Genomic DNA, 288,358 nt, shown 5'->3' on the forward strand with positions numbered 1-288,358 from the left:
ATCTCTCTAATAAGTAGCTTTGCTTGCTCTGCAGAGATGAGAGGCTGTGTGCAGGCTGGGTGATTGGGGTTTCACTGATGAAAGTGCTTGTCATTATTTCCAGCCTCCTGCATGTTGCAAGTCTTCTCTTTAATCTTGTCTGTCAGCATGGCTTGCTTGTGGTAGCCTGTGCACTCATGCATATTCATGCGCATGTACATATGAGCACATCCATAAAACTTCCATCAGGTGCTTTCCTGTGTGCGTGTGCATGGGCACGCCCAGATAGAAAACACATGTGAGGAGAAGGATGGGTAGCGTGTGCACACATGGCCATTTGCATGGTTGGGTTCTTCATCCACGTAAGGGCCTTCACGCTGGACATCGAGACTCCTAATGATGGCAGGGTGCAAACCTGACCTTGAGATCCACCTGATGACAAAAGTCATCCTCTTGCTTGACACCATATTTTCTGTTTTACTGGGGAGAAATGCCTTGAAACAACCTGTGCAGGGAGAGAATGGGTCCTGTTGTTGCCCAGAGAACCCCAGGACAGAGCAGTATTGCTGAGTCCCACCTTGCTGCAGCACTGAGAAAGAGTTTATTTTAGTGGGGTGAGCTCAGCAATAGCTGTTGGTGGTGGTTTTGAGTTCTTCAGCAATATGCGCTCATCCAAGGGGCTGTTCAAATCAGGTGCTGGGTTTGAAGTAGCTGAACTCAGGCAAAACCATCCCAGCCTTTTGCAACCTTCAGTTGCATTTCCAGAAGCAGTCCAGCGCCTCACTGCGATTCGGGGAGGAGCAGGCTCCGGAGCATGTCAGGGGCTCCCCAAAACCTGGGGCTCTGTGACAGTGAGCAGGACCGTACCAAGGCATCTGATGAAATGTGGCCCTTGGCTGGCGGGAGCCGCAGTTGCTCTTCTTTTGAAAGAAGCTGGGAAAGGTGCCCCAAAGCAACCACTGGAGAAAGTGTCCAGATGAAAGGTCTGGTAAGCATCAGGGTCCCCTTTGCTGTGTTTTCAGGCTCTTCTGTAATCAGCTGTCATTTCAGGATCTGGGCATATTGGACCTCAGCGAGTATGGACTGAAACTTAAACAAACAGTGACTCTTCTATAAATATTTAGGTCACACTGTTTAGGAGCTGCTGGGAGCAGGAGACAAAATAAATTTAAAGCTCATGATGGTCTGAAAGGTATCGGAGGATGGCACTCAGTCACCAGATTAGCTGGCACATAGGTTTTGAATAGCTATCCATCTTTCTTTTTTCCTGAAGAAAAGGATGTATTTAAGCATCCTTTGCAGAGACACAAGGTTGTACAGTGTTTACATGGCTGCATTGGGGGTTCAAATCAATGCAAAAGTCTTCTTCAGCTTGGCTGGTTGAGCTAGGTGCCCGAGAGGAGCCATGTTATGGAGTAAATGGATGATGTTCCCTGGCCCTATGCATCTTTCTTTGCAAGTTTGGACTGGTCATCTGAAGCATGAACATCTGCGTTGAAGAAGGGGATGTGTCTCTGAGTGTGTGCTTTTATCTGGCCACCTTGATACCAGGACAGCGGCTTGCGCCTGGGCTGGCTGCTGACGAAGGAGCTGGGGTCCACAGTGGGGCTTGTGTAGACAACTCTAAATCTTGGGTTGCCACATGGTTCCTGCTCTTGCAAAAGCCTTGATAGTGAGGTAGACCTATCCCTGGCAGCCTTTTTTGCCTCTTAAATATGAAGATAATATCCTTTTTTTACCTTGCAGAGCTCTTGCAAGAATGGGAAAGAATGAAACGTGCTGATAAGAAATGGTATCAGTGGCTGAGATGGGCAGAGGCACACGTGCTTTGAATAAGCAGGGAACTTCACCACACACAAGAGTCTGGGATTATTGATTAAAAGGAAAAAAAAGAAAAGATCAATCATTGATTATTTTCTTTCTCTCTCCGCTTGCTCTTCTAATACAAAGTACTTGCAGTTGGACTATATGACGGTTGTAGGTCCCTTCCAACTGAACTATCCTATCTATCCTATCCTATCCTATCCTATCCTATCCTATCCTATCCTACTAATATAACAATAAACCCAAAATATTTGGTGTGCACCGTGAGACACATTGCAACTGCTTGCACCACTCCTGCCCCTGGTTTCAGCATCCTGGGGCTTTCTGTGCCAGGATGCTTGATGTGCCCTGTCCCCATGGTCGACTGCTTTGCCTGAAAGATTAATGGCAGAGGAGAAAATGTCAAGAAAAGATGGGTAAGAAAAAGGTAAAATCCTCATTTGCCAGCTCATTGAAACCACTTCTGGGGTTTGAGAGAAAATGTCGGTGTTTGAGTTGGATGCGGTGGCAGGCTTGATGGTTTTTCTCTTTCAATAGTTTCTTTTAGTGCCCTTCCTAATTTAAAAGGAGGGGTTTAAATTATTAATGTTTTACCTCTGAAGCGGAGGGATTCCAAAGCCTTTGGCAAATCTCTGCTAAAGCATCTAACGTAGAAAAGAGCCTCATGGTTTTTCCCAACTCCGTCTTTGACAGAAGCCCCTCCTTGTGTCCATGAGAAGCACTAAATCTGCGGAGGTGGACAAAGACCTTGTTTTATGTGGAAGGTAATTTTCTCCAATGGTGTTTGGCCAGAAAACATAAAGATGATAATGATTTTTATTTTTTGGCATAGCCTTTGCAGATCTCTGTGTTTCTGACTGTTGCTGAAGCAACACTCCGCTGCGGGTGAGTGCCAGCGCTCGGTCTAGGATGCTCGGGTGCTGCCTGCGAGGGATGGGTGCCCTTACCTGGTCATTTTGGCCCCAATCCCTGCAGCATCCTGGAGGTGAGAGACAGCTGAGGCTTCGGACGTCGATCCTCACCAAAGCTGTAGTTAGAGCTCAAGCCTCCAGTTAGATTTACGACACACTTGCCCGCTAAACTTCCCCATTCACTTTGGGTATTTGTCCTGATTTTGTACCAAATCTCCTTCTTGCTACTTGAACTGAAGAATAAAGTATTATAACTTTTGCTCAGGGCAGCTGTCCAAGGGATATATTGGGATACACTTGGCCTTTGAAAAGAAGGACTTTAGTCTCCAGCCCTGTCAGTCCCTCTGGCTCCTGGAAGTTTTCCTTCCAAATGGTTACTTCAAACCTCAGAGAAGAAGTTTGTGTTTTTTCAGGGCTATGATTAATACCGTTTTTACGCTTCGTTGCAAAATGCCGCACAATGAATGAGACCAGCAGGGTGGTGGTTTATGGGGTGGGGGTGGGGAATCATCAAACAAACGCTTTCAGATGCTGTTTTGGAAGAGTGATGTGTGTGTGTGTGTTATATAATCTCCTGCAAACTGTGGGGTTGCGTTCCTATTAAAAGGAAGGGAAAAAAAAGGCTTAAACCTCATCTATGGAAAGAATGTCAGAAATAGTTGAGAAGTTGAATAATTACAGTCTTTTTTGCACCAGGTCAGTGAAAGATATTTTAACGTGCAGGGTTGCAATGCGGTATGTCTTTGCAATTAGAGAATCACAGTATGGTTGAAGCTGGAAGGGACCTCTGGAGGTCATCTGGTCCAGCCTCCCAGCCCAAGCAGGGCTACCTACAGCCAGTTGCCCAGGACCACATCCAGATGGCTTTGGAATATATCCAAGGATGGAGACTCCAGAGCCTCCCTGGGCAAGCTGTGCCAGTGCTTGGTCACCCTCACAGTAAAATGAGGCATAGTGCGTTGTATTTCAGTGAGTTGGTCATAGGTTCCTGCTCGTTCCTGATGCAGCTTGGAAAGTTTGGGGGAGGTGCGTGGTTTTGGGTCAGAGTTGGCTTGAGCGCGCGTGGGACGTAGGTCTGCAGCTGAAGCCTGTGGCTCAGGCTCAGCAATGCTTGCTTGGGGCTTGGGAGCCGACTGGGCTTGGCTCAAGGTGCCAAAAATGGTCCCCGTGCCGGTGTGCAAGGCAGTTTGCTGCTCGATGGCAGGGTGTCCGGGATCTTGTGGTTCCCCTGATTTGGTGCCGAGGCTGTGCCTGTAGCTGAGCCTCCAGCTAGCTCTGCTGACTTTTGCTTCCCTTTCCTTGAGACTGTGTGCCTATTCCCAGTCATCGAGTCACTTTGCCACAGGAATCTGGGACTCACTTATCAGCATAACATGAGGCTAATTACACCTTTGAAGTGCTCAGCACCAGATGCTTACCCAGAAAGCCCTGCCTTGGTGGCAGACCCCGGCGAAAAGAGGCTGAGGGGTTTACTGTGGCTGCGTGCCCAACGTGTCCCCATCTTGGGGACACAGAGCGTGCTAGTGCACATGGGAGGTCACCTAAAACCCTGTGGGGACATTGGGGTCAGCGCAGATTTGCTTCCTGATGGCTTTGTGTGCATCCCTCACATGTGGAAAACAAAAGCAAAGCCTAAGGCTATGCTTGGGATCTGGTTCCTCTGCTTGGTCTCTAGTGTTTCCTCCTGTCCTCCTTCCATGGGAAACAGTAGCCCTTGTTTGTTGTCCTGGGTGCATTTTTTTTCCTCTAAGCCACTTTCTTTTCATGCTGTTTTGGTTGCTGATAAGCGACAGGAGCGGGAGAAGTGAGATGATGGCTCCCAGTGAACGCTCCCGCTGTCCACAGACGCGTCCCGTCAGCACGGTCAGCCCTCGTGCCAGTGACAGGGGTGTTTTCTCATTAAAAATAGACCACAGACAATGCCACTTCCCGAGGACTGTGATTTATAATTTAATAACAAGTGGTTACTCATTTCCTTCGGAAAACTTTCTGGAAGTGTTATTTTGCTTTCTCCCCTTGCTTCCTTTTTTTAAATTTCCTTCAAAGCCCTGCATTACCCTTCAGAGCCACTGTGTCTGTTAAATGAAGTGTTCCCTTTTCAAGTGGAAATCATATTTATGATTTGAAGATCATGAAAAAACAAGTCTTAACCCTTTGGGTGTGAGCTTTTCTTTGTAAGCTCCTGCAGTCCTGAAGTCCTAGCTCAGCCAAGGGAAATAGCAATGGAGAGACAGCTGGGTAGGTGAGACGTGAAGAAAAACAGTAATGCTGATCCTGAATGTGGAATGGATGATCTGCTTGATCTGACTTTAAAGAAAATTTCAAATAACTGCAGAATTCATATCGTCTGAGTCGCCGGCTCTTAACTGTGATACCTCCTGGTGTAGCAAGTTCTCCTGATAGAGGGCTTGCAGAACCACTAGGCAAACTCATACCAAGTCTGGTATTTTAGTGACTTTACCAAAAAAAGTGCTGAAAGCTGTCAAGTAGTTCTTGAGGAAATCCCAACAGCTCAATAAACAAACTCGGGAAATGTGCTGAAGATGAAATCATCGTAAGTGGGTACTTAAGAGGCTAAAAGAAACGGTTTGCTGTTGGATCAGGAAGGCACTTTGAGGGTCAGTAGCAGATTAGATGGTAGACTGCAGAGGATACAGAAGATGAAATGCAACCAGAGACATTACAGGTACTTTAGGTGATAGCATCTTCACTTACACTTGTCTTAATGAGCTGCAGGAGTGGTTTGAAGACAAGAAAAAATAAGTTCGGTAAAGACAAGTGCAAAACAGTGCTCTTGGAAATCGGATGCAGGTACCCAAAATGAGCAGTAACAGGTTAACTGCAGAAAGGAATTCGGGAGCTGCAGTGAATCACAAGCTGGTTGGGAGTTGACGGTCGGATGCTGTTACAAGAAAGGCAGATCTTGAATAGCCCACAGAAAAATGGCAAAGGTAATAATTCAGTCTCGGTTGTCATATAAAACCTTGCTTGAAATACAGCATCCAGTCTCAGCCCCTCTATTTTTAATATGAAAGCAGGCGGCTTGGGAAGATGAAGCTTCTGTTTGCGAAACTTCACTTACAAAGAATAGCTGGAAGATTTGCATATGTTAAACCTAGGTAAAAAAACCCCAACCCACAGGTGTCAGGCCATGGTTTGATGGGATGCTGTCTTCAGCAGTGATTTTGGAGCCAGGTACCTCTGCTCTCCTCGTGTTGGCTGTACTGCAGCTCATCATGTGGGCAGTTGTGTAGCCACAACCTGTATGTCCACACTGCGAGCTGGGACAAGGAACTTTTGTTAGTATAGAAAAAGCTGAAAAGTGTCCCCAAAATTATTTCAAAGTATGGCTATGCAGTTTTGCCCAGACAACAGATGGCATGCAGGAGGAAGGAAGGAGGGCAGGGAGAAGAGAGGTGGTTGAGCACCTGGTAGAGTTGAGACTTGAAGGCAGCGCAGCAGATTTGAGACATTCAGGAAGGCGGTGTGATGAGAGCAGCACCTGATGTCTCTCCGTATCTGAGGACAGGACTAGAAGAAAATTGCATATAGATAAGTGCTTCTCCGGATGCTGCCTTCCAGTGCATCATCTCCGTCATGCCTGGTGGCAGCAGGGTAGGCTGGCATTTCTCAAAGCATAAGTTCCAGCTCCTGGTGGTGGTGGTGAAGGAGAATGAGTGATGCTGGAGCTGGCCCAAAAAGCATTAGAAACCGCTTTGTTAGCAGCCCAGCAGCCCTTCCCGGCTTGTGGGGTGAGCGGTGCTCGTCGCTGGAAACTGCAGCCGAGTCCTGCTTCCTTCTTGGCAGAGCTGTGCCGGTGTTGCCTTGGAGAGCGGCATGAAGATAAACAAGCCAAGAGAGGGTTTGGGGCTAGGTGGCTGTTTGAGGTCCCTTCTGGCCCAGTATTTCTGCAGTCCTTGCATCCAGATTTTGGCATGGCTTCTGCCCCCATCAGTCCTGCTGAGGCCGAGTGTCCCAACACCTCATGCTGTTCTGAATCCAAATTTCCGACATTACTACATTGCACTTGGTTTTTCGGCTCTTGGGAGTAGTTTGGTTGACCACAAATTGGTCACTCTGTGCTGTGATGCAAGCTGATCATTTCCTCTCCTGCGGATGCTAAACCAAATACCCCTGCAACTGCCATCTGATGGTGGTGTTACTCGGCTGGTGTTTGCAGCTGGTGAGAAAGCTCTGGAGCCATGCAAGCCTAGATGATTCAAGCTGATACTTATGATTAAATGCTAAATGCCTGGTCTGTTCTGCCCTACCAGCTGTAACCCCCAGGGAAAAGAGGGATTTTACTGCAGAAGAAAGCATATTCTGATATTGGTTGGTTGATAATAAGAACGCATAGCATCAAAGCTGAAACAGCGTGTGCTCGGTTTTAAAATCACAGGAGGATATAAAAGTGCCTTGAAGAGGAAGATCATAGATAGGCGGACCTCCTGGATACGCCTGGTCTTTTGTTGTAGGCTGGTTTGCAGGGTTCCCTTGCCTTGCTGCATCCCTGCGCAGTGCAGAGCACAGCGTCTGTGCCTGCTGTCTTGGAGGATGTAGGTGTGAGCCTTGCTAGGAAGCTCTAGGCTTCAGTTCTAGCTTAGTTGATACTAAAATTCCCCTGAGAAAAAAATGCTTGCTATGCTTGCTTGTGACACTTGTGACTTGCTGGCACTGAATCTGACTTGTGTTGATCTAGGTTGCTTAAAAAATAAAAGCAGCATGGTAATTTGGCTTAAAAAGGGGACAGAGAAAGTGGAGAACAAGCAGTTTGCTATTCATTGTCTTTTCAAGGCTAACAGGCGGCTAGGGCTTACACTGGGAAGAAGTCAAATCCCCAGGCAGTTCCTACGCACCGCATAATATCAAAAGGGGTGACCACCAAATGAAGTTTGCTGGATGGCAAGCTTGTGGCGGGACTGGTGTGGCAGGACTGCTGATAGCAGAGCTTCAGAGCTCTTCAGTATGGTCAGTCAAGTTGTTGTGGCATCTTGGGGATGTGTCTTTGGGCATACAGAAAACCCACCTTCTGCAAAACGCAGTGGGTGCTTTGGGCAATGCTGAAGGTCTTTATTTTCTTGAATGCTCAGAAGGGGCAGAGTGACCCTCGAGCATTGGGGGTGAGCTTGTTTTTTTCCCCAATGGATCCTTCCAGGTTTGCACTTCTGAAGCATGAAGAATAATGTCTCTGGGCTTGCTGTGTCTTTTTCTCAGTTTGCTTCTGCTTGCTTTCCTTTGGCCGCTCACTTCCACAGCTGCCTGATGGATTTTGGACTAGGATTGTCTTCTCCTCCTTTTCCCACCTGTTACCTTCCTCAGCGCTCTGTTACTTCCCAAAAATGAGAGTGAAGAAGAATAAGCACCTGGAGTGTGCTGAGCCCGGCTCTGAGGTGATGATGGGGAGCTGGAGGGGAGCGCGCTGATCTTGAGATGCAGGGCAGGCTCACTGCTTGCAGAGCTGCTGCGGGGAGCCTGTATCCCACTGGTCACTCTTTTCATGCACGGGTGTGCTATTTGCTAGCATCACCCTTGCCCTGCATTTTCTGGGTGTTTTTCTGTGCAATAACACGCGTATCGTATTAGGAAAAAAAAAAAATAAAATGGGACTAGCAGGAGCTGTGAGGCTTCTGGGTTGGTTTGGGTCACTGCCTCTGCCTGGCCGGCATGGGAAGGAGAAACTCTTCCTGCAGAGCTGCAGCGACTGAGTCCTCCAGCAAACAGCGCTGCCTGCGTGCAGCTGGCCAGGGCGCCTCGGGGCAGCGCCAGCTCCGGGTCTGCGCTGAACCTTGCTCTGCCTCATGCACCGTGGTGGCTGCGAGTCCTGCTCCCGGTGCTCACGTGAGGACCTCACTTGGGGATGTCCCTGGAGGACGGGGTTGTGACGCCCTGGCACGCTGCTGTGCTTGTATTAATGAGTTCATGCGGTAGTCCTGATGGCTGCGTCTACTGAAATCTCTGGCCACACACAGGCCCTTTTGCCCAGCTCTTGCAAGTGTCAGAGTTGTTGCTGGTTCCTCTCCGCCTGTAGAGGAGCATAGCACCCTGTGTTTTGGCTCCCCCCTTCTGCAGATTTGCACCCCATAATCATTATTCTCAGCATGTTTTAGCAGGGCTCCCACTGGCATGTGTGCTCTTCTTTGCTTTGGCTTGAAAAGCCATGTGGAAGAGTCTGCTCATGCTTGGTCCAGGGGAGATCTCGCACTTGCATCTGTCATTCCACCCACCCACGTCAAATGGGCAAAGGGATGTGTCGGAGGAGAGGAGCTGGGTGTGAGTGGGTCCCCAGGTTTCCTTCTCACATTGCCCTCCACCCTGCGCTGCAGATGGAGAAGAGCCATTATGGTCTCACCGCTGGCAGCCGTGGTGGCGGGGCACGCGAGCCTGAGGAAGCGCCCGTGCTTGGAGCTATCATGGCTGAGGAGCCCTCGAGCTCTTCAGGGGAAACTGGTGGTTAAAGCAGCATTTTGTGCTTCGATACAGGTGAAGGAGGGGTCTTGTGTTAACTGATAAAAGGTTCACTTTGGGTGCGTGGAGGTGGAAGGGGCTGCCGGTGGTCCAAGCTATGTCTTTCACAGCCCTCGTCAGTGGGTACCAGGTAGATTTCCCCGGATCCAGGCAGGAAAGCTGCTCATCTCAGAGCAGCATCCATCCTGCTTAACCACCATCCATCTTGCCTCTGCCTGCCTGCTCCAGAAGTCGTTCCTGGAGGCTGACCTGGAAGCATAATGATGGCAGGAGGAGTCGGATGCAGGACCCCAGAATGGGACTCGTCTGGTACCCGCAGGGAGGTGTTTAATGTTGTTGTTCTTCCCTCGATGTGTTTGTCCCAGGGCTGCCGGTGCTGCACAGCATGCTGAGCAGGTGGATACCAAACAGCATTTGTACCCAAGTGGATCATCCATCCTCTGGTCGGTTCTCCCATGAAAGCATCTCTTCAGGCGGGTTGAGTGCCTCGCCTGGGCGGTACCCGTGTGGGGCATCCCACTGCAGAGAGCTCTGTGTCATCCTCCCGGGGGGGATGCTTGTGCGTGCAGGTCTGCCGTGGCTTTGCTTTTACCTGCTCGTCTCCTGACACGCTCGCTTGGGGCAAGGCATCGGTGTGCCGAAAGCGGGGAGCCTCTGCCGGCGACCACCAAATGGTGATGGACCAGGCACTGCTCTCCACCCCGGCTCCCTCTCCCCCTTGCTGATCCCAATTTTCTGCTCGCCTCCCTCCAGCTGCGCGGCTGGGGGCTGCTGGTGGCCGTCCCCACGGTGAAGCCTTGCCCCGGCACCTTCCTCCGCTCTTCCACCCTGCTCTTCCCTCCCTTTCCAGCTGCCGGGTTGCTCTAACCGACTTTGGCTCCTGTCCCAGGAACAGCCTCTCAACACACACAAACCAGGAAGGCTGAAATAACACTTTAAACTTGTTAAATAAATAGCGATCGGTCTCTGCTTAAATGGGAAATGCAGCTTAATTTGTTAAAGGTTTTTTTGTCCTCCCTCAGACAGGGGATTCGGCTGGGCGTGTGTGTGAAGTGTTTCTTGTAGCTTGTAATCTGCATATCTTGGCCCCAAGCGGGCAGAGAAGGGTTATGCGACTCCGAGTTACTAAACACTTACAGTAAAAGTGTAGTCATCCTGAACTCCGTCCAAAGAGCTTTAGGTTTTTTTTTTTTTTGTTGTTGTTGGGTTTTTCCCCCCGCCCCCCTCTCTCCCGGCAGGATGCTGCTGCGTCACTTGCATTCTTCACCCGGGTCGCCTTGTTGGGAAGGCAGAAATCCTCCGAGCCCGGCGATAACTCTTTCCAGGCTGCCAGCAGTGGTCCAGGCGCCTACGTCCTGCTCCATTCCCTCTCCAACAGCTTTGTGCGCAGAGCAAGTGCATCCCCTTTCCCCCAGCAAAGGAGCAGCTTCCCATGCAGGCAGAGGTGCCTGTCTTCCTGAAACCCAAACCCCACTCATTTCTCTCTTGCACCTTTTCAGATCTTGAGCGAAAATAGAATAGCAGGTATTGTCACGTGAGAGAGCGAGGACGGGAGGCTCTGGATAAGCATTGGGAAAATAACAAGGGAAAACAGCTGCTGGCAAAGGCTCTGCCAAGTGGGAGCAGGGATTGACTTGAGTATCAAAATGTGTGTGTCAGGGTGAGAAATGCATTTCTTGGGAAGGATACAGGGAACTGGTTGCTTCCCAGCACGCACCTCTCTCCTGGGGCTCATCCTGTGGGAGCCCAGAGAGGTGGCGCTGGGGCTGGTTGTCTTCTGTGCCTCGGCGCTGAACAGGCTGTCCTTGCCAGTTCCTGCTTTTTATTCTTTCTGTCATCTCTCAGAAGATGCTTCCCTGCCCGCCTGCCTATCCAGCCAGGTTTGGTGCATGTCGCCCTGCTGCCCACGTGCTGAATACATTAGCCTGTCTTTCCCAGGCAGCTCCGAAGGTATCCCGAGGCTTGGTCACTTGGAAAGCAGGGTGCTCTCCAAGATTGTGCTGGCAATCACCTCTCTTAAGCGTCAAAAGGCGCCCTGCTACATTATTTTAGCAAGGGAGGGATACAGAAATTGCTGCTGTGGCTGGGGCAGTGGTGGTTGCTGCCGGCAGCGGGGCTGTGCACCAGGGAAGGCTGGGCAGGCGTGGGAGCGGTGAAGCATCCGCACCCTGCAGAGCCGTGCACCGAGGGTCAGGTTCTGCTGCTCTTTGCGAGTAAAAAAAAGAGTAGCAGCAGGTGGGTTTCTTTATAGGTCGTTAATTGTACAGTCGGCTCTCCCCTGGCTTTCGGAGGGACTGTCCCTGATGCGGAGTGGTTTCGGTGCCGGCTCTGCGGAGGTGCCGGGGCTCCGTAGCCCAGGAGCGAGCTGCGGTCCCGCTGGGTACCACGGCATCCGCACCGTCCGTGCTGAGCCGCAGGGCTCCAGCTTTTTGGTCTCTCTGGGTTTATACCTTCCGCCTTGCCCTCCCTCACCCGCAGTGGGGGTGCATGGGCAGCACGTGGGCTCACCCTTCTCCATCGCCCCTCGCTGCAGCACCGCACATGTGGGTGAGTGGTGCAGGAGATGCACCGCTACACCAGGACCTGCTGCTCTTTCAGGCTCCTCTCCATTGTTTTTTTTAACATGGGCTTTCCCAACCCACTGTCCGGAATAGTAGAAACTTGTCTGGGTTTTGGGAGACAGTTGTTTCTTATTAACTAGCTGAATGGGGAAAAAATAACCCTTACCCCCTATAGTGGGAATTGTACAAGCCAAAATTTTACATTTCCTTCTTCATCTCCCCAAAGCCGTTTGTGCAAGGATGAGTTGTGGGGCAGAGAGCGCCTTTGCCCTCCTCCCATGTGAGCTGCTAGGGCTGTCTGTCTGTCTGTCTGAATGCGTGGTGAGAGCAGCGTAACACTGCAGTCGTGGCCTGAGTGGGGATACCCAAAATTAACTTCAAAAGGAAAGGGAGGAGTTGTCTGAATACAACCTGCAAGCCTTTAATTCTTTGTGACAGTGATACCCTGAGCCTGCTTATCTTGAGCATCAGTGTTGCTGCAGTGATGGAAGCAGCTGATTCTGTATGGGAAGAGGAAGTTTTGATAGAACGTATAATAATCTCTCTTAGATGTTTTAATTTTCCCCTTTTCATCCCAAACTGTAAGTGCAGAGCTTCCTCCACTTTGTACGGGTCTTTTTATGTTGGCCTGCCTTTCAGATTGGGTAGAATCATGTCTCTTCAATATATAAAATGAATCTGGCAGCCTGGTGTTGTACTTCAGCCTCCCAAAGAGACATGCAAGCATAAAGCAAGAAGATTCATTGAGTACTAAAATGCTCCACTTATTAAAAAAAATATAATAAAATCCTCTGTGAACATCCTGTTTCAATTCTGCAGTAAAACTCACCGGTCAGTAAATGGTGGATCTCCTGTTCCCATGGAGAAAGGCAGTTGCAGACTTAAGAGCTTGCTGTGGGAAAGGGGGAAAAAAAAATAAATCAAAAAGATCCACTTTTGGTCTTGCAAACAAAGGTTGCCTTGGATTGCGGTCACATGTTGCAGTTCAGCTGATCTCGCTCACGCCAAAAGGGGAGAGATTTCTAGTGCTTGCCTGAACCCCACTGAACTGGTTTAGGGAATTAATTAGAAGAAAATTATTCACCTTTTTTTTTTCCTAGCTAGTTTTCTCTTAGCCCCAATTGCCCTGCATTGACTTACCAGGTCAGGGGAGCCAGGGGGAGCTGGGACAGGACCACCTTCTTGATAATTTATGGCCATTATGTGAATTTAACTGCGATTTAAAATTGCACCATCAGCAAATGTCTTTTGGCTTTTCCCTGTTGAGGATGAAGGAGTCTTTCAGGTACCCAAATTTTGGATGCCACCAAGCTTTGTAAATCATACCCAGTGGCCCAGTTGCATCAAGAATATCGGGGCAGAAGCACCTGAAAGAACATTTGGGTGTTAATTGCAACCCCCAGGCACATCAAATGAACGGATAAACTGATGTTGCTGGAAACCTCACCAGGCATGTGTCTGTGTTCAGTGAATAGTGTTGGCCTCCTTCCCTTGGGTACACCCCTCCATCCTTGCTGTGGGGAGTTGTTCAGGAGACCCTCGTATGGCTGGAGATCATGTGAAATTACACATAATCCACTGCTTTGGCTTCACAGAATTGGTATTTAGATAGGTATGTACGCTGCATGCATTATACATGGATTTTTGGGGTAAAGCCAGCGTAACAGGTTTATCTCTCAGTCCTGGGCAGTTTTCTCAGGGCTTAGGGTTTACTTCTAATCTTCATGAAGCCTGTCAGGTCCCTGGGTTTCAGAGGGTACTTTCTCCAAGGGCTACAGTCTCAGCAGAGCCAGGTATTGAAATGCTTTCCAGGATTTTGTCACCTTGCCCGTGTGTGTGCTGGGTCTGGCTGGGTCCAGAGAGCTGCTGGGCTCACAGTCCTGGGGAGCACCACTGCCCAGCTCAAGCGGGGCTCTTGCCTCTGCAGTACCCCACGTATCTTTAATTACTGGGGGAAAAAGTCAAGACCTGTTTGTAAGACCCCCCAGACTGTTTGTTTTGAATGGGTTGGTGGTTATTTTCCTTTTTTGTTTTTTGTTTTTGTTTTTTTTTTTAACTCAACATTATGATTATATGATTATATGATTATATGATTAAATTATATGATTATATGATTATGAATTGAAAAAAAAAAAGGTGTGAGAAGCATTTTTTTTTTAATTTTGCAGTGAAAAAGCATATCTCTGTTTCTTGGATTAGGCAGAATGAAATGCTTGCCACTTCCCAAGTTTCCTGTGCTCCCTTGTGGCATCGCGTGCTTTGTTCTCAGCACCCCGTGCCGGAGATGAAAAGGTTTGGTGCGTGCTCCCTTCGGGGCAATGTGGATTTCTCTTCAAAAACCTCAGTTCTAGCAACCGGTTTTATAAATGCCTAAAAAATGAGGGTTGTACCTTATCTCTTGGGAGATCGTTGATGGATCCATTTCTCAGAAAGATATTTTATTCAGTCCTTTAATGCCATGCCACTCCCTTCATTCAGATGCCTGGAGTCTTTTATCACGTCTCCTCTTACTCATTGCTTAGCCAAGTTGGGCATATTTAGTTCTTTTAATCTTTCCTTGCAACTCAACCGTCTTTAATCATCCTTCTTGATGTCAGAGTGTTTGATGCCCACTTTTACAGCAAACAAGCCTAGGTTTTTTTTGGTGTGCGTGTGAATCGCTTCGGAAAGGTCCCAGGAGAGCAGCCGTAGCTCCGCAGCCGGTTGCCTGGGCTTATGCCTGGATTCCTCAAAAGCTCCCTTGAACATCTCATTGTGGGTGCCGGGGAAGATTTCTGGCTCACCTTGTACACCATCGGAGTTGGCACTCTCTAGGATTAATTAACGTGTGTGTTTGTTGGATGTGGGCAGCAACAACCTCCCCCCAAGACGTTTCATGGGTTGGGTTTCCAGGGGCAGATTTCTCTGGGCATGCTCAGGAGGGTGCAGGTCCTGATGGTGTTTATGGAAAATGGGCCCAGAAAGGTTACCGTGACCTGCGTTTCCTTCCCGTACCCGCCAGCAACAAGAGCGAAATAGAGGTTTAATTTCCTCCTACGATCTCAAAAGCAAAGCTTGGTGATCAGTTGGTTTTAGGTGCCCGTGCTTGTGCTGCAGGTCAGGGCAATGTTTCTACATGCTGCCAGGGTGGTGGTCCCCTCTTGCTGCTGGTATTGATGCTGTCTTTCCAGAGCAGTTAATCTATTTTGCACCTGAAAATAGTAATTCACAACTTCTTAAATCGGTGTGAATGTAAGGATTGCTGCTAGTTAACAAGCTGAGCACTGCATCCCTTTAGGGCAGGGTCTTCAAACTTGGCTATCTGAAGTTGAGGGCCTCCTTACCTGCATGGAGGTGTCCTGAATACCCGCCACATACCTCCTGGAAACCTGTTATTTCAGTGGGAGCTGTTTCAGAAAGCCTGACTCAGTAATTTTCTTAAAATAGCCAAGCTCAGGTGCCGACTCCAAGGGGTTAAGGCAATGGACCTCCAGGTTTGCTGGGTCTGGGCCATTGCTGTGCAGCTTGGGGTGGCATCCCTGACATGGACTTTGAATTACAGAGCACTTGGCAGGGAGTTAAAGGAGGCCAAAAGCCTGCCTGTCCCTCCCCCACCTCCTGTTCATCCGGAATGCTTCTCATACTCTCCCAAATTTAGCAGTGCAAAATTGGTTGGGTTAAGTGGGCTGAGTGGTGAGGCTATTCTGATGGTAATAAAGGTCCCCTTACCCTGCTCTGCCTCAAGCTCACACTGCCAGAGCAGCTGTGTGATATATGACTGCCCCAACAAGGGGTCCCGTGGCCTGAGAGGAAAGAGGGTGGGGATGTAGATGGTGGGAGAAAACAGACCGCTGGGACCACTACCCGGCATGGCGTTGGGGACCTCAACAACAGCCCTGTGTCCCTCTGGCCGTCCTGTGCAACCCTCGGGCTGTAACCTGGGGTGTCAGCAAGGCCTGGAGATGGCTGCTGGGAAAAGCCCACATCCTCTCAGTGCTGCTGCTGGGGTGCTCTGAGTCACGGAGCAGGGGTTCGCTGCTTCCACCCCTTTTCCTTGCAGCTCTTGGCCAGCCCTGGGCGAGCACCGTAAGAAGGGCATCTCTTCAGCATCCCAAGCTCCCTGCTGCTCCTGGCTCTGTCTCCTCCCAGTACTCTTTAGGAGCATTTGAGGGATTGCTTTAGAGCTAACGGTGGACATCACGGGAGAACCTTGTCATGCTTGCTTTGGTGCACCATTGCGGGGTCATCTTGGGTGTTCATGGGCCATGCTGCAGGGCTCCATCCCTGATGCTGGTCTGTTCGCTGCCAGAGGAGCATGCTGCTGCCTCGGCCGCTCACAGGGGGCTCCTGTCCCTTCCTCAAATTGATATATCTATTTACATAGAAAATATATAAAAAATATATATAAATATTTAAATAGATATATAAGTTGCAATTTATATATAATTGCTTTCCAGTGCAGCCTTATTTTGAAGAACTGAGGAAATTAAGCTTTTTCGGTTGGAGGGAGGGGACAAGGTTGGGCTTGCTGACATTTCTTCTGTTGTAATATCGTATAGGTCTCGGTTGACTGCGAAAAGGGGAGATGAGGAGCGTGTGGAAGGGAGGTCAGATCCTGCCAGGTTTTCCTGGGAGATGAGGTGAGTGGTGACAGCTTTCAGCGCTCATAAGCCTGGAGATAAAAGCTCTCCCGGGCTTCCCTGCACCCCTTGGGTGAGACCTTCTGTTGAACTTCCAGGCTTCGTTTTTGTTATGGGTGTCCCTGTATTTTGTCTATAGGACCGATGGGGTGATTTTAGACTGCTGATGTGCTCAGGGGTCTCAGAAGGCTGGAGACTATCTCGACTATGCTGGCGTCTGTGCATCACACAGACTGTGTTTCTGGCTGTATTTGGGGTTCACAGCAGGGGACTTTTGCTTCTCTAGATTTAGAAACCTATGCTGCAATTACCTGCAACTGAACCAGTCCCCAGGCCTCTTTTTTACAGTTGCTGGGGAGAAATGGGTATTTTTAGGAAGCTCCTGACCCTGACCTACTGTAGGCATCTGCATGGGGTGAATCATTCCCTACAATACCTGCTCCTCTGCACTGTCAGCGCAGCCGGGATGACTTGTTTGGATGTAGGGTCTGCAATGCATGTGTAATGCCTGCACCCTGCGTAGGAGGACTGCAGTTCAGGGTGCTTACTGGTGGCTTGGGAGGTCCAAACCCGCTGGATGAAAGCTTGGGCCTCTCCTAAGCTGCCCTTAAATTTTCTTCAAGGTTTGGACACAGCCTAAATCTGTGAGCTACTTGTCTGAGCCTGCTCTGACTGGCAGTGTAAGTACGTTCCTGAAGGATAGGGTATCGTCACCGAGGCAGTTTCAGTCCAACTGGGTCATCTCACGCTGGCTGTAGCAGTCCCAGAGGGGACCAACAAGATTACTCCAGCCCCAGGAGCCGCTGCATGGAGAGCCCAGGGAGGCTGCTGGGGCTTCTGGCTTTTTGGCGCGGAAGGTTTGGAGCGATGCTTACCCCGTCCCTATGGGAGACTGACACCTGTAGCGGGAGCATCCGCATCCCAGTAACTCAGCTACGGTGCAGCAGCCCACAGGTGTGGTAACGTGAAGAGCTGAGACCTTCGTGTCAGGGTTCTGTTGATTAGCTCCCTCGAGAACTTTTGTGCACTTTGCTGCATCTCCCATGCAGGGAAAATTCCCTCCAGACACCTGTCTGCCTTTGCTGGACCACCTCTTCCACTCCACCTTCTCACTGTAAGCTTCTTTTTGGGACAGGAACATTGTTTTCTGCATTTCTGTTTGCAGAGTGCTCAGCCTGTGCTGGCTAGTCTGTACTGTGGTGTGGATAAATATTGAATAGAAAAGGTTATAATTTAAATGTACAAGATGTTGTACCTAAGCAGATGTAAGTGGAAGATTTTTGGTATGCTTTTGGTTCTGCTGATGCCCTCAATATCCTCTCAGAGATGCAGCTCATTGAGAAAGGGGGATTGATGTTGATGGTGCATCCTCAAGATTGTCACCTTAAATCAAGGAACATGTAATATAATTTGCTGTAGTACATCACTCTTGTTTAGTTTTAAGTGGGCAGAGTTTTTCTTTCTTCTGCAACGTACTTTACTGTTAGCTTTCCTGTGTTACTAGTCATTGGAGTATTTTCACTGCAGCCCTGGAGAAAGGGAACACTCCCTTTTATAGTGAGGGAAATACCGTCAAAGTGAAATTGTGTGGTCACTGCCCTTTGCCTGAGCCCTGGCCATGTCCAAGTGTGGGACATGTACATCTTCTGCCTTCCATCTCTCTGCCTTGGGGACCAGAAGATGTTGCAGGGACTCACGGTGCCCTTGGGTTCGATGCTTGCTTCTGCCACTGGTCTCTTTGCTCTCAGGTTGTGCCTCGATTCCCCATCCAGAGAATAGGGATAATCTGAGTCTTTGGAGTTGTGGTGAGAATTACGTTAAGGATGAACGATGTGACCGGAGATCCTAGTGCTGTATCTAAGCAGGGGCGATGCTTTCTGCAGTATCAGTGGTTCCCAGCAAAGAGACTCATTTTTACTTGGCTGCTGGCCGTCTGGCTGGCTTTTCCATGATAAAATTCACTCCAGCTGGCTTCCCTTCTCTATCCCTCCTTCTTTGGAAGCATCTTTGTGCCGGGCTGACACCTCAGACATGAGCAAGAGCATTCAGGGCTCAGAGATGTGGAGCCACTGAGCCTGTGAATGGTGGGAGGCTCTCCACTTTCCTTGGGTTTGGTTTGCTGGGATGCTTTGGGATTCTGGGACGCATTAAGTAAGAGAATGGGCTCATCTCCATCTTGACAAAGATAAAATGAGCAGCCTGCCTGAAGTGGGGAGGGTTTTGCAAGTCTCAGTGACACTGGCTAAATATTCGGAAGGGGTGTGAATTGGGGCTGGGTGGAGAAGGAGGTTTTTTTATCTGCTTCCCGGCAGCTAAAAGCAGTTGTTCAGTCAACCGGGAGTTGCCCTAAAGGCAGAGAATAAGGATGCAAATGACCTGTGAAACATAAAAGGAACCATCTGAATGCCCTTTTCTGTCAATAACGAAGTTTACCTCCACCCTGGGTAATTTGCATGATGCAAGTTGATCAGCCCTGAGAAAAGGCAGTTGGGTCCAACACGACAAGATGACTCTGTCAAGCCTAAGGGTCTTGCAAAGAGGCAAAGCCAGGAGATATGTAAACACAAAAGGGTGGGCTGGGTCTTAGGGTGAGCAGGGTGCTCAGGCACTGGCAGCACTTCTGGCAGCGAGTGATTGCTAATAGTTGGCTAGCTGGCACTTGCGAGGTCCCTGCAATGAAGTTTTCTCCAGGTTTCGCAGTAGTTCAGCTAAATCAATGCTGAGCCCTGGTATAGGATTGTCTGTAGCAGCTTAAAATCTTCTTTGATCAGCACAATCTGAGGAGCATTGGGTTAGCAGAGCTTGCTGAGCTGCTGCCCATTATGCTGGTGCAAGTGCGACATTAGACTGGTTAGTTTAAACCCACCTAGAAAGGCTTGCAGGCTGTGCTTTGCCCCATGTTTGATGCAGTAGCAGTACACAAATCTAACCAGTTGCAGCTCAAGGGGTAAATGGTTAAGTGGTGGCATCCCTTAGCTTGAAACCATTGTGGGTTTAGGACCCCTCTCGGCCAGTGTGGCGATGCTGAGCGTGGTGGGGAGCAGCGCTGAGCTGTCGCTCTTCCCGTGCTGCCCCGATTCTGCTACAGCCACATTTTACACCCAGCTGGGGCTTTCAATGAAGTTAATATTTTTGCTGTGGTTTGGACCTGCAGACGTGTCCCACTGGGCGCTGTCAGCTCAGCCGTGGCTGCAGATGGCTGGTCCCCCCACATCTCTGACCTGTGCTCGCCTGCGGCACGACGTGTCCGCCTTCAGTTCAATGACAGTTTCACTAATTTTCCTGGTGTTAATGGGCACTTCCTCAGCACCCCCCCCCCCCCCCCCCCCGACGCCAAGACGCTGACTCTTCTACCACAAGGGTTAAATGCTTATTTATTTTGTGGGCTGCTCCTCCCCCTTTCTGATTTCACTTGATATGTCCAGGATGTGATGATAAAATCTGTTTGAGCTGCCTCTTATTTCAAGCATTTTTACTTTCAAGTAGCCAGGTGGGGTGATGAGCGTGTGCGTGGATGCCTGGATGGGGAGGTGGGGAGGGAGCAGCAGGCTGGGCATCCCCACACGCTCTGCAGGCTCCATCCTCGCCCCTGTGGGCACCCAGACCTTTGATCAAAGGTTTCAAGGTGTTACATCCTCTCAGAGCCATTGCTGTAAATCTGGAAAGAATAAATGGTGACGTTGTTCAGGCTGGTCTTCCCTCAGCTCCTTGCATTTTCTTCTTCAGGATTCAGCTGCTCCTCATCAGCGGCTCCCAGAGCCATCTGGGCCAGCCAGCGACATGCCACGTTCAGTGGTTATGTGTGTCCGTGCCTAGAGAGAGCATGGCATCGGTACAGATTTGTACAATCTCCTTTGCAAATCACATGGGTGTATATGGTTGTATGGGTCTCGTGTGTTTGTGGGGGGTCTCCAGTAGCAAACTGCCTATATTTACTTGAACCAGGTGTTTTCTGGTCTTTTTTTTTTAGGTTTTGCATCAATGGGTTGTTCGGTTCTGCTGCTTCCTATTAAAGCTAACGGTGTCTGTGGATGGTTAGATCACACGCATATAAACAGCTGCTTTCAGAGGTGGTTGGTATCATCTGTATGTTTTTCTTGAGTGTCTTCTCAACGCCCCCATGCCTTTGCCTTCCTCAGCATGCACAGAGCTGCCCTTACTTTGGTGTCTCTCCAGGGCATGCTCTGTGTTTCCTGGGAAGCTTTGAGACATAACAAGGGGAGTTGAGGGAGGTCATCCAGACATGGTCCGTGGTGGGGACCTGTGGGGAGCGAAGCTGGGGGGGAGGCAGGGAAGTCCTGGGAGAGCAGCCGGGCCATCAGCATCTCCAGCACAGCAGGACCCAAGGGAGAGCCTCCAAAATGCTGGCCAGGAAGGACTGCCGGAGGTCTCTAGTGCCACCAGCACTGGAGGAGGGCAGCCCGCACCTCCACGGATGGAGATGTCCCCACCTCTCCAGGTGACCCCTTTCAACACTGTACCACTGAAGGCTCGTAAGAAAGCTTTCCCCAGTGTCCTACATGATCCTCCAGGCCACAACTTGTGGATGATGCCTTTTGTTGTATAGTCTGCTGTCTTGGCTGTGATGGCATAGATGTTGAAGGGTTTGGGAGGAGGCAGGGAGAGGTCTTCTCTGGGCCACTTGTGGGCAACAAGTGATGGTATGGGTGGGCAGCAGATGCATCTGCAGTGTGTTCTGCAGAGATGTCTCCTTTGGGAGATGTCCTTGTGGGGATGTTTTTTCTTAATAAATTTGACCCCTTTGCAGAAAACCACGTTCTTTTTCTGAATTATGAAGCTGCATATTGAAAACTAATATGGAGTAGAGGGGGCCAAGAAGAATTAATTATTAAACCTGGAGTGCATTCTGTTAACCTCCAGGTGCTCTGGGGGTAATGTTTTGTAATGATAACCCTGAGTCCTAACTGCCTGCTCTATTGCTCTACAGCCAGATCACTATTGGCTTAGAGAAGGTGGCACGCTGGCTGGAGCCAAGAGGCTTGAGGGGTCCACGTTGACGGGGCTGGCGGGTGCATGGTGCCAATGCACGTTCATGGAAGTGAGGATTAAAAACTGGATGGCGAAACACATGAACCAAACTGCCAAGCGGCTGCGTATGTTGGGCTTGGATTTTTTTTCTTTTGTTCAAGTATGTTTGCCTGAATTTGTCAGCTGGATTCCCAAAACAAGAGGACCTGAGAGGTCTTTAACAGCAATAGGTGGAGGAAATGGTCACCTTTGTTAGACGGGGGTTTGCTGCTCCAAGCAGGCATGCTGGGAGCTGCTGACTTGGAATGAGATGGGTGATGGTTTTCCATCTTGTCGTTCCTTGTGGTCACGACAGGGAGAGCTGATGTTCCTGCAAATTGGCCATGTGTAGCGACATGCCAGGAATACCTCCTTACTGGGTTGTATCCTTCCATGGGAAGGCATCAGGTATACATTGTGATGGGGATTAACTCATTAGGCCTTACCGTATAGATAACGCTTTACAAATTATCTTTTCCTGGGAAGATTTCCTATCCGGGCATAGTCCCAAAGAACATGAAGTGGATTGTTCTGGCTATTTTATGTTAATTCCAAATGTGTTGGTATTTTGGATAAACAGCAGAAGCTGCAACCCTTTCCATGTGGTCTTGCCTGTGGGGATGCCGCTGGTGCGGGCAAGGCTGCCGGACAGTTGAGCAGAACCAGGTGGGAATGGGGCAGAACGGGCACTCCTCACGTCCGACTGCTGGGAAGTCGCGTACCACATAGGTTATCTGGGAAGAGATGTCTTGGTGGTGGGGGAAAATGGATTGTCTTGCTGAATTGAATTTTCATACTTCTGTAACAGTTGTGCTAAAAAAAAATAAATCTTGACGCTTCTTTGGATTATGTTTTTTGTGTTTTCTGAGAGCACAAATGAAGGCTTTTAAAGCGGTTTCGTTTTCCAAAATGGGGAGGAGCCCAAGTTTGAGCATGGGGCACCCTGGTCCTGCTGTTGCCACATACTTCCCGTGTGACCTCAGACAGGTCACACAGTCGGACCAAAAGTGTCCAAAAGTATGACTTGGCAGCCAATGTGCTGGCCCACTTGGAGATGTTGTACCGGCATGAGCGTGCCAGTTGGAGCTGGTATTTGGTGGACTTCACTGCTCCTGAATGGCTGTGGGTAGGAGTCAGGTGAGGTTAGGCGAGAAGTCTAAAAAAACCTGATTTCTAATGTAAGCTCCACTTACATTCAGTGGGAAGAGGGGGGAAAAAATGATGCTTTGGAGCAGCCTGTTCCTCCATGGACCATGGAAATTTTCCAGACAGTTGTCTTACATTAGATGTCTAACTTCTAGACAGGTAAGGTTAGAGCAAGAGCGGTCCCACCTTTTAATTTCTTGATATCTCAGTTGCTTGTATGTAAAATGAGTTTAAAATTAAGTCCTTGTTTCCTTGAAATGGAGGAAAAATATAAAATTTGGAGCTGCTGCCTGGCTACGGCAGCAGATGGGTGACTCTGGGATAACAGGCTGATCTTGGCCATGAGCAGCATCTTTAAAACTGCCAGCATGCCAGGGGTTAATGAACATGCTTGGGTTTCTCCTGATGGAGCACTGCATTAAGGCTTTGAAAGCAATTCTATTGCTGCACACCACCACAAACCTTTTTATTTAAGATGTTCCTTTCATGAAGCTTCAAATAGCATCCACATCGGACTGAAATCGAAATCTCCAGGAGAGATTAGGACAATTTCACTTGAGGTTTCTGTTGTGGTCGCTTGCAGGAGGAAAAAAAGAGGCTAAGATAACCAAGGTCAGCACCTCACTTTAAGCTGCCAGTAGAGCTCCTCCAGGTGAGAGAAGGATTGAGTTACCCCATGCTTGTAATTCGTCCCTCGTGCCCACAACCAAATAATCCAACGAAACGGCAGCAAAAACGATGGGAAAGTTAGGAAAACTTTCTGGTGTAAGCTGAGCTGGGCAAACGATGCTCAGAGCCGCGTTGGTGTCTCAGGCGCAGATTTCTCTTCGGAAAGCGCTGGGGAGGGATTTTACCCAAGGTTTTGCAATAAAAGTCCTGATGTCCATAAAGTGTGGAGCAGAGTCTGCCTCTTCAGATGCGTCATGCGTGCCCCTGGTGTTAACAATTTTTGGGGGCAGTGATTCTGATTATGTTTTGCATTTGTTATTGCTTGATACAAGTATTGTCTTTATTTGAATTTGATTAATTATTATTTAATGTTGTAGTATGCTTTATTACAGATAAGTACTACCTTGTATTTATTAGTCTCACCTTTCTAGAGGAGTTGTTAAATGCTTCCCAGCCCTGGGATGCTCATGTGCCCCTTTCAATGCCCTTGGGCACATTATTCAATTGTGATAAAAATCCTCCAACCCATTTTCATTCATTTTCAGCCTCATTTTGCACCATAACTTGATTTTTATGAAGTCATTGAGCTAACTACAGTATTGCTCTAGTGTAATTTGTGTGCATTTGACATTATTGACATTTTTGCCTTATCTGGGTTAAGTCTCAAGGATGGCATCCTGGCATTCCCTGCCAATGTTACTTTTTGTCTAGTTAATGTTGGACTAGGCTTCAGGGAATGGGTTTTGAAAAGTTATTTCTGAGGTTCTGCTGATTTTTGCTGTGTCAGGGCTGCATGATTTTAAGAAAATTGCATTTCAGCAGCAGGCTGGCTTAGACAGCATGCTGGTGCACTCCGTCATCCCAAGGAAATAATTTGCTGCAGTGTCCTAACGCATGCAATCGTTGTTTTTCTTGGGATTATCTCCCATGGACCTTCTGGCTGATTTTTCTCTCATGAGATCTGACTTGATCATCGTCTGTTGTGGTATGTAGGGCTCCAAGTCAAGAATATCTACTATTTTTGAAATGTGATCATTGTTGTTCAAAATAGTCTTTTTTCCCATGATCTTGTAAGATTTTGCCACTTCCCTAATAAGCTAATTTTATCCCTGCTTTGGCATCCTTACTCCTTGGTGTTATTTTGATATGTACTTTATATATACCTCAAATATAGTGATGTGTGTGTACGCATTACTGCATGTGATTTCTGTACAGCATGTCTCGCCTGTGCTGTCACAAGGAAATCATTCTCACTTTTGTGGTGGGCTCTTGGGTTGGATGTGTTGGGTCCAACCAGTCCATTGCCAGACCTCTCTGCAACCTATTCTGGTTCGCTTCCCTTCATCCCCAAATAAGACCATTGCTCCACCTGGGCAAGAGAAGACATGAACCATCCAGCACCATTTCAGTTGCCTGTAGGTGAGGGGTGCGTGGGCTTTGTAGCTGCTAGGTGGAAGCTCCCAAATCTCCAAGTTACAGATGCTCGTTGGCTGTGTGTGTGCAAACGGGAATGGATCCACAAATGTGGTCAAAGAGTATATGGGGAAAATGGCTTCAAAAATGGGGATAAAACTGCCCTGAAGGAGGAGGGGAAACATGCTGGACTGTGACCAGGGTGCCTGCAGCCTCACGGGCATGGATGAAGGCCAGAGGCAGCAGCTGGGGCAGAGGTGGAGTGTGTGGTGGTGGGTGGAGGAGAAGATCACGGGAGGAACTCTGCACTGGATGGGAAACTCAAAAAGAGAATCTTGATTTGGATGCGGAGATCATTAATAGGGGCAAGCTGGCTCCCCCGTTGTTTCTTGCACACCTTACTTTGCTACTTTGCTTTCCTAGTGTGCCTGCTAGGGTCATGGTCATGAACTTAATAACAGGGTAGAAGGACTCTGACAGTGCCAACGTGCTTTTGGGGAAGAAGAGGAGCTGGCGTTAACCACAGGCCGAATCACGGAGGAAAAGTGGAGCCTAGTGCTCAACTTCAACCTGAAGGAGCTTGTGGACAAAGATGCCCACTTAATGCACCCGTCTTTTGGTCCTGCTTGGAAGAGGACGTTCTTCTTGAATGGATACTCGTGGCCTTTATTATGGAGGCATCTCTTTAAGGCCTCTGCATGGTCATGATGGCATCTACCAAGGAGATGAAGACCTGTTCTGTTGTGACTGTGTCAGTTTTCCATTTTTGCCTAATGTGAATCACAGTCCAGCTGAATTGTGATGGGCTTTGTTGTGGCCAAGTAAAGCTTTCCAAGAAGCTCTGGAGTTTCTAAATTGATGACCTGAAAATGCGCTTAAAAATGTGTGTGGTGTGGAGTGGAGGGGACGGTTTGTTGCTTTGAGGGAGGTGGGTTTTTGCTAGGAGGAGGATACGAGGCTGAAGTTATTAGAGGTAAATGTGCCATGTACCTTGACTGCCAGTTCTGAGGTCGTCAGCTGAGGCAGGTGTTACACCAGAGCAGGGTATGACCATCTCCAGCAAGGGTCTTGGTGGGTCTGGTATGACAGCACAGGCTGTAAACTGGATTTCAGCTTGATTTTACATCACATTGCTGGGCTGAAGGAAGAGGCAGCTCTTGGTTTAAGGGAGCACCACAGCTTGCCACCGGCAGGGCCATCACTCTGAGCAGCACTGGTGGTCCTCCATCCTCTCTGCTGGGGTTGTTATTGGTGGTTGGATCAAAAATACCATTTTTCTGCAAAAGTGGAGACCTTGCAGTTTGATAGAGGCCACAAAGGTGTTAAAAAAAGGTGTTGAGCCTGAGTTTTGTCACTAAATGTCATCTTCAGTTGGCAAGACCTCTGAAGATGGAACAGTTTCGGCAGTGTGAAATTACTGAAGGAGGGATAACACTCAACATGATTAGCTTAATATTCGTTCAAGCCATAGGGAGTTTAGGACAGGTCAGTGAGCGTATTGGCATGAGCAAGTGTCCTGAAATCAGTGTGGGTTGTATCAGCTGAAGGGTGATTTTCCCAGGTTGGACCTTAGGTCCTTCAAGGAAAGCAGGTTGAATGTGTTGTATCTGCCTCTGCAAGAAGGCTCAGGCTGACACTGTGGCAACGACGCTCAAAAATATGTATTATTCCCTTCACAGACGAAGCTAGAACAAGAAAAATGTCTTGTGTCAACCTGGCCTTTGAAATACAAATGAGTAAGACCAACCTCACTTGTAAATGTCATGGTGTGCTTTGTGCATTCACTTCATAATGTGGTTGCTTTTCTTTCCTGGTTAATGTGTTTTCAGGCTTTTGCTTCAAGTGATGCTTCAACAAAAGGGAAAGAAGAGAAGAGAGTCACCGTGCTGCATGCGGAGTCCCACAGGGCTGTTTCCCCAGTGCAGGGAGCTGCACTGACCCTGGGTCAACTTGAAACCCTCGGCATGGGCATTGCGCTCCTGTGAAAGTCCAGCTGATGGTGGAAGTACCTGCAGCCTCATTTTCTTACATGGTCAAATGTGGGGGAATGGAGCACAAAGGGGCACTGCGCGACTCTTCGGCTTGACAGCCTTGGCTTTTTCTTTATGCTGTAAGTCCTGCTTAGGGTCTTTTTGTGTCTGTCTGTCAGGTAGCGTGTGCTTCCTTGCTGAAACCCATTCCTCCTGCTGTAAGGATGAGTTACCCTGTACTGCACCACCAGCGAATGGCCATGCCCAGCCAGCCGAGCAAGCTTGCTGCAAGCCAAAGCGCCGTGCTTGCCAAATCACCTTTGGGGTCAGCTCTTTACTGCCTTTTGCATGATGCCGTTTTGGGGTTTGCACTAACCTATGCAGCATCTTTGTGGACTTCTTCCCCTCAAAACTGAATCATGAGGCATGTACAGGGCCAAGACTGGAACAGGATACGTTGCTTCTGTAGTGAATCTGGTTACGGAAACTAATTGTGTTATTTTGGGTTATACCACGTTGGGCTGACTGGTTTTGATGATGTTTCTGTTCTGTCTGTGATTAACCTGATGGTGACAGTAAAACAAAAAATAACATTAAAAGTGAATAAAAACCTCAGAATGGTATTTTGGATGCCAGAGGATGCTCATCCTTAAAATGTAATTGTTTTAAACTAATTTGATGATTAGTTCAAGCCAGCTTTACAGACTCCTGTGTGAGCAATGGACATTTCTGTGGAGTTAATCAGAAAGAACTGCAGTTTCTTTTACCATGAGCAAAAATAGCTCTCAGACTGAGGACAATGTGTAACAGCTATGACTGGATCTGTTGACTTAGCCAGAAATACGCAGCCAGGAAAAAAAAAAAAAAAAGAATAATCATCTGGAAATACTTCACAGGCCTCTGAATCTGTGCTAAAAATCACCCTGGAGCTTTACTTGCAGTTGGTGAATAAAATTATTGAGAGGAGTAGCGGTAGTGCAGCAGTGCAGGAGATGCTCTCTGGGTTCAGGTGGACCAGAGGAATGCTTATCCTCCTCATGTCTCGCTGTGCCCATCTGCAAGGGCTGGGCTGCTGAGCATCCCGGATGGACTTAACCCCATGCCTTTTTGCTCCAGTCTGAGAGAGGAGGAAAGAAACCTGTGACCAAAAAGTAGAGTCCTGACCAATTTTTTGGATGAGTTTTGCCAGACCAGAGCTGTTTTCTGAGCGTGGCAGAGCCTATAGCAGGCTTATCCGTCCCAGCTTGGATGGCCAGCGCTGCACAGTGGGTAGATGAAGCGACTCGGCTGGCACAGGGGTGCTTGGGTGCTCTGGTGAAGGGCTTCCCAAGATATCCCATCAAACCTGCATTATCCAGCATTTGAGGACTGTGCTTTCTCCAAATCCATGCCCATCTGATGGCAGGCGAGGGCTGGGAGCACCGTGCCCTGCCTGCATCCCAAACCAGGGCTGTTTCTCTGGAGGATGCATTGCTAATCCAAACCATGTGGGTTTGGCAGGACGTTGGGGTTCTGTATGGTGTGGAGGGGGCAGCCATCATATCCATCCTTTCTGGCTGGCTAATATGCTAGCTTGCAGTGAATTTTTCCCCCTCCCTCTGTTTTCAGCATTTTAGTTAAAAGTAAACAGCCTGGTGTTGTGTAACAGGCTGCCGGGGCTGTTGCTTATCCCCGTGATGCTGAACCACAGAGGATACACGCAGGAGCCGATGCTCCAGCCCTGTGCCCGGGTGCCTCCCCGTGCATGACTGTGATTTAAAAAAATGTGGGGGAGCCTTCCCAGACCAAAATGGGCTTTGCCTTCCCCAGATGAGCTTAGCTTTTTTTACAACACTCCACTTACAAGGGTTGATGTCGTTCCAGGAGCCTGGAGTCAGGATAGAGACCCGCGGCTGGAGCATCTACTGGAGCTCCCTGGACAAAGTGCCGAGCCTGCAGCTCCCTGGGCAGGAGCCTGCCAGGCAGTTTGCCAATAAACTGCCGGTATTTAGGATAGTAAACCAGGGGTTTATAAAAAGGTTTAGCGATGGCAGGGCCGTGCCAGTTTGCTCGGACACGTTCCTAAAATAAATACTGTTGTTGTTTGAAGGAAGGTGCTGAAATATTCCCTGTAGCCCCTTGCAAACAGCCGGTGCGATTGGTGAAGATTTACTGTCCCCTCTCTCCATTTCTCTTTCTGTTTCCTGTCCATCTCTGTTGATAATTTCAAGTCTTTCTGCTTCGTCTTTAACTTTTCTGTTCACTTAAACGCTTCCAAGGTGTGCTGTTAACTTTATTGAGTTTAAATGCTTTTGCCTTTGCTGTGTTGAGCGGTGCATGCCGGTTGGATCATTGCTGTTATCTCGGGTTTCCCCCTGTCTTCCCGCAGGCTGCTTTTGATTTCAAAGATATATTTGTTGAAAAAGAAGATTTCCACAAAATCGCCCATCGCACCTCCAATGCTTTCAAGCGTGACTCCTGTTGAGCATCTGTCGTGTTTTACCTTAGCAGTCAAAAGCTGACTCAAGGAGCAGGAATCGCGATTTCAGCTATTTTTATTGCACGTGTGACTTTGCGTAGACACCACTTTTGCAGTTGGATGTCCAGCAGACTGGTCGGTGATGGTTGCAGACACTTTCGGGCATGCACACGAGCCCGTGGCGTCACTCTCCCAGATTGCTTTCCAGTTCCCAGCCCTGCAGCTGACACTGTCTGGGTAGGAGCTTCACTGGCTTCTGTGCAACGTCAGCCTCGGGAAAGGTGGGTGTAAAGCCACTTGGTGGAAGAGCAAGAGGAGGGAGTGGTTTAGGTGGGTGTGTTGGTTCACAAAACGGTTTATTTCTTAGATTGCAGACGCTTCACGCTATTAGCATCCAAATAGCTCCAGCTGGTCTTTGGAGTCAGCGTCTCATTAGAAAGCAAAGAGCAGAAGAGGTGTGGGGAATACAGCATTTCTTTTATTTTTTGGTTGCTGAATATATTTCTCTGCAAAGTTGAGTTGGCAGCAAGACTGTACGTGGGTTATTTTGGGAGCCCTGTTTCTATGAAACACAAGGCATTTATCATTTTTGCTGCATTTTTCTTTTTTTCTCCTATCTTAATACTCAAACTTGGCTTATGCAGAAGACAATAAGAAGTGACAAAACTGTAACCTAGTTCCTTTTACACCCACCGTTCCCCACTGCTCTGCATTGTAAACCAACAGCAGCAGCTACCGTCTTGTTTCGTTCCTCCTCCGTGTGAACCTGCTCTCAGGCAGCAAAACCGGGCGCTGTGCTCTTTTCCGCTTCCGTGCCCTTCTCAGGCGCTGGTTTCGCGACGGTTACAACGCGTTGCTGGCACCGCGGGGTGAGCCAGCAGCGTGGCTTTGATCCAGATCAGCCCTGGGCATTCAGTTGCCGCTCTGTGGGATCGGGCTGAATGCACCACGTGAAGGTTTCGTTGGCTTGCCGCGTTTGGGCTGGCTTCACGCCGGCCGCACGAGGACAGATGATACCGGATCGGGTGCAAAATTAGTGGGGCACATGGATGATGCCTGACGTGGCTTTACCCAGCACCATTTTTGAGCAGACCTGGACGGGCTGAGCCTCACCACATTGTGCCACCTCGCAGAGGTCCTGCAGTGGCAGCAGGGGCTGCAGAGCCTGTGCCAGCATCCTGCTGAACTGTGGCCTCAGGTCTCGTGTCAGCAACAGATGGCATTATTATGCACAAATTACACATTTATTTTATTTTTTTTTTAAGTGACTGGGTGGGTTTTACTGTGTCATTTACCAAGGTATTTTCCTCCCAGCTCGGATCGTTAATCCAGTGAATTGTGGCTGCACGCTGTGTTTTGCCCCTATGGAACTCACTTTATTAGTCTTCCCCCATCTCTGTAACATCCCCACACTGCAATAAGGCTCCTTCATACCTTTCCCATTTATCCCCGTGATTTAATTCTTGGTGCTTTTACACGTTTAGTAGGATTCTGCTATCCTCACTCTATTTGCTGATGGTGTGGAAACTTATTTGCTTTTTTTTTACTGCTTGGTTTTTTGCAAATCTCTTGTTCTGCAATGCTTCCTTCTGTGTTTGAAGCATCCTCTGCATACACATACCTTGGAGTGAAGCCAAAATACAGAGGACCACCAAAACTTGCCTAAAAGAATGAGAGATCTGGCAATCTTTTCCACCAGAAATCTTCCAGAGTCTGCAATGTCTGAATTCATGTGGTCCATGGGACAAAGATCTTCAGGGAGCAGGAGCTGCACCTGGGGCACGGTGGGGGCATGCTGGGCCACGTGGTCCTGTGTGCTGCGTGTTGGTGTATCCAGCTTTGCTTCCCACGCAGTGCTGGTGCTTTCCCACCAGTAACTCATCCTCCCTCCGCCACCCAGGGCCACCAGCACCCTGTGGGCAGGAGGAGCCGGCGCAGCCCCTGCCACCTCTCCTCCTGTTGGGCACCTGCCACTTGCCTCCAGCCCCTCTGTCCTTCCCTTAATTTTGGCTCCTTGCCTGCATTGCCGGGGCACAGAGCTGTGTGCCAGCCCCTGCCCTGACTCAACCCTACTCTCTCACCTGGGGCTGCGAATTTCTGGGTGCTCGTTTGGGGCCATTTCTGATGCCCAGAGAAGTCTTTCCACCAAACTCATCGCTTCTGACTTGGTCCTTGCATCCCTACACCCCACAGCCCAACATGGAACACAGTCTGCGCGCGCCGTCACTGGTACTGTCTGCGCCCTACAGCTGGAGCTGCTGCGCTGTCCCTTTGCACCTGGCCATGCAAGGGACACGTGGTCCAGCTTGGCTGGGGTGTGACGCATGGCACCATCGTGCCAGCTTTACAGGTGACGTCTGGACGGCTGACCTGGAGTAAAGCCTGGTCGTACAGAGTGGGTTTTTTGTGCAAAATGCCTGTTACTGCTGATGGACAAGTTGTGATGAATTTAGTTCAAGTAAAAGTGACCTTAATGAAATCATATATATATTAAAAAAAAAAAAAATAATCTGTTGGAGAAGATGGCTCATGGAGCTCAGTCATGGCTGTGCTGCTCACAGGCAGCAGCACTGGTGCCAGGAGGCAAAGCATGGCCCAGAGGGCAGCATCTCTAATTCGGATCAACGGAGCGGTGGCGGAGCCACACCTCAAATCTGTCGGAACCCTTTCTGGCAAACCACTTCAAAAAGGGCATTAGAGTGTGGTTTAATGAACAGAAGGGAAAGCCCAGCGTGGGGCACGCACAGGTTGCAAGGCAGGAGTTACCAGCTGGAGGCAGCTGTAGGAGTGATCAGAGCTTCATGCTCCCATGCCCAGTACTATGACATGAAGGGCACCAGGGGCGAGAGCAACTTTCCTGTCTGCTCACTTGCTTTTCTTTCCCACTTGAGTGTTTTTTGCAATTTTGAAAGCATCGTGTGCATATTCTGTTTCTCTTCTCCTGGACTAAGCAGTCATCTTTTTCTTAACTGGTTTCTTCACACAGAGGTAGGGAGTGGCAAAATATTTTCTCAGAGATAAAATAAATGTGTTTGTCTGGTCAGGGAATCTGTGGATGGGTGAAACCTGAGAATAGGCTTTGCTGTTTGTTTGAAGCAGCTTGGAATTCTTAAGGAAAATCAGAGGTATTTCCCTTAGGATGAGCTACTTGCAAGTGTCCTGCCAAGCAGGCTGAGAAACCCCAAACAAAACCAAAACAGAACCCAGCGCTGTTCTCTTCAGCTGCCAGATTTACATCTGATTTGGGGTTCTAATTATAGGCAGTTTCCCCAAAACAAAATGAGCCTTTTATATAGTATCATCTTCGCTTCCTCCTCCTCCTCGTCCACCTCTCCTTTCTGCCGCTCGTTGGCTGTGTGGTGGGCTGTTCTGGGAGGTGCTGGGCTGCCACCATTCCTGCCACCAGTGGGGATGGTACTGCTCACTTCTCCAGTCCTCCTCAGCCCTTGTGCTGGCTCCAGCACTGATCCATCCACAGCTCACTGTGCTGTTAGAAAGTGAGCTTGTGTGCATGCTGGGCGAGCTTTCTGCTGGTCGGTGAGCTGCATCAGCTTCTGGAGAGGTTTGGTGAGCACCAGGGCCAGCCGTGGCTCTGGGGAAGTGGGGAAAGGGTACCTGGTTTTTGGCAGTGATGAGGTGTTAGACTTGCGCCATGTCATGGAGCTGAATGGTGAGTTTCAGCCCTGTCCACCTCACCCTTTGAGGTTGCATCCATGTGATTTATAAGATGAAAAAGTTTTGTGGGTTTTTTTTTTTCTCTCCAAAAAGGTCAACTGCTTCAAGAGTCCTGAAAGCGCTGAGGTGTAGAAGGTCATTGATTTTTTCCCTCTAAACTATCTTGAAACTAATCCAAGCCCTCCATAGATAAACACAGCATAGGGTATAATTTTATTTCAACAGAAGGGAAAAGTCTAGTACACCATCAACTCCTTTTATTTCAGTATATGGTTGTCTTGTCACCCACGTACACCTAGAAATACACTTTCTTCTCCTGTGTTTACTGAGGCGTTCAGGCTAAATGTAATTGAGCTTGGTGGCTGCTTGGATGGTTCATCGGGCACTTCCAGGTGCCGTCTGTACACAAGGGCATTGGCGATGCAGCAAACGGCTATTTTCCCATCTGTAAGGGACACATGTTATTGGAGGTGCCTTTTGATGATCACTCAGGATCTTAAAGCCTTTCTTTGTACATTCACATTTATCTTTGTATTGGCTAAATTTCAACTCACTTTCTTCCCTGTGAACAATTTCCTTTTTGTTGAATAAACTGTTTCTCACAAACCATAGCAATGAGGTCACTGCTGTTGTGGGGGTTTTGTTTGATTCAGTCGGGTTTTTAGCAGCTGCTTCCACCCAAGGGTGGATTTCTCTTCATTATGCACCTTCTAACTTGTTCTCCAAAACTTTCCCACTTTGTGGGTTCCTAAATAATTTTTCTGGATAGAGGTATGGGGTCCTTTCAAGGAAATTTAAGTCTTCTGACAATAGAGTTGTGTTTCTTGTATTATTTTCCACAGACCCATACAATATGGTATGTGGTTCCCCAAGGACCAAATGGCTTGAAAGCTACTATTCAAACAGGGCAGAGTAGTACACTTGATCACTTAAATCTGGTCTCTCTAATAGTTACTACTTATGGTTATTAGGAATTTTCTGGGTTGTTGGTGATTTATAACCCTTCCATTCTCATGTAACTGTTGTGGAGGACAAAATCAAAGGTCTGGTTGGTGTTTCCCCAGGGCACCCACTTTGGGCATATGAGCTTGGGCAGAGTGCTATACTAATGTGGCTCTGTGGCTTTTGTCTTAAGCTGGATTGAGTCCCAGCTGGTTTTGGGCACAAGCGGAGCAAGCCCAGGTCTGTCTGCACATGTCTAGGTAGACACATCCCACTTGGATCATGTGAAATCCCTGCTCATCGGAGCCTTAGAAGGACCTTCTCACCTTTGGCTGTGCCTGTGAACTGTGTAGCACTGGATGTACAAAATCATCAAAGTGAGCCTGAAAATACCTGTAATATGAAATTATTATGTTAATAAAAACAAAGGGAGTTGTTTGTGTTCAACGAAGCAGAATCTTGCTGTTTCTCAGAGAACAGTGTTTTCAGCCTTGCACTCCTTGGAGAAATCCTGATCAAAAATGCTGGTAGCTGACCTACAGGACAGGTGGTTGCAAGGTGATAGGTGCAAACTCTTGCCCAAGAAACATTTTCATGTGCATATGTGCGAAATGTCTGGTGTGAGACATGGGAAATGCTTCCCACTGGGGAAGGCAGAGTGTGTCTCCTGCAGTGCACATGCCGTGGGGTCACTCTGCATGAGGCAAGTCGATCCCGAATCTGGAGAGATGTGGCTCAGCCCCAGCGAGAAGCACTAAAAGAGATAGGAGAGCTTTCACTTTATGTCTAAGGTCTCTAGGGCCTGTGGTTTATGCCTGGCTTCTCTCATTACAACATCAGTTCAGGCCAAGTTCAAATAAAGGATGAGTGAAAAAGGAGGGGAAAAACCCAACCCTGCTGTGTGTGCATCTCCTTTTTGTGCTGCAACGCACAAGTCTCATGTGACTATTGGATTTTCATCAGTCAGCGAGCCGGCAGCGCCGTGCTGTGTGGCCAGCCCTCGAACCTGGTGGAAGAACTTGCCTTGCAAGCTTCTTCTGGACAGTGGAGGGAAAGTCACCTCCACATGCGCTTGCTTTTTTTTTTTTTCCCCAATGTCTTTCAATCTGCTAGTAGCATCCACAGAGCTGTCTAAAGCTGTGACTCTGTGTCAGAGCTGCCTGGAGTGTGAGCTGTGATACTTGCAGGTTCTGGTCCCAGCCGATTTGGTATGTACTTGATTTGAGAGCAGAGATGCCAGTGCACACAGAGGGGGTGGAGCTGCGGGCAGTTTGGACTGGAGCACTCTGAGGTCTTGCTCAGGGCTGCCCCAGTGCCTGGGGCTGAATGACAGCAGGGGCTGCTTGGTGGTCGTCACCTTTGGATGCCAAAAGTGGAGGGATGGCTAAGATTCAGGACCAGCTCATTTGGTCCCTGGGAGCACAGTGACACTGTTGAGGAAAGGCTGAGAGAATTGGGATTGTTCAGCCTGGAGAAGAGAAGGCTGTGGGGAGACCTTATTGCAGCCTTTCAATACTTAGAGGGCTTATAAGAAGGCCCTCTGGGGCCATTCTTAGTAGGGCCTGTTGTGATAGGACAGGGGGTAATGGTTTTAAACTAAAAGAGGATAGATTTAGACTGGATACAAGGAAGAAATTTTTTACAGTGAGGGTGGTGAAACACTGGCACAGGTTGCCCAGAGAGGTGGTAGATGCCCCGTCCCTGGAAACGTTCAAGGTCATGTTGGACGGGGCTCTGAGCAACCTGATCTGGTTGAAGATGTCCCTGCTCATTGCAGGGGGGTTGGGCAAGATGACCTTTAATGGTCCCTTCCAACCCAAAGCATTTTATGATTCTGTGATTTCCAGTCTAGTAAAGAGAATGTCACTGAAGTGCAGTCACAGTCAAGCAGTCAGCGTGGAGCTTGTGCTTGCAAGCAAGGGCAATACTGTGTTCTTCTACATGTACAAAAAAACATCGCGGGATGCCTTCCATGCTACCAACAGTGGTGTGTCAAGAGATATGAGTAGTAACCGGTGGGAATGCTTTGTGCTGTGATTTGTTTGGGAACAAATAGGATGTTGTAACTAGATGCAACAACAAGGTACCTGGATCTTGGTGCACTGTGAAATGCCCTTGGGTAACTTCATGGCAACATCATGTGAATGGATTTCTTGGCTGTGTTCTGTGCTTTAAATCTGAGGATCATACCTAGTACAAACGGATATCTCAACCTTGATGGGTGTTTACACATGTTATTTACAGCACTGTGACACTAGGAGCACTAACCGTGCCCCCAGAGCCTATCGTTCTTTGTGCAAATGTTGAATCAAAGGCTGTCCATCCCCCGAGGAGCTTATGGTCTGGATTAATGACAGAAGGTTGTAGTTGGATACATGCAGATGGGGGAGTAAAATGAAAATGCTAGGGCACTATTGATCATCTTGACAGATGCGTCTCAGGACACCAGCAGCCTCACCGTTATTGAGTTTTCTTGTAAATGTCAAAGCAAAGGAGAGTTTTGATGAAGTCGATGAGGTGGTTTGGCAGACATTAGAGAGGAATTCCTACCAGGCAAGAAAGGGGCAGGAAGGGAGAAAATGTCATTCAGTATCAAAGATGTTTTCCACTGACTGGCCCAGGAGACCAGCTTCCTAAGTAGAAGTCAACATTGTAAGAGTCAACAGCAGATAGTGGGTACTGTAGGGCATGGGTTATATCTTGAAAGTTAGGGAGCTCTTGTGTGATAAGACAGGGAAAGAGGGGAGCCTTGGGAAGGTGAAGTGGGATAGAAAACATGACCTATGTGGTGGCATACCCTTTGGTCAGGAGAAGTTACGTCTCTCATGGAAGAGTGGTTGTGTTGGCTGTGATGTGGGAAAATAAGAGGGGAGTTGTTGCTGTTGCTTTGATGGCAACAGCAGATTTGGATGCTGGATGAAAGAGCATCCAAAAGATGTGCCAAGACTTAAATTTGAATGTAAGGAGACCACTCTGGCATACAGAGGAGAGTCTGTGAGGGGGAGGGCTCTATGTGTGTTCCTGGTGGAGGTGAAGGGGGGGTAGAGAAGGACTATGGCCAGAGCTGCAGTGCCTATGGGGAGGGAAGCCTGAAGTTTGACTGGACGATGATGAAGAGGTAGGAAGGTAGAGTTTTTGGAGTTCCTGAAGAGACGAAAGGTGGTGCTGTCAGAGGCAGGTTTGAGGAGCCAAGGCCAAGCAGAGGGACCTTTGGATTCTGACCTTTGGCTAAGGAGCCACTAATTTTTTCAGTAAAAGCATGAATAAGTAATGTTATTGCTTCCAGATCCTCTGCAGATAAATTGGTCAGATAGTGCCAAGCTTTGGATGTAACATCAGCAGAAGTGCCTTTGAGTGCATGCTTTTGTCAGGGACCAGTGCTGCACCCCTGCCTGGTGAAGTGTCTGTCTGGCTCCACGCACTTTCTATCCCATCTCCACACACTCATGGTGGGGATGCTATTCCCATAAAACAGGCATGTGCTGACGTCTCCGCCTGGTTACACAAGCCGGCTCTGGAAAACCTCAGCTCCTAGATTACAAACATAGCAGGGTTCTGTCTGCAAAGGTGTAAGGTTACAAAACACACACCCGCACGCTCTCAGGGCTTAACCAAAACCGCCTCATTTTTAGCAGTTTGTGAGGGTTTATTCAGTACAAGGCGGCAGAGGAATGCAGGAATGCGAGAGGCGCTAAACCTATTCATTTGGCAGGCAGGCATCTCCTCTCCCCTGCTCCAGCCTGCTTGGCTTTAATGATAGTTGCACCTCTTGAGTTGCTGAGTTGGCACTCCGCCTTGCCGGCCCTCCCCGCACAGATGTGTGTGGCACAGCGCTGGGAAGGAGGGCTGGAGCTGGGAAAGAGCTTAGGTTGATGCTTTGGAGCAAGACTGTCCTTCCCCTTGGGATGCACCCTGCATCCCACCCTGCATCCAACCCCTTACCAGGCTCCTCTGCCGTGGGCAGCTGCCTGCTTCCAAAAAGGCTTTTGTGCTCCTCCTGGTATTAGCTCTGCCAAGGAGGGAAAACCTGCCAGCACCTCCTCCCCAGCAAGCCCTCAGCCCTGCAAATGGCCTCAGCTGAGGTTTAAATGGCTCCTGCCTCCTTCCCAAAGAGCCTGTCCTGCAAGCCCTGGGCCCTCCTGCCTGTACAGCACTGCCCCAGGGCCAGCATGGGCAGCGAGACTCAGGGATGCTCTTTTGCTCTTGAGTTCGGGCAGGGAGGTGGAGGACAGTCACTCCCTAACTCTTGTGTATCCTCCTGGGGAATCTATTTTGCCTTTTTTTTTATTATTATTATTATTATTATTATTATTATTATTATTATTATTATTATTATTTCTTTAGTGCCTCTGATAAACCATCCCCAGATGCATGTAACAATATCCTGGCATTTAAAAATTAACTATTGATTTTAAAAGCCTTGTCACTTTAAAAGTGGGAAATAAAAGAAAAAAGAAGACAGCAGTAATTTTTGTTGGCTTGTTAAGAATTTGAAAGATGCAATAAAATCGGCTTTTAGGTTTATTCGCGCTGTCCGTTCCCAGGGAGGAATGCGGTGCTGTGTGCAACCCGGCTGCTTGCGGCAGCTGCTGCTGTCGCCGCTCTCGGCTCCGCTGCTGGAGTTTCACATAAAGGGCCTGGGAAGTTGGGGAAACTGGTAGCGCTGGATCCGTAATGAGAAGATGAGTATTATGTGTTAGCTATGGATGCACAGGCTGGGTGGCTGGAGAGTTTGCCGGCAGAAGTGAGCGGCATGGGTATGATAGCACTGTCAACCTGATAGAAGCTGGTACACTTGAATTTGAGCCACAGAGACGCGCAGAAGATTTTATTGAAAGTAGTGTTAAAGTCTGTGTTTAAAGGACACTGTTTTGAAGGGTCTGTAATGAGAATGGGAGCAGCCTAATCCAGTCAATTAGCTGGGGACCAGGCATTAGCTGCGGACCCCAAGGTTTCTCATGCTGCACAGCACCAAAGAGGAGACAGCCTGTGCCTAAACGATGAGATAAAATTAGTTGTGCTTCAACAGCTGGGATACATTTGGACGGAGTGTATCAATTGCACTTGTTGTACTGTGAAATTTTAGTTAAACCCTCTTTCCTGGCAGGACTGGGTGATGGAGAGTTGAGCGGTAAAGAGGTTTGCATAGCAGCCCCATGTTCGGGATGGTCAGGTGCAGTGCTTTGGTACCCAGCTTCTGGATTTTAGGCGAAGCCACTAAGCTGCTTTGTGCCCATGGTCCATAGCTGTACAGCAAGAGCTAGGGCAGAGGTGGTCTTTCATGCTCTATATCAGGCTCATTTTTGGTCATGGGTATTGCCAGTAGATAGTTCCTGTCCAGTTTCTTCTTGGTCAAATTGGTGGACTTCCCTGGAGGTGTGACCTTTGGACACATTATCCTTAGTCGCTATGATGATAATCTTTTAATTGTTCATTTATATAGTAATTTAAGAGGTTATGAGAAGGCCAAATGAATTAATATGAGCAAGGTGAGGGGATGGGATTGACAAGATGGGATCACTTGGAGGAATTAAAGAAGAGTAAATAAGTTCGTGGCAAGGTGAGAGACTTTTCTGGCTGCCCTCTCCACGTGGCACACTCACTGCCCTGGACTGAGAAGAAGCAGTTGCTTGACAGCACGCTGGAGAATATATATGGCAAATAGAAATACTTTGCTTCATCTTATATCTTGGTGGTCCTCCAGTCAGGATGGACCTGCTGATCATGGGGTGTTCCCCATGGTCACCTGTACCTGTGGCTCAAACCATCAGGCACCATCACAGCTGCAGCCTCTGGCTTTGTGTCTCCTGCTGCTGGAAGGATCCAGCTTTGCACCCTTGGGGCAACTCTGAGGTCCTGTTTGCTTTGACAGGGACTTTGCACAGTGAGGTCCACTCCACACTGTGTGTCTCCTGTTTCTCTGAAATGCCCTCTCCCAGTCATGCTGGCGCATAGTTGTTTGACCCGGACCTTGGACACAGAGGGTTTGGGACTGGACAGTGGTAACAGAATTGCTTGCAAACACCTGCAGGCATTGATCTTATTTCATGGATGGGGAAACTGAGGCACGCCTGCCACCTCCTCTGACAGCCCTTGCTCTCTCTAGAAAGTCAGCATTCCTAAGCTTTAAAACCAGTTCATTCCTGATGGGGGAAAAAAAAGAAGAAAATAAGCAAGTCATGTATTTCAGACTATGCTCTTAGCAAGGAGAGTGGCCACCGCTTTCCACCCCGTGTGATGGTGGGGCATGCCCCACCCTGGGAAACACGGAGGTGCTGCGTAACCGCCCCGGCTCGCCTGCCGGTAACTCGTACCCTGCGGCAAGGCAGCGTGGTGGGATGGATAGACTTGTGCTAAACCAGTCCTGCCTTCTCCTCTCCCAGCAGGTTGTTGGGCAATGTTGGATGCGTTACTCAGCCTTTCCGAATTGCAGTTTCTCCATCGGGATGACAATGCTAACAGCGTTTAAGTAGTCTTTTAAGTGCTTTGAGATCTATGGAAGCGAATTAAAAGAGATACGGGAGGGGGTGGGGGATGGGGTGCAAGTATCAGGAATTTAATTGGGAAACCTTTTTCATCATATCCCCTTTGTATTTATTGTGATCCCATTGCTACTGTCAGCTTTTAGAGCTAGATCAAGACTGTGGTTAATGCAAGGCCCTGAACCTTGCTGTTGCTGCTGGGTGATGCTTGACATCATTATTGTGCTAACAGCAGCAGCAAGGCTATAAAACATATTCCTATCTCCTGGAACTGTAACCTCTTTGGGGTAAGAAGAGGTCCTGGCATTGTGTTCTGCCCAGATGCAGATAATGGAGTTTTTCCTACCGACATCTTAGGGTGATGCATGGTCGTACAACTTGATCCTTTCATAGCATCCTTGCCACGCCAGCCCTCCTCTGTGGGCTTTCTTGTCCAGCGGCAGGTGTTCGGCTGCCTTTTGGGGTTTTGGCTGTGCTAGCCCTCTGTTGCCCGGTCAGGCAGGGCACAGCTGATGACTCCACGCTTGCTCAGCGGTTGTTGCATCCCTCTCCCAGGATCTCCGGCTGAGCTCAGCCCCGCCTGTATGCACATGCAGGCGAGTGGGGCGAGCGCCGGCAATCCTTCCTCCTCCTCCCCGGTGCCAGGGCTGGCTAGTGAGCTGGCATCAAAGCAAAATTTCCAACTCACGTCTCTTTTCTCGGAGGCTGCCTGGCTCCGGTGTTGGCTCTCGGTGGCGTTGAAGCCTGCCTGGGAATGGGCGCGACTCCCTCATAGCTCCTGGGTCGACTCTCATTAGGAAGGGCGTATGCTTTGGAGAGGGTGAACTGCGCCTCTCATTTTGTTTCACCGTGTAGTAGCCGGGCTGCAAAGCCAGGACGCAGAGCTGGGTTTCTTCCCCAGGGCTTGTTCTCACCAGCGCTCCCCTGGCTGGCAGCCCTGGGTGGCACGGAGTAGTGATCTAATGCCGGCATGGCAGCAATGCCCTGCATGGCCAAGGCCTTCCTGCGCACGCTGGGCTGTTCTGCCGGACCCCTGGGTGGGCGCCCCATTGGAGCCGCCCTATGGTTTGGGGTGGGGGCCTGACGCCTTGCCCCGAGTTTCCGCATGCACTCTGTGGTGGTGAAAGACATCTCCAGGGCAGAAGTCACAGCCCCCAGTTCTGGTGCTGCTGTCCTCAAGGGTTCTTCCGGAGCTTGTGGCCCCAGCATAGCTCAAAAACCGAAAATGAGTTACTTTGCTAGAAAAAGAGAGGTGGCAATGAGTGCCAGAGCCAAGAAGCGAGTTGTTCTGCCCTCTTGAAACCAAGTGGAGAGTGCCAGGCTTCAGCAGCTCCCCGGGGATGGTTCCCAGCTTGGCAGCGCCCAGCGTTACTGGGGTTACTGGGTGAAACGCCACAGTCCTGTCCCCACATCTTCCCACTGACCTGCGTCATTGTCACTCTTGCTTTGGGTCCGTCAGAGTGCAGCAACCAGAGCAGCTCAGCTGCTTCTAGGAGGTAGGGTGTGTGCGTTGCTCACTTGTCTCCTTCAAAGAGGAGGAGGAACAGGTTGCCCAGAGAGGTGGTAGATGCCCCATCCCTGGCAACATTCAAGGTCAGGTTGGATGGGGCTCTGAGCAACCTGATCTGCTTAAAGCTGTCCCTGCTCACTGCAGGGGGGTTGGCTAGATGACCTTTAACGGTCCCTTCCAGCCCAAACTGTTCTAGGATTCTGTGAGGGCAACCCCCAGCCTGGCTAACCCAGAGGGGCACGTGGGGTGCAGGGCATCCCCCCTGCCTCGGCACAGAGCGGCAGGAGCTGTGGGAGTGGAGGGCAGAGGCTGACCCAGCATGTAGTTCTGTGGGCAGCAAAGGGATGGTTGTGTGTGTGGAGGGGAGGTCTGAGCGCTCACATCACTCAGTTACAAATTCCTGCCAAAATGGGTGGCTCAGGGCCTTTTTAAAGGCCATAGCTAATTAATGCAGACCCTGCCTGTGCCTGCTCTTCAATAGTGGGATGCATCAGTCTCAAAGCTGGCTGCAGAGGCAAAGCACGGGTCTTTTTTTAAATCTTCCCACAGGACGTGCCTTTCTGGGCACCAGAGGACGTCTTTGCATTTTTTGGGACATAGCGTGAATACTTTCAGCAAATAATAAAATAAATATGCATATCTGTCCCACATGAGTATGTACAAGGCCGTACAAGATAACTGCACTTGAAGGGATCATCGTCTTGTTACTCCTGCACTGCTTGTTGGTCAGGGGAACTGGTGAAGTCATTGTGTCCTTTGATGGTGTCTTAGTTCGTGCCTGTGCTGTCACCAGTATATACCAAGCTTCAGCTGTGGGTTTCACTCTTCAGCACCTAGTCAGAAATAGCTTGCCTTGGGTTTGCAGCCGATATTTCTAGCTGGTTCCTCTGGTGCTGCGGGATCATACGGTAAGCCAGTCAGCTGAGAAGCAGGATCACTTAGCTGAATTCAGTCCAGTTTTTGGATAGCACACATAAATACAGCTAGTCGCTAAAAATAAAAGCTCGTGGCCACGTTTGGTGGCTCTTCCCTTCAGCAGCTGAGCAGCATTACCGTGAAATCCAGGCATCCTTCTGCACTGCTGCACCTGAAACCGTTTCAGGCTGCTGACAGCGAAGGATGTCGCTGAACCCACTCGCAACAGGGAACCCATCCAGCTGACATGACTCTCTCTTTTTTCTCTCCCCTAGGTTGTTATTCCGTAGATTCGGTTCCCCAATCCAGTTCACCGTCTTGCATGGTAAACTGGCATGTGCTGGCATGGCTGAGAGGGAGGAACGAATGGAAACAATATCATGGGTTGGTCCCGGTGCCAAAAAGCTTGTGGGGGAGAGTCACAGGCGTAATCACATCGAAACCTCGGGAGTTGCAGCTGAACCGGGAACCTTCTCAGGCTTTCTGCTTCTCCACTCTGCCCCACTCCCCAGGGCAGTTTGGTTGATGATGATAAATGGGAAAGTCTCCACACCCAAGTACTTGCGCACGCAGTTTGTTCCTTTGCACTCTTGCTTTTAGAGTTAACAGCACAAAGTGGCGGAGGTTGGGAGAGTTTTCGGTATTTCTTTTCACATCCTCATCTTTTTATGTATTTGCGTGCCATCCCGATACTCTCTATCAGCATCGGTCCAGAGCAAGACCGCCCATGGGAGATGTGAGGCTGGGAGGAACTGCGCCGAGTGCCAGGCTTGAGGCTGGATGTCCACGCTGGCCTTTTTGGTCCTTCCTGCCCCAGATGAGCCAAGATCCCCCTCCCAGCAGCTGTGGTTCTGTATGGCTTGTGTGGAGCTGGGTTTTGAACCTTTTGCCGGCTGTTTTGGCAGCAGTGGGTTGCTTGCCAGCATCCTCGCTGCAGCACAGAGATGGAACCACTGATATCCCTGCTCATTGCTGGGGTGTTGGACTAGATGACCTTGAAAGGACCCTTCCAACCCAAACCATTCTATGATTCTATGATCCCCAATACTGTGGTCCAGCAGGTGATTGTTTCTAACTGGCCCGAGGTAGGCATTTTTGGAAAAAGGGGAAGAGGGCACATCCTTCCCCTCCACAGCCTTCTTCCAGCACGTGACATTTCTGAGATGCAGCGTTTTGCCCAGCGCAGCATGCAGTAACACCAAACCTTGTCTTTTCTTTGATCCAGGGCTTTTAACAGAGCAGTGTGATGCTCCTGCACTAGCCAAACGGCTTTGATTCTGCCATGCAATGTGGTGTGCATGTGTCCAGGTTGACAGGGGTTATAAACAGCCATTTCCTTGCAAAGTTTCGCTTACAGAAGTTGAGAGTAAATGAAACCAAAGCTCACTATTGCAGATTTGGGTTTTTTAAATTTTTTAAAATTTTTTTCCTAATGGCCTGTGTGTTTTTAGCACATACTACTGGATGCAAGGGGATGCTGCATCAGTGTGTACCCGCTGTGTCCCTTGCTGGCTCACAGCTCTCATCTGAGGTGCAAGAGAGGGTGCTAAAAACAGCTAGGTCCCCAAAAGGTGGTTTCCAGTAAATCTTGGAGACGAATTGCTCTAATGGGAGGTGACTCGCTGTAAACCTGTGGCCAGAGGAAGACGGATGGTTTTGAGCAGGGGTGTTGTGACCCAAAACTTAAGCCTGTGACTGGGTCACTGCCCTTCTTTCAAGTTGTTTTCACTGGGCTGGAAGCTTTCTTGTTACGCATGGAGTTGCATCCAGGAAGGATCTGAAAGGTCGCTTAATCCTTTGCTGCACAGTGAAAGCAGAAAGGAATGATAATACAATAAATCCAGAGCAAGCCAACCATCCCCCAAAAAAGACCCTGAAAGGCTGAAAAAAGCTACAAAGGAGGATGCTGGGTTTGTATTGCCTGTTCAGCAAACAGCCTGCATCTGGTTTGGGGTTTCACCAAAGGTTTATACAGAAATTCAGTGCCATGTGGGATGTCACACAGGTAACAGTGCTTCTTTCCTCTCCTCTCTCCTCCCTTCATCTTTGCTCTAATGTGTTTGACCGAATTACAGTGCAAGTCCGTGGCTGTATAAGTACCAAGCGGGGAGGAAAAAAAAAAAAAAAACCCAGCAGAAACCACAGGCATTGTTTAGGCAGTTCTTTGATGTAGTTCACCCACGAATATAAACTCTGTGAGCCTTGTGGGATGGTTTTGGGCTAAAAGGGGCTTGAGACTGGTTTGTTGGGTGCCTTATAAAAACACTTCACAGATGCTTCCCTTCCCATCCTTTCTCTCTTGATGTGTGTGCCTTGCAGAAAACGCACTTGTACTCTTGGCTCCCAATATCGAGCCCTTTTTACTGCACAAATACTGCTTGGGATCCACAATTTGTACATATGTTGAACACCTCGAAGGAGATAAATCCAGGTTCAGGTGCTGCCGGACCCATCTCCTACATTAGAATCTTGGCTTTTGCTAGGCTCGTCGGGAGCGACGTGTTGCGCAGGGCAGATCCTGCAGCCAGCGTTGGAGTCAGGAGTGGGACCGTGCTGGCAGCGCTGGGTCTGTGGCGAGGAAGGAAAGGATGGGGCGATTTGGCAGCTGGGCTGTTTATTTGTTTGGGAGTGCGTGGGGAGGACTAGTCCGTGATGCTCGGGAATAAATTTGGCCTGATACTTAAGTACCAGCTCCCAGGAAATTGCCATCAGAGTAATTAGCGTGCGCTGACTTATTTGTACAGTGATAACAGCAGGAAAGTATTGAAGCAGGAAAAACAAACACATTATTCATCTGAACCTTCAATCCACAGCCTTTACCTGACAGTTCACTATTTGCGATACGCAGGTCTATTTTTAGGCTTTCAACTCAGGAGGGCTCTTTTTTCTCTGTTTGTTTTGCATTTTAGTTTTTATTTTGCTGACATAAATTGGAAATGAATCTGTGCTTAGAGATAAGCAAACGCATTTTTAAAATAAACCTTTTTGAATACCAAAGAATGTTTTCTGTGGAAGTGCTGAAGCGTCGGTACAAGGCTCTCAAAACTTGTGCCCTTGCAAGTGGGATGAAGATGCTGTAGATGGCAGCTGGGCTTGGCAGGAGGAGCTTGCTGTGCGGATGCGGCTCTGGATACTGGAATGAGAGCCCTGTTTCTGTCAGAAGTATTTGGTGTGACCGTGAGCATCTTCTTTAGCCCAGGTTTCCCTGCTCGGTGGCGAGCACTGCTTAGCCAGCCAGGTTAGAATTGCCCTTTGAGATGTGAGCACCAAGGAGAAGGTTTAGTAACTTGGGTAATAATTATTATTAATGAGAGGCTGTGGGAGAATGGCACGGGGTCACAGGAGTTTGTGGTCTTGAGGCATCCGAGGAGGATGTTTGGGGAAGGGCATCCTTATATGTGTGAGTATATGGAAGAGGTGGTAGAGAGCAGGAGGCGTTTGGAAACCAGGGAACAAACTGGGTGTGGAGAAACGCGTGAATTCACCTTGGAATGGAAACAATGGGGATGAAAGTGTTTGCTCTGCCCTTCCTTTCCACTCCTCCCCTCTCCTTATGGTGGTGTCACCCCCAGCTGCCCCCAGCAGCGATTTTCTGCCAGGCACTTGTGCTAAATCCTTTGAAAGATCCTATTCTCCTTTGGTGATTAGAAATAAATGAAAAGGGTGGGGGCAGAAGACAGGCTGTCTGCAGGGGAAGAGAGCTGAGGGGCCCCAGGGTTTCTCCTGGAGATGGATTTTGTGAACAGCTGAGGAAATCACCAGGCAAAGTACCTCCCACAGCCAGCAGCTATATCACAGGCACCCCTAGCCGCAAATGCAGTGCAGATAAATCAGAGTTAAAGTGCCTTTTTTAAATACCAAAGGCTTTTAAGTATTCAAGCCAGCCATCAAAAAGCTGAGTTACCATCTCCATATCTTGAGATCTTTGCATGGAGCCTGCATGCCTCCCTGGAAGGTGGGGCTTAGGCAAACACCAGCAATACAGCTCAAATCAAAGGTAAATGAGTGAAACTTGCAACCTCCCTTGCGCAAGATTCAGCCTGGGTGACCCAATGGTCCTTAAAGTCTTAGGAAGTGATGATTCCCATGCTTTGCAGCCCCAAAAGTTCATCCCCATCACTAGCTCCCTCCATATTTTCCAGCTACCACATGCAGGTCCAGCGCTGGAGGAGGCTGGATTTTCATAGAATCACAGAATCATAGAATGCTTTGGGTTGGAAGGGACCTTTAGAGGTCACCTAGCCCAACCCCCCTGCAGTGAGCAGGGACAGCTTTAACCAGATCACGTTGCTCAGAGCCCCGTCCAGCCTGACCTTGAATGTTTCCAGGGATGGGGCCTCTACTGCCTCTCTGGGCAACCTGTGCCAGTGCTTCACCACCCTCACTGTAAAAAATTTCTTTCTTATATCTAGTCTAAATCTATTCTTCTTTAGTTTAAATCCATTATTCCTTGTCCTGTCACAACAGGCCTTGCTAAAAAGATTGCCACCATCCTTCCTACAGGCCCCCTTTAAGTACTGAAAGGCCGCAATGAGGTCTCCTCACAGCCTTCTCCAGGCTGAACAACCCCAACTCTCTCAGCCTGTCCTCATAGGAGAGGTGCTCCAGCCCTCGGATCATTTTGGTGGCCCTCCTCTGGACCCGCTCCAACAGGTCCATGTCCTTGTTGTTGTGCTGAAGGCCCCAGAGCTGGACACAGTGCTCCAGGTGGGATCTCACCGGAGCAGAGTAGAGAGGCAGAATCATCGCCCTCGACCTGCTGGCCACGCTGCTTGTGATGCAGCTGCCAGGTTTCTTAGGGAGCGATAGCACCTCCTCCATTTTTGTGCCACACGTTAGTTCACTCTCAATCCTATCACTGTCCCGGTGGGGCTGCTGCACATTTTAAGCTCTGAAGGAAGAAGAGACAGGGAGGGTATTGCAAATGCACAACCATGAACCAACACATGATGATGAAAACTTCATACAAACCAGCCAGGAGCTGGAATTTGCTATTTGCAGGAAGGGCTGGACCAGGGCATTTACGTCCTTAGGGCTTTTCAGCTCTGTAAGAGAGGATACAGTGAGGGACTATGTCCTGGGACATGCTTTTGAGGCTTAGAGGAACCCAGTGGATGTGTCCTGGAGTCCAGAAGCACAAGGGAACCTAGAAGCCTAAATATGATAACATCAGTGGGTGTTTCGGAGCGTCAGAGTTGGGAGCTTCGTTCCTTTAGCTCAAGTGCCTTTAGTCCGTGGGCATGGACCTCCTTATGCTCATTCAGCCTGTGTGAACAGAGAAATTAAGGTGTGACAATAATAGAAGCAAAGCAAAATCATCAGCAAGGTATAAAAAGACAACAAGCTACAGCTTTTGAGAGGTGCACCAAATCTTGAGAGACCAGGTGTCTTGACAGACAGTGTGGGTCTGGATGAAGTTGCATGGTGTTATTTAGTGAGGTTCATGTTGAAAGAAAGAAAGAAACCCAAGACAACACAGCCCTCTCCACCAGCAGAGCTGGTGAAGCTGTATATGCTATGCGTCATGCTACCAACTTTTTAAGTACAGCTGTATCCTCTCTTCGGGGCAGGTTCTTTTCTTCGTCCAAAACAGTCATGGGGGGATCAGGTCAATGTGATCATCTGCATCGTTCAGACCCCAAACTGGCATCCTGCCAGTCTTATCATAACATTGACTGGGATTGTGGTGGTTTGCCTTTTGATGATGATGATGATGATGATGATGGTGATGTGTCATTATTGCTGCTGCTGGAGACAGTTTTAGCAGGCCTCCCTTCCTGGTATAGGTTAATTAGTGCTCCCACTTTCACCTTTTCTTCCCCACCCTCTTCCTAAGCCATTAAGACCAAGCATGGTCAGAAGTAAATCCCCTTATTCAAATAATTAGAGCATTTCTACTGTCAGATGCCAGAGAAACAGTTCTGTAATCCTGTGGCCTTCACAGCATTTCAGCTGAGTGACTTCAAAACACCTGTATTAATGTAATGTAAAACTAGCTTGGAGGAACATGGATCAGCAGAAATTAATGGGTTTTCCTTAACAGCTGCTTTTAGAAATGCGCCCAGCTCTGATTCATATCTCAGTCATCTCTGGTGCTGCTACTCCGACTTGCTCTGCTGACACCCCTGATTTAGGTGCATCAGAGATACCAGTTTGGGATCCCCAAACTATCCCCTTGCCATCTCTTGAGTTCTAGGGAGCCACAGATTAACTGAGTAGACGTGGTTCTGCTAACCAGTTTTTGAGTGATGGGCAGTCTGCCATTTTGCCTGTGCTCTTCTATATGATCCTCCTGAACATCATTTCTAGCCTGAAGGCATGGTTTGATATTTATCCTCATGGCCACTGTGTGAGAGAGCAAACCATCAGCAGATGGGGCACTGAGGCACAGGCTAATTGAATTGTTCCTGCCATAAGCTGGACCACAGGGGAGGAGAGAAAAAGGCTCTTGGTCCAGTGTGTCGTATATTAGGTTGCAGTGCCAGTCTGCAGGCGTCGCAGCTCCAGGCTGAATCTCAGCCGTGTCTGGGAAGACACATTAGCTACATCCAAAGCAGAGAAGCCCAGCAGCCCTCAGGTAACTTGTCCAGAAAAACTACCAATAACCAGTGAAATCTCAAAAGCAGGAACTAAGGAACAGTGTCAAAACACAGCTGGTCTCCACTGGTCTTAACTGCTGTTTTAACAAGCTCAGAAAGTCACCCTGCTCTGATACATGACTGTCCTCTTGCCTGCTGCGGCGTGACACCTGCAGAGGTGTCCCTGGCTTGTTCCTGCTGCCCGGGATGGGAGGACCATGCTCTATGACAGGGATTTCTGGCATAAGCATCTGAGGAAAGTGATTCCTTTCTCAGTGTACTTTACATTTCCGCATCCACTGGTAAATCTGGCTGCCAAATGTCTGCAGCCAGCTGTGCCAGAAAGCTAATTGAGGGGACATCCCTCCAAACAATGGCTAGCGCTGGAGAGCCGAGATTGTCCCATCTCCTCAGCTCCCGGGGATGGGAAGAGAATACGTGTGCTGGGAAACCGCTTACGAAGAAATCTTTCTGATGGTGAAAGAGTGTCAAAATCCCCTTCTCTCGGAGTTTAAAAAAAAAACCAAAACAAAACAGGAAAGTTTTGTGTGTCTTTCATAGAGTCACAGACCAGCCCAGGTTGGAAGGGACCTTGAAAGATCATCTGGTCCAACCTTTTGTGGGAAGGGGAGCCTAGATGAGATTATCTAGCACCTTGTCCAGTTGCATCTCAAAAATCTCCACTGACAGGGACTCCACCACGTCCCTGGTGAGGTTGTTCCAGTAAATGATTGTTCTCACTGTATAACATGCTTTGTTTCTGCCCTGTTGGTGTAATTTTTTGACTTGCTTTTGTCTGGTTGTGATTTTCTCAGTTCCTTATCTGGAAAAAAAAATTGGTATGGGTTTCTTGGTTTAACAGCATCTTATTTTGCTGCTCGTGGTGGGGATCTGGTGCTTTTGCTGCTTTTCGGCAAAATCCATGTCTTGGTAGTGTTGGGGTACAGAAGACCTGCAGATGGGGCAGGGATCTCTGGGGCTGGAGGGTCCCAGCCACCGATAATTTGGCCTCTTGTTCTTTGTACCGCATTGATTTCTAGGTTTTAAGGTCATGGTGCTTGTTTTAAGGTCCAACCTGCTGTATAACAGAGATTCCTTGAATTAGTTTCCACTCTGGGTTCAGCAATTGTGGATGGACCCAGACGTGCATTTTTGGGGGGGCAAGAGAGGCAAAGTAGAATCCCATCTTATTTTAAAAAATTACCAGTGCTGGATCACTGGCCGTGCCAGTTGGAGGACTTTTCCCTCTGTTAATTACCTGCAGTGTTGAAAAACGGTATCTCTGTTTCTGGTTTGTTTTCTGTCGAGCTTCAACTTTCCACCTTTGGTCTTGTTATGCCTTTGTCTGGTAGACTGAAGAGCACTCTTCCCGACAGGTACTTACAGGCTGCGAGGTACCTTTTAACTTTCTCTTTGATTGACTTCCTTGAGCTCCTTGGTACAAGCCTGGTTTTGTTCTTGCGGCTGTCCTCTGAACTCTCTCCAGTTTTTCCAGCATTTTTCTTGAAGTGTGGGTACAAGTATTAAACTTCACACTCCCATCGACTGTGCCAACCCAAGGCCCAAAGATAACAGGGCCTCTCTGCTGGTACGTGACATCCCTCATTTGTGCATCCAAGCATTGTGGACCTGCCCTGCGAGCTCACGTTGGGCTAATTATGCCTCTTACCTCAGCCAGTCCTCTAGGTCTCATATGTTTGAAAAGTTTCCATGTAGCCATTTCTTTAATACACCAAACATCTCATTAGTCTTTTTGATGTATTTTTTCCTTGTTTTTTATTCTGTAAGGAGTTTTAGTCCAACCTTTCTCACTGTACCAGCCACATGTCAAAAATCTTTATATAACTGAGAGCTGCTAGGAACGTATTTTACAGAGCTGGGGGAAGGAAGGTGGTTCACAAGAGGGAAATAACACTGAGATGTATCTCCAGTGCGTGGTGGGACAAAACAGGCTGCATGCCACTGGGCTTCAGAGTCCTACAATTTTTTTTTTTACCTCCTCAGCTTTTGATGGGTCGCTTTCTCCCATGGAGATTAACCATGGAAATGGTTAACCTGCAGGCCCTGTGCCAGCCCAACCTGTTGTTGCTGGCTGCGGAGTGTAGCACCAAGCTCCTTGCTTGGGAGTCATGGATTGGCTGCCCCCATTGAGGGTTTGGGTCAGTGCTAGTGTATTTCTAGAGGTTAGATGCAGAGGGCTGACTGTATTTCCAATTGGGGCACTTTTATTATCAATTTTATGTTGTTTCTTACATATAATGACTCAGAGGAAACAGAGGTGTTGATCTGATGGGAAACCTAGAAAGCCTTTTGGTAATAACATCCAGATGTTTCCTTAGCACATCTGCTTAAGCCACTGTTGAAGTCAGTGCCTTCAGCAGCCCTGCTTGTGCATTTTACTGCCTGCCACTATGTGTGATGCTAATTTATTAGTAATGCAAGAATGGAGGAGGAGGAAATTTAGACAGCAGCAGAAGCAGGGACATCCAGCTGCTGAGGAAGGCAGTCCAGACTGTAACCCAAATTATTCTTGCTTTTACCATTTGGGTAGGGTGTTTGGAGGTAGTCTTGCATGTAATCGTTTTAAGTACTGTGCCCCAGGTTTGCCTGGTTACAGGTCACTGTGTACCTGTGCTGTTGCAGCTCAGCCACGTGGGCAAGACATTCATCTGTCTGAACGTGGACTTCATCCGAGAACAGGGCAAGCTTTGCTTGTGCAGCAACCAATGTGTGAAAATATATTCCTGCCTGTTCCCTTCTTTGTGGGAAGCTGTTTCGCTCTGCGTTTGTATCTGTGTTTAGCACTTCAACACTGCCTTGCTAATCCCTGTGCCAGGATTGTCAGCATGCAGTGTTCCTCCTGGGGAGGGTCAGCTTTGGGACAGCTTGGCTGCCTCGTGCCAGGGCTTCGGACAGCCAGGATGCTACTGGAAGCTGTGCTTTTAATGTCACTGTGTCAGCGTCATGCCCTGCCCAGGGGAATATCGCTGGCAGCCTGAGGATAACACTCCATAATTCCAGATGTCCTGGGCCATGCAGTCTCTTTCTAGGCTGCACATTGCAAACCCTTGATTTACGGTCGCAGCCCTTCCGATACGTACCCGGCGCTAGTGTGCGCCGGAGCTCTTCACACCACACTGCTCGCTCTTCCTCGTCCTCAATGACTTCTGCTGGTGGCTAATTTTCAACGTCACAGAGAGTGTGTCTTCAGAGCAGACCAGTTTGTGATGCTCATTGGAAAGCACTGACATGGACACCTGGTCTTGAAAGGTGCTTGGCAGCCACAAGGTCTTTGAATAAAAAAAGAATCTCATCACCCAAAATTAGGGCTAGTGTGTCACCTCCTTCCAGGGGTGGTGAGGTGACGTTGGAGGTTGTGCAGGTTAAAATGGGGGAAGAAGGTGGAAGCATGTGGTTGGAGTGTGGCAAAGCAGTTCAGCGGGGAGGAGACATTGGTGTGGTAGGTGTGTGTGAGATGGATGGCCCAAAGGTGTAGATCTCATCCTATTTGTGTTTCTTCCTCTCTGATGGATGACACCGCATCATGACCTGGCCCAGGATGGGCCATCAGGTGCGTTTGGTTACATGGCAGGGAGCAGGCCTGGCCCAGTGATTCACAGGATGGAGATGGACGCAGTGAATAGCATTGTACAACCCAAGAGGAGCCTGCAGAGACTTGATATGTGTGTGTGGACCTTTAGAGAGCCAGGCCCCCAAAAGAGCACTGCAGGTCTTGGAGCAAGAGAGACAGTGTGGCATGTAAACGCTTGACATGCAAATACAGAAAGCAGCAAGAGGTGGTCAGAGAGACACACCTCTCTGGAGTTGTGGATGGTACTGCCACAGGGCTTTGTCCCCGTTTCCAATTCCTGTCTTCCTGGCTGTCCTTCCTGTGCTCCCAGGGAGTGCTAGATCCACACCAGTTATGACCTTGTTTCCTTTGGCAATGAGGTGATCCATCTCCCCCAGCTTCCCTGACCCACTGCTCTCAGCTTCCCCAGCAAAAATGTGGTTGAGCTTTGGTGGCTTTGTACCTCCTGTGCCACATTCTGCACCCAAGGAAGGGATTTCTTCAGCAGTACAGACCAGCCCTCCTGCTTCTCCTGCCAGCCTGTCATTTCACTGTGGGTCTCCATAACTAAGAACATTGAATCTGGGTAAGACCAAATGTCCATTGATAAAAGAGATCTCTTCTTTTGTGAGGCTAAATTAGAAGTTATTCCCAGCTACCTCCTAAACCTGAACTTGTTTCTGTGTCTCCTACCCTGGCTATCCTCCTTGGTTGCTGGATTGGAGTTTGTTTGCAATTCATTCCTAGTGAGATGGGGCTGCTGGTTCCTTCTTCTGCAGCTCTTGCCATCCAAAGAAGCCTTGTAGACCTCTCCATTGTGTTGATTCTCCATCTCTTGCAAATGTCCTCTGAAAGCAGATGAAGGCTTGTTACTTCTTTCTCAGGACCATTATGTTGGACTGCTTGTGTCTGGCCAGTGTCCACGGGAGGAGCTCCTGAACATTCTGAAAATCTTGAGTTCCCAATGAAGTACCTAGATACTGTGTTTCTGTTTCTGCCTGTACACAAAAACCTGCTATTTTTGACAAAACTTAGAATTTAATCTAGATTTGATTTTTGGAGTTTTTCCTACCTCCTCATTGGAACAGTACTTTATACCCAGTGGAGCAATGTCTGCGTTAGTATCGATCAACATACAATCTAGTCATTTTGCTAGTCTATATGAATCTGTAGTTGAGCACTGAAATTGTTTTATGATAGAATTTACATGTAAAACTAACTGTATTGCATTGTATATTAAAATCCATTTAATTTGATTAAGGTAGCTCGATGTTTCCTTTGTCAGCATTTGAGCTGACTGGGAATTTTTCACTAATATGCCACCGTGTTAAAGTTGAACGCACCCTCAGGAGAGAGTCGGCTTCAATAAATCCTCCTTTTTGGGAAAAGTGTAGCAAAATTTTGGAGAGGGTTGGCTACTGACAGTACATCTAAACTTTCCACCTGTGTGTGTACTTTGGTTTGTATTTGAAATTATTCTTTGTTTCTAATGCAATTTACAATGAAAAGTGTAAAAGTTTATGATGTAGAAGGGAAAATTTTCAACTGTTGAAACAAAGTGCTTCAAATCAAAATGAGTTTGAATTTAGCAACCTTCCAAATATCAAGGTTTTTATCTTTTTTTTTTTTTTGCACTCATTTAGAATAGGAAAAAAATAATCAAGATCTTGAAACCCTCCAAGGATGATAGAATTGGGGTTTTTTCAGCTTTCTTTGACGTCTCTTGTTCATCTCTGTTTGAGTAGTACCTTCTGTTGGCTGAATTTGCAGGCAAGAACAAAGTGTTCTTCTGTCAGTACTGCAAGGTCAGGGTATCCCTTGAAGAGTGAACCAGACATTACTCTCCCACGGGGGTAAACATCTAATTAATACTACCAGAAATCATGTAAAAAACCTGGAAGTTTGTCAATCTGTCCCCATCCAGATACTAAAATTGTACTTTCTTTATAGGTGCATCCATTGTTTGCATGATGAAGTTTGACAAGCTGCTATTTGGTTTGGATTACAGTATTTCAAAAGACTTTCTGAACTTTCCAGGCTACCCTTCCCAAACTTTGGGGTCAGGTGGGATTAAGTTTGTATCTCCAATATCACACAAGGAGAAACAAGGGAGTTGGCTGCTTCATACAAGTAACTAAAATCAATGCCGTGTTGCTGTTGGGAGTGCTCAAGAGGAGAAAATCCTGGAGTATAGCTGTTGTTTTAGAGATGGATTTTGCCTGGGAGGAGAGTGCACGAGGGAAGATACAGGAGGAAGGAGGAGGGGTAATGCTACAAGCCAGCTTCCTGACCTCCAGAGTGGGACTCAAGCTTCATAACAAGGTAAAAAACACCCCAAACCAGCCAAACATTCCCACCTCACTCGAATATCCATCAGACAAGAAGTGGGACGAGTCCAGGCATTGATTTTTGATTGAGTAGTTTCTCCTACTGCCCCCAACATCCCTCCTATTCCCTTGCCCATTTCCTGTGTCCTGTGTCACCTGTGTCTGCCTCTGCAGAGCCTATCACAGAGGCCAGCAGACACTTGAGCAGGCTTCATGTAAAAATGATCAGCAAATCTCTACAGTCTTGTCCACATATCTAAGACTTAATTTTTCAAGCATCTCTGCTCGCACACACACATTAAATATATCACTTCTGGAGGAAGCTTTGTGCCTTTACTTTATGCCAGAGGAACTTGCTGCTTTATTTTTGGAAGTGAGGATGACAAGTCCCTCACACTCATCTGCACTGTTTGTGGCTCCAGCTCCAGAGCACGGCAGTGATGTATTTTCCAAACTGGTGACATACAAAGAGAGCTAAAATAAATGGGCTTATTGCATTGCCTCATCCAAAGCCACAAGAGGAGAGAGGCAGGAGCTGGAAAAAATAGAGCAAAATTACCTGGTTTCAATTTACCACCTTTGGAGAATTGAAAAATGTTGGTTGCAGAAAAGAAAGTTGAAGCTTGATTTATTTTGTAGCTTCCCTTCTGCTGCAAATGTTTTTCCTCTTAAACACACGTGACTCCTCACTTGTCATGCCCTGGGCTCAGGAGCATTGGAAGCATTCCTTGGAGGGGAAGGCTAGCTGGGATGGCAGAGGGTGTCTTGGGCTTGGTCTGTTCTAGAGATAAAACTCAATGGGCATGAGGGACGCGTGGCTTTCGTCTGCTGCACTTTGTGCGGTCCAGCTGGTTCGTGTGAAGACTCTGTACGAGTAAGGGTGGAAAGTGTTCATCAGACTCTTCCTCTGAGGTTACTGTGTGTGATGTTGCCTTGAAGACCATGCCAGCATGTGCATGTAGACCTGTATCATCATGTTAACAATCCACAATAAATTTGGCAGTGATGAAAATGCTGTATTGAACTACCTTGAGATGAAATTCTCCTCATTTTTTGCAGATCAGAGTTTTTTCGGCTTCCCCTCACCTCTGTGTCTCAGTACTGAGCTGGAAGGACCATGTCTTAGCATTAGTGAGAAGTTTTTAATCTCTGTCACTCATTCAGTCATTGGTTTAACTGCTAATATGGCTAGTGCGAATGCCAATTACATGAATAGATCTGGTGATGGGAAGATACCACTGACCAGGAAGCAACACTGATTTCACATCACTGAAGAGACTATCTATGACCAAGTGTGTAGCTACTACATTTCTACAGCAGGTTTGAATCAGAGAGAGGAAGGACACTTTCAAAGTCTGGGTCTGGCCCAGTTCCTTGGAAGCACCAAATTGAAATATTTGCAGGTTAAGTGTGAGTTTCTGTTTCACAGTGGGCATTGGGATGTTAATCTTCAGTCTGAGAGTGAAATTCCCCATTTAAAGGTGATGGTGGGAAATAATGTGATACATGTTGAACAGCAGCCATGCTGATGAAGATGAAAGGGAGTAGACATGGCTGCACAGAGTGAGACCATCTAGTTTGGTATCTCCCTTGATGATAACCAAGAGAGGGAAGAGTCTAAAAAAGAAAGCTCTCTAGGGGTGAGCCTTCCCCGGCAGATGCTCCCAGCAACCAGTGGTTAAACATGCTAAGTGCTTTTTGGGAGTGTCCTTGAGTTGTCCCCATGGATCAGATGCTCCTGCCGCACCTCAGGTTAGGGAATTCATTACTCTTTGAGCAGCCCAAGCCATGCAATGTCTGGCCCAATGTCATGTTTATATGGATTAGCTCAGGTCACCTAAATCAGAGGTGCTAAGCTGGACGTGGTGGGAGAGCGTTGCAGCATCGAGTGCACTGATGGTGCTGCAGGCCATTAATTTTAAACCGTGCTCTAACACTAGGGCTTATCTCAGGAGACTGGAGTTCAGCCTGTGGTCCTGTATAATTCTGTCATTTAACCCCTCCGCTTCCTCCCCTGGATAGCATCTGCTGGCACTTCATACAGAGCATGGGTCATATCCATGGGTGTAAGATCCTCTGTAACAAGTAGGATTTAACGAGAGGAACAGACCTTAGAAAATCCTGCGCAGCCCTGTCTTCAGTAGTCATGTAGTACTGTTGTCTCCTTGGTGGCTTGATGCTTGAGGAGAGAGACACAACCCCTTGTATCTCGCAGGAGCCTCTTCCAGGTCTCCAAAGAAGAATGGAGTGTAATTTGGCACTTATTGTTTCATTGCATCAGCTTTTCTGAGTCTGGGAGTGCTCTTAGCACAAGCAAATAAATTACCCGTCTCATTTTGCTGCGTGCTCTGCAGCCAGCCATATGTTTGAGCCTGGTAGAGATTCTTATCTCGCAGGCTAAAATTACTCAGTGGAGGATGACATTTCTTATCAAGGGCTTTGCTGAATCAGAGAGTGGCCCTGGCACCCAGCTCTGAGACACCGCTCCTCTTTGTCCAGCCTCCCAGCCCAGCGATAAATGGATTTGTGTCTGTAGGTCAGAGGCACTTGTGTCAAGGTTTTGTTGCAGATCTGAGGGTTGTCTGTGTGCTCGGGAGGACGTGGGATTGAGGAGGGGAAGTGAGGCTGTTCGTTTAACTAAAAGAGAGGGGCCTACAGCTGTGCAAACACATCTTCGCTTGGAAGGTCCTTGTATGCACGGCTGATAACTTCAGGCTTTGCAGCCAGTAGGAGCCAGGGACCCTCTTCTCCCACTGCGCGTGAAGGCTTTGCTTCAGATTAGATGGTGTGAGTAACCATCCCCTTCTAGCAGCAGCCCTAGCTTTTCTTCAGACTTACTCGCAGCTTGCATAAAGCCTCGTCTCTCCATCCTCCCACCTCTTTAATGGACAGGTTATTTTCCTTCCTCTCTTTCCCTTTCTCTCTTGCATGCTTTGGAGTTTATCTGGTAGCTGCTGACGATTCAAGGTGTTCTCTGGGTGTTTAGCAGGTAGGAGAGAGCCAGGGAGAAACAACGGCTCTTCCTTATAGCTTCTTCCCGCACAGCATCTTCCCTTCTCCTTCTCTTAGCCTATGCGGTGCAGAACCAACAGCATGGGGCGTTCAGCTTCTGCAATGCATCTGGGCAAAGTTCTTGATGGAGAGGGGAGGGACCTGTTGGTGGATTGTCCTTTCCTCTAGCTGGGCTCTGTTCATGAAGGCAGGTTTGTCCCTAGGAGCCCTCCTGGGCAAGAAGCAAGACCAGCCACCCACCCAGCCACCCAAGCGTGGTCACACTCTGTAAGAGGTTCTTGGAAAAGGCAGCTCTGAATTAGCATCTTTGTTTTCTCCTTGCAGGAGCGTGTCTTTGCCAGGTCAATACTCTCTTACAGGGTTGTACTAAGGACAGGGCAGGGTCATCTTCTCAGCTTAGAATAAATCTGGTAAAATGCCCTCTTTCATGGAGAGAGACAGTCTGAATATGCACCGTGGGTTTCTTCTGCTAAACAGTCTCACGTGAGTTTTTCAGTTTTTCTGTGACCACAGCAAGTTACCTCACTCACCTTTTAAAAGCATCTTCAATCTGGCCTGTGGCAGCCACATAATCACAGCAGGAGGTCAAGTCCCAGCTGTCCAGCAGAAGACATTCTTTAGGTCGGTATAAGATTGACAACCATGCCGGCATGCCTCACCGGGTACGGTGAGGACGTTGCAGCTGAAGGTCCCACCATGAGCACCCTTGCTGGCTCAGCCCCGGCATGCTCTCGGGAACATGGGACGGGTCTCGGAGCGATGCTGCCTGGAGAGGACTGCTTCATTTCAAAGAGCCAAACCACTGGCACCGCTTTCTGCAACGCCCCGTGAGATACCCGGAGATAACAGCCCTCCGTGGTGTGGTGGCGGGCCAAGACTCTGCCGTGAGTGATTCTTCTGGGAGGCTCTTCTGCCATTCGCAGCAGCCATCCGCTTTGTCAGCCTGCAAGAAATGCTGGGGCTGATGGGTGCAGCATCCCCAGGGAGCCCCATCCCTGGGGCAGGGTGGCGGGGGTCAGAGAGCAGGACAGTGCAACCCTCCTTGTGGGTGGCATCGTCCCTGGGGACATGCAGCCTTGCTCCTTCTCCTGAAACCATGTCCACAATCTGATTTTGAGGTTTTTCCGTGTCCTGCCTCCTGCTTTCTGTTGCACAGCCCAGCACCTATCACAGCTCACAGCATGGGGGGTCCCAGATGCCTCCGGGTGCTGTCATAGAATCATAGGATGCTTTGGGTTGGAAGGGACCTTTAGAGGTCACCTAGCCCAACCCCCCTGCAGTGAGCAGGGACAGCTTTAACCAGATCAGGTTGCTCAGAGCCCCGTCCAACCTGACCTTGAATGCTGCCAGGGATGGGGCCTCCACTACCTCTCTGGGCAACCTGTTCCAGTGCTTCACCACCTTCATTGTAAAACATTTCTTTCTTATGTCTAGTCTAAATCTATTCTTATTTAGTTTGAATCCATTTTTCCTTGTCCTGTCACAACAGGCCTTGCTGCAAAGATTCTTCCCATCTTTCCTACAGGCCCCCTTTAAGTGTTGAAAGGTCGCAATAAGGTCTCCTCGCAGCCTTCTCTTCTCCAGGCTGAACAACCCCAACTCTCTCAGCCTGTCCCCGTAGGAGAGGTGTTCCAGCCCTCGGATCATTTTGGTGGCCCTCCTCTGGACCCGCTCCAGCAGGTCCATGTCCTTCTTGTGCTGAGGGCCCCAGAGCTGGACGCAGTGCTCCAGGTGGGGTCTCACCAGAGCAGAGCAGAGGGAATCACCTCCCTCGACCTGCTGGCCACGCTGCTTGTGATGCAGTCATGTGCGGGCTGGGTCCTCCTTCCTTCAGACTTTCTCTCTTCACCATTTTCCTCCCCCAGTTGAGCTGAGTCACCCCGGCCTCACCGCAGTGACCTCGGGCCGGCCCCTCAGCCCCTGGCCCTGCGCCACCGGTTGAGCAACCGCTGCCGAAATGGCGGTGCCCTGAGGTCACGCTGGCCCACGCTGGAGGTCTGCTGAGCAGTGGATGACCAGCCAACCCTTGGACATAGCTCCCTGGCCGGATCTGCACAACAGCGCATCACAGTCAGGTTTTTCCCCGTTACCTAGCTCCTGCTGAGGTATCTGTTTGCTCGTTTGCCTTTGGGTGCAGTGCTGTCCCGTGCTGTGGAAATGGGTGGTTGCCTCTGGGGGGGATTGCGGGCGGTCACTGGGAAGCACCATGCTCAGGGCTGGTGGCCAGCTGGGGCAACCAGCCAGCGTAGCCAGGCCACTCCCAGCTGAGTCAGCCTGGCTTGTCCTGCTGGGCACTTGCTCTTCACCCTATTGCAGGATCATGCTGGATTTGTTAGAGGAGAGGGGTTTCCCTCGAACTGCTGACCGTGTGCTCTGTCTGTCCATTGTCTCAGGCATCGAGTGTTGCTGTGGCTTCTGAATTGTTGCGGATAACCTTAGCCAAGTTGGACTCAGGCGGCATACCCACAGTGTGCGCCCTGTGTACCCACGGCATGCACCCCGTATACCCATGGTATGCACCTTATATACTCACAGCATGCACCCTGCATACCCATAGCAAGCGTCCTGCCACACCCATGGCATGCACCCCGTATACCCACAGCATGCAACCCACACACCGATGGCATCGTGGCATGTACCCCGCATACCCACGGCATGCACCCGGCGTACCCATAGCGTGTGCATCTCAAGCATGTCAAGATGACATGCCAGGTAGTGGTGCTTGAGTTGACAAGGAGAGCTCATGTCTTTGCTTTCAGTTCCCAGACTGAGTTTGCAGTTGGGAAAAAAAAAAACCCAAACCTGTCATTTTATTTGTCAGCTGAGGTAATTTTTCTCTAGAAGCCACCAGGGCACAGTCAACCTGGAACCCACAGTGCTCTTGCTAGAAACCATTTTATGGGTTAGGCTTGCAAGCTCATGGGGGAAGGTTGAAGCCAGTGTGTGGCTGGGACGTTGTCAGTGCCCAGTTTTGGTCCCGCTCTAGCGCATCCTTGGTTGATGTTGCAGCAGAGATCTGTGGAGCAACCTGTTGGGGCTGTGGTTGACTGTGGCTGGTAACCATCCCTTGTGTATCTCTGGGAGTGTGGGAATGGGGACTGGAAGGGCTGAACTACCAAATATTCCCAAATACTTGAATCCCCAAATCTGTTCAGCATAGCTGCTACCAGCCAGGTAAGAGTCATTGAGTCTAGAATAGCCTCCAAAACATCTGCTCCATACTTAGGGCTTCCCAGGACCAGCATAGGCTCATGCACGCGAAGCAAGACAAGCCAGCAGAAGTGCATTACACCATGGGGAAGAAGCTGATAAGCTCAGTCCCTCTCATTTTGAGCAGGTCAGAAGACATGTTAGAAGGGGAATATTCAGTAAGAGTTAACTGGGAACATCTCCTCTATAGCTTTGGTGTCTTGAAAACACAGAGCCCATTTCCAAAGGTGCTGTGGACAAACACTGTGTCCTGCACCCTGTGCTTGCTTGAGCAAACTCTCAGTGCCTGCTTTTCCCCGTCCAATTTCTGTCCTCACGTCCAAACTGTGCTTGATCATCTTCCCACCTGATTTGTTACAGTAACAAACAGCTCATTTAGGTAATTGCCATCTAGCTTTAATTAAGATTCTCCATGCCTTTTTATCCCAAAGAAAAAAAAACGGGTTTCATCTTGGTTGTTTCGGAGTATGGGAGTGTGCAACCAGGTGCCCTTGACTTTGGCAGTGATTTAAGCACACGCGCAAGCGCTTTCCTGATCTGAACCAAAATTACAGTAAATCTTGATGACTCGTGGCAGGAGTCTCTCATCTGCACAAAGCTCTGTGTAAGTGAAGGAAGCATTGATAACTCTGGGAGCCAACAGAAAGAATGTGCAAATCCTAGCAAGGAGGTGAATTACTGTGGAGTTCAAAGCATGAAACGCTCATTTATGTACTCTATCTCAGTTGTCAGGAGGGAGTTAGCTCTTCAAATGCGATGCTAGGGATGGGGACAGGGTTGTTTTGTACTTTCTGAACTCTGCCAGGCATTCAGGAGTGTGGGTGCTGCTCCATCCCACGAACTCCAGCTGGCTGAGGATCGTGGGATGCAGGATGAAGCTGTGCTGGAGTCACTCATTTCCTTTGCTGCTGCAGGAGTAACTTTACAAAGCAGTTGGTCCGTAGCGCAGGAAATATTTTTCTGCTGACCACATCCCTAGCTAGCGGTTGTCCTCCCCATCTAGGAGGCGAAGGCAAGAAGAGTGAAGTACTAGCTGAAGGTCCTCGGTTTTCAAAATCAATCTGATTTTATTTTATTTTTTTTTAAATACTTGATCTCTGGATTATTCTTTAAGGTATCTTTCACTGGGGTTTGCAGAATGATTAATTTATTTTGAAAATTTTAGAGGGAAGTGTTCCAGTGATGCTGTGAGCCTCCAGAGGACTGCATGGGATGCAGGCAGGTGGTAATGCCAGGAGGAAGGGATTAGAGGTCAAAACAAATGCAATTTATGCAAAGTAATCATGAAGAAATTCAGCCTGGTGAGGGTATTGAACAGCAAAACACCTTCCCAAGGAGAGACAGAGCGTCACTGCTTCGCTCATGTGACGCAGGGAAGGATACAGCTCTCTTCCCCAGGGGATGGGCGGGTGCATCTTTTCCATCTCTAATATCTCTGCTTCCTCATATCTAATGTAAATAATTTACAAGGATCGAAACGTGATCATGGGGCCGTCTGTGCAAGAGGAAGGCTAAAGCCTGGGGCCTGGCAGCTTGCAGGGGACCTGGTACCTAATGCAGTGCCTGTTCTTCGTGGGCAGTATGCCAGGTGAACAAGTGCTGGATTGGTGCCTGAGCCTTACTAAAGTCACCCCACCTGGTCATTTTGTTCTTTCCATCCTTTCCTTCATGTCTACTTTTTTCCCCCCTTTATTTTCCTCCTTCTTTTTTTTTCATCCCTCCTCCCTTTTTTTTCCCTTCTATTTTTCCCTTTTCTCCACTGTTTGCCACTGTGTTCTGCATGTGGAAAATCGGCAGCTCTTTTTGCCGGGCAGTAGGAGTTTTCAGCTGTAATTGAGCTGCGGGTATTAAGGCCGCGTAAGAGCAAAACAAGGGGGGCTGTCACTTCCGTACTGGTCTGGCTTGAACTGGGGGGTGCAGAAGGGAAGTCTGCAGAAAGCTGCGCTGGCAGTGGGGTGAGAGATGGCTTGAGGTGGCAGTAGGTAGGAAGCTTTTTCTTCGCCTTTGAATGCAGAGTATATTAGTAGGCAGTGAACGTAAAACCCATGTGGAGGCAATGGGGCATGGTCTAGTGTGAATACCTGCAGTGCAGCTGCAGCAGAGTTTAACTGCCAGGTCCCAGGACAGTTGCAAGGGCAAGGGCAGACTTCCTCCTTGCCTGAAGTTCCAGAGACTGGGGGAAGACGATGCAGAGTCCTTTTGCCATTCAGAAGGGTGGGTTAGCAAAGCACAGCAGCCAGAGGTGTTCATCAGATAAATAAACTAAATACAGCCCAAACTCCAGGGGTGGGCTCACTTCCAGGAACGCTGCCTTTATCTACGCTGGTGTCCTGATGGAACATCTCTCCTCTGAAGAAAGGCTGAGAGAGTTGCTGCAACTCAGGGGTGGAAGGTTCAGCAGAAAGGTGGAGGAGTGGATGAGCCCAGAGCCTGAGCATCCCTTCACCTGCACAGGTGAGCTGGGTCAAAGCACTGTAAAAGACCATGGACAAATGTCCGTGAACCTACAGAAATATTCTCTCAGAATATGACTCTTCTCCAGGTCTCTGGGGAGACAAGTCGGCCCACCAAATGGGACAGGATTGGAGCATAATTACATTGAGAAGTGGCATGTGCTGGCTTATCTCTCCATGGCCTTTCTGTTGGCATCTCTTGCTGTAGTTGTTGAGAGCTCATTTAAATGGGCAATTGCTCATCCTTCTGCCTGGGTGGCTGGTCTTGTCAGCCTTCCCGGTGTCAGTCATGGAAATAAATTGTAAATAGATACATTTCTAAACTCAGGGCTTTCATTTCACCTGAGGCGGTGGCACGGTCTCCTTTTTGTGCCATCTGAAATTTATCCTTCAGACAACACACGTAATCTTTCAGCACTATTTCAAAATATTGCAATAATATTATTGTAGACTCAAGTATTATCGTTATTTATAAGAGCAGGATGCTCATGGTTTCCTGGGACTCTGTGCTATTTTTGTTTTTTGGCTTCTCTTTGAGACTTGTGTAAACCACTCTTTATTTTCAGCAAAGCATCTGTTTTAGCTTCATGATTACTTTGTCTTTTAGACTGAAAGGGGCCTCAGAGCATTTTAACCTCCTGCTTCCCCTGCCTTGTAATCTTCCCAGGGTTTGCCAGGCTCCTTCCCAACATGAATGGGGGGCTGGAGGGGGAGGAGGGAAAAGGGGGGGATTCGCTTCCGATGAAGTCAGCCGAACTCCGTCCTGCAGCGGGCGAGCTGGGAAGGACCCGCTGCATCCGCCACTCAGGATACTGCCAGCGCCGGATTAGGCAGCGCAGCCCTGGGCTAGGAAGCCGGTGGTGACTGCGCTCCCCCGCAGACGGCCTTCCCATGGGAAGCTTTTCCTGACAGGAAGATGCATGAAATTGTTAAATACTTCCCAACATCTTACTAAAGTTTTCCTTTTCTTAATTTAATTTCACTTACTTATGAGTTAGGTGATTATTTAAAAAAAGAAAAAAAATCACTTTTTTTGACATTTTATGTATTTTTTTCCACTTTGAAGCGTCTTGTTCTACCTTTAAGTAGATAAAAATCCTTTTGTCTGTCAGAGCTGCAGTGGATATTGGCTTTGGAGAGCACCTGCATCTCAGCGAATTGCTTTATCCCAACATAAAGGGATATTTTAGAAAAATTTAGGTCATAGTTTGAAAATGTTCCATCTGCTTGGAAAAGAAGAAAGAATCATGCACCAGACATGTCCCTTCTTTCTTCCCAGGATCATGACTTGGTGCTGTTTTCTTTTTGCTTTCCTGTTGGTGGTTTGCACAGTACCACCCCTGAGTCCCCATCAACAGCAAAGACCTGCTGTGCTGCACAGTCCCCATGTGTCTGCTGCAGCTGTTCTGCAGCTGAATTACTGTGATGAGCAAAGTATAGAAGAGAGGGGCCATCCCCCTTTCCACTGCAGAGTCCTACAGGAGATCAAACTTCTCACCCAAACTCGAGGGGGATGACTGCACGGTAAAGCTGGGGCTTGAACCACTGCAGACTGAGGAAGTCCCAGCACCTCAGCCTTGAGCTGGGTCTTCTCCTGGGACCACTGAAGCTCAGTGAGGAGCTTGGGCTGCCTTGACTCTTGAAGCAATGTTGGGTTCCTCTGAGCACCTGCTCCTGAGGGTGGTAAAGGACTTCATGTCCACTAGAAAACACGGTGGGTGGCAGAAGCTTTGAGTAGTTTGGTACCATGAGAGGGGTGAGGAAGGGAAACATCGAGGAGGAAGGAGACTGCTCCTCCTTCCTGTGTCTCTTCCTTTCCCCCTCCATCCCTCCATCCTTCCTCTAACTGCTCAGCGCTCTTGCCTTGGGGACTCAGCCTCTGCTTTGGGGGGTCCCACCACCCCTCCTGGTTAGGAAGCTGGTTGTGCAGCTGATGGATGCTGACTTTTTGAAGCCTGGTAGGTGTTTTTGTTTGCTTGTCTTAGAGATTAAGTGTGGGAATAGTTGCAGCCTGAGATGATGGTAGCTGACAGTTACATGTAGTAAATATTTCAATTTTTGTTATCTTCCTGCAGCTATTTTCACAATACTCATGTGAAAGGTCTGCTTATCTCAGTCCTGCCACGGTAAAAATGGCTAAAGAAAACATCACTGTTTGTTTGTATTGAAACTGGTATGGTTTGTGGCTTTTATGGCTTTTATGTTTTTTTTGCTGTTTTTTTTTTTATCATCTTGAACTCTTGAGCAGAAGGTAACAAAACATTCAAGGGCAGAGTCTTGTCTCTCCTACATCAGTAGGATGATATAGCAGCAAAGGTAGGATAACTACTGTCATTTACCATGGGATTGCATCGTCTCATTTTCAGACACAGGCTCTCTCTTTTTTAAATAAATAAATGAAGCCCTCTGCAAATGCTGGAGCACGTAATTTTCCACTCCCTTTTCTCACTCGTTAAGGTATGTTGCATTATAGTTATTAGGAGACAAGTCTCTATAGCACAGCAGTCGCATTGTCATTAAAGACAATTTTTAAAATTCTTCTGTACAAACAGCTGCATCAGAGGGATAGATGTAGAGGGGTTATTCAACATCCTGGGACAATGCCAGGCTTGCATCCATGCAACTGCAGCTTGCATGGGTGGGCCTGAGGTTGCTCACATCTGGCTACCCTGTACGTAGCCATCAGCAGTGTGGAGTTTCAAAACTAGCCTGGAAGCTGGGGGGATGGCAGCCTGAGCAGTGCAAGGGTGCCTTGGTACCCCTGCAAGGCTGGTCAGAGTTTGGGCATTGGAGCTTCTCTGGAACATCAGGAATTTGGAAGAGGAGCTGTGGGTCCTCATGTCCTTTCCTTCTTCTGGTGGCTGGTGTGGTCTCCTGCTGCCAGGACAGCGTTCAGGAGATGTCCTCCAGCATGGTGGTGGCATTTGTCCAGACTTGAAGAGTAGTCAGGGGCTTGTTTGCTTTTGTAATTAGTTTGACTGAGAGGTTGCAAACTGGGGGAAGAAAAGGCTTGATTTCTCATGTCTGCCCTCAGGCACTAGGCTGAGACCATGCTTGTCTGGTGGGGAGGCAAAGGGTTTTATAATGCCTTTACAAGTCTTTGGGTCTCTGGTCATTAGCTAGATGCAAATCACAAGATTTTTAAATTGGCTAAAGTTTGCATGGAGTAAATGAGTCAGACATTTCCCCCTTCAACGTGGTCTTCCTGCCTGCAGATTGGTGTGGGGCGCGAGCCGGTGTGCCGAGGTCTTTGCTTGCTGCTCTGCTCCAGCAGCTCAGGGTTAACTAGAAACTGGCTCCAAAGACTGCATTTCTTTGATCACCGATTAGTGAACTGGGCTATTTAAGGTAAATATTACAGCTTTCTGGGAACTGTCACCAGAGTTGCCCCATAAACGACGTGAAATTATTGTCAGGGAACCAGTCCAGCTTACACGGGAATGTTTTGCACTTGTGTGGAGATACAGGAGAGGACCTCTCAGTGCTCTCAGATCTTGAGGAATTCAGCCTCGCAGCCTTACTGAGAAGCGATTTTTCTGCCTGCTTTGTAAACCATGAAAATGAAACACGCAGATGAAGAGATTTACCTGAGATTGTGTAGGATGTTGCCACGCTCAAGATGAGAACATTTGTCTTCCGTGTCCCAGTTTTGTGCTCCATCTATTAATACACTGACACTATTTTTAGCCCTCTTAAGTAGCCACATTGTTTGTAATTAGCTTCACTAATAACTGCTCTTCCATGCACTGCAGGTTCCACCAGCGGAGCAGTGCACTCTTCCGAGCAAAGCTAAATACAAGGGCGGCTAATAAAAGGCATACGCATTTGGAGTTGGTTGTTGTTGAGAAGACACGTGTCCTTGTAGCTCTTGTGATCAGGCAGCTGCCTAAATACAGCTCCTTTACCTTGGTGAAGGATGAGGTGTTACTACTCGGGGTTTCCGGGGCGTTACCTTGCTGACCTTTGAAGAAAGTGAAGAAGCACGGTCTCTCCCTCTGCATCGTATGCTGAGTCAAGGCTGCTGCTTTCGAAGAGAGATAGCATCTCTCATTACCGAGAGCCGGAAATGTAATTAATGGCTGCAAACATCTTAGATGACGGCTATATTTACACCCCGGTGTACAATGAGAATTAGTAGCTACTGAAGGGATTGGGAGGTGCGCTTGGAGCAGCTGGATGAAGCTGGGTGACCAAACCGTATGCAAATCCAGGAGTAGATTGACTGCAGACGAGGTGATGCTGAGCTGCAGTTCTCTTATATGCCACCAGTGGCTCTGATTTTGCTCCATAAAACACATAAATGCTTCACCAATTCCAGGGTAGAGGTGCTATCTAAATAAATGGTCACATTAGTGGTTAAGAGGAACAGACTATTTTCACACGTTTTTCTTAAGAATCCAGTCTCCAAACTTCCAAACCTAAAATAAGGGACCTGAAAATGTTCTTCAGCTTGTAGAAGACGAGGAGCTGGATTACCGCAGTGCTGTGTCCCCTCATTGTGTGCTCGCTATGTGACTTTTGCACCAACGGTGTGTTGAGCAGAAATTGTAGGGGCAGCCAAATGAGCTCACCTTTCAGAAGACGCCTACGTCAGAAGTTATCAACTCCAGAGCCGTGACCTCTTGTGAGAGCACTGCTCGGTTGCTTCCAGATCTGCAAGATCTGTGCGAACGTCACCATGTTTTGCACGCAAGATTTTTTTTCTCTCCCCCTTTGATATAAATATATCGAGATAGTTATCTTTAACTGTGCACACACGCATGCAAGCCAAGCTGGTTCACTGAACATCGGCGTAAGCCATGTATGCTTAAACCAGCAGTCTTTATTCAGGCAAAGCCCCTGTTGATTTTTCCTTGCTTCTGTAAATTCCAGAGCCTCGGTCCGAAGCTGGCAGTGCACATTTGTTTGCCTTTGTATCGTAATACAGATGGGCAATCCTTGTAATATGACTACGTTTATTTACCGATAGAAATGTGTAGAGCTGTGATAGGTTGCTACATAGATGATTACTGATTTCTTTTTTTTTTTTCCCACCTGCAAAACTGGCTAGGCTAAATGCTGTGTTAGACCAAGTTTTCAATTGATTTGGGTCTGAAGACCTCTCTTCTTTTTTTTCCACCAAAAATTATTTATAGCTGGCAAAATGGTCTTTTCTTTTGCTGGAATCTCCTAATCTGTGTCTAATTTTGTATGACATGTGCTGCAGAAGCACTGCCAGGGCTAGATTACAGCTGTGGCTGGTTCAATTCCTACCCAGCGCTTTATTTGCATCTTGACAGTAAGATGTGGTGGTTTTTCACCCTCTTCCCCTGTATACTGATTTCCTATGAAATGTATGTTTAGACATTTAAAAGGCATATGCAATTTTGATCATACAACTCAAAAAAGGAAAAAAAAACCACCAAGCCCAAAAACCAGAGTTACAGACTCTACTAGAAAAGTCTCAGAGGAGCAGATGTGCACCTAGAAAAGCAGGGGAGGTTTCCTAGAGGACAGTTCACCCTCCTGAGAGAGGCTGTTGACTGGGTCCAGTTCTTGTGTCCTCCAGATAAATTCAGATGGGAAGAGGTGGATGGGAAGGGCTGGGAGGGGAGAGCCTGGAGCAGCACGGCTTTCTCAGCCCAGTCCAGGTGTGTCAGGGAGGTGATGACCTGTTGAAGCAAGAAGGACACTGTTGGTGCAGGAGCAAATGGATCTCACCTGGTATGACTGTGCTTAGGCTGGAAATGAGAAGAAAGTTTCTAATTGTGTCAGAAGAGAGATTTTGGAGAAGCTTTTTAATAGGAGTGGTGGGAACAAGGTGTTTGGTTCATTTCTGGGCAGGATTATGTGTTTGCCTGAGGTAGATGCAGATGGAGTTCGTGCTCCAGGGAGGCCCTTCTCAATCCTATGTTTAAAAAAAAAGAGAAGAAAATGTATATAATGAAAATGAGTTTGAGGATTCAGGAGAGAATAAGTTGGCCTGGTTTTATGTCTAAATGGCTGTCCCCATACAGAGCCTGTGCTCAAATGAAGGAATCGGTTTTATTCCGAGGTTGATGGTTAAGTGCTGAGAGCATCTGTGCAAGGCCATGGTTACATGGCCCTTTTCATCTGGCGTGACTGTGCTGATGCCAAAGAGGCTGGTCCCACTGACTTTCCTCTCCCAAACTGGTTTCCAGCCCATCCCTGGTGTTTGTGCTAGGGCTCATGTGACCCTGCAGCGACCTGGGTCGAAACACTGACTTGAACAAAATTTAACCCAGAAGAAAAAAAAACACAGTCAAGCTTATTCTTAATGGGGTCAATTTGTGCACTTGTCTTACAAGAGCCCTCATTCCTGGGGCAGGTAGGGAAGATGAGGTAGCCCTGAGCAGTGCTGGGGGGGGTGCAATGTGAAACTGCCCCAGCAATGGGATTCCCAGTACAAGAAGGACATGGACCTGTTACAGCGGGTCCAGAGGAGGGCCACGGAAATGATGAGAGGGCTGGAGCACCTCTCCTGTGAGGACACGCTGAGTGAGTTGAGGGTTGTTCAACCTGGAGAAGAGAAGACTCTGGGAAGACCTTATTGCAGCCTTTCAATATATAAAGGGAGCTTATAGGAAAGATGGAGAGAGACTTTTTACCAAGGCCTGTAGTGACAGGACAAGGGGCAGTGATTTTAAACTGGGAAAGGGTAGGTTTAATTTGAACACGAGGAAGAAATTTTTTATGATGAGGGTGGTGAAACACTGGACCAGGTTGCCTGGTGAAGTTGTGGATATCCCATCATTTTAAGTGTTCGAGGTCAGGTTGGATGGGACTTCGAACAACCTGATCTAGTGAAAGGTGTCCCTACCCATGGCAGTGGGTTTGCACGAGATGATCTTTGAAAGTCCCTTCCAGTCCAAACCATTCTGTGATTCTATAAAATGCTGTCCTAGCCATGACAGAGCTTTTGTTTTCCATTCCCAGCAGGTAGGAGGTAGGAGGTGGACATCTTGGACTTCACACTTGGGTGTGGAGGTCTCAGGGTTCAGTGTTGAGGGCTGGATTGGTCCCCATGGCTGTGCCGTCACGCCTGCTGCCCGCTTATGGGCAAGCCTACAGAAGCGTTGTGCCCACCCTTGAAGCTCCTTGCCCCACAAAGCCTTGCAGCCATGCTGCAAGGACAGCAGACCAGCTCCTCCGTGCTGGCGGGATCCTTTGCGGCAGCCCGTGTGAAATGCTTTGGTGGCTCTGAGGTGTTGGGGTAGGGTGATTCATACCCGGGGTTTTCTCTTCCTTTCTGCCGTGTGAAGTTGGGGAGGTGTTTGGAGTTTTCTCCCCTCTACGCCCCCGCTCCCCAGCTACCTCTCTGAAATCTCTGTGAGACGTCCATGTGATGACTCAGCCCCCTTGGGAGACCCTTAGGGTATTTCCCCCGCCTCCCCAGCAGCGATTTCTCTGGTGAGAAAGTCCTCTATGGCTTAGCCTCTGCTCTTGTGGCTCACCAGAGCCTGCCAAGGCACAGGCAGGCAGTGAACACAAAGGTCACATACGCTGGGTGTGAAAGAGTAAGCACGGTCATTCAGGGTTGCTTTCACCAAATAGATTTGAAACAAGGCATCTTTGTCTTTTTCTTTCATTAATTGCACCAAGAAATTATTTGCAGTCTAGTTGCTGAGCTTTAGTAAAAGCAGCGTTAGGTAAGGAAGCATCCCCTGTGTTCAGGATGGCTTTGCACCCTGCATATGGGCAGGTTGGGGTTTCCTTGCTGTTCGGGATTTTATAGACACCAAACCCAAGCAGCTCTTTCCCTGGCACCGGCTCCTTACTTGGACCCGCATTCCCTGCCAAGCACTGCCTTCTGCAAGGGAGTGATGAGCACAGACCCCCAGACTGCCATATTTTCTGTAAATTTGAGTCCCAGTCCCAAAAGCTGTGTCATATACCACTGTTGCTGTAGGTGTTCGCTGTGGCATCTGCCAGTGGGAAGGGTCACGTTATGGTTGGTTTAGTGGTACATCCATCACTCATACCCCATATGGACCCTTATACTTGTCTTGCTCCTCCTGGTGTGCGTTTCATGCGGTGTCCCCAAACCAACTTTCCATCTGCCACTTTGGGTGCTGTCTTGCTGCCTAGGTACCATCCCCTTCCTTTTACTTCTTTGATAACCTGTCCTGATAGGTTTTCTCCCCTCTTGTTTTATTTACAGGTTTATCTGGAAAGTATGACCAGCAGGAGCAGCTTACTCACTATTAGATAAGTATTATGGGTGACTCATGCTAGAGTCTTGATGGCTGTGCAGCTGAGATGAATATGTTGTTTTATAACAGCTGTAGCATGATGCCAAGAGCCAGGAACCTTAATTCAACCTTCCATGCTTTTCCACAAATGGGCTTTGGGTCTCTAGCGCCTTTTTGCCCTTGGTCTGCCCATCTAAAGTGTTCACAGAAGAGGTTTTGCCTTCCTTGATGGGGAACAGAGTATGGGGCAGCTCATGTCATTTCAAGTCATGCTTCAAGATGTCACCTTAAAATGAAGCTAGTGTTGGAAGGCTTCAGCTTGTAGCTGTTCTCCAGGACAGCATGCAGGTTTTGTCTTTTTAATAGATGCTGTTAGTGGCTTTCCTCGATTCTTTGTGGTTTTTGTTTCTGTTTTCTTTCCAGAGCCATTACCCCCTTCTCCAGCAGAACAACCCAGAAGGTGCAGAAACAGGTAAGGCAACTGCTGTTGCAGCATGTCAATTTTGAGTCATTAAGGGCAAAATACTGGCTGCAGTAAAGTAGAAAAACCCCACTGACTCAGTGGCAGTGAGAGTTGTATCCAGCGTGCTTAGCTCCATGAAACCACCTGGAATAACTCTGTTCGGGGCCAAATTTGCAGGCTACCTGAAAGTGCGTGCCCGAACCTCCCTCTGCTTCCAAACCCAGTGGCGTTAGGGCTGTGTGAGCAGGAGGTGATGAGATTTAAGAAGTGATGAGCAAGAGGGAGAAACCTATCCTTGGGGGAGATGCAGAAGGAGCTGAGCTGTGAACGTGGGGGTATGTGTGGGACAGAAGGAGCTGCTGGGGAGGTGTTAACCCAAGCAGGTTGGCAGGGGGCTGCGGTAGCATTAGCTGAAGGTGGGTAGACAGCTTGGAGGGGTGCAAAGGGCCACGCAGGAACAAGGGAAAATCAAAAGTCAAAAGGAGACATTTTGATGGGGAGCACTGCAGTGAGGGATGTGCCAGCGGCATCACCGGGGATGGCTTATACCCCGCCTGGACCATGCACTTGAACATCATCTCCTGCGGTTCACACCATGGCTTAAACTGCTGAAGGTGTTTGGTTTCCACTAAGATGCTGGACTGTGACCCCAAATAGCTGCAGCACAAGGAGCACATTCCTTTCACCAGTGCCAGCCTGGGGCAGGAGCTTCCTCTGGGGCAGTGGCAGCGTGCTAGGTCCTGCACTCAGTTTCTCAGCAAATGTGAAGCAGAGCCCCAGTGCGTTAACACAGAAGAGAAGTCTGGCTTGAGGATCTGTGCTTGTGTCCCGATCACATGATTTGGGTTCTGCATTTACTATGAGGGTGGTGAGACACTGGACCAGGTTGCCCAGAGAAGTTGTGGATGCTCCCTCCCTGGAAGTGTCCAAGATCAGGTTGGATGGCACTTTGAGCAACCTGATCTAGTGAAAGATGTCCCTGCCAACGGCAGTGGGATTGGACTAGATGATCTTTAAAGGTCCCTTTTCTTTGATTCTATGATTTTGATGATTTGCTATGCTCATTGCAAGAACTGATAAGGGATCCACTTTGCAAGGTGTTTTGTGCTGAGGTCTATGTGGGAGCTTCTGTTCTTCAGGCTGTTGTGCCACTCTGGAGTACAGAGCTATATCCTGCTTGTACTATAAAAATAAATGACATTTCAGTTGGCTCCAGGAACAACTGTTGTAGCAGAAGCCCCTGTGTGACAGCTTATAACATAGGCTCAATTAGGTCCCTGGCCAGTAAAGCAGAAAATGCCTTTAAGGCCTTCTCCCTTCAGACTCTGTATCAGATATTCATGTGCCATGAACTGATCTCAGGACTAAATTGTTCTGAGTAATAATCTGGCATTACTCTGTGGGGAAGGGATAGGGGTTTGGTTCTTGGGGATCGTGTAGCATCAGGCAGTGAATGTGAAAGTAGGGGCACTGGGAATTTTACCAGTGTGTTTTTCCACTTTGGGCATGTCCTCCTACAATGACATGCCTAAAAAAACCCCAAATGAAGAATGCTCTTAACCATCGCTTGGTGGAAATACTTTTGGGGTAGAGAAATGAAAACACCAGCTTCCCCACTCACCTTGCATCTCTGGGGTCAGGATTGCAGCTCAGAGGCAGAATCTGGTGCTTCCCCGTGGGTGGCCTCAGCCATATGTATTCAAATCGAGCACCCAGGCGTGTCGCCTCACTGCGGCACGGGGCTGAGACATGCATGGGGGCTTTCCAGCCCTGCAGGCCAATATTAGTAAGAGAGTTTGCGCATGGTGTGTCTTTTGGTTCAAGCTGTGAACTGCCAGCGGGCTCTAAAAACTGCTGCTGAGCCTTGTAAATAATATTGCAAAAAGTTTCCGAGAAGCGTAATAACTTCCCTAAATATATATATTTTACGTCTAAAGATGCTCAGGCATGCGTTCGTGCTGAAAGTTTGCTGAGCCCAGTAGGCGATGTGTACTCTGGCTCTCATTTGGGAAGCTCGAGCTGGTAGCGGATAAGGTTGAGGTGGTTGCTGGGGTTTTGCTTCTCTCTCTGTCTGTTTGGGAGAGTGGATTTCAGGGCATGTTTGTGGGTTTGGTGGGTAGGTAGAACAATTTAGATCAACGTGAGTGCCCTGCATGGTAACTTTTGAGATTGTGCCAGGTGTGAGACTAGATCAGGGATTGCAGATCCCAGGGCACCCAAAATCCAAATAGGTTTCTAAATCGCACAGGTCATTTTAAAAAAAAGATAATTAAGTTCCTTAGTTACTCAGTAATGCCTATAAATGTTCCTGCGAATGGCTCATCAAGCACTTGCAGTCTCTAACTTCTACCAGAGGTAAATGCGCTATTAGGAGCAAATTAGCTGCCCATGTGGTATTTTGTGTCTCAGAATCTCAGGGTGTTTTACTGAGATGTGTTAATACAGCTGTGCTGAATGCATCACTCAAATCTGCACGCTCTGATAACCATCCTCAGGTGAAATGAATCCCGATGGAGCCGTTTGAGATGTTGCTGCTCCCGGTTCCTACCTGCCCTGTTGCCAAAGGCTGCTACCCATGGAGGCATGCTATGGGATGGGCTATGTGTGCATTTGCACCATATCCATTGTTTCATATGAGCACAAAACGATCTTCGCTTACTGGGAGAGCTAGAGCGTGAAGTGGGGAAGCCAAAATGTGGCATATCTGTTCTTCCTCCCCTTGCTAGAGGGATGGGGGATTAACTGCTGGCAGCACACCGGTGTGGGAGCAGTGAGATCTCGGATGCTGAAGTTAGGCTTTGAGATCAGTTTTGCTCTCTAGAAGTCTCTGCTTGTTTCCATTTGACTAGTTGACAAGGTGGGAGTCATCGCATGGCACCCCCAGTGTAGGTTAGCAGTGCAGCGTTCAGTTTCTGCTTTAGTTGGTGGAGACCTAGTCAATGTTGTCCGTGGGGTTTAAGGTGCAATGGATGTGATGAATGAGATGAATTGCACCTTCAGCTTCCCTGGCTTTGTGGCAGACTCTTCGCCAACTGCAAAAGCAGCGTATGCTGACTTGTTCAGATGCAGACGCCAGTGCTGCAAACACCTTTCTTTGATCAGATGTTGCGTGCCCCTAGACAGCTAGCTTAGACTAGATACGTATACTTTAGATGGCTACGGGGTAGGTGAAATGAATCCTACACCTGCTATAGCAATGTTCATGCCCCAGGCTACGGTGGGCTGTTTGGGGGGATTTTTCAAGCAAGTTTTGTGAGCCCTTCTTGCAGCAAGACTTCATTTCTATTCATTTCTGATGAAGAAGGTGGTCAGATCAAGGCCAGCATGGAGAAGGGAAAACTCCTATAGGTCATCGGCAATTTGGCAATTTGCCAGTGACACAGGCTCTGCACCCACTGCAGCTGTGATATGTGTAGGTGGTGGGGAAGCAAAGGTAGGACTTGAGGGCATGGCACAAGGACCATGTTGGGGTTTTTAAGGAGTAATGTTGCTTGAAGCAGTATGGGGAAGGCAGGAGGTAAATACTATTCTCTTTCCCAAAGATTTAATTAGTTTTGTGACAAAGGTTGATTTGGGTCTTGGTTCAAGGGTTCCATAATTTTAAGACTTACCATTTTGATGCTGGTACCTAAGTCAGACAGAAAAGATCCCCAGGTATTTCACCATGTCTGGGCAAATTGTGCTGGGCAAGTGTCACAAGATGCTTTCATGAAACCGTAGTGGTCTATCATGAATAGGCTAATCGATGGCCATCTAAGAAGCAGACATCTGAAGTGTATTTTAAACAGCACCAGCTTTGTCTGATGGCTTTAGGGGAACTGACACTTCGATCAAAGGAAAATGACAGGCTTGAAGTCTGCCCTGACTGTCACCCCAGCACATGTCATCCTCTAGGCACTAGGCCAGTCATGAGAACCTTGTTGTCACTTCTGCTCCCTCTCCTTGTGGTCTCTCCAGGGTGTTGCTGTGCTGCTATCAACGTGGCATAGAAATGCTTGTTACCTACCACCAGTCACTGTGGAAGGAGCCTTGTGAACTTCAGGACACTCATCACAATGAAGGAGCACGTTTAGAGGATGTGAGGTTTCCTTTTGGCTCATTGATTCAGTGTGTTTTCACCAAGGGCAAGGTCGCAAGCTCCTCTGCTCCCATTTCCCCTTTTGACATGGGACTCCTGGGATGTCAGCCACCATTCCCCAGAATGTTGCTCAGTCAGCAGGATGAACTCTAGGTCCCTGGTAAGTTGGTGGTGAAATTCCCGTTGCCTTCTAGAGGAGCTGGGTTTGCCAAATGAGACATTGTGATGTCAGGCTCTGATGGAAACATCCATGTGTTAATGGGAGGGAAGCATAAGTCTTTGTGGTACCTCTGTCTTGGTAGTGACAATGAACAGGGAAGAGTTTTGTTGACTTTAGGATTGTGGGAACTGTGTTGGAGAGGGAGGTTCAATGGCTTTGTTTGCCCAGTCAAGGTTTGTAGAGGTTGCTGCGTCCTCCTGGGGTGTGATACTGTGAGGAAAGGCTGAGAGTTGGGGTTGTTCAGCCTGGAGAAGAGAAGGCTCCAAGAGAGAAGACTGAGAGAGACTTTTTACCAAGGCCTATAGTGACAGGACAAGGGGGAATGGTTTTAAACTGAAAGAGGGTAGGTTTAGGTTGGACATAAGGAAGAAGTGATGAGGGTGGTGAGACACTGGAACAAGTTTCCCGGAGAAGCTGTAGATGCCCCATCCCTGGAAGTGTTCAAGGCCAGGTTGGATGGGGCTGTGAGCAACTTGACCTAGTGAAAGATGCCCCTGCCCATGGCAGTGGGGTTGGACTACATGATCTTTGAAGATCCGTTCCAACCCAAACCATTCTTTGGTTGTATGATTTTCATTTTGCCACGGGACAGTTTCCTGGCAGAGGAAGGAGGGAGAGGGAAAGCAGCGATGCTGGCTGCAGGACTCACTTTTGTGTTAGCATCCCCATGAGCTCCACCATTTTTGTCATCCCTTCCTGGGAAGCCAGAGCCCTTCATGTGCTCAGCCAATGTCGCCATTTTATTCTGTTAGTAATTCTGTGTATCTAACAGTTGTGGCACAACAAAACTGGGGGGATCCCACAGGATACCACTTAACACTGCCAGCTTGAAATGAGAGGGAAAGGACTCCTTTGCTTGGGCTCTGCTTGCTCGTTTTCATTCTTCATGCTGCAAGGGCTGATGGCACAGGGGAACGCAGCCACTGGGATCAGCAGGGTCCGAAGGGGGAAAAATAAGTGAATGAAGCCTTTCTGCTGCAGCAAAAGCATCACCTTAGGGTCATGGTCGTGAAAGACATGGGGGAAGATTTCATGCTGCGGTTGACTCAGCCGGGAACCCTGTCCTGCTGTAAAAACCGGCTCTTTCCTCCCTGGTGTTCTCTCTCCCCCACACACAGCAGCCTGTCCAAGGACATGGCATGGTGTTTATTTGGGTGAGGATGCCAGCGGCAGCAGCGGCAGGAGCTAGGCAGGGGCTATTTTTGCATTTCCAATAACGCACCGTTGAGCCTGCTTCGTGACAGGAAGACCAACAGGGATGGGGAGCAGGGATTGCCGGGCTGAACACCGAACTGCAGGCAGCGTTTGGCGGGGGGAGACACAGGAGGGAGGAGGTGGGCTGTTGGAGATGCAGGCTGCAAACAGCCCCTCGTCCCTCAGGGCATGGCGGAGACCTGTCCTTCTAGTATATGTGAGCACCCATGAAAATGCACAGGTCATTTGTTATCTCCAGGAGTCACCTGCACCAGTCTGGATGCTCAGAACTGGAGAGATTTGGGATTGTTTTCTCATTACCTCCCGTCATGCCTAGGTTGAGGGGCTGCAAAAGGAGAAAGTAACTGAAGTTGGGCACAAAATCCAACCTTTTGTTTTCCTGGGCTGGCTGCTGCCTCTGGAGGTCCTTGGGTTGTGTGAGCATGGGGAACATGAGCTGACAGGCACTTGGTGAGTGTTCCTGTGCCAGTATGCAGGGATGGTTGTGCCAGTCAGCTCTGGCCACGTCCCTTTCCGGGTCCCAGCACCCTTTCTCCCTTTTAGATGGTCTCTGGTGCAGGTGTACAGAGGCTGGCTCTGCCATCTGCATAGGTTACAGTGGCAGCAGACTTCCCCCCTGCAGGGGGAATTTTCCCTGGCTGCTGCAGAGACTGAGCAGTTACACTGATAAAGCCCAACCCTGGTATCACAACAGATCTATAGATGTATATGAACAAGGAGAAGGGGAAGCACCTGGAGACACATCTGCATCAGACCATGTCGCACGACTGTCCCAAGTGGGCAGCAACCCTAGTCAGTAGGTCCCCTCAGTGCCAGTGTCCTGCCCGTGTGGACTTGCCAGCCTGCCTGCCTGTGCGAGGCAGTGCAGGCAGTGTGAACCTGGGCAGGAGGCTGGTGCTTGCTTGGTTGTGTCTTAAAGCCTTGATCACTGCCTGATTTCTCCACCCCCCCAGACTCCCCCAGCTTCACATTTTTCTTTGCAGTTGGAGTTGCAGCTTGAAAACACTCGAGCTAAACCCTGTGCCCTAACGGTTGCTAGTCTGAAAGTGTGGAGCCAGCTTGCAGCAGCTGCTAAAATAGCAGAACTGAAGTGTGGAATGAAAAGTGAGACGGTGATTAAGACCCGATTTCCTGTCGCGGCCCCGGAGGGCTCCCGCCAGTGATGGAGACGTTGGTGGCGTCGACAGTGGCGGTGTGAAACGTCCCAGCCATTGGCCTCGGGCTGGCTGAATCATTCGCAGGCTGTCCTGTGCTGCTTAGTTATCTGAGTACTTTGTAGACGTTGGTGAGCATGCTAGGCTGGGCTCGGGGAGGCAATGAGGATCTGTTTTAGGAAGAGGGCAAGGGTAGGGAGCCCATGTGGGGTGGTCCTGGCTGAGTTGGTGTTGGAAGCAGCCATGGTGAGACCCAGGCCAGCCCTGGGGCAGGCAGTGCTGGTTGCTTTGTGGTATCTAGAAGAGCTGAAAGAGTGCACAAGATTTGGGAACACTGGGGATGTTGGTCCTCTGGATTTTCCTCACACCTCTGCCAATAAATTGCTTTAGACCCACCATCTAGGACTGGGCAAGAGGAAGATGCATGGGAGAGAGATTGCTGTTGAAGAGATGGTGAAGCTCTCTAGCTGGTGCTCTTTGCTCTGAGGGCATGCGGGCTGTTCTCCCATCCTACTGTTTGACCCCTCATGTACCTAGATGTCATAAAAGAGCAAATGCATGAGAATTAGTTTATCTTTTTTGGCTTGCTTGCACCAGAGGTTTGTGCCAGGAGAAAACAGCTGAGTGCAAATGAGATGCTGAGCTGATGGCTGTTCCTCCGAGGACACAATTTCACCTGTACTCACTAACATGCAATGCATGTTCATTAGTGCCAGAGGCAGCTTCTGGTTTCTTTCTCACCCTGGAAGTACAAATTGCTACTCTTCCATGTGTGCTTCAACAGCTCCTAGGTCCATGCTGTAGACGATTGAACCTGATGTGTTTCAGCAGTCCAGATCCCATCATTGTAAACTATATCCTTTCTGATAGTTAATGGAGCAATGACGTGCGATGCGGAGATGGGATTTTCCTGTAGTACCTTATCCTCTGGAGAAAGCCAATTGCAAAACCCACTGCAAAGAGGCCAGAACCCCATCAGCTGTGGCGTTTGCTCTGTGCTTAGTGGTGAGCCATCTGATGTCTCAGCAAAAGAGCAGCTGAACAAGCCCCTTGCTGCCAGAGGTGGTGGCAAGTAGGAGGAGGGAGGAGAACTGGGAGGAGGTTGTTGTCTGGGTGCAGAGCACTTGGGATGAGCTCCTTCATTTTTGCAATAGGAGCCATAGCTCCTTCCCCTCTTTGTGCCCCCCGTCACGGTTGTAGCCATGTGGCTTGACAAAGGCAGCACTTGACCTGGTGTGCCAGGGGCTCGCAGTAGGAAACTGAAGTCTCTGCTGTAGTCCCACCATGGGCACGTGGCCCAGCAAGGAGGACCCTGGACATGTCCTGCTGGGACCTGCTGGGACCCTGCTGGGTCATATCACATATCAGCTGGTGAAGGGTCTGGAGCACAGGTCTTAGGAGGAGCGGCTGAGGGAACTGGGGTTGTTTAGTCTGCAGAAGAGGAGGCTGAGGGGAGACCTTATTGCTCTCTACAGCTACCTGAAAGGAGGTCATAGCAAGGTGGGTGTTGGTCTCTTCTCCCAAGTAGCTAGCGATAGGACAAGAGGAAATGGGCTCAAGCTGCGCCAGTGGAGATTTAGATTGGATATGAGGAAAAATTTCTTCACGGAAAGGGTAGTCAAGCATTGGGACAGGCTGCCGAGAGAGGTGGTGGAGTCCCCATCCCTGGAAGCGTTCAAAAAACGGGTAGACGTGGCACTTGGGGACATGGTTTAGTGGGCATGGTGGTGTTGGGTTGATGATTGGAATGACGATCTTAGAGGTCCTTTCCAATCTTAATGATTCCTAGTTTTTACTTTCATTAAAAATAATCCAGCCACCAAGCCAGGAAACATGAAATTGCTGCTCTACCCTTAATTGGTTTAGTGGTGGATTTGGTAATGTTAGGTTAATGGTTGGACTGGATGATCTTAAAGGTCTTTTCCAACCTAAATGATTCTGTGATTCTACAAGGAGCTGCTGCACGCACCAGAAGATGGTTATTGCAGCCTTTTGGCAGGGTGAGGAGAAGCAGGCAAGCCAGAATCTGCAGGCCCACCTCCGTAATTGCGGTCTCCCTCCAGATGTGGCCTGCCGGGGGGGGGGGTGTGCAGGAAAGATGTCCATCTCTTGTGACAACGCTTGTGTGAGCTTTTGTACTCCTCAACAAACAACCTCCTGTTTCTTTCTGAGTTTGAAAGTCACAGCAGCTCCCATCAACCCTGGTGCTAAAACCACCAGATTCTCTCACTACCCTTCATGTGTAAAGGACAGTTGCCGCTTAAGTTAGCAGTGTGAGGACCACTGCTTGAAAGTCAGTGCCATGTGGCATTTGGTCTTTTTGGCCTCTCTCAGCTCTTAGGGTCACCAGCAACTCCTCCAAGGTTGCCTCTTCCTCTGCATTCATACAGCACCCAGCGCCACTGGCACAGCTGGGATAGGCTTTTGTAGTATGGAGGGCACATAAATGCCCAGCTCATATCTGATCAGTATTAAGGAAATGTAAATGAACACGTAAAGGCATTGTTCGCAGAGCAGGTCAGCGCATGGGAGATGCTCTGGCAGTGGTGGTGTCAGGGAAGGTGTGCTGATTTATAGCAGCCAAGGTAATTGCCCTGAATGGGTATCCTCTACTCCCATTTCTTTCCTCTGATCCAGGAGTATTTCTCTACTGGTGTGCAGCCTGGGGCGTGCATGGCCACATGCGAAGGGCGAGGAAGAGGGCAGAGGGGAGACTTGACCCTGAGCCTGCAGAGCATCGCACGTCGTCATTACTGTGCAAGGAGGGGGAGCTTGCTTACGGAGAAATGACTTTTCTGTGCTCATGAAGAGAGTCTTGTAACATCCGCTGCCATGGGGGAGAGGGATATTTTACACTCCCCTTTCAGCCCAGAGGAGTTCAAAGTGCTTTTTAGGCTACTTTCTTAGTGCTGAGAAAGGGATGAGCAAGAGGTTTTGCATGAAATGCCTTTCCTTGCCAGGAGAGCAGCACCTAACCTCTGCAGCTGCGGCGCTGGGAGCCAGAGCTCTTCATATGCACCCACTTCTGCTGGTGAGCAAAGCAGCACCATAACACAGCTTCATTTTAGGAGTCTGGAGGCGGAGCTGCCCAGGATTGTTTTGAGTATTTTAGGAACTGTTTCAAGGGAAGGTGAGTTAAAGGAGAGGAAATAGCACAGATATGGGAAGGTAAACAACTGCTTTTTGAGCAGGGAGGCCAAGGATGGCTTTGAGTTGATAGCAGGGAACAGACTGTAGATGAGTTTGCTGTGCAAGGTGCTGTGTTCCAGATACAACACTCTTCTCTCTTTGCCAGAGAGATCTTTCATGTCAAGCTAAGGAAGAAACAACACTTGGTTGGAGGAAACAACATAGCCTTGGTCTGGTGGCACCCGGAATATTCCCAAGTCCTGGTTCCCCAGCCTAGGAAGGCTATAGAAGACCTGAACGATATGGAAGAGACAACAAATTTGCTCCAAGGATCAGAGGTGTGTTCTTCTGGTATGATCCAAGTGCCTTTAATTAACTCCTGCATCCAGGAATGGCAGTTTTGCTGGGAACTGTGAGTCACAGCACAGAAAGGCAGCAGGCTGTGCCACTGTCCTGCTTTCCAGGCAGTGGTCTGAGGGCAGGGAGGACGCAGCAGCAGAAGTGGAAGAGCTGGTAGGAGAGACAGGATCTGCAGTGAAGAAGCAGGAGAGGTTGGACAGGGAGCTCCTGGTGTGCACATCAGGCTGCAGAAGAGAGCAAGTGTGTGCAGCTCACTGGCTGCATCCCCATGGCACCAAGGATGTCGTCCAAATGGTGGCTGCCCATCCTGCAGTACTTTGCAGCAAGAGCACCGTGGCCATCCACTAGCCCATCTTGGATGGCTTCTCCAGTGTGAGCCCACGTTCCTGACCCATCCATCAAGCAGTGCTGGCTTATGGAGGGGTTTGGGAGCTGCACAGCAGAGCAGATGGAGGAGACCCTGGCTGGGGTGAGCCATCTCCAGTGGCCTCCCCACTGCTTTCTGGCTTTGCTCAGTCTGATGGTGGAAGATGGTGCTCACACTTTGTGAGCATGTCCAGCCCAGCCAAGGTGCTGCAGGCCACACTTGGATGTGCCTAACTTTTGCCAGCCGTGCCAGCTTGGCCTGCTTGCCAAGCCCGCATTTAGCGTAGCGAGTGTCAGCAGCAGAGCCAAAGGGTCGCCGGTGTATGTTGGACTCTTCAAAGCCTGCGAGAAGATGGAAAAGGTCATTTCATCTCAGGGGTGGGAGGAGGAAAAGGGCAAAAGGAGTGATGCTACGTGCCATGTGGGTTTGTTTTGTTCCCTTGAGCAAAACAAAGCATCTCTGCAATGACGGGAGAGCAGCAGGGAAATAGCCAAGAGATGAAAAATGGCTTGCCCCTTAGCAACCCTCTCTTGCATCTCTCCTCTCATGTGTCTCTCCTCCACCAACAGCCAGGAATAAAAAGAAAAAAGCAAAAAAAAAAAAGCAGCGAGATGGGTTTTGAACTGATGCCAAGGTTGACTTAATTAGATGTATTGAATTCGTTAACTTCTGAACGACATGGCTGCCGCACGGCACAAATGACGAGCTGCAAGCAGCAACGGCAGCGCAGCACCGACCTGCCAAAAGGTTCAGCAAAGCAGAAGGATTGACCTACTTCCATCGGCTCTGCGGGGAGCACAGGCGAATGCCCTCCGCTCACTGTCACCGCACTCCCTGGAGGGCTGCGTGTCCCTCCGTGCTGGAGAGAGCTCTCCTCCTGGGCTGGGGAGCTGCTGGGGAGCCCTGCATCACCCATGGACTCCAACATGAGCCCAGGGCTGGGTAAATGTTCCGTGTGCCCACGGGAGGCAGCTTGCTCCAAACAAGGGCAGGATCCTGCTTTGTGTGCTGACTGCTGGCTTCTGGCTGACACTGATTTTCTACTTCTCCCACCTACTGCACCCTTAAAAAAATACTCCAGTATTCTCTGATAATGGGCCTAGATGCTGTTTCAGCTGATAAGGGTGATAAAATCATCCATGCACACTGCCATGGCAACCTGCAGCAATTGCTCTTCGCTCTCAATGTGTCTCTGCTCTTTGGCGTGAGCACAGATGTGTGGTTTTGGCTGAGACTTGCCTGGGAATTACACAGATCTGGAGGATTTAGCTTTGGTTATGAGCTCTGCCATGGACATGGAGCTGTTCAGCAGCTCCTAGCCTTCCCAGGCACCCCTCAGAGCCCGGCATGCTTCCCCTTGCGCCTTGCTGTAAGCCCTTGGCAGTGCAGATTGCACCTCAAAGAAGTTGTCAGCCCTGGGGAGGAGGCTTCTGAAAAAGAAATTAATATGAATTTCATAATGGTTATCAAGAGGAACTGCTGGGTGTCTGCTCCCAGCCCCACCATCACGCACGTATGTGTAGATCCTGCCAAGCGCCAGGGTCCTTCCTGCAGACAGCAACCAAAAGATCCCTGTGAAGTTAGTGCGGTGCCTCCTGGCCAGGTAACCTCCCAGCTGGAGAAGTCCAACAACTGAGTTCTATCCTGATGTTCTGCCTCCAGTACCAGCCATGAGCCGAACTCCTCCCATTCATTCGGAAGTCCTCTCCACTGCTTATTCTTGTTAATGCGAAAAAATGTCCTGTGGAACTGTGTCTGTCAAATGGTGAGGAGAGATCGTGGATTTCCTGAGCCAGCAGCCTGGCAGTGGTGCTCTTTTGGTGGGGAATGTTTGCTAAGACCTTTGGAGCTAGAAGACACCAACAGAGACGTTTGCGAAGTATACAAGTACAGAAGTGCTGCATGAAACCATGGTCTAGGTTGTGCTGAAGATCATTATGTGACTCAACGAGATACTGACATGGGAGGGAAGCTTAGACACACAATCAGTCTCCCCTGATTATTAGCAGTGTTAACCCCAGGTTGGTAACACCAGGCCTACAGCACAGATCCTAGTGGTAGTCACCCAGTGTCGTGGGGAACTTGCTATTTCAGTGGGGAAATGAGGCAAAGCAGAGTTGGGGAACTTGTCCGAGGTCACACAGAGGAGACGAACAGGACGTTGTTTCCCACCACTGAAGCTCTGGCCTTTTGCTCTTCCTGTCTCCAGGCACGGTTTCTTCTCCTGACCCCACAGCACCCCTCAGCCAGAGCAGAGAAGGGTCACTTGAGTGGGGAGATGAAAGAAGAAATGTTATTTTGCTGAGCAACATCAGGAGATTATATGGGAAGAAGAAACAGAGGACAGATGGAAGGAACTGAACTGTCTGCTACAAAGACATCTCTTTGTAGCTTTGAGGCTGCTTTTAGGATTCATGATTCAGCTTTCAAGTTGGTTGTTGATAGTTAGGATGTTTTCATTTTGACTTCATCTGTTGACAAGGTGGTAAGAGCCCTGCGAGGACGTGTATCTCTCCATCAGGTATGACTAATTGTATTGGGACAGCCGCGTGCACGATAACGCTTCTGTTTTTCTCTAGAACAGCTCCATTACAGACTGCCTGGTAGCTGAGCCCTGGTGAGTGTTTTTGTGGGAGTTTTGCTGATTGTGCAGCCCAGATAACCCGGAGTGAGCAAACATGGAAAGCATTGAATATTCTGTTCAAAAACCAGAAGTGGACTTGTTTCGCTGCTTGTCTGAACTGAGCTTTTAACTGTGTGTTGTCAGTGCTTTTCAGAAAGCTCATCTCATCTGAGACACGTCATCTGGCAATGAAGTGCTCCGATTTGGGGACAGCCACCAGGAGCCCTGCAAAGGCCAGAGCTTGTGGCTAGGCACTGGTGTCTTTGCAGCTCAGTGTTGTGCTTTGCTTTCCCCATCTTCTCCTTGGAGACTAAAAGTCAGTCCATGCAGAACAGATGCATTTTTAAACAAGAGCCAACAGTGTGATTTCTCTTAGTCTTGCACTCAAAAAACAATCTCTCCAAAAATGCCAGTGCATGGCAGATGTTCATAAACACTTTCTGTAGATGTTTGCTGCTGTTGATCCTGTTTCTGCAAGAACCCAGGAGTTTTCACCCAGGCAGTGCAACTTAAGGGCTGAATTTAAACTTCTTGTAGTTAAACTGGTTGCCCCCTGCTCCTCAGGGTAACAGTTGAATGTGTGCATGAAAGCCATGCTTATGTCCCTGAAGAAATGTGTCAGCACAGATGAGCCTCTGACCTCAATAGCTCAGTGGTCAACAGCCTTATGCAGAAAGGGCTTCAGTGTGCAGCTTGGCAGAGTTTAATCTTTGTACAGATTACAACAGAAAGCTCTCTACAGGAAGCTACACAGATTTAAAGCTGTGCTTGCCTTTGATGGAAATCATTGCTTGCTCCTCAAGGAGGTTTGTCGTCAACTGAAAGCTGCACTAAAAGCATGTGAGTGGGCAGCCTGTCCAACATATGGAGGTAATGGAAATCTTCTTGACCCTTCCTCTGCCCCTTTTCCCTGAGGAGGGAAGGCAGGTTTTCCTGCCTGAAGACACCCCTCTGGTTTAGGAGTGGAAGACTGCTTCCGTCATGATGCCAGTGCTAGGCCGTACTTTGTTGTTTGTTGTTGGAGGACAGGAGTTATCTGAGGGGCTCTGGGCACCTGAACAGACAGGCAGAGCTCAGGACATGAACTTGGCATCTGAGGACACCAAGGAGGAGACTGCGCTCCTGAAAGTGTGAGAAAGGTCTGGACAGTGAGAGAGGGCATGTGGCATCATGGCCTTGTGACCATGATCTGTCCAGGGTGAACTTGCCACAGATAAGGCATCCCTTGCAGGGGCTATTCCATGTGTCTGCAGCTCTTTAAAATAAGGATATTGTCCCATGGACAGGAGCGACCTGTCGGTATTGAGGGTGGTTCCCCTTGCTCCTGTTGGATGCACTGCGGCGGGAAGAGGAGGCGTGCTGGCTGCCAGTTCAGCTCTAAAAGTGATGGCTGTGCAAAGTCCATCCTTGTCTGGACTCCAAGGGGCTGCTGCGCACAAGGCCTTCACACAGTTTCCTTAACAGGCTCCTTTTCACTTTTTCCAGGGACTTGCACTGTGCTTCGTTTCAGAGGGATCCAGTGAATTAACATATTGTTGCTGCTGCCTGGGTAATTGCATGCCCAGGGTCTGCTCCGCTCCGACAGAGTCTTCCCAGCTTCCCAGACAGAAAGCATCCTTCTCCTCTGGCAAACAAGGCTGCAAAGTATTGCCCTGAAACCTTGCTTGAAGGATGGAGGAATGGGAGGGTGGAAAGAGGAGGGGGAGGCTGTTTCTGAAGGCATATCTGGCTTCAAGACCTCACCTATCAATGAGGAGGAGGAGGTGGAGTTTTTAATCTCTATTTCTGTACCACGGTACTAATTTTGACTGAAGCTGTGGTTTCTCTCGCTGATTATGCAGACCTCTGTATGGGTGCAGTTAGAGAAATTTAGGCTAGCACAAGTCACTACGGGGGCTCAGAAACTGCTTGAAATTAGCCATCCTGGGTCACGCAGGAGTTTCAGCAGAAGTTGAAACTGAGTGATCTGATACCCTCTTCTGTACTGAAAATACAAACCTATGAATAGGTAGGTATAAAAATGCTTACTGGTCTCACTTCCAAGTAAAAAAAACCCCACGTGTGGATAAACACTTAGAGCCCTCTAAGGCTCTGTGAGAATAGACCACATCTCAAAACACATTGGTGAGCATATCTTCAAAGCTGGACCAGTTTCTTAATGCGAATGCAGGTTTGCATTTTTAAATGATGTTATTTGGCCAGGACTGACTTCTGGTGCAGAGCTGGCATCCCTTAGGCTTTGGTCTCCAAGAAGAAATGTGTTTATGTGCAGTGTCAGGAGGGCAGCTTTACCCCCTAGCACAGCTTGACTGTCAAGCAGAGGCATGAAGAGGGCAGGGAGCATCAAGACTCTGGGATAGAGGGGAGGAGGTTGGTTCATGGCTCTGCCACTGACCTCCTGGGTGACCTGGGGCAAGGAGATGAACCTTTCCTCTTCCACCACCTCCTCTCTTGCCCACCCAGCACGTGACAGCATGGTTTGTATGGATTCTTCTGAGAAGCCAGAGCTCAGCAGCTCTGTCTGTAAGGTCCTTTTTCATCTTCTCAGTTGTGACATTTCCTGTCTCTTAGCCACATAAGTTATTTTGACTGGAAGCAAGACGTTGCTCCAACAGCCTTTGCAACACAAGGGATGGAGCAGGGGGAAGGCCATGCTGGCAGTGTAGCTTGCTCATCCCACACCAGAGCATTGCAGCTTGCAGGGCAGAGGGAGGGCTTCTTGAGGCACCTCCATCCTGTGGAATAGAGGCTGCAGCCTTGGGCAGTAGAGAGAGCCCTTTTATAGTTGGTGCTATCCACTGGGCTTAGGAAATCCTGCTTGGTCTGTAAATATGTGTGTCTGTGGAGGAGGGAGGAGGTGTGACTGCCCTCCAGCACTGCTCTTGTGTGTGCTGCGGATGGGACATGGCTGGACAGGGGTTCCTCAGCCACTGATGCCCAAACTGAGATGGACGGTTTGTGTCTGGGTCACTGTGGGACTGGATGCAGAAGTGGGGTTTGTCATGTCCCGAGGAGAACTTAAGTTACAGTGCTTAGGGGGACCTTCTGGGCCTTCACAGTCTTGCATTGTGGTTGTATCTCTCAACTCTTTTGCTTGGGTGATATCACAGTACCCAAGCACTGAGCAATTCCCACCCTTTCCTTCACAGTCTGCACTGGTGGCAGTTAGAAGATGATTTGTAGGACTGCAGAATAATTCAGGCTGAAAGGGACCTCAGGCAGGTCAGCTGTGAGATCAGCCCAGGTTGCTCATGACTTTATTCACTCAAGTCTTGCAGATTTCTGAAGATGAGAGTGCAGTCAGCTCCATGTCTTGACTGTCATCACATGGAAAAAGCTTTTCCTGACATCCAGTCTGAACCACTCTTGTTTCAAATAATGCATGTTGTCTCTCATTCTTCTGCCAGACACCGCTATGGAGAACCTGGCTCTGTATTCTCAGTAACCTCCCTGCAAGTGCTGGGGGCTGCTGCTGGATCCCTCGAAGCCATCTCTATCCCTGGCTGAACAAGCCCAGCTCCCTCAGCCTCTTCTCTCCAGGCAAGACCTCCAGTCCCTGGCCATCTTGGTGCTCCTCCGCTGCACTTGCTCTAGTTTGTCAATGTGTTTCTTGTACAGGGGCGCCCAAAACTAGATGCAATATCTAGATTTAGTTGAATGAGTGCTGAGATCTCTTGCCTGTGCTCCCGCTCCTGCAGCCCAGGATGCTGTTGGTCTTTGCTGCAGTTTCTTTCCTAAGGTCCCAGCTGGCCCGCAGTCCCAACAACTGCCAGCCCAACCACTGAGCGGTGGCAGAGCTGCTCACCTGGGATGCTGGGCTGTGCCTACATGATCTCTTAAAGAGGACCTGTCATTGTCCTTGGAAGGCGTGAGTGTTTCTCAGCGGCCAGGAGGGAAGAGGAGCATGGGGGAGCCCTGGGGTGACAAAGACCACTTCTTACTACTAATAACGTGTGCTCCCACAAGGGAGAGGGACCAAGCCTGGACAGATAAGGCAATGAACTGAGTTCTGCAGAAACACGCAAGGAGGTGTAGTGTTATAATTGCCACTGTCTCACTTACTCATCTGTAAAGCAAGTTTTTACTTGCTGCTGTGCTTCCCGTGGGGCTGTGACTGTTGATGGCCACAGAGAGATGAGGTCCTGCAATACCAGTGCAAAGGGTTGTTGAACAAACCTCGCTTGCTGTGCTTGCTGCTCGGGACGAAGCATGATTCCTGGTAGCCATGTGTAGAGGAATGGTATGTATATATGGACGTATACCATATTGAAATAAAATGCTGCAGTTTCATTCTGTGCTGCCAACAGTTAGTGTGTGAGTTTCAGACCAGCAACCTATATTCTTTAAGAACCAAGAGCCTTGGGAAAAGATCCATTTTTTTATCCTGTACTAATTTAAAAAATGCTGGTTTTTTTAGTGCAGCGTGGTAGAAATTAAAGACAAAAAGGATAAAGAAAAGACAGAAAGACCCGTACAATCCTTTTAAAGGCTTTCTGCTTTTCTGTTCATGTTCTTTTCAGGAAATGAGACTGACTATATATGGGATAGGAATGAAACCACATATCAGAAGCCACTGTCAAGTTCATGAAGTGACCACACTGAAACGGTAGTGAAAAATGTGTTCTTAGTAGTGCCTTCCCACCCCGTAGGAATCCTGGCTGTGGCTTGCAATTGTAGTAGGGTGAAGATTTGCATTTTCAAGTTGGCGGTTTTCCTTTTTACTCTTCCACTTCCTACCAGCTAATTCGGTGCTCTGTTAATTGTGAAATCTGGAATGCAAATCAACTCACCTGCTTGTTTTTCTTTCATTTTCAGGTTTTCTAACTATGGAAGCTCTCCTGAGGAGCTGCATCATGTGCTGCTGCCCCTGGGATGGGATGCAGAGCTGGGAGTGAGGAGGAACTGCAATGTGCCACTGTGAGTTGCTTTAGCAAGGAGGGAGGCTTTCTGGCATGTTATACAGTGCCGAAAGCCATTCTACCCTTGACAGCAAAAATCCTTATCCTTCTTGCAGTTTTTTCCAGGACAGCTGATACTTCCTGTTAGAGATGCTTTGTATGCAAATCAAGGTGGTACAACAAAAAAAAGTCCTGAAAGCAATCACACCGATAAACTCAGACCACCGGGGAATTTCTGCTTATCATTTTTTATCTTTTCTTTTTTCAGTTCTGTACATGATACTTCTTTGCCTGCTCTTTCTTACAACTTTCGGTGTTTGTCCTGCCAGACGTCTTGGTTATGAACTACAGTGCTTCTTGAATTTTGCAGGGGTCCATGTCAGTCTACATGAATAAGAGGCAGTAAGTGCTGGGAATTGGGGTTATCAGTCCCTGTGTTTTGGCTTTGCCCTGCATTGCTCTGGTTCTTTCTGGTGTTCAAGAAAGACATGAACCTCATACTGCAGATTGCCGCGTGCCTGTAGTGATGGTTTACCTTCAGGAAGCCCAGGAAAGGAAAGAGGAGAGGTGGGAAACAAGAAGAAGCCAGCAAGAGTTTGTCTAGTTACTTAAACAGGAGTAGGATTTGACCCTCCTGAGCCACCTCAAGAGATGTCGTGCTCAACACTGCACTAATACAGCAGCATGAGTTGGTCACCTCCTCACTCCAGCAAAGCACACTCCCATCTGCCCTGCCCGTACCCTATAGGTATCCCTAGAAGTGCAAGGGGCTGATCAGAGCCTGGCTCCCACCCTGCTGCCGGCAGCAGCAGCTCACCGACCAATGCTACAGGTTGTGGGGGTGAAGAAAATACTCGTAGAAGCAATGCAAGAAAAGCACATGTCAGAACAAGAAAGAGCTGCAGAACTGCAGAGAATATTCCCATGTGGGTCCAGAGATACCCTTTGCAGCCCGGGTGTTGTTGAATCACACTGTGGTTACTCTGGCCTTTGTGTGGGTAATGGTGATAATCGCTGTGTGTGGTGTTGGCTTTTATTATTTGGGTTTTCTTAAATGTGAAATTAACAGTCAAATTGGCGTTGGTAGGGCAGCAAGCCTGGTGCGGCTTTTATCTACCCCGAACCTGGGGACGAAGGAGGAGAGGAAGATGGCTTGACCAGTTTGGCGGCTTGTGCACTTAACGGTCCTGGAGTTCAAAGCAAAGGACACAACAGTCAGATACGCAAACCCGCCTGGGCTTCGACTGATAAGTCGCCTTTCAAAGCGAAAGGCAATCCTGAAGGGGCTCTGTCAAGTGGCTGAAGCTTCCAGTGCTGAGTCTTCTTTAAAAGGGGATTTCATAAGGAGTCATATGAACAGAAATGGCTCTTTTGTGGTTTTACACATTCCAGGCATGCCAGGACTGTTCCTGTCAAGGATGGGCAGTCTCTGGGGTTTTGGGTTCTTTTTTTTTTTTTTTTTTTTCAAAATATTTGCCACAAACTAGCAGCTGAAATGGTGAAAAATAAATGAGAGTTGCAAAATCATTACAGTAGCAGTAATGGAAACTGTGAGGCTTATACTTAAACTGGCTGTGGCATTTCACCCTGTCGTCTATGCTGCTGTGCTGTTGGGTTCGCTACTTTTGCCCACTATGACTGCTTCAGGATGGATGATGTTAAAAGAAGAGTTTCAACTGTTGGTTACCCAGAACCTTGAAAAACAGTGTTTTAGGCTTTTTTCAGAAGCTGTGCCTTTTCAGCTGAACCACCGTTACGTATGAATGCCTTTAGTGTCAGTACAGTTATGTGGACATACAGCGTCTTTACATTGTGCCAGCCGCATTAATTTCTGCAGATCTATGGGTACAAAAATGGGATGCCACTACTCGTGCTTCAGGTGCACTTGTTTGGGTTTCAAGCAGGCTGTGCCAGGTTGGTTTGCACCTGTACACTTCAACACAAACAGGATTTAACTCATTTAAGAGCTTGCATGCACAAAATGACAGTGCCTTCAACCTTAAAGAGCACCTTAACTGTGCCTTGAAACAGTCTGAAGTTTCACATGTGGTAAGGCACTAAATGGTTTGTGCAGACCTGGCCTGTTAGATGGGTGTCTAATTCATAAGCCTACATGTCCTGTTCTTCTGGATGTGTGTGCTGCTCCTGTTGCCGTAGTCCTGTGTGCCATGTAGGTAGCAGGAGCTCATGGATGGCTGAGAAAGCCACATGTGTTACTGCCATCACCTTGCTAGCTTGGGTGCCACAAAGAGTATGGCTATAACAGTGTGTAATTAAGTGTGGACGTCAAACCGCCCTGAGACACCCTACACCAACACTCAGCACTTTTATCGGCAGCACCGCGCTGACCACAGCCGGCTCGGAGCTTCTACAAGCTGGAATTGCATCTTTATGTGCTCTGCAGATGAGACGAATCCCTCCGTGAGGGGAGCAGGAAACTGAGCCGGGCTCATCCTGGCAGAGGTGGAGCCATGGGGCCATAGATACCCACCCTGAGAATTCGCTTTTCAGCCTGAGTTTGGCCATAGCTTGAGTGCAGGCAGAGGGTGAGATGCAGAGGGTGAGAAAGTGTCTCTTTGAAAGTAGCAAAAGAGACTCTGTTGGAATTAACCTTCTGGCTTGGTTTTATTAAACGTGAATATGGTTATTTAGTGATGAACAGGAATGGGAGTAGAGTTAGGACGTGGTGCCTGAAGCCCCTTCCCACCCTCCAACACAGGCTGATGTTACGGAGAATTCTCAAGGCTGTCACCTGGGCTGTTGTAGGTCTGTGGGTGGAGGAACTTTAATCACCAGCGTTGTCATTGAATGCTGCACTAGCAAGACACAAGGAAGGAAGAGCTCATGTTAATTCAGTGCTCAACGTAAATATTTTTCACCTGAGAGGAGTCTGGTCTTGCAGCCTTCTGGGCTGCTTGCCATTTTGGGTTTGTTTCTTAAAAACAACCCAAAAAAACAAAAAAAGAGTTTTCTTTACCCCATCAGTACTTCCAACCACAGAAATTTGGAAACAAAAAGTCAGAAGGTATAGTCAGCAGCGAGCTGTCTTTTTACTGGGCCTATCTTGCAGGAGATGGTTTTGAAGTGGATTTTGCTCTGGCCACTCAAGGTCTCCGCTGTGGAAATATTTGTTGCTGTGATACTGTAGCAAGCTTTACAAGTGACAGAAAAAACTACTTCTGTAACCAAATAAATGTGTTTTCCTTACAAGTCACACAGATACCTATGTGTATGTTTCAAAAATTTTTGTTTTGAACCAAAATAACTTTTCCACTGTGTCATCTAGAGTAGGAAAACGAGCGGACCTTGAGTTGCATTTTAATGTAGATTTCATCCATTTGACTGCAGCAGAAGGTTACTTTGAGATGCTCTGTTACCCTTCTCTTGGTGTGTCCTTGCTTCATGTTTTGTGCTTCAGAATCTCCATTTTCCCTCTTTTTGATGGTTTGAGAGTTTTGATAGAGAGGGCAAAAACACATAAAAATTGTTGTGTCCTTGGGAAGGCTATGGCAAGTTATGCAGTGGTGAAGAGATGCTGACAACCTGTAGAAGAGCCAGTTTTTGACAGCATGGGAAGTGGTTAGCACCTCATTTGACATCCTTACATCAAAGCTGGACAGTAGGCTGGTCAAGATGCTCTGTTTGAACCACAAATTACTGGGCTTCAGGCAGAAGTCACTGGATGAAATTCTGTGGTCTTTATTAGGCAGAAGGTCAGACAAAATCATTTAGCTGGTTTCTCTCAGCTTTTAGAATTTATGAATCACAGTCGGGTTTTTTTTGAGTTTCAATGAAAAGTTTGCCTTGGTAGCATGCAGACAACAAACCCCATCTCTTCTGTCATCCTTACATCATACTGTGTTGCTTTCAAATTGTCCTAGAAGGAGGATGAAATTGGGCTTGTTATTTAAATTTCAGTATGGGTGGCAAAAGCAACTCTACCTTGATTATTATGGGCCTCCCGTGACCACAGGAATGAATGATGCCTAATGCCAGCCCTGATCTAACAAACATCTGAGGACCGGCAGCATAGCCAACAACTGTCTCTTCTCTGTTCCTCATGGGAATTGTGCACCATGGGATCCTGCAACAAGGCAAAGATGGGAGGAAAGCTCATAAGGCAGCGTATGTGCTTTTGTTTGTGTCCAGTTACTCCATTTGGAAGCCACTGAACCTGGGGCTGCAGCAGCCAGCAAGAAAGAGGCACCTTAGTTACCTGGCTGTGTAAGAGTCTCTGAACTCCAGTTCTACACAGCACCTTATGAAAACGGAAATTTGGGAAAGTCCAGAGCAATGCAATAATTGGAGAAAAGAAGAGGAAAGTCATGTGGAAGAAAAGTAATGAAAATTAAAATGATGTGAAATAATGTCATTTTCTTTCCCAGTATGCAACTGGGATAAAAATGCAGGCATGAGAGAGCACTTGCTATCTGCAGCCTTTTCTTCCCTGCCAAATGTGACTTGTGGCATGGTGCCACCCAGCACTCAGAGGTTTTAGGAGTTCAGTGGACATCCCTGGTTGTACACCCCAGGTTTGGCCTGTCTTTGCGGCAGCTTGGACCCACTTTCCTCTGTAAGAAAGAGCTCCAGTACCCTTCCTGTCCTACAGCAAAGCTTCCATCCAGACCTCAACAGGGATTGAACAACATTGGGCATAGTTTAAACTATCAGGTCAAAAGGCTTTGGAGCCATCTCATCTTGAGGCAGGCATCTAAAATAGGTGGGTTGCCCTCTGGTAATGGCTGTTTGCCTCCCACGACTATTGGGGGAGGCCAGACAGCTGATTGAGATGCAGACTCCTCCACTTTGGATGTCTGAAGCTGCATGAGATGAACCCCCCTCTCAGTGCCTGCGTGAGTGAGAAGGAGCTACTAGAACAAAGCACCTAATGAAGATCTGTCTGACGCCATCGGAGATGAAAATAATACCGAAACTTTAATCAGCTCTCTCAAGCTGAGCGGTCCCTGGAGGTCCCATACCGAGCCTGACCCACTTGCTGGGCCCCAGCAGTGCAGCCGCAGGCGCTCTGCCTGCCTTTGGAGGAATGAAAGGACAGCGATCTAAAAAGAGACAAGGGAGCACAGGGGAAGGCAATGAGTGGTAAGACTTTATTAAGAATGAGTTGGGATGTTTTGATCATTATTAAATGCAAACCCACCTTCTGCAGCATTTCTTTTTTTGAGCTGCTCAGAAAGGAGGGAGGTGTTTGAAGAGATTTGTTTTCAATCTGATCAAATCATTTCCCAGTTCCCTCCCTGCACCCCTGCCTGCTGCATCCCCGTCTCTCCAGCCGTGCCATGCTGGGAAGGCTGCTGTGAGCATGTGTCCTCGGGGCTGAGCTCCAGCATCGTAACTGGCCTGGTATCAAGGGGCTGCTCCCAACCCAGGCTGTAGCCTGCTTTGCGGTGATGGAGTGAGGGCTCTTGCAGCCAGTGAGTAGCAGCATGACTCTTTTGCCAAATGTCCCCGTTTGCAGGCAGGACTGCCTGCAGTGGAGGCTCGTGGGGAGCCCGGGCTCCCATCCCTAAGCTCTCTAAAGGAGATGTGACCACTTTGCAATGGCTTCAGATTGGGGCATCTAAGTGGGCAAAGCAACAGTGGGTAAAAATCAAATCCAAAATCTCTGGGCTTTGAGAAAATGTGTTCAATAGTGTTCAAAAAATGGGTAGATGTGGCACTTGGGGACATGGTTTAGTCTAGTCTACCCTTGATTGGCTTAGAGTAGACTTGGTAGTGTAGGTTAATGGTTGGACTGGATGATCTTAAAGGTCTTTACCAACCTAAACGATTCTACGATTCTATGATTCTATAGCAGTGGACTATTTGCAGCAAACTGTAATCCGCATCCCCTTCCAGGAAGGTGTTTCTGGGAAGATGATTCCCACATGCTCCTTGGAAGGGCTGCTGAACTGCCAAATGAGCACCGATCTTTCACCCTCCTGTGTGTCCCCATCCCACAACTGCAGCTGCGGTGCCATGAGCCCTCACTGGACCCAGGGCCTTTGGACAACACTTCCGCAAAGCAAGGGTAAACTGCTTCCTCCCTGTGCACAACACACCTTGGTTTTCTGATTTTTTTCTCTTTTTCTTTTGGCTGACTGACTAACTGAAGTACAAACCTCTTTCACCTATTTGTCATTCATTCACTAGTGTATGACTGAAGGTTTTGTGTTTATTTTTTAACTGATAGGGTGACGATGCAATTATAAACCTAACATTCATGGTGTATTTTTGAGCCATCTGAAAAGTGTGAGTCGTTACAGAAAACGTAAGACTGATTTTGTGGGATAAATTTTTTTAATCCTTGAATTTCATTCTCAGTTTTGAATGAATCAAATGTGTTTCATGGGACTGAAAAAGCTGGGATTTTCCCCTTTTCTTGCTGCAGTGTTGGGGTTTTGTTTTGGTTTGTTTTTTAATCAAAATGTTTACTCACATATGAAGATTTCCATATGTTAAATGGTTTCTGATAAACAAGTTGATGGCAAAAGGAAAGTGAGGGTGAGGAGAAGACAAGTGTTGGGTTTTGGTTATCCCTGGGGTTTTTTTCAATTTTATTTAAATTTCAGCAAAATGGAAAGTGTTTTGTTTTGACCCACTCTCAAATCTCATTAGTGAATGAAGAGAGACTGGGAGGTGTGATCATGTGAACTTCAAAAATGCAGCAGATCTGGACAGGAGAAACTAGCAGCAATGCTGCTCTGACGGTATGCCCAGACTTGGGTGTTTTAGTGTATCTTACCATTTTTTCATGTTACCAGTAGCAAATTCCCAGCGAGTGGCAGGGGATGAAGAAACAGGAGCCACAAGTGCTCCTCTCCCCATTTTTCTTGGCTCCCTTCCAAATGGCAGTAGCATGCATCTCACACTCACCATGGTTGTATCAAGGTCTTTATTTTTATGTAGGACCCATCAATGCACATAAGTGCAGATGGACAGACAGGTGCTTGCTGTGGTCCCTGAGCTCTGGAGCCTGCCATCGTTGCCAAGACTGAACTCAAAAGCCTTGCTCAGAGGAAGGGTATATCAACTCCGGTTAGCAGCATGGGAGCATGGTTTCAATACTCCAGGGCCGAGCAAGCTCACCAACAGCTTGCTTGGCCTGTGGGAAGATGGACCTTTGGCTGGGATTCATCCAAGATTTTGCTAAGCTGCTCTTCTCCACAGCAGCTCTGCCTTTCTGTTTGCAGGGAAGGCAGCTTCAGCTGGGTTTGGAAAAGTCAGCCCCAAAGTTACTGTCTTCCTGGAGAAGGCAGCAGGAGAACCTTGTTTTATTTACCTGAGGAAATCAATGCATCTCCACTGACCTTGATGAATTTGGGTTGATTTGTGCCAGCCAAGAAGCTGACCCTCAGCGTGTGTTAGAGGCAGCCGGTAAGTGCTTGCCTGATACATCCTGTTATAAGACCTTGTTTTCAATTGCTTAGTGCTTGGGAAACCTTAACTATTCCAAGTGCAGTTTTCCACACCAGGGAACAGAGACTTTCTTGTGCACTTGATTTTGCAGCCAGATATTTGTATTTACCTACAATGTAATTATTTCGTGGGTGCTCATGGTACACTTAGCATTGCACAGGGTCTTTTTCTGAAAACCCAGATGAAACAGCCCTGCTGTGATGAGCTGTCGAAGCCTGTTCCCAGCACACACGGGCTGTGTGGTTTGTGTGGTTCGTGTTTGGTTCAGGAGGGCTTAGTGGTCTTTCTTCATCATTATCAAAACAGTTCACTTTCTGATGACTTTGGCATTCCAAGTTTCAGTCTTCCGTGAGTCCTTGATTTTTTTTTCTTGGTGCTTGTCAGGTGTAGGGAAGGGTGAACTTGGGTGTTGCGGCTCCTGAGACCTTCCTGACAGGCACCCTCAGCCAGTGCCTGGGAAAGCTGCAACACAGGCTTGTTACCTGTGAAAAAAGAGGGTTTTTTAGAATGATTGGCATGGGAATATTCCAGCAGCTGCCTGTCTCTGCTTTTCTCTCTGTGAGATCGACACACTGTAGTTTTCTGTCCTTATTCGCATTTTGGTGGTAGGAAACAGGCCAGCTGGGCAGCTACAGAAAAGGTCTTGGGCAGCAAACCAGCAGGATGCTGGTACGGCTGCCCTCGTGCCTGGAGCAATGCTGGGAGTGCCCAGCCTGGGGTAAGCATGGCAGTGACGCTCTTGGACTGAGTCTCTCCTGACCACTGGGGACCCCATAGGCCTGGGATACGGAGATGCTACCAAAATGTAATGCTGTCTCAGCCAGGTCAACAAAGAAAACAACACTCTTCTGCTCATAACTGGAGGGAGATACGGCTCTGCTTTGCTTTCTTAGAGCTGCCTAGAGTTTGTGCGTGACTCCATATCCAAAGCCTTGTCTCCCTCCTCCCAGTACCCAACCACCAAGTGACAAGCAGTGGTACAAAATCCCTGTCCCCAGCTGTCTGCAGAGGGAGAAGAGGAGGTACCCAGGGACCAGCCCTGGCATCGCTTCCTGAAGCTGGTGAAAGTATTACTGCTTCCAGCTGCCCTGCCTGTCCCTTGCCTGTCCAGTCGGGTTTATTAGCCTCTGCAGCAGATTGGGACTGGGAATCAAAGGGATAAAGCGCAGTTTGGGGTCTGTGAACGGTTGCAGAAACCTGGGGCAGGGAGAAGGGAGCAAGGATTGATAATGTACTAAGCCACTGCAGGTGCTGGATCAGCGGAGGGTGAACCAGCCCCTTGCTGCCCACACCAACAGCAGGCTCCCGCGGAGCTGAACGACTCACACAGCGGAGACCTGGGGGAGATTTGCTCCTGTCTTCTGGCACCTCCTCTTGCCCTGGTTGGCAGCCGTCGTTGGATGTGTTGCCTTGTGCCAAACCTATTCATAGATGCCTAATCCTCTTCAGCCAACCAGCTCAGTGTCGTGGACTTCCTTCCAGGAGCCAGATATGTCAGTACCATTATACATGTGGCTTTTGAGTGACTTGTGCAAGGCCAGGCAGCAAACCTGTGGCACAGCAGGTGTTGAAATCCAGCTCTCCCAAGCTTGGGGTTGGCAGCCTTTCCACCAGGAAATCCTTCGTTTAACTTTCCACCACAGTGGATGGGGTTGCATTGATGTAGGAGGGAAGCCTCCGTGCGCTCGTGCGTCTCTTGCAGCCCTTCTTCAGCTCCCCGCACCTCTCCCCAAAGGCACCTGCTCTCAAGGAAAAGAAATATTACTCAGTGCCCAGGAGGGAGCAGAAAGGGATCTTGATTGCCTCTGGCACCATGCACCAGAGAAAAGAACGGGACAGTTTTGGGCAAGGTTCAAGGCAGGTTGTGCAAGTTTGCAAAGCTCCTGCAGGGCTCCATCACTGGCTTTTTTCCATGAGAGCCTGTCAGGTGTAGCAGCAGGCTTCTGTGCCACCCCTCATTTCTCTCTCCTTCAAAGAGGGAACAAGCTGCCCTGGAACAGGCTGGCCTTTGGCATAATTCTTTCTTTTTTTTTCCCCAAGTCAGGGGCACTTGAGTGAAAACCAAGGAAAGCTAAAGCAACCTTAGCTTTTTGTCAGCTTTCCTTGCGACAGTGACAGGGCTGTTGTTCTGCTCTTGGCATTAAGCGAGAAATCAATGTTACCGTGGGAGCAAACTCCCAAACAGGTGGCGATCATGCACATATTAACCTGAACAAGAGCAGGAGGCACCACGTCCCCCCGCAGACCCACCAAGGGGAAAGGAGATCTCATCACCCTTTGTTTGTGCTCAGAGTGCGGCTGTCCCGAGGATGGTGCCCAAATAGATAAGGCTCTGGGCACAGATGTCTGGTTTGATTATTCTTTTCCTTTTTGCTGCAAACCATATGGCAGTATGGGCAGCACAGATAGCTGGCAATCAGAATTCCTGGGCTCCCTCCCTGACTTCGCCATTTGCTCATTTAATTTTCAAAGCGGTTTTCATGCATCAGCAAAACTTGCCACCCTGAACCTCCCCACCCCCTTAAAACAAGAGCTCTCCCTCATTACTGGAGGTGCTTTTGAAAATAGTAACCACATCTTGCTTTGCTATCGCAAAATTAGATGCACTTAATGCTTGTAAACTACTTTGGCACCAACAGATAAAAGGCGCTACAGACAGGTTGCTAATCAGCTTGATTAAGTAAATTGCCTAAAGTTTGCCACTGCTGCTGGAGGATTGCAGGCTGATCCATCTATAACCCGAAGGAGTAAGATGAATTAGGTATGATAAGGATTGTTTGGTTTCTGGTCCGTCAACCAGTGAATGAAATGACTCAGTGTTTATATGCCAGGTCACAGAGAAAAGTTTCTTGCGATTGGAAATGATTAGGCACACTGATTAATGTTTCCAGTGCTCTTTGATCCAGAGCTGCCAGTTGGAATGAGTCTTGCTGCACAGAGACATCCCGACTGCCTCGTAGTGAAAGTGCAGGGGGTAGAAAATTAAATGAAAAAATGCGGGTGGGGATGGGAAGGCTCTGCTGAAAGATATGCTCTTTTTTCCATCGGGGACTCCAGGGTTGCATTCTTTGAACCATCCTTTTATTCCTGGAAGTCAAGGCAGTTTGTAACACGCAGTGTGCTTGTAAGGTTTATTCATTTTCAAGAAAATGTTCAGGAAGATTGCCAGGTCATCTAAACTTCCAGTACTGATAAGGACCTCAGGGTCTGCTAAGTTAAGAAGAAAGTATCCCAGGTTCAAGAAAAGCTTTAAAATGTAGCACTTTCTGAGTAGTCTGCAGCTCTTGTGAAACTGTTGATGTTTCTCTTGTGTGGAGGTGCCGTCTCCTGCATACCTCCTTGTGATGGATGTTCCTTCTTTTGGCCATAGGATTTCCCATTTTTAACCCTCAATTAGGATATGCCCCTTTTATCATAGGTGAGATATTTGAAATAGTTTCCTAAGACAAGACGCAGGAAGATTTACTTGGATAAGAGGAAGAATCTGCACAACTTCTTATCATTCCTACATTACCACACAGTTTGTCTTCATTATTTTGTGTCTCCATCAAACTTTGGGCATTATGTTTGAGCCTTGAACCAACTGGGAGGCCATGAACATGATTGCATTGCCCCACTACATTTTCTTTATAAACGACTTTCAGTGTGCATGCTCTTCCCATGTTTTACCAAGCATGTGAGCTTGTGGAGACAGCACCGAGCAGTTCTTCTTTACCATGGGAGGCCCATGTCCCATCTCCCACTCAAGTCAGTCTCCTGCCTGGACACCTGCTGACCACCATTTCATATCTCTAACCAGGATCTGTGCCTTCCTTGCACTGACAGCCCTGGGACCGCAGCTGGTCCCCATCCAAAGCCTCTGATCTCTGACAGTGCATGAACTCATCACCAAGCTGGGCTGGCGGCTTTAGGACTTCTCTCATCTGCTCAGCTGTTTCCACACAATGGATCAAAATCTCATCATCTTTCAGTTCTCTGGCATGTTTGATTGCCAATGTATTCAGCAGAGGTAAGATGGACAGACGGTGATCTGGACCATGTTATGTGGGAAACTGGTATAAATAATGAGCATACATCAGTTTCCTGCCTTTGTGAAGTTACGCTTCATGCCTGTTTTCAAGCCTGTGTTTTCTTCCTGTGCATGGCCTGAAACAGTTAATATCAACTTAATTGCAGATCATTTTCACAAAAATAGGTGCCTACTCTGCCTACTTTGTCTTTCCCAGCGGCTCCGCGGTGGCTGCTTGGCTGCTGTCTGCCCCGCTACTAATGCTCCCACTTTCCTCCCCGGCTTGTGCGGTTGCCCTGGCATGTTGCTGGGACAGGGAGCAGTGACGTAGGGTCTCCTGGAAGCCTGCGCATGGGGCCAAGCACAACACAGCTGGGCATCACCCCAAATACCTCAAGGACTGCTGCACTGAGCAGGTTCCCATTGTTGCAGACATCTCATTGTGCTACATAGCTACGGAGGTGTCTGTATTGCTCTCACTTACGGCAAGGTAGGAGCTGGGGCCAGGGAAGGGAGGAGTTTGGGATTAGACATGTCTCCAGCTCCGCAGGGTAGGAATCATTCTTATCTGAAGCAACGTTGGAGAGGTATTTCTGTCTGAAGCAATTTTGGAGAGGTATTTCAGGTGTGGCTTCCACAACGGAGACAGTTTCACACTGGTGGAAGCCACTCCAAAGGTGTGCCATGGCTCTTGGTAGCCCCGACGCCTCCCCAGGCGCACACCGCTGGTGCTGCCCCAGCTCGCTGCCATCCCACTCTCTGCCTCGCTTGCCAGCTGCCTCCTGCCGAAGCCGGCTCTCCTTTCCTCCTGCCCCCGCGTGCAGGATGGGAAGGCATTGGCGTGAATGATAAGCCCACCCTCCTTATTGTGTCCATCTCGGTATGGATCCTAGCAGGGAAATGGTGGGTGGGATGGCGAGTTTAAAGGTGCTCAGCCAAAAATCACACAGCTCAATAGGTTTGCCTCGTTATTACTGCCAGAGTTAACCCTTCGGCTATTGGCCCTGAGGTAGTTTATCTGTGAGGTTCTGTTCATCTCTTAGGCTTGTAGCTCAAGCCATGACAGGGGCTGCTGGTGGGCTGAGAGCTTTGGCTGCAGCCAGTTTTGCCTTTACCGGTAACAGGCATCTTTTTTTCCTTCATGGGAAGTTGCTGCGCCCACTCAGAGGCTAGGCCATGCATGCCAGCTCATGTCCAGGAGGCGGAAGGGCAGGGCTTGTGCTTTGGGCTGGCACACGATGTGGAGCATGAAGCAAGTCAGCAGTCAGGGGAAGCATGGCCAGCGAGAAGCGTGAGACTCACTGCCCCTCCGGGCAGGGTTAGACTGGGCAGAAACCTGGCATAGAGGATGTCTGCCAGGTGTCCAGGCTAGGGTGCAACCCAGGCCATTAAAAGTCTGGGTATGTGGGAGCTGGAGCTGCTGTCTGAGCTAGCAAGAGATCTTTAACTCTTTGTATCTTGGACACTCATGGAAAACAAATACTGTTGCATCCTTACTGCTTTCTGCTCCAAATTCAAAAGCCTAGGATAATTTTTCCCCCAGCATAAAATCATAGTAAAGTATATATTAAGAAGAAATAGAAAGGAATCACAGAAACACAGATGAGTCTACGTTGGAAGGCACCTACCAAGACCATCTGATCCAACTTTCTGTTGAAAGCAGGTCCTTAGATTACGTTATTCAAGGCCCAGTCAAGCCAAGTCTTTATTGTTTCTAGTGAGGAAGATTCTCTCTCTTCAGGCAACTGATCCTCCTCTTTAGTTGCTCTCACAGCAAAGAATTTTTTTCATATCCAAGTGGAACTTCCCTTGAAGCCACTTGTGCCCATTGCTTCATCTTCTGTCATAGTGCGTTCCTTGTGAACAGATGAGTCTTCTCCATAACTACCTTTTAGGTATTGGAAGGCAGTGATTTGATTTCCCCACCCTATGCCTTCCCTTCTCAAGGCTGAGCAAGCACAATTCATTCAGCTGTGAAATTCTCCAGCCCCCTAATCTTGTTGATCCCCTCTGGACCATCTCCAGGCTTTCAATATCTCTTGAACTGGGGGGAGAAAAACTGGACAGTGTGTTCCAGGTGTGGCCTAACAGGTGCCAAACAGAGCAGGAAAATCACATCCCTTCATCTACCAGCAGTAGTCTTACTAATTCAGTCCAGGATGCTGCTGTTCTTCATTGCTGCCAGGATACATGGCTGGCTCATGTTCAGTTTGCTGCCTGCCAAGACACCCTGTGCCTTTTCAGCAGAGCAGCTGTCCAACCAGCCAGTGCCCAGCTGGTGCTACTGTTTGGGATTATTCCATCCCAGGTTCAAGACTTGACGTTTATGTCTGCTGAACCTCATGTTAAACCTCATTCTTGTTGGCCAGATCTCAACAGCCTGTTGAGATCTCTCTGTATGGTGGCTTTTCCTTCCAGCACATCTACCTCCTCTCCCAGCTTAGGCTCATCCTCAAGTTTGGTGACAGTCCATTCAATCCTACATTCCAGATCATTTATAAAGCTGAATTGCATTGACTCCAGAAGAACTTTATTTATGACCAGCTGCCAGCATGATTTTGAGCCTTAACCACCACCCTCTGAGCTCAACAGTTTAGTCAGTTTCTCAACCATTTTGTGTTTTGTCTGTCCAGTCCATATTTTAATGGCTTGTCAAAAAGGATTTTGAGAGATGCTGCGTCAAACACCTTGCTAAAATCAAGGTAGATGATATTCACAACTTCCCACTCATCCACTGAGCAAGTTGTTTGGTCAAGCATGATTAACCCTTCAGTCGACCCATGTTGGCTTTTAACAGTCAGCTTCTGGTCATTTGTGTGCCTGGAAATAGCTTTTCTAAGGACCTGTTCCATAGTTTTCTCAGGGACTGAAACAAGGCTGACTAGTCTGTGGTTTCCTGGATCTTCCTTTTTTGCCCTTTTTGTAGGTGGACACCGTATTTGTCCTTCACCAGTCTTCAGACTGGAAGACCTCTCTCCACACAAAGCTCTTTACTCTTTGTTTTTCACTTCCCCTGCATGGGGGAATAATGTGGTTGACGCTAGACAAATTGCTTAAAGCACCATGGATGACAAGATGCAAAGAACAGAAGGTCCTTGTGTGTATTGATACCAGTCCAAATTAGTTAAACAGGACAAATTCTGGGCTGGAAATTACAATGGCTCATGGTGACATCTAGTCATGACCTAAATTTTAGAGGTGCTGATGTTGATGGTAGAATCATCCTGTCTGCAGATGTAGGTGAAGTAAAGTGCAGTTCTGTGTAGCATGAGCTACCATTAATATTATTCTTGCAAGTTTTCTTTAGCAGGGACCAGTCTTTGGTCTAGCATGCATTCAGCAGTCATGATTTTGGCCTCTCTGCCAGTACCTGGAAGCCAGGTCTCTCCAAGAAAGAGTGAGCTTGGTTTCATAGGACTACTGTGATATTGAATGCTGGTGTCTGGTACCATGACGGGGGTCATTAGATGGAGCTGTCACCTCCTGAGAGGTAGCTAGAGTTCTTTTAGACGTCGATTATTAGCTGAAAAGTCTGTTTAAAGTTTGCACAGGCCAGTGTAGTAAGTGGACTGATGTTGATATCAATAATTACAGATATCAATATATGTTTAATCAATGCAGTTAGTTGGCATGATTACACCGGCTGTACAGCAACATACACTGTCAGACCTTTATGTTTCTTTCACGTTGCAAAACAAGCTATACATCTTTAGCCTAGACTTTCCAGCTTTGAAATATTAGGAGCTATCCAATGATACCATAGTAGTTGCATTGGAACCTGCTATTTTTACATTTTAATAAACACCACATTGATTAAGACAAGGAAATATGTGCTCTCCACTGCCAGAGGATGGGGCTTTCTGCTCCAGCTCAACAAATGACCACATCCTTCGTGTATCAGCTGTTGGTGTCTCACAGTCTGGCTTCTGAGAAGAGCAAGAAGAGAATAGCACAGGCTGAATGGGAAACTACAGAAAGATCAGGGAGGTTCACACGAGACCTCTCAATGGTACTACCCTCCTAGGCAGTGATTTGCCAATGCACAGCGACACATGGGTGTCCTTCTTCCACACCTATGGATTCAAATTTTAAGATGTAATTGTAATTACAATTGTAATTGTAAGGTGATTGACATGACATTACTTAACATTGTTATTAATATTGACAGAGCAGGTACCTATGTGCTGTGTTAGGCTTCTTGTATCTTTATTAATGAAGCATATCCTCAAGCCTTCCCTCTAGGAGGGTGGAAACCTGGCATCCACCCAGGCTCTGTTAATACAAACCCCAAGTTGTTTCAAGACGGTAGAGACGGAAAGTGTGCTTTTTTCCTCCCTTCTTCTGGTCTTTTTTCTTTCTCTTCATTAGAATTACCCATTTCTAGTCTGGCTGGAAAGGGTCAGTAGAAAACAAGATACTACTGAAACATGTCATTGCTGCACCCATCATCAGTGTTACATGTGTATACTTTAATAGTCAGCTGAGTTTAAATAAATATGCAGAACTCCTGGTTTTGGCCAAGGAAAAAGTGACAGCTGTTTGTGTTGGTGTTTCCCTTGTGCTGCAGGCTGCCTGCTGGCATTGCAGAGGTGGAACTGTTTGGGGTGGTGTTTGTTTGGAACAGTTTATCACGGCTCCCCATGAGCCCTCCCTCTGTCTGGCTGCTTACAGATTTTCAATGAAAGACCCTGTTCAGACATGCGGCAACTCAAATTATCTCTAAATAAACTAGTATATGTGGAGAGTAATTCATGAGCACTTCCAGCATGATGATAAATGGCAGGCAGGGCCAGCGCGTACAAGGTGGTCCCTCAGGGATGTGTCTCCATCGAGTTGTGCAAAGATACTATAGAAGGGTGTGGAAGCATGACCTTAAAATAAGAGCTGTGTCTTTTGGAGCTTTAGAGACCAGGCTGTAAGAGACAGACATGCAGTATTTGATCTGTTACCTTTTGTCTAATATTGTATCTCCAGAACTTGACATATACTTCGGGTTTTACCCCCAGTTCGTCCCCATGTGACTACCAGTCTGCTTCCTGAAAAACAACAGTCATCTTAGCCCTTAAAATACACCTTAAACAGTCAGTTCTGATAAAAAATAACAACAAACTCTAAGAATTTGTGTACTGTCCTGCTGTTTTCCAGCCCTTGCTGACATGCTTCTTGAACTGCAGTTGAGCTTTGGCTGAACAGAGGCCATTCTTCTGCGATGACCAAGAGAGAGTGGAAAAGCCTGCAAATACAAGAGCCATAGGAGGATGTGGCCAGGTTTATCCCAACAGGTTAAATAGGGACAAGGCATAGCTCTGAGCACTGGCGTATACCTGTCCATACTGTAAGCTGTTAGCACAGCTCCAGCCCACACTGGCTAGCGCTTCTCCAGACAACGCCTGGGCACTGTCTGGGGACTCACACTGGCCAGGGGCCATCCCCAGTAGTAATCTGGCTGCAGGCACCTTGTTCTGGGGAGGTGAAAGGGCTTAGTTGTCTGGATACGAGCTGCTGGGCCGTTGGCTCCAGTGCCAAGGAACAGTCCCTGGCTTGTCTTATTTACATGTATGGACAAGATGAAGACTTTGGGATACAGGAGCCTCAGTGGTGAGGTACAACATATGTGAATTTTGCAATTCTGGATGCAATTTTGAAATACATATTTCTCTTGAACTTTCAGATACTGCTTTGAGATACTGTTTCTCTGGAAAACCCTGCACTTGCTGAATATCTATTATTGCTCCCATATGGCAAGGAAGGGAATAAACCCTTCATCTTCAGATAGCAGACATAAAATAACATGAAAGATACGTGAAATGACTGGGGAGGAGTTTCGTTCTGGTCTACAGAGAAACTATAGGGGTTTCATAGATTGCCACTGATACAATTAAAAAGCATGCTGTATCTCCCTATTTGTGAGAAGAGGGAGAAGAAACAGAAGGAAAGACAGCTCAAAAACGTGGAAATGCCAAACAGAAATGGTAGGCAATCAAGGTCTTACTTGTCATATAATAATGTCTAGGCTTTGTCTGTACACTTCTGTACCAGTGTCTACTTTTTTGTTAGGCATAAACTCATACTTTTACTTCCTGTTGAAAAAATTACTTTTCTTCTCCCCTTAAAATCCCAGCTGAAATTGATACAAATAAATAAGTAGTCTTGCCTCTAAGGAATTATGTTGCTGGGGAAAAACCTGTATTGTGATATGAATCAGTGCTGCAAAGCTCATCCTGTATAAACCATTAGTCCTGGAATCCAGCACAACTGAATTATAGATGAAATGTATTTTGGTTCATTACGTCAATGCATTGCTTGTACTGGGGAACCCAAAACTGGACACAATGCTCCAGATGCAATCTTACAAGTGTCAGATAAATGGGAATTATGACTTCTTTCAACTTACACTGTTGTCTCGTCATAGAAAGTAGACTGGTTGGTCAGCCAAGAGATCAACAGCACTCTGCTTGTCTACACTGACCCATAATAGGTTACCTTCAGAGGAGTTAGCATGTCTTTGGCTAAGGCACTAAGGCTAGAAATGTGCCTGACTTGAAAAGTAGAAGGTGGGCCTGGGTCCTGTTTGTATACATTGGTGTATCTGCATCACCTGTTACAATGAGTCCCGTGAGCATAGAGCGCATGGTCAAGAGCAAGCCTGTGACAAGATCTAAAGGCAGCAGGGATTTTTCTGGTGTCTTGGAGGGCTTAGGATGTAGGCTGGTCCTTTCTCAATCCTGAATCTTCTTTGTACATGGTTCTGTATCCATCCAGTCTTTTGTATTTTCTGCTTTTTAACAAAATTAGCCCTGAAGGAAGGGACATGAGACTTGACTCAGGCATCTCGCTAATAGCTGAACTGCTCTGGCTCATGGAGCTGCACAAGGGTTTACAACATGTTTATGCTAAAGTGAAGAACCATGTAAATAAAATAGTAGCCCTAAAGTGCTGAAAACAAACCCTTTGGGATGAATTGAGGGAATGGGGAAAAAATGCCCCCTGTCCTTGCCCTGCATCCTTTTACATCCCATCCTTTGGATGCTCACCAAGGCGGGTGAAAGGGATTGATAGATGGAGGAGGTTATAAAACTCTTGTCGTGTTCCCAAGGTCTGAAATCAGTTGTCAAAATGTGTGCAGCCACAGAGCAACCTGAGAGCCTCTCTTCTCAGGCTGGGAGGTCTGAGTGCTGCCAAAGGCTTCTGGCCCCCTCTCCCAGCCTGGTGCTTTGAAAGAATATCGTTTGGCTCCATGACACTGCGTGTCTGTTGACTTGTGCTTGCATGTTTGTGCTTGGATGTGTGCACAACTCAAAAGCAGGTCTGAGGTTAAGTAAAGCCCCTTGCTTGGTGGGGAACCTTGATCAACATGTCACAGAACATGACAACTTCCATAATGGTTTTTAAAAAATGTATACGGGATTAGCCGCCAGCTTCCAGGGGAGGGATATGTGGTAACCACTTGAAATATCTGTCTTCTGGGCTCTGCCCTCATCTCCACAGCAGTTTTGAACAAATCGTTTGATTTCTCTGTGCCAGCCACTTGATCTGTAATACTGTACTATTTAGCTGACGTCTTTGAGTGTTGTGTGGCTTATTGAGGGGCTTTTCATGTTCTCGACTTCATGTAGGCTTTAGTGGGGGTTTTTTTGGCGTTCAAATTGAAAAAGAGTGTCTTTTTTTCCTTCTCTCTTTATGGACAGATGTCTAATACTTCTGAAAATGTACTCCTTTTATCATGTCTTAATTCAGGCATCTAAAACCACAGCCCATTTTGAATTTAGGCCAAACACCCTTGCCATGGCATGACATAGTTTTCTCTTGGTTGGGCACACAACCTAACTCAGCACAGATGAGTATGGAGGTGAGAGTAAAAAAAAGATGGATGTTACATATCTTGGCTACAAGGTTATAACAGAGTTTTGTCCTGTGTACATTAATTGTAGCATGCTCATATGTTCCTCCAAGACAGTGGGTTTTGCTCTTTATGAAAGACCTGTGTAAGCATAAAATACTGGAAATAAAAGACAGCTGAGGGCAATTCTGTAGTCGTTACGGGTTTTTATTTTAGGAGCGATGTGACTGCTGGGGTCAGTAATAATACCTAGAGTGGGCCTGCTTTTCATATCTAAAATCATAGAATCATTGCATTGTTTGGGTTAGAAGGGACCTTAAAGATCACCTAGTTCCAACACCCTGCCATGGGCAGGAGCACCTTCCACTAGACCAGGTTGCTCAAAGCCCCATCCAGCCTGGCCTTGAACACTTCCAGGGATGGCACATCCACAACTTCTCTGGGCAGCCTGTTCCAGTGCCTCACCACCCTCATAGTGAAGAATTTCTTCCTTATGTCTAATCTAAATCTTCCCTCTTTCAATGTAAAGCCATTACTCCTTGTCCTATCACTACATACCCTTGTAAAACGTCCCTCTCCAGCTTTCTTGTAGGCCCCTTTCAGGTACTGGAAGGCTGCTATAAGGTCCTCCCGGAGCCTTCTCTTCTCCAGGCTGAACAACACCAACTCTCAACCTGTCTTCATAGGAGAGGTGCTGCAGCCCTCTGATCATCTTTGTGACCCTCCACTGGACCTGCTCCAACAGGTCCACGTCCTTCTTATGTTGGGGGGCCCAGAGCTGAATGCAGTCCTCCAGGTGGGGTCTCACGAGAGCAAAGTAGAGGGGGAGAATCACCTCCCTCGACCTGCTGGCCACACTTCTTTTGATGCAGCCCAGGATACTGTCAGCTTTCTGGGCTGCAAGAGCACATTGCCGGGCCATGTTGAGCTTCTCATCAACCAACACCCCCAAGTCTTTCTCCTCAGGGCTGCTCTCAATCCATTCTCTGCCCAGCCCGTATTTGTGCTTGGGATTGCCCCACATGCAGGACCTTGCACTTGGCCTTGTTGAACTTCATGAGGTTTGCACAGGCCCACCTCCCAAGCCTGTCAAGATCCATCTGAATGGTATCTCTTCCCTCCAGTGTGTCGACTGCACCACACAGCTTGGTGTCGTGGGCAAACTTGCTGAGAGTGAACTCAATCCCACTGTCCGTGTTGCCAACAAAGATATTAAACAGCGCCAGTCCCAATACCGACCCCTGAGGAACACCACTTGTCACTGGTCTCCACTTGGACATCAAGACATTGACCACAACTCTTTGAGTGTGACCATCTAGCCAATTCCTTATCCACTGAGTAATCCATCCGTCAAATCCATGTCTCTCCAATTTAGAGACAAGGATGTCATGCGGGACAGCATCAAATGCTTTGCGCCAGTCTAAGTAGATGACATCAGTTGCTCTTCCCTTATCCACCAGTGCTGTAACCCAGTCGTAGAAGGCCACCAAATTTGTCAGGCACGATTTGCCCTTAGTGAAGCCATGTTGGCTGTCACCAATCACCTCCTTATTTTCCATGTGCCTTAGCATAGTTTCCAGGAGGATCTGCTCCATGATCTTCCTGGGCACAGAGGTGAGACTGACTGGCCTGTAGTTCCCCAGGTCTTATAAGCTAATAAAGAAGTGTTGGGGTTTTTATGTAGAAAGAGGCATACTTATGATGCACATCAAAAAGTTCTATTAGGTAGGCAGAAACCCAGAATGATGCCGTGTCCTGCTTACCACCTTCTAAGGACACCTCTTCAGCCAACATTTTAGTCATTTGCCAACAATCTCATTTACTATATCCTTATTGGTAATACACTTCTGCTACACATCTTGAAAGAGTTTAGAGTTGAAGTAAAACTGGTTCTCCCATCCCCACTGGACCTCAGTGCAGATAAGAATGAGAATCAGGAAAGAGGTTTATGGAAACAACTATTTTTGGCTCAGCCCTGATAGGACAACAGCTCCGTTGTTCCGCTCTGATATTCAGTCAGTGTGACTCATCTGTAGAGGACTTTCTGGCCCATTTTCTTTAAAAATGTGCTCTATCGAGAGAATTGGCTGGAGCTTTCTAAAAGTGGAAACATCAAAAAAAAATAGCTTGCTCGTTTGTTGGGTGTTGGTTGACCTTTTCTACACTACCTTAGCTCAAAAGTTGGAATATGTGCTGTCTTATGCAGTGAGGTGTTTTCAACCAAAAGGGTGGGTTTGTGGACTTTTTTTGCTTCTAGAGGAAGGGAATAATAGAGAGGACAGGTTTCAAGGCTCCCATGGAGAGTGAGGTCAGGTGTCCTCAGAGACTGAGTAGGTGATGGCTGCTTCAGAGTGGGAAGAGTTGGCAAGACTGGAAGAGGCCACTCTGAATGTCACCCTGGCCTCTGGTCATACCTAGCTAACCTCTGGTTTCAGAGGATTTTCCAGGTCTTCGGGGCTCCCAAAGCTTGAGGACTGCTGCCAAGCTTTGAGGGTGCCATGACTAATACAAACGTGACACTCAGCAGAGAGCCTGGAGACATTTCCTCCTTGAGTCTCCCCATTATCTAAGATCCAGGAATGCCACTTTTCCCCAAGCTGGGGAAAAATGAAGAATGTTTTCTCCAGTCACTCAAATACCAGAAAGAACAAACATTTGAGAGCAAGGATTAGGGAGAACTCAGACTTGTTATCCTCCTAGTGAGGACACGTCCCTTCCTTTTCACTTGTGTATTTTCCCTGAAGATATAATTTTAGGCTGCAGTTGTACAAGAGAAGCGCTTATTTAGTGTAAAGCTGTGAATAATCTCTCTCTCAAGGGCTTTAAGGACCGGGTTGAATTAGGACTTCAGAAAGGTAAGTGAAAGCTTCCTTTGCCAGGAGGAGTTTCCATGCACAGAATCTGGAAGTGGTCTGATGTGGACAACCGTGACCTGCTTTGTTAGCTGTATGTGAAATCTGACTCTGCTGAAACCAGCAGCAAAACTGCCATTGATTTTAGAAGATCTGAATTTCATCCCCAATACATTTATTTGCATTACCTTTTTTCCTGTAGTTTTTCCTGTTACGTTTGGTATGTAGTCATGGAGGACTTGTGGAAATATTGATATGATCGAGATATGCTTACCATTATGGTGAGGGGTGGACAGATGCCACTGTGGGAAGACGCATTTAGAGTTTTGCCTGGCACTTTGAAATGCTTTACATTTTTTCCTACCTGCCTTGCTTCAGCTTTCCAGGTTAAACTTGTGCATGAATGACAGGTCTTATTATTTTGAGTGTTCTGTGTTTTTCTTTGTTATTTAGATACTGAACTTGTGAAACATTCGTCTTAGCAGGGCAATTCATTCTCAACTGGATCTTAATGAGACCAATCCTTCCTTTCCTGGGAAAGTATGCACCTCTGGTGAGAGAAGCCCACCTTTCACAAACCACAGATAAAACTTGTTTTTTCAGTGAAACACAAAGCATGCAGCCACTCGAAATGTCAGTTTTTCTTAGCATGAAGCAAATATGCATTTTGTAAATGTGAGACACAGACATATTTTGATGTGGGTCTTGAACAGGGCTTCAGTATAGGGATAGCTCATCTTTAATTTATCGTTATATGCAATTGAGCCATTCCAGGAAAAGATATTTTGTGGTTCTGGGGCCAGGGAAGAAGAAGAAGGATAAAAACCTTCTACGCTAAACAGAAACAGTTGCAACACGCAGTAGAGACCTGTGTTTCCTAAATGAAAACTTAGTGTAAAGGTCTTGAAATGTTTTTCAGGATTAAAAACACTGAGATATTGATGTTAAAACTCTTTCAGGTATCACCTATTCTTTCTCTGGCAAAACCAGAAACAGTCCTATTTGTTTGCTACCTCTGTTGCCACAAGCAAGTTAAGTTAAATCCAGTTGGTGGCCGGTCACAAGTGGTGTTCACCAGGGCTCACTACTGGGGCCAGTTCTGTTTAATATCTTTATCAATGTTCTGGCTGAGGGGATCGAGTGCACCCTCAGTAATTTTGCAGATGACAGCAAGTTGGGCAGCAGTGTTGATCTGCTTGAGGGAAGGAAGGCTCTACAGAGGGACCTGGACAGGCTGGACCGATGAGCTGAGGCCAGCTGTATGAGATTCAACAAGGCCAAGTGCCAGCTCCTGCACTTGGGTCACAACAACCCCATGCAACGCTACAGGCTTGGGGAAGAGTGGCTGGAAAGCTGCCTGGCCGAAAAGGACCTGGGGGTGTTGGTTGACAGCCCACTGAACATGAGCCAGCAGTGTGCCCAGGTGGCCCAGAAGGTCAACAGCATCCTGGCTTGTATCAGGAATAGTGTGGCCAGCAGGAGCAGGGAGGTGATTGTCCCCCTGTACTCAGCACTGGTGAGGCCGCACCTGGAATACTGTGTCCAGTTTTGGGCCCCTCACTACAAGAAAGACATTGAGGTGCTGGAGAGTGTTCAGAGAAGGTCAACAAGGCTGGTGAAGGGTCTGGAGCACAGGCCTTATGAGGAGCGGCTGAGGGAACTGGGGTTGTTTAGCCTGGAGAAGAGGAGGCTGAGGGGAGACCTTATCGCTCTCTACAACTCCCTGAAAGGAGGTTGTAGTGAGGTGGGTGTTGGTCTCTTCTCCCAAGTAACAAGCAATAGGACAAGAGGAAATGGGCTCAAGCTGTGCCAGGAGAGGTTTAGACTGGGTATTAGGAAAATATTTCTTCACTAAAAGGGTTGTCAAGCATTGGAACAGGCTGCCCAGGGAAGTGGTTGAGACACCGTCCCTGGAAGTATTTAAAAGACGTGTAGGTGTGGAGCTTAGGGACATGGTTTAGTGGTGGACTTGGTAGTGTTAGGTTAACAGTTGGACATGATGATCTTAAAGGTCTTTTCCAACCTAAATGATTCTATGATTCTAAGCTATAACCACATGTTTAAATCTGATTATGAGACCTGTTGCAGGAAATTCTCTGGCCTCTCTTGTGCCCAGGATTGACTTAGTTGATCAAAACCGCATTTCTGGCCTGAAAGTTCATCAATCATTGGAGCCCAATGGAAAGCTTATGGTAGTGTGGTATGTTTATAGGGGGACTTACAGCCTTTTAGGAGTCAAAAGCATTGTATAAACAGTAGTTGATTCATGCTTTCCTTCCACACAAATGCATCTACCACCAAGGATGAGGTCTGTCTTGGTTTTTGTAGCAGATAGCAATGGGGAAGATGTAGGTAGGCAGCATGTAATTATAAAAAAATGCAATTTTTTTCAGAACTTTTTGTTCACTCTTGTAAAAGAGCTATGGGATTATTTAAGGATCTGTGCAGTTTGGGCTGTAGAGCACCAGGAATAATGTCACCTTTGGATTGTGTTGGGGTTATTGTTTCTGTACCAACAGTGGGAATATGTTGCTGGATTATCATTATCTTGGCGTGGAATATCTCAGTGCCCTTTGATCAGCATTTGGGTGAGAGAAATTTCATTGTACCCCTTGTTTGGTACTGCAGGTAACTGTGTACTGCAAATACAGCTGCGTGTCTGGCAGCACGCTGCCTGTGTGCCTACCTCTTGTTCAGACCAGCTGGCTGGTCTCCTTGCTGAAGGCTGTTACCTCAAACAGCAGACTTGTTCTGCAGTGTGGTATATTCAGTCTTTACTGATGCTCACCACAGCTTCTCCTGGAAGGAAAATGGATATCTGTCAGAAACTGGCTTGTCCTAAATCATAAGAACAAAGAAAAGCTTGTAAGGAAACTGCTGCCCTATCTTTATCAGCCAGCCTTTCCTTATTTCCATTACATGCAGCCTTGCTTAGTCTCTGACACTTAGGGAATACTCTTCTGTTTTTTCAGACCAAGTGGCTTTGGGTCTGACCAAAACCCATTCAGTTTGAGGGGAGTCTTTCTAACGCTGTCGTCTGGCTTTGGGTCGTCTCTCCAACTTGTACCCCTTTCGGAAATCAGAAGGCACACGGTTCACTTACTCTTAGAAAGCTGATCTCAGGAAGGCAGAAATCAAAGAGCTTCAGTGTAGCACCTGAATGCTGTGCTTGAAACATCTGTCAGGGGGTTGCTCATCCCAAAGAAAGACATAACAAAAGATTTTCTCCAGGATATAGTATGATTTCTAATATTTTCTATAAAATAAAATTCAACAGAAAAACATAGAAGACAAAGCAATCTTTTTTATGCAGTTTGCTTCCTCTGCCCCATGGACAAATTCCAGTGGACCAACTTCTTACACCCCTACTTTAACCAACCCTGCTGTAGTAAAAGACCTATGAAACTAGTCATCTTTCACCATTTAATGTATGCAAACGTGGCAAAATGGGCCAAGAGTCTGAATCGGTACTGGCAAATATCTGTGGGAACTAGGGTAATGGGCTTCAAATCTTACCCCAGAACCAGCGATGAAGCTTTTTTTATTATTATTATTCATACCCTTGTCACTGAGGAGGTGTCTTTTATGGAAATAGAAGTTTTCCTTATTTCTGGCCTTCTGGCTGGTCTAAATTAAAAGAGCAGCTGATCTTGAGAAGTCCCAAAGGGATGGAAAAGCACAAGGGCAGAGGGTCCTTGATGGCTTCATGGGGGAACAGGGAAGCATAGGGAGAGAAAGCTCCATGGTGCCTCCTCTGTGTCAGGGTTTGTGTATAGATCACATGTGTCATTGTACCCCGACTTTGGAGCAAAGCATGACTGGGGCAACTACCAAAGAGGACAGCTTGTGAGAGCTTTTGGCCAAGAGTGGCTGGCAAAAGTGACAGCTACCACTAGTCACTCCATGTGGATGCATTCAGCTGCTGAGGGAGCACCTGAGCTAGAAACAGGGATAGCTAAAACTTCAGCTGTTCTCCATCCAAGCTGTACCTCTTGGTGCCAGATAGGTCATGCATGAAGGGTGGTTCTGATCCGAGGATCAGATGGGGTTTCTCAAGAGCCCAGGGCACTCAGGAGCCTCCACTGGAAGAAGAAACGCTGGGAAAGCTGCCAACTCAGCTTCTGCTTGGGCCGAAAAAATTGCAGTAAGAGCAACTGTATGGGGTGGATGGCAGGTTTGAGGTAGCAGGTAGTGTGATAGGGACTGTGGCTGTGTGTTGTTCCCCTCCTGTCCCTAAAGAAAGGGTTTCATGTCTTTAATTCAGTACTTGCTAGAATGAATATTGCTTGTACCAGAGAAAATCTCAGCTGTCCTCCTAAGCGTCTGGGCTGGGACTGGTGCTGATTTTACTGCTGCTCTTCAGCAGGGGCCTTTGGAGGATAAACCTGACCCCTTCAAGGCTTGGCAGAGGGGTTACGTATAAGCTGTGTCTAGCTCTCAAAGGCCCTGACTGGAACATCCAGATGTTACTGAAATGCTTACGTACAATAAGAACAAGGACTTCTTTTCGTCTCCTTGTGCTGAGTGGGATGTTAGCTTTTGGGGATGGCATCTGCCTGGAGTGCGCTGGATCTAACACAGGGGACTGATGGGGAATCTTGGGAAGTTGTGGATGCTCCTGGCCTTTTCCATAGAAAACCTGAAATCTACTAAAAATGTTTATTTAATGTTTTACCTTGGCTCATTCTCTTAGCTCGTATTATATTGCAGCTACAAAGGTATTAATTAAGAAGAATATTGGATGTGGTCAACTTTGTGCACACTAAGGATGTTATAAAAACAACAGCTACTGTAAAAACCTTTAAATAGTTCTGTCAGTCTCCTAAAAAAGAGGAAACTTGCTGTTTTCTAGCCAGTATTTTCCTATTATGGAATAGGATTGGGGGATTTTAGAGGATGACAGATCGACTATGAGTCAGTGGGGCAACATGGTGCTAAGGGAAGCTGCTCTACTGGGCTGCAGGCAGTGTTGGGTGCATTTCAAAAACCAAGTAAAAAGTACCCAGACGCTCAATTTTCTGCTTTACTCAGCAGTGGCTGGACCGTGGGGTTCAGTTTGGGCTTCACATTATAGAAGAGGACAGGTGGCAGTCTGGAGAGGAGACCCCAGCAGTTGTGGAAAATGAGAATCAGTATTTTTGCAGAGGAGGAGCGCTGGCCTGCCAGGAAAAAAAGTGAACAAGGGCAGCTCATGACAATTAGACACAGAAATACTCAGACTCTGCAGCACGGCACCTGACCGTCAGAGGTGCTCTGTCTCTAGGACCCTGCTCTGTACGTGACTAGAACTGCAAAAATACATTGAATGCACAAGACCGTATCAATCAGAAAACAGAGAGCCAGCAGCTTTGTTCTGTTTGTTATTTTGCTTTTGCATCTCATCCAAATTGTAAGAGGACTGATACCAATTCCTACATAGCCAAATACAGCCAGAAAAGCATCCTGGGTGGTTTAAGCCCAAACTCCTTGGGGAACAGTTAATCTGGAGGGTGCATTTTCATTGTCTTGACAGGCAAACAGCTGATCTGTCAAGAAGCCTGTGCTAGTGCTGAAAGCTCACAAAAGTATTTCAGAAGCATCTTAATTCATGGCTCATATCTCAGTTAGTGCCTCAGCAGAACTGGTTGCTCTACAGTAAATCTTTCAGCATTTGAGCCCAGCTGCCTCTGCCCTTTTCTGACAATAAAGATGAGGGTTAATTCTTCTCATTAGTCAGTAAGAGCTGAATTTAAAAATAACATGCTGATGTTGCTGCATGGAAGTGTTTAAGTTGGATTAAATATGAGGGAAAAATAAATCAGGGAAGAACAAGCTACAAAGGGAATTGCAGATTCACTTTCCAGTCTGAAAGATTTTTAGGGCAGGGACTGTCAATTATTTTGTTTGTACAACAGTCTCAACTTAAATGGGGCCTCTAGCTGCTTCCACATCGTAAATTATTGATGCTGTTAGGATTCACAAAAGACATGTGCCTACATTTAAGCACAAGGGTAATAAAACTGAAGTCTAGAGGAATCTTTTAGCTCAAAGTTAAATATGTGCTTATGTTCTTTGTGCTTCTTGTGGCTGCTTTAGATGCTTGTGTACCTGATGTGATCTTGAAATAACGAAGCTGGCCGTGCTATGATAGAGGATACAGATCTGAATAAAGGCACTTGTAGGTTCCAGATAATTCTCATGACCTCTGAGAGAAACTTGGCCCTGTTGACTTCGCAGGAAACCACTTGAAATTGATAGTCCTTATCCGAAGTGACAGCAGGTACACGATCCTAATAAAAGAAACATGGACCCGTGGCACATCATCCTGTCATTGCGTTACCTTGCCTGACAAAGGAAGGCGGCACACCGTGATCTGAAGAGATCCGAGGTGACACGGTGCCTGACAAGGCATCCCAGTGGGGAGTGCAGGAAGGGAGCAGGGCTAGAACCACCCGGAGCTGTGGCTCAGTGCTCGCTGGTTGCTTCGTGTTGGGTGGTCCGTATCTGCCCTCCCAGCGGCAGATGGGAGTTCATGAGGTGCCAAACTGAGCCTTGACTAAGCAGGAATAACAAAAAAAAAGGAAGAAAAGAAGGTTAATAATCCTCAGGCACTGGGGGCTTTTTGGCTCGCTATTCTTCATCCCGGCCTTCAAACAACCTGCACTATGGCAGATTGCAGGCTCTTACAGATTTTCCAGACCTTGCCTTTTGGAAAAAGCCTTGCTTTGTTTTTGGCTCAATTTACACTCCTTTTCAGCCATCTCTCCCTCGCTCGGAGGTGGGAGTTTGCAATGTATTATGCATGACATTATTTAAACCTCTGTGTTGATTGAGGTTTCTATGGGGCTTTTTTTGTTTGTTTGTTTTAATATATCATCTGCCTTTGGGAGCAAGACTGTCTTCAGTCGTGCTGGCTCAGCTGTCCTTGCTGCTCAGGCGAAAGGGCAGAGGGAGCTACGGGAGAGGAACCCTAAGCTCTGCAGATACAATGCCATGGTGATCAGCAAAACCTACCTGATTACGTCTGGCTGTTTGTCTTGCTTGTGGCGTCTGTTTGTGCTCTTTGGATCCTTCAGGCTCTCTCCTCCATTCTCCCTTTTGCACACTTGCCCTTTCCTGAGGGGTAAGTTGCAGGTGGCCTGTGGGAGGCAGTGCCTGTGCTTCCAGACAGAGGAACAGCCTTCGAGAGGACGAGCGTGCATCAAAGGCATCCAGCTGCTAGAAGGGAGCTCGGGATTTTCCCTCTCCTTTACTCTTCCTGGGCAAAGCCGTGTAATGCCACTGGTTCAGCTCTTTATCTACCTACTTGCAGTACAGAGCTGAGGGGCAAGTTTCCATTTCTTAAAATGCAGTTGTCACCATGTGTCTCTTTCTTTCAGGAACAAGGTGATGCAAAAAGCCTTTGGGGAGATGCACAGCAGGAGCCCAGGAGAGATCTGCCTGTGATGAGGCAGGTGGGCTCTGACGTCCACAAGCAATGCTCTACTCACCCCAGTGCCTCCTGATCCCCCTCAGCAGGAGATTGCACCTCCAAAAAAAGTGAGATTGTGCCTCGATGAGAGGCAGCATCTCCCAGCTTTGCCAAGTGCTCAGGAAGAGGTTTGGCTCTGCAGAAAGACAGGCAGTCTCAAGGCGTCCTGTGCAAGGCAGCAGCTCCTACTCCTCAGGCCTGGAACGGGATCCTTGGCCGAGCCTGATGGAGCCCATCTTGAACTCTGCTGGTTCAGGAGACCCTGCTGAGCACAGGTGGGTCAGAGGCCACCCATAGTTCTGAGACTCCCAACTCTTAGAGCGCTGTCACCGGAAGAAATTTCCTTTCTTCCAGCTCCTGGCTGCTTCCTCAAAGCCTTTCCCTTCAGGAAGAGTCTTTTTCTGAGGGTGGGTGTGCATATGTCCTCCATGGATCCTTTATCGGAGCTGTGTTCATAAGGTGCTATGCTATGGGCACAGCAAAACCGATACTCGAATAGAAACTGAAAGAAGAAGAAAAGATGAAGGGAGTTATTCAGATCAGGAAGCCTTAGATGATCAAATTACACTTTTGCCCCTCTGCTGAATTGTGCGTGTAGGTGTGCAATTTGGTTGTGCTGAATCAACCCCGCCTAGGGTAGAGACACTACCACCTAGGGTAAAGAGATGCCTTTTAAATGAGGAAGACTTGGGACCTGCGCTAGTCTGTGCGTTCATCAAAAAGCCGTTGGAGACCTCGGGGACATGCTTGCAAAAGTCAGTGCTGCTACATCTTCACAGCTTCTCCATCTCCAACTTCCGTGTGCTGAAGTCACACTGCCTGGTGGCAGTGCAAATTGTCTCCCAAATACAGAAAGCCTCCACGCTCTGGTGTGCTGAGCAGCCATGGCTTCTGCTGTAAGGCCGTCACCCACTGCTGCTCCTGCCACTGTGTGACACTTGCCAGGTTTCAGCCCTGGAAATCAGGTTTGGTTCATCAATCCTCGCAAAGCTTTTGTCAAATCGCTGGTTGAGTAGCTGCTTGGCTGCACCAGGCTGACTCCTGAGCTTACATGAGCTGATTAGTTTAAGATGGAGAACCAAAGAAATTTGAGGTTCAGACTGTAGGGTTTTTTCCAATTTTGGGGGCACCATTTCTTGCTTCCCTAGAACAAATTCGGGGTCCAGCCCTCTCTTTATGATCCCGCTGTGGCCCAGGCAAGGGTTAACATCTCAAAGTCATCCGCCTGCTGCCCACCCTGCCCTTCCATTGTTTGGACTAAACCTTCCCAGATTTACTTACTTCCTTTTGATGTCTGGCAATGTTTGTTTATTAGCGCCAGTGGCCTGTGTTAACTCTGAGTAAGTCTTTGACTAAATCCCATTCTCTGCCTTTCCTCCTCCCTTCACGGGCTTGTGAGCTGATAAACTTCAGCACTGGCTTTCAGACCCAGTGAGGTTAAACATGAACTTTTTTTACACCTGCCTGCTTTCCCAGCTAATGGAGTCTGGTGGCTGCCGAGAGAGGAGTCCTTGTACGGCAGAGAGAAGGCTGCAAAGGTTGAATTCATTTCTGGTTTGTATGTTCAAGAAGTGGGGGTTTAATTCTTGGAGAGGAAAGGATTACTTTAGTGAATTCCCTGCTGTCCTGAGGTCGTCTGCTTAACCACAGCAGAGAAATAAAAACAGGACAGGTATTGGCTGGTAAGTCACATAGTGTTATATATAGTCCACCAAGCACTATTTTATTATTCCCTTTTTTTCATGGTGTTTAAGTACCATTTTAGGACTCAGAGTTTAGTCAGCTTCAATCTAAAGCATGAAGAAGAAAGAAGATGAGAGCTGTTTGGGAAATGATAAGTACTTCCTATGGAAACTTTTGCAACAGTTCTGTTTTTGCTTTAATCATGGGAAAGTTCCATTAAAAGAACAAAGCCTACAAAAAACCAAAAATCCCCACTTTTTTCACATTTTTAATATTTCAAAATTTTTATTTTGTTTTGGGTCTATCTCAGGGGAGGAGGTATTGAAAAATCCCCTACAACTATTCATTTTAAGATACAAAAATTCCTGACTAGCTTTTGCGCCTGTTATTTAATTACAGACGTAAGCCCTACTGTCAAATTCCATACTGGTTATGTGCTCTGTGATAATATGATTGCAAAATAAGGCTACATGATAATAATTTTAAAGTAAAGAATCTTTGGATTTTTATTACTCCATTATTTTGTCTTCTAAAATCCTTTTCATCAGCAATGATTAATTCTTGAGTCATCAGTATCTGAGAGTCCTAAAACATCTTGTGGTTGCTTACATGTTCTTTTTACAGGATTTGCAAACCCATTGATTTTTAAAACTGCATTTCAAGGGTATATAGGCATTCCAGCTGGGGCAGTAACTCTCTTGTGGCAGGTCTGCACTTTTCTATGTAGTAAAAAAAGTGGTTTTGCCAAAAAGAACTCACATTCAAACCGGAGGTGATTGACAGGTGGCAAAGAGGAAGGATTATAGAATATGAATTGCAGAGTGAATTCAGATTGCACTGAAAGGTTTTAAAAGCCCAGGGAAAGTTTGTGGTCATCCAGAACTGAATTTACCATGACAGTCAGACGATGTAATAACAGCCCTCCTTTTTCTTTCCACTACGGTATTTGTCTTCATATGTTTTGTCCAACTATATCATTTGGGGGAAAAGGTTTTACCTCATTTGGCAATGATTCTTTGGGCAGTGCCCTTTGATCTCTTTTGGCGCAGTGATGCAAAGGCCTCTGCAGAAGGTTTCTGGGATGGTTTAAGAAACAGTCACCCAGTCCCTCCCCGGCCCTGGCAGAGAGGCGTAGGGGAGTACCTGGCTGCCTTTCTGCCCTTCCATTTCACAGACCTTCCTCATCCCAGCCCCACAGCAGCTTCTTCACCAGTGCCCTGTGCCAGCTCGGAGCAGGAGATGTACCATGTGGTTCTGCCAGGAAAGGCCACCGAAGGAATCCACAGGGGTGCTAATGTGCCTGGCTTCCACCCATCTCCACAAGCACCTGGGACCTGGTCACCAAGCCTGCAAAACAGACTTCTCAGGACATTCAGGCACTGAGAAGGAGAGTAGACCACTATTTAACTTTAAAGATCAAAACCTGACACTGTCCTCCTGTGAACAGGTATCTCTGTCCATTTAGAAACTCTTCAGTTTCAAGAGGTCTCTAGTTTACACAATCATGGCTTTCTTCAGCCCTTTCTGCAGCCAGCCTAATGCCAAGATGTGCACAGGAATATTCTGCAGAAGCCTGGAAACAGCTCACTGCTTACCACGAGCCTGGGGCACTATTTTCCAATAGGTCAATATTTCTTAGATTGTTATGATAACCAGTGACAGAAAACCTATTTACATGGAAAACAGTATTGATGTAGCTAATGCAGTTGCAAATCCCAAATGCATTTCAACACAAATCTGCATATAGACATAATTCTTTGCAAACGAACGCCCTATTTCTAGAAGCAGGCTTCTTTCAGAATAAGGTACAGATTTTCCTCGTCTTTAACTAGGGTTGTGAGTCACAGAGAGGTTTTGGTTCTCATTTCTGCATGGACAAACCCCATGCTCTTGTATGTTCCAAATATCTTCCTTTAAACATTTATTTGCTTGTTGCGGTGCTGGACTGCTTGTGCCCTTTGCCTGAGCAGTCAGCCAGTTCCCTTTGAAGATGTTTACTAATTAAATCAGAACAAAGATGGAATGAATGTTAAGCACCTTCAAACACTTGTTGCATGCTTCAGTCCCATGACTGTACTTCACAAGCTGCCGTAAAATCTATACATTTCGGAATACACCACATAGTGATTCCTTTAATGGATTTTCTTTTTTAAACAGGTTAAGGGGAAAAAAACCAAAATTTCTGGCTTGTTTCGTAGTCTGTTTTTCACATGTGCAACTTTTACAGTAGGAAAGGTGCACAGTCTGTTGGATCTGGCAGAGCACAGAGACCCAGCACAGCAGATCCCAGCTCCAGCTGTGGCTTTAGGAAACTTACCGGCTCTGCTCCTTTTCCTTATCTGCCAAGCATAGGCTAGTACCTAGAGACGTGAGTGCAAACCAAAACCCCAGCTACAAGCACTGCCTGCTTCAGGGCTATCCAAATTCTGAATAACCCTTATTTTTAGGATCTGGGGTAAAGTTGCTTTCTCACTTGTTTGGGTGTGACGCACTCGTGCTGATCTCAATAGCTGGTGATCTTTTTAATTAAAGAACAATGATAAAAAGCCACATAAAATGGGTTGCATCAAAGCTTCATCATACTACAAATGCTAATTATTATAATTATATAAGATTGCTCACGTTTATTTTCTAGGTGGGAAGGCACATCAGCTGACTGGGTTTCAACGTGTGGCTTTTTCAGCAAAATTTTAAGGAGTCAGATGTCTTGCCTAGGAGTTGTTGTCCCTTGCAAGCTGCATAGCTATGGTCAGTCTCTCACCTAATGCAAACATCTCGCTCAATGCATGAAAATTGACATGATGGACTTTCTTTGAGCAAGTTCCAGTCTTAGCTAACAACAGAGATACTCTTTGGTCTTGTCTCGGGGACACTTGGCCTCTCCCTCTTCCAGACTGACGAATGCTGCTATCTCTGGGGAGGTAATGGAAGTTCTGTTAGCGCAGACAATGTCATGGAGGTCTGCTGCCATTTTTGCAGTGTGTTGTGTAACCTTCCCTACTTAGCCATCCCCCTGGGATTATGTCAGGATTTCAGGGTTTGGTCCCTTCCAGAGGAGTAGTAGGCCCAGTGTGATCTGGTCCTGCTGTTAGCTGCAGGCAGGATCTGGGATTTGATGTTCAATAGCAGCAGCCTCCTTTTCCCCACCAAGAGGCTGGTGAGGAAGCTTTCTGGGAGAGCAAAGCTGGAGCCATAGCAGGCACTGTTTGGTTGCTCCAGATAAATTACCTAGGTGAGCTTTGTCAGAAAGCTGGGAAGATGTACAGCCCTAGGAGCCTTGCTCTGGTGGAGAGCAAGGTGGAGAGAAAGAGCCGTGATGAGCTGGAGATGGTCAGGGAAGCACAGGGAAAGCACAAGCTGCTCAGGGCACAGGAGGAACCACTTCTTGGTTTGACTGCTCTTTCAAAGTCTGCAACCAACATTTGTTTCAAACTGAAAAAATTATGTTAATCTATACTTCTGGTGAGCTGACAAGCAGCCCCAATGCACACTTCAAAAAGTCAAGACTGCAGTCCTCATCTCAATATAAACAAACTTTGGTAGAGGGCTAAAAACATCTTGTTAGGTCCAAACAAATGAAACAAAGCAATTTTGAATCATTCTCAATTAAAAATAATTAAAGGCTGTTAAAAACCTGTCTAAAGATGATGTGTTTTCTGAATAAAAAACCCTAAATGAAATGGTTCCAGAGTGGGAGGGACATTTTTTAAACTAAAGCAATTCAGTGGGTTAGATAGAAACTTGCAAGAAAGGAGTTCCAACCCCAATTTATGGTTTTTGCTGGTTAAAAAAACCCACTAAAAACACATTTGGCTGAATTTTTTATTTATCTTTTCTTCTGAAGCTGGTGAATGCAGGGGAATGGAGATGTGCAAGGCAACTAGATTGGTGTCAGTTGAGTGTTAAAGCTCTTGAATAAATATCTGTATGATCACAAGATAAATCAAGTTGGAAGGACCTCAGGAGGTGCCTGGTTCATAACCTTGCTCAAAGCAGAGGGAGCTCTGAGGTCAGATTGGGCTGCTCAGGGCTTTTATCCAGCTAGCTTTTGAAAGCCTTCTAGAGTGGAGACCCTATTCTTTCTAGACTGATGAGATTTTGGATACTCCATGAGAGCCCATGAGGTGCTGAGTGCAATTGTTTTTATCTGGAAGTGCCAAGAGAGGGTTGTGGAGTCGCCCCACTTCTGTTCTCTGCCCTAATGGGTCAGGGCCAGACATCCTACTGTACGTAAAAGTATATCTATCTGGGGAAAAGTAAAGTCAAGGGTTTAGCTTAGTGTTTCTGTTCAACAACTGGTTTTCCTGGGGCAAAAGCAATATCATAGAGTTTGTCTAGTGCCAGATATGGCATCACATTTCAGATCATCCAAAGCTGAGGGCAGTGATTTCAGAGGGGAAACTGAGACAATGGGCCCATCTGATGAGACAGAAAAAACATTCTAGGCTTAGATCACTAGCAACATCTGGTACCTTGCTGTTATGGTGTTTTCTGTCCTGCACTGGAAATGAAGGCACACACCTAATTTTCCATAGGCTTACATATTGTCTCCAGGATTCAAAGCTGTACAGCAAAATTCCTTTCATCTTTTAAGCAGCAGATTTTCACTGTGATAAAAGATGTATTTTCTTTTTCTGCCTATTGAAGGGAAAGCTGAACACATATTTCCATTCTTTTTTTTCCACACTACTGCTTTAATACAACTTCCTCTTAATAAAGGCAAACCAAGAGAAAACCACTATGGAAAAACTCAGATAGTTCCATGAGTATCAAAGCCAAGGAAGTTTCATTTCCTATAGATTTGTATCTTGAGGTTGAATTTTTGTGTGGTCTCTCTGGTATCTGATGATAGCTGTATCATAGGATGATTTAGGCAGGAAGGGTCTCCTTGAGGTGTCTAATCCAGCATCATGGGCAGAGCAGGAGCCAGAGTTTGGAGATCTCCAAGGCTGGACAGTCCCCACCCTCTCAGGGCTCTTGTTCCAGCACTGAACCTCTCTGAAGGTAAAATTACTTTCTTTTGTCCAGCTGGAATAGCCCCTGTTGCAAGTTGCAATTGTTTCATCTTGTCCTTTCACTGTGCACCTCTCAGAAGGGGCTGACTCCATTTTCCCTATCTCCCTTCTATCAGGCAGTAGGAAACAGCAACTTAATACCCCTGCCTTTAGCTTTCTCCTCTCCAGGTTAAACAAAGCCAGCTGTCCCAGCCTCTCAATGTACATTATGAGCTTCAGTGCCCTCACCATCTTAGTGCTCTTTGCTTGGACACCCTCCAGTTTATCTACCTCTTATAACAGGGTGATGGTCCCAGAACAAGACACAATATAGTTTTTTTCTTGATGTGATTTTTGTTCTTATTCCTCATCCTCTTATTTGCGTAACTTTTGTGTCTTTGAGTCTTCCACCTCTCTATCAATGTATTTATTAATTTTTAAACTGATAATGGGTTTTAAAGTTATTGCTGGAAGGAAAGGCCAGCCTACAGGTACACCCAATCTTTCACAGTGTGATTGCATAGGCCTCATATTCTTGGGAAAGAAGGCTAAAAGAAAACACCAGCAATGATAATGTATTGGTCTAACATGGAAAGACAGGAAAACCCGGTGAGGACTGGACAGATATCCTTCCAGATCAGTTATGTCTGTAGAAGAGGTTATTTTTGTGAGGTTTTGTCATGGTTTCCTGCTGGTATTTACTGACCTCTCAGGCAAAATTATTTCTTCTAAAATCAGGTGCGTTAATCTAGACACAGAGCTGAGGCTGTTTCTTCTATCCTGATGGACCCTACTTTATGCAAATGCAGAAGTGCCATTAGAATATCAGCAGATGTTTTGGGAGATGCCCTGCTTGGCAGTCACCCCTCTTTGAAGGTATTGAGCCTGCAGACCTGCCCACTAAGCTCATCTCTGACCTGAGAGGGTGGAGGGAAGGAGCTGAAGACACAAGTCATCGCCCTGCACATGGGGAATCCAAAAGGATGTGCCTCCGCAATCTTACATGATAAGGCTTTTTATGTCAGCACAAATGAGATCTATACTATTAAAAAAGTGTTTCATACCAGAATAAGATGAGGTCTTTTCAGGGAGCATATTTCTGGCATAGAAAAAAGGGTGCAGGTTATATGGGCGAAACTCCTCTTTAGCCTGTGTAGCTTAGTGGAGTATTCTGCGTGGGTTAAAACACAGCTACTTGGAAATCAGTTTAGGCTGGGTACTCTTGCCAGCTCTGTGATGTCTGTCACACATTGCAGTCCAGTACACCCATGACTGATGCTTTCCTAAGTCTGTATTGTAGACATGGCCTAAACAGACCTGTTATAAATAATTTTGCACTAGTATAGCTGTATTGATTCTTGGAGGGTCAATGATTCTGCTTTGCTTATATCATTACAGCTAAACTGGCAAACCTTGTGAGAATCACCTCCATTCAATGGCAATTCATTTTCAGTTTCTCAGAGGTTATCATGAACATGGAAAATATCCGACAAATGGATTGTTCCCACAGAAGCAGTGAATGCAGATTGAATCACCCTTGAGTATGGCTAAGTTTTCAGACAGCAACAGAGCACCATGCCTGTGTTGTATTAGTTTTGCATGTTTATAAGCTAGCGAGTGTTACTCATTTGACATGGCAAGTTGTTGCTCAGGTTCCAAGGGCTCTTTCTAAGCCAAGCAGGCAGTTTCAGAAACCCCACAGAATACCTTGTTTAGAAGAAGCTGGAGCTTAAAGTTAGAAACATATTTCAAGGAGCTAAAGCCAGGGCTTTTTCTCTTTTAAATTACTGGGTTTGGGTTTATTTATTATTGGGTTTGTCTCTTTCCTATGCCATTTCATGTCTTTTCTACATGCAAATCTCTGTCCTTCTGTCCTCCAGTCCTCTTCCAATAGTCAGCATTTGAAGGAGCACCCTGAGATGGCAACAGATAATGAAGTTGGCCTTTTAAATGGTCTTCAGATAATAGGTTTTGCATCAAGCTGGGGGTTTTATTTTCCACAGAACATGCAGAAATTAGCCTGAACTCTTCCTGTTTTCCAATGCTCTGTACATATTTATTTCCATTTTTTCCTTGAAGTTTAGGAGGTAGAGCCCTCTAAAGCAATATCCTCTTCTCCTACATATGGAGTCTGATCCAAATCACAAAGCCTCTCTCTCTTTACCAGACTTTTTTTTTCCTGTCTGGTCTCACAGACTGTCTTCTGCTAAGTGACTGAGTCATCTGGTTCCTCTCTACCTCCCAAGCCTCCTCTGGTGCTGAGTACTCTTCCTTCACAAGTTCAAGTCTATTTTTCTGCTTGGGGACTTTTCCACTTTTCAGACCTTCCTTCTTTTGGGCTGTCTGTATAGGGTGTCTTTTCCTGTGCATGGACTTGCTTTTCTTGCCTATCATTCAGGAAGAGCTCTGTCATAAAGAAATGACTCCTCCTTTGTTTTGTGTAACTTCTGGACAGGAGACAATGTGTGCTGAAGGCCCTGGCAGTCAATGGGTTTACCCTACATTGAGCATTTCAGAAAGTTTTAGTGGCATTTAACAAACAACCAGTCAGATGTCCCGAGCTATCTTATGAAGCTGTTTTGTATCCAATTACTTATACACACACAAACTCTAATAGTATGGAGTGCTCAGTGTCAAATTAAGCATCAGTGACCTAAATCCTGATGAAATCTGGAAGATTTCAGTGGTAGCCAGCAGCTGTTATTTTCCCTCTGGTCATGCCTCCCAGAAGGTGCTGTTGATCAACTTTTTATCTAGTAAGGTTGTGTCTCCAGAAGTGTAGTAGAAATTATTATACTCTAGCTTTATGGATTTTCACTGCCAGTTGTTAACAAGGGGCAAAACGAGGGCCAGGTTTGAGAGAGCAGTCGCAATGGCTCAGACCCATCTGCCCACCAGCGGGGCTGCTGCATCATCTGTGGTTGGATTAGCACCTTGGCATCACCTCATATCACATGTAAGACTAAAGCTGTAGAATACTACAGTGCCTGCACTGTACACTCATGTTTCACCACCTTTACACACACTTATTGGAAAAAAAAAATTAGAAGTTAAGGCTGTATCTTCATTGGTCAGAAAAGGAGTTTTTCTCAAGCAGAAATTAAATGTGCAGCAAGAACCCACAAGGTCCCATAGGAAGCAAGGTTCAGGCCAGTCACAGTTTTAAGTACAGCCCTGCCATGCAGTTGAGAAGACCTATTGTGTTAGGACTGTATTGCCCTGTTGTTAGCTTTCAGGAAATGACTAATGTGCCTTAATTAATCCCTGTGTGAAAAACATACTTTGTAGGTAACACAGACAAGGCCAAAACTGTGAGCAAGTTATTGGGAGCTACGGCTTTGTAACTTGCTTTACATCAGGGTGATGTTGTCCACATAAGGAGGCCAGCACAAACTGTGCTCTTTGGTCAAAACTGATTTACTGAAAGAGATGATAACCTGACCTTAGCTCAAGAAAAAGCATCTTCATAAGTAGAAAAATACCATGGAAAACTACAATTAACCAGGAAGACATGATGATCATGCAGAATAGCAATGAATAACAGGGATGCCGCAGTGTGACAAAGGTGTAGTGAGTTCAGATGTACTGTTCTGTATAATCTAGGCATGATTCCTGGATGCAGTGTAAGTACTGTCGTGATTTTTTTCCTCTTTTTTTGTTTTCTTTTTTAATCTTGGTAATAAAGTTAAATCCTGACTTAGATGAGAGTATTGGTAGTGATGGCAGATACGCACTGTCACTTTCAGTCAGAAAGATCACAAATCTCTTTGTAGACAGATGTTGAAAAGTCGTTTTGTCCACAGCTGAAAACCAGCCCTCTCTGGAACAAAAATGAAGCAGAAAGTAGAAATGTGCAGCAATACCAGGCCAGGAAGTGAAGGTTTCACCTTCCAACCAAAGGGCAGAGGGACGGTTAAGTGATTAAAATATTAGCCAGAAGACTGACATAACAAACCTGCCTTTTTCAGTGTTTTGTATTACAGATGTAAACACTGTATGTAACTGAAAATAACTGATCCAAGTCAGCAGTGAAATCTCCCTCTTAGAATTGGATATTTGGTTGATTTTACTTTGAATGTTTTGGTGCAATGGGACGACGGTCATGTACTGACTTTGAGACCAGGCCCTGGTCCAGATAAAAAAAAAGGGAAAGGTTGAGGGTGAAAATGGCCTTTATGGGGCCTAAAATGCTATAGGTGTATTGATTACGTGCTTGCATGGGGATCTCTACCCTGAGTGTGCTAGTCGCACATCTCGTACTCTGTGATGAGTTGACCTTGGCTTGCCGTCAAGTGCCCACCAAGCCACTTTGGGAGGTGAAACACGTCCCCCTTTTAACACACTGTATTTGAAAGGAAGGCTGGTGTGAAGGCAGGAATATTGAAAGTGCATGATTGTTGGGGAGTGGCTTGGCCCTTGGGGTGGGGCTATTTCAGTTTGTGCAAAACTATTTATGGACGGAGTGAAAGTGAAGAAAGGAAATGGAATGAAATGAGAAAAGCAGCTGGGATGCCAGGACACAGGCAGTGGTTTAAGAGCAGAGAGAACTCTAGGGAGTGAGGTCTAAGGCAGGGAAAACAAACCCTCAGCACATGTAAAGCCAGCACCTGGATTCCTCTGAAGCGCTCAGACCAGATCTGTGCTGGAAGGCAATTCCAGGTAGGGTACTTGTCACAGAGCTCTCCTACTGGGAACACGGTTTATCCTGGTGAAGCTGTGCTTCAGCTGGTGATTTAGCCCTCTCCTTTCCATCCTCTGATCATTGTAAAAATAAATTCTGCTAACAAGAACACTGTTCTAATGGAGCATATTTCATCCTGCTGGAGTTAGCACAGCTATGTCAGTCCAAATCTGGCAAAAATTAATGACTTTAGCCTGACCTCATATTATGCCCCCTCATCCTCTTTACTTTTGAGGTTGCTGAAGCCTCCTGGTTGTAAAGTCAGACGTGAGAATTCAAATGCGAACAAGGACTGGTTCCAGAATTTCCTCTCCAGAAATGTACATGTTTCACTGCTGCGAGAGGAGGAGGGTTTACTGCGTGCACCGTGAAATAGCTTCTCCCAGCTCTGGAAACAAGGACAGACTTGAGCAAGTTGCAGAAGTTCATGGGTATGTGTCTTGCACTGATAGGGCCTGGAGACTCTTGGGTCACTTTTGTGCTAAACGGTGGGAAACAGTAATGTGAATACTTTCATATTGTAATCCTTACCCAGCAGGTTTCAGCCCTGACTTTTGGAGGGTGAGGTGGAGGTTTTTTATGCATCCTGCTTGGTCCTGCTTGACTTTCCCACTAAGATGGGCAACAAAGAGATTAGTTAGGAGCTAATGAGAAGTTTAAGTTAGCAGAGATCTTTGCAGAGCCTCCAATGGCTTCTGCATCAGACTTTAACTGAATTTCTTCTTTTTAACTGGTAGGTAGCTCTGTGGATGACAGTCTCATGTTTTAGGAACAGGACTGGTGTGCTCAGGCAGAGCCTAACAGCTGCTCCAAAAGACCAATCTGAGTAAGCCCATTTACCTAAACCACACAGGAGCAATTGGGTGGTTGCAGCCACTTGTAACTTTGACCATGTTTTCCCAGTTTTAGTCACTGCAGCTTGTTCCAGTTAAGTGCAAAACCTCTGCTCCTCAGAAGAGATCTTTGTGCGTGAACAGGAAGGCTGTGTCATATTACTAGTAGAAAAGCAGTGCTTTTACTCTACTGGAGGGCCAGGAGAGGGATGGGCATTTCAGGAAGAACAGTGGTCCATATCCTCAAAGATATTTAGGTACTTGATTCCTATTGATTTTCTCATAATCCAGGTAGCATATAAATGCCTGGAACAATCTGGCCAGAGACAAGCTGGTTTCTTTATGAAACTATAGTGAATGTTAAACATAGCAATGACTCAAATGCTGAAAGGAAAGCTGGAAAGCAAAAAAACCACACAATTATTTGGGTCCATGAGAAAAGACCTGAAGGACAGCCAAGCAAGAACTGTTCTGTGAGACCTGAAGGTATTCTGTGCTGGCAGTTCATCGATGAAGGTTGCTCATTATTTGCTTATTTTGAACATGTTGTTTGCTGAAGGCCAAAGACTGTCAGATCTTAGGAAGGCTCTTTTTCAAGAGCTTTTGTTGCTTCAGCAAACAGGTCATGAGTCCAACCCACCCACTCCACAAACAAACATTTCTCCAAATTATCAGGGAAATGGAGTTCATTTGACAGACATGTCAGTTTTGTAGAGATGGATTGCTTAGGGTGTGGGGGTTTTATTGTGTGTGTCCAAGTCTTTGCCCTCCACTCCTCAACTTTCTCCTCATGCATCCTGTATAATGACTCTCTGTGTGTGTGTTGATTTCTTTCCTTTAGGAGCTGCTTACCTCTCTAATTATACTCACTAAGTATTCAGTACTTCAGTTGGCTGTATTCCCAGAACAAAGGCTATAGCTGAATACAAATAACTGAATTAAAATAACGTTGGCTTATAATCAGAGGAAGGCCCTGTGTTGCTTAGGAAATTTGAGATATCACTAAGCAGAAAGGTAATTCTACCTTCTTACATGCAAATTGGATGCCTGTCTGCCTTCCAAACCAGCCTCCGTACTCTCATATGTGCAACATCGCATCTACTGGTGAGCTTTATAGTGGACTAAAAGGAGATGACGGCAACAATTTAAGTAGTTTACTGGGGCAAGGAGGAATTGTAAATGGGTAAGAGTATTTTTCAGAGACAGAAGAATAACTCACAGAATGCTCGAGCTTCAGTAGAAGTGTTTGAATCATTGAAATGAAAGTAGGGCAGGAATTACTTATAGATGGTATCTGAAAGATATTTTAGTGGAAGCCCGCTGCAGAAATGTTGTCTTAATCTTGCTGTTCAAGAAACCATTTTGGTTCTGAGAAAGAGCTGCAAAGAAGAGTGGGTGAGAGCAGCTTTCAGAGGAAGTCGAATAGATTGCTCTTCCAAGAGAAGGGAACACAGAAGTGACATGTGCAAAGAAGAAGAGAGCTCATCTCTCTGCACTGATGATTAATTCAGAAAATAGAAGGAAAAAAAAAAAAAGACTGGAAGACATAGCTTCTTGTGGTCTTACATATAAATCCATCCAAATTGTCAATAGTCATTAATTAGAAACTATTTTGGTCCAGATTTTAGCCCTTGAGTTTGTTTTTGTTAGGGTTTTGGGGGTTTTGGGGGGCGGGGGTTGGGTTTGTTTGGTTTGTTTTTTCTAAATGTGGCTGGGGGAATTCAGAAGTGCAAAAGCATCTTTTTTTTTTTTCTTATGGGAGCAATTTTGATATGAAAATGTCATGGAATTAACCCATCCTAGAATATTAATATTAACTGAAGGATTTTGTTTCTGATTTTTTGTGGTGTTTTTTTTTTTCCCTGATGACTTTCAATTTCCAGTCTTTACTTCTGTGTTAATGTTTCCTATTTGTTCATTCTTTTCCACAGTTCATCAGATGTCTCCCTGCATGGAGTATTAAAGCCCAGGATGGCTACCAGTGTAACTTGGACACAAAAGGATTGTCTAATGCATTAAGTGCCCAACATCCCGTTGGTACAGATCCCAGTCCTGATAAGGAGATGGGGACAGTGTTAACCTGCTTCTGCCTGGGAGTGTTACATGGACATCCTGGACATACCTGAAGACAGGTGTTTTATCTAGAAGGGATTTGCCAGGGAGAAGTAAAAGGAGGCGTCAGGGACATTTCAGGCCTCCAGGGCACAGTTTTGAAGGTGCTGGATTCTTGCTTTGATTTTATAATGACCAAGTTTCCCCCCCAGCGCCTGAAGCAGTAAAGGAGCTACAGCAAAAGTTGTGGAAACAGCTCAAAAGTGCTCAAAAGAAATATCTATCATCCAGTGGTCCCTCAGGCAAATACCCTTCTCTCCCTCCTAACTATCCTCCAGCTCCGGGGCTGCAAGGGTCAGTGGAGCTGCTTGGGTTTCCTCTTCACCCGTGGAAGGCTTTGTACACGCTGAGAAACCCCTGTGGGGAGATGTGGTCGGCTTCCCTTTCCCTTTGAGCTCCTGGAGCAGACCAGCTGGTGGAGGTGAGGGAAGCCCTTAGGCTGTGAAGGATAATGCGCAGTTTCCAGAGTCCTCAGGGCTGGCGTGAAGTGCATCTTCGAAACGTGTATGCGACCCAGTCTCCTGCTGTCCCAGTAGGGCTGTCACGGCACAGCTCTACCACAGCCTTCAGGACAGCATCAAAGCACCTCTGAGGCATCTGCTATCAGAATTCATCAGAGATGCTGTAGGTATTCCTGATCCTCCCAGGGACTGAGCTGGATGCCCTCTTGAAGTTTTTGCCAGTGCCTCATTTCAGTGGTTATCATTAACAACAGGATCCTGCTCTGAGAAATGCTGGTCTGTGCTCCAGCTAGCTGAAATGGGTGAAGAGAAACTGCAAAACAGACATCAGTTTTTATTAAGCAAACTGCGCAGACGCACCAAGGCTAACCTTGTGTTTTCTGAGCTGCTCATTTTATCCTTCACCAGTGTGAAACATGATGTATCACTTTTCCGGCAGTATGTGTTTTATTTTCCCCTCTGGCTTGGGTTTCTGCTTATGAAACAAAAAAAGAGAAAAAATATCTTCGGATTAAAAATAGTTTTAGTGAAAAAGGAAGGTTATGCATGAATAAAAAAGAAAGCTGCACCTTTGCAGATAAGTTATGCGTGAATACAACATTCAGAGTGGCAGTTTTCTTCTTGAATGTGCTGTAGGTTTGCGTGATAACAGAATGTCAACTTTTACAGGTAGGTTCCACAATTTGTTCTGTGATCCAGATGCAGTGGGTCTGGTGCATTTAAAGCTCATCTGGCCTTTAGGAAGAAACTGTTCTGAAGTTGAGAAAAAAATAGCACCTGATGGCTGTTCCCTTTGGCTGCTATATTTTTGGAGGCAAAGCCTCCACCACACTATGAGCACAACACTTGTTATGCTGTCCAAGAGGAAGTCCACCAGGGTAGACAAGTAGGGGAAATTTCTTTACCATGTTCTTCGCTCCTTACACATTTCTTCCCCATGACAGGAACTGCTGCTTTGTCTATCAATACCCACATTTAGCTGGTTTTATAATTGCTTTTGATGTAGAAGAATTTTGGGGGATTTAGGGGGTGGTTTTGTTCTTTTTTTTTTTTCTTTTGAGAGGGATAAAAAGGTAGAAAAGTGGCAAACCCAACTCCTTTTATAGAGTGCTTGGTTCACAGATTCTTTTAGATCCTTCTTTCCTGGTTAATGGAAGTATTTTATCTGATCCTGCATCATCATCTAGTCTTCAGTGATAAAAAAACTAGTCCATAATGAGCTCTGTTGATCCAGAGAAAAGGAGAGTATAACAGCAGAGTAATTTCATTGTGAACAGCTCTTCAGTTAAGTAGGCAATGACATTACAAAGCCAGTTGTTGGAAGCTGAAGACAGTAAAATGATACCACATTTCTGGTGTGATTTATCTACACACTTAGAATAAATGAGATGATTAGCAATTGTAACAAATTTAAGAGTGCTTTGGACCCATGGATCCTTGGGCTGGGATTTATCTCACCCAGCTCTGGGTGCCTACAATGCATCTATATCTACTGCTCAGAACTCTGTGTCTTGGGCCAGCAGAGTTAATGAAGTTTAGGGTGTGATTCACCCAACCAAAGGCAGGCACCTAACTTAGGATGAGGTGAATGAAGCTCCAAAGCTCCGTTGGCTATATTGACCATATCCCCACTGACTGTAAAAGGACCACCAGGGGACTTTACAGACACCTACATGCAGGTGGATTATTTCTGTCTCTGGAGGCTTTGAACTCAGCCTAAATTATATGCTCCAGACCAGCCAGCCTGATGCAAAGCGAAGCTTTAGTTGCCTGTTTTGCAGGAAGTCAGAGGGGATGATCACTGGCCCCTTCTGACCGTAGAATTTGTGAATCACCAGTGAGTAATTTCTCCAACTACTGTTGAAAACTCTGCTGATCATTTTGGGGCTTTCACTATGATTTCGTCCATCCCCGACCATTCATCTCTACCCTGGCCAGGCTATCAAATGAGGGCCCATGGAGAGGTTGCTCTTCTTGTTTTGGATCTCGGCTCACTGCAGGGAAGTGGGGTACTGAACTGTGTAGGCACCTTCTAGCTCATCCTGCTTATTTCAGACTGATGCCAGCAGAGATATGGAGCATCATTGAAACCAGTAACGTTTTGAGTGAGTTTAGGGGCCTGCCCAGGCAGAACGGCTCACAACATTAGGGCCTGTTTTTATATGTTGCGCTCGATAACAATCTTCTTGGTCTAACTTGCCCCAATTTATTGATTGTTTCTTCCAGGTTGATTATGTCCAATTTCATACGAGAGCTGTTTGCCTGCTGTATGTGTCTTTGTAAGGGTTTCCTGTGTGCCCTGAAATGGTTTCCCTTGCCAATGCACCCTACAAATTGTGTCCCCGCTGGTTCTCTTGCTGTGGACATATACTGTCCTCCACCTGCTTTGGACACAAAAGGCTTATCAAAGCATGCAGAGCCATACTGAGACATTTCAGTTCCCAGGACATTTCTCCCTTATGCATTCTCTCTAAGCTTTCTTTACAGATGCTCTTTTCAGGCCACTGGTATCCCTCCCACCCATCCATGTTTCTCCTGGGTACCCTTCTCCCCAGTACTGTGTTTCTTCCTGGCTGTCACCCTACTGGTTCCCTGCTACCCTTCCAGCTGGGATGAGATAGAGCCAGTTGGCATCAGGAGTATTTGCCTTCATTCAGCACCCATCTTCACCTCCCCCATCTTTCTTATAAGAAAGATGGAGACGGAGAAGGCTTTTTACCAGGGCCTGTAGTGACAGGACAAGGAGCAACCACTTTCAACTGAAAGAGGGTAGATTTAGATTAGCTATAAGGAAGAAATTCTTCACTGTGAGGGTGATGAGGCACTAGAACAGGTTGCCCAGAGTAGCTGTGGATGCCCCATCCCTGGAAGTGTTCAAGGCCAGATTGGATGGGGCCTTGAGCAACCTGATCTAGTGAAAGATGTCCCTACCCATGGCAGAGGGGTTGGACGAGATGATCTTTAAAGGTCCCTTCCAGCCCAAACTATTCTGTGATTCTATGATAATAAGGCTCTGCTAAAGTTTCCATTAAATTTGAAGAAACTTTCTGGGTTTTCTTCTTGACTCTTAATTCTGTTTAATGTTTTCTTCCCATATTAAGTATTGGCCTGATGGTACATTATGCTGTGTGAGATTAAAATACCTTGTGCCTTGCATTTATCCCCCCCCCAGTACTGAAGTCAAGGTCATCACTGTGTCCTACTTTCATTGCTCTCTGCTGACTCATTAGTTCATTGCCAAATTTTGCTTAGAAGTTTGCCATTCTTCTCAATGCTGGCAACAATCCCATCACTACAATCAAATCTCTAGCAGTTTCGATTTCTTGTTCATCTGTTCATGTCTCTTTTCTGACCTTTGCACCTCATGGGAAATGTATGTTTGTTTCCCTGTTGTCCTTTTGTGAACATTGCAGCAAAATAATCACCTTTAATTTTAGTTTCACCAGGGACTTTTTAATGTCTTCTCTGTTCTGCCAATAAATTGTGTCACATCCTGGGAGGATTTAAACCTGTCTCCTTTTCTGAACTCTTAGTTTCTCCCAGACTGTTGTCTGCAACTGAATTTTACTGGTCTTTTCATTTAGCATTTTAAGAAGTTTGGTGTCCTCTGAGTCATTTTCGTTCCTTTCCTTCCCCATGACCTACTGTCTTTATTTTTCACATCTCTTGCTTTCTTCACTTTCTTGTTCATTAAGTTGACGTCAGTCCCATCAGCTCACAACAGGTATCAAGTTGAACTTTGGGACACAACACACGCTTGGGGGTCACTTAATGCTTCCCTTCCCTTTCTCTCTTTTTTTCTTGGGATCATCAAGTTTCCCCCAGACTGCTCCATGTGCTCCCCTTCTGACTCAGACCAGAGTACACTGTACCTCATTTCCTTTTCTCCCAGTGTTGAAGTCACAATGATTAGTGGTATTCAGTGGTTTTGTTTCAGCACAGTTACTCTGGGCCACAAGAACCAAGAGCATGAAAAAATGTAGTGCTCACACCAACATTTTTTCTCCAGTTGTGCTGGACTAACATGGCTCTTGTCAGTCCAGCACTCACTCAAATCAAGTGCCTGTGATTTTGCCCGTGTGCCTCAGCCCAGCTACATACTTGATGCTTTCATTGTTCATTCACCGTTTGTCCCAGCACTGAATTGTGAATTGATGAAGATGTTTCTTCAGGGAGCTCTACTGCTAACAAGGTCTCAGCTGTATGAACTCCAGCTGCCCCACGTGGGCTGGGGACAGGCATCTCCTGGAAGCCTCCCACATGGGATATCTGTTGCAAGGTGTGGCCTTTGACAAGAAACTCTGCCTTTTAATTCCCCTCTTGTTTGTCCATTGGCAAACAAAGGATGCACTCATCCTCCAACCGCTTGGAAGCCTTTGTTTGCCAAAGGATGTTTTACTGCCTCTTCAAATCCACATAAACCATCAAAGTTGAGCAAAGCAGCACAGTTAAAGCTCTTAGTCCATGTTGTTCTGTAGCCAGCAAGTATTCTTGAGCAGGAAGAGCAAAATTTGCTAGCACTTGAAATATGTAGCGTGCCTGTAATATATTCATGAAAAATAAGCTACCTACAAATGGAGCCACACCTGTTTCCTCCAACCAGAGGAGAAAGTGGATTAAACTCTCGCCTTATTTTTCCACAGCCCTTACAAAATACTGAGCACTGTCTGCAGTTGGGAACCTGATTATCGTTATGCTTCCTTAGCTCAGGGAAAAACAGCTTTTCCTGGTGTAGATTATATTTGCATTTATATTTATTCATTTGCATACAGATTTTTATGCCCTACTCTTGAAAGGTAAAGAGATTCCAGCTCTTTTAAAGGCAATAACAGTTCATTTTATGCCCTGTTCTCCATAACAATAATTGCTATAACTCTGAAGCTCCCCTGGCATTTTAAGAGCAATAAAGAAAGGGGCGGAGGGGAAAAGAGGAGAAAATTCTCCTATTAATTGGTGAGACTCTAGGGTTTGGTTCTGCGGTGCTTTACTCCTGCGAGTAATCTCATTATCCTTGGTAGGTCTGATTATACAGAGGCAGCAGGATCATGCCCCAGAAGTCCAGCCTTTAATCAAATGTACCTTTTAAAAAGAACACATGGCTGCCTTTCAGTGTGAGCCTTTAGCTCTGAAATGAGGATGTAAATTAGCCAAAATGCCTCAGAGGGAGGAAAACTCCATCTGCCAGGTTTTCCCTCTGCTCTTGCTGAAATTAATACATTGGGGTGTGGGGGGGTGTGTGTGTGTAGCGGGGTGATTCTTTGCTATTTTTCCTTTTGATAGAAGTTCAGATCCCCATTTACAGAAATAAACACAGGCTTTCTCCATGTGTCTGAGGAAAACATATAAAAAGCTGTGTTGTACGGATAGGGTAAAAAGCCATATAAATCTTTAGTCAGGAAGGGGTGAGAATTTAATAAAAGTAACAGGCATTTGCCAGGGACTCTCTCAAGTATTGCAGAAACAGAATGGCTCCATAAAGGGGAATGGGAAAGTCTGAAAGTCAGGCAAGACCTGTAGGAGAGGAGAGAGTCAGCAGAGCAGTGTTGCTTGGCTTAAAAAGCAGATGAAGATGAATGGATGCAATAAAGGTATATAAAATATTGGATTGTACAGAGAAAGCAAAAAATGGGCTCCAGTATAACATTTCTCCTGATAACTAAATAAATGTCTAAAGATATATAAAAGACCACAGTTAAAGCAGATTACTAGAGTGTTTGTTTATTTTTCTTAACATAAGGCATAGCTTCCTATCACATTGGTATTATTAAAGGAAAAAAAAAAAAAAAAAAGAGGGCTTAAAACAAACTAGTTGAATCCTAGTAAGTGTACTCAAATTCCCTAAATATGAGTTAGGAAGGCAAGTCTTTGAGATAATGTCTTCCATCCAGAGTGTGGTTTAGCTCAAATTCCAGATTTGTGGCATAATAGGAATAAAAATCATTGTGTTTTTGGTCATTATGTTCTGCATAAATGTCAACAAATGTTACCACATCATCTGTAGCTATCAGATGGGGTAAAACCAGAAAAGAAATATCAGCTCTTACATGCTAAGACCTGCTAATGAAATATCAGGTGAAGAAACAGAAAAGATGAAGAGAAGCTCTGCATCAGAAAAATTTAAAATAAGGCCCCAAAGCAGTCTTGCTCTTTTTTTTTGCTGTAAGAACAGTCACAAACTCGAGTGGAAAATGAATGACTCACATCAGAACAACAGCTTGGCTCTTCTTCCACTGCCTCCTTCCCCTGCCTGTCACCCCACTAGGCATCCGAGGTTCTTTCCAGCTTCTGCCACCTCCCTGGTGGCCTTCAGGAGCAGCTTGAGGGGCGTCATGTCAGCCGATAGAGGTGACCTTCCTACACTGACTTTCTACTGCTGTGGGTAAAGCAGCAAGCTACACAGAGAGGTATTGATCATCCTTTGGGGCATTCCTCCCATGGCAGAAGTCTTCAGCCTTTTTAAGGCATTTTGCTATTCAGCTGCTAATATACTGCCATTGATAGCTTATTGTTACAGTCAGTGTCAGGAATGGAAATGCAGGTGTCCTGGTACAGGGCTGGTCCTGCAGTCAGTAGAGACAAAGAGCCTGGGGAGGTTGTGCTTGGCCTTCTGAACAGCACTAAACAGCCAGGACAGCCATTATAAAGTGACTTTTAGTGCTTGGCTGCTTCTCCTGACCTGCTCTTTGAGATCAGTTTGAGCGATACGCATTTACACCAAATGAGGACCTGGCCTCCATTTTTAGGAAGAGCACCAAGCTTGTTTACAAAATAATTGACTTGGCTTCCATCCCAAGCTAAGCATCTTTTTCTTTTGGCTTTGGCCAAGCTGGGTTCCTGTTATGGTTAGCCCAGGCTTGTACAATAAACATTTGGCAACGTGGTGTTGCTCAGCATGAACTTTTTGTGCTGTGGCTGGTTACACAAGACCGAGTGCTGGGTCAGTTGAATAGCTGCTGCTGTTGGACAGTGTTGGTAAAAGTGAGGTGAGCTGGGGTAGCCACACGAGCTCGGGCTGACTCATGCCATGGAGCCTTGCCTGACTCCATGCTGACACTGACCAGACCCTTTTCAGCTGTGGCATGTTATGGAACTTTGTCCCACAGTCACCACAAGTGTGTAGCAGAGGATTTGGAGAGGCTTAAAGGTGCCAATGGGACAAAGCAGGTGAGGTGTGAACAGTGCATCTGGTGGTGGCTGGAGGAGAAGCTTCACGATGCCCAAGGCTGTGATGTGCAGCTGCTGGTTGTTCTCCAGCACTGAGCAATGTGGCACCATCCATTCTCACGTTCAGATTAAATTGGAGAACTTTTAAGCCAATATTTACTCTTTTTTTGGAAGAAAACTTTTGTTTTTTTGACAGCACAGAGACCTTCAGATTGTTCTTTGCGTGCTGAGTGTGTGTGTGTGAGTGAAGTAAATACATGCTGCAAGGAACAAAACTGTATTTAACACAATACTGTTCAGTATGTACGGCTTCATTCCCATCCTCAAAGAAACAGGGTGAGCTTCCTGCAGCCCAGTGAGGAACTTGGCTTGTCACTCTGCCTGTAGAGATGACAACTTTCTGGGCAGAGCTAGATGTAGGTTTTGAACAGATTTATTTATTAAAAATTTATGCAGTCTCACTACTGCAATGATTTAATTTGGATGCAAATATGTAAGGAAAATTGTACAGAGCAGACAAACACGTCAGGAATGAACAAGGTGCAGATAACTTTGTCTTGAGCAGGACAATGAACTAGGAGACCTCGTAAGACTACTTCCAACTCTGTTTTCGGTGGTAACTTGTTCCTGTAGGTTGACAGTAATTTTCCCAGGCAGGGCATGTGGACACAGTCCCTGGGAGCCTCAGGGCAGATTTTTGGTAAAAATAAAGGTGATGCATACTGAGGTGAAGGTCTGGCATACAGATGAACTCAAAAGTTTCTGCAGGACCCGATATCTCGATTTTGCCAGGCTAAAATCTCAGAGCTTGTGTGTCATTAGCTGCTACATCTCTCCCCTCCCTGATCACCCATCCTCTCGGACTTTCACTTCCTCGCTCTGATTTGGTTATGCCCGTGATGTTGAAACACTCTTCTCTGTGTATCTCCTGCTGCTACTATTAGTTCCTTATTTGCTTTCTGAAATCTCTTACATTTGTTTACAGATGAAACCCTCTCAACTTCCCCTAAGTCACCACCTCTGCCTGTTTGCATGTAGAGACCTCGTTCATAATTTTACTTTTTCCATTAATTTTAAAGTTCCATATTCTTTCTCTTTTTGGTTTCTTTTCATGCTATTTCCCTTTACTCTCTGGAGTTTTCCAGTGTATAGCTCATATTCTTTTCCTTTCTTTCCATTTTCCTGGGGCTGCCTACTACAGAAGTAGTTGTCTGTCTTTTCTCCCAGTAAGTTTGATGCTTTTTTTGTTCACACGTAACTGGTTTTTTTCCCCCTGAAGCTCATGTAGGCTGTACAAATGCAATTTGTTTCACCAATCCATAAGAGAAAGTCTCCCCAAAATAAAATCTCTTCTAGCTGCACTAATTTTCCTACTAGCTCCCCAAGGATCCCATCTTCTGTGCTTTTCACAGAAAGTCTAGATTTGAGGTCGTATTCTTTAACTAACTAATCTTGCCTTGCCCAGGACAAGACAGGTTGGAATTTATGGGACTTGCTTGGCACATGGAAAACTTGAGAACCAGCCCCTGATTGAGATCAGCAAGGGACTTGAACTTTTGTCATCTTTGTACAGCATGGAGGCCCTGCCCACCAGATTATTGACCATTCTGAGGTGGGTGGCTCTCAGAGATCTGTGAAAGTTTTCTAGAGGTCACAGATTTGTCCTGATGTGGAATGGGGGAAATCTCAAAAGTGGAAGTGGTTTGGGAAAACCATTTCCCACAGAGCTGCCACAGGGCTCATATCCTCTGCTTTGTATAAGTTGTCACAGTGTGGGGATTGGGCAGGTTTGCTGCTAATTTCAACCTTCTCCTGGACTTCAGGGGCACTTACAAAGTAGTAACTTGAGACCTTTCCCTCGTCTGCTCCCCGCAGTCCTGAGCACGGACACCACACATTGCTGAGTGCTTCTCCCTCTTGTTTGTCCCTTAGAATAGCATGGGCCTCTTCTGCTCCTGTGAAACTGAACATCGGTCCAACTTCCAAGCATGATTTGCCTTGGTATGGAGGATCACAACTGCCTTCACCCCATCTTTTTAGAACAAGCTGTATTTATTTCTCTATGTTGTGAACCCAAGGCAGAATCTCCATCTTTTATTGCTGTTACTTCTCTAGATGAACATTTCCTTCCTCTTTGACAGTTTATGCAATAGGGTAAAATTGCTGTTAGGATTGGCAATACATCTTTTGATGGACACATACAGGCAATTGCACTAGTCTATCTCCTAAAAATAAAATAAACAGAAAAAACCAAAAGTGCCCAAGTGCCCCATTTTTCATCAGTCACCAGAAACGAATCTGTAATTTTAGTTGGAAATATTGAAAGAACAAGTCGTCTTCTTTTCAGTTTAAAGAAAATCAGCTTGTCCTTCCCCATTATTTACAGGTGAATCCATAACCTTTTCTGCCAAACAAATCCACCAAATACTATTTTGTCTTTAGATAGTTTTTTTCCTGGTGTTCCTCCCCACCCCCCCCCGCCCCCCGCCATATGGCTGTAATGTCCTGATTTTGCATTTGTTTTGCTGTTTTGCACAGGAATAAGGAAAGACAACTCTAATTTATGTGTTAACTTTTTAAAGGTGTAAAATGCAGTACAAGATGCAAAGGACAATAGAACTGGCTTATACATGCAAGACCTGATTACTCCAGTCATAGGCTACTGCATTCTGGTCCATATCCTTAAATTTTTGCATAAGCGCATCCTTTGTTACTGGAGCTGGAACTGGAAGGATGAACAGCCTCTATCAGCATTAAATTAAAAATCTGTTAAACTTTATTAGTGTTATTAACCTGCAATCTAAATTCTCCATCTGACATAAAGACAAACTAATCCTCACACAAAACTCTGACTTCCTATAAAAATACACTGACCATTAGCTAATTTTTTCTTTTGTTTTCTTCTCTCGGTTGTTTTACTTTTATTTTCGTGACCAGAAAACTTCAGCCCTTTGCCTGTGGGTAAACAACTAAGTTGTATAAGATCGAAACAAGCAATATTCATTGCAATGAAAGTATAAGCAGACCTTTTGAGTCTCATGCATTCGAAGTGAGATTGCTTCATCCTGCACTACAGATTCCTTCTTTGCAGTGGCTGTATCATCCACTGGTGAATAAAAATTGAATGCGTTTCCTCCAGCAGCGTGCCACAAGGAACTGATTTGGTCCAGAGTGGAAGGAGGAGCTGTGGAGTATGTGACCATTGCCACAAGCATTGATGTTGCCTGACCATCGGGAGGATATCCAAGCCACCCGTGTCAGGAATCTGGTCACCCTTGTTTTCTTCTCATCCTCTGGCTTTGAGACTCCTGCAGTCTCCTGCAAGTCATCTCTTTCTGCTTCACCTTTCTCCTCCATGGCAGGGGAAGGGTGTCTCATTTGCTGCGAGGAGATACTGTGATGCTTCAGGAGCTGACGACTCCAAAGACTTCTTCAGCAGAAAGCTGTTGGCATTTGCAGTGCAGCTTCATCACGGAACTGAAGTGAGCAAAAAGGTTTCCAGAGACAAGGTTTTGTGTGACATCTGCTGCTTAGACTTCAAGGCATTTGCAGAGGTGAAATAAGCATAATAATAATAACTGACTAGAAAGCAAATCCTTTCTCTTTAAAGTTCTTGTTAAATGCAAACTGCAGTGGTAGAGGAATGGAAAGCATCAATCCAGATCATTTACTGTTACCCCCAAGGAGCAGATTCATTGTCTATTTTCAAAGGATTGCTGTACAGCTATTAAAGAGCATTCTTGGCTTCTTGGGGAGGAGGGGAATGTACCCCTATTGCCATTAATTATTAATAATCGCTGGCATCTTTAATGACTTCAGAAAGTGATCAGTTCATTCATAATAACCTCTTCTGCCTGCCCCCTTCAGATCCTCTAGGAAAAAAGCCCAACAGACAACAAAATGGAGCTACTAGATTTCAAGGTGACTAATGGGACTTACATAGCATAAAATGGCAGGTTGAAAGCAGAATTTCGTTAAAGGATGTTGCTGCTTATATGGCTTTAGAAATGCAGGACAGTTTATTTCAATAAAAAAAAGCAGGTAGAGACAGAGACAGCCATAAAATAACCCAGCTACTGAAATGTCATTACTTTCACTTAGTTTTGAGTATGCAAATAAAGGAAAAGAATGAGGAATTAGGTATTCAGGAAGTGTAGGTCGCCAGAAAGGCTAGTTAAAGTCAGTGGCAAGAACTGGGATGCTGGTCCCAAAGGGAAATCTGTGCCAAGTGAGAAGGGAATTGCCCTGTGGATGTATTTAGTCTACAGCCATTTGGGGTGCAGCTTTCGTGCTATGTCTTTACAGTGCCTAGTAAAATAAGGCCCAAGCTTGTGACTAGGAATCCTAATGCTGATCCCTAACAACAGCCAGCATTGTTAAAATGTCAGCAAGAATGATAAGAGGTATCAGACATTTGGGGGTAGTGGGAAAGGCAACAGCTATGTTTCTGCTCTTTTATTTGCAAAAATGGGTTCTGGCTGTTACAGATCCGCTGAGGATTGCTTTGCTCCTTAGGAATAGAACAGGAAGGAGAAATAATAGGAAAATATTTTATGAAGTGTGACAGCAGATGGGCTATTAAATATGACTCACTGTGTGGTGTGCTGGCAAACACTTACTAATGACCTTGTGAGTCGGTGGTCACTTCGGCAGAGGTTATAGACTTGACAGGCCATCTCTGCCTGGCAAAGGTGAGCCTGAGCCTAGCGAGCATCATGCTGTTCTGAAACTTGTGATGCCAAAAACATGTTATCTGAGTCAAGGAAACTGAATTACGTGAATAATTAAAATTAATACCAGAGTTGAGTGTTGTGGACTATGCGGATGCTGAAGTTATTTCTGTCCACAACCACTTTGTCAGTCTTTTAAGTTATCAAACAGAGGGGCCTGTGCTAAAGGTGGAGGTACTAAATGGGGGTATCTTACCCACATATTAAGTAGGGGTAAGCCAGGGGAGGATTGGATGTGGCATGAAGGTGACAAATGGAGTGAAAATGCCAGAGCCATCTACAAATCGATAGATCCATGTTTTATTTGTCCTTTAAAAATCAGCTGAGAAGACCACCATATGACGCATGGTAGGGAAGGCTCCTGCTGCAGAAAGCAAATGTACTGGCTAATCTAATAATTCTTATCTATGTTTAATATCTGTGTCACAGATGACAATTTAATCATCAGGTCTTCATGAAGCCCGAAGATCACTGGTTTTAGAATGGCTGTAGATCCATACCACAGGCACAGGAGACTGTCAGGGGAAAATGACCTGTAACTCTGGTGTCAAAGCTCTCCTTTGATGCTTATATTACAGAGCATCTAAATCACGTGTTACAGCCTTTCTGATTGTATTGCCTGCTGCAGCAAACATGTAGTCCTGTAGCTGCCTGTGATGTTTCCAGTTCCAGGTGCGTTTAATTTTGTTTACAGCTGCACTGAACTTGCACAGAGAAATGCTTACACCTCTTGCCAGTGCTTTGAAGGCTACATGATCTTGTGGAATAATGAAATTACTGTTCTGTTATTACTTTAGACTTTATATAAGAAGATATAGGAGGCATGAAATAGCTTGTATCTGACATATATTTGGGGTATTATGGGAATCCAATACTTTTTTTTTTCCTGTGGGCTGGGGGAGTTGTGTCTCCTTTGCCTTGGGCAAGCAGTTTCTGCCTAGGCTGCTCCAGAGGCCACTGGAGCTGAGCAGAGAAAAGTGTGTCCTCTCTCCTGAACCTCACTAATATGTCTCATTGAGTTATTATAGGGAGCCTGATCTTTGCTGGAGAAACCATCTTGGGAGGGTAAGTATGAAGCAGTTGCCAGTGAGGGCAAACCTGAGGGCATATCTCTGCTGAAGGTGCAACATTGAGAAATTTCATGGCAGGGCAGGGAGGTAAGAGAGGTTGGGAGGAAGAGCACCTCCGGTTTCCCAGCTCTTTGAGGGAGAGGAGAGATTCCCTGCCCTCCACAGTCACAATCTGCAGACCTCCAACAAAAGGGGGAGCAAATGTCAGCATCTTCCTCTTCAAAACTTACTCCTGTAGTGAGTTCAAAGGGAGTTTGAAATATTCTTTATAATACCTATAGGACTTCAGGATTCATATACCTCACTTTGGCCAATATTCGTGAAGACTGAACAGTTTAGTGAAGCTCACACACCATGTTTTCCAGATCCCTGCACCAGATGGATAATTTGACTCACTGCAACAAATCAGAGCAACCTCAGTTCAGTGACCCTCATGGAGCTGTTGCAGCAGCAGGGTATGGGCTTGTTCAGGGCTCATTCCCAGTGCATTCCTGGAGCTAGGGATTATTCGGGATGGTGCAATACTGGATGTCCTCCTGCCACTGGGAAATCTCAACAAATGTTGCCCCACAGCAGTTGCAAAAGAACAGCCAAGAATTTGGCCTACGATGTTCTCTCAGGTCTTATCCCTGTTCATAGCTATGCAACCCACAAGAATATGGAGAGGCAGAAGGAAGCAGATGGCTCTCTTCTGACAAGAAGGGACTGTGGGCCCTTGTGCAATAATCCTGCACTACCTATTTTCCAAAAGCTTCATTAGCCACTCTTGCGCAAAGCCATATTAACACTATCTTAGGACAAGTGTCAGAGTCCTCATACAGCCTCCTGAGCTTCCTGAGGCCAGTGCAAGTGCCTGCTTTTCCTGATGCAGGAGGATTGCCTGTGTAAACTTCACCTTGTGACTTCAGCTGTGTAATCTGTATTCAGAAAGGGTTGCTGCCTTTGGCCCTCTGGCTACCTTTGGCTGTTAACCGGTGCAGAGCGTTGTGGCAAGGGAAGTGCAGCAGACACAGCTGGAGGTGTTGTCAAGGGGGGTGGAAAGACATCACAAGTGGAAGGCAAGAGTGAAACTCTAATTGAGACTCTGTAAGATACTGTGAAAATACTGTGTCCACTCAGTGGAGCATGCACAGAAAACACAAAAAATTCCCTGCCCTACATCTTGTGCTACACTGTGTCTCTGCAGGTTTCAGTCCATTTCCACATGATGATTCCTTTTATTTTGTCAAGAGGTATAGCAAGTTAAATCGTAGAGGAAATGGGCTTGTTTTCCTTCTGTTTCTTCTATCTACTCCATAGAAAGCTGCGGTCCCTGTAGGACCCCAGCTTTCCCAGGATTACAGACCAGCCACCAACATATGTGATGCAGGAAGGCAGCTTGCTCTGCAGGTTCCCACTCTGAGACAGATTTTGAGCATCACTCACCAGCGAGGCCCAAATGAGGCGCTCTCAGCCCTAATATGAACTCCATTCCTCAACGAGAGTGCTCACGCTCTCCATCCCCTCTACTTGCGGGCAGATACGTGTTGCCTAGGAAAATTACCTTCTGTAATTGGGGGTGGATAGGTATAAATGAACTTTTTTCCTCTGTGCCAGGAGTGCAGCAGGGCCTGGCAGCAGCGTATCAGTATGGGCAGCTCCCGACCTTTTTACAGCCAAGCCTCTCTTGAGAAAATTGGCCACGTCTTCATCCCTTCCTGAGTCCCCACTTTCTTCCCAGCCTGGTGGTGATGCTGACACTGAGCTAGCAAGACTACCTGAACCTATCTGTCCTGTAGTGCTTTCTCCATGGCTCCCTGTGTGAGAAGACCCTGGAGCTGCCAGAGCTCCAAAAAACCTTTTTCACGGGGGTAATCCTTGCTTCCTGCTTGTAAGGTACTCGTATTTCACCAAGCTGTTGGAAACAACAGCTCCGTTATGTCCCATTCCCACTAAAAATGGGGCTTCTGGGTGGCTATGATTCCCAGGAGCCGATATCAATGCAGGATCAGGTTCTTACAGAGGAGGTTTTGACCTGTTTGGGTAAAAAGAGCTGAAAGGACATCAAATCATAAAGTAGGTCTGCTAAAAGTTCAGAAAGATTTCTCTCATGAAAATGAGGTTGGTGCAAGGAGACAGCTTTGCTCAGCATTTACCTTCTGCAAATTTCCACCCCAGTCAGCTGCAATCATGTAAAAGAATGAGTAAGAGGAATGAAGGCCAGCATTTTGCAGTAAATTCCTGGTTATCTGAAGATTTCCTCTGGACTGAAAGGATAGGTACTATCATCTGTCACAATGGTGTTTAGATGTGATCAGGTAGAAACAAATATCTTGAACAAATGCAGCAGAAACAGCTTTAAGATGCAACGAGTGTTCTGACTCAAAAAGAAGGATTTCACAGGGGAAAAATCCAAAGTAAAACTGCAAGAACAATGCTAATTAGAGATGTGTCAGGTGCTTGGCTCTGGATTACTGTTATGGTAGTGTGTGCATTTCAAGGACAAATCACAGGCAAGAACCAGGGTAGAAGATGTTGAAATCTCCCCATCATTTTTTTTTCCTTGAATTGGCTCAGTGAAGTCCTTGGGAACGGAGGCTGGAGAATGAACCGTGCTGAAGGCTCACTAGCCCCAGCTAGTATGCTGTCTGCAGCTGGTTTCATTACTGGCTAAATTGTTGGAAATGCAATCCAGAATGAGAGGGAAAACTGAACTCTGTGGTGAAAAACTGGAAGATAATTTTTTAACTCTCACAAACCCGCTATGCTTCCCAGATTCAGACAGAGCTGAAAGTGGTGATACTGTGAGAAAAGACTACTTCTGGCTACGCATCCTACCTCACTTCAGACTGACAGAAAATTTAGCAAGAAATGTTGAGCTTCACAACTATACACAGATATACTCCCCAGGGTCCCTGCTGGCTAATTAGTGCTCTCCCTGCCGTGAGCAGTGATCTTTTCAAAGTCCAGCTTTCTTTCTCTGTTAAAACCAAAAGGCTTTTGCAGGCAAGGGCATTAGTTGCAGGTGAAAGCTTCTTTTTAATGAAATTGGGACCAAGTTTCTCCCTGAGATTTTGATCAGCCATTTTGTCTTCTTTTTTTTTCTTAAATTTCTCACAGATGTTCCTTCTGTGTCTTGTCATACAGATACCACTTCAGTGCTTGCTCCCTGGGTTAGCCTGCACATTGTAAGACCCCTCTCTCATCACTTTCAGAATATATGAGACAATCCTACAAGTCACCAGTTTTGCTGGTTATATAGTGACATTGGAAACCTTTTCCAATATACTGTGTCTATGAGAGACAAATCTCAGCTGATGCTGCCTGTCTGTCCTAGAAGAAATTCCTTCTTCTCAGAAGACTAACCTGTTATTGGTCATGCTTGGGAAAGACCCCTGAAGGTTTGCTAGGTATGATTTACACTGTTTTCTCTTGTCTGCTCTCTCAGCATTCAGCCATTTGCTTTCTTACTGTTTTGATGTTGTCTATTGCAGTGGTTTGTGTTTAGTATTTCACTGGACCTTAATGTTAGGATAAAAAGCAGTGGTAAAATGAGACATTTAAAAAGAATGAATTGTGTGCATATGCATATATATCTATGCATGTGAATATTAGTCACCTGATATATAACAGGATTAATAACTGAAAAAGTGGTTTTTCTAGCTGAGCTGCTTTTTTCAGACCCTGTAACTATGATTTACAAGGGTGTTTAATGCACTGATCCTCACGACCCCCTCCTTCTGCTTTCCTCCCCCCTGCCCTGCACCCTACACATGCAAGGAGGAGCTTGTCCTTGACTGGGAGAAGCGGAGAGATGCCCAGGCCACGAGAGAGATCTCTGACAGTCCAAGTCCTGTCCTAGCACCCTGCTTCTGGGCTTTTGCCCCTCTTTTCACCTAACCTGTGCGTGCTCATTGTCGATGGCTGTGAGCGAGCGGAAACCTCTCGCTGAAACCTCTTTCATACAGTCAAATTCAAGTCTGCACCAGCGACCCTGCTGCTTGCTTTTGCTGTCACTTTTGATCTTGCAGGGGATGAGAAAATACTTGCATGCAAAGTTGTAAACTGCTTGCCGTTCACCTGCCTATTCTATTCTATTAATAAAAATATTCTGCTTATGGCACATCCTTTCAAGAGGGGAATACTTAGCAGATGAACTAAGGCACTGGAGCGTGAGTACTATTAGCCACACTTGCCAACAGAAAGAAAGAAAGAAAGAAAAAAGATATAGTAAGGCAAAAATCCCCTGGTTTGGAAAATATTTCCTGACTACCTTACCTCAGCCACATACTAGGGAATCTAATCCTGTTAAAATTCCTCCCAAGTCCTTTTATCCTCGTAACAGCATTTAACTTTATATATCTCTTATGAAGAGTTCTCCAACAAATTATACTACCTGCATAAGCATCAGTTTGGGGTTTTTTACTATGTGATTTTTTTTTTATAGAAGGCTCTTTGTACACTGATGGCATTACATGGCTGATGAGTAATTTGATTTACATGAAATAAAATGGGGAAAATTACATGAGTAAGATGAGCTAATGAAGCATTGAAGAAAGAAAATGTTACTATGCTGTCAAAAAAAACCAACAAAAAACCTCTGTAGGCTGACAAGAAACCAGACAAGTAGACTCTCTGAGTAATAAATTTACCAGCAGTGTAAGACATTTTTAGTTTTGATAACGTCTTTACTGGGAATGTCCTGAACCAAACGTTTATGTTTGAATATCTTAAGATTGGGGCTGTATGGCTAAATAGGAACTTGCAAGTGTGTCTCTGTTGATTTAATGGATTGACTGAAAATCCTGAGCCAAATAAGTCTTAGCATTTGCTCCAAGCAGTAGTTTTAAATGTTCTTTTTTTTCACTTTTGCTCTCTCTTAGTAGAAGCTTTAGGCTTATAAGGGGCAATTTCACTTATTCAAGCAGTGAAATGTTAACTGCTCAGACGTATTTGTCTTGTTTGCAAGAAGCAGTGGAGAGTGGGAAATCTATGGACCTTGGATTAATTTCCCTGGAGTTTAAATGATAGTCTTGATTTTTTTTTTCCCCCCTTTGCTTCTGCAAAATTCAACCTGTAGATCTTGGTTTCTACAATTTCTTACTTAAGACCTATCAGCACAAAGTCTCTGAAGTGCCTGGTGTGAATCACCCCAAAAAATCACATTTTAAATTATTTGCTTAAAAAAAGCACCAATGCTGGTGCCACAAAACAATCTGTAGAATAAAAACCAACCCCTCTGTGTTTTATTACCCTAAGGGGAAACACTCCAGGGTTGGATCTGCTAGCTCGTAATAATGCCCAGGGCTATGATCCGAAATTGCAGTTTATTCTGCCTGATGGGAGACTGCAAGTGTGTCTTGGTGTCTCTGTCCCAGGATGGAGGCTCCTGTACACCTGGCAGAGCTGCATTTCTCCCAGATAGTGCATTTGTCTGACTGTGTGTCTCTTACATCTCAAATGAATGTTGAATGGTATCAGCAAGCATTTCCAAGATGCTCATCCCTGCAGCATATGTGTGTCAGGCTCACAGGATAAGTTGTTCAAGCGGGTGCCCTGGGATTTGTCAGCTTCTTGGCCAAATTTTTGACCCCTGTGAGACTGCCAATGGGTATGACAGTTCAGCCAGTGGGGATTAGCAATGGACACCTGGGTGGTGTTTCTGGGATTCAGCCCCTTGGCAGCCCTAGCAATGGGTTTCAGAGCCACTCTCACAGGGAGAAAGTCTGATTTGCATCCCTGCCTCTGGAGCATTGTTTTCTCCTTTCTGACTCACCGGCTGTGCTGTATTACTTGCTGGGGCCATCAGACAGCGTAGGTCAGGGAGGCTTGTCTGTCTGTCCCAGGTGATTTGTTCCTTCTCCTGTACCCGCCAGCCTGTCCCAGACTGTCTGAAGAGTGGAGGCCACCAGCTGCAGTCCCCCGGGTCCCTCCAGACCCTGCCCTGTGCCTACTGCCTGCTTTTCACTGAGGCAATGCTGAAAAAGGAAGGAAATATTACACAAAGTGATTAAGGCCAAAAAGTATTCAGCACAAGAAGGATGAGCCCCAGTCATTGTCTAGTTGCACTGCAATCTCTACAGGGTAATGATGTATGCTTTATGTCACTGAGAGCACTTCTCCATACAAACTTGAGAAAGTTGGTTCCGAAATGTTCAGATACACATAGGGCACTCTTATCCCCAATTTTCTTTCATATTGGTGACTTTGCAAGTCAGGTCAGCCCTTAACTGAGGTGCTGGTGCTGAGGCCAACCTACCTGATCAGATCGTCTATTTCTTTGGACTGGTGAGCAAAACTTAGCAGGATCCATATTATTGCAGATTTGCATTAATATACTCACACCATCAATCCAAATCCAAATTCTTTTCTCATTGACTTGTAGCAGAAGTGCCAAACTTGTTCTCCCTGTTGAAAGTCATTCTTTTTCTTTTAATCCCATCACTGACATTATCTGGTGCTTTCTGTATGATTTCCTCATCCTTCTCTGCGTTGATAATGCTGGAAATTTTAAACTTCTCATCAGCAAATTCCATTTACAGCAGGCTTTTTTTTTGTGGTAATGCTATTAATGAAATTATTGTCACATCAGTCCTGAGACCGATCCTTGAGGAACTCCAAAAATACTCTCTACAGCCTAACAGTTCCCCTTTGTGCACAGGCTGTTGTCATCTCCCCATCAGGCAGTTCCTTCTCTGCAATTTTGGATGGTGCCTCTCATTTTGGATCTGCATTGTCAACACATCCCAGACATTGGAACATGTCACAACCAAAGTGTGATGAGGGCAGCTGCTTTCTGAGGCACCCAGTATGTGTTTGGTACTTTCTGGCCAGTCCCTGGTAGCAAGCTCTGCACACATGTTGCAGACCTGGGTAACTAATTGCCTAAATCTCAAGTCTGGCTTCCTATCCCAACATTAATAGTCTGGGAATGTGCCAAAGATCATCCAGGTAAGAGTTTTGTTTGGGTTTATACTGACTAGCACTATCCCCAGTTAGTACATCACTGTAGACACTGGTCACTATGGGCTGCTCAGTGGTCCCCACTGGAGCAACATCTATTTAATTTATCTTTTCAGACTTTCCCACCAGCTGGCTTCCTGCCCACCTCTTTTGGTTTCTGAAGAAATTTCTCCTTCGCTTTCATCATCCAAGAGTGATCTCTTTACAAAAGATTGCCAATCAAGCTGAGATTAAGATATTCATATGAAGTCAGTAAAGAGCTGGTCTATTTAAAACTCAGGTCTTCCCCAAAAATGAAAGAGTTCCACTAAATCCACTGGAAACATCGGTGTGTGTTGACTTCATCTTGCCTTCTACATATAACTTTTTCTATACTGAACCCATTAAGTGGCTGAACTTGATGCCAAATCATTGCCTGATTGAAACAATTCTCAATACTAAAATTTCTACCAGGAGAGGTTCTGGGAATATAGACTTCTGTGACCTAATTCTTAACCAAAGTAAAATGATACAGCTCTTGATTTCAGTGAAGCTTTGTTAATCCATACCAGCTGAAATTTTAGCTCGTAATTTGGTTTTCTTTTTTTTCTTCCTGCCCCTCCACCCCCGCCTTAAAATTTCCGGTAAGTGCTCTTCCTGAAATGTCACATGTATCTGGTAGGCCACAGGATTTTGTAGTGGTTCACTGAGATATATATGGCTGGGAGAAAGGTTAGTCAAATATTTGTGAGAGGAATGTTGTATCTCCTACATCAAGAGCCTTATCTCTCCCCATATCACAGGAAGAGTGGCACCAGGCTCAATTGTCAATAAAAGCAGTATACAAGTAAGATGTAGCTGCTTTGACTGCATGAAAACCTGTTCAGAGAGAATAAGGAAGAACAGAAAAAGGTTCTGTGGTAGAAATGAAAATCATGATATGGTGGTTTGTGGGATAAAAAATCTATACATCAGAAGAGTCAATGAATTTAGGATGAGTTAAGCACTCACCAACTTTGTCCTAGTGAGCTTCTGAGTGGGACACATCCGCTCTCAATATAAGGGGTGTGAAGCCAAAATATGAAATTTACCCCAGCCAAGATCATGACCAGATACAGATCAAGAAAGCAAAATAAATTAAGTTCTGTAAGAAAAACAACAAACACAACTGAGGTGGAGGGACAGAGGAAGAACATGTGGGTGTGTGAATTTCTAAACCTACCATATACTTCCTCCTATGATTATTTTCCCTACCGGTGGCAACTTTTTTGTAAGTTAGAACTTTTATGGTGGTAAGAATTGTATTAAATACATTCACACCAGCACAAGCCTCAAATTAAAAATGTTATGTTTTCATTTCTCCACTTATATTTCTATTTCTTTTTAATTGTATTTTGATACTTTGAAGCTCTCTCAGTCTGCTTCCTCAGGCTTGCTTTCCCTTGTTTTCACTTAAAGCTAGTTTGATTTTATTAATGAAAAACAGCTTTTTTTTCCCCAACAAGAAATATTACCTCTGATTTTAACTGTAGTTTTAACAAAAACTTTCACCACTCAAGGAACATTTTGTTTATTTTGAGATAACAAGTGTTATGACTCCCTGTTTCCTTCAAACTGGTATTGAAAAATGAGTCAAATCTTGGGTGTTTTTCAATTTAAAATATTGAGATAATTGATGCCTGATGAGAAAATGCACCCAGATTGAAGGAGTCATCAACAGGTTAATGAAAATGAGCATGATACACTGTCTTAGGCTCCCTTGTACAAATGAATCATTTAGTTATGAGACAGGGACCATGTTTTTCATTTACAACACATTGCACAGTGGCATCAGAGCCTCTAGGTGCTACAGAAACATTAGTGATGCTCATGGAAACAGAGGCTTCTGTTTTCCATAACCATATCTATGAGAAAATATTCAGTGCTGGACACTTGTTATGTCAAAACAGTACTGGCAAACAGAAAGGACTTCAAGAAAGCATGAGGCCAAGTTAAGAAAAAAACAACCTGAGTGCAGGGAACGAGCATGGTCAGGTAAATTCATATGAGGTTTCTGTAGTTGGAGGCACCTGAGAAACTGCCTTGACTCCTCCAGTTAATGCTCGTGTGTAGCTTCATGGATGGGAAGAAGCCTTTGGTACTTGTCCAGAACAGAAATCCATTGTATTCACGTGAGCTTGAATTCACATCTTGAGCTTTGTGCCAAGATTTCTTTGCCTTTCCAGTCTTCTAAGCAGCAAAGGTTTGAAGTATTATCTATAACATCATGAAGTTAAGCTTGTGCATATGATATGAAAAGCCCAAATTTGAAGGAAAGATTATTGGAATTATCTAAGAGGTGAATGTAGCAACGTAATAATACCATGCAAAGAATAACAGGGCAAATACCAAGGAACTTTTCTTGAGAGGAATTTCTATTATTAGACTAGTATAAACTTCCAAAAGAGCTGGTATAGCTCCCACAGCATGAGACTTTTAAAATGAGATTGGACAAAACACTCGGAAACACTGTGGAAAGTGTGTCTTCTCTGATGGACTGAATGACCTTGCTGCTTCTTTGTTCTGTTTGCCTTAATCTTTGAACAATAGTGCAGTGAACCAGTCACTGCTTTTCAATCACACTTCTGAGGATACAAAAATCCAAGAGTGTCTGCTTGCTTTATGGCTCTTATCACTAGTCTGTTAAGCAGGGCTTATACTGAACAATAGACATTTCTCAGCCATTGCAGTGCCAGATATTGATGAACGTCCTATTGAAATTCAGGACTGGTTCCCCCTCTTGAATGCATTAATGACCCATGATTTTCTTACAGATGAAGGGAAAAGGCACCCAGCCTATGTGTGTTATTCAGAGAACCACAAAGGTGATGCTCTTTACTACTTTATGATATGGTATATTCTAACCTTGGCAGAAAATGTTATCTGAAATAGGGGAACCTAAGCAAAATGGCATGCTACACATAACTCCTGAGTATTGCAGACACTAAATATTTGGAGGATGTTTTGCCTCTTATAACGTCAACTGCATAAAAGTCGAGCATTTTAAGTAAACTAGTAATTTGAACTCCCTCTGTAGTCAGTAGAAAGAGTTGTCCTCAGAGGGTCACTGATCCTGCCCATACTGGGTGTTGCCTTCTCTCTCCATTGAGTACAGAGCCTAGAAAACTGCCTTACATTAGATGTTTTCCTCTTAGATGGCTAATCTCAGATAAAATTAATTCTGCCTATAGCGATTAGTTTCTCTGCTGTGTGAGTGATCTTCTCTACTTGAATTCCACAGATAGCAATGAATAAAATTGCATCAGGTTGAAAATACTCCACATTTTTTTTTCTTTTCTTGTACTTCTTTGAGCTAAAGCTAGAAGTATCATTCTGTTTCCTGTCCTACCTTAATCAGACTCATACCTGTGCATGAATGAGGTCCATGTATATTTGCTTATTCACAAAGAAATGCCATAGCTCCATTCAAAATTATATATATAAAGGATATGCATGTATATGCAAGTAGCACGCTTGTTATTTATGTCATGGCATGAGGCAGGATCCAAAGAAGAAAGAAACTGCTGCAGTATATTTCTGTTTAATATAAATAAAGTATAATACTCCACTGGGGTTCCAGCAGTTTGACGTCCAGCCACCCTTCAGCAGATAAGAAGAGCCAATTGGCAATGGTCCCACAGGGAGCATCATCTGTGCTTGGTGCAATCCTGCCGTATCAATTCCACGCCATTTGCAGACCTCCAAAGGCTGCAGGTCTGACCCCCAGAGTGTGCCCAGTCTGTACAGCTTTTATGGCATCTGAGTGAGGCATAGGAAGCTGAGTGCTTTGGAGAATATGCTTTATAATATTCTTCCATAGAAAACTTCAGCAAAACAAGATTATCAGCCTCTATATCTCACCTATGCCAAATCACCTGAATCAAGGGGCAATGGTAACAATTCAGCATCCAGTCTATGCTGCACACTTGATGCAGGAGTTGTTACAACTCTTTACTCCTGGTACCTGTTGTATCCTGCAGGTATTTGCAGTCACCTCGAACAATCCCCAACCATGTTCCTGGGGGATGAGATCCTGTGTTTTGAGAAGGAACTTTGAAATGTTCTTTCACAAATTCTGTTGCTCAAAGGTCCAGCCTGGAGAAGGGGGAAAGTATGCTTGTGAACTATACAGTTGAACTGTCGATGAGGGCATTGAGATCCTCTTTGTAAAGCTTAGCAACAGAAGACTATGGATGGGTGAATAGCAGCTGTTGGCAATTCTTCTACATGGGGCAGCAGTGATTTCTACAGCTGTTGCAACTCTATCTCGCCTCTATGTGGAGATTTCAGTTTCTGTATGTATGTGTGGCCATTGGTTTGATACAGTGCGTGTGGGAGCGGAAGTTATTTAGCAGTACAGTCAATTCACCATTATCCATGGGTGGATTTTGCCCATAAACCATGCAGTAGGTGATGAGAGATCCAGTCCTGAACCACCCAAGTCATCATTTATTATTATTATTTCTTTTATCATTTACTATTATTATAGTGCAGGCACAGCGCCAAGTGCATGTGTCTATGCTGCTCTCAGAGCCAGTGTTGGTCTCAAAATAGTGTAGCTATACTTAAAATTTACGTGGCACTGAGTGCAAGTTGATAAGCCCCATTGCTTTAAATTAGCTCTTGAGGTCCCCCTTCAGCACTGGTTCCTAAGTGGCAGAGGTATGTGGAAACCGTCATGTGTCAATCAGAGGCTTTATGCACCCCTTGCTGAATGTGCGGGTGATCCTGCAAGGCCTTCGTGGGTGGCTTTGTCCATCATCCCCAGTGCTTACTTCTCAGAGAGCAGCTTTTTTTGGTTCAGTGCTTCATGTTGTACCTCCACTGAAGGTATTCTTTTGCACCATATTACATTGAAGACCTCCAAAAACTATAAGGATTGTGGCACTCAAACCAGTCCTGCCAGTACAATTATCCAGGGTTTTCTTTGACCCAGGATATCCCTGCACTGTCATTACACTACCAATTTATCATAATCCTCCTAAATGCTGCATTACTGAATGTGTTGTAGGACAGGAAGGGATGTACAGCTAAAGCACTTTCATTTAAACTATACCTCCCATACATGGTCAAATCTCTGAAGGGTCCTTACATCGATTGATCTCTTAGCCTTAAGATATATTCTGCAGTTAAGGAGAAAGGGGTCTCTTGTGTGCAGGCAATCACATTATGTCATCCCTTTTATGAATGGATTAAACTAAATCTTAAAAGTAGTTAATATGTTTTATGCCCAAATGTTCTTACTTGAATCTTTTTCTGGTAAACCACTGCCCTGATGTTTAGAGGTGCTGCAGTCTTTCATCAAAATGAGTTTACACTCATTTGTTCTTGGAAATACAAGCATATTTTGCACCGGACATTGTGCAAGCCAGTAAGTCCACAGGGACCTTGCTTGAACAGCCTGTGATGTTGAGGTTGCAGGGATACAACTATTTTTTTCTGTTGAGCAAGCAGAAGGTGGCCTACAGCTGAGCTCAGCTCTTTGAAAAAGAAAAAACAACAGCCTTTTTTAAAAATTCTTATTATTATTTTCATGAAATGAAGGCACTATGACTATGACTACTCAAGAAAGTAGATCTGCTGAGTAAGGTGCTGTCATTTTCAGGTAGACAGTTTTCAGAATGGAAGTGGCCTTCAAGGGACTTTCCCAAGATCAGACAGCAGCTTGTGGCAAAGCTGGAAATATAACACAGACTTTCTGAGTGATTTGCTGCAGTGAGAAAAAGTCTCTATCATTCATCTGTCTATGTCTCTGGCTTTTTCATTCTTTTTCTGTTTCTTTATTCTGATAACTTAAGTACCTGAGCACCTTGCAGATTATAGAGAAAATGAAGCATGTCCTGTGGGATGTTTTTTTCTTGGTAACCTTTGCTGAACACTGCATGAGATCCTGGCTGTTACTGTCAGTAGGGTTCTTCGCTGATGGCAAGGGATACTAGGTCAAGGCTTCAGTGATTCAGATTTTAATATCTATGTGCTTCATAAATTTCACTGAAATGGGACCCACCAGCTCACATGGGGAGGTCACAGGCTCTTCTTGTTTCAAGGTACTAAGGCAAAAGTGTGGGGGGATGTTGTACTGCCAAACTCTGTTCAGTCGTGGGGGAACCAAGCATGATGCAAAGTCTGTACTAAGGGAATAATGATAGTGGCAGCTACTAAATTTCCTCCAGATGAAGTGCACATGATTGGAAGGCCATGGATAAAAACTGGGAGAGGACGTAGAGTTCCTTTCTCAATCCTCTTGGCCATTGGAATTATGCCAGCCTGATTTGCCCCAGACATGAAATATTTTGACTCTGGTGGGATAGCAAGAGAATCAACATTGTCCACCTGTTGAATGAGGAATGAAGGAGGTGAAGGGATGGGAGATGCTGTAGAGGAAACTGAGACAATAGTATGACGACAAGAAGATCAACTGTACCTGTCTGCTCTGCTTTGGAGGTCTGCTTCCATCCCAGTGGTGACACAACCATGTGATCCAGTTCCCAGGACACAGGGATGAGGATTTGTTCAGTGAAATCCTCAGGCCGCTCAGTTCTTTAGATAAACCAATCCACTGATGTTTAGAAGCTTTTAAATCACTCAACTAAAACATCCAGGTAGGAGAGAAACTAGACATGAACACTAGGAAACAGAACCGGTTTCAAAACATTGCTTCTGAAATTGCAAAGGGCACCAATAAAATGAGATAGGTAAATATAGCACATTTGTCAGTAGCTCTAAAGCAAGCACAAGCTAGATGCTGCCATTTTAAGGCTAAGAGTGAAAATTATTTACAGAAGAAAGGTTTAGATGTAAGTCACTGAAGAGCATGTCTGTCCTGGTTTTGGCTGGGATAGAGTTAATTTTCTTCCTAGTAGCAGCCATAGTGCTGTGTTTTGGTTTTAGTATGAGAATAATGCTGATAACACACTGATGGTTTAGTTGTTGCTAAGTACTGCTTATGCTAGTCAAGGACTTTTCAGCTTCCCATGCTCTGCCAGGTGCACAAGAAACTGGGAGGGGGCACAGCCAGAAGAGTTGATCCAAACTGACCAAAGGGCTATTCCATACCATGTGATGTCATACTCAGTATAGAAACTGGGGGGAGTTGGCTGGGGGGAGCGATCGCTGCTCGGGAACTGCCTGGGTATCAGTCGTCGGGTGGTGAGCAATTGCACTGTGCATCACTTGCTTTGTATATTATTATTACTATTATTATGATATTGTTCTTATTACTACTATTTTACTTTATTTTAATTCTTACCGCAACCCAGGAGTTTTTCTCATTCCTATTCTTCTGATTCTCTTCCCCATCCCATTGGGGTAGGGGGAGTGAGCGAGTGGCTGCGTGGTGCTTAGTTGCTGGCTGGGGTTAAACCGCGACAATGTCTCATTCCCCTATGGATGGAGGCTGGTTCCTGATCTCTACTGCCTCTATTTAATTTCACTTCAAATAATCCCAGCATAGAGTTACCAATCACAGTGACAAATCCTATATTGCTAAGTGATAGGCAATATATTTTTCTCCCTTGGAATTCTCCCTTTTCTCTTTTCCATACACACTTCTATTTACCAGAATTTCATCTGTTCATTAATATGTAGACTGGATCCTAAAATATTATAAGCAGGTTTAGCTTTAGTGATTTCAGGGAAGGCACACCCATAGATTCCCCCTCACAAGCTAGCCTTTATATGTGAGAAATGGGCCATTCTTTTCAGATAGAAAGGGCCATTGTCCTGTCTTTGAAATATCTCCTGTTTAGTACTCAGTGAAGATAAATTTGAGTCTTTCCTTAAATTACTTTTCACTCCGAACTGATGTGACATTTATCTCTGCTAGAGTGTTGACTATATGAAAAGCTGAAGCTTGTTTAAAGAATGCTGCCAAACAAGAAAGATTGTAATCCATCTAATTACTAAGCTAGGATGTGCCAGTGCTGCAAACTTCAATTACCACCATTAAAGCATCAATTGAAAGCTTCAGCTGATTCCCAGAGAGTCAGACACTTGTAGACATTTCATGCATTATACAGATGTTTTGCTGCTCCTTCAGTCACTAATGGTTCACTGTTTTGAACATTTGGGACTCCTGTAACATGAGAAGTAAGCTCCAGATGTAGAGGGATTTCAAGAGAATTCTGCCTCTTTAAACCACATCTTGTCAATTGTTCCCCCAGTAGGAACTGATGACCTCATGCTGGATGCCTTTTATTTTTCCCAAGTGTTATAAGATAAATTTGCCCACAGGGTTACTTACAATTCCTGGGAATCCACATTTCCATGGGTATCAAAGGCCCACTACTACAGTGAGGTCCCTGGGACAGAATTCTGCAGGCACACAGCTCTCTTTGTAGCCTCAGCTGCTAATTCTTTATATGTCAGTATTGCTGTCCACACATTTAAAGAATAGCTCCAAAATGTGCAAAAATGACCCCATGTTTTGAGTAAAGCCCTGGAAATTTTGTGGGCAACACCTCCTGTGATAAGCTCACCCTTGTTTCACTTTGACACAACTGTTAATAACTCACTTTGATTGATTCCCTTCTGGCAATTTGCTCTTAAGTCAGAGCTGGGTCAAAATCAAAAGAAAAAACCCTTCTGGAGCCTAACCTTTAAAAAAGCCCAGGACTTTAATAGCTGAGTATTGAAGGAGTTTCAGAATTAAAAAGTCAATTTGAATCAAAGAGTCAAATCATTTTATTTTGGAGACATTGAGACAAACCAGCGCTATTTCCAAAAACGTCTCTTTTCAGATGCAAATCATCTGAGAGAGGTCGCGGAAGTCATTGCTTCTGTGTCACTTACGTTGCTTATATTTGCCAAGGGCAAAATTTGCACCTGTGTGGAACAGCCAGCTCCAGAGTTAAATCAGCATTTATGGGCCAATCCCAGTGACTTTGGGCACTGCTGACTTGTACCCAGCTCTCGGGAGAATATCCCGCAGGAAGATTACGCTGCCTGGAAAAGGGATGTAGCTGCAGCCTGAAGCCCTCACTCTAAAATGTTGTGTGGATATTTTGTTCTTAATATTTCCTCCTTTAACAAAAAATGTACCTTCATTGACAGCCAATTAACAGCTGTGTTCTATATCTATGCGGTTAATCCCCTCTCTTGAACTGTATGGGCTTTTACTAGGTAGGCATGTGAATTTGATGCTCACTCTCAAATTATTATTGCTTTTCGAATAAAGGAAAATCTCAGAAGGAAATTTTTCCCTAAATGAATAGCAGTGTTTCTGAGGACATACTAAAAGGAATGTGCAACTTTGTATTTACCAGAGGCTGGGAGGTGGAAGTTTGGGGCCGCAATTATCACATATTTCTCTCTGCCAGTGCATCTTCCCATCCCTTCCAGGTACTGCCAAAACAGATTTGGAAAATAAAGGGAAAAGATAACCTCCTCTGAGGATAGATTTCAAGTGTAGAGGCTTCATATCATGGACAGCTTTTACTCCTTGGGCAATGGCCCAAAGCAACAAGAAATGCTAAAACACACAAAGCTGCCTTGAAGGGATTGCCTGTTGGTCTTTTACACAAAGTGATTTCATGAGGTATTCACACGAGACCAATTAGGAGAAACTGCAAGAGTGGGTACCCTGGTATTCTTCAAGTAGTGAAAAAAAGCAATTTAACAGCAGAAGGACACAGGCAGATGTATATTGCAGGAATGCCTTTCAGAATTTTTTTTTTTGTAAGGTATGCTACACCAAAAAGGAAACACGGACTCTCTCTATCCCTTGGAAGTTTGATGAAGCTGATCATTTGAATTTCCCTGAAACTATCTTGTCATGTCAATGGGAGTATGAAACCTAGTGACTTCAGAAATATTGTGTATAGTGAGCTATATTCCATAGATATTGGCATGACACACAAGGAATGACCATATATTTTCATTCAAACTTTCAATTTATGTTAGGTGAAAACATAAGCCCAAGAAATGGTAGCAGACAAGTGTGCCCAATAGCTCTGTAAAAGGTCTATTAATATCTAAATAAAAATGGCAGCCACTTCGGGCAAAGACAAGGTTGCTAGCAACTGTGGTTACAGCACATAAGAAACAAATGGAAACCATTACCTAGAAAATATGTCATTCATTGTTTTAAAGACAAGCCCTAACAGAATTGCCCCAAGAAGAAATGGGTATTGGCAGTGGTTAAGGAAAGGTAATGCCTTTTAAACACAGAAATGTAAGAGCAGCTCTAGAGTTAAGAGCCAGCTATCCCAGGATTTCTGACATTGATTTGCTGTGAATGTTTAAAGATGAGGTATAAAAACAAGTCAAGCTTCCAGTTTCACTTCCCCTGGCATCTCCTCCCAGCAACTTCCGGTAAAGGAGGTGTATATTTATTTTTCATAGCTGCTAATGGATTGTCATTCAAAACATTTATCTAATTGCTTTTTTAATTCATCTAAACTCCTGGCACCTACAACATCCTGTAGCAATGGATTCCATTTGTTTACGCATGCATTGTGTGAAAAGGTTTTGTTTAAATCCTCTACCTGATAATTAATTGCTTGCCTTCTGGTTCTGGTTTTAGGGGAAAGAATGAATAATCATTCCTTAATCATTTGCTGTTTGCCACTCAAGGCTTCATACACTGGCCTAATCATATAGAGAACTGAAAATATTCAGTCAGCCTTGAAACCTATATATAGGAAGAAATTCACTGGTTGTTTTAATTCATCCTTCCGCCAATGGATGAAAGCAAGGGATCCCTTATCAGACTCTGAAACAGTAAATACAGGGTCTTGTATGCTCAGCAGCTTGTGGCAATAATGAATACAGCTTATGAAGTTTTTTTCAAATTCTCCTTACTGTTGAAATGCACACAGAAACACTGCAACTGCTATAGGGTTTAAAACTTGAAATAATGCTAAACAGCAAGGTAGGGAATTATGGGTCCTTCCAGCAGTCATGGTGGTGAACTCCACACTTTGTGTAGCCATGGTGCTCTTCCACGTGCTGCAAAGATCAGGAATAAAAATCTGCTGAGCTTACTGTGTCTAACCCAAGAGTACCCAAACCCCATAGATCTCTCTAGTAAGACAGAATTTAGTATGTGTGCTTCAGGAAACTCTGTATTTCTCTGCTCTACCATGTTGGCATCTCTGAGTTAGCTTGAACAAGGCTAGCTCACACACTCGAAGTGATGGAGGTATTGCAACAAGGATCTTTGTGCAGACTAATTGCATGGGTATTTGTTCTGCTCAGGCCATTCTGAATCCTGAAATTAATTCCATGCTCTGCATCTGTGCGGTGAGTAATGACTGCAGCTGAGACATACCTCGTGAGTAATCCAGGAACCATGTTCTTACTTATGGAAGAGAAAGTGCAAGTGTTGGCAAGAGAAAAAAGGCCTGTGGAGGAAGAAGGTGGTTCTTCTTGCGGGTGTGTCAGACAAATGTTAAATTGTTAAGTCCCTGGTTAGGCATCACCTCAAAGGGCCTATGGGTACTGCAGAAAATGATGCAAGCTCTATGCATCTTGAAACTTTTAATCTAAAGAACAGACCTGTGTAAGTACTGGAGGAAAAGCAAATATTAGTCTGATTGAGTTGAAACTAGAGGTGGTCCATGGGACAGAGGAGGATGTAATAACATTGAGAAAAGTGATCTGTTTGCATAATCAGGTGACCCCATATCTCTAGTCAGCTGCAGTGGTGCAGACCCAGTCAAATTTTGTTGACCAGAAAGATTCAGTCTCCTCTCCAAAAGTTGTTTCTGTCTTCTATTAACAAAAAGGGAATGTTGAAAATACAAACTGTGAACACTGAAAAAATCAATCCTGACAATCAGAAAATACTTTCAGGTGTGAAATGTTTATCTGAGTTCATCTTTTCATTTATAGAAGTCCCGTCCTGAGCGTCCTTGGACGGGTACAATTCAATAAACTGATCTCAGAGGCCCACCTCTACATGCTGTGTTGAAGCACCCTATAAGGACCCGGATGGGTGAAGCTCCATATCTTCTATAGATTTATTAAAGGAATCATTGTTTTACTGGTGCTAGGAGTATCCTGAGGATCACAGGATTCTTTTTCCTCCTATCCTCAGTCTTCAGGAAAACATATCCGCTACAAAGGACAATAGACATTAGGATCCTATTCATAGCTGAGGCCCTGCTTCCGCCTCTGATCTCAAGTTTTTTAGTATCTGACTTTGGTGGAGAAGAAAGGAAAGTGAATATCCATAAATCACTCATAATGGGCAAAACGACAGTTTTCAGTAGCATTGGCTTGTAACATATGGAAAAGACACCAGTAATTTATTTGTTTCTAAAAGCCCTGAATGGTTGCCACTATTGCTGTGTACTTCCTAACTTTATCAGAAGATAATTTCCTTGTCTGTGGAATTAACTTCCTGCACTGAATGATGGGGATGGCTTTCTCAGAGACTCTTAGCTGGTAGGAGCATTTATGAGTCTATTGCTTTGTAGAAGGTTCTTCTGCTTAAGTTTTATAAAAGTATAATGAGCAATTGTTTTCTCTTAGACTATGTGGTGCTCTGTGTAAGCTGGTTTACTCATTTTGCTCTGTCAGTTTTAAGACTTGCATGTCTCTTCTAGGAGCTGTGATCTGTTTGCATGGGGTTCACAGCAGAGCTTTCACACTTCTGTAAACCATGTGTACACTGCTTTAAGACTACTTCAGGTTATTATTAACAATGAAAGTTCAAAAAAAAACCAACAAAAAGAAAAACTTTACTGCAAGTCATTAAGAAAACCAACTCATTGAGTAAAAATAAATAATTATCTTTGGAAAAGGAAACAGCCAATATAACTGCAAACTACCAGTCTGACCACTCATTTTTCATTCTTACAACCACAGAACATACAAGAAAAAAAATCCCCTATCTCAGAGATTAAAGGGAACTCAGACTGGCGGCTTATTTAAATTAAGTATCTCAAGTTCTTTAAGGCTGAAAATCACACCTGTGCCGAGAGCCAGACACAGAGATGAAGGGCCAAGTCTGATATAAGGCTCTGAAATTTCCTGGTTTTAGGTTCTGGAATAGATTTTAAAAATGCTCATCCATTTACATCTCAGGATGTGTTGGGCACCCTTTGAACATGTCCCGTGGACCAGAGCCCTACGCTGGGGACAGCCCTGACCCTGCAGTGCACAAGTCAAGCCTGAGACAGGGCTGGGTGTGTGCAGAAAAGCAAACCCATATGTGCCCACAGACCTTTCAAAGAAACTTGAAGAAAGGAGGGTGCAGGGCTGCTGCTCTCAGTTTGGGATTTTGGCACCAAAGTTCAGCTTCACTTCCATGTTAGATTCCTAAATCCTGAACTGCTTCTAGGCAGTCAGTGATGATTCAAGGCCAGTGCTGAAACCATTAGAAATTGTATGAGGTCTAAACTTCTGTCCTTGGCTGTCCTTCAGGGGGGTTGCTTTGGTGACTAACTTGTAAATCAGCCTGGTCCTGGCTCTCTGTCCAGGGCTGAGCAACTCTCTGCTTACAGTAATAAACACTGACCAGAGAGGACTGAAATCTGCTGGCTTGTACACCCCTACAAGTCAGGAGAAATCTCATTAGCTTCGTCTGGGGCTGCTCCTGATTTGCATTGGTTTAACTGAATAACAGACTTTGGCTGGAAATGGACATAAGCAGTGAATCAGCTCCAAAACAACATAGTCTGAGATGGAGGAAGGTTTAGGAAGGCCTTTTTTTCATGCTAAAGCACAATACAAAAGTCCCTCCTGCTGCAGTCCAGGAGTTACAGTGCATCATTGTCTTTCATCTTTTGGTGCAATTATTGCTGGTTTTAATTAGGAGAGAGAATCAGGCCCAAGATGATGTTTCCTGAAGCACTTTGTCCCAAACCACCCTTTGCTGCATGAGCAAACTGGAAGCTGATGCTACATGGAAGTGCAGCTAGAAGCAAGATGCGGAACATTCTTTTGTTGGTACCAAGTCCTGCTCATTTCAGGCAGTTTGTTTGAGTCATCTGTTCTCAGCCACTGACTATTAATTTCCAACACTCTCCATGTGTTAGCTAACCAGGAAGACTGTGTCCTTAAGATAGTTCTCAGCTGCCCCTTGCTGCTGGAGGAACATGCCTGAGAAACATTTCTCTTGGCTCAAGCAGCCTTGAGCTGCTAGTGATGAATTCAGTCCTTTGCCAATACCATATGAAACTGCATTTCTTACAACCACTGCCATTTACATAATGCAATATCCATATGGTGATTGTTTTATTTATGTTTCCCTTACTTCAAGGCAGAGGAAGTTAGCAGCTGGAGCTGTGAGATAGAGGCACCCACCAGTTACTGGGCTGTGTTGTTCATGGGGATGATAAGCTTTTATCACCCACTGGGAGTTAGGATCTTGTCTAAATGATAGCATCCATCCCTTGAAAACAGGACAGAGCTCTCACTGTTTGTCGCTCTGAAAGGAAAGAGTTTATAACCCCAGACTTTACAGTGACTGTGAGCTAAAACATGACATAGCGTGACTGTCTTAATTTCTTGACTCATTCTGTTGCAAGTCACAATATGAGCATTTGCTTCCTGTGCATCAAAAGAGTTTTATTGTGTTTGCATTACCCGTTTGCCACTGGAAGTCTTCAAAAAAATCTCCCTCTCCTATGTGACTTTGATTCTGCTAATCCCTACCCACCTTTTGAATCAATTAAAGGGCAGTTTATGATTTGGAGACAGAAAAAGCGTAAATGAGAAACAATTCCTTTGGCCATCGTGTTTGTAACTGGAGGACGTTTCAAACACAAAACAGGAAAAAGGGTTACTTCAATGGCTTGTTTCTTTTGCTCTGTGGATTTCATACCAAGGGAGACAGAGGGTAACTGTTGATGTTTTGTTTTTGTAACTAAAAAAACATCATAAGATTATCTATACTGTGGCTGGATATCGTCTGTATGGGAAGTTCTACAGTTAAAAAGAAAACAGGAAAGTTTCAGAAGGTTTATTTTTAATTAACCTACAGAATTATCTTCTTGTGTTATTTCTGCATGTGGATTCCCAGGAATGTCAACCTTCTCCACAGAAAGGGAAATTTGGCCCATTCCTTATGTTAGCCAAATAATTTTATAAGAAAAAGTAAAGCTACAGGGTCTGGTTTTACCATTCTGTTACTCTGATTTTGCACCTTTGTGATTCCATCTGTTGAAGAAATGACTTTATACTGGCTTTGAATCTAGGGAATCTGTATAAAGCATGATGCTGCAAATTCATAGGGGAGGCAGTTACCATTTGCTCCAGTGGCTCTTGTTGTTTTCTGAGTCTCGACAATGACAATCTGAAAATAGTGAAGCTCAGGCTGCAGAAGTAAATGTGACCCCAGCTGGAGCCAAGCCCCAGCAGGAGTAAAAGGGCTCTGCTGTGAGGAAGAGCAAGCCTCAAGCTTCAGCCACTGTTTTTGCAGCACAAGCGTTGATTTTTTGGGAGCAGGCTCTCTGCTTTGCTGTAGTTTTTGTTTTATTTTGTGTGGCTTCTCCCCTAGAAGGATACCTTCTATAAGTATAAGGACCAATTGTGCAACAGCAGTGATGCAGTAAGTCCTAGCAAGATTTAAACTGTATAGACTCGTCTCTGTAGTCAGACTGTTGCACAAGTATCCTACATCCTTAGGTCCTTACGGTAGTGCTAGATATGACAGTTTAAATTCCCATGATGTCTTTACATGTTTAGACATCTCAAACCGATGTTTTCATAACATAAAAGGCTTGACAACAGCAAGAAAGAGAAACCTTCACCTTACGCCCAACCTCCATTCCAACACTTGGTAATTGAATTCCCATGGAATGACTTCTGTTGGGTAATATCTAGAAAGATGCATCTTGCTTTTAATAATCTGCATCAGCTTTCAGTTATAATATTAATAACATTGCACGTAAAGGATTTATATATTTTTTTAAACAAACACTTTTTAAGGGTACTTGTTTGAGTTTGTGAATCACCAGTATACTCAGGGAATAGAGCCAGATTTCATCCAATATTCAGGTGGATCTGCGGTCTAGAAATTCAAGTGTGTTTCATGATGTAAATTGCCTTTAGAAGTCTATTTATTCCTGTACGTTTTTGGTGTGAAGTGAAATATTCCGGGGAATTCTCACTCCCACATAAATTTTTCCAAGAAAAAGCCTGTGACATATCGAGGGAGACATTTGTATTTCCAAAGCACAGGAGGAAGGGGAGCATAATGCTTTTTCCAACTTGATTCTGAGGGTGGGTTTTTCACAAATGCTTATCACTGGAATAGCTTCACTCCCGCTTAATGAATGGCTTACGGGCTTTTCAGGGCCCCAGCACAGAGTGCCTGTTACATGCCACAGTGACTCCTCTAAGTTGGTTAATTTTTACTACTTCTGCTATTGCAACATTTTCAACAGTTGAGGTGAAGAGGAAGAGTGGGATGGGAAGGAAGTGGTGTGGAGACTTGACTCTTATTTGTGCTGTTCTATGAATTAAATTATAATTTGGCAAACTAGACCAGGGCCATATTCAGACAGTGTTGATTCAGTATGTGTCTTCAGGTTTTCCCATTTGATAGTGGTACAGAAAAAGTCGGTAGAATATAGTAAATCCAACATTTTTAAAGTGTTTGAACTATGACTCGGCTTCCATCTGTGAAAAAGGGGGAATAGTCTTTCCTTAATGTTGTGAAGTCTTGTGATGGTAAATCCACAGGTGCTGAGATGATGAGGGAACTCCAGATACTTAGACTTAACTTGTGAATGGACAGGGCCATGGGGCTTCATGCCTGTAGCAAGCACTGGGTAGCCAGCTAGCCCACCAGTGGTGCACCAAAGTGAGCCCTGCTTTGAATTTGGTCTTAAAGGTCCCTTTGACCTCTGATGTTCTCCTCAGGAAGAGGAAAGCAAGGAGCAGAAGCAGCGATGGCAGAGAGGCGAGAAGGAGGGCAGGCGGGACTGACAGGCAGCACTACTTGGTGCAGCGGGGATGCTGAATTCAAGGAGGAAGGTGAGACAATAATGCCCCCTCTCTGCAAAGCAGGGTGACCTCCGAGGATGAGTCATGCCTTCTGCCACCTCCCACAGTGTTATCTGCTTCTGATGTGACCAAATGCTGAAATGAAAGACACGTCCTTCCACGGTAATGAAAGAAGAATGAACAATGACAAGAGTTAAAGTGTAACACAAGAAATATGGGTGAAAAAGCTCCTCCGAAACCACAGCCAAACCCAAGCAGTGAAGAGAAGGCACCATCCGTCTCGAAACGGTGGCGAAACACCAGCAAGGCATGTGGGGATCCAGGTGCGGGGGCCAAGTATCAGCCTCAGCTGTGCACACCTACTTGAAACTTCCAGGTATTGGCAAGGGGCTTTCTCTGACATGCAAACCCAGGGAAATTCCTCTGCAAAGTGTTGCATTTCATTGGGTTGAATAATGAGCCAGGGAGCAGGCAGTTTTGTGGAGACGGGTACCCTGCACCAGTCAGGCAGGCAGAATGTATGCACATAAAAGGCACTTCACCTCAAATACAAGATTGACTTACCCAGGGTCAGGTTCATACCCACATTTGATGTTGACCTTTATGAATTTACCTTGAGGTAAAACTGAAATGCTTTGACTGTGCTGTGTTTTTGCATCATGATGCCTTGTCTGCGTTTCCCTAAAGAAAAGCACAAATTGTTATTAGCCACAGAGATAAGAAGATAAACCAAGCATTGTCCTCAACAAAAGCAGCAGCAAAGAAGCGAGCATGTTGGAGATAACAGATATGGGTTTTTTACAGAAAGGTTTTAAATTTCTCTCACACTGATCTGAAGAAATGACAAAGGGAGGCGGAAAGCATTATTCTTGATGCACAAACATCATTGAAAGATATTTTTGATGGCAGTGCTTGTAAGAAATAGGGGTAAATGTGAGTGTCTCCCACATAGAAAGAGTCACGCATGTTTCTGACTGCCTTTAATTGTGGTATATGTTCAGTGGGTTCAGATGCACTGGTTATTTCTCAAACGTCACAAATAATGTCTTTTTCAGTGGACCATCATTATACAATCAATTGCTAACTATTTATATATATATATATTAGGATTACCCAGTAATTCTATGGGATTTGAGATATCTACTTGTACTTCAGAGGTCCATAAAAATGCTGAAAGGCTGCACCCTCTGGATATTTCCCAACCCACCTCCCACTTGAAGCAGGACAATCACCAGTGCTAAGTAAGATCAAGGGTATTTGCAAGGTCTTTTTAAAGAGTAAATAAATGCTTAAATTTTTCAGAGTACTGGAAGTAGCTTCTGTCCCTGAGATCAAACAGTCCCTGAACTGAAACAGATCCAAGATTTTCCCCAGGTTGATATTATCGCCCATCTACTGAGCGATGGCAAAATCTGGAGCCCTCTGGGTTGATAATTTTTATGGTGCAGATATTGGCCACAGAAATTACTCTTTCAGTCCTATTGGTGTAATTTGCATAAAGCAATGTTAGTCATCAGTAAACAGGAAGCTAATTTGGGCAGAAACCCTACCCTGCCCCTGAAGCAGCTGTCCTGCTTCCACCTATCCTCTGAGTATCACAGTCTCAGTGTTGAACTCAGCTTTCCCCACCTGCAGCATCTTGTTCGCGCCACTAGCACTAACTTTCGCACCTCCTAATCCCCAGTCCCACGGATCTGTGTGGCCCTCTCTGGGCACCAGATGTTCATTTCTGCAACTGCTATGGAGCCTGTAAAGTTTTGCAGTCAGATGAAATAGATCCCACACCTTAGGGGAGGTTATGCTTGGTCCATGTCTGGCAGCTGTGAAAGACCTGAGCTCCATTTGGGTTCTGCACACATATGCCACAGTTGCCTGATGTTGGACTTCAGTCTTTTCTCCCCTTTGGGATGGTCTGTATGGAATTAACATTACATTCATCCTTAGTCCCACCAAGCGAGAAAAATATATACCTGCATCAAGAAAACAAGAGGAGATAACTGTGTTTGTTGAAGAAGATGCCCCCTCATCGCTAAAATGTGTAGTGATGGGGCAAACCAAGAAAGTGATCATTATAGGCAATTGTTTTCCCTGTTGGTTAAACAGGAAAATCAGATTTTTTCAAAAGTAATGGGGAAAGAGTGGGCAGTATTGTAACTGCAGGTAGAATAGGGCCAAATTTGGGCTTACTTTTGCAAAACTAATCCCAAAATGACTGATTTGTGTTTCAGCAATTACAGGAGAAGACTGGGAGAGTAAACTGTGATCATTTTGTTTTGGTAGAATTTATCAGTTAGGTTATGGTTTGCAAACCTCAATTCCAAACTCAGCTTCTCCAAATCAAGAGAATTTCAAGCATCTGTGTTTGGACTATCTTTACAAAAACAAAAAGGAGAAATTCCAGAAGCTTCTGGTATTTCCAGTACTAAACCAAAGTTTTGCATGATCTGAAGAGGTACGTTTCAGTTCTGGTTAGCACTGAGAACCCTAACCAAGAAAAACAGAAGAAACTTCTATCTTAGAAAACCATAAAATTATCTTGTAAAGTTTCAGGCGAACAGAATAAACAATAGAAACATGAGCTCAGGATGAGCAGGGGATTGTGCTCCCTTGGTTTCTCATGCTCATCTGAAACACATTTCCAACCTTTCTGAGGCTCATTCTTGCTGAGGAAAGAAAACTACACATCTATTTAGGCTGCTATTGCTCTGGTTGGGAAACTGGAGAAGCCGTAGTTGCTATTTTTACAGGTTTGCTTCCTTCAGGGGAGAGATATCTTAGGGTTGAGGGGGAGGTAATGTGATCTCTTTTTCTATTTTTATAAAGGGCCTGGGGATGCACTGGGAAGCTGCAGATCTGTGCAGTTGAAAGTCTTCAGCTCCTCTTTTGAGATACTAAGGGAGGAACAGTTAGAAAAACATGGCCTAATTAAGGATATCTAATATGGTTTCAGGAAGGGAAGGGCATGCCTCATTAACTGTCTGGAATTCTTTGAGGATATTGCTGTTGAGGGAGACCAAAAAAAAGGCAGCTCACTGGGAGCATTGTGTACCTCAGTGGGCTGGGGGAGAACAAAACACGGTTAGGAAAGTCTGGGTTTGATACCTATATTATGGAGTGGGTAAAAACGTAATATGAAATTAACTGGTATGTAAACCTGCAGGGAGTGGAACTGTTTCTTAGTTCTTGAAATCCTGGGTGCATTCTTGCCTTTAATCTTTTCTTTTTAAAAAAAATTAAATTATTATTATTGATATAATTGGCTTTTGTGATTCAGCTGAATTGAAAGCTGCAGTGTTTCCAGATGATATTGGGCTAAATTTGGAGGGCAATGAGGAAAATTGCAATTAGATACAGACAGAGTTAAGTGCTTTTTAAAGTTTCTAGCATGGCAGATGGCATATCCAATAAAGGTCAGATAAACGTAGCATCAAGATAATAAGCCAAAGACCCTAGAATCAGGACAGGGAAAAGGTGGGGTGGATGGAGGGTTTCTCTGCATATTGACAGCTTTAATTGTGGGAGATGCAGTTTCCCCAGATCTTTGCAGAAACAGAGTCTAAAATGCTTCAAGTTATCCTTGGGAGAGAGAAATGATTCAGAAAGGAAAATCATGCACATTTTGACTGGGGAAAAGTAGAGTTTCACATGAACCTGCTCAGTGCAGCAGGAGCAGGGCTTGCAGCTGAGGGAGATCAAGAGCTTCCAGCGGAGGGAGAGTTGGGTTGGGGTGTGGGACTGGGGTTGGTGGGGATATGGAGGCAAATAAGTCATTCAAGCTCCTCTCACCCTGGGGATGGCATGGGGCCAGTTTGGCTGCTCACCTGGCTGCCTGGCCATCCCAAGGGCTGCAGGGCCAGCTGAGTGCAGTGCTGTCCACTTGCAATCCCCAGGAACCCTGTTGCACGCCCATGTGCTGGGAGGAAGGGTGTTGTCCTCATAAGCTCTCGACCACCTGGAGAGTCCTTCAGAGCTGGGGAAAGTGCATTTTTTTGACCCAGCTGTGCTCTTCAGAGCTTGCAAAAGATCGATCCCCTTGATTTTCTGCATAAGCAGTCCTTCCATGTTGATTGCTTGGAAAAGCCAGGTATTTCTTGTGGTTGCAAGAGACAGCTGGACAGACCCTGAGATCTCATATGAGGGGGTTGAGAAGCAGCCTTGTGACTCAGGGGAGGTTTTGTTCCTTGCTGAGCAAAGGGACCTTTATTAGAAGAAGGAAAGCAGGTGTTAGAGGGGAAGGAAATGGGGAAATCCTTGTGCTTCTTTTAATATCTATGAATTTTTTAAGAGCTTTGAAAGAGTTGCACCTATATGTCTCTGTTAACTATGCCCCTTTGCAATTTGGCATGAGACCGGGCACACATCACTCTTCGCTTAGATGAAAGAGGATGGACACTTAGAGGTGGAGGGGCAGGGAGAGGGGGCTGCAGTGAAAACCTACCTGTGAAACAGCAGACAGCAGCCACGAGAAAGAGCATAGCGCTGCTGGAGGGAGGTCACTCACGGACAACGGCTGGGTCAAATGCACCTTGAGCATCACCCTGAGGGAAGCCCTCACCCCCACAGGGTCCACTCCCAGCTAGGGTCCAAGCCATCCCTGGGGGCTGCCCCTGCCCCTCAAGGCCCAGTAAGAGTCTATCTCTGCTCTGCTACTCCCCAAAACCATCTTCCAAGGTGGGTATAGAAGAGCCACTCTTTTTTTCCCTTGCTTGAGGAAAAAACAATGTCATTGCTTGCAAAAGGTGCCAGAGTGGTGATCCTGTGTTCAGCTGCAAGCTGGTTGCAGCAAACGCAGTATAAGGGAGACACTTCCAAGCTTTTTCCTGAGTATTTTCCTTGTTTTCTGATTTGTGCTGTGGGAAGGGCTCTCTTCAAGGACCAGCCTCTCCCCATGACTCTAAGGGCTGTACAAGCACGGAAAACAAAGAGAGCCACCTCCTACAGAGCCTCTGATGTGGGATGAAGATAGGAGCAAGCAGCCAGCAATGTTAGTGAGAGTGGGGGAGAAGCAGGGGGAAGACAAGAGGCAGAGCTGGTCGCAGTGATAGACCATATCTGGGGATGACTACTCGGCTGTCAACCACATTTTTAAAGTCTTGCAGTGCCAAAGCATTTACCTCTGGCATAAGTAGCATAATTTACTTTTCAGAGGTTATTTAGTTCTTGATCTCTGGCTTAATATGGCCAGTGAGGATATGACCTGCAATGACTGTTTTGTGAGGAATGCATTTGGCTTTGGGGAACCAGAGTATTAAATTCATTTTGCCTAAATCATTGGCTAACCTTCATCAGGGAGGAATTAGGGCAAATTTTGTGTGAGGTGAATTTTGAGGTGGAAGAGCTTGAATTTTTGTGTGCACCAACAGATGTATATCAATGTCCCCTAAGCAGTGTCCTAGCACCCAATTATCCATGGGGAAAACCCTACCTATAATTGACTGAGGTCAATCTGAGCCAGTCACTAACCAGCAGAAGGCTTCAGAGACTGTTATCTGTTCTTAGCATACACATTGGACTAGGACTCCAAGGTGTTATTTGGCTGGGTGCTGTATGATTACAAGGGAAGAAATAGTACTCTGTAGGCCTATAACCTGGAAAATAAAGACAAACTTTGAAATTCTCGTTCAACTATAGTCAAAAAGAGTTTTATTAGTGACCTAAAAAGGGCCAGAATTTCATCCAAATATACAGAAATTATAAAAGGCATACATAGGTTACTCAGTGCCTCAGAAGAAGCAAAAAGAGGCAGAAGAACAGTAGACTTCCTAGACTGATTTGGTAGACCATATTTTGAGACTATTATACCAAAAAAAGGCATTCAGGGAATACATATATGCACATCCATTTGTGCTGTGAAAAACCATATGTCTACAAACAAAAAACAAGTTGTTGTACATCCATTCCCCCACCTGCAGGTGGGATGTTTTCTGATCTCACAGCACAGCACGCTTTGCACACCAAAATGTGTAAGAAATATATCCACACCTGAGTTAAAATCCCAGAGTACTAGGCTGTGTTCAACAGTCACTAAGGACTTCAGTGCAGAGCTTCTGCAGATGGGTGAGCTTTAGCCCTGGGATCTTGCCATGACATTGGCAGATCTTCCAAGTGTGCAGCCCCTCAGCACCCAGCCGTGGCCATCCAGCTCCTTGGTGCTGGGGCAGCGCTCTCTGTACAGCACCTGACACAATAAGATGACAGTCAGATTTGCAGGCTGCTGTGTGATCTTGTGATATTAATAATATAATGATAGCATTATAACTGGACCATTCAACTCTGTAGTTTGTTCTTCTATAAATGATTTATAAGTTTTATGCATTTTATATGCCTCTCATTAAAAATGCATTGAAAAATACTATCAAAATACCATTTTGTGATGCTCAGGCTCTCTTTATTCTTGTTGCAGCCATCTGCCGTTAAGCTTTAATAACTGACTGATTATAATTTATTAATTTATCACCTGTTCTTTATACAGTTGGATAAAATAATTGTCAACCAATGTGAAATGGCCTCCTATTGTGTTATTAATCCCCAAAGCAATTAGAAAACCCACTGATTGCACAAGCCATTGAAAATGGGCAGTAACTCATGTTAGAAATGATCTGCAGTGCTCACATCAGCACACTTAGTGTGTGATTGGTAATAAGGTTTCTGTTGCCAGTGTGAATTTGAAAGGGGCAGTTTAACTAGGGAGGCTTTTATTTTTATTTATTTATTTTGTAATAAGCCTGGATTTTTAGGGCTGACAATAGATGTGTAGGTTCCAGCTTGTCTTATGGATTCTGTGGGTGTAGTCTGAGAAAAGCAACACCAACTTTGTATAGTGTCATACTAATGCTTCTCAAACCTGCTTTGGGGAGATTTCTGCCCCTGCTACCTTTCCCAAGAATGAAAGGCTAACTTAGGGATAGCTATAAATGCCTAATCATTTATGAGGTTGACTTCAGTCAGTTTTGGATGAAGACATCAGGCTTCAGTATCTCTCCTTTGATTTTCACCTGCCAGGGTTTCAGTATGGGTTAGCTGTGGGCTTTCTGATATGGATATTTACAGTATGAGAAAAGGGACAAAGCTGACGGTTCGCTGAATCCAACAGCTGTCATTTAGCAAAGCCGTTTGCTTACTTTACCAGTGTGAAGGAGATATGCAGGCCACCCCAGATGTGAAGAAGTTCCTTATCTCCTGCCCTATTTGCAGTGCAGACTTCCAGCTACCCGTGTTACAATACCTCTGACACTAAAAAGTCACATTCTGGTAATGCTGTTCCTGATGCAGATTTAACTGCTTTTCTCATGAAAAGAAAGAAAAAAAAAAGATGCCACTGATATCAGAAAGCAGAGCCACACTACTGAGGAAAGCAGCTGTAAACATTTCTTTGTCCTAAATGAAACTGCCTGCCTCTTGTGTGTGTGCTCAGTCAGGGGCCATGCTGGTGGGTCAGGCACAGTGGAGGTACAGAGCTGCCAATTACAGCAATATTTTCTTCCGAATCGCTTGAAGTGGTCTGGGAGAACTTTTACTTGAACAAGTAAACTAGATGATTGCACAGATCTAAAAACTGTCAACATTTTGCTATTGAACAAGGCTCTGGGCAGGCTTAGGAAGAGATTTTTCATCTCTCTCCAGAAATACATGCCATGCAGTAAATAGGTCTGTGCATTAGTGCGATGTAGTGACTCCAGAGTATAAGACAGTCTTGAGTCTTCCACCATATCATGCTCCCTCTGCATTGATGGTAGGATAGTTTAATTATTCCTCTTCCACCCAACACTTCTGCCATCTTTGCTGTTCCATTCCAGGGTTTGTAGCTTCTCCACAGTTAAAGTTGGAGAAACTGCTTTGACAAAAAGACCCAGTAAAACTGATGTTGAACTGAGCATATTGGGAGATTTGTACTTCCTCCTACAGGGAATCCAAAGCAGAAGTAAAGAGGTCATTCTTGATATTGTTATACTATTTCTGGCTTTTCTGGAAGTAAAAATCAGAAGAAATCTCATGCAAATCTTTGTCCTTCTGAGACATCCAAGCCAAATATGCAGATCTAAGGGGTTTAGATAAAGCAGACACAAGTACTGTGAGTTCTTTTTCTCTAATCTTGAGAAACTTTCCCAATTTACCCCTCCAGTGTGTCCACAGATAAAATGGACTGTAGAAAGTCCTCAGAAATGGTGCAGCCACTGTAATTGTCTTGCAGTGAAGGTGCACACCTTTTGCCTACACAATCCTCAGTTGGGGTGAGCATTGAGAGGATCTTCCACTCAATCCCACTTCTGTAGACATACACAAGACTACTCTGCATTCTTAAGCTAGCACAGTGACTACAACCTGTTCATCTTAGCTTGCAGCAGAGTGTTTGCCTTCTGTCATGACCCACAGCCAACTAATCATATTTCCCCCAGATTTGGATCTCATGGTTCTTCTTGAATCAGGTTCTCAGCACCAGCTGGGGAGCTCTGGGAAGCCAGTTATTGCATGCTGTCTGACACAGGCTAGCGGGTAGGTAATTTTTCAAATGGCAGATTGACAACTGTTACTGTTTGTGTTTTCACTGCAGGTAGTAGGTTGCCCGTTAAGGTTAATCTTGCAATGTTAATTGAGCCACAATGCATACACTCCTTCTTGAATATAAGAACATCACAGAAGGGAATCCACATTCAAAACAAGACTAGGGTCAGTTATCCATGTAATAGACCTCCCTGGCTTCTGCTGTCTGCAAAGTTGATGGTCTATATAATGCACCAGAAAAAAACTTCACAGCTGAAGAACAGTGTCACAAAAACTCTGATTCATGAGGAGGTACTAATGGACTTTCCCCTCAGCAAAATCATAATCTAAGGAATCTGTCATATTTTTACTCATGACAAAGTTCCAATGTGGGGGCCACTGAATCCTTTAAAAGGACCACTTTCAATCACACAGGAAGATCTTTTTTGCAAAAATGTGGTTGAATTCCATGTGGGTCTAAACTCAAGTTAGCAAACCATGGCCGTATTCCATACTCATTATTTCCACAAAGGGATTGCATGCACGCATGTGCATCTCTGAACCCATCAAAGTAATATCCCATAGTTCTTTTTACTGCATTAAATGGTGTTGCTCTGGCTACATCTACCCTGATGAATGCATCCACTAGTAGTTGCATCCACACTAGACGAGGCTGGCCTCCTTGACAGCAGGGTAGCTCAGTCCTCTCCTTACCACATTTGGCCCTATGTCTCCTGCAGGTCCTTCTTCCTCTAAGACATAGCTGTCATTTTGGGCCCATCCTTTTCAGTTCAAAGTGCGAGCTGTGCAGCAGTCCTGCTACTTGATGTTTTCATGGAATGAAGCTGATATTCTACATTTTGGTCATGTATGTATGACATGACAAGACTGGAGTCCTTCAGTTTGTAAAGCCTGCAGGGAAGATGCTGGAGGACTCTGTAGAGCAGAAGAAAACAAGCCTGGTGTATTCCTGTCCATACTGCCTGCTGGCAGATATTGCCAGCGTAGAATATCTAAGACAAAACACTTTGATTTTTCTTTCAAAGTAGCTACCTAGCACTTAAAAAAAATACCATGGGAGTGAATTAAGTTTTATGCAATATGGAGGATCAGTGAATCAAGACCAGGGCTGAGGTGGGGATTGAGATGATAGTGTAGACATACCCCCATCCATGTGACTGTATGTAAATTGGAGTGATTTTCTGGGCACAGAGAGGTGTGGGAAAACACTGGGGAACTCAGTGTTCAAATGTTACGACTGCATCCTCAGCACAGAGGGTGCCAGCCCTTGTGAAAACAGATCCTGACCTTCAATTGGTAATCCTGCTCTGAATGGAAAACACACCCACGGATCTGGGTTTTCTCTATCAACCAGAAGGAGGAAGAGACAACAGCTTCACCTGAGTTAATTCTGAAGTGAAGACATAACCTCTGACACACAGGATCATTTACCCTTTTATGTGGGAAAACCTATTATTAGAGTTTGACTGAAATGTTTAAGAGACTAACAATAATGCCACCTATCTTCAGCTTTCAAATACTGAGTACTAGAATTTGATGTTGACTTCTCAACCTTGTTTAGCCTCTCCTTCTTAGGAAAAGTCTTGTGAAGGTAACCTATTACTTTAACAAAGCTGTGCTGCAGTGTGGATGATAAGGGCAGTGAAGATCCTTGGGAGATCCTCTGCAAAACACCCTGGAGCCATTTGCATCAATGAGCTTCACCACCAGTATGTGGCTGCCTGTAGGTCAGGCTGTTGCCTATTATCACCTGAAGTGAAGATCATTTTTGATAGAGAAAGTGGGAGGCTTTTGCTTACAAGAATGAGTTCACCCAAGTGCTCAAGTTAAGGGTTCCTCAGTAGTCTCTTAATCAGATAGGGTGATTTGTAAATCAGTGTTTTTAAAAAAAAAAATTCCTTTTCACTTGATCTGTTGAATTTTGCTTAATGTGCTGCAGTTCCTTGTTAGGACTTCCAAGCTCTGACGAGCACATACGGTGTCACATTCCTGGGATGTGGTCCAAGGCAGTATCACAGTGGGGTAACTACTGTCAAATGGTGTCAGTGGTCCATTCTGACTTGAAAAAAACATTGCTGACACCTCTTACTACAGTTTTTTGGCTTTCTTCCAAGGTTTCCTCTCCCACAGATGCTGAAATCCCAGCAGAAAGCAAGGATGAATATAACAAAACAAATGCACAGCATAGCTAATTAGTAATTAAAAACTCTTAAAGCAGGTAGTATCAAGAAAAGGGGGAAGGTTTATTGGATCTCTAACCTCAAAGGATTTTTCTATTGCACCTATCCCAGCATTTCATCATGACTGGTTTTTAAAGAGTGAAAGAGGGGAGGACATCCTGCTGTCAGTTACTCAGAGTATAAATCCAGAGTAGTTCTACTGTCTCCAATAAGACAATCCAGTTTGCTGCAATGGCAGAAAAAGGCAAGTTTGCAGCCAGGCTACTACTTTCATGACAGTACCAGCAAGAGAAACAGAAGAAAAAAGAGAGAGAGTATCACTAAAGGACTGAAAGACCTTTTTAAAATGTACCTCCTGGGAGAAGGTCTCATTATGTTTGTACAGCACCTGGCACAACAGAGCCCTTCTGAATTCAGGCTCTGGAAGCTGCAGACATATCCAGTGAAATGACAGCACTAAATACAGAGGCTCAAAATAAAAATTTGTGACAGATGTATTAGCAGCAGGGTTTGGGGAGGAAGAGGATCATGGTTGATGGACTCTGACAAAATTCCATCACAGTGAGTCACATTTTAATTGAAAATGAATAAAAGAAAGCAAGGGTGGGGAAAAGACACGGGTGAAAATCACAGGTCACCTGCCGTTGTAATAACTTAACTGAAGTTTTGGAAATGAATCATCACAGCAGGCAATGGAAGGTTTCACCTCAGGCAGTGACAGGAAATGCAGGGCTGTAGCTGTGTGCAGAGCATTTTGGGCTCTTGATCAGCTTTTATTGATTGGGAAAGTACAGCTGCGCTCAGAAAGTCTTAGCTTTTCTCTCATTTTCAGTTAGACAGAAAGGAAAATCTCGAGCACCCATTTTCAGCTTCTCTTTCTCGGAAGCAATGGGGTAAGTGGGAGGGGAGTTCACAGGAGGAAGACACAAAACTCACAATTTTACTCACCTGTCTAATGAAATCACATGCTGTCAGTGGCCCAAACAAAAAAAAAAAAAACCAACACAGCCCACACCCTTGCTTGAAAGAAGAGATGCAAACAGCTGCCCAAGAGAAGACCCTATTGAGACATCCTTCAGAAAGGCTCTCTTCTATCTGGGAGCACACAGCTATCTAGGACATTCCTCTCTGGGCATCACATTTCCTGGGATGGGAAATGATCTTGACCAGAAGATGAGCTTAACGCCAGTATTTGTAAGCCAGAGGTTTCTAAATTTCTGCTGCCAGGTGTGGGTGATACTGCCTGCAGCATCTCCTCATTCTGGGCCAGGCTGCAGTGCACATTGAAATAGTTCATATCTCACTGGTAGTAAGCCATGGTCATACGCCTCTGGACGTGTTTGTCCTTGGGGTGAGAAGGGAATGTATAAAGACCAAGCCGGCATATCTACTTGGTGTGGTACAACTCCGTGGCAGCCTCAACAGCCCAGGAATGGATTAAATGTAAATGCCTTAATGTCTCTGGATCTGGTTGCAAATGTCTTCTATATCAAGACTAATATGTCTTGGGAACTGATTTTATCTGCAAACAGGTAAATGTTGCATGGTGTCTCTACTGGTTCAGGTGTCTCCGTACTGTTGTTCCTCTTGTGCTGTGGACGTGGTGAAGAATGGCAGGCTCTTTTTAAAATCATTCCAACCATTAGATAGCAAACTGTGTGAGCCAGGAACTGGCCCCAAAGACCCTTGGCATCTCTGAGGTCTCTTTATGGACCTTGCTTTGGCCTGACTTAGCTTTGGTTTTGCTCTTGTACAAGTGTGGCCCATTTGAACATTGCCTTATGAAGAAATGATGGGTGACTGAACGGCAATTAAGCGACAGTGCACAGAAAGAGTAAGCATTTCCATTTTGCTGGGAAAAGACCAGATATTACATGGTGTTTAAACACATGCTTAAATGGATAAATATGGGCTTGTGCATGTGATGCCACACTGAATCAGTGCATGGTGCACATTTATATCATGTGAGTTTTATCAGTATTTCATATGGGAGCCTCACTGAACCCATAATATATGTGTGGTGACTTGTGTGGGTGACTAATGCGTATGTTGATCATACCATAGGAAGAGGAACCAAACTCTGGGAAATTCAAATAAGTTTATAGGCTGTGAGATACAAATCATTTTAAAGGAAGGTAAAACTCTCCATGTATGAGGCATGCCAGCCGAGAGCTGAGGAGACCCACAGGGAGAAGTGTACCCCCAGAGTTTGTACGGAATAAAGATTTTGAAAAGTGTGAGAATAGGTACAATTTAGACACTGCACCAGATTTTCTTGTTTCCTTATTTTGTGCTTAAAAATACTTATGAAATTATATGCAAAACATGAATTAACAAATCCCCACCTCAGAAGAAGAGGCCAAAACAAAACCAGAACTCCTCACCTCCAGTCACCCCTAAAATCCCCCAGCATTTGCACAGTCTGACGCATGTGAGATGAAGCATTGAAAAATTAGGAAACTCCAAAAGTTATGGTATCTCACAAAAGTTTTCATGGCTGTAGGAGAGGTGTGTCATATTTTCCTTGTGAAAGGCAACTCAATACCTGATTATTATTAATGTACACTATAAAATATTAAGAATATGAAGTGCAGCAGTTAACATCACCAGAGTGATTGCAAAGTGTAAAATGTAGCCTTTCTAATTTGAAAACTATTTTACACCTACTTTACCCAGCTATCATTGACTTCCTTAGGTCCAAACACCTGTAAAGTAGTGCCCAAATAATTCTAAAAACCCTTGGTAATTTTATTAACAACGCAATTGATCATAATTCTGTGTTTCCTGTGCAAGCAGCGCAGGGGAAAATTTGTACCACAAGTCCATTCCCAAGAGAGTCTCATGGCTCTGAGCGTCACAGCAAGCTGCCTGTAGACATGTAAGTGAGACTGAAAGTTTGTTTTGTTCTCTGAAGCTTAGCCTGGCTTGAACATGACCGAAATGAAAGTGCTGCCAGTCCTATGATGCCTTTGTACTTCAGGGAACCAAGTGGTGATGTGTAAGCTGGAGCCAGCAGTAAGATGTCGGAGAAGGGTTTTCTATGGTATGGTGGCACTAGCAGGGAGTTCACAGGTTTAGGAAGAAAATCTCTGAGCACATGGTGTGGCTCTTTAAACACAGAAGGCTTTTGGCATTTCTGGGAAAGAGAAAAAAAATATTGCCAGAAATTGATAGACTTTTAGTATATAAAGTATGCAAATTGCCATATTTCAAATGAGTTCTAAGATTACTTTGAGGCCACCCAAAGTTCGTAGATGAAAACCTAGTTAGCATCGGGGTAAATCTTAAGTGTGTGAATGCGTAATGGAGACTTGTGATGGTGACAACAGAAAGTATTGAATCAGTGAGAGTGCTTGTGTGACCCTCATCACTGGTGTACCTGAGCGCTGTGGAGCATCACTTGTTCCTCCTCACACAACCCAGTGGGAAGGGGAACAATAATCTTTCTGGGGTCTTTAAATATAGATGCTCCATGACACAGAGCCTGTAACGCAGGAGGGGCTAGGGCGGACATCTCCAAATTCCTCTGTTAGTGTTCCACTGAATCAACCTCCCTCCTATTGTTAGTCTTGATGGCAACGGTGCTACAAATTTCTGTAATGCAACGCGAACATCAGACTGGGTCTGCCTTGTTGGAGTTGATTGATAACATGAGCAATAGCTGAGCTGGATGAGGGTGGCTCTGTGCATGTGTGACGGGCTCTGATATGAACACAGCAGAAATATATGAACTCTATGTTAACATCCGTTAACTTGTAACTGGTCAGGCTTGTAACTGCTTTGGTTGGAATTTGGAGTTTTAATTGGCTTTTGTAGATATTCTTATAGATTGTACAAGATTTCCAGCTTTACTGGTATGAATATTAAAGAACCACTTATAAAATTATGGTTTTATTATAATTATTTTTTATTGAGATTTCTCTGAAAGCTGGGGACTATTTTATAAGTAAAATAACAAATAACAGCAGTATTGGCCATTTTTGTACAAAATTAAATTTAGGTAATTGGTACCTAATAAATAATGTTATGATTTGAAATTATTTCATTAAACTATACTAATACATCTCAATATGCATGGATCATGTCACACACAGTTGTTAGCTTTATTGTTATTCAGATCTTTCTTGTTAACACACTGTAGTTAAAAATGCAGTGCCCTAAAACTATGTAATGTTAAGTGTAATTTCTGAAGCTACCGTCTTATGCTGTTCTAAGTACCTTGAAATTGCTTATTTAATGGAATATTCAGCCCCTGAAATAAATCCTTTACTTTCTACTGTTAACTTCACAAAACATTTTAAGGACAAACACAGGCACACTGTCCTTTTGGGAGAAAGTTGAATTTATTAGACGTTTGAGAGAATCTTGATCAGTGAATGCCAAATCTAAACTTGTCACAACTGTACTTATAATACCTGAACCTTCCACCTCCCTGTGAGTGGCCTGTCTTGTCACACTTATTCTACCTGACCTGCTTTCCAGCTCCACACTTAAAGATTAAAAAAAAAAAATTCTGCATCTCTTGAATGAGGACAGAAATAGTTTTCATAGTGCTGAATCAACACAAAACCAGTCCATGGCTGGGGACCTCTGCCTCCTGCTTCCCACAGAAGGGATTCTCCTTTTAGAGCCCCAGGCTGTTTCCACCTGCATCATTCACTGGATGAGGAGTTTCATGATGAGGTGGAGATGCAAGGACCTCACAGCATGTCACTGAACTGATGCCATGGCTTGAGGGTAAAGAAAATAGAGAAGAAAGGACACTGTGCTACAGGTATTCAGTAAAAGTGTTCGTCCCGCTGTACTGTCTGTAGTTGCAGAGGGCTCCAGAGTACAGAGCTGTGTATAAGCTGCCAGCATGAAGGGTCAGGGCATGGGGTAAAGCTCAGACACACTGTCATCCATGGATAGCTCTCCTGGACAGTTTTCAGGCATGGTTTGGGTGCAGCCTGGGCTGGTGGCTCAGCAGCTGGCAGTCTGAGCAAAGATTGAAGGGGCAGTCTAGCTGTCTGGGCATCAGGCATCCCATCCAGGGACAGGCTCTGGCCTTTTTTACTTAGTACAGACATAGCCACAGAGACTTGGTATCAGGATACTTGGACAGCAACATCTGGTGCATTTATTTATGTGTCTGTCCTGGTTTTGGCTGGGATAGAGTTAATTTTCTTCCTAGTAGCGGGCACAGTGCTGTGTTTTGGTTTTAGTATGAGAATAATGCTGATAACACACTGATGTTTTTAGTTGTTGCTAAGTACTGCTTATGCTAGTCAAGGACTTTTCAGCTTCCCATGCTCTGTCAGGTGCACAAGAAACTGGGAGGGGGCACAGCCAGAAGAGTTGATCCAAACTGACCAAAGGGCTATTCCATACCATATGACGTCATGCTCAGTATAGAAACTGGGGGGAGTTGGCTGGGGGGAGCGATCGCTGCTCGGGAACTGTCTGGGTATCGGTCGGCGGGTGGTGAGCAATTGCATTGTGCATCACTTGCTTTGTATGTTATTATTGCTATTATTATGATATTGTTCTTATTACTACTACTACTACTATTTTACTTTATTTTATTTCAATTATTAAACTGCTCTTATCGCAACCCAGGAGTTTTTCTCACTCTTACTCTTCTGTTTCTCTTCCCCATCCCATTGGGGTAGGGGGAGTGAGCGAGTGGCTGCATGGTGCTTAGTTGCTGGCTGGGGCTAAACCGTGATAGTGTCTGACTATGACAATGATAGATACAGTTTTAAAACCACTAACAAATTGCCCTGTTCTTCCCTCACTCATGGCTTGAATATATGTCCAGGCAAGTAATTGTACCCAGGGCCATTCTCTGGCACTGGGCCCAAGTGCCCCATCTCCTACAACTAATCTCTTTTATCATAACAGATGGGCTGGCTGCATCCAAATCGCCTGTTGGGAATGGTCTTTGGTCCATGTAAGCTTCTAAATTGTGCCTGGGGATTTTTTTTTGGAGAGTGCTGCCTGGCACAGACCCAATCTGTGCTAGGGACTATCGACAGCGGTGATGATCAAGCTCCCTTGCTTGGGAGTGACCCTGGCATTGTTTAATTTATTGGAATAGATGTTGCCTGAAAATTTCACAGTGAGTTCTTGGTGCTATGTAATTAATAATATCACATTAAAGAACAAATCGTAGTGCTCAAGTGAGGAAGGAAAAGATTATAATTTCTGCTTTACATGTCAATAAGCTAAAGCCCATAGGACCAAAACCTCAGAACTTGGTGGGAGTTATGCCTATAAGCAGTCAAGATTATAAATACTTATTGAGATTTACACCAAAAAATCCCTGTAAAGTAGATAGGATTTTTGGACTGGATACAGTAGTAACTTCTCCCACTGGAGATGCAGTTGGCAGGTTTCAAAGTGTGCTTTTGTTTGCCCCAAAATAAAAAAAAATCTTTGTCAAAAGGGAAGGTTGGGGCAGAGGAAGGGTGTTCATGCTGATGTGGGACATAAGGCTGGTAACAAAGAATTGCGCTGCTAGTTAGCACAGAGCAGTGCAGATCTCTTGTGTAGACTTCACCTACATGTCAGCCCTGCTGCCAAATTTTCATTTCACCTGGCCAAATCTCTGAATCACTCTATTCCTTTGGTACACTTATTGAATAAAGTTTGTAACACTCTGAAGGTCTGCAGACGCAACTGTGACACGAAGGATAGCCATGGACCTCATCCTTGTTCTAAACACAATGGACTTTTTTCCAGCAAATACACAGCTTATAGACAGCTTTTCATCCTCACTGGAATTGCTTAACTTTTAGAAGCTTTGATAAGTGTTTTCTTTTGCACATGCAAAATTCTGCTAAATGAGACAACTACTCTGTGTAGGAACTTGTTTCTAATGTCGAACTTTTATTGGAAAACCAGGAGGGAGTACTGTGTAGCCGTAGTTAGGTCCTCTGTTTCTTCTCCTGCTCAGCTAAACCAGCACTTTGTAATGAGTCTATTGCCAAAGGACAAATGCTTCTTTTTTTCATACCACGGCAATTCTGTGTTTTTCAGAGCAGAGCCACAAAGGTGAGAATTATGGGGGGGGGGGGGGGGGGGGGGGCAGAATGTGGTCCTCCAGCAACAGGATTCCAGTACCATCTGCTGGTAGGAGAAACATGGCTTTAGCCTGGACCTCCCCCCTCAAATCTGTACTCTGTCTGTGTGAGGCAGTTCAGTGTATTTTTAATTAATTACTCATGTCATTCAGAGACACTCTGCTAACACCAGTCATATCTTAACAAATGAGCCCCTCACACCTTTCATAAATATTTTATCTATTAGATTCAGCAAGAGTGGCCCAGTTTTCAGTAAGGGAACACTTGGTTCAGACATCAAGGTCCCATCTGACTAATGGCATAAGCATGGTGAGCTTATGTCTCACATCAGTGTGAGTGTCTGGGAAAGGGCAAGTAGTTTTGCAACAAGAACATTTGGGGCAATATAACTCCTTTCTGGCAGATGTAAAACACAAGAAATTTTTTATGTGACTGGACGTTCTTTGGCCATGGAGCTGCAAATTCAGGCAGAGCCTCAAGGGGTCAGTTCCCAAAATATTCATGGACTTCTGGTTGTCTGCAGAGCATTTGATAGTGCTAATTCATCTTATTGGCTGTGATTCTGCAAAGCACATCTTACACTTTTGCTCCCATCTCATTGAATTAAACATTTGCAGAGTTTACTGTTGAGCTGAGGTCATGTTTCTGGATCTCTTCCTGACCTTAGCTTCAAAAGTCATTCTGGCTTAGTCTAGAGTGCAGCTGTGGGTATCTGCAGAGACACTCAAGCTGTCTTTAATAGGGCTAGCGTAGGCACAGGCAGGAATTAGCATGTTTCAGCATGAGCTTCAACATCAATACCTGAACTAATTGCTAAAATTAGTTCAAGATCTCTGTGTGTGCTACAACCATGTTTCTGACAGATCTGTCTGATAAAGCACATTATCCTCTTAGCTATTTTCTGAACTGACATTTATCAAAATCCTTTTTGAAAATGCATAAGAAGACTGGACCTTATATTCCAGCAAAGGTGTCAGTAATGCTGTATATATTACTAAAATACTTTCCAAGTTCTATTTTATATTGCATATTGTTAATAAAGATGGAGACAAATCTAGGCCATTTAAATGCATGTTCTTTAGTAAGGTTTGGCTTTCTGCAATCGTGTGAAAGTTCTTCAGATGACCGTAGAAGTATTGTTTGCTTACCTAGCACAAAAGACAAGTTACAAGATGAACACCCTTCATTACTCTTCATGGCAACCTTCATACATGGACATATTTTGTTATCATGCAGTGAAAAGCAAGATCTCTAGTAACAGTTTTTAGAGGGTTTTTTTAACCTTTAACAGAAACACAAATATTAATTTTCTTTAAAATTCCTAAGTCATCCAAATTATATGTGCTTCACAAACTACACCTTCAGGCTAGGTACCCTATGTAACATTTGGTACATTTCATGTAGCTGGTAAAAATAGTACTTACTTTATTATAGTATCATAGAATTGTCAAACATTAACTTCGCAAGTTTAATGAAAAACAAATCCTAATGATAGAGATAACTTACAAGGACTATTGATGATAAAATATCCTTACTCTGCATTTTAACACCATTCAGTCTTTAAATATTTATATACTGCAGGTTGATTACTGTTATTCTTGGAATTAAATGATCTTTGTTATATGAAAATAAACCATTAAACATTAGTTTCACTATTGTGCTTATGGTATTAATTCTCTGATGTCAGAAACTTGTAGCTAAAACTCCTCAAACCTTCAGTTTTCTCTTTATGTGGTGAAAAGCCTTCATGGATTCTCACGTAGTTCAGCATCCCATTCAGGCTTCTGATGACTGTATTGGTAGATTTAGATGTGCCACTGGGGATTTGGGGTGCAGTTTGATGTTCAATTTAATCTGATGTAACCTACTTTCCCCTCTCTGCCCCCACTTACATATTCCTGCCCCTCCCTCACATAGCATCTACAGATGAGGTGAACGTGTGGTGAGTTGACATAGAAACTAACCACACACAAGAAAAAAAAAAAGATTTGTTTTCTACTGGTTTAGCAAACAGACCTGATTCTTCAAGGTGATTGCTAGATCTGATGCACGGGGTGGCTGGGGGTGGGAATGGGCTAGACCTAGGCATCTTCCTTTGGTGGCTGCCTGCGGTGACATTGGGGTAAATGCAATGTTATGTTACATCTCTGTGTATTTAACTTTTTTATTGTCCCTTTCTCCCAAATTTGCTGCTTCATTGTACCTGTCACAGGATACAAGAGGCACAGGATGCCAAAAAGGACCAAAGTACTAGAAATGATGCTGAAATACTAAATTAAGGGAAACAAGCATGCTCTGTTTCTCATACACATCCATGGCAAAAGCCGCAGGAAAGCCGGCCCCCTTTGCAACCACAGTGACAAGGAGGGGATGCTAGAGGAATAAATGAGATCTAAAATCTTGAAACCTACACACAAATTACTCCTTCTACTGACTGGATTCCAAGGTTGTTGCTCACAGAGAGGAAGACCCGGTATGGGGCCATGGCCAGCCTTTCCACTACCTTTAGTCAACGTTAGTGTAGTAAATATACGCTTGACACGTGCAGCTCTGATGCATACAAATGTATAGTTATTAGGCAGCCTTTAAGCAAGACGGGGATTGGTAAGAAACAAGTGTCTTAGGGTTGCTAAGGATTTTAAACATATAAGGTTTGAAAAGACTTATTTCCTATTTTCTTTATTCATTTTGAAAGCAAGTGCAATGCATGCTCAGACTGCATAAGAACTTTATAGAAAAAAATGCATTTCATAGCTGTTAAAGCCATCATCTGGCAAAGAAATCATTAACTCAAGAGGCTGAAAAGATAGCAAATATCTGCTGAGATTCATTAACTAGGAATTTTTAATCACTGCTGCACAGCTTGGATTGTTTTTTAAATGGTCTCAGTATTGAAGAGGACATCCGTCTACTCTCAGATATCTCTTCCAGTGACAGGAGCATCATGATGTATTCAGACCCCCCCGGCTGTACTTCCGGAAGCTTTTTCTGTGGGAAGCAGGTCTAGGTTTTGTCCCAAAAGTATCGGGACACCAAGACCTGGAGCAAATAAGTCCTCAAAATTATTTACATACCTAATTCTCATGGGCTTTAATTTAACTTTTGCTCTCCTGCATGTCAACCTTTGAAAGTGGCTAATCTTCCAGAAATCCTTGACAATTTACTGCTTTCTGGAAGTGAAGACCTTTTCAGACATCTCCTCTTAATGAACTGAAATTAGTAGTTACTTACAAACCTTTAGGCCCATACTAGTGACTCTGTTTCTTAATCCTTCCTGCAGGCCTGTTCCAGTTGCAATACATTTTTGTGAACTGCTTGCTTTATTTAATTTGCCTCTTCATTCCCATTTGCTGAGTTATTTCATTAAATATATGCTGCTGAAAAGCACCAGAAGTGTGAGATGCTTTGATAAAAATCAAAGTTCATGTTTCTTTTATGTGCTGGAGGGGTGGGGGGGGTGTTGGTTTGGGTTTTGTTTTTTTTTCCCCCTCACCATGTTTGGTTTCCCATTCACAGGAAACCCAAAGAACATTTGCACATAAATTAAACCCTTGCAAGAGAACAAAAGGTATTTTCCTCCCACTTTCTCAATAGAAAACAAGGAGAAATGCCCACTCTAGTGTATGCAATTTCATACAATGGGTCAATGGGCAGTTGTAAAGATTTCTTGTAAGATTTGTAGGACACATGCAACCTACTCTTACTTTTTGCACAACACATGAAATCAAACCTGACAGTTTTGAGTTACACACCAAAAGAAACATTTCTGTGCAAAAACATACACATGAAGCCCACTTAAAAAATAAAATTGGCAGCAATCAATTACCTATAAGCCCAGCACTGAAAGCTTAACTCATGGGAGTAACTGTTTACATGGTACTTTATGTCACCCAGGTGCTTTAAAACTGGTAACTCAGACATCGTCATGTTTTGCAGAAACTTAGGCAAGGCAGTGATATTATCTGCCCAAGGCCACAGAGAAAGTCAACAGTGGAGGCAGGATTTGACCCTAATATTCCCAGCACTTGAGTCTAGGTTTTCCTAATCCAATCCACTTGGATTCATCAAGTGCATAGAAGCTTACAATGTGGGACTCCTTGCTTCTTCCAGATCTTCACAGACTCCTCAGGAAGAAACACAGGAAAAATGGTCAGCTGCAATTAGATATGCACTTCAGAGGCTTTGACCAAGGAGACTGTCAAAACCTGTGTGTAGTCTCTTTTCTGCTTGCTGAATGATAGTGGGGAGTGCAGGCTTCCAGAAAATACAACTGTAGAGCACATATCTTATGCAGACAGCCCAAAGACCTGTGGTTTCTAGAGCTTATAGAGTCTTTGACACCATGCCACCACAGATGCAGTTGAAATGGAGTTGGTGTGCCACTAGCTCGTGGAGCCACTGCTCATCCCACCACTATGCTCTTGGGAATTTGGAAAATCTGACCATCTCAGCTTATGCTGGGACATCGACACTACCAGGCTTCACTCCTGGGCTCAAAAGTCAGCAGCTGCTGGTCTCCAACTCTGAAAGTCTGGATTTGGTCAGGCCTTCGAAGATCGTAGCATTTCCATTTGAAGAAACACTAGAAGCCAATATAGATAGTGGGGAATATTCAAACATTTGCTTATTTCAGTGTTGCCTCATTTTTTCCCCTATTTCTGTGTCCCAAGGAAATTTTTTAGGTTTCGACTTCTCTTCTGAAATGGAACATTGTAATTTTTTCCCCTAAATTGTGAGGTTTCCCCTAAATTGTGAGATTTCCTCAGATCTTGATTAGGTCTTAGCCTGTTGTAACTGTATCACTAGACTAACTAGCTAAGCTACTAACATTTCTGCACTTACTGCTATTTTACTCATACCAATTTGGAAACAGTCCTGGTGAGCAGTCCAGGGGGGAGACCTCTGATGCTGATCGCTGAAGTGAAGACCAGGGCAAGCTACTGCTTTAATGAGTTTCCACAGACTTTCCATGTTGTCGCTAAGCACAGGGGTGAGCTGCCAGCATCATTCTAGCTACAGCAGTTGCTGGCTGCAAATATGTGGTTTAACTCATGAATGCCCTCTGCCTGTTTGTCATTAACCCTCTGCCAAAGACAGCCTTCAATAAGGACTACTGGTGGCGGGTTCTGTAAGAAAGGCGCTGTCTAGTTTGTCTCAGGTTACTCAAAACAGCCCAAGTACTTGGTTTGAAACAGACCTGCTAATGATCCAGAACTGGAGGAGGGAGAACCAACATGTTCTGCTGCAGCAGTGGAGCTGGGGGATGGTCACCTGCAGCTCTTGAGCAAGGGCAATCAGCACAGCCAGACCCAGATGAAGAAGGGCTATCTGTAGGCAGGGCACATCATGCTGCACACAGCACGTGTGGATAGGGCAGGGAGGTCACTGGCAGTCTTGGCTACCTTGGATTTCTTGCCACTGTGGTGGAGTTAAACCACAAACAGTCTGTCGAGAGGGGGAAACAGTGTGGACACAAACATCACACTTCACTGCCTGCACAGTAACATTTACATTAAAAATTATGCTTGTGTATTTACATCCATAGAACTCCCCATATGAATGCAGAATGAGGCCACAAACACACCCCAGACCTTCATCATGGTGGCTGGGAATATGATGAGAAATATGACGAAAAACTCAGGTGATGCCTGCCTGATTTTGCTTGGCTGGTGAGAAAGGCTAGACAGCAAAAGTGAAGTTTTCCTGGTCCAAGTTATGTTCTTAAAGAAGTTATAAATACTTGCCTTCTTCCAGATGCAGTTGAGTGGGCTGAAGAGGTTGCCCTGCCCATCAGGAGGTTACTGATCCTGCAGCAGCGCATCCCATGTCCAATTTCCCCTGCTCCACACTCCAGCCCACTGCAGGAGTGACTGCAGATGATTTTTCCTGAAGGGAATTAAGCAGTATATGTGAGCACACAAAGCACTCTGCCAGCAGAGCTGCTGGCCAGGAACATTTTGTGTAAAGACAATGACATTTCAACTGTATTTTATGGTGTTGCAGCTGTTTAGTGAGCCAAGGATACCACCTCAGCCTAAAATGTTTTGTAATACCAGTTATACTACCAATATCAGCCACTCTCCTTCACTGTGAAACCAGCAGCAGCAGAATCACAACATCCCTTCTGCTAGCTGATGAGTGGGTTTTGTCAGCATAATTCATACCAGTGCAGGTTAGTTTTAGCAGCACAATTTTGTTCAGGAGCATGATGTTTTCACACATCTAATCAAATAGCTGTACTTCATGATCTTTGTAGCCCAGGTTGTGTCCAAAGCATATGATAATTTGCCCTAGGAAATAAAAACGTAGCTTAAAATGCCTTTTCAAAAGCAGTGCTACTGTCACCAAAAACCCCACCACCCCCCAAACCTTCACCGTCATAGTAATGTGAGTAAAAGACATGTGTAGTCCTACTTCTTACACTTGTGCATACTGAGAGTAGCACCTTTGGGGCTATTGACAAGCATGAGGGGGCTCTTCTCTGTAAAGTGGTTATTTTTGCAGTACAGACCAATGCATTTCCCGTATTGCCCTTTTTGAAAAAATGCTCTCAACTTTGAGGGTAACACTTACCCGTGACAGGATGGGGGCTGCAAGGGTGGGAAGCAGGGCAGCAGTAGAGCTTGTTGCTCCCTGAGGTTAGCAAGGTGACAGGGGACGGGATGCCATCACACCTTCTTGCTGCAAGCAGCAGCCTACACGTGGACACTTTCCACCAAGAGTGGATGCAGGACCTGGCAAAGCTGTAGTGCTTGTGCAGCACGACCAGCAGCCAGGATACTTCATGATCTGGAGATGTGGGCAGAGACTCCTTGGGGTGAAAAGAAGCATATTACATTTCAAGCTCTTATATTTGAAGCTTTGTCAAGTACTTGATGTTTATCAGGTTTTCACTGCAGCATGTCGTGTCAGCCACTTCTTCTGGAGACACTTTAAACTAGTATCACCAGTATCTGATCTTCTCACTCTCTCAAGATCTGGCCAAGATTGCTTTTGCTTTCACTGCAAGGGTGAAAGAGCTAGAGAGTGTCAAGAGTCTCTTCTTCACCTTATCAGTTCCTCCTGCTCCCTCTTAAAATGTGTTTGCAAGCTTTTTTTATGAGCAGCCACTTGGAGTGGGAGAATCCCGGTGCAGGAACTTCACTCTCTGCCCATCCAGTTAAGAAAGTTTTTTAAACCTCTGACTTGCCCTAATTCTCAGCCACTTTCACTCGCTGAGGATAGGACTCACTAGACTTGATTTGTGCTCTTACACAGTGCCCACCCCTGTGGTATCTGAGCTTCCTCTCACTTCCTCCTCCTCTAAGATTCCCGCTGGGTTAGTGTTCAGTGGCAACTGTGACTCATATTCCTAATCAAACCTAAAATGCGAGAAGAGCTGTTTATAAACATCATTTCTATGTGTTGTGTGGATAATTCAGTGTTGCAAATGTCCAAATTATTGTACAGTGATTGATTATCAATTCCGCTGTTTGAAATTCAAACCTCTGCTCTTTTCAGAAGGTCTGATGGAATTTGACACAAAATGATTACTTAGCTATGGATTTTTTTTTTTTTTTTTGGGTAACTAACCCACAGAATTTAATACAATATTGACAATTGATTTCACAAGAGTGTTCCAGAACCTGCAAATGGGAGGAGGAATCTTCTTTTAGTAGCTTGTATAGGATTTAGATAATTTCTGGATTAGCCTGCTAAATTTGATTTAGGTCCTGATTCAGCAGAATATTTCAGTACTGCTTACTTTGCTGAAATGAACAGGGATGGATCTGAACGCAGACTTAGAGATCATTACATGTTGGTGAATGAGATTTTTAAAGGTGTTTAAATGTTTAACTTACTAAGTACCTTTAAGCATCTGTCTTTAAATACCTTGCTGAATTAGGGCCCTAATTCCCATTAAATTCTCTGTGGGTTGGATTTTCAAGTTTGCCAAGTTCATTTGTTCCCTTTAGACTTCCTCCTGAGGTTTCCCTTGATCATCTAATATGTGTCGAAATACACCTTGTTCTGTCTGCAGTTGGCATTTAAAATACGTTCATTAAGCATGTTGGCTAATGCGTTATTAAAGAAACACCTTTTATCCTTCTCTAATCATATTCTTGGTACATCTGTCATGATGCAATAGGTGCTGGGTACATTTCAAAGGTGTGTAATTGTGTCTCACAGCATCGTGATGTAAAAGGCTTCTCAAATATCATCCTTCCACGTGTGAGACAGGGCTGGGTTGTTTTATGGGATGAGAGCATATTTGATACGTTGGCACTGGGTGGAGGAAGAGGTTGGTGGTAACGTTGCTGGGAGGTCATGCTTGGTTATGGTCCAGTGTTCCTTCCAGAGCAGCCATCCCACTGCTGGGGACAATGTGTCAAATAGGTTGACTGGAAGCTTGTGTCCCATGGGCTTACAAGGCTGTAAAAGCCTGAGACATAGACCTAAGGGATGAAGGGAGCACAGGGAGAGCAGTGGACTCTGCACAGTGCCTGAAGAAGCAGATCCACACTGGGATGGTACACACCATCGGAAGGTCTGGTGACGCTGGTCTAAAACAGAGGGAAGTGTGCTGTCCGGCCTGGGTGATGCAAGCGCACACACCCATCACCCTGCAGTGCCAGCGGGGTATCACAGCCTGCTTATCCCCCCACTCCTCCCCAGGAAATCTCTGCCTGACAATCTCACCCCTCGGTGCCTACAACTTATTGCTGAGCTTTGGGAGGAATGTAAGTGCTTCATTGACCATGGGGTTGAATTTCACCCAGATTAAATCCCTTTGAAAACCTAAACTGGCTTGCTGATGAGCTACACAGAAATGCTTCCTGTCTATTGCATTACCATCTCTAGGTTTCACCCTTTCTGAAACACAAAGCAGTCATGGAGGGATTTCAGACCTTGTGGTAGATGGTAGTGAAAGAAATATTATCCTCCTATAACAGGACCAGCTCAGTTGATTTAAGTCAACTTTGGCTGAAGAAATCTCCATCAGCTTTAGCCACTCATGCTAAAACCTAGCATAAACATGATTGAACATTTTTGAAACAAGAGAAAAACACACCTGTAACAGAAATCTTCATTAGAGCCTCAACTGCCCAGAATCTACCACCTCTCCACATTTGTGCCATTTATCAGTATTTAATACAAATTTATACATTGGAGCTAAAGGGAAGAAAAGAACCCCACAGGACATGACTTCCAATTAGCAGGGGGTCACATCCCCTGCTGTGATTTACTATTGGAAAAACATGCAAAAGATAATTGAACATTACACTCTCATCTCCCCCTGCTGCTGGCAGCATTATGAGGAGGGCTGTTCTAGACCCCTTGGGGAGATGGTGAGAAGGGATCAGGCAATTACATGCAGTGCCACGTGATAACAGTGTTTCATAACCTCATGGCACTAAACTCACTGGGCCAGATCTTTAGCTAGTGCCCGCTGGTGTAGCTTCATTGACTTCAGGAGGGAGACACTGATTTACGTCAGCTGCAGATCTGGCCCATTTACTTTTTCTCTTTAAGCAAGCAAGAAACTATACAGAGGGAGAGCAGGATGTGCAGTGCTCCGCGCAGCAGCCTGATGGGTTTCTGCAGAGGAATGCTAAATGTTTGAGAGATACTGACTACTTCTGCTAAATAAGATCAGGCTATATTGCCCCTTGTGCCTCCACAAGGTGGCTTAAACTGTGAAATTTGCTATTTTGGTCTTGGGATACCCAAAGAAGCTGGAACGATCTTAGTTATAGTTAAGTTCCACAGAGCAGTCAAGGACAAATCACTTTCTGTACAGCTTTAGGAACAGGTTCTTGCTACCAGCATCATCATCTGGAGGTGCTGGCATCCCAAATATTAGAGCAAGTTTCCTTAGTCTGATCATTTTTTTATCCTGATTTTCCTTGGTCTGAGTTGGTTTAAGGGAAGAGAGCATAGTACAGCCTAGGGACCGGGGGTTCTCGTGTCCTGCTCCAGCAGTGACTTGCAGTGTGACCTTGAGCAAGTCACTCCATGGTCCTGTGTGTCTGACTCTCTTCCTCGGCTCTCGAGAAGATTTTTTTTTCCCTTGTGTGATTGCCTGGGAATTTTCCAGCTTCCTAGGAAGAATAGGCAGCCCCTTGCTGATGAGACCCAGTCCAGACACAGCTGTCCCTCTTTTTGGGCTGAAACCAGACACAATTCACCTCAGTCCTAGCGTAGAAGAGTTAGCAGGAAGGTCTTGGCACTTCTGGGGTACAGGGGTCTGGGACGGGCTGGGGTCTGTGCAGCTGTGCCAGGAACATGGCTGCTGTAGGAAGAAGATGGCTTGTGATGGGAACACCAGGGCCCTGGGACCCACAGACTTTACTCAGCATAGGCTGGAGTGAGGAATTTTTAATGACAGGGTTTGAAAATGTTAGCAGATAGTATGTGACTCGTGCCTGCTTTCACTAGCTGAACCAGCCAGTAATTTAATTACATGTGTGGCTTACAGATAACTTATGTGTGCCCACCTATTGCATACCGCACAGCCTGGTGCAGGAGGGTGGGCTGGCCCTGGGAAAGGTTGCTGGGAAGCCATGCTGATCTGTGCCGACCCACATGTGACTGCCAGGGCCTGGATTCATGAGTGCAGATTGCATTCAAGGACACAATAGTTTCCTCCCTTTGACCAGGCTTGATGTGGTTGCAGGAGCATGTAACCAGCATGTCTGCTTAATTCTCTTTCTTTTTATGTGGCTTCCTGTTTTAGCCCCTCTGTCTGTATTGCAAAGTTGTGAGCGCCTCAAGGCAGGGACCATTTTGCTAAATGCTAATACACTCATCACATTGCTGCCTAGCAAGGAAGATTGCCATAGTGTGAACTGGCTTCAAAACTCAGCTCTGAGCTCTGTCTCACTTTCTCAAAGACTCAGGTGGTGCTGGGATTGTAATTTAGGTGCCTGTACTGGTGAATTGGAATGAATTGTGCTGATCTGATCTGTACTGCAATAGCACCTGAAGGGGAAAAAACAGGAAGAATGAAACTTGGTATTGTCAGCTCTGCACTTACAAATAATATTTTTTATCCTTAATAAAACCTCTATCAGCTTAGAAATCTTGATACTTTAAAGTAACTAATGTTGGGCTGCTTCATTTACTCCCCTTTTACATTCATGCTTTTAGGCATTCATTTCTTTCCTTTGCCACCTGCTACGTTTCAGTCTCCTGGCTCTGAAACTTTAGGTTTTATTTTAATGAAGATTGAGATTATCCGGAATCACATGACTCCAGGAGCTGAGTGATCAAGGAAACAGCATACACAACACCGCAAAAAAAGCCCTATGCTTGTCACATCAGCATTTGCTAAAGACATCTCTTCTGCTAGAGAAGTCCTAGGGAAGAACTAGACCCAGGCTAGAGATGGAGCCTGGGAAATGGTGGTTCCAAGATTTTTATTAACATCATATATCAGGTGCCTCAAAATTAACCTTCTTTATGGCATTTTGTAGCATGGAAGTGCTATTATTTCCATTTCACAGCTGGGTAACCGGGACACAGACACAATTAACAACTTGCCCAAAGTCTCTCAGGCAGTCCACAAAACAGAGAGGAAAAAAATACATCTGAATCCTAGGTCAGATTCCTCATTGGTGGGACATTCCTTCTTGCTGGTGAAACAAGCTGGAGAAGAAGGTTAGTAACATCGGGTTAGCTTTTGCACACTGAGTTAGGGTTCAGTGTAAGGAAGCAGTCAAATGTGTAGCTGTCTATCTGGAGGGTATTTGCACTAATAAAACTGCTGAGTCTGGAAAGTTGAGCATTTTCCCGTGTGATTGCTGCTGTTTCATTTTCTGGTCATGGTGGGAACAGCCTTTCTGGTTCTTAATGGAATTAGTAAAACATCCAAACATTTCATAACTTTAATGGCTGTAGAAGTGGGAGAAACTCCAGCTGGTATGAGTAGAAATGGTTCTTGGTTTTCCAAGTCAGTTTGCCCTTTCTTTATTGAGCTGTTTTATTTTATTTTAGTAACCTGCTGTCTTGTCTCTGTTTAAGTCTGGACAGAAGAAAAGGAGAGAGCAGATAAGTAGGGTGCAAAGTCATCATCTTAAGAAGCATCCAAGAAATTAGTAGAGATAGAGCAAATTGCAACTTCTCAGTCTCCTGAGACAGGGCTCTGCTCAATGTTGACCAGCGCTGAATCTTCCCTTTGTGCTTTTCTGCAGCCAGTAAAGACAGCAAGTCCCTCAGCCAAACTGAGGCTTGTTCCTGCCTCCTTATCTCCATCTGTTGCCTCTTCCCTTGTTTTTGATTGGCCACTTGCTCATAGACCTCTAGCCTGAATAGAGGACGGTGTCCTCCGCACCCCACCCCACCCCCCAGTTGTTTATGGAGGGGAATATCCCCTTCTATACACACTTCCCTTTGAAGAAAACACTCAATTTTAAAATTACCTGAGACGCGCACACAGCAAGCCTTCTTTCCTACAGAATGAGCACCTAGATCAACATGTGCCTGATTTTTTCTCTCCCATCTTTGCACATGCATTAAATACACCTATAAAAACATGTATTCACTGCAACTGTCTGTGCACACAGATTGGATGAATAAACATTTATTTGTTTGGATCATGGAAGATTCAAATTTTATTTTTTATTTGTAAAAATACATTGCAGATGTACCTTTTTGCAGCCAATAAATAAATAGCCAATGAATCCGTGGGCTAGTGAAAGGTGAAAAGTTGTAGTGACTAGATATTGAGCAGGAATTTAGGAACATACTGCTCTGTGTCAGCTCCCATGCTGAGTCATCTGCACCCTCTTAGGTAAATCACATGGAGGACTGAAAGAAGATGCTCCAAATCACCTGTAAATGCAGTATGTTCCCCAATGCACCCACCTCCCACCCTCATGGCTCCTTCACACTGCAAACAGCCTGTATGACAAAGCCTATATTTTGGGCCCATAAAATCCTGAGTGGGGATACTTTGATCCTGCCTGAGGCAACACTTGCAGGCACCCAGTGTGGGAGACAGGCAAGTCTGGTCTCAGGGGAAGCTTTCAGCTACCCTTAGCAGACCATTGCAAACACAGCCATTAAGTATTTCCATGTATAAAACAGGAATAACACTTATCTCTCAAAAGCATCATGACACTTTTTTGGTAAGTATTTACTTGTCCCTGGTGTATCTTGCTCTGCAAATAGCTCCATGGAACATTTTTTGGAAGGGGAGAGGATGGCTGTACAGTGTAACAGAGTGTGATGATGGGTAGCAGAAATGGACTCGGAGTATTTGCAAAGTGCCTTGGGATCCTGTGATGAAAGGTGAGATGCAAGTCCAAAGCATTATTATTCTAATGATGCCCCACTCTTGCTGAGCTGTGCCTTGTGGAAGTGTGTGAACTTTGGAGCATGCCCTGATGAATGTGAGCCATGACAGCTCTCAGGAGATGCAGGGGATGCTAGCAACAGCTTAATCAATTATGACAGCAATGGTAAGATCTGTCCAGATTAGAGCACTTCAAAAACTACAAAGCCTCAGGCTTCTCTGTCTAGGTTTTTGTGAGAGTGGGACAATGAAGGAAATGGATTGATTGAGGTCCTTTGAAATGTAGTAATGCTAGCATCTGCTGGCTTAAATGCAAGACCAGCCAGATAGTGTTTTATCATCTAAAGACGCAGGGTGTTACAGGAGGCAATGCTGTGAGTTTTACAGTTATGCCTGGCTGCAAATGGGCTAGATATGATGTTTCCCTGGGAGAAGGGTGGGTTATCTCCAATGTGTTATTGTAAAATAAGACAGGGATGAATGAAAACAAAAGGAAGACATCACACAGAAAAGATCTTTTGGGGAATGGGTAACTCTGCAGAAACATCAGATCAAAGGAGAACATTTTCTGTTAGGAATCAAATTATGCTCTTCCTTTCCAAGTCAAATGGACCCATTTGAGGAACAGATAGGCAAGATAAAGTCTCTCAGCCAGAGTGATTTGATCTCCCTCTCAAGAGTGTGTGCACGTGTGAATCTCAAACACAGCAGCAGAACACAAAGAGTTATATGAACGCCATGAATTATGTGAGCGTGCATGTGTTTTCACAAGAGAAATGAACAAACTAAAACAGGTGAGGCTCAAAATTGCCAAATCAGCAAACAGGAATAAATACAATCCTACTGCCACAATATTTTCCAAATATTGTCCTCAGAAGCAAGTCACAGACTAGCTACTGAGCTGAATGGAGTATTCACATATGTGAATATTTCAGGGTATATTAAGCTGACCAGCTCACTTGAAAGCCACCGGTCCTTTTAAAGGGCTTCACAGGCAGGTGCTCAAAGAGTTGCCCAGACATTGTATGGAGCTTCTCATTTCACACTGGCAGGAGTGGCTGTGTGCAAGGATGTGTCCTATGCAGTGGCTCTGCTGCACAAGGATGAGCCAAACCACTGGGGCCCCCTTGTCCTCTGTGCCAAACCCTGTTTTCTGTAACTGTTCCTGATAGCCACCATCCTTTTCTGCTCCTAGTGCTTGGCCTGGTCTGGTTCTTAACAACAGGAAATGCAAACGAAGCATGCAGGAATGATCCCAAGCCATGCAGGATGTCACCACTATTTGCCCAGTGGCCCAGCTGTGCCACTTACGTCTTCAGTGATGCATGGAAGCTTTTTTGCACTGCAGTGATTCACTTCCCACTGGTGCTACCTGTGGCGTCACTCCATCACTGCCTGACGTACCAGAGATGGAGACAGGAGTCAAACGTGTATTTCTCATGCCTGACGTGTGAAGTCTGGCAGGTCTTATGCAGCCCGGTGACAAGAGCGAGAGCTGGAAAAGAACCTGTAGCTGTACAATTAAGTGAGCAAACAGGGCTGGGCTTGTTCAGGAAGCAATGCACTCCAACTCTTGAAAGAAGAGCAGCTTTGCCAAAACACCTCTGCCCGCTCCCTCCATTCCAGGGTTAATGCCTCATCTGAACTGAGTGGATCACAGCAGACCTGTGGTATTGACAGCCCTACATGCATTGCAGGAGAGTTCATGCAACAGACACGTTAATTATCTGCTACTGTACTGTGCTGGGGTGGATTAAACACAGGATTAGCAGTGTAGTCCTGGCTTCATATGCTGCTTTGGAGGCTGGTAGCAGGCCAGTTTACAGGTCTTCCTCCCCATATTAAGTGGGACTTAACCAGAGCTGGTTTGACACTCATTGTGCAACTTCAGTGACACTATGATGTTTCCATTTCCTTGGGACAATGGGGATCAATAGCATTCACTCACTTCAGAAAAGCACCTTGAGATCAGCCTGTAGAGATGCTGGGGGAGTGGGGAGTGTCATGCATTGCTGTAGGCTTGCAGCCCACTGCCCACTCCATGAAACCTAAGCCACAGCAGGCAAACGCAGCATCAAATGTGGTTTCTTTGCTGTTCTTCTCTAAAGCATTGCCAGCCTTCCTTCACATATTGTTTGCAGTGACCTTCTGTACTTTGTTCACATCCCAGCTTAGAAAAGGCTGGTTTTATTACTGAGCAGGGCCCCTGGTATGAACATGGGTGCCTAGAATGGTGCTGATGTTTGGTAGGTGATCAGAGTACACCATCGTAGACCCTGATCCATGCACAATAAAGGGACATAAGTCAAAGTGTTAGGCAGATGGCCGACTGTGAGTGCCTGACTTTGATGTTGCAACTCCTTCTCCCTCTTTATTGTATAGAGAGACAGAGTCTGGCAGCCCCAAATACTAGGCAATGAATCACCTACTTAATGACTGTAATAGGCAGCCAGAACACAGTCCACAGCCTTTTGGGGTCTATCCAATGGCTACTTGCCTGTCTGTAAGCACACATTTAGAAATAATAATTGACCCCTGATTCACAGGGTCAGTACTTTTACATACCTACGTTTTTATGATGAAAAGGGAAAAATGTTTTCTTCATGGGGTTTAATTTACAAAGAGAAGAGTTGGACAATTGTTGGACTGGCATTATGGGAATAAGAAGGGTGTAATTTTAAAAAGTGAATAATCCTGAAAGGCTTTTTTCCTTTTCTTTTTTCTTTGTATTTTTTTTTTCTTTTCAGCCTTGCTGTTTTACAGCTGAGTAGTCACTTTAAGAAAGTGAATTTGTCATTAGCGTGAGACAGGTTTTCTTTGTTTACCTAAAAGCCAGCTGCCACCCAGGTGATTAGTATAAAAAAGCAACTAGTTTTTCATTTCCACCATGAGTAGAGACATGTCCTGAGGTCCCAGATGAACCATCTTTTGCAAACTCTGCTCAGTCATTAATGAAGTGCAGAGACCACTACTGCATGTGGTTTATCACCATTCAGGATAGCTGGAGGTTATCTCCACAGACATGTCTCTACAGAAAAGCCCAGGGTCTCTTTCCTTACCATCTATTGAATCATGGCATCTTCTCTTTGTCCTAACATACCTGTTAGCTTCCTAGTTTGGGATCTGGCATCATGACTTCCTAAAGATTTCTTAAAGTAGCTTATACCATCATTACCTGAGCTGCACTCTGCCTTCCTTGCCTCCAGTGTGAAGAAATTAGTAATCACCAAGTCTTGCTCCTTCCTGCCACCTTCTACAGCAGTCAGAGAAGTTACACAGACTGACAGCTCTTCTTCCTCCTCAATCACAGTCTCCTGGACAGGGCTAAAAAAGCAGTCAGAAGAAGCTGTTTGCAACTCCCTTCCTGCCCTTGCACTCAATTTTCCTTCCCATTGATACCATGGAGTGGGGAATAGGGAAGAAAGTTGCACTACTTGGTTTGCCATCTTCGCTCTTGCCTCTTGATGGCCACACTCACTGCCTGAATGCTGAGCTGAGAGGGTGTTACTGTGTCCTTTCCCCCTTCTGACTCATTTCTATCATTCATTACGTGGTCTGTCTCTCACAGCCATAATTACAGGCCTGACTTTGTACATGGCTCTGGAAACTAGATGGCTTTGGGAAGATCACTGGGTTTGGGTTCTTTGGGGAGTTATGGTGTTGTGCACATAGATTTATTCTCATCGCAAAAATGACTGAGCCAAACCATCCTCTCGGTATTCACAATTCTTGTTGTAAAGATGTTGTAGTCTCCAGAAGCGCGGACACCCCATTCTTGCCCAGCAGTATTGCAGCATGCTTTCTACCTTTTTTTGCCTCCAGATTGCTCCACCACTTCCACAAAAAGAAATAATTCCACAAAGAACAAGAGGACAGCAGGAGGGCCAGCAAGTCCTGATGGGCATTTTGAAGCCCATCTTGCCTGTATCAGTGTAAAGAAGGTATCTGTATCAGTGTAAAAACAGTATCTACATCAGCTCAAAAGGATTTGAAATACCAGGTCTGTCCTCCCAGAGCTGCAGTTGCAATGGAAATAGTGAGCTGAGGAAGAAATTTGGACTGGTTCAGGCAGGTCTGCATGTGAAAGGTGGCCTTTGTTTAAGAGCACTAAGTCCCTCCACAGACAGAACCTGCTGAATTTTTTTTCTTCCTTCCCCCATGAGAGCTTTAGAAGGTACTCTTTTCATTAAAATGATTCATAGACTTTTAGATATGGAGCTTTCATGAACAAGGAAGTAGTTTTTCTTTTTTCCAGCCAGTGGTATGCTAAATTTTTCCACAAGAAAGAAATGACAAAGAGATGACAAACCCCAGAAATTTTTGAGGAGAAATTTTACTTTGTAAAAAAAGAAAAACCACCTCTCTCTCTTTGCTGAAGACAAGACCCACAAAAAGCAGAGAACAGCTTGACTGCAGGTTCCTAGGAAACAAAAAATACCTTTACCCTGCCATTATCTGCTGAGGAATCCGGCATTTTTCACCAGGCTGAGATTTATGAAGGGCATCAGAGTTAGTAGCCCACAAAGAGCGCACAGCGGGACTAGCTTTAATGTACCTGCAGAGGCAACGATTGAACTTTGCTTTTATGATTAATCTAAAAGACAGCACTTCTGGTGGCTCTGTACCCTTCTGACACGATCTAGCCACATTTGTTTGGATCTGACTCAGATGTGTGACTATCTGCCACGAAATCATTGGCACCAGTTTTACAGCACAAACCATGACCTACAGCTTCTAATTTTTTTCTGGGCAAGATCCAGATCCAGAGCAGTTTCGCTTCCTGAAAACTGACAAAGTTGGAGCTTAAAACAATCTATCTGCTGGCTTGGGGGAATAAAACCTGAGCAACTCTTCACAAAGTCCATCTTCTGTGAGAAAGGGTCAGGAGTACACACTAGATTCACCGTCCTACCTCTCTGTGCAAAGTAATAAGCAAGCAAACTTAGGATGAGCATAGGTTCAAGAAAAGGATTGTCCTTACTGGTGTAGAAATAATTCCATATATAGACAAGCCTAAGTAAGCCGTTTCTCTTTCCTCAACAAGCCTGTTAATTACTGGTATTTGTTTGAGTCTGAGGTATGTTAACAGCATGAAGGGGAAATCCCTAATATGTGACAGATTGATGCTGAGATATTCCAGAGGGCAAGTGAAGTTTTACTGTTTGAGAGTGGGATGTTCACTCATGGAGATCCCAGCAGAGCTGGTTAATACTTTTTCACCCACTGAAGTCACCACTGCAAAGGTTTTGCAGTGATGGGAGGAGGTCAGTTGCTCTCTTCTCATGTTAATATTTGACTACACAGTCTATGAGTGACCTATTAATTGATTAGTTGCAAACTGCTGAAATGCCAGTTTTTCATAATGTAGAGAAAACAGGGAACCATATTCAGGTCAGGTCTTAAGGTTATGCAGAAATCTACAGTGGTAGATTATCTGCAGACAATGTCTAGGGGAATTCTATATGTTGCATGTTGTGATAATTATCAGTCTTAGAAAAATGCTGGTTAACGTCTGAAATTCCTGCAGTCATGCCATTTTCTACCACAGTGCATAAAATGATGTGTTCCATTGCAACTGTCCAATCTAGTTTTGGTAAAGACGAATACACATTTCTAATGACCCAAACCTATCTTGTTAATTTTTAGCTCATTAGAAGATTAATCTGAATTGTGAGGGAGACAAACTAGGTGATAGTTTTAACTGTGCTGATGCCATAGGGTGAAACTTAATAATGTGTAGCATCTCGCATGCAAACAATAGCTAACATTTCTTCAAACAAATAATATGACAGATTGATTTACATATGGAGTAAATCAGACTAAGTGATTATTCAAGCTAAATTGGTTGAAGTATAACAGCCAAGTGAAAGAAATGGAAATACGCACTAAAAGGAGGGTACATTAAGGCGAAACATCCAAAGATGTGAAAATATTGGAAGAAACTGTGAACTAATTTACTTACACATGAATGTAAAGGAGAGATTTTTAACAGTGTTGGTGGGACCTGGCAGGAGGCAGATGTCAGATGAGAGGACAAGGTGAGACAGTGATGGTCCACCACCCTCAGGGTGACAGATGATGGGGTAAATCTGAGAAGAGTTTTCCACTTCAGGATAATAATTTTGAGTTCAGTAGAGAAAAAAGTAATCGCATTTGGATGTGCATTTGAACTTATGTCTTCAGTGTATTTTTAGCCAGATACAGAACAGCAATTTTAATGTACTGAGACTTGAGCAAGTGATTTGCAGCTCAGCTTTTCTGAAAGCAGCTCCATCTCTGTGATGGGTAAGTGACATTTCAATAAATAAGGGTTGTTTTTTGGGAGGTCTCTGCAAGGCTGGTGAGCAGGAAAGATTTTCCATATGTGGATCATCGAAGAAAGCCTAGGGAGCACTTCCAATAGGTTGGTAGAAGACAGCTAAGAAAAGTGAGCTTACTCTTTACAGACCCACATTTGCTATACAGAGATTTGTTCTTTGATAAAACAGGGTCTTCTAAATCAGCATATTGAAAAAGCTTGAACATACAGGTGGAGAGAGACAAGAACTTGGCTGAAGTGTGCAAGGTTTCAAAGGGAAAGGAAGGTCTATGCCATGAAAAAGTTGTCTTTTCTTCACAGGGACCTACTGATATACAGTCTTCTCAATTATTTTGAGCAGTTGTTCCAGCAGCTGGAACAAAAGATCCCTTCCATGCAGGGTGTTTGCATTGCTGTACAAACAAAGCCAAAGAAAAATTTTATTCAAGAAAGGTGTGTGTGGGAATATCCTCCATTGTTGAGAATGACTGGATAAGACAACCTTTGTATGGATTAAAAATATTTACCTAGGCCTAGTACTGGTGCCACTGGGGTTGGTGGGAGTTTTGCTAACTTGGGAAGAGAGAATCAGGTTTTCTGGTGGCTCTCTGGGGGTGGGACAGGCAGATCACAGTGGGTCTGAGGTATTCCAGTAATGTGCCACGTTGTTTTAATCAAGGGACTTGCATCATTCTAGGAATGGAGATGTTTAGTGAAAGGTGGAGTGGCTCAGATAAATAAGCAACTGAAACTTGGGATGTTCATTCACCCCTTATCTGAACTAACCAGATCTCTTTGTTGTGCAAAATGGGGCTGGAAAGCCTGGGAGGATAAACTTCCTTCTGACATTTGATATTCTCTGCTACTGCTTCAGCTGCAGGCACGAAATCAGCTTCACACCAGTGTCCACTTTTTTATTCTCTTTGGTTAGGCACTTTTCTTCACCTCCTTTTTCCCCACATGTCAATTGCTATAGGGCACAAGCAGCAGCTGCAGCTGCTGGTGGAACCAAATCCCTTCACATCCCCAGCACCTTCCCTTATACCTCTGAGTGGGGTCACTGGCTCATAAGTCAATTACAGAAAATTTAAGCAAGATTGCCTCTGTGGAAACAAGGAATCTTATCTACATGCAGAGTCCTTATTATTAAGATGCTGATGGAGGTGAAGCAGGATGAATTCCATTCTGTCCAAGAGTTCCTGCATTGTTGTGAGACACCATTTTTGTGCACTTCAGTTTTCTACAAACCTTTTCTTTCCAATAAACTTAGATGTGGCATTACTAATAAGCAAGTTATGCAGTTATACAAATTTTTTAGGCTAATGTCTCTTTCACTCTGTAGGTATCAGTTGTAAAACTGAAGTTCTGAGACAGTTTTTCTATTGGTTTGTGTTTCCCAGATATTTAAGAGACAAGCCTGATATGCACTCTTATTCTGAAGTTTGAAATTTAGGTTTTTTAGATGTATAGATAGTTGATTTACAGGATCAATCAGTTCTCAGAGGATCAAATGAGGCAAGCTAAAGCAAGAACCAGAAGTCCAGTTAAGACAGACTTAAAAATATGGCCCTGGAAATTGTCTGGATGAAATTTATTTGCAGAATAAATTTCCATTGTTTGCAGAAGGCTTACTTAGTGTCACTTTTCATTGAAAATTCAACTGCTCTTACAAATGTTTGCGTTTTCAATGGCTGAAAATGAAACTTTTTTAGCAAATGCACTGTTGACAAAAATACTATGTTAGGATGAAAACTTTTTGTCTGTTAGATTTTGCACTTTCTGATGAAAAGTCATGCTCTTTCACAGAAGGCTGACTCCTTTTATAAAAGTAGGTTGTTTATCTGAAAACATATTTTGTTTTAAAAAATGTTTGATGCACCTAAGGTAAAGATCTGCTGTAAGATCTAATCCCTCCTGTGTTCATGCTTGACTGTTTGCAGCAACGTGCTTCTGCATTTCCAAAAGCAGCAAAAACTGCAGGGCCACTTTTTATGGCTGTTTGGAGAGGGGTTTACTCAGCTCTCTACACTATCAAATGACTCAAAAAATCACCATATGTCAGATTAGATCAGCTCAAAAATTACAGCCAGGAAACGACTGATAGCTTTTCTGAAGTTCCATGAAAGTTTACATAATTGTCATTGCATGTCATTGATTTTAGCAGCTGCAGGAAGATCCTGGTCTCCAATAAACAGAGATAATTGATTAATAAACTGTATCTGTGGCCACTGCAGTTTATTTTATGCCGTGAGATCTGCACACCCAGGTCTGAAGTCCTGCTGCTGAAGATAAAATTTACACATTCAGATAGTTTAAAGTCCATGCTGGTCTGAAAAATTGTGGTGAATCATTTGAAGACCCCAAATTGATTAGGCCACATGCACATGCTAGTAGGGTTAACATTTCAGGGTAAGTCCAATTAAATCCATGGCAGTATTCCCTTTGTCTTTTATATGATGTAGGGGTGGAATGGATGGGAAGTTTCACTGAGTCTAGTCCATCTGCTCAAGCAATATCATGGATTTCCATGACTTACTTGACTGGATCTCATGATAAAATCTCACAGCTTTTCTTATGTTTTCAAAAACTTCTTCCTCTGACAGTTAGAAAATCCCTATTCTCCATTAAGTGTCTTCACAGGCCACTTGCTCCAGTTTTTGTGCCAGGATCATCCTGTGGTTTAAATCGTTCTTCCATGGCGTTTATCACTATGGGATATTTCGATATAGCAGCCATATTCTGTGTCAGCCTTTGTCCTGTGAAGCTAAACAAAACTTGTACATCTTGTCTCCTCTCGTAAAACAGGCTTTCCATGTCCCTGGTCAGTTCAGTAGCCTTCCTCTGCACCTATTTCCCTGTGAATTCAGCTTTCTTTATAAGGGATGACCAGAATCACACTCAGTGAGTTTCATGATACATTACCATTACCCTCATCTGACAAGCTCTTTTAAACACAGGTCGTTAAGACACCCGTGCCATTTCCAAGAGCTAAATTTGGGGGCGGATGTATCCCAGAGGCAGGCAGCCCCACCAAGATGGCTCTGCCACTTCCTCCCCAGACAAGGCCTGGGATTACTTCAGTGAACGTCTTCATTTAATGACTTTTTAGAAGTGAGAGGCAGGATCTTGAAGGCCATGACCCTGGAGGAAAGGAGCACCCTATCTCCTGCTGCTGACTGGCCCAGGGTGGCAGTGTTTGCAAAACCCAGTTTTTATGGGGCTTTTGTGGCATGATGGAGGACAGGCAGGATGGTGGCTGCAAATATCATGCCGTGTTGTTGTGGTCTCTGTGCACCCAGTGAAGAGCGGGACCCTGACATAAATAACCTGGGCTCCAGCAAAGTTCATATAGCAATTTAGACCAACTGATGATATGGCCCCTGGGCTTGAGGTTACCCTGGAGAAATAACATCTTTTCCTGGTGTCCTAGGGAGTCTGTCCTTCTTATGCTGCTGTTGGCATAGGGGAAGATGGCTGGGGAGGGAGTGAGGCTGTCAGCAGAGCTGTCATGATTTTGGGGCGGACAGCTTTTTTCCTGGAATTTTCATGGATTTTATGCGTAAAGAAGAACACATAATGTAACTTCAGAAATAAAAAATTTTAACATTTTATTCCTTTTCTCCTTTTCTTTTTTCCTTCCTCCTTGCCACAGCTATCTGTATTTGACAGCAAACAAGACAGTCATCGGGCTGTTTGGCTTGCTATCTTGGTTTTCCATGTCCAGGCTGGCTAAGGACACCCATGATCGAGCTGGTGGTTGTACGCCTGTTACAACTGACTGGACCCTAATTGCCTTGCTGAACCTGTATGTCCTTTGGAGTCCTCTGCTCCCAGGTCTCATTGATGATGTTTGAAGGACAGGAAAATATGCTCTCAATTCAGCCAAGCAGTACAACATGTTGCAACCTTTTGAAGAAAGCCTTTTATGTAGAAGCAAAAAAAAGCTATGCAGTTATAACGAAATTCGCTGGTATACCCTTCACATCTCAACATTTTCTGAATTTTCCAAGGATATCAATAATAATAATAAAAAATCTTCAAATCTATCTCCTTACAGCAATTTCAGTACCTTTAAGACATGGAATAAAACATTCACTATGACCCACGAAGTGCATGGCTTAGAGATGTATATATGCCTGTGGGAGTACATATTACATTGGTAATTGAAATACACTTTTCTTTTGTATAAATTTTAAAGGAAATAAAACAGTTATTCAAAAGCTCATTTAAAAATACATCTGTAGGTATATAAGGATTAATAATTAAAATGTATTTTTATATATATTCTTTAGTGGAAGGATTCTGCACAGGCAGTGCAGGGGGTTGGTGTAAACCGGTGCTCAGAAATCCCTTTTGATAACATCCTGAATCACTGCAGAGTTAGACAAGACATCCAGTTATTTAGTGTGCTGTGTTTGGGCCCATTTTTCTACTCCCTTATTCTGCTAAGTTTTCTGGTTATAAGAGACAGCCATTCGGTAAATATCAAAACTGAGCAATGGATAATTTTCTTTTTTGGAAACAAAATATCTGCTAAAAAAATTGGTCAGAATAGGACCATTTTGTTGAGAAAAGGCAAAAAAGAATTTCCTTTAAATATTGCAACATTTCTTTTTAATAGTTAGCTATTGCAAACATTTTGACTTTTCAGTTGAATGTGGCCTTTCAATTTAGAAATTAACCCTGAAAAGAACTCTGAAAGGGGGAAGATAATGCCAAAAAAACATTTCAGTTTAAATAAAGTTTTTCTGATTAATGCAACGCAATTTTTTTCAGAAGAGTTTGGGTTTTTTTTTCCTTTTGGATTGGTTGAAAAGGGAATTATTTTAGCCACTGATCTGGAAAACTAAAAAAAAATGCCCAGGTTTAATGACTAATACTATCTTGAGTAAAAATGTGGAAGACGAAGCTTCAAAGATTTCCTTATATTATTAAACATAACGTAGTCTCATGTTACTCCCAAAGAGTTTAGCAGATGTATAAAAATATTTAAGTGGTTCCTGTGAAAAATTCAAATTAGGAGTCCAATAAGACATAAAATAAATGTAAATCTATATTTATCATGTTTTACATGTGCATTCATTGGTACCTTCACAGTACCCTAGATAGGTGTGTGGTGATGCTGAATTAGTGTATATATTTTATTCTATTTTTTCATGGAGGAAATTTATGCCTTAAAGCCTTAATGTGGATGTAATTTTTCCAGACATTTACAGATGGAAGGGTTGTTTATTTTATCCGGTTGTTTCACGATCATTTCTGATGTCTTCTGCACGGTCTTGCATTGGTAGCCCTCCTTACTCGATAAGGTTCCTTGTGATAGGGTCCTATTCAACTGAGTTGAAACTGAAGTTTCATCTTCTCTGGTTGTTTCTGCTGTCTGATGGCTTGATGAAATATGTGTAGAAAGCAAACCATTGCCCCAGTATTTCCAAGAGCCTGCGTTCAGGCTCGGTGATAAGACTCCTCTCCCCAAGAATGTGCTGTGGGTGTGCACCAAATCCCAAACCCCAGCTGTTCACACTTTGTGGAAGGGGTAATGTAAAAAGAGAAAAGTCATAAAATAGCATCCACTGCCCTGGGGAAGAGCTGGAAGTTGGTTGACATTTATGATGGGGGGTCCAGGTACCATCACACTGACTGCTCTTCCAGCAGAGCGTGCTTGCACCAAGATGTTGGTAACAGTCTGGTTCGTGTACGAATGCACAGGGAACATAGGACTCAAAGGCCATTTATTTGTCCATTGCAAGGACCCACTGTTCTCTCCTTGTCCTGATGTGAACTTCTGATTATCGTGTCGCATGCTTTGAAGCTTATTAACTTCTTCAGTCACCCTGTGCCCAGGTGCATGGAAGTATGTGTGCATGAGCACTGTTCCTGCAGCCAGGCTGGCTCAGACAGTGAAGCAGTACCAGCATGAAAGAAATGTGGAGGTAGAGACCATGTGTTTGAGAACATGTAAGTTTGTGTAGCAGCATCTTACAGACTGGGCTAGGGGAAGATACATAAAGAGCTGCTGTAACACAACAGCTTAGCTGAGGCAGGGGAAGGAAAGACCTTCCTGTTCACACCCAAATATTTTTGCTTTGGAGCTCTCTCATCTCCTAATCCTGCACTGATGGGAAGGGAGGCAGCTCCTGTGCACAGGCACAAAAGCTGAAGTTTTCTTGCTGCCCCCTCCAGCCCAGGAACCAGCCAGAGGTGCACGGTGTGGGGACAGGCACATCTCATCCACAGCCCCTTCCCCTGCTGCTAATTACCCCATGCCATCAGGGCTGCCTCAGCCTCTCTTGTAGATATAAGAACAACTTGGCCTTAGCTTACATCCCTGTCCAAAGATTGTCTCACTGTGCAATCTCCAAAGCCAGACAAGGGCAGACTGTGTCTCTGAGGAAAGCCTTGCTCCCTGCCATCCTCTTGCTCTGCCTACAAGGGAGAGCTTTAGCATAATGTCAGCTAATGCTGCCTGCAAACTGCACTGGCTGAGCTGTACCAGCTGGTACCCTGAAGGAGCAGCATAAGCCTTCATTCCTCTTTCCACTCACCTTTTCTGTAAAGCTTTTGCTTGTGAGATCAGAAACTCAGTGACCTTGGCAGGGAGGGAACTGGAAAATGGGTTTAGCTGGAAGGTATGACTCAAAAACAGTGTTCAGAGCTCATATATCTCCCCCTGGGGATTACAGAGTGAGCAATACTAAAATCAGTGTGTCAAGATGTCACCAAGTACACATTGGAAGAAACTTTACACGGCGTGATGAGAGTGCTGCAGTCAGGGCTCTGAGTTTAAAGAAATGTCCCGATTCAATCAATGTCCCTTCGTTTATCCTACTACCTGCGCCTCCGTTCAGCAGGAAGTCTGTTTCATTCCTTTTACTGCTGCCATGCTCTTTACTGCTTCCCTCTCCATAAGCATCTATCACAGAGCCATTCTTGTCCTCTGCCTCCGATAGCTAACGGGCATCTGTCACCACCGGTCTTTGATGATGCTCCATTGATCACCCAGAAGGAAATGGTTATTGAGTGGGTGGCAATCAACTTTTTACCTCTCCCTGGAGCTGGAGTGCATCACTGCTTTCCAGCATTAGGCAGAAGCCTCCTGGAAGGTATTTTTTATGCTACGTTTCCTCACGTGGAAGGCTGGTGTGCCAGTGCTGAGTCATAGGGCTCAAGGGACATAGCTGCAATTTATTGCTAAGTTTTGCTTTGAACTTAGTGCCAGAGGCCAACATCTTCTGGCTGACAGGTCCTGCTTTCCAAGTCAGAGCTGCTAGTGAGATCAGGGGAGAAATGTCCTGCTGGTGCCAAAGGTTTCTACCAGCCCACCCCACCTTTGCAAGCACAAACCTAAACTGAGACAGACTGTGGAAACGCGTTAGCCAGCACGACTAGAGGAAGGAAGCCCAAATGAAGATGTTCAGTGGGAAAGAAATAATTAAGACTAAATCTGAGTTGGTAATATGTACTGGTATAACCCCTGCCCCAGCATTTGCTGGAAAAATATGAATTTTCAGTCTGAAAGAAGAGAAAGATAAAGCATTAAGAAGAGACAAATCCTCTGTGTTTCCTTACAGGAGCAGACAGCAGACCACAGCCTGTAATGTCCTGATCCTTAGTGGCATTTAGGTAGCTATCTCCTTTAATTCCCATTAACACTAGCAGCAAATTGCACTTGAAGAGGTAGACCAGCAGGACTCAGAAGGACTCAAGAGGCTACAGGGCTGGTAGGCACAAGACACCCTCAACAAATCTGTTTGAAGATAGACCTAGAGTTGTTCTATCTGCACACGTCTTTCATGCATTTGGCCGGCTGGGGCTCAGCAGGGCTAGTTTGGCAGACTGGTGTGTCTGCCTAGCACCTCTACCCAGAGATATCCAAACAGACTCCATGTGAATCCAGTCTAGAAGTAGAGTACACATCTGTATGAGCAGTAGTCAAACTGGGTTTGTATATATAGGAATGTCTAACACAATTTCAAAGCAGTGAGGTGGTAGTCTCTGTGCATTCATAATTGCCTGGATTGGCTTTTTCTTCCTGTTCTATTATTTTCAAATATTTATAGCAGCACTCCTAACTCACATCTTTAACTAGTGGATACAAGCATATGCAATATTTCAGGCTTTAAAGTATCCTATGCACTAGCATAGCAGTTTGCTGGTACTTACAGAACGTATTTGTCCCTCTTTTCAAAGGGACCCTGGGCTGTGCTTCAGAGGGGAGGAAAATCAAAGGTAGGCATGGGTGCGTGCCAATCCTAGTGAAATCCTCAAATGTAGGGCTGTTTGCACTGACAGCAGCAAAGTTTGTGTGATTCTGAGCTGCAGACATGCAACACAATATCTGCCCTTGCATTCATGTTTGAAGTGCTTTGCAGATGTTTTAATTACCTTGTCAGTTTTCTAACTGGTGTGTAATGAAGCTCTGCCTTCAGTTGATACCATATGGTATATGGGATGATGCACACCTCACTCTTTAAGGCATTAGGCCCAGATCCATGGAAGTTTTTCTGCATCAGAGTGCTGTGATCCGTGGCAAAACAGGTTGGCTGATGAGGCCACAGGTCTCAGCAGCACCATCTCCCTCTGGCTGATCTGCTGCAGCTCATAGTGAGGGTCTTGAGGCAAAGTGTGACAGCTCACATCAAAATGCCATGTTACAAACTGCGGCGGTTTGGATGCTGATTGATAAGCAGCTGCGATGTCCCAGCTGTCTGGACAGCAAAGACAGCTGGCTGTGTCACCTCGGCAGCTGGATGGTGTGAAGCCGTTCTCACTCATCAGTTGGAGCTTGAGGTCCTGCAGGACAGCAGGTTCTCTGTGGGCTTGACAGCCAACCTTGCCCTATGGCCTAACTCTACAGAAATCCTCAGCTTCTTCGTCCGTCACCTCTGTCTGCATGTGACAGTTTATTTTCTCCCTGTTGTGTTTGTCTGCACTTTTCATGCTGGCTTTGATTTGTGCTATCTATTAGGGCCAACTGGCTAAGTGTACTGGGATGTGTGGGTGTTGCTTTTGAATTTAGTACTGCTCCTAGTGAGAGCATGGCAAATAACTCAAAATGAATGATTTGTCTGATGAAGCTCCTCATTTTCTGCTCACAAATGGTCCATGAATAGGGTGCAAAATTCTCTGATGCAGCCATTAGAAAAAGTAATTTTCTTTTGGAAAACAGCTCTTGATCTGGAGGGGGTTGTCCAAATTGTTGTTTGTGTTAGTACTGCAGTTATGATTTGTGCAGTGACATATGTAACTTATCAACATATGTAACTAACATAACTAATCAAAGCATTTGAACTCCAAGTACTATAGGTGAATTCAGCCTAAGCAACTGGTGTATTGTTGGCTGTCTGATTGGCTGCTGCTTCTGAAGAAACTGTGGCAGAGAAATTAATCCTTAGGTAATCGGCACTCGGTGTCTTCATCCCTGACCAAGGACCTGACACCCTTGGCTTGGTCCCCCTGAAGGGTGGGAGGTTGTGTAGCATTGGCAACAGCAAGCAGCAGCAACCTTTTCCTTTGTACCACGCACATGAACAGAGCTCAGCAACAGATGGAAGAAATCGGAGGTGGGTTAGTTGCCTCTGGTCCTTATTGGAAGAGGAAACGATGTCCTTCTCCATGCTTCTCCTGGAGGAAGGCTCTAGTAGGCCAACCCAAACACAACACAGATAAAAAATCCTTAATATTTTCTTCCAGGGGACATGTGAGCAAAAGAATGTAAGTCTCCCAGTAAGGGGAGGTAGGGATAGTGAGTGTCTTCTGTACCAGCCAAGTGTGTGTTTGTGGTCAGGGACCATGACAGTTTACCCCCCTTACCAGACTAAAGTTCGCATCACTTCTGCTGAAAATTTTCTCCTCTCTCCCTGAGGTCCTGTGGGAACACTGCTGGAGTTTACTGAGTTTTGTGCATCAACGCATGGCCATAGATAAGCACACTTCAAAATACAGCAAAATAGTCAAGTTACAAGTGCTGGTAAAATGTCAGGATTCCCAGTTTCCTCTTCCTCAATTTGTAAATGCTGGCAATTTTTTTTCTGTAACGAGGAATAAGTAGTATCACAAAGGCATTCTGTATCAAAAGGCCTTTCACTCTGCCTTGGCTTTTAGACGGCTTCCGATGCAGATCTACTATAGATATCTCCTTTTGGCTACTATTGGAAGCTCCCTGCAGTGCGCAATAAACATTCACTTCATATCACACGTCTCACCCTGACAAGCAAATCCCTTGCATATCAATGTGGCCCTGTGAAGAGATTTTGCTTTTTTACATTCCTTCCACTCCCAGCTGTTAATTTGCACCGACTAGATAGCAAGGGGTCCCGCTCTGCCCCAGAGACATGCTTGCGACTTTAATAGGATTTGTGGGAACATATACAGAGTCAGTCCCTCAGCAGAATTCAGACGAGCTGGCTGGAAATTTTAAAGTCATCAAGGGGTTTTAAACACCCAGTTTCTCTTACCTTTAATGGGAATGAAGTGTTCAAATGTCAGATAACCGTTAAAAACCACAGAGATCATAATAACTAACCAGGTCTAGTTTTATTGTCTCTTACATAAAGCAAACCTACTGCCTGTAATCACCCTGCACAAGAAAAAAAATTAGGGCAGGAGTTACCCTTTCACTTACAGAGATTTTGTTTGGAGTGAATTGCAAAACTTTCATAGGTTCGGTTACTGCAAGTGTGAATTACTTCTACAAACATTTTGACAGACCTGCAGAGGACTGAAAACACCTTTCCCTACCACCACTGTTTGTAGAAAATGATTTATGGGTGCTACTGATAACTACTATTTCAGATTAAAACTGAACTACTTTAGATTAAAAGTATAGGAGAGTACTAAACTGTTCAGGAAACCTGTAAATGGAAATATTGGGTATCTATATGGCATTCTGTGACTGCTTTCCTTTATCCACTTGAGGCATAATCAGTAGTTATTAAATCAAGAGAGCTTTACCAAGTTATTTAAATACATAGTGGAACTGTCAAAGGCATCTAAACAATGAGATGTTAAATTCACGCAACTTTCAGAGAATATATGTGCCAAAAATATGTGCAAGCAATGGGCTGGGATTTGGGAGTATTTTAGACCATAATTCATTTCAGAAAGAGGAAATCACTTACATGTTCTTTAAAAGTTCATTTTTCAGAGATACCATTTGTTATCTTTGGTGCCTCAATTCTAGTTTGGCCATCCCTCTACAACAGCATGCTGCTTCTGATGGAGCTGATGCACACAGGTAGTGCAAAAGAACATGATTAAGTATTTGTTTTTTAAATATTAACCAAGTCTTCACATTTCTAATTAAAATCTCTCAAATTAAGTAAATTGCATAGGGGATTGGAAAGACAAAATCCTTCACTTAATTATTTAGCCAATATTTACTGGCTAAAAGTGTATTATTAACAAAGCAAAGGAGGCTATTAATTACTATTCACAGCATTTCTAATAAAAAAAGGGCATCTGCTATTTCTATTAAAGAAATATTGTCACTCATAATCCATCCTAAATTGTAAATGTAGCATAATAAACTGGATGTGTCATTTCTCTGCTCTGTACTGACACATGCTACATGAGAGAGCTGAGGTTTTTTCGGGTCTGTGTCAAAAGGTTTTTAGTTGGTGACCTTTAATCAACTAGCGTCTAATTATGTAGAAGTTGAATGGTGTATTTATATATTTGTAATGTATTTTCCACTAGAAAACTCTGCTTTGGCATCACTTCCTTTTCACATGTATTGTGATAATAGAGCAGCAAAAATAGAAATGAAAAAAATCAACCTGAATGATATTTCCTTTACTATATGAAAACGTTTTAATGTGTCATTTGTTGTATAAAGACTCTACAGGTGTAATCTATTCACTGAGAGAGAGGAAGTGAGAGGAAAGATATTCTGAGGTAAACATTTGAACTGGTGTTGTTAAGGTCAGGCTTCAATTTTCTGCTTGATTTTAGATGCCCCATGTGAACTTTGGTTAATCATCCATGACCTGTGTCCCTGAAATCCAGTATGTCATGGAAGGAAAAGATGGATAAAAGGAACATTCTGAAATTTTTAGGCTATATATCTATTTGGTGTTAGGATCATCTCTACCTAAACTACTTCTGACAGATGTTTGTCAAATTAATTTTTTAATGTTGGATTACTTGCTACAGTTAAAATCCATATATTTTATCCTAACCTAAGCATATAAGAAGAAGTTATTCCTTTTGTCTATCAAGTACTTCAAGACTAGTTTCATGTGTCCTCTCTGACTTTCCCTCCTGGGTCACATTTTTCTCTACATTATATTCTTGCTGCACAGCCAGTCATTCCTGAAGCTGGACACAGTATTGCAGGGCTGAGCAAAGCAGGAGGGATGTTTCACATGTCTTACAGGTGACATTTCTGTTTGTATGCACCTGTATCATGTTTGTCTTTTTAACAACAGTGTAACATTGTTGACTCATGTTGAGTTTGTGATTCACCATAATTCCCAAACTGCTTTTTTGTCTCTCCAGTGGTTCTTTGTCCTGTATTTGAACAAATTGTTAGTCTTACCTACGTGAATATATTTCACTTGTTCTTATCGAATTTGGCCTCATTTTCCCAGTTCACCTCTCTAATTTGTTACATTTTTTTCTGATTTCTTTTCTATCATTCAGTGTGAGCTTCAGACTGCCTGCTTGAGCTTGATTTTATCAGTAAATGCAACAAGCACATTCTTACCCCTTCTTCCTCATAATTTATGAAAATATTGAACTTTGCCAGACCTAGACCTCTGTGATTCCCATCTGATACAATCCTACCATTTTGACACTGAATCATTGATAAATTACTCTAAAAGTGCAGATTTCCAGCCAGCTTTGCATGCTTTTTCTCTGTAGTTTAATCTTGACCATGTTTTCTTAGTTTACTTATGAGAACATTATGTGAGATGGTGTCAAAAGCCTCACTGAAGTCAAGATGTATGACATTTTCTTTTCCTCCTCTACCCACAAGGCTTGTTACGCTGTTGTAGAGTGGAATTAGATTGGTTTGACATGATTTGTTCTTGACAAATCTGTGTTGGCTGCTACTCCTCTCCTTGTTACCGCCTAGGTGCTTACGAGTAGTTAGATTATTTGTTCCAGTATTTTTCCAGGAATCAAGTTAGACTGTCAGACTAATAATTCCCCAGCTCCTCCTTTACTCCTTCATAGAGATAGGTGGTCTGCTGGCTCTTCTTCAATCTTCTGACCCTACTCATCTTGCATGAGTTCTCTAAGAGATTTACTAATGCGTGTGAGATAGTTTCTGCCTGTTCTTTAAGTATCCTGGGATAAATTTCCTAATGCCCCACTGAACTGGAAACATCTACCTTATCTAAGTATTCTCTAATCTGATCTTCCCCTGTTGTAACCTGAGTTATTGCCCCTTGGTTGTATCAAATGTCTAGTCATAGTTGACCTTTCCAGTGAAGGCTGAAATAGAAAATGCACTAAAGATTTAACTTTTCTGGGAGTCATCTGGCAGGAGCTTGTTCTCTCCATTTAGCAGTGAACCACTGTTTTTCCTTGGAGTTCTTTTTTACTGCAAATGTGCTTACAGAAAGCTTTTTGCTTCCTTTGCTAATTTCCTCTCTTTTGTACCTTCGCCTTTCTGAATTTTTCCCCACATATTTATGCTATTCATTTGTACTTGTCTTTAGTATTTCAATGTAGTTTTCACTTCCTGTACATTTTATTTAGCTCCAGGTCATTGAAGAGCTCATGGTTTAGCCAAATCGTTTTCTGATTACACTTCCTATCCTTCCTTCATGTTGGCATGGCTTCTGATTGTACCCTCACTGTCATTTCTTTAAAGAATTGCCAACTCTTCTGGACTCCTTTGTCACTTCAACTTGTTTCCGAGGAGATCTCACCCACCATTTTACAGTGTTTATTGAAGTCTGCCCTCTTGAAATACATTGCTTTTAGTTTTCTGTTTTCCCTCCTTCCTTTTTTAAAGATACTGAATTAAGTCATTTCATGGTAATTATAACTCAAGTTTCCCTGTCTGTAAACTGAGATAACATCTGTTTGTGTCTGTAGATTATAAACCCTTCTGGGGAAGAAAAAATTTCCATTTTCTTCATTTTCTTTTCCTTTTTTTTTTTACAAAATGCAACACAATGTAAAAGTATTCCAGTATTAGCTGATTCCTCTAAAGACACCTTTGTTCCTCTGCCTTGTAGTCCAGGCTTCCCTAGGGGCCAGGAGTACCTTTCCCTTCCTACAGTGCCATGTCTCTATCTTCAGCAGATAACATCAATAGCTCCCTGCTCTGCCATTCTGCTGCAATATCTCAGCATCTCCTATGTTGTCAGCTTCCTAATTGGCTGCTGTTAAACAGATTGAAGAGCACAGGCAGTTGTAATGGCATATACATCAAATAACAATAAAAGTCATGGCAGTAGCAGGAGATATAGTAATATTTTAGTATTTTTTGTATATTGTGGGGCCTGATACCAGACTAGAACAAGACCCAAGTGCACAGCAATGTATGTGTGTATTTCCCCTAAATTTGGGCTCTAGACACCATGTGAAAAAATGTGGATTTGCAGGTCAGAAAGCAGCTGTTGTACGGTCCAGCCAGCACCTCAGCATGGACATTCAGGAGACCATGTGGAGCCTACACATACTCCAGAGACCAGACACAGCATCATATTCTCTCTGCTGTTCAGGAAGGGGCTAATGTGGCCATGCTGTCTACAGGAATGTAAAGAATTTCCAGATACAGATATCTGATTGCAACCCTTCAATTAACGTCAACTGGAAAGAGCACTAAATGTACGTCACCTGGTCATCCACTCTGCATTCATCTAAACATTGTTTGAGAGCAGAGAATATTTAGGAATTATGTTCAGTGTTGTTCTTTTGAAGTCTTCCTGTGTGAGGCTCTTCCCTTGCACTAAAATATACATAACTGCACACGGACATAAAAAATAGCAGGAGTGGTTAGTAGTTAACTCTGGGCACATGTATCATGTCTGAGTACCGGTGCAGTGCAGTGAGAAAGTGGGCTTATGATGTTGGCCAGAGAAAATGGTCAGAGTCAGACCTGCAATCTTGTACTCATTTGCTTGTTTGAGTGAGTGCTGTTGGCACTGCATCAGGAATGGTAGCTGCTGAATCCAGCTAGATGTGACACATTTGCAGCTAACTAGAGTTTGCTGGAAATTATCTGACAAATTAGGTTTCCACTGGGAAATGTCAAGTCCTTATCCATTTATTAGGGTAAATATTTAAAAAAAAAAAGTTTAACAGAGAAAGTGTCTCAGGTTCAGGATAATATTTTAGGAGCTAAAGAAAGGCAAGTGGGAGATGCAGGCTGAAGGGTGATCTTCCCCAGAATAATCATTAGCTCAGTAGATATTCTTCAGAGGTGTAGGTGATTAGGACTGAGATTTCAAATCCTAGCTACTCTGAATTGGGTCTTCTGCCTTTCCACTTATAATTGTTTCCCCTTGTGTGAAGAAACAATATATTAGATAGAGGATTTGAATCTGGGTTTTCCTTTTTCAAGGTTGTACTAGAGCCCCTGGATTATAGAGGCAATTCACTCCTGAAACATTTTCTTTTCTCCTCTATGCCAACTGTTTATTATTGTTCCTGTGCTGCAGGATCCCACCTCTGCTGATCCATGAGAGGAAGGGAATGAGTCAATGCAAAGTCAGAAAACTGACTTAATTATTGCAATTGTGTTATTACAATTATTAATTAAATTAATTCTTACACCTTCAACAGAGAAGATTGAACAAAACTCATCCAGAAGTGTTTCATAATGAGCAAAACCAGTATTAAAATTATTGTTTCTGCTTATAGTATTATCTGAGGATGGCTCCTCTGGATTTTTGTATAGTACTTTTAAAACATCTTCAGTTCATCTGAAGTAAAAGTATGGAGAGAGACAAAGAGAAGGAATTGAAATCACTAACATTTCTGCAGGAGAGGAAAACTAATTCCTTCCATGCTCTACAACCAACCTCTTGAGAAATGCACAAAGGAATTGAGACTTGTAAACAGAGAAAAATGAAAATGAACCTAGGCTTTTATCATCAGAATGCAGTACTGTCTCCGATGCCAGGATTAGGAGATTTCTATTTCAGAAACTGCAGGAACATTAGTCTGTGGAGTAGAGCTAAAATACTTTGTGGAATAGCAAGCCAGACATGACGTGTATGAGTAGCTTTTCACTGCCTTGCTCCAGAAGATGTCTTGAGTATTACACAAAACACAATGTGACTCCAATACAAATGTTTTCTATTTAGCAACTGCTACTGAGGGATCAGAGAACAAACACTGCTGTGCTCCTGGCAGTGTCTTATTCAAGTCTGTGATGTCATTCATTCATTAAATACAAACTGAGGTATTTTGTGCTGCCATTGGGTGTCAGAAAATGAAATGATCACTTCTCTTGACAGCACATGCTATGAAGAACGCATTTTTCCCAATGATTTCTATAAGCAATGGAGCAGCAACATAAAGCGTGTGATTTAACAAAAATGATTCTCAGAATAAATCTTAAACATGTAAATTTTACTCTGGTTATGTATCTATTCTTATTCTATCATCTGGATGGCCTAAATGATGTACATTCTGAAACCATCCAGAGCTGAGGTTTCCTTTATTGTATAGACATGTCAGTGATGACTCTGATGATTTTCACCTTGTAGATGATTTTGAAAGTTTAACACTGGCAAGGTAATGGCAACAGTCTTGTACAACTCTTAATTTGAAAGTGTATGCTGTAACATGCTGCAAAGTGGAACAGATTCCAATATTCTAGTGTTGGGAATTGAGATGAGAAAACAGCAGGGATCTCTCTGAGATGATTTCCAGATTGTGAGCTCTGGTTACCTTCTGATTTGGAAAACAAAACAAAATCAACATTGTCTGCATAGGTAACTCCTAAACAAATTCCAAATGGATTGAAAAAGTCCAAATGGATTTCTTTAGGTTTTGGCTTATAAAAACTGTATATAATCAATTATGACATTAAAAAACTTAGAAACAAACATTGTTTTCAAGTATCATGAAGCTTGTTTATATTAAAAACTAAAAACTTTTTCCTCTTCTGAAAACTAAATATCAAAATTTGGTGTGATTTCCTGCAGTATTTCAGTTGTCTTGGAATTAATTTTTTTTTGGCAAAGGTGAAGCTTAAAATTGAAGTAATGCCACAGGTATATGTTCCTCTAATGGTCATTATTTATGTACAACCTGATCCTTGACTTGCTGCCTGATTTTTTTTTTTTAATGTTTTTAAATATTCTTAGAATATGTAAGTTCTAAGAATAAATCTCCTAATATTTTGCAGTTGAAATAAGCAGCTTTAAGTGCATCAGTAAAAGGACAGAATCATCTAAGCTACATGATTTTACCTTGACCACTATATTATTTTTTTATGCAACCCTCTGCAGTAGCTGGCTAGTTTATGTTGCTAGAGAGCATGTAGATGGAAACAAGCAGATATGTAGTAAACTATTTTTGTGAGGATTGTTTAAAGCATTTCTGAAATGTGCCATCGCTGCTCCAGATCATTTTCCACCCTTGCAATGAAAAAAAATGCTAAGGGGACTTTCAAGCTTCCTGTGACTCCTTTCACAACTTCAAGTTTTTTGACCAAGTCCCTTCTACTGACTTGGCATTCTTAGTATTGTACAGCTGGTTAATGATTTTTTTGGTCTTAGCAGACATTATAAGACACATTTTTTCTCTCTGTTTCATGGTCTAATGTGTAATCATCTTCTGAGCTGAATCTGAAATGAAATATCACGCCCAATCTTCTTATTTTGAATGATGCATAATTTGAGATTGAGGATTGAATTTGAGTAGACAGTTGCAAGATGGAGTGGCCTCTCAGTTGTGGGATGGAATTGCATCCAGTGTCACAGGAACAGTCTTCTACATCGGGGTAGAGTTAAAAAAAAGGATATTTCCTGAAAAGCAGAGCTAATGAATACTCCAAGAACAAAAGAGCTCCAAATGTCCTATGACTTGTTAAGATCATCTCTGGAAACTGAGTCTCTTACTGCTTTTTTACTCCACCATTTTTAACAGGTTTTCACCACTGACAACTCCAAATGCTCCACAGATGTCACAGGTTCTAGTGATAGCCACACATATATAATATTCCCTCTTTTTCCTCTTGCGAAGTTGACATCACCTTAACCAGTCTGAGAGGCTGAGGGAAACCTCTACCTCCTTTAACTACAGCCATCCCAACACTGCAGGTATACTATATCATTATATTATTAGCTTCACAAGAACCACCAAGAGGACATAAATCTGCTATATGAATATCAAATGGGCTTCAGCTGAAGCATATGTTTATGCAGTGTAAATTACCTGTATTTACAGATGTGTCTCATGCAATTATGTGTGTCAGGCTGGTGAAATGTGGCTGATACTGGAAGTCTTGATGATGTAACCAAGATGAGGTCAGTAAAAATGCATGCAGTTTATATGCCACTGGAGGCCTCCTACACAAGTGCAAACAGGTGGGAGTTATTTTTATTACAGTTTTGATCAGCTTTGGATGGAGTAAACATGTTAGATTTTAAATAACATGGTGATCTATGTGCTATGAGCTTGACTGTGATTACTGCTAGTCATTTCAGTGGAACAGCTAAGTAAATTAATGGATACTCTGGGGTGGTATTCATCTAAGTGAATATGTGTTTTGAGCATACAGGCATCTAAAACTAAGCAGCTCACCTCAGTCTCCCTTTGTAGCCAAAGGAGAGTCAGAGTCAGCCAGTGTAGTACTGCATTAATTTTAGCCAAAAGTGGACGTTTCCATTCAGTGTGAAGTATTTCTCCCAAATACCATTGGCTCTGTTGATTAGGTTTCTATTGGCTACAACAGACACCTAGACAGCTGTCTCAGATGTAGATGTATACGCTGTAGAGACCTGGAGAGAGATATCCCAGGCCGTGGGTAAGCCTGGCTGAATCTAGATTAAGGTTTATTTTGTTTGTTGGATAGGACTTAATCTGGGCCAGTGTGACTTCTGTTTTAAATAGCTATGGATGAATTTGGCCACTCACTTTGATCTCACTAAGAGACTTAACAAGTTTTGAAAAGAAAAATGCTTCAAGAGGGCAGAGGAAACTAAGGAGAAGAGATTTATTTGTATTCAGATGAAGAGTGGTGATGGGGTCCATTTCATGGACATGGGCAGGGAAAGTGTCTGGTTTTGGCACTGATAGTAAGCTGATGTGTGTGTATGGACTGCTGACACTCATTTTACCCTTTTGAAGGAAGTGACCTTCACTTTGATGGCTAGAGCAAAACAGGAATAGTAATACTACCAGTGATACTACCTGACCTCTCATTGCCGGCTACTACAAAAGCTACTGATGGCAGTTGTCTATTAATCACAGCTGTCCCCAAGGGTTTTGTTTTCAAAAATGGCAATGGTGATGGAAACTGCTTTTGCTGGTTTGGGTTCTGGGATGCTGAATTTTTTCAATAAGCTACTCAACTGGCTGTTGTCATGCTCAGTTGATACTACAGCAGAGGGAGAGAATCCCATTTAAAGAGCAGAGTCAACTCCAGGTTCCCTTATTTTTGTTGACTAATCAGTGCCAAACCACAGAGCACTGCATGAGATTGAGACCATTCCTTGCCTAACTCACTGCCTAACCATGAGTACAGGGAAAAAGCTGAATATAAACTCAGTGAGAAAGCAGTAGAGGATTTTGGTGGTTTTCCTACGGATCTGTAACACAGGTGTGTTTTCATGGTATATATTAGTGGGTTAAGCAACTCTTGTGAGAGGCCTGGGCTAAACAAGGAGTGAGGAACCTACTTATTAACCAGTGCTCACAGTGACACAAATGGGGGAGAGGAAAGGCAAAGTATGCATAAATAAATATCATTTCAACATTTGGTTCAGAGTGCTAAGCATCTGGGTTATGGAGGCAGATTCATATCAGATTGCACAGGGAAGATACACTTGAATGTGATAGAAACAAGGACTGACTGCTTGTCTTGGCAGCTGGTGGTACGCAGGGGTTGATGCTCATTGTTTCTTACAAACTGTCAACCTTTTATTGGTGTAGCACGAGTCAGCTATACCAAACTTCAGTACAGCACTGAGTTGTACTTGCTTTCAGAGACAAGTGTGTGTTTTCATCTGGCTTCACAGAGCTGCTTCTGTTTTTACTGAAATGCATGGAAAAGTCTAGACAGGAGACATGAGCATGGTTCTGCCACCTCTGCCTGCCCTGCAAGGTGGTTGGGTCAGCTTGCCTGAGAGTTACATTACACTGGGCTTATCACATCACAGAGTGGCAGAGGGATTGCTAAGGGTTGCATATCTTTTCTCTGATCTGCTCCAGAGTAGACCTTATTGCCATATTATGGACTAACCCAAGATGAGCCGTCAGTGCTGCAGTATTTATTACCATAAGCTGGATACTATCTCTGTGCAGGAAAACATCTGTGTACCACTTTGACTGTCAGACTAAGCTGACATCAGCGCAGTTACCTGGTCTGAGCTCCTTTCGCTGAGAGAGATTTTCTCTAAGCACAGATGAGGCTGTAATTGAGTCCTCATGCCCCTGTCTACAGAAGCTGTCCTAATTTTGGATATGAGCCTCAGGCTGTCTCAAACCTCTGCCAAGACTGCTTAAACCGGAGCCCAAACAAGAGCCATCAGATGGGAACTGTGTTCAGTAACCTGGCTTGCATTTGAACCTTAAGTCTAGGAGTGAAAGGCTTCATCCCAGCAACATCCAGTCCTTCACTGTTGTTCACACTCACTTACACCAAGGAGGAGATGGATGTTTATCCACCAGAGAAGCAATCCCTGTGCTTCTCTTCACTCTCCTGGATTTTTTCCCCTGTTTGCATAGCTTCCTTGCTTAGAATAATGAACGTGTCTGAAGCAGGTTTCTCAGTGGATGGTTTATTTGGTTATTAATGATGTGGAGCACTTCAGGACCCTTAGGACCTCTGCACTGTTGCTTTAATAAATGTCTTTCAAAATGATGAGGCCACTGGCACCCTTTCTGTGCTTTTATGGTACAATGATCTTAAAGTAGCATGGTGCATTTTATTTATTAGCCAGCCCATTAATCACACAGGTATCAGTTGGCTTCAGGGAAATTTTTAATTAGAGATATTTAAGGTTGAGAGAAAGTGCTTCTGTGACAGACAATGAGAGCAAGCAGAAGCAGGAGGCAGGCTATCTTTGTGACTCTGTGATTAATACAGGATTTAAATAAAATATTCATGAAAGGAAATTGAAGTTATAGCCAAATCCAAATGTTAAACCTCCTTTAGAACTCAAATCTAAATTCTTTGGAGATTCATTCTTCTCTGTATTCATTAATGGGGAATGAATCTGATGAACATGAGAAAAAAGGGAATTTGTTCCCTAATGTAATAATTTAGCCGCATTTTTAAATGCTTCTACTAAATCTTCTTTAACCACAATTTAATATCATTGATAAAATCCATATCCTTATTTGAAATGACTCTCAAGTCACTGGGACAAGTGCAAGGGAAAGATTAGGGGTGGAACTTGGGACATCCCTGACAGCACACTGACGTGTGTATGAGACAGAAAGAAAAGCTCATGTGGAGGGCAACTGCATCCTTCTAGCAGTGTTGGATTGGTGGTTGGTAATAGTTAAAGCCTGCATTGTCATATGAAAAATGAATGGTACTGGCTGTGCAAACATCTCCCTTGTTAGATAATTAATCAGGTGTACTTTGTTTTGATATAGCACCTCTCTGCTGTGCTCACAGGAATCTCCTGAAATAGCCGTGTAAAATGGATTGTTAAAAAAGAAAAAAAAAAAAAAAAAGCCAAACCAACCCTGTAACAAGTATTGCGTGTGACTCAATCCGTCTGCACAAATGGCAAAATGGAACATTAAATTCTACTTGCACAGAACAAAATCTTGAGTCTTGGATGCCCACATTTAGCAATTTAAATATGTAGGGAAATGAATTTTTCCAAGTTATTGAGCTCCTTCAGCTCCATTTCTCTGTTCCCCTTACCCTTCTTGTACGCTGCAGATGTTCTCCTTAAACACAGAGCATCCGAAGTCCTTTGGCCTTTTGGTGGTACAAACTTCAGAGATCTCACTGGAGCAGTTTTGGATCCCTAGTGTGGAAAGAAAAACTGCAAATTGGTCGCTTCTTACAATGTAGTGGCCTGAGCTTATTGGCAAGGAAGGAACATGAGTGCTGCTGTCTCTAACATGAGTCAAGGCCCTCCTGAACAGACACAGAAAAAGATCAGGAGTCTCCAAAGCTGTCATGAGCAGGTATGTGACAAGGTGAAAAGCACCAGCAGGGTCCTGCCTACAATGGCACTTGGACCAAGAAAAAGAGTAGGCTCATACCATCTTCCTGCTGGCTTGTAGAGGAACAGGGAAAGCTACTACTGTCTGTGCTCACTAGTTGTGTTACACAGCGGTGGTCTTGCTGGGAAACTGTGGTCCATACACTTGCCAACTTTCTCAGCTTGGAGAGAATCTGCATGAGATTTGTGAATGAGAAAAAAATCTGCTGGGATTTTTCTGTGTTCTTATCAGGAGGAGACATCTAGGCACATGGAGGGAGCTCACAGGAGCTTACAAATCACTGAAACCACTTCAAGTATAGGCAAAACAGATTACATGCGCAGAACCACATCCAGGCAAGTCCACAGATGGTTCCTTCTTGTTCAAGCCCAAGTATTTCTTGTGCACTCTACTTTGTATTGTGTGTAAGTGTGAGTAGTTGTCTTCCCTTAACCGCTGAGACTTTTTTCCCACTTTACTTTGTCTGCAGACAGGTAAGGGCTTTCTTTAGTGATGAGAGATTTCAGCCTTTACCTTCCCTTTACTTTCTATGTGCACACACAAAGTGCTTTGGTATTATTGTTGCTCATAAGATCAACAGGTTGCAGAATTAAAAGCAGATGTTCACACCTCCCAGGAGTATAATTTTAGATGCCTCCTGATTTTGGCAGATATAATTTTTTTTAATTACATCTTCATTAATTTTCCTTGTGAGTATAACAGCTACAAATAAAATGATTGAGAGGGTTTCTTTAGAAAAAAAAAAAGCGCTGAGATTCTGAATTTATTGCTTGACACCAGGAGTCAGATTTGATGCGCTGTGGCTTTAGTCCAATTGCCTTTGAGTGGGGTCAACATGGGGTGTACTATTGTCCAACAGCACAGACTGAGAGTCCTTCTATATGACCAAGAAAATATAGGTAATACCGCATTTTCCCAAAGCTTTGTGGACTATTTCTAATTCTCTTAGTTCTCGTGGAGACACAAGACTAGCATATGGAGCTGCTGTTTAAAATCTTTTCACTAGTGCCATTTTTCATGGAATAAGCTGTTAAATTTGGTAACAAGCCCATCTGAAATGTCATGTCTATCACTGTAGAGTTCTAATTAACACTAAGGCTTATTAGCCTAAGTTGCCTTAGAATTTGAGTAAGGGCAAAGCTATTCATAGGTCTATATACAACCTATGCCTCTAGTAGCTTTAAAAATGAATTTTGCAGAATAACCAGAAGAAAAAACCATCACTCCTCCTTGTGCAACTCAAGCTTCACCCATTCTTGTTATTACATTCTTGTTACCAAAGAGTTTAAGTTAGGGATTTTTCATCATTTACAGACAAACTAAGGAGTTGGGAAGAAAAGAATAGAAGTAAGACTCAGGCCAGTATCACAGGGACAAATGAGAATGTTATCAAATTGCTGATAGCTCATTTTTCCCCTAAAGAACAGGCCCCCTCCCCTGCCCCCTGCAACAGGTGAAATTCAGAAATCACTTTCTCCTCTTTTGGAATGAATGTGTCATATTGAAACATATTTCCCCCTGCTTTAATTTCTCACAGGCCATTTGGCAATACATCTTTTCAGGCCATGCTGTGCAGGTGTATGATTGTATTTGAAATTCCTGCACCCATTAATCATTACTCTGTGACCTGCTTTATTCTGTACTTACTAAGTTCCTTTCCTTCAGTTCTGGACGGCCAGTGCTGTGTAAACTGTTTACTTTTCTGGTGCAGCATTTGCTCAGCATTTTGGCAAGCTCCAACAAAATGTTCCCAATTGACTTCTGGCCGAGAAATGCAATAGACTGTTCTTACTTGGAATTTGATGCCTACATATGTTTTCCCTTGTTCACTGTTTTGGGCAGGTCTTTTAACTCTGTTATCACCTGGCCTCACCTTGCCTCTGTTGTGACTGTAGAATGGAAACAATTGTCACACAGGCCTGATCATTGTTTCCAGCTTCTGCATTTTTGGGGTTTTTTTTTGCTTTCCATCATATATCTTTTGGTTCTTAGGAGGTTCATTTTACTCGTGTATTACTTGCAGTCAGACAGAAGCAGATGTTGCTTTCATGGAAGAATGAGAAAAAAAGGGCAGACCAGAGATGGGAAAAACAGCAGAGGAATTAGAATTTCCACTACATTTTGTCAAAACAATAAAATAGATCTGATGCTTTAAGTATTTGCATTCCAATAGGCACCCAGCCTTGTGTGAAGTTATGCTGGAAATACATTGAGCAGGACTATTTTTGACACTTACTGACTGTAGGCAGAAGAAAGATGGAAAGAAGGGGAAAAGGACAGAAAATGAGATTTCTCTCAGTAAACTTAAGCTGTTTAGGAATTGTAATCACTGGAGAGTGATAGGACAGCAGCCAGTGGACCCCACCTATCTTACACACCTATCCTGTGTAGGGAAGACCAGAGGGTGTTTAGCACTCTCAGCTGATTACAAATGAAGTCTCTATACTTAACTTCGACTAGACAATGAACTTTTAAATGGCTCAGAAAAGACAATGACTTTTTAAAATGGCTGCAGTGAAGTCGAAGTCCTTCCTGAAAGTGTCCAGTTCAAAGTCACACGGCGAGCCCACATTCCAGCTAAGAGTGAAGCCCATGTTTCCTGAGTTGTAGTGCAATGTATGGTCCATCCTGCCACTGTTGACCTGAACTGTTTGAGCCTGCCCAGCTGGCACAGAGCTAGCCAAAGCCCAGTGTCACAAAAACCTGCTGGCCTTTCCATTTCCCACCATTGCCAGCACAGCCCATCTGCCTGTTTCATGTTCTTATCTATATTTAGCCCATTCTTACACTTTTGTATTTGTGTGTTGTATAGTTTTTGGCTCTTCTGCTTTGCACCGTAGCCAGAATAAGCCTAAAAAAAAAAAAAAAACAAAACCCTGAAACCCAAAACCCATTGTGCAAATATTTTAGAATATTATACAAAGCTTAATCCTGTACAGGAGAAAAGGACTTCAAGGGTCTTATTATGGATAGTGTGTTTATTATTGTTATGCTGTGCTGGTTGCTCATCTATCCTTCTGGAGCATAAAACACATTTTGCACTCTGTGTGCTGGTAGGTATCTCAATGTTTCATCTTCATGGAGCAGAATATAACTAGGTCACTTGAGGACAGAGTGTGGGTGGTGCTTGACAGTTTTTATAAACAAATCAAAATATCCCTTCTATCCCCAGTGCCTAGTTAGCTGTATGCTTTCCAAGTTCTCAGTGCTGAAAGTGTGGAAAGTTAGATCCTCTCCCAGTGAAGAAACAGAGGTACATGTAAATTTGATGTATTTCATCTGACTTCTTAAGGTCTAACTCTTAAAAATCCCTCACCCCTACCCTATCACTGTGCAAGGAAGTGCAAAATAAATATAACTTCTATCTTGAGAAGACAGCAGAAAATCCATGAGACCACAGATGACAGAGATGCTTCCAGCCTGCTTCTGCCTACACCTCTTTTTGAAGTCTTGATATTTAAATTGCATCCATTTAGGCTCCCTTGTGTATTGATGGAGTAGGTGTTAGCAGACCTACAGGAGATTGACTGGTGATACAAAGGTTCAGGTCAGGAGAAGGGAATGTAATTTTCTCCACTTTCACATCAGTTCTGAGTTTGGCACCTTGCCAGTTTGTCAGATGCTGTTTCTAGTTTATCTCATTGAAAGCCACACAAACCATCACTCTTTAGAGAAGAATTTTTGTCCAGCTGTGTCTTAGCAGGAGTATTGGTGTCAACCACAATGTCTTGTACACTTTTCATATCTCATAGACCTATCTGAATAGTGCATGCAGGTATAATGGGTATTTACTTCTTTACTTCCTATCTTTCTACTGTTATGCAGGCTTCTTTATATGGTCCAGTGATAGGTACATTTCACTACTGTAATTTTTTCAGTGATTGGAGCTTCTTAACAATTCACTTTACTTCAGCAGTAGTCTTGCAGGATGTGTTCATTGCATGTTTATCAAAGCACATACCAGCAACTGCAGACACACAATAAACTGATATAATTGCTCTCAGTGCTACTAATGAAGAACTTGATTTATTTGATTGCCTAAGCATTTAATTGAATAACATCTTGTTGCCTATAAAATTGGATTTACTGATAGAAAACCAAGGCCAGAAGAGGCATTTTGGGAAAATTTTTTGTGATTTTTTTTTTTTTTTTTGTGATTTGTAAAGAAAGTTTTTAAAGGACATGAAGACAATAAGAGTAATTCTTAAATCCATTTTCTGTATGAAAGGGCCATCACCATTTCAAAAGCTTGTTAGATGTGGCCTCAGGAGTAGTAGCAGGAGTTCCTGTGATAATTCTTTTCCCAGAGGCACCATGAGCTTTAGAGCACGACTTATTCACTGATGTAAGAAATGACCCATGCTCATGAGTTAGTCAAGTGAGAGTGCTATTAAAGCACCAGTAGCATTTCCTCCACTTCAGAAACAACACAACTGCTCACAAGCCTCCATCCTCCCCACACAGAAGTCCTACTTTTTAAGTCAAACAGGTATTTCTTTATAGTATCAGACATCTTATTTGTTTTTTCCCTACCACCTCCCACCCTAGTTCTGAAACCATTTGTCCCACCAGTACAACCTGCTTCACCTTAGCAGGCCCACTAGCCATCTGTGGGCTCCTGCAGCATCAGCTCTTAATGAATGGGTCTGTAGCAACTAAACCAGATGGTTTTTAATCACTCTGAAGACAAGAAGGGAAATTTTAATTTCTATTCACTGCAGGAATAGTAAGTAGTAGGAGAGAAAAGAAAAAAAGGTCTCATTTTCTACCTCCTTATGATGGTTCTCATAGGGACTATATAGTTGGAGTAACAGGACAACTCCTCCCAGCTCTCATTCATGTCAGAGAGAACTGCAGGTCCAGACTACATCTGAGAAGCAGAAAAGCCCTATGATCTCCCAGTGTCTCGCCAGTTCTCCTGCCTTGAGTAGTTACTAAGAGAAAATCTACCTTTCTTGTCCTTCAGAGCTTTTCCCACTCAGGAAGCTGACTGTGTGTGCAGCTGAAAAGGAGAGTAGTACTGCAGAAAGCTTTGAAAGCAGGGAAGGTATGTCATTGAGACATGTGTTATTTGGAGCCAGTGGAGTAAGTTCAGTTTCTTTACGTGTGTACACAGAGGTTGGAGACATGGAGAACCACCCCCATGGCATCTTTTCGCACTGACTTCAGTGGCAATTTTTTTGTTCAAAGCCTTAAGGGTTTGAACCCTGTTTAACACTTCTCTGTTGAGCAATTCTGCTGCTCAACAGTCAGTGCCTAGTCAACAAATTGTGCCTGTGATTTTGCAGTAGGATAACATTGTAGATAAGACACACCTACTGGGCACTTTCAAGTTATAATATTGTGTTAGTCATTGCTTTTATGTATGTTTATACACAATATCTGCCTGAAGGTATACATTGATTTCCAGCCATCAAGAACACATTTAAAATTGGCTGACTGCTTAACCTTTGTTCACAGAAAGTATATTTTAGCTTTTTTTTTTTTTTTGCCATTAAGAGTTATTAGCTCAGAAGAGTTTGATATAGCTATAATCATCATCTTGATTATCGACTTAAACTGAAATTCTTCCAGTGATTTTAATCCTTGTATAAAGCTGAATTATACTTGTAATTTACCTGTTGTCTTTTAATAGGTGTATTCCCTTAACATGTATTGATTTAAGTGGATTCAACTGTATTTCAGGTAAAGATTTTCTGACAACTAAAAATAAAAATCTAATGAAGTGTTACTTTACTTGTATATAGTAATTTTGTGAGTTTCTATATTTAAAATAGAAAAAAAAAAAAAAAAAAAGAGGATACAGACTGAGATTCACATTGCAGGACTAAATGTTTCAATCCAGGATAATAATTCTGACAGCCTCCTCTCCAGTATGAGCTAACCTCTAAAGCACCTAAAATCAATGAGTGTTTCCATTTTTTTCCCTTAGTTCCCCAGATGCTGAAACCTAAGTTCACTTGCAGCATCATGGGCTGAACAGCTAAATGCCTGTTTCTTCCTGCACTCAGCTGCCAATTCAGAGATGTGCAGAGTGAAACCCAGACTCCCTCCCAGTCCCTGGAGGTGAGGAACCCATCAGGGTCTCCAGCAACAGCTGTCACCCACCTGCAGCCACAGCATGAAACCCGGCAGCTGTGTGCCCCTTTGCTGAGAAACACAGGAGGATGGAGGGGAAGGGATGCTGTTGTCATCTGTCCTTTGTGTATTTTCCTCTTGGAAAATCCGTCCAGGTTGTGGCAGATGCTGTGAGTGTGATCACCTTGCCAGGTGGCTGTATCAACTTGCCAGGGGAGTACAGGAATAGGGCCATTTTGTATCCCCTCTGTTAGAGCTCTACAAAAAGGATGAAGCTACAGAAGGGGAAGATGTTGGTGAAGGAGACCAGAGTCCTGATCCCTGTTTTTCCCTGAATTTTATCCCAAGCTCATTAATTTGCTAAGTGGAGTTGGAGTTGTGGCCCATGTCATATTCCCGTGCCCAGCTGTAGGGCTGCCTGTCTGAGACAGAGGCTCGGTTTTAAATCCCTCCTCTTCTCAATTCAACGAATCTGAAGTTTTCTGCCCCTGTCCTAATCACCAGGAGAAATGGACATTTCTTGTTCTGCTTTGGAAGAGAAAGACTCATGTATTTTCCATAAAGCTGAGCAGATTCAACTGCTAAGAGAGTGAGAAAGTAAGCTCAGTAAATGAGTAAACATGGAAGGCAGTTTTAAATCTCTATCATTTGACCCAAAAGGACTGATGACTAGGAATGGTTAAAACCATACCTCCTTTATGTTATCATAGAATCATAGAATCATAGAATGGTTTGGGTTAGGAGGGACCTTAAAGATCATCTAGTTCCAATGCCCTTTCAATGGGCACGGACACCTTCCACTAGACCAGGTTGCTCAAAGCCTCATCCAACCTGGCCTTGAACAATTCCAGGGAGGGGGCATCCACAGCTTCTCTGGACAACCTGTTATGGGACAGTCCTAGCTACTGGGGGTGATGCCTTAGCTCTTGGCAGGGTGTGAGTCTGCCTCTAAATCCAGGCCTCTGTCTCCATTTTTTTTGGTGCTTATTCATTAAAAAATTACCTATGAGCTTATCTATCTCTTATTTACCACTGCACATCTGGGAAGATTCTGTAGACTCCAGAGTGTATCCCACTTGGAACAATCCCATGTAATTTAATTGGTTTAAAGCAAAGAATTTTACTGCTGTGGAAGAACGTTTTTGTGCAGATTACTCTGGAGACACAGTAGACAAAAAGACCTTCCTATAGATTTTCTGACTGCCACTGCATTCAGTGGTGCTGGGATCATAGTTTGCACCTGAAAATCTCTGATATACAGGTGAAGCAGACAGTTTCAGTTCCCATTTTACCAGACCAAGCTTTCTCTGCAGTCAGATGTGAAGTCACTGGTAGAGTTAGGAAGAGATCATGTTTTTCTTGATTCCTTGTCCTGAGCCTTGGCTTTCCTTTTCCTCTTCATGCTCATATTCTCCAGGCCTTTATAACTCTCAAATGCAGATTCTATCAATTTTAGTGTGCCATGAGCTGAAAGAAAGCTAGAACATAAAAAAAAAAAATCAAGTTGTTTTACACCCATGATAGAACAAGGCAATCAATTATTTCCTTATTCAAAACAAGTCTGCCCATGTTCAGACATGGATTGTTGATGTATTTCAAAAGCTGTGTGGCAGCATGAAGGAATGTTATGATTCATGCCCCATGCCTGCACCTCAGGATTGATTCAAATGGCTATTATCATGTTTCAGAATGTGGTGGCGGTAAACACAAGGAAGATGTGCTATGTCTAAGAGCCTCCCATGTCAAAATACACATCAGCTTTGATTGATACCTACTGACTCATGGCCATATAGGAGAGATGTGAGATTTGTCAACTAGGATTACAGCGGTGTAATTATTTGCACTCCCAAAATGTTCAGAATGATGGAGTGTTTATGTGAAGTATCATGTTAATGGAACTACTAGAAAATCAATACCAGGATTGGGACTGGATGCCATTTAATCTATTTTTTTCTGGTCATATATCATAGTAGAGTTTTCTTTGTCCTGCATGGTCATACAACTCTATTTTGTGTTCAAGTTCATTGCAATAGTTGCAATGACACTTGTAATTACAGAAAGCACCATACATTCACTTCTGTTCTTCATAGGCATATATCCTCATCTCTGAAATTTCTGTCTGATTTTTGATTTGCCACCATTCTGTCTTCAGCACATTTTAATGTACTGGGACAAAACCTGCTAATCTTTTTTTTTTACAGAAATTAGAATTTTACCTGATTGAGAAGTAGTTAAGGTAATGACTGAAGTGGGCTGAATTTCTAGTCCTACCTCAGAAACCCTGTGTGACCCTGAGTTGTTCCTCATCTGCTAAAAGGGATAAATAATGCTTTTTGTTGTCATCTGTATATTTCTGTTGAAACTTTTAGTGTCTTAACTGTCTGTTGCTAAGCGCTTTTACACTGTTTGTCTCTGGGACCCCGAATCTCTGTGTGGGCCTGGCAGAGTTAAGATTGTTACAAATAATAAAGAGACTGTAAGATTTGGTTCATGGTTAAAATACCGTATCAACCATTTCTGCAAATACATCCTTGTACCATACTTTTTCATGTCCATGGTAGGAGAATTTGTCCACTAACCTCTAAACTCATCAAGGCTGGAGTCTTCTTATTTGTCTGGCACACCTGATTGATTATTAAAACCCTATACAAAAGCAATAGCCCTCTATAAATCAGCCTGAGTAATAATACCAATTATAGTAATGATTGATACATGAGCATTTATTTGTGTTCCTCTCAGTCACACTAATGGGATTTTGATGCATAAATCTTTTCTCATTGTAACAAGATTACATAGTTCAGAATGCAAAAATGCTGTTTCATTTAATCTAACGAAGAAAAAGTCTTCCTTAGGTAGAACTATGTAATGATATAGATCATGTTATACTAGAGATCTTATGGAAATGTTCAGCACTGATCTGATAAAAGCTGCTATGGGGATTATAGATAAATATTATTATGTATACAAACATTCCCTTGGGAACTGCTGTGATACTGCCTACAAAAGCCAATGTGTTCATGAAGAAGCTGCACAAGGTAAACTGTGGGTTTCTATTCCTCACACAGAACAAAGCATAGACAGTATATAATCAGGGAGAAGAGTCAGAAAAATTTTGCATGTTAATTTAAATGGCAGAAACTGGCAAATCAGCAATTTAGGAATAGACTGTAATGTTTTTGGGACAGAGAATGTATTTTTGTTTTGTATTTGTAGGGCACTATGGAACTTTAGATGGCTGGTGTCTGTGTTTCTACAGAGTTAGTGAAACATAAGTAAGATGTAAACCATAGTAGTGAAGGTGCTGATCCAGCAAACAGTTAATTCCCATGACCATCTATTGAATTCAAAGATAGTAATCATCTAAGTATGTATGCAAGGATGTTTGTGTTGGTAAGTTCTAGGCTCAAGTGGCTCCTGTTTAAGTTTTTACAGGGAGCCAGGAAAAATAAACACAGAGTGCCTGGTATTCAGTCCAGTGTTTTAAAGGGAAATGACCTCTCTCATCCCAGGCTGGACTGGTTAGTCTATCATTTTATATCTAGGTCATTCATACCAGAGCCTTTTTTTCTCATCTCCAGTTTCTAACAGTTCTATATTTTGATGCTGTTTTCAAGCAGCCAAAAAATAAACAGAAACATCAAATTTGAATGAAAGCTGTGTTTGTACTGGAGCACTTTTAAAGTCCTATAATATAGACTTCCACTATGAAATTATCATAAAACTCTTAAGAAAGAATTACTGATGGGAAATTGGACTGAGCAGGTGAGCTCTGAAGTCTACATGGGTTTCAAGATGCAACAAGTTCAGATTTGACCACAGATGCGTACAAACCCTTTCAGAAAGATGCACATTGCTTTTGGAAGGAATATATGAGGCTGCAATAGACTATTAATTTTCTATTCCCCTCTTTACCCTTTGGGACACTTACTGCACAGTTTCTACTTACCAAATTAACTCCCAGCATATCTGTATTCTACATCCTGCTAAACAGTTACTCAGAAAGATGCTCATGCGTGCACATGCACACACACTCACATGAGAAGTCTCAAACTGTTCTGTAAGGACAGTCTTCAGAGCAACTGCTTTTGAAATCCTGACTGTTCCCAAAACTAGGTTAAAGACATTAGAAATTTCATCACCTTTTTTAATTTCTATTTTCAATTAGTGACATGCTTTATGGTGTAAGGAACAGCACAGAAAAAAAAAAGTTATTTTTGTCCTATTTTTTTCCTGAAGGATGTGTCATTACTAGAAAAAATTGCACCTAGACTATTAAACAGTCACTTGCATATCCCTCATAATGAAGAATGTCCCTTACCATGGTCCCAGCATTTGCTATACTCAACACATGGCACCATTGTGGGCAGACAAACATGGTGGAATGTAGGCAAAAGCAGACTTGTTTTGCCCGTGCTCTGAGTAGAGCAACAAGAAGCTGGATGCATGCAATTATCTCGGTGCTGAACCTGAGTTAGTTTGTTCTCCTGAAAGGTGGAGTGCATTAAGTAAGGCCCAATGCTGCAATAACGAGGTTTAGAAGGCTTCTGGTTGGCTCAGAGTGTGGGCATACCTTTTGTGAGTCTCTTGGGTAATACACTATGCAGACATTTCCACAGATTACATGATGCATCATTTTTTATCATTAAATTAAATACCATGAAGCTATAGCTATAAAGTTATTTGTAGTAAGGAAATGAAAATCAAATATTTCCTTCCAGACAATGTTTTCACACTCTCTCACTGCGACCTGGTTGCACAGAACATTCTGCACCTGTGGCTCAGCAGGTTGAGAGGAGGGGAAAACAGGCAATAGAAACTGCTTAGAAAAAGCTCCCTGCTTTTGAGTTTCCATTCTGAGATGAGGCTGAAGTATCACCTTTGCCTCACTGGAGAAAAGCATTGCATGAAATGGCATTACTCATCTTCTGGACCTAACTGTATACAACACTGTGTACGATGAGATATATACACCCTTAGTGAACTGCCCCTAAATGCTGAGGAAGTGTGAGTGCAAACCTGGATGCTCTGAGCATCTCTGCAGTCTCTTCTTGCTCACAAGACAGTCCTTTGTGTCTTCCCAGCCCGCCCATTGCAAGGGGTACGAAAGAAGATTCCTGTCTGCACAGGATTTATGGCTAGGAGAAAATGCACTCTGCCTCTTCCTGTCCACCCAAATCCTTTTGGGAAGCACCCACAAAACATAAGTGGAGCTCTCTCCCAGTCATGTATTTATATTGGAAGGCCTCTTGATTTTCTTGGAAGGGGATCACTTATGAAGTCTCCCTGCAGAACGCTGTTGAGAACTATGCCATGGAAATTATTGATATAATCATGTTCAACCAATTTGTAAAGCCCTAGTGGGGGAGGGCATATGAAGCCCTCAGTCTGACATTTAGAATTAATGCCAGGAAAGGAAAATTTCTCCTCCAGAGAAATGTCGAGAAACCAATGTTACATACTTGCAGTCATAGTAAATGTACAGGACATGAACAGCTAAAAGAATAGTCTAATCAAAAGCTTATTGAATGTAGTGGGAAACTTCCCACCAACTTCAGAGATGAAATACTGAACATATTTCTGGAATGAATTAATGATTAGAGAAGGGTTTGCAGTCTCTGCACAGAAGTGTAATGGAGGCTGCCTCCCCTGGTCTTTTGATATGCAATTTATCCATTTTCATTTGGGAGATCAATCACCAGAATGTATATGCAACTTTCTTCTTCAAGGGAGTTTAAAAATGCATTTCTTAATAAATCTGGCTCCTTACATCATTGATCTAATGACCAGTAAGTTCCATCCCACCTTGATTTCCCTTTCCTGTTCATTATTTAATACACACTGATAAACCCAAGAAGGGCCAGAGAAATCCTGAAGCTCAGCATGGTTTGGCTTCTGCTCATCTGCTTTATGTGATGCAACCTGTGGTGATTGGTAGCAGATCAAGAGCCGTAGGTGACTGTTAAATAAAGCCAGTCAAGACTTGTTCTCTGACCCTAAGGGCAAGCAGTAGTATCCTTGTGGCTAAACCCTTCTTCCCGCCATCCCAGATAATGTAATAACTATTAATCCATATGGACCACACTGTGTAGTATTTAAGTCCACAGTATGGATGTGTTTGGGTTACTAGCATAGTCAGAGTTGCAGTTGAGTGGAGGAACAGGCTGGGGGATGAAGAGATTGAGAGCAGCCCTGTGGAGAAGGACTTGGGGGTACTGGTGGATGAAAAGCTGGACATGAGCCGGCAATGTGAGCTTGCAGCCCAGAAAGCCAACCGTATCCTGGGCTGCATCACAAGAAGCGTGGCCAGCAGGTCAAGGGAGGTGATTCTGCCCCTCTACTCTGCTCTGGTGAGACCCCACCTGGAGTACTGCGTCCAGCTCTGGGGCCCTCAGCACAAGAAGGACATGGACCTGCTGGAGCGGGTCCAGAGGAGGGCCACCAAAATGATCCGAGGGCTGGAGCACCTCTCCTATGAGGACAGGCTGAGGGAGTTGGGGTTGTTCAGCCTGGAGAAGAGAAGGCTGCGAGGAGACCTTATTGCAGCATTTCAGTACTTAAAGGGGGCCTATAGGAAGGATGGGAAGAATCTTTTTAGCAAGGCCTGTTGTGACAGGACAAGGAATAATTGATTTAAGCTAAAGAAGAATAGATTTAGACTAGACATAAGAAAGAAGTTTTTTACAATGAGTGTGGTGAAGCACTGGAACAGGTTGCCCAGAGAGGTGGTAGAGGCCCCATCCCTGGCAACATTCAAGGTCAGGTTGGATGGGGCTCTGAGCAACCTGATCTGGTTAAAGCTGTCCCTGCTCACTGCAGGGGTGTTGGGCTAGATGACCTCTAAAGGTCCCTTCCAACCCAAAGTATTCTATGATTCTATGATTCTATGAACACCAGGATTGCTGTTTCCACTGGAAAAGGATTTGCACTGTGGTCTTAACACATGTCCATGAACATGCCCACCACAGGGAACTGACAGTGCCATGACAGCAGGATTGTTTAGAATTATCTTAATTGATGCTGAAACTATTCATTGCTTCCTGTTTATACAACCTCCAATAAAGTCGAAAGATCAAAAGCAAAAACCTAGCCTGGCAATTTTCAAAAACTGTCAGAGAATATAACAGAAATTAGTTAGATGAATGTGCTTTCAGCTCCCATGAAATGTAAATGATGTGTTACAACTCAGTCTGCCAGCCTCTATGGAAAGCTGTCCATGGATGCTTTTTGTTCTATGAAAACATGAATTTCTTTGGCAATGTCATGAAGCTTGGGAATCTCAAACAATAATTAAAAGAGAAATCAAAGTTTTTGAGGTTCGTTCTTTCCTGGATCTTCTGTTTGGACTTTGAGCTTGGGATGTCTTCTCTTAATGTCTGTGTTGGAGCTTTGAAAAGCTCATTGACTCATTTCAGTGTCATGAAAGATGGTTAAGACATATATGTCCCATAAAGCTTTATTCAGTTGATTAATAGTGAGTTCAATGGGATAAATAAAAATTAATAGGGGGTTTCCCTAGGATTATATTATGATTATTATGTGTTGATTAGTGTTTTGGTAGTGCTTGGTGGCTTAACACCTAGGTACTAGATCATGTGCATTGTGTGGTTTATTATCTTGAGAACTGGCCCTGTTTTTCCAGAAGTGCAGAGTTCAGCCCATGGACTCAACAGAAAACTCCGTTAGATATTTGTACATGTAGACCTGAGGTATGTTAAAGCATGTCTGGTGTTTGAAAGGGCAAGAAACTGCCTATGGGGATGTCACTGTTGCCTCTACATCACGTCTATCAAATTTCTAGAGCAGGAAAATTGATGTTATTGTTTCAATAAAGAAAATTAATACATCTTTCAACTCCAGCTGAATGTTTTAATGATCTTTCTTGGGAGAAAAAAGGAGGGTTTGGCCTTTCAATCAGGCATCAATGTGCCACCTGCTCAGTATGGGTGAGGTGAGGGTTCCAAATTGCCAGTGCTTTTTCCCCATCCTCATTGCAAAGTCATGAAGCTTCTCTAGCCCATGAGCAGTTGGTCTCTGTGTAGCTTCTAACAGTTAAATTATTTGTGACACATAAGAGTTTTGTTTGTCAACTGTGACATTATTCCAGCAAAGCATATAGTCTAGTGTGGGAATATGAGGAATTATAATCAGCATACTGTATCATGTTGCCTGGATGTAGCCTCTTTTCACAAGGCTAAATATTCCTCTACTGATGCTGAACCAAGATTCAAAGACCTCTTTTTCAGTGGTTCCTTCTTCCTTGTAATTACTTTTGTCATTTCATAGCCCTTTGCTTTGTGTTCTCTTCCTGGAAAATGGCAACAACAAGGCTTATTCTGTTAGTAATGTACTCTGAGATTCAAATATGAAAAGAAGAAATCAGTGGACAGTTTAGCAGTGACTCCTGCTGAAGAATTTGGATCTACTAGGGGTGGTGGGTAGCTTTCCTGTTGGCAAAATAAACTAAAGCAGGGTGCATTTACTGGGATTACTTAACTCCTCACATTATGGTGAATGGAACTAAATTCAGTTGGTTGTGGTGAATGGAGTTAAATCCAGTGGGCGACCAGTCACAAGTGGTGTTCCCCAGGGCTCTGTTTTGGGGCCAGCCTTGTTCAATATCTTTATCAACGAGCTGGATGATGGGATTGAGTGTGCCCTCAGTAAGTTTGCAGATGACACCAAACTGGGTGGGAGTGTCAATCTGCTCGAGGGTAGGATGGCCCTGCAGAGGGACCTGGACACGTTGGACCAATGGGCCAAGGCCAACTGTATGAAGTTCAACAAGGCCAAGTGCTGGGTCCTGCACTTCAGTCACAACAACCCCATGCAACACTACAGGCTTGGGGAAGAGTGGCTGGAAAGCTGCCTGACTGAAAAGGACCTGGGGGTGTTGGTAGACAGCCCACTGAACATGAGCCAGCAGTGTGCCCAGTGGCCAAGAAGGCCAACAGCATCCTGGCTTGTGTCAGGAATAGTGTGGCCAGCAGGAGCAGGGAAGCGATCATCCCCCTGTACTCGGCACTGGTGAGGCTGCACCTGGAATACTGTGTCCAGTTTTGGGCCCCTCACTACAAGAAAGACATTGAGGTGCTGGAGCGTGTTCAGAGAAGGGCAACAAGGCTGGTGAAGGGTCTGGAGCACAGGCCTTATGAGGAGCGGCTGAGGGAACTGGGGTTGTTTATCCTGGAGAAGAGGAGGCTGAGGGGAGACCTTATCGCTCTCTACAACTACCTGAAAGAAGGTTGTAGTGAGGTGGGTGTTGGTCTCTTCTCCCATGTAGTTAGCAATAGCACAAGAGGAAATGGGCTCAAGCTGTGCCAGGGGAAGTTTAGGTTGGATATTAGGAAAAATTTCTTCACGAAAAATGTAGTCAAGCATTGGAAGAGGCTGCCCAGAGAGGTGGTGGAGTCACCATCCCTGGAAGTGTTCAAAAAATGGGTAGACGTGGCACTTTGTGACATGGTTTAGTGGGTATGATGGTGCTGAGTTGATGATTGGACTGATGATCTTAGAGATCTTTTCCAACCTTAATGTCTTCTAGTTTTTACTTTCATTGAAAAATAATCCAGCCACCAAGCCAGGAGGCATGGTGTTGCTACTCTACTCTTAATTGGTTTAGTGGTGGACTTGGTAGTGTTAGGTTAATGGTTGGACTGGATGATCTTAAAGGTCTTTTGCAACCTAAACAATTCTATGATTCTATGATTATGATTCATCTTTCTGTCTTCCATTTAGATTCACTCTAAATGATCATGGTGCAGGATAAAGAGGAAAACATTCATACCAACTGTAAGTATGACAAAAATTATTCTAAGAAAAAGTTCAAGTACAAGTATATGAAAGAGAAAAACATTTTGGTCTCCAAACTCAAATATCTTTTGATTTTCAGATGCTCTTGCCTAAATCTGGAAAATGCAAAGGGAATCATGGAGGCTGTGATCCTCATAGCCAGGCCAGCGTTCTGCAAAAATGAGAGTCAGCGTGGCATCCACCTTATTGTTGGAGACACTCTGCAGCTTTCTGATTGTATATTGTACATGTCTGACTTTTAGATGAGATGACTGTATTTAGATAATCATATGGATCTTTAAATCAAACATTGTTTGAATGTTTCTCTTCTATAGAAGACTATAGTCTTCTAGGAGAGGTTAAAAACTTTCAAGTGGTGTTGTGTTCAGACATTGTAAAATAGATTTGTTTGCGTATACATATATATATGTGTGTGTGTGTATATATGTATGTAAGAACCTTTTCCTAATGTCCAATAACATTACAATATGTTTTTCACTTTAATCTGAATCAAAGACAAAAGTCAACAGTATTGTGCCTGAGGTTTTGTGAACACAAAACTCAAGAAAGTAAATGTTCTGAGTTTCTCAACACCAACAATCAGAATTTGTCTTAAATGCATAGATACAGAAAATAACATTTTATATGTGTGTATCTATGCATGCATGTGTTTTACTGCTGTCTTCTACCTTCTGTGTATGCCCTTCTCTTGTAACCTAGACTTCATGTTATTTGAACATAAGGGTAATGGTCCAGATTTATTTAATTTCATCTAAGTTCTTCTGGTTACTTTGTTGTTGTTTGACTTTAGACCATTTTTGGTAGTGACACAGAGGAGAAAGGGCCTTGAATACAGCTTTTAGGCACCTCTGCAGTACCATGACTTACTAACATCTCCAGGAACATACAACTTTGATAAGAAGAAGGAACAAAGGCTTAGAGAATGAGAAGATAACTCCAATTTAAGCGAGAAAGCGCGAGGGAGAAAGTCTGCACATCCCCACATCTTGTGGGATGCTGATTCTATCAAGGAGGTAGGAGGGTAGTAAAAAGAGTGGAAAGAGCCAACACCATCTTTACCCTCCTCTTCTGAGTTATGTGAATAAAAAAATTACCTGGGATGGTGAAGTAGGTCTATAGTAGACCCAGGGTATGAGACTAGGTTCCCTGCTTCTTGTCCCTTTGTCTTATCCACCAACAACACTCCCTCACTTAATAAGGTAAAAATTGTCAGGGTGGAACATTCTGTGCCTCCACTGTGTTGACTGCTCCCTCACTGAAGACAGTCCTGCATGTTTACAAACTCCACCACTGTACCTCCTAACATTAAATTCCTCTTGGGTTTCGATGAGCCCAGGATGGCTGAATTTCAGCAGTTTGTTCTGGCTTACGTTTTGAGCCGCCTTGGACAACCACAGCATGTTGTTCCCAACAAGACTAATTCCAAATGAGCCAATAAGGGCTTTCATACAAAACAGCTGTTTTCAGCTCCCTATCTGTATACCAAATTAGCCTTCACTTTTAAATTTTAAATTGTCAGTTGTGATGTTACCCCATGTTTAGACCAGCTGTATACCTTCACAATAATAAAAATGTTTCAATGGTTTGAAATTTCACAGGGTAGAAAAGTATAAAATACCAGTTGAAGTTGTCGTCTTCTCTGTGAATATTAGCTCCACAAGCAGGGCTTTCCCTAACTCCTAGAGGTCATTCAGGCTCCAGAGGGACTGTTGTGGGCTCAGCATAGCTCTACTTTCCTGTCCAGAGAAGACATTGTAGAGATACAACTCCACAACCATTGGGGCACAGGCGTGTCTGAGAAGTAGCACTGTTATTTTTAGGGAAAAGAGCCATCCATTAGCCAAGGTTTGAAACAAAGAGTTTTAAAAATTTAAAAACCAAAAAAAATTTATTTCATAGATAAATAAGAAATTATTTAGTAAGAAATATCTCTTGGAAATAAAAAATGAAAACATTTCATTCTGAAAATTTAACAGGAACTTTTGACTATTTTCAGTGTTTTTCCATTTTCTTTTGTGGCTGAAAACAATTCAGCCTAGATTTGTAATTTTTGCATCAGCTGCATCTCCATTTTTGGGGATGGAAAAGAGCCTCATAACAATGGGATATTAAACTGTGGCTTCTGAAAGGAACAGAACTGTTGTGAGCATGCTTGTATTCACCATGCAATGAAGACTTCTGCTTTGGAGAAAGGAAGCTGTCAAGTTGCAGTAAGGGCTCGGGGCTCATTGAGAGTTGTGGAGTCTCCTGCTGGGGACTGGCAGCAGAGAGGCCTCATAGCCAGGGCCCACTCCACTACGCCTAGCCAGGGAGCAGGGCAGGCAAGCGGGAAGACAGAGGCAGCCCCAGGCACTGGGCATCTCCACGGGATTGGAGATAGGCTGAGGTCACACCAGAACATCAGCCTGCAGGTGAGGGTCAGGATCAGGTCCACTGAGGGGAACTGGGGTCAGATACATCCTGGGATGGCTGGGCAGGTCCATGGGGACAAGGCAGTGAATGAACAGAAGATCAAACATCAGTGTTTCTACTGTAAAAAAAGACCATGAACTTTCCCTCTCATGAAACAGAAACATTAGATCCAGTTCTGGTCTAATGAATCAGTGACATATTTAAATGTTCTTGGAAGTCTCCTATTCAGTTATCAACCTAGATGGGATTATAGCACCAAGCAGAGAGCTCTACTTTCAGTGCTACCTAAAGGCAGAAGAGACTGCAGCAAATTGAAACAAGGGCTGACCACAATTATAGGTGGTGTACAACAGAAAAATGTACAAGCACAACTGTGGTTCAGAGTTAAAACTCAGACAGATAAAATACTGCATTCCACTGCTTCTAATTAGTATGAGAAAGACGGGTTCATGGTGATTTCTCCTTTATGCTCATTTGAGAAAGAAGAGTTAATTTAACTACAGTTAATTTTGTGCCCTTTATAATGTACCCAATTATATTGTCCTAATTATTTCAAGTCCTTATGTGCCTTGGTTGAGTGCCTTTTTTGGAAGAGGATATTAAATAACGATTATCCTCCTCATTAATACAATGCACGATAAAGAGAAAACAAACAAGACATGGCTGAAAGGCATAAATATAATTTATATTTTTTACTCACTTTCCCCCCAATCTTTCCACGACAGCAGTAACATTAGTCATGGAGACATGAGGAAGCTGGGTAAATTTTTTTCTTGTCATTCCGGTTTTGGCTGGTTAATGTGTAAGGGTGTGGGCATCGTAGAAGCTGGGCTTTTCTGAGACATCAGCTGTTATTAACCTATAGCACTAGGTTACAGCTGCAGAAGTTGAGACTTGAATTAGTTCTAATTCATCCTTGGTTTACTAATTTGGACAATGAAGCATAAAGGAGTGAGTCATAGTAAAGAATAAGGTAGGAGGGTCACGTTCATGTCTTACGCGTAAAGACTAAGATGTGGCAGAATTAGTGCTAGCTCATCCATATGAAGGTAGACAGGATTTGGAGACAGTGTGTGAGGCAAATGTGTCTTCCTATACTTCTGTCCATAATAGGGTAGCGTTTGATTCATCAATTTGCAGGTCCATTGGCCAGTTCTGTTTATGTCACTATACATCAAGAGCTCAAAAATATTGACCTCTGCCTCCTGCTCTCTTGGATGTGCATCCAGATCTCAGACTTAGGCTTAGGTCTCTGTCCTGCTCTATGTGCCAGATTACTGAGACCCAACACTCATGTAGTAGGTGGGCTCATTATGAAGGACAAGCAACAGTATTGGGATACAAAGAGCAACACACCCAGTTAAGATGGCAACCTTCAACTATCATGCGATTAAGGAACATGCCAAGGCCTTCCTGATTCTGTGAGAGGTCCCTCTACAACATTGGAAAAAGAAATACCTGAGAGCTGGGAGTGAGGGTAACAAGAACTATGATCAGAATAGATGCTTTATTCTGGAGACTGTTGCACCAACGGTAGAACAGTCCCCAGTGAGCTCAGATAAAGGATTATTATAAAGGATAACATAATCATTGAATCATAGAATGGTTTGTGTTGGAAGGGACCTTTAAAGATCATCTAGTCTGATCCCCTTGCCATGGGCAGGGACATCTGTCACTAGATCAGGTTGCTCAAAGCCCCATCCAACCTGACCTTGGACACTTCCAGGGATGGGGTATCCAGAACTTCTCTGAGCAACCTGTTGCAGTGCCTCATCACCATCATCACAAAAAATTTCTTCCTTATATACAATCTAAATCTACCCTCTCAGTTTAAAGCTATTGCACCTTGTCCTGTTGCTTCAGGCCCTGGTAAAAAGTCTCTCTCTCTCTTTCTTATAAGCCCCCTTCAGATATTGAAAGGCCACAATAAGGTCTCCACAGAGCCTTCTCTTCTCCAGCCTGAACAACCCCAAGTCCTTCAGCCTTTCTTTATGGGAGAGGTGTTCCATCCCTTTGACCATTTTTGTGGCCCTCCTCTAGACCTACTCTAACAGGTCCACGTCTGTCTTGTACTGGGGACCTCAGAGCTGGATGCAGTACTCCAGGTGGGGTCTTGTGAGAGCCATCCCCAGTAGAGGGAGTGAATTACCTCCCTCAACCTGCTGGCCATACTGCTTTTTATGAAGCCCAGGGTACAACTGGCTTTCTGGGCTGTAAGTACACATTGCTTGCTCATGTCCAATTTTTTATCTACCAATATCCCCAAGTTCTTCTCTTCAGGGATATATATATATATATATATATATATATATATATATATGTATATATATAATATAACAGTCTAGACAGGATAAAGGACAATGTCAGCTCATATAATTTTCACTCATGCAAACTTTGTGAAGTGCCAAAGTGTATATGCTGTATATGGAACAATCCCGGAGAGGATTTCTTCATTTTGTTTTATTGAGACCAGCAGAAATGTAAAGGAAATTAACCACTGCTTGTGTTGTCTATAAATTTCAAGCAACTGGATAACAATGTGCTATTTGGAGTTGGAAAGTGTAGCTGGCCATTGGTAGCCTCCTCCTTCCTACCTGTTCTGGATATTGCTTAACTGGGAAGATGAATAATGAATCAGCAGTTTAGGCTTTTTCAGATTCTACCTCATCTGGAAGAGAAACTGCAAGACTCATCAAGCATAAGGTAATAAAAACATGTGCAGACAGAAATACCTTGAGTCTACATAAGCTGATGTTGCTTCTGCCATTTGGCTCATGCAAAGATTCTTTAAATCCTTTTACAGTAAAAGGCTGTAGGGGAGTTTGCTGTTGGACTGATAAAAGCACACTGTCTCTTTTGTAACAAGCAGCAAAGAAGCATTGCTGAGTCACCTTCGGTGTGAGATCACTTTTCTTTTTCATTACTGAGCAACAGGTGTCATGAGCCTTTTCTGATGCAACTGTCAGTAACTGCTCTGCCGTCACCCACCGTGTCACTTGGAATCATGGACAGAGCCAGCTGATGGTATGAAGGAGAGAGAGTCAGCATCTGATACCAAAGTACAAACAAATTCAGAGAAACATTAACTCATTGAGGAGAAAGATTGGGGGATGAGCACAGACCAGATAAAAAGAGGAGGAGGTACAGAAAACAAAGGGAGAAAGGGAAAAGTCTGCTGCGGGAACATTACTTTCCTTACCCTGGGCAGAGTTTTCAGCAGGTTTTGCATCAGCCAAGCACATTCTGTACAGCTAAGCAAAGGCATAGACAAAAATAGACTACCCTACCAGGTGAATATTTGTACAAGCTTTTCTTGGATGAAATGCACTTGGAAGCAACCCAGAGCCGGGCTCCAACCCAAATTAGCCTACGATTCCATGTGCAGATATTCAGCGTGATACAGTGACTCCAGCCACTCTTCAGCAGATCAATGCCTTTCTCCTATGCTGGCTCAAAATGCTGGTGATCAATACAGTCTGGGTAAGCCTGGTGGACCAGTATCCACATAAGTGCATCTATCTCAGCTTTTTCAGGGGTATGTTCATTCCATGTGTTTGAAAAAAGTGTAGTTTTTCCCTCCTTTATTTTGACTGTCCTTGGTTAAATATAGTCTAGAAGCTCATGGATACCATGTTCCTTTCTAGTTCACTGGCTTTAGCAGGAGAATTGCGCTGGTAATGAATAGTAAATGACTGATAAAGCACCAAAAAATTTGGCCCAAAGTGAACACTATGTGATTTTATGGAAGTTTTCTTCTTCTGCAAAGTTATTCAATCAGGGAGCATATCTTTTATTAGGGCAGTGTTTTGGGGGAATGTACCCTCATGCCTAGCAGAATTTGTTGAAGAAGAGTTAAAACAGAATGATTATAAATAAGAGAGAAAGCAACCTGTGAGCCCTCACCCCTGAAATGGAATTACAGATTTTCTGACTACTTTTGTCTCATATAAAAATATGCATGAATACGCATGTATGTATATATAGTGCAGTGGTTCAAGTTCTTGCTCTGTGTAGAACATAGCTCAATTTGCTTTTTTGTCATGGACTACTTGCAGTAGCCTGGTAAGGACTAAGTCCAGTAAGCATCTTGTCTGCCCAATGTAGCACCATTAAGCAAATACCGTGTCTCACTATGCAGCTTACTGGGACATTATGTGCTTAGAATGGGATTCAAAGCAGGTTGTATGCTAAGCAGGGAGCTGCAATATGTAACGGAGAGATAACCAGAAGAGAAATGCAGGGCCTGTGTGGGAAGGGGCAAGATGCATGTCTCCAGAATCCTCAGTCCAGATCCAGAGCTGGGACATTACCCCCAAAGGTACATGCTTACAATCAGGGTTTTTTTGAGAACCCAACAAGTCTTACTTTTTTCCTCTGAAATGGTGACTGAGTTCTTATTGTCGTTTCACAACCTTCTTGCCCCACCATACTTTCACCCAGGATGTAAGTAGTCCAGGTTCAAGTCCCTCCTCTGACTGGGAAAATGCTGTTAATTATCACTAATTACCAAGCTGGATTTGGGTTACACTCCAGAGCCCTTGATGAAGCTGTGCAGCTGTAGCAGAGGATTCAAGAATTCCTGGGACAAAAAGCATGCACAAGCCAGGCTGACTATAATCTCCTTGGAAGGGGGAGTCTTGGGTATTTGTCACTATCAGTTTAATAGATTTTCCTTGACATAGTCACTGGATATAGCACACATACTCTGCTGGCAGTTCTTCACAGAAGTTTTGTTGGACATGTCTAATTCTCAAAGTATTTCATTACATTTTTGTCTTAGTTAAGAGCTTTTGAGGACCAAAATGGGTTGTAGGATTCCTGTGCTTAGCCTAGACAGAAAGGTCCTATATCTTCTCCAAAAACTCAAAGTCAGGTGCTCCATCAGTAGCAAACACTAGAATATTTATGATCCACCAGCACTGTGTTTCCCTATCCATTTGCTGCTTCTTCTCAAACTGGGACATCAGTCCTGCACATGGACATTTGGCACAGAGCCCTGCCCACAACACTTTGAAAGTCTGCTGCCCCTGGGCAGATTTCTGCTGTGGAGCACAAGTGAAGATCATGAGCCCTTTTGTCTGTTGTAGACTTGTTTGCTCTGTCCATTTCTTTTCTGCTGTAGTTCATCTCTGTGAAGCAGCAGAAGGTGCTGATCAGTGGAAGAGAAGTATTTCACTAAAGTATTCTCCCGTCACCTTTAACAACTCCAGTTGACTTCTGACAGAAAAAATGTTGCAGCCAGCTGTTTGCCTTGAGGCCAGCACACCAAGCCAGGCCAAAATCTGTGCAGTGGTAAGAAAGTGCAGATTGCCATGTTAACTGCTGTCTGCCCTTCATCCAGCTCAAGGGGTGTTTATTTCCTGACAAGCCTGTCTTCATCTTTGCAGGGGTACCAACTCCATCAAACTGTTCCTGAAAGATGGTTTAAAATTCCAGCAGTTCTAGTAAAAAGTGGGACTAATATAAATGCTTTGTGAAGATACAGTTGGTTTACTGTTGCCTGGAGAGATTCCCTGCCTCTATTACTGTATTTTGAATCATTCTGAATATCACTGCAAAACTTTTCTTAAGCAGTACTCCTTTCCTGTTATTCTTGCTTACGTCTGTTCACTGTAGTAATGGGTATTTTTTGGCTGTAAGCAGTTATGCAGCATGACACTTGGCGAATAAATGTCTGTGTGTGTAATAGCTACTGTTTTTTGAACATTCATTTGGCCCTTGTCCCCTCTGGGTGAGACAAAAATACAAATTTATTGCTATAAACTGCTCACCAGCCTTTCATTGCTACTTTACCTTTTTGACTGACATTGCTCATGCTTTAGCTCTGCTCTGAACTGAACTCTTTTGGGAAAAATTAAAGGATTTGATTTTAAGCTTCAAATTTATCGTGTATATGTTTGCTGAACAACAAGTTGTGCTTCTGTTATCTAGTCAACAGCATATCTGTCCTTTGTAAGTATCATGCTGTTTATATGTGATACAATTATTTCCACTAACCACTCAGAATCTAACTGATCACTCTCACAGCCATAAATGAATCTGTTTGACAACCTGTTCTCCGCACAGTAGGTAGTCTTCCACCCGCCAGCTAATTTATCATTGCATCTGCCTTGCTCTGCCAACAGATATGTTCCAGTGCATTTATTCTGTTTCTAAAAGCTTGTGATGGCCACTATCCTGGGAGGAGAGACACACAGAAGAACAAAAATTTTATGATGTATCTTTCTGTCTTTGTGAAACTCTTGCTCACTGCATCTCAAAAACATCTCCTCTGTTAGTTGTTTTCATTCTCTTTTACGGGCTGTACTTCCCAGTAATCGCAGAGACCCCCTGGCAGCCCAGCTGGTTGGCCCAGGTGAGATGAGAATGTTTCTCAGTGTTGGTGAGAAGTGCTTAATTGATATTAACATGGATGGAAATGGTCTGCTCAGCCATAGGACAGACGTCATTTGGTACACTTTCCTTCCCTGTAATGGTACAGTGCTCATGCAACCTGAAAGGACCATCTGCAGATCTTTGAGATTAGTGCAGGCCTGTTTCTTGTTTGGCTTTTCTGTTGGTTTCCTATCTGTCTGGATCCACTGTGCTGATCACCTTGATAGATGAACGTCAAGGTTGCCTAGATATCCCAGCAAGCAGCAGATTTTTTAGCATGCATTTATTCCTAATTCAAAATAAGTCTAAGAACTTGCTGAACTGAGCAGGCACCACAAAGGGAAAACCTTCATCATCCAGACTGTCTGAGACAAGCTCTTCTGCCATGCTGCTAAGCAGTGTTTTTGCGGTCTGAACTCTGCAACACAGTTTTTGTTTTTTTCCCCCAGGACTCGGGGTTCAGGTTCAAGACCTTTCCTGACACATCTCCCTCTCCCAGTTCAAGCCAAAGCTATGTGTTTGAATCACAGGAAGGCAGCAAAGTTCATAGATGATGGAAAAGGGTCAAAATAGCAGGCATCACCTGCAAGTCAAAGCTATCTTTTTGATCCCCTGTAAAATCTGGGTCTTTACTCTTCAGTAATAGGATCTCCTGTGTTTTAGCCTTGTCTTGTCACATACATAGGAGGATTAACACTGCCAGAAGGGAAATTGAAGATGCCACTCAGAAGAATGGACAGGGCAGTAACTTATCAATACAGTATCATCCTTTTACCTATCAGACTCTAACACAGAGACATGTCTTGTTTCTATTAATATTTCATAGAACCAGCTGGTACTATTAGATCCAGCCAGTCCCAATGAACTTCATTTTAGTCTTTTTATTAGCTTATAAATGTGATAGGGTTGATGGATACCATTTAATGGAACGCTTTCCACCCTGCTCCCCCCTTCCTTCCCACCCTGGAAAGTCTGACATTCATAAATTGAGGAGGTCAGTAATTTGCATCCAGCTGAGTGGCTGTCTGGCTTTAATGAGATGATTTGTAATCATAAGCACTGCACTGCAGTGGTGTCTGGTACAGGGGGGAGAGGAGTACGTATGCATACTCCAGCTGAGATGAAGGAGAGGTGATGGGAGGGAGGGAAAGCACAAGGATCAGAAAACAGAAGCAAGGCTGGAATGACATAAGGAGCTCCATTAAATGTAATACAATCATACTGGCCTGGTTAGCATAAGAAGAGCCAGTGGCTGGCTGATGCAAGGCAGTGAAACTCCTGTTACATAGGTCAGGCAGGCAGCTTGCAGGATTGTTCTTATCCAGAGCTCTTTAGAGTAGCTGAAAATAACGGGTCTGGTTTTGCCAGCTTTAAGCCCTCAGTGCTCTTATTCCACAGCTCTGTCATTCCTTTCCTGCTCTTTATATAACAAAAAAACTTCCAGACCAGGAAGACACTTCAGGGGCTAAAGAGGTTATATGTTGCATAGTTGGCACATTCCCCATCAGCTATATTTTCAGCCTGTTTTCCTAAAAAAGTGGATCACACTCTGTCTGTGTGTGTATTCTTCCTCCGTCTGATGCATTTTTAACCCACTGGCTCTTTTCATTTCAGTCACGCAAAGCAGTAGCAAATTCCTGCAAGTTGCAGGCAGGCAGGTAGGAGAGAGATGAAGACTATTAATCCCTTCACTGGGGGAAAGACTCTGAAAAGAATCCTTCTGGGAGAGAGATATTTTTAATTCCCTGGCTTTGATAAAAGCTTCGCTTGGCATCTGTTTCAGATCAGACAACCATGAATCTCACCACAGGCACAAATCCATAGGAAGCCAGGCTGCACTAGCTCTCCTACACACACAACTACTTTCTCTGGCTAACTGTGAGAATTTTGCACCTCCCAAAGACTATCTTTCCCTTGTCTCCAGGGTTTCTCTCCTCTGTAGTAGCAATTCTCTGAGATCGTCATGCGATATTTTTTCATTAGGAGTCCCAGCTGTGGAGGACTATGTTTCTTTAACCATGTCTCCAGCTGTCTTGAGTTATTTTGTAGCAGCCCAGCTGGACCAGTGTAGCTTTTCTTACAGCTGCAATGGAGTATCTTGCATCAGCTTTAAGGTTGCTATTTTTTAATTCATTAACTACTTTATGTTACAAAAAATAAAAAGGCAAGAGTGCAAACAGATCTGTTCTGCTATAAGCCCCTTCCAAGGAAAAGACACTGAAGTGAGACAGGGGGGCTGCTGGTTTGTCCTAACTTGCTGTGTCTCTCTGTGCAGTTTTTGATGCACGATAATGTTGTTCAGCCCAAAGCCCATTTATAAGAGGTGGTACCTCCAGGACAGCCTGCAGGCAGGTCACTTTGTGAGGAAACAGGGCCCGCTCCCTTCCTTTGCCAGTTCATATCAGGTGACGTTCAGCCCTAGTTCACCTCACCTTTCTCAGTCATGACCTCACATCCCCTTTCTCATCTGCCCCTGGAGCATGAACATCCTTCCTTATAGGCAACAAAGAGCTTTTCTCTCCCCCTCTCCTGAGCTCCTTCTGTAAAACATACATGCTTCATGTGCTTCCTTCTCTGCAGGTGTTTGCAACTCTGTGAAACAATCCCTTCCTCCTCTTCCCTAGGGAGACATGTTAACTCTGTGTTAAGTAACAGAGATTTAAGTTACAGAGATGTGTGGGTGGCCTTCAGAAATCGTCCCAGTAAGATGTTTCTCAACAGATTTTTAGTTTCAACAGAAAAAGAAGAAATAACACAAGTCTATCCAGCAAGCAACAACAATAGTCTACTTTCCCTTGGGACAGAAGGTGCCTTCAGTCACCCTACGGGAAAAGCTTCCTCTGGGTACGATGAACATCCCTGTAGATGGCTCTTTTTGACAAGAGCCCTATCCAGCAAGAAGGTCCTCCAACTTCTCTACCTTTTTCAGGCTATAATCCTATCTAACTCCACCATCAGGTCTGTGAGCTGACAGTATCTCCTATAGCTTTTTCACAGAGAGACCAATTGCTTTGCCAGGTCCTTAAAAAGTACCCATCTACTGTGCTATATAAGAATTGTATCATCTGTCAGAAAGGAATTAGTTGGGTATAGTCTTAATGTTAAGAACATAAATATACTGCAGATGGAACAGAAGGTTGTGAGGAGGGAAATTCATTTTTACCGTTCCTCTAATGTACAGTCTCCTCCTCTTTGTCTAGGGAGTATCCCACAGATCACCTCTCAGCCAGCAGTGTACTTTAGTGTAGCCATTCAAGCTAAGAAAAACCCTGAAACATCCATTGGTGGTGTTTTATTATTTTCCCAATCATGTTTCCTTGACTTAACTTGTCCTGTCCCTTTGATCAATAACATACATCACCCAGCATGAGACATGTTTTGGATTGATTTAGAGTGCCTGTTAGTACCAACTTCTAAACCACTTTGCTGAGCTTCCTCTCTTTGATGTTGTTGGCAGTGGATAAGGTCTTAGGCTGGGATTTTCAAAGGAACACAACAACTGAAGAGTCCAGAACACTTAGAGCTCTCCAGCCCCTGTTGAAAATTGCAGGCAAGAGTGCAAGAAATTTACTTGCTTTCAATTATAAGATTTTCAAGCACTTTAAAGTGCACATAGCTGCTTTATGGGGTTTTCAGAGGTGCCTTTCAGAAGTTGTGTGCTTAGGCATATTTGGAAATCCTGTTAGAAGCCATTCAGCATCTTTATATGCCTAAATTCTTTTAAAACCTGACTCAGCATACTGTGATACTCTTCTGTGTGTGTGAGAGCAATGGCATAAAGAGCAGGCTCTCAGTGAATGACTGATGCTGTATGAATGTGTGGAATACAAGCCAATTCCCAAATGCAAAGGCTCATATGTTACAGTCATATAACCCAGCCACTTGTTTCTTCAGCAGTTGTCAGAGAAAAGCTGTCATTTCCTAGTTCAAGGGTCTTTATCACATCCTTATCCTTGATACATACTCCACGAGGAGGAAGGATTCATGAGGCAAATGGAAGTGTGATTCAGAAACTACATCAAGTTGAGGAATGAAAATGCTCCCAGCAGTGGCCTCTGTCTACTTGAATATGTGGAACGGATAGCTGGAGTTCCTTACATAATTTAGGTTACATTACCGTTTTCCAAGAAAAATCCACAGTCTGGATTCAGTTTGCATAAATAGGAGCTTCAAAACCAAAGTCTAAAACATCTCATTCCATTCTTGCCAACTTCCAGCTGAAGGATATTTCTGATCATGAATTGTAATGGTGGAAAATATTGACTGATTGGATCACAGCAAGAGTGATAGACAGACAGAAACACAGACCATTTCCGAGGAGATATATCCTGTTTCCTATGACAGGCAGCTTTCTTATTAAAATTATCCCAGTATATACATTCTCTATTCAAGCATGAAGAGCTCATTACAAGTCTCTACATAAATAATGTACAATTAGAATTGTTGCCTGTGCCATAAATATTGACCTTGGTTAATAATTGACTATGGGATTATATGTCTGCTACCCTCAAACACTACTGACTGAAGGTCTTGCCTCTTCCCATCAGGTTTCTTCCCTTTCACTCCTGTAATTTTTGGAGAAGATATTATACCAATACTATCAGTGTAATGATGACACAAGTTTGGACTGGAGTATATAATAACCCTTCTCCCCCTCCCAGTTCTTGCTTAGTGTCCCCAGTCATTTCATTGAAAAGTGTGAAAAAAATAATCTCTTGAATTCACTTTATAATTTAATCTATGATTTCTCTGCAGGTGCTTGCTGTAGTCATTGTCCATTTTTGCTTTAAACTTTAGTTAACATTATTACAATAAGATATATCTATCAGTCATTTTGTAAGGCTGGTACATGAAAAGTGTTTCAAAGAGCAGAACATGTACCAAATTTGCTGCTTGAAATGCAGTGGACCCAAGGCATTCCTGGTATATGAATCTTCCCAGCTTCACGCTTGATAAATCTGTACAGCATGTGCCGAGCATTTGCAATATTCTACAGATTCATGGAGGAAGAAAAACTGAATGATGAAAATGGTGCCTGGCAGAGTTAAGGTTTATAATGCCAACTGCAGCCATGACTTCTGAATAGCTTGTGCCTCTGCAGGCGCTTACTCTGCAGCCCTTAGGCTGGGCATGCAGGAAAAGTGACTCATGGACCAACATACTTTACATATCTAGAATGAGTTGCCTGTAGAGATTTGCCTGGGCCTTGTACATTGGATGAAAACTTCATGCTAAGATAAAATGTGCTAAATAGCATATCTGCAGTCAGGTACCAGAAAGCAGTGAGGAAAGGCTTTGATTGCAACAGCCTGAAAAGATTTCATTGGGATGTTTTATCCTCTAAGTTCTGATAGCACTTTCCTTGTTTGGACATTCTGCAAATATGTAAGTGTCACTAAAAATGCTGTGGTTGTTTTTGTAGTTCCCAACTTTTCCTTTTCCTCTGGTGACACAGTTATAGCCACTCCATGTGGGAGCTGAGAAAACTGTGTCTCTTCTTTCACTGTCAACCTTTGCAATTCCTAGCCCAATGGTTCCTTGCTTTGAAAGAGAGATATGGAGGATGCTGTCCAAAAAGCAACATCTATTTATGGAGACAGAGAATAAAGAACGAGTTAGGAGATGGTGACCAAAATGTGCAGCATTGTTTGTGAGTCCTTGAGGACCAATAAAGATAATGGAACTGCAACTGTAAATAGCTTATTACAAACATCCAATTTCTATGCTTGGAATTCAGGACTCTGTCCAGACCATAAAATTAATCCTCATTGCCTGCTGGACCTTGGAAGCAGGGCTCCTCTGCCAAAGGTCACTCCGTTCTCAGTGGTGGCATCAGTGCTGATTTGTTTCAGCTCTGTGCATAAACATTTGCTGCGCCTGGTTACCAGTTGGGATTGCATGAAGGACATTGGAAAGAAAGGGTGAAGTGTCACAGCCCCTTTATAACTAAGAATTTCACCTCAAGGAAAGGCACATGAAAGGACCTAGGTACTAAAACTCACTTATCCTGGGATGGTTAATAGAAGGAGAATACAGAAAAGGTTTCGGCTTGGGCTAATATTTGAAATTATTTGTGAAGAAATGATGAGAATTTGCAGTCATAGCTAAGGTTAGATGTGGTAAAATACATTTCACATTCAACAACTACTCATTTTAATTTTTACTATGCCAAGAATAATAATGTTTGTAATACTTTTTCAAGGATTTTTTATTTTTAATTATTATATATCAATCACGAATATTTAAAAATGCCTAAAGGGGCCAAGCTGATCTGGTTTTAAAAAACTGCTGTAACTTAGTTTGCATCACTTTTTTTTTTTTTTTTTTTTTTTTTTTTAAGTGTGTTCCTTCCTCTGGAGCACAAATCTCACAACCTATAAACTGTTTTATGATCTCTGGTGGTGGTGTCCTGATCCGTAAGAGAAATGAACCAATATCCCCCTCTTACCTCTCTCTTATAGATCATCATGTAACTGCATAATCAAATTTTTAATTTGAAGTTTTACTGGAGACAATGTTTAACATGGTTCTATGGACCATGTTAGGATGGCCCTGCAGAGGGACCTGGACAGGCTGGACTGATGGGCCGAGGCCAACTGTATGAGGTTTAACAAGGCCAAGTGCCGGGTCCTGCACTTGGGTCAAAACAACCCCATGCAACGCTACAGGCTTGGGGAAGAGTGGCTGGAAAGCTGCCTCATGGAAAAGGACCTGGGGGTGTTGGTCGACAGCCCACTGAACATGAGCCAGCAGTGTGCCCAGTGGCCAAGAAGGCCAACAGCATCCTGGCTTGTATCAGGAATAGTGTGGCCAGCAGGAGCAGGGAAGCGATCATCCCCCTGTACTCGGCACTGGTGAGGCTGCACCTGGAATACTGTGTCCAGTTTTGGGCCCCTCACTACAAGAAAGACATTGAGGTGCTGGAGCGTGTTCAGAGAAGGGCAACAAGGCTGGTGAAGGGTCTGGAGCACAGGCCTTATGAGGAGCGGCTGAGGGAACTGGGGTTGTTTATCCTGGAGAAGAGGAGGCTGACGGGAGACCTTATCGCTCTCTACAACTACCTGAAAGGAGGTTGTAGTGAGGTGGGTGTTGGTCTCTTCTCCCATGTAGTTAGCAATAGCACAAGAGGAAATGGGCTCAAGCTGCGCCAGGGGAGGTTTAGATTGGATATTAGGAAAAATTTCTTTACGGAAAGGGTAGTCAAGCATTGGAACAGGCTGCCCAGGGAGGTGGTGGAGTCACCATCCCTGGAAGTGTTCAAAAAATGGGTAGATGTGGCACTTTGTGACATGGTTTAGACTACTCTACCCTTAATTAGTTTAGTGTGGACTTGGTAATGTTAGGTTAATGGTTGGACTGGATGATCTTAAAGGTCTTTTCCAACCTAAATGATTCTGTGATTCTATTCTATGATTTCTGGGTCTTTCACATTAGCAAGCAAGTAACATAGTCCCTAAGGGAATAAAAGGGATGTAGACATATCCTCCTGAATTGAACTCCTGTGTCACTACCACCACAATCTATTGATAAGACATTTTGCTCCCCAGTGTTATCTGTTACAGTTTTTCTTAGGTAGCAAAAAAACCAAAACCAAAACCAAAAACAAAAACAAAAACAAAAACAAAAACAAAAAACAAAAACAAAAACAAAAACAAAAAAACACGCAGAAACTCAGAGTTGGGTTACTGGAACAGATTAAATAGAAATATAAATTTGACAATGCCTAACTGCACAGCTATTATGCTCTGCTTTTACAGCAAAGACCATATGTCTTGTCCCATGCCGCCATCCCTTAAAAGCACAAAACCAGCTAAAGAATCTTTCAAGATTCAGTGGAAAGGAGCAATTAAAAGGTGGCCACATGGCTTTCAGAGATGAGACTGAAGGCACAGAGATGCCTGATGCACTCTGGCCAGCAAGTGGGCTGCTTTAACACAAGGCCACACGCTGAAGGCCACTTCATCTCCAGGCTGCTGGGAGTCTGTGCCTTGGGCTGTGCCAAAATGTGCTGGTATTAATACAGTTGCTGCTTCTCAGTAAGTAACAAAACAAGGTAGACATCTGCACGGGTCTGTTGTGAAGCCCAAGTATTAGCAGCCTGCCTCAGGGTTGGTGATGCCAGTAAGAGTTTGGCAGTAGCACAGAATGTATGTGAATGTTTTGATGTTTGGTTTAAGCCACACCGTCAACATAACACCAAGCGGGAAAAGGATGACAAACTCAAGGATGCTCTCATTAGTTGATTATTTGAACTGCATTTTTACACCAGCAATCAGTGGTCCCTGATTGCTTGACAGACAGTAGACAATTTCCAGCTGTCCCTGCACAAGGTACACGGTGCAGCCCCATACAAGTTGGTACAATGCAAAACCACACACCAAGTGTGTTTAGCTGCTCATGCAAGTGAGCAGACCTCTTCTGACATGCTTAGGCTCCAAGTCAGAAAAGAACATTCCCCTTGAAGGTCTTATGTTATAACAGGAACCTAAAATGTCCATCTGAGCTGCAGTTTGTACTGCCTCCTCTGTGGGGTTGTGAGTGAGAAGGCAGAGTCAGGCTCAACTCCTGCAGCTCTCACCAAAGTGGGAAATGTTGTCCCTTTTCCTCTCAGCCTCACTCTTCTCCCTTGGTCTGTGAGATGACAAGGTCTGTCTCATCCTGCTTGTATGTGCAGTGCCCTGCAAAATATGGTCCTGATCTCATCTGTGGTTTCCTGGCTTTATTATAGGACGTAGAAACAATGGGTGGGTAATAAAAATTACCCTGAGTGTATCACTTCTGTTTGAATGCTCCCTCAGCATGGTGTTCTCACTCCAGGCTCTCCAAAAGAGACTTACGCAGTAATTAAGAAATTGTTAATATTGCTAATGTTGTTCAGAGCATAATTCCACATCAAAACACTGCTGGGCTTTTGGGGCCATTTTAAACATCCAAGTTTTATCCCATTTCAGATTCAGCTTCTGAGGTTCCCCTCCACAGTGGATTAAACCAAGGGCCTGAATCCATCCATACTCTGAATGAAGCTCCAGATTGTATAGCTTCAGGTCATCTTCCTATGTATGAAATTGCATGCTGCACTGCTTTGTATAACAGAAGTCCTTGGTCAAGTACTGTTGTGCTGTGTCATGCAGAAATGCAATGAAATGAACTTTCCCAGTTGGTTTATAATCTACATTTTATTACAGCCCCAACAATTTATACGCTGGAGATAACACTGGTAAGTCCTACTTCCCAACAGAAGTTTATCCCAAGTAGAGCTTAGAAAGACATCACACTATGACCCAAAATATGGTTCTCACCTGAGACCTCCATCACATTTCTACAAACTAGGATACCACTTTGTCTGTTTTTTCCCCTCTTTCAGAGACAAGAAATGCAACCTATGGCTCTCAAAGTCAAATTTAAATTGTTCTGCCCACCTGGGGCAGATTTAACAAAAAAAAGCTAATCACCACAGTGAGGATTTGATTTTCATAAAAGCTCAGTTCTTATTTTGGCATACAGCTAATTGGCTAGAAGTCATAACTGTGTACACTGAGTACCGGTATCTTTCAAAATCTGTCACAGTGGGAGATGCTGGATGGTGAACACTTGTGAAAATCTGCCGTCACATCAGCAATATTAGCAAAAGGGTTTGAACCTGGTGCTTAGCTCTGGTGAGGGTCTGAATATGGCTGTCCATGGTCAAAATCAGAGGTTTTCTCAGTGGAAAACTGAGATTGGAGTCTATGGTTTGAATCAGGTGTAGTAAAGTCTTTGGAGGTTTTTCACATTTCTGCTCTAACAGGTAGGATACTGGCTGTTTCTCTCTTCTCCATTCTCTCAACCCAGTTTCTTTTTAACACAGCAAAAACATTTCTCGGCACTTCATTTAGCCTTGATGAGCTTGGAAGAGCTGACTGTGTTTCACTTTCACTGTATTAATACTGTTAAGCTAATATGAGAATGAACTCAAATTTGCTGGTAAACATGTACCTAGGGCACACAGAAAGCAGCTCTACCAAGATACAAGCATGTAATTTGTAATGAGTGTCCTGGCTAGTCATACTCTGTGTCCTCTCCATCTCATGAACAAAGAGTAAGAGCTATCTTTTCCGTGTGGAAACTGGCATGGCATTTGTGGCAGCACGAGGTTGTTCCCAAAGACTGATACGAAAAACAGTTTATCTGTGCTATGGTCAATATATCATGCTTCTCACAATTTTTGAGCCATTTTTTGAGAATGATGAATTGTAGTCATCATCACATTCAATTAATTTTACTCAGCTGGTTCTTATAGTACGTTTGTACCAAATGTCCTCTAACAGCTGATAAATCATCCCTGAGTGGCTGAAGAGGCAGCGACAGTGACATACACTGGACCGACGACAGGAATGTGTCACACCATGTCTCTCGCCCTCTCTTTGCAGAAAGATTTTTGTGACCTTTGGTGGCATTTGCAAGAAGCCATTTTATCCTGATGTTCCATAGCTCTATTGATCTCTGTGTAGGACTAATCTTAGACAAACAGGCCATATAATTTATGTAAACTCTGCAGGTAATTAAACTCCTTCCAGCAAAGGTCAGGGCAGAATATTTAAGATTTCATTTGAATAGAAATTACAGTTAGAAATGAAGGAAAAAAAGAGGGAAAGGAAGAAATTTGGAGCTTGTCATATCAATTATTATGGTGTAACTAAGAGGACTCAAGTTATTTCTCAAGGGCAAAGATCCAGTCTTCATCATCTGCTCACACAGTTCGGAAATGTTTGTCTATCACGACTTACAAATAACTTTAAGAAATGTTCAAATAATTCTAATGGATAGTGAATGAAAACATCATCTTTTTTCAAACAGACCTGAGACTCTCCTTCCTGAGTAAGTCCTAAAAGCAGTCTTTGTAACTGGCCATGATTAATAGCATTCACTCTTCCTTCACCAAGACTCATGGAGAGCATTATTTTTCTGTTTACCTTCCAGTTTCACAAATCTTTGGATTTCAGTGTTCAAGCTTGCCTTCTACAAAAAAATGCCAGTTTTGGGGGGCAAGCCCAGATGTTCATATGAATGCATGGCTTCTGAGCAAGGATGTTGAATAAAAAAAAACACGATAAAATTTTATGCTTTGAATACTATCTTTTTTCACTTGATATGTCCCAAACTATCAGAACGTGGTGCTGTGTTTGGGAAGGGCTTGCACAATTTCTACTACTTATCTGATGAAATGGTCTCTGTCTGGACACAGCAGAGGACTGTCACAAGGCTGGGCGATGACCCAGGCTGGGGTAGAGATGTTCAGTGAGTGAAATCTTTGGAGCAATCTATAGAGATGGTTTCAGTAAGAGTCACAGTCACCTTCCCCTCCAGCTCAGAGGAGTATACATTCACAGAGATGGCTGGGGTATAAAATAGCTCTCAGTTACATAACAGTATAAGTGGTAGAAGTAGGTTTTTTCACAGAAATGCTTTTATTGTCTTTTTCCTCTGTCTCTCATTGAATGGCTTTTACACAGCTGTTGTGAAATGGGGTAATGGTTGGCCATCATTGAGAAATGCAATCATGTTCTCATCTTAGTATCATGACATTGCTCTACCTCCATTCCTGTAGCAAGGACCTCACTGAGGTCTGGTTCAGCTTCACCATCTCCAGGAGCTCTGTTTTCCTCGCACCTCACTTTCCAGTGCACTCATCACCTCTTTGTATGGTATTTTTCTCACCCCAAAACCTTTCTCCCCAACCCTGTGAACTCTCCACCCAGTACAGTTGTTCCTTAAATCTGCAAACTTAACTCACTGCCTTCAAACCACACCTCATCTCCAAACTTTTTTTGCAATAAGAAGGGCAAAACATACCTGGGATTTAAAAATCACAGAACGAAATAAAAATTCAGGTTGTAAAGGATCTCAGGAAGTCTCTAATCCAACCTCCTGCTTTGAGCAGGAACATCTATGATATCAGGCCAGGTTGTTCAGGGCTTTATTCAGTTGGATCTTGAAAACCTTGATGCACGGAGACCACACAACCTCTCTTGGCAACCTGCTCCACTGCTTTAGTCATCAGGGCAAAGAAGGTTTTCCTTATAACCAGTCTGAACCTCTCTTGTTTTGGTTTGGGCCCATCGTCTCTCATCCCCTCCATCAGGCACCACTGTGACCCTGTCTCTGTCTTGTGGATAATCTCCTTGCAGGCAGTGGCAGACTGCTATACCAGCTCCTCTCCTCCAGGCAGAACCTGCCCTGGTCCCTCAGCCTTGCCTCACAGGGCAAGAGCTCTGGCCTTTCTTGAAAATGGATGCAATATTTATCCCTTAACTCCATTGCCCCTGACCTCCATAACCTTTCAAAGAAGATAGAAAGAGAAGGCCTTGCAAGGAAATCAGCCAGTTTTCTCACTACTTTGGATGTGGCCCACCTGATCCCATGGGCCAAGTATGGGTCAAGTTCCCAGAAATAATCCTTGATTTGATCCTCATCCTCTGCAGGTAGCTCTTCTCTTTGAATGCCCTCTCTAAGCACAGAGGCCAGTGAAGGTTGATGCAAAGGCAGCATTGAGTACCTCAGCCCTATTGGTGTTTGTTGTTATAAAGTTACCTGTCCAATTTGAATGGGAGTTTGGCTCCCAGGTACTGCAACCCTGTGAGCACCAGTGGCAAAAACTGTGACCACAACTACCATCAATTTGGGACATTCAGTCACAGTCTGTGACAATCCATAGAACTCTGTAACCACACAGTCCTTACAAACAACAAAATTGCCAATAGACGACATAAGCTGTGATAGGAAGTGTTTCAATTGGAGTAGCATAAACTGACATTAACATTGATGTGACTCAGAGCTGACCTAGGCCTTTTACAAGCATATGCTGATGTCAGACAGGCTTTCCTTCCAAAATCTTGTCATGTAAAGGAGTTCCAGAGAAGAGGCCTCTATTAATCTCTCTTGGTAAGTGAACAGAGAACTGTGGGTTTGCCCAGGTGATGGCTGGCTGAAATGCAGCAGCTGGCATGTCAGGAGCCAGAAGAGACAGCCATGGAGGTGACTTCTGGCCTTAAAACCTTAGAGTCAAATCATTTAGTGAATGTATGAGATTATTTTGCAATGAATGATTTGATAAAATTATTGTGTAAAGGTAAAAACACTTGCCCCATTCAGCAAGTGGTGACCTCTAGGAATTCAAAAGCAAAGAGCATCTACAGCTGCATCTTAAAAGTGAGCCACCCAACTGCTGAAAGCATGCCCAGTTGCTCTGAGATAGCTGCAGCATCTGCTGCTGCTGCAGGTCCTGCTGCAGATCTGCTCCAGTCACAGTAGCATCTGCCTTGCCAGCTTTACAGCAGCATCTTCCATGTTGTAGCTAGCAGCCTTTGCCGATTAGATCCCCATCTGCCTCTGCATTGTCTGTCTCTGTTTCTGACATGATTACAATCACATCTGCTCTGCCATTGACTGCTGCTTTCATTATGGTTATAATGTCATACCCCCTTGCGCTTTCTGCTGCTGTTACTACTATAATGACACTAGCATCTGACTTGGCTTCTGACACAGTTGCTTAAAACATCTGCCCCTGTGCTTACTTGAGGACACAGGTGTAGCTGGGCTGATGTGAACTTAACGTTCACCTAAACCTGTGTTTTCTCCACCACTGGCCATCTCCACACACTTATGAGGAAGATGTGGGCACTCTACAATAAGCAGATGTGGGAAGATCTGCTGCCGATCTCTGCCTGCTCCTGAAGTTGGTGCAGCAGCTCTAGTGTTAGCCTGGGATTTGGGAGAACTAAGTTCAGATTTCTGCTTTGCAACCAATTTACCAACTAAGTCCAAAAAGACTACTTAGGCCCAGATCTATTGTGGAGTTTTACACTCAATGTCACAATTGCTGGTTTGCCGGTTGTTGGTTTTCACTATGAAAAAAAACTAAGTGTCCTTGACTTAAAGTTCCCCATGCAATGGATGAGGAAAATTAGAACTACCTCAGGAATTTTCTCAAAAGTTGCTGCACTGAGAAAGGGCATCTCCATATGAAACTGTAACAGCAATGGCCTGGGCACCTCCTTTCATGGAGGATCCATAGCCTGAAACCATCCTGTGGAGGAATGTGCCTGTTTCTTTTCAAAATGGAAATGGACTCGGTCCTTCTCTCCCAAACCACAGCTGACATGCAGTAGCAAGTGCCCACATTCCCCTCTGGGTGCAAAGGCAGCACTGCAAATGAGTAACAGAGGGATGAGGATTCAGTGGGTTTTGGCTTTGGGTTTGAAATTACCCATCCTATGGAAGATTACCTCAAAATCAATAAAGAGGTGGCTGTATGTAGGGAACTTTCTGTTCTACAAGCTCTGTGTACAGTGCTTAAAAGTTCACCAGGTGAGAGGGGAAAGTCATGGACCATGTGTAAGCACTGAAGAAGAAATCTGAGCTGGAATGTTTGCCATCATCAGCTATGGCTCCTACAAGTAGTACTGGAGATATTTAAGTAGAAAAATTACTTCAGGTTAAAAAAAAAAAAAAAAAGGGAAAAAGAAATAACACTGTAACTCTGCTCTGAAGAAGGACGTGGAAGAGCATTAGCTGGTGAAATCATATTGTTGCTTATTTGATGTGTTCACAGGTTTTCCCAGTAAATCTCTGCCTTGTGGTAAAACTCCCCTGCTTACCCACAGAAGTACAGAAACAAACTGAACTTTCCCATTTTTTTGTAAGTAATCATACTTCTAGGCCAAAACACATGCCCCCCTTAGGCCTGCCTTCACTGACATATGCTGGCACACCCAGTATTCTTTATTACAAGCTTCAACCCAAAAGCCATATAGCCACGTTGGCACGCTTTGCTTGAGCAATAAGTCACTCTGGTTGAGCCAATAAACCCAGTTAAGAGGCTGAGCAACTCAGCTCAAGCACAGCACTTGCAAATATATTGATTTGGGTTCAGGCTTATGGGTTTATGGCTCTTAATGTGTCATTTAGTTTATACACATCTATATAGGTCTGTCTTGGGATTTTTGTATGACTCCTCTGTCTCCTCATGAATATAATACCCCAGCATATCATAATCTCCTCTCCTCTCCTCTCCTCTCCTCTCCTCTCCTCTCCTCTCCTCTCCTCTCCTCTCCTCTCCTCTCCTCTCCTCTCCTCTCCTCTCCTCTCTTCATTTTTACAGTTATATTCCCAGCTCCCTGTAGATGTTTTATTACAGTGCACTACTCTCTTACACCCACTGCTGCATTCAATGATGTGGGAAGTTTGGGATGTTACAGTCTGACACTGATGTTTCAGGCAGCCCCATGTTTGCTGAGCTGAATGCACTTCAGCAGTCTCCTCGAACACAGCAGGCTCTGTCTGGATGCTTACATTTCAGTAAGTGTGTAACATTTGCAGAATCAGGAGTCCAAATCTGCCATTGAAATGATCTGCAAAAGCAGCTGGTCTTATGCCTGTCTAGGCAAACTAGACCAAACCTCTGAACCTTTTGAGGTTCACCCATCGCTAATAATTAATGTCTGACTTTGATAAAGCTGACATTTGGTTTATAAAGGCAGACTAATAAGCTCTGAGAAGGCTTAGAAATCCTATCGAGTAATGTATTGCATTACAAATATTAAAAATTACTGTCAAAATTAACATAATCTACTGCTGGGCACGTTAGTATATTAATCTGATTGGAAGCGTGACCTCTCTTTGCTAACTTTCCAAGTGACACTGGTAAAACTGTGACATTTCTGGATATGTTACAGATAACTTTTCTTTACAGATCTGTAAAAATATAAGACACGAGAATGTAGATATCAAAAGTTCTGTGTTTTCAGAGCTTCTAAAATTTCTGTTACAGGCTTTTGTAAGACATGAATGTTCTTTGTATTTAATGAGTAGCCCAATGTTTTAAGTGCTTTAGGCAACTGGTTTTGTCTACGCTTTTTTCTCTGGCTTTCCATTTTTGAGGCAGATGTTATCTTTATGGTTAAAGAGGTTTGGGCCTCCCTCTGTGATATTTAAAGGGACACAAACCCTACTAATTTTAATTTCAGTGGCTGCAGCTAGCAAGTAGTGGGAGTTACTGACCTTGAGATGATATGCATGGAAGGACAAATATGATGGGGACTTTGTCCCATCTCTCTGTGTCTTTGTTGGACAGTGGCTGTAATGTGAATTATCTTTTAGGTTTTTCTTTTCCCTCCTCTGCCTTATGAATGGACATAATCTGGAGGATACTGATGCCGTAGAGGATAACATACCAGTCACTTACACAAGAGGAAGAGAAAGAGGAAGAGGAAGGAAATAAGATGAAATGAAATGTAGGAAGCAAAGTGCTTTCTGATGTCTTCGTGTTCTTCTGACTCAGGGTGAAAGGTTTGCTTGCAATTCTCAATCTACTTGGGACCACAGCATTAAAGCTAGATATAATATTAACAGTAAACTTTAGCCCCCACCATTGGCTAAAGCATTTTTCAGCTTTTGATGTTTCCCCTTTAATGCAGAGTTGTTTCTTCCTGCCCCTTTTCTACTCCCTGCCTTCTGTGAGCATGGGAGCCCATCTTTATTTGAATTAGAGGTCTTCAGCAGGCCTGTGGTGATCATTGCCCTCTTCACCCAGTATCCTGGGTGTCTCACTATGCCTTAAAGGGATCAAAGCCCAATTTCCTTCTTCTCCATCTTCTGAAATGGCTGTTGAGGATTGTAGGAGCGGTGTGTCCCAGCTCCTCCTGATCAGGCAGCAATTAACATGCCAAGAACATAGCGCACAGACCCTAGAGAATATGTGGGGAATCTGAAAAAATATGGACTAAGGAGCAGAGCAAGTAGCGGGGGTAATGAAGAATGGCAAAGTCACAGAAGAATGGAATTCTTAAGCTTCTTGCGAATATACATTGATTTAACCAAATGATATTGGGTCAAAAAAATTTTTAAATATAAAAATATTTTGCTTTCAATCTCAACACACACACACACACACACACACACACACACACATTCTGGCAGAAAAAAAGTCTGTTCAGCTTGAACTGCATTTTTTCCAATGCTTTTTTTTCCCCAGATGAGCTACTGAAGAGGAAAAAAATTAATTTTCTTCCTGCAGGTCTAGGCTACTCAGAGCTGCAGGGAGTTGAAGGTGTGCATCTCCTTTTTGATGTCCTGGATATTGGCAGAACTGAATTCCCCAAACATGCTGGGCTGACTTAGTGGCCATCTGTCTGAATTGACTGTGTTGTCCCTGGCTCAAATGACCACCCAGCCTGAACTCTGCAAGGGGGGGCTGCCAAGCTGCGGTTAGTTTCTTCCCCAAATAGCTCTAAAGTGTGGCTTGGTGTGTGCTTTAAGTAAAATTATGGTACTGTTCAGTTTTCTGCTTGATTAAAATGTATCTTTCAGCATTTAAGGGTGGGCAGTGACTTCCTGGGATTAGAAAGGGAAGTGAACTGGCTGGAAAGTAGCAAGGAAAGATGTTGTTTATGAGTAGTGGGAGGGCAGAGTAGTGTGTGTTGCTGAAGTCTGGGGCTTGGTCACATTACTCAACTCCAGTTAAAGATCTGCTAAATTCACTCCTAGTTGCATTTTCTTTCTTAATAGTACACACAGGGATGCTTTTACCAGAAGAGTGATTCATCTGCTGTGGTATTCTAGATAAATTTTGGGAGAGCAGGGCTCCCTTGTGCTGACAGTGTGACCATTTGCCCCAGGACAAATGCCCTCACAGCCTGTCAAGTTGGCTGAACACAGACTTCTTCAGATTTGGACTTCTTCAACAAGTAAGATTTCACTTGGCATAACAATTTTCTTCCCATAATAAGTGTTCTAAACTTCTTTGGAAGTCCTTGCTTTCTCACGATTTCAGCAGGGTGTCGCACTCCCTGGGCTCCAGCTGCTGCCAGAGAAGCTCTGTGCAGGGATGCTTGTCAAGGAGAGACTTCATCATCCACAGGAAGTGCAGGTATTATAAACTCATCAGTACAGTTGCTACTTAACAGGTCTGTGTGAAAAATGAGTTAGCATGCTCAGGTGCCACTTCACTAATTTACAGAAATGGAAAACTTGGCTGTTTTGAAGATACGAGGGTTGCAGAGGCTGTCAACTTAATGAAAAGAGACGTTCCCTTCTTGTTTCTGTTTCAGAAAGAAAAAAGTTGATTAAAGAAACCTATTTTAAACCTTTTAATGAGCAACTGTTTAAAGCAGTCAAAACATTGGCTTCCTGAAGACACCAATAACTGATTTGACATGTTTTTTATACATATGTGTGTGTATGGCTTAGAATATGAAAAGAAACTGCTTATAATCTCCAGAGTCATTGGAGTAGAGTGCAACATTCCTCACAAGTAGAAGGTCAAGATTCCTGCGTTTTGGCCCAGGCTTTGATACAGGCTTGTTTTCTAACAGTAGCAAATTATATCATTCTCTTTCCTCTTTTTGCCTGTTTGTCAGATGAGCAGGATAACACTCTCAGATGCATTGGGATCTAATCAATTTTTCTAAAGCATATAAAGAACCTTGGATGGATAATAATATCTATATATACTGAGTATATAATTTCCAAAGTTTTGAGTCTGTATACTTTTCTGGCTCAATGTATTTGTATCTTAACAGAAATAAAATCAAGAACACCTCAGCTGAAAAAAAAAAACCAAACCAACCAACAAAACAAACAAACAGTGTTTGAGCTTGAACTAGTTTTCCTTGCCCTTTTTTTGATCCTCACTCGTACTGTGCTATACTTACTGGCTTTTTTCTGAGTGTTGAGAAATTCCCCAGCTGATCTTAATGGTCATAGAAAGAGAAACTGAAATAACACATCTTTTGATGTAAATTAGTTATTTTCTTATGCTGAAGAAAGAGCTTATTTTGATGGCAGTGGTTCCTGTTGTATTTATGTTCCTCCACTGATCTCATCAGGGTGCCAGACAAACCATCCACACAGGGTCTGAACCAGCTGGGTCCAATATTAATGAGGAAAGGGACATGCTAATTGTAGCAAGTGGTTCAGAGACCAGTGCTTCAAAGCCAATTCAGCCAGACCAGACTGAGCCTCCCCGTGCACAGTTTTTCACATGATCTTTCATCATCCTTTGAACAGAATGTCTACATGGAGACACAAAAATTTCACTGAAGAAGTTATTTTTGCCTTTAGCCACGAGCATTGTGACCTGTCAACTTCCTCTTACAGGTGGCAAACTGAATGATTAATCAGGACTATCTTACCAACTACTAGTTTATTATCCTCAGTAAGAGTCCTTTCCTCTTCATTTATAGTAGTGCTCACCTTATTCTTTTTACAGCCTAGGTTTACTGACTGTCAATTCACAAGATGTATCTGTTTGCTTTGAGTTGCCTGCATAATGCACACTCTAAATAGTAGTTAAGAATAAGATACATGTTAACTGATTTTATATTTTTTGTTAGGAACTTACAGTTGTGAGCTAATAGTATCCTAGTTCACAACTGTCATCTCTATCTCTGTCATCACTTGCCCCCTGGAATTTAAATCTGTGTTTTATAAATCTATGTTCAAGATCTTATTTTTATATATAGCCTTTTACCTATCCCAGCGAGCATTATTTTTATACAAATGGACATTGGTTCACATTACATACCCTCTTCCACTCATCTCTGGACTGGGACACTTAGAACATTATCAATATTACATTTCACATCTAATCATCAGCTAGTTGAAACTCGGAGAAGAAAATGTTTGTTTCCATTATGTCATTCCATTCCTACTTCACTGGTTAACCTCTCAGTTATAGTTGTGATAAAATTAGTTCAAAGCATGAAGAACTTCAACAACCTATGTTCAGTAGTTATCAAGTATTGATAAAGGAATCAAAACTGGCAAAGGCTTCAGCTGAAAATTTGGCACATGATGGGAACTTGTATTGGTCTCTGAGGTTTTTCAACTTTGAGATTCCTGTTGTAGCCAGGAGCTGAGATTTATCAAAGAATTTGGGAATGAAGCAACTGCATCTAAGATTCTGCAATCTCTGCAGCAGGGCAGCGTGTTTTTTTGTTCATTCACATCTGTGATGAAATTTCCATGAAAGACATTGTAATTAATGATTGTAAATCCAGAAGTTATCCTGATCATTACTCCAAAGTTCAGTGTAACTTAGATTCATGGTCAAGATTGACTGGCAAAAGATGACATGAGAAAGATGTAATTAAAATAAACAGAATCTTTCCTATGCAATGGTTTCCCAGCTGTTCCACAGCTTTCAGGATCAACCACGTTATGCCTCATATAGCAGATTTGCATCCACAAAAGGTCATTTTCTGTCAAGTAACTGTGCTCATATACAAACAGGCCATTTCAACCTTGTTCCTTCAGTTTGTCTGTTCTGTGATCAATATCACAGTCTAGACCTGGATGACTGCAGAATCTGATTGCAGCTTAATTTCCCATAAGAGTAGCTAGACCTGCTGAAACAGCTTGAATATGCAGCACTGAATAAGCAGGCTGAGAGACAAATGTCCTCACGCCATATTGGGAAGCCCAATTAGCACAACAGAGCGCATCTTGCTGGGTTATTTTTCTCCCCATTGCATTTTGAAAGGATTAAGTTCTGGGACAGTCATTGCCAAGCAAAGGAAAATAACATTGGTGTCCACCACTGAATAATTAATTCTAAGGAAACTATAGAGGTGCATGTGTATTTTTAATTTTTCAGTTTATATAAGGTTTGCAATAAATACTTGAGGATAAACTGGCAGTATGTTAAACACTTAGTGACCACTAAGGACTTTAACCCAATTGTTCATTAGATTTAACTGGAGCAGTGGAAAGAATTATCTTCCCTACCAATCCTTGTCACACCTGCTGTCAGATGACACTGTCCCCACAGTGTGGTTGGAGGTGCATCTGATCTACAAAATTTACAGCCTGCAGGCAAAAAGCACTGATGAGAACACCAAGCTCATTATTAGGTTTGACTGCATGCACTGACTAATGAGGATGGGTAGTTTCATTTCGGGTGGCATCTGCTTTCCCTAATGCCAGCAGTGTCCGTGTCTGAGTTGCTTGTGGTCTCCTGAAAGGTTTTGCTTTAAGGCTCAGCTTAGGACAAGCTGGAATCAACACCAGTTGACTTTAAAATGTTGGGCTGTAATTTGCGGTGGTTTAAAAGTGCTTCATGGTTAGGTCTGTCCCTGTTGCACAAGTGCTAACTCTGGTAGAGAATCAGAAGGGAAAACTTGGGACCAGTAATTGCATCCACTGTCAAAATTTAAGCCACTAGTATATGTGAGTCAGTATCTTTAGGCTCCCAGAGACAGCTCTTGGTCTGGTTTGCCAGATGAAGTGACCTTGTCTCTGCAGAACTGTTGCACTGAGGTTTTGTTGGAAGAAAGGAAGGTATCAGAAGGCTCTTTTCCCTGGACAAGCAGCCAGGAAGGGAAGACGAGGAGAGATTTATGCCAGGGGATGTGGTCAGATGACTCACCTCGGTTAGGTAATGCCTAAGCTCCCATCAGCAGCACATCCAAGCCAAAGTAACATCAGGACACATTTACCCAACAGATTGGGCTACACAGCTTATTCCACCATGGGGACTCTTGGCTGAACTTATTTCTAGATCTCTGTTTTCTCTTCTTGTGCCAGCTACCTCCACTGAAGGTAACAAGGAAGAACCTGCATGTTACTTCAATTTTTATGCTGAAATTTAAATAATTCTGCTACAGAGGTGTCAGTGAAAACAAGAACAAATAAAAAAAATGTATGTGGGGAAGGAAGGGAAGCATTGAAGACAAAGAGCTTAGGTACCTCCCAGTCAGGGATCACTCATACAACGGGCCATTAAAATTTAGCTGAGTCGAGTGTATTGTTTTTAATTTGTATTCCCATAACATACTCTGTTAAGGAGGGTGTATGCAGCAAATGCATATTAATGATGCTACACATTTGCATATTATAGATCCATAATACCAAGGGTGTAGTAAAAATCTTTATGAAAAGTGGTGACTATGCAGCAGTCAATTTTCTCTATATCTCAACCATTTTAATGCTTTTTTTTTTTTTTTTTTTTTGCACACACACAGATGCGCACACACACATACATACAGAATGTCTACAACCGATAGCTATACTACATTAAGGGACTAATGACCTGCAAAATTCCATGTATAAAAGATGAAGAAATGTTAGATTTATATAGACAATCATCAAATTATCTCTTGCTCTGGAAGTCTTCCAGTTCTTTGTTCCTTTGTTTTAAAATTTTTTAAACCAACAACCTGCTGAATGTATTGTTTTTAAAAATATATATTTAATCCACCTCAGATTTAGTGCCAGGAGAAGATTATCCTGAATTTCATTTTCAGAATAGTTTGCATGGCAGAGATACAAATTTCTGCAACTCAGCTGTTTACACTGAAAACTAGCCCAATCTGGGATAGCAATGGGTTGTTAGAGGTCCTAAACTGAGTAAGAAAAGTTTTAGTGGTCATCTCAATGTATCTGAACAGGCATAGACCCTCATGTCAGAATGAGACCACCAACACAGTCTGCATATAGGGCTCTGTTGGCTTAAATGCATAATTAAAACCTCCTTTACTGTGGAAAACGCTTTGGACAAAATGTGCTGAATTTGCTTCCTGTCAGTACAACCTATTGTTCATGAATGTTGTTACTGGTTCAAGTGGACTTAAAAATGAGGTAAACAGAGGAATAACCTGTCCAGTTATACCAGGATATAAGCAAAAGTCTTGGGTGCTACATGTCCGTCTTGGTGAGGGAAAGTTTCCTGATGTAAGAGAGAAGATTGTGGCCCAGATTCCTCCAGGCTTTGTTTCTGCTCCCAGGGAAATTGCTTTGTATGCCACTGCAAACCTTAACAGTTCTGTGTCAAGGCTAAAGGCCAGGGACAGGTAAAGATTTCCACTCCCTTTTGGATGAAGTTTTGTGCTCTAAGGAGCAGAAGAATTGCTTGTTGCTGCTTCTCACTAGAGGAGAATCACAGCAAAAATGGGGAAAGGTGGACTCCAAGCTCATGGTGCAAGAGGTTCATTTTGGCAGGTCTGGCTGAGTGCAAGAAGCTTCTGCCTCAGAGTGCCCCACACAGTTTGCCATCAGCCAGTTTTTTACATGGACATTCATGGAATCAGATTTAATTGATGTCTGGGTCAATACATGGCCTGGACAGGAAATGTGGTAACTCACTTCATCCCATCATCTCTTTCCTGAAGAAGGTGCCACCACTGACAGACCAGAGTGAAATGAAGGAGCAGCAGATGTCTGGTCCCATGATGCCAGTTGATCCTCTCTCTCTGTAGCCTCCTGGGTGGGTCCTGCCCTCATTTCTTCCACGGTACAGCAGGTACATCACAGGTATCTGCCTGCCGCTATGTACTTTGCTGCATACAGAGTAAAAGTCCAATCTGCCTTCCACTGATGTTCACAGGTCTTGCCGTTGACTACACTATGAGATGAAGCATATCCTAATTTATGGAGACCAAATGATTTTTACAAACCCACAAAGGCTAAAGTAATGTAAAATCATCTTTGGACTTGCTCAATAGCTTTATATTCTCCATGACACTTTCTTTAAGGACTGCAAAGCAGAGGTTTGGGAAAGCAATTTTTCATTCTGCAGACACTGTCTGACTTTAGGAGTAAGATTTATATTTTCAGTTTATGCACAAATCTTCATCCCTTTTTTACTAAGGGATAACAAAAGTGGAACACAAAAGGATGAAGGCAGGTGAGGGTCTAAATTTTAGGTGTATATGTCTCCCCTACTCTGAGGTTATGGTTTTAATATCTACAGAAGTATTGTTTCTTTTCAGATTTAATTTTAATCTGAAAAACAAAGAAAACCCAAAAATATATTGCCCTTGGATCTTCAATGCTGGAAGACAAGGAATTGTGAAGTACCTCTTTTGTGTCCTTCTGTCTCTTCTACTCACCTGCAGGTTGAGCAGGAGATCAAAATGCAGACTAACTGGCTTTTGGCTGGGGTGAGGAAAGCCGTATCACCTGTCTCCTGTGTGCCTGCAAGCAGTTGTCCATGGCAGTCCATCCCCTGGGGTACCTGCAGGTATGTTTGACATGCTATAGAGATGCCAGGGCCTAGCCACTGGGTCAGTGAATTGTGTACATCCATCCGCCTTAACCCTTGTGTAAGGTTTATGTGAGGGGTAACATTTAAAGGTTAGGGCAATGACCATAGAGTCATCCCAAAATATATGGCCTTATGGTTGGGTGATGAGAGGACTGCAATAGCAAAATTCCCCTAGCTTTGAATTTTATCCTGGCTCTATTACTGTTTTCACTCAAATCAAATTTCTCCATTGCTGTAATCCAGCTGATTTTGCAAGTGAAACTAATTGGGACAGAATAGACTTAAATATTATGAATAGCTAAAAAAGAAATGGGGGAAATTGGTATAGTTTTTTCAGGGAAATTAAGTGCATGCAACATGTATTAGCCATCCTAACAGGCCATTTAAGGCACATGCTTACATCCTGACTTGGTTCTACTCAGTCCCAAAGGGAATCTTCATGAACAAGAAGTGGAAGCAAAAAGAGAAGAGTCAAGACCTCACTATTTTTTCCTTAGCCAGTTGAAGGACCAGTTGCCCCATCCTAGTCCCTCTAGACCAAAAGGGAGTTTTGCCATTGACGTTAATGGGAACAGGATCTGGCCCAGAAACTGGCTATTTTGGAGCTGCTTCTGTCGCACTTGCTGCATTGTTGCTGAGAGTACAGAACATCCTCGCCTTCTGCTTTTCACTCCTTAATGTTTCCTTAGAATACTTAGGCGGAGAGTGACTGTAAATGCTTAACCTTTGTCAATGGCAGACGTTCAACAGAGTTTGGCTGCCTCCTCCTATTTCCTTGTGGACACTGATTTAAGAGTCCATCCAAAACATTTGTTCAGAAGGATATGACTAACATGAGAATCTGTCACTGTGTAAACACAGTGACCAAAAACTATTTGGCAGCATTTTGGATCTGCTGGCTAATAATTAGGTATTTACATTTGCTTTAACAGCACCAGTTGTGATGATCTAATGTTGTTCAGTATTTATGTGGATAGCTCATCAGATTTTTTTCATTTTAGAATGATTCAGCATAATCACATGAGAGATAAAGAACATTTAAAGAAAAGTATTTATTTCAATAACTGATGTAAAATTTCAGTCAGGACCACATTAGAAATGACATGCTGAGCTCACACAAGAAGAACAACGCCTGCATTTACTGGAAACATTGCAGTAAGGGTGAGTGAAGTCATTGAAAACAAATTGCTGTTCCCTTCCTAAATAGGCTTGGGCTGGAATACGGTCCTCTGGGTTGTGACCAGATTTAGCCTTCACAGCCAGTTTGTTCCACAGAAACTGAGTAAATTCTCTTGGGAAACAAATCTGCAAAAATGTGCATGAGAATTTTTATGGGGGGGAGTAATACATGGATCTAACAAAGTCAAAAATATATTAAAAGCCATAAACAATTTGCTGTTGTTTGGGCAGTTTCAGAAGAGTACATTCATTTATTGACACTTTTATCACTGCAACAGGTATAAAGTTGTACTGATCCAACTGTCTCAAAAGTTATGTGAACAACACGTATATCAGTCCCTAACTCAAATACACATTATTCACTACCATTAAAACTACAAAGACTGTGAAGCCTTAATGATACAGATCCAAGTACACATTGATAAGCTTGAAGGGCATATGATTTGTATTAACTTGTGTACCTTCTACTAACATTGTTTTCAGAGCATCATAAATGAGTAGGAAAATATTGTGCAATAGCCAGGATGAACAAATTTGCTTTTGATTCTCCTGCTACTAAAGAGCTTGTGAAAATATTTGAGGACAAGACCTTTTCCTGTGCACTCAAAGAAGCAAGAACAGCATTACCCTGTTTGTTTGCAAGAAGCAGAAAAATTCACCTTTCCCCACACAAACACCTCAGATCAGCCCAACAGATCCTAGGAGATAAGGAAAGTCAAATAATGTGCTCTGAGAACCACATGAGTGACAGACTTCTCCACAAGCTTTCCAAACTTAAAAATGGCAAAGGTAATTCTGTGCACAGAATGGCCACCATGGATAGTACTACTGCTGCTCGGTACCTTCAGTTCTTCACATTTTTTATCCTTTGTTTGGTACTTTGATAAGCGAGAAATACATTTCTGTGCAATATATTTTCAGCTTAGCCAGGTTAGATCTCACCCTGGTACTTCGACCTCCTGTGTGGTATGTTTCTTCTTCTAAATCTTTCATTTCACACCGATAAGCACTTCAGCTAGAAAGTTGCAAGATACTATAATAGAATCATAGAAATTAGGTGTCATCAAGTCCATCCCTCTGCTATAGGGGAGAAGAAAGCAAAGAGATGACAGGGGACAAGATGAGAAGGTAGCAATACTATGCTATACACATGTCTATCTGTACCAGCCAAGTAACTGCAGCTGGGAGCAGTATATTTTTTTTGACAATTTGCTCTGCAAAATTGAAATCTGTTATGGGAATTTTTTTTCTATGATTTTTTTTTTTTCTCTACTCTGTGATCCCTGGGCATAGCTATGGCTTCTATGCTCTGTTGCCACTTACAATACATGGACTGGTCCACATCTGAGAAATAATGACAAGTCTCTGCAGTGGAGGCTTTTCAATATTTCTAAAATTAACAGGGGTGGAATTTGATTTCTGTGGGGAAATTTGGTAGGGCCAAAGTGAGGAGAGGAAGAGAGGAGACTTGCATTCTATCATGAGATATTTTTCTCCCTGAAATTTCTCTCTCCCTGTCTTTTCTTGGTGGAGCTGGTCAAATCATCTAGTAAGAATGAATCTTCTTTGCCAATGTCACCTTTTTGTTATTTCTCCACTCATAGTGCTGGCAATAAAAGACTGCTTCAAAAAGGAAAATGTTCTCAAAATCTTGACCTGCAGTGCTCTGGAGATGTGATTAACTTGCCAGAAGCGTGGACAGCTCCAAACTTTTTCAAAGAAAGAGCCTTGGGACTAGCTGGTAGATTTTGGATGTTTTCCAAGACAGGAGTGAAACAGAAGCATCTGCATATTCTACATTCACACTGCAATGGCAATGGGCTGTCATTCCTGGAGGCTGGACATGTCTTTCATCCTGACTCCAGATGTGCTTCCCAAAGAGGTCACTTTATCTGTTCCTCCTCATTCTCTCTTCCCACCCCAAGCTGTGAGTGTTCTTCCCCTCCCATCCGCAGGCTCAGTTGCTCCCTGGCAATGTAGACGAACAGGCTCAGCACTTGCACCAGGTTAGTTAACCTTGTTAGAGCAAGCTGGGGACTGCTCATGTGAACATCTCCCCCAGTAGATCAGATGGGGTAGTAATTTCCAGTTTGGATGCAGTGATGAACAGCTGTGGGGAGTGAACTTCTCAGCTGGAACAGCTGGAGCTGAAAGAGGATGTGTGACTACATCCTGAGACAGCCAGGCTAAGTAACAGAAGCAACTGAGCTGCGTTTATACAATTTCCAGGCACTTAAATGACAAGATTACCCTGAAACCTGCCTCAGTCACCACTAAAATACTAGAGCATCCTGCCATCTGTTCCTCAATTAGAAAACTAACATGTCTAATTAACATCTTTCTTTTCTTGATTCAGATACTCACAAAAAGAGGGAAAGAAGTCTGAGAAGCTGATTATAGAAAGGAGCTCTAATACAGACACAAATACAAAATGACTACCCATTTAAAAAAATCTAAAGCTTAAAATTTTGCAACACCTAATTATGAAAAAAAACAAGAAACAAAAAGACCAAAGAACCCCATGAATTGAAAAACTACATCTGTAAAGGGTGAAGAATCCTTATTGTACTGTTATGAATTTATCTCAAGCTTCTGATGAAAATATCTTGAACAAGAATAACATTGGATAAGCCATTACCTCACTTAAATATTTAATATTTGTGGGTTGGGTTTTTTTTTTTTTTTTCATATTACATAAAATGTGTGTGATTTTCAAGAAAGGCAATAGGTTACTATGTGTCCAGTTCTGTACTGAAGACTTGACTCTCAAATATTTCTTTAACTCCCTCAACCACTGTATGTGGAGTATGCTGTTATAAGCCGGCTGGTAATACCATTAGAGAGGCTTGGTTTTCAGCTCCCAGTAATTTTTCTAATCTTTAACAAAGTAGCGTTTAATATTCCCTGTTATGTACCTGCTTCAAATATATTTTTTCCCTAAGCAGACTGGATCAGCTAGTTTCATGAATGAAGTTAGGAAAAAAAATACCAGAGAGAGGTGGTATGGTTAAAACCAAAACAAAGCTAAACAAAACAAAAGAAATAAAAAAGGTGGAGAAGCTGTTTCTCAAAACTTCTAATGCTTCATGGTTTGGAGTAGGGTTTTGAATTTTAGAAGCACTTAGGCCTTGTTTCATGGACAGTCTTTGACTGTGCCCACAAAAGCAGCCTACATTTGTCCTTCAATTATTAATTTATTTATGTGCCTTCAGTGGGGGCATCTTAGATTGTTTTCCTTGTAAATCCTCTGAGAATTTTGTTTTTACTGATGATGTTGTCTCTGAAGCTGACTTGACAAGATGCTGCCAGTGAAAATTTTGGTACTTTGATCCTCCACTGAGGAGAGGTGAGTGGGTCTAACAGGGTGAGGAACTGAGACTAAACAGGCATGAGAAAAGGTCTGAGACAAAAATACAGAAACGCTTCCCCTTTAGAAAAGTGCACTTGATGGATTAGGTTCCCTGCCAGATCCCAAAGCAGCACCCAGATTTCCTGAGTCTGCTGTCAGCAAATCTCTGCAAAACCCTCTGAAAAAATGTCCGGTTCTCCTTCAGAACTGTTCACAGAGAGGATGACAACCTGCTACTAGTATCAGTTTCTCCTCTGAGCCAACTGGCAGAGGTAGATCTCCAGTTTCTAAGCCCCCAATGGTTTGTGTGGGTGTCAGCATTGCTGTATGCAACAGGAAGTCTATCTTTTTTCTCCATTTGATGATTTAAAAATTTGGAAAACGACATTCTTAGGAAATACGTGAAAAGAATATAGAGGTAATTTCAGGGCAAGTATTTATACCTCAGACTTAAGGTTTTCTTGGTGGTCTTAATTCAACCCTATTGTGCATATCAATACAATAACTGAAGAAGTCTTTATACCCCATTTTTTTTAATGCCAAAAATGTCTCATTCTTTACATGAAACACGTGTGCTCAGGACTATGTAGCAAAAGAAGGATCCCTACAAGAAACACAGACCAAAGGAATGGGGCACAGAATAAAGAGGAGACATACAAAATATTAGCTACCTGTTACGTGAAAATGTTTCAAGAAACAGAAATATATGAATATAGAAGGAAAATAATACATTTTCTGCGCTAAAGACGCATACCACTGCGCACAGACATACACATACCTATTTCCTTCTCTTTTTGATTCTCTTTACATGGGAGGTGATTATACAGCAGATGTAATTGCTGCTTCCTGGTGACTCAGGCATTAGTTCTCCCCCACCGTGCTTGCAGCAACCCCTTCAATTCAGCATCCGCTTTCTGTTTCAGAAGGCTCTTCAAATGAAGATTTACACTGAGAAGCATAATGAAACAAATAGGGACAGTTTTCTTTAGCATTATTTGTGTAAAATATTGCCATAGGGACAGAAAAATTACCTTGATCATGAAATAGTGTCTGAGATGGATTATATCACAGACATAGTTCTCTCCCTTTGGCAACGTTTTACTGATGCTTCCTTGAAAACCAGTCAGAATTTACATCCTCTATCTGCATGCATATACACATATTATACTCAATTTTTCAGACTGGCTTTAACCCAAAATCTAATTTTTCAGCCTGTAAAATTATGGATAAAATTTTGTATCTGTACTTTGTTGGTGTAATTTAGGTCCCTAGAACAGGTAGCAATAGACTGTGCCCTAAATTATTGAGCTGTAAGGTACATTAGGCAAAATAATATCTCACTGATGTCATAGAAAGTACCCCCTATATTTTAGTAAGCAGAACTTCCCTCCCCCCTGTATTCTTTGGTACCAAGGAGAAAGGCAAACCTGATGCTTGGTAATAAAACCCCAGCCATGCTACAGTCTCTTTGTCCCAGTCCTACAATGTCATGAAACTGGTACCTCTTGCCTCTTAAGATTCCCACTATAAATTAAATCTCTTCATGGCATAAAGCAGAGACTTTTCAAGAACCGCATTGTGCTTTGTATTCCCCTAATGGAAAGGAAATATCAGGGGCAAAACCCCTATAATTGGAGCACTCTGCTGTCTTAGCTGTTCTTGGGTGCTAGAGCAGCCCAGTGTTGATAACTGAGCAGAGCATTCCTGAGGCTGCTCTAATTTATGCAAGGTATTGGACTGACATCTGGCTGCCTCCAGACTCCAGGGGAAGATATAAGTGGCTTAAAGCCAGTTTTGCCTGTTCTAGTGATGAGAGCAGCTCAGCCAAATCAGAAAATCTGGCACTTAAATATACAAATTATAATAATAATATTTTGGGGAAGAGGAATAAATAGATGCCAGCCTTAGAAAATGTGGCCCAATGGTAATGCATAAATAAAACACCATCTGCTGGAGCCTTTGCAAGCCTTTAAGACTTGCACTTTTGAGTTTGCAGATTTTTATTAAAATAGATAGATCATCAGGGCAAGGTTTAGGGACAGATAACTCAACTGTGACTTCTATTTTGATTTCCTTCCAAAGCATGGTACTTCCAAATGCTAACAGTAAGGTTTCTGTTTCCCTTCACAAAAAGCCTAACTTTACTGTTTGGATTATAAAACAAGGATGAAAAGAGACTGGTTGGATACTCCTGTACTCCTTCCTCCATCTTTCTGTGTGCTGATGTTTCAGGATATACTGTCTTTCCAGAAAACTGCAACAAGAAACATTGCAGTTAGAGTCTGCTTATTTTTGATGTTCACTAAATGCACAGAAGGTATGTTGTGTGGTACTCCTTCCATCTCAAAACCTCTCTTTTTTTGCCATTGACACATGCCACTAACATAACTTACACATATTTTGTGGTTTTGCTCTGTGAAAAGGAAGTATTAAGGTCTGAGACACTGTAATAAATTTATTTGGTTTTGATAGAGATTGACTGCCTGAATGCTACCATTTTTATCAGCTGTAAATTACTCTACAAGCTGTGGGACGAAGGACCTTTCATGCTCCATTTTGACTTAAACTGGATAAATCATTCTCAGTGATTCCTTCAGGAGATGTCAGTTCTTTCTGTTGTGTAAATTTGTTGCAAATGCATTTTCTAATGAATTGCATCATTCTCAATCTGCAGATTGCTCACAACTAATGCACTGCAAATGTTTGAAATTTCAGGTGAGCTGGTTACCAGCCTACACGAGTGGTGTTTTTTTCTGATCCCTGTAAGGTGGTTAGATGCAGTTATCAAAAACTAATGTATATTTCAAATGCAATACTGTTGTTACTGACAGTTTCTTGGCGTAACCTCCAGAGACCAGCACTAAGATCCTGATCATGCTGTGCTAACAAACTACTCATACAAGTAGAGACAACATGGCAACAACAGTTCATGGTTTCAGCTCCAGGCTCATCTAGCCTTTCTGGGGAGAGAGGGGACCACACTGGGCTTCGACCTTGTGGGAAACAAAGCAATCAATGAGAAAGCCATGTGAGCCCCTTTTTTCTGATGAAGACCTGAACTGCACAATGACTGAGTGGTCAAGACTATAACAAGATCACGATAAGGGATGGACTTCATCCCAAACCCTAATCCAATGTTGGCAAACTATTTTTGCTCTCACGCAACTAAACCAAAGGTGATTGGAAATATCTTTTCAATTAATACTGGTGAAACTGAGCTAGCTTTTGCTGTCATTCAGCTTTCTGTTTCCTAAACTTTCTATTTTTTCCTTTCTGTAGTGTCTGCCATAGCCTTTTCCTATCTTAGGGTGAAAAAAATTGAGCAGTTAGCAGAAGTATCAATATCAGAGTTAACCTCTTTTCTGTGTTAAAATGGCATTGTGTTAATCTCTCTAAAAAGGGTGACCTCCCCCAGAGTGTCTGGGGCTTGCATTTAGTTAGATATTTTCTCGGTGACCCTCTGTGGACCTTCCAAGCATACTGGACATATCACTTAGAGGTAAACTAGAGCAAGGTTTTCAGATAGAAGCAGAGAGGGAAGTTCTGTTATTTCATTTTCTTAAGTCTTTCTGCAACTGAATGGAAAACAAAGATATTCCTTGAAATTAAATTCTGAAAAAAAAAAATCCTTGTTCTAACTCATCCACTGCTAGTTACCTGGTACCAACCTGAAAAATATTATCAGTGAGTAGAAGTCTGTCCTATCAACAGCTAACCCCAGATGAGCAGGTTCCTTCACTGTGGAAGATGCACAGTTAAGTCTCTTAAAGTAGGTGAAATATTTGAATGTGATCTTCTACCTTTCTCTTCTGTCATGAGTAGGTTTAATCTCAACCTCCTGACTCCCGGCTCAGTATAGTTCACTTTTCTGTCTGTGGTGCAAGACTCTCCCAGATAGGCTTGTTCTGGGGGTGTGCTGTCTTGG

Source organism: Pelecanus crispus, chromosome 2 (assembly GCF_030463565.1).
Source record: "Pelecanus crispus isolate bPelCri1 chromosome 2, bPelCri1.pri, whole genome shotgun sequence".
NCBI lineage: Eukaryota > Metazoa > Chordata > Aves > Pelecaniformes > Pelecanidae > Pelecanus > Pelecanus crispus.